The 242,858-nt window shown below is 40.9% G+C and overlaps 3 protein-coding genes across 8 annotated transcripts; 2 read left to right on the top strand and 1 right to left on the bottom strand.

The window, feature by feature from the left end:
- The first annotated feature begins 29,663 nt into the window (after positions 1-29,663).
- On the top strand, positions 29,664-35,523 carry PLAU (plasminogen activator, urokinase). 4 transcript variants are annotated; one of them, XM_065894888.1, is made up of 11 exons: positions 29,664-29,760; positions 30,093-30,180; positions 30,653-30,686; positions 30,830-30,937; positions 31,257-31,431; positions 31,620-31,711; positions 31,914-32,127; positions 32,345-32,493; positions 33,100-33,240; positions 33,579-33,727; positions 34,413-35,523. In XM_065894888.1, the coding sequence occupies exons 2-11, from the start codon at positions 30,124-30,126 to the stop codon at positions 34,587-34,589; spliced, it is 1,296 nt and encodes a 431-aa protein (XP_065750960.1). In that variant the 5' UTR covers positions 29,664-29,760; positions 30,093-30,123; the 3' UTR covers positions 34,590-35,523. The 4 variants fall into 4 exon arrangements, with proteins under 4 accessions (XP_065750960.1, XP_065750959.1, XP_065750963.1 ...); XM_065894887.1 differs by lacking the exon at positions 29,664-29,760 and having other exon boundaries at positions 31,620-31,738; XM_065894891.1 differs by lacking the exon at positions 29,664-29,760 and having other exon boundaries at positions 30,124-30,165; positions 34,413-34,589.
- A 69,982-nt stretch (positions 35,524-105,505) lies between these two features.
- On the top strand, positions 105,506-202,624 carry VCL (vinculin). Of its 2 annotated transcripts, XM_065894482.1 has the most exons (22): positions 105,506-105,726; positions 138,651-138,721; positions 156,949-157,099; positions 157,280-157,388; positions 160,239-160,361; positions 161,774-161,934; positions 169,662-169,752; positions 170,739-170,886; positions 174,137-174,290; positions 175,353-175,528; positions 177,661-177,851; positions 179,078-179,277; positions 181,149-181,277; positions 184,977-185,126; positions 187,096-187,204; positions 188,337-188,639; positions 190,244-190,368; positions 191,714-191,899; positions 195,329-195,532; positions 197,583-197,786; positions 198,165-198,269; positions 200,521-202,624. In XM_065894482.1, exons 1-22 carry the CDS (start codon positions 105,559-105,561, stop codon positions 200,665-200,667), a joined length of 3,405 nt encoding a protein of 1,134 aa, XP_065750554.1. In that variant the 5' UTR covers positions 105,506-105,558; the 3' UTR covers positions 200,668-202,624. The 2 variants fall into 2 exon arrangements, with proteins under 2 accessions (XP_065750554.1, XP_065750555.1); XM_065894483.1 differs by lacking the exon at positions 195,329-195,532 and having other exon boundaries at positions 105,559-105,726.
- A 1,273-nt stretch (positions 202,625-203,897) lies between these two features.
- Positions 203,898-227,156, bottom strand: AP3M1 (adaptor related protein complex 3 subunit mu 1). Of its 2 annotated transcripts, XM_065894484.1 has the most exons (9): positions 227,116-227,156; positions 217,013-217,288; positions 216,146-216,317; positions 212,249-212,386; positions 210,116-210,201; positions 209,128-209,261; positions 208,052-208,259; positions 206,451-206,595; positions 203,898-205,979 (listed from the first exon to the last, which is right to left on the bottom strand). In XM_065894484.1, the coding sequence occupies exons 2-9, from the start codon at positions 217,283-217,285 to the stop codon at positions 205,879-205,881; spliced, it is 1,257 nt and encodes a 418-aa protein (XP_065750556.1). In that variant the 5' UTR covers positions 217,286-217,288; positions 227,116-227,156; the 3' UTR covers positions 203,898-205,878. The 2 variants fall into 2 exon arrangements, with proteins under 2 accessions (XP_065750556.1, XP_065750557.1); XM_065894485.1 differs by lacking the exon at positions 227,116-227,156 and having other exon boundaries at positions 205,221-205,979; positions 216,308-216,317; positions 217,013-217,285.
- Between the last annotated feature and the right edge of the window lie 15,702 nt (positions 227,157-242,858).

The following is a 242,858-nucleotide window of genomic DNA, read 5'->3' as shown; positions in this document are numbered from 1 at the left end:
GGGAGACGCCCCCAGTCTGTGCAGAGCCAGCTCTCAGCAGCCTTCCCTCGGGAAGCTGACAGTCTAGACTTGTGTAAGCATCAGGGCCATTATTAGATAAAACCCTTCAGGCACGGTTTGTTCAGGGAGACCAGGCCAGGGCGAAGGATGCAGGTGGAGCTCTGCCTTCCTGCACTCCAACCTTAAGAGATGAGAGAATGTTCTCTTTCTGGCCAGCTAAGAAAGGGATGAAATGGGAACCATTTAGAAAAGGCTTTGTGCGGTGTGGGCTAGAAGAGCAAGTGGAAGGAAGAAAAAAATAGCCCCATTTTCTTGCAGGCAGCCTTTATTTTATTTTATGGCACTCATCACATTGTGTAATGATATGTTTACTGGTATGAGAAGCAGTAGAGCAAGAGTATGGCTGTCTTAAGAGTGAGTTTGGGGTCAGACTGCCTGACTTGGATTTCTGGGCAACTCACTGACCAGCTGTGTGGCATCCGGCAAGTCACTTAGTTTGTCTGTGCTTCAGTTACCTTATCTGAAAACTGGGAAGAGTAATAGTAAAGTACTTAGAACAGTACCTGGTACCTAAGTAGAAGAGTGTTAGCTATCTGTTTAATATTTGCCTTCCCACTAAATTGTAACGGCAGGGCTTCTGCCTGTTTTGTTCACCACTCTTTACTCAGCCCCAGACACTTACTAAATATTTGTGGAATGAAGGGACTCCTTGGGGCCCTGGCTCCTGTCGCCAATGTCAGACGATGGTAGGACGGAGGCACACAACTGTCTGGCAGAGGAGAAACAGGCCGGGCAGGTTCCTGACCTGCCCGGGCAGCTGTACCCCAAGTCAGAGGCCAGCCCCTACTGGGCAGGGTGGAGCTCAGCCAGCTGCTGCAGCTCAGTCTTGATTATAGCAGGATGCCCACTGGGAGTTGGGCCTCCATTGTCAGCAGGCTAGCTCGCCCGGAGAAGGCAGCTGAGAGGCTGAGAGGGGTCCCAGCCTCCCAGACCACCTCCCTGAGGGGGTGGGTGGAGCAAAGCTCCCAGGGAGGGCTCCTCTCCTTTCCTTAGCCAACAGCCCTTGGAGCTGGTTTGAGAACCAGGCTGCCCAGTGGGGGTGATTAAGGGAATAGGAGAGGAAAAGCATTAATAGATTGCCTGGAAGGAGGGCAGAGGGCAGAAGGGAAGGGTTGAGGTGACAGAATATCATGCCCCACCCCTCCTCAGGGCAACAGGAAGTAAGGCGCTGGGGAGTAAGGCCACTTCCTATCTCGAAGCACCGGGGTAAGAGTCTGGTTCCAAGTCCCAGTGCGGGGCAGGGCAATGAGATTGTATACACGTGGATGACAGTAAATCATCCACCTTAAAGGCAGAAGTGATGGCTAGCCTGCACTCTAGTAACAAGGCTTGCATATTAATCATCAGTGTGCCATTCCGGAGCCCTCAAGGCAACTTGGTTCCTGAACTCCAGATGCTGAAACTTTATATTCATTAATGTAAGGTGGAGTGAGAAGATGGAGAGACGTCAGAACAAGCACAGACCAGGGCTGCCACGGAGGCCCCTAGGGTATCCCAAGGGAAAACAGAAAAACAGGACGACAAACCTGACCTGTTCCCGGCAGAGGGTGAGGGTTCTACTACCTCATTTCTCCCTCCCTCCCTCACTACCCTCAACAGCCTCTCTGACGTGGCCGCAGTGGCCATTGGAGCCTACAGACACCTTTGTGTGCACACACAAACACACCCTGGCACACACACTCCTTGATCCCCATTGCTGTAGCACCCATACAAGCTCCAGCTACCCCATGGCAATTAGAGAGAAGATACATATAAATAATAACGAGTTTGCCAGCTCCCTGCGCATCAGTGTCTATGGCAACCTCATGGGGTCCAAGAGTGGCTATGTTCCATTGCAGCCGGTCCCCTGGTAAGCACCAGTACTCAGGCCATGCCCACAGAGCGGGGAACAGGGATTTACACAGGAAATGGATTTCCTGATAATCACCAGAGGAGCCCCACTAGGCGGACCCTCTTTCATTCTGCTGATCTTTCTCTTTGGAGTCTCTGAAAATTACACCATGGGACTTCTCCTTGAATGAGAGAAGCTTCCCTCCCTAATTTTGGAATGCAATTTTAGAGTATAAAGTTACTTACTTTTCAGAGTTGAGGAAAATAGGGCAGTTGAAAGTGAGGCTTTCTTTTTATTGAAGTATAGTTGACACAATATTATGTTAGTTTCAGGTGTACAGCAAAGTGATTCAGTTATATATTTGTATATATTTTCAGATTATTTTCCATTATAGGTTATTACAAGATATTGAATATAGTTCCCTGTGCTATGCAGTAAATCCTTGTTGCTTATCTATTTTATGTATCATAGTTTGTATCTGTTAATCCCATACTCCTAATTTACCCCTTCCCCCCTCCTTTTCCCCTTTGGTAACCATAAGTTTGTTTTCTATGTCTGTGAGTCTGTTTCTGTTTTGTCAATAAATTCATTTGTATTATTTTTTAGATTCCCCATATAAATGATATCATATGATATTTGTCTTTGTCTGACTTGCTTCACTTAGTATGATAATCTCTAGGTCCATCCATGTTTCTGCAAATGGCAATATTTCATTCTTTTTTAAGACTGAATAATATTGCATTACATATATATATATATATATCACATGTTCTTAAACCAATCCTTTGTTGATGGGCATAAAAGTGAGGTATTTAAATGCAAGAGGGATGACACTCTTGGAAACAAAGAATAAGTACCTGCTTGTTATGGGATGTTGTAAAATAAATTTGAAAAGAATTCAGTCTTGTACTGCAAGGGGTTTTTAAATCCATACTTTAAATCCACAGAACCCTATGGGTTACATGGTCAAGCCCCAGCAACTGCTTAATATACTGGGGTTCCACATAAGATTTTGTTGAAAAAAAAGAGTCCCTGGCTAAAAAAAGTCCCTGAAAGAAGTTTGAAACCCACTGGATAAGTGGCTTCTGAGGTCCCCTCCAACTCTAGGATTCTATGACTAGTTTTGGAGAATTAGGGGTGATGAGGTCAATGGCCTTTCTCCAAGGACTCTGAGAAAAGTTTTTGTTGTGAGGCATTTGAAACTAGTGAGAAGATACGATAATGGGGAATAGAGACAATGAGAAAGACAAATGAAAACATTTAAGTAAGCAATCCCCAAACTAGGAGGGGTTAAGGGATGCCCCTCTCTCCCCTGGATGACGCTTCAAATCACAACCACGCACAGAAAAGCTGATATGCCCCATCCCCAAAGAGAACTACTCCCAACCAAGCCATTGTCTTTGGTGGGAGTGTTTTCCCATCCCTCCTGTGTCTAAGAGCTTGAAAAAAGGGTTAAGAACCACGAATTAAATCAATGACTGCGGTATTTCTTAAAAGAGAAGCTGAGGGCTTCCCTGGTGGTGCAGTGGTTGAGAGTCCGCCTGCCAATGTAGGGGACGCGGGTTCGTGCCCCGGTCCAGGAAGATCCCACATGCCGTGGAGCAGCTAGGCCCGTGAGCCATGGCCGCTGAGCCTGCGCGTCCGGAGCCTGTGCTCAGCAACGGGAGAGGCCACAACGGTGAGAGGCCCACATACCGCAAAAAAAAAAAAAAAGAGAAGCTGAGGTATTTTAAGTGAGGGGCTCAACTCCCACTGGGCATAGGGGATGAGATTTTGGGGTGACAGGCTGAGAATATTTGGAGTGAGAACTAAAGCATTTGGTGTGAGGAAACGAGGTGTTTGTAATAGGGTCTGAGATGCAGGGAATGAGCTGAGCTCAGAATTTCATGTGTGTTGTAGAATGAGTTTCAGTTGAGTTGTGAGAAGCCAAAATGATTGGAGTGAGAGGCTGAGGGGCTGGAAGGGAGAAACTCCCTTCCATTTTGCAGCTAGAGGGCTGGTTCTGAAGGGCAGACAGATTCCTGCCTTCTGACCCTGAAAATCCAGGTCAGGGCTCCCTCGGCCTCTCGGCCCCTCCACCATTCCCCTATAGACTGTGTGCCCCTTGAAAACAGAGGGTACCAGATCTTTCTTTCTTGTATCCTCAACACCTAACACAAAGCCTGGCATATAGTAGGTGCTCAGTAGGTATTTGTGGAATGCATGAAGTATTGGGGCAAGGGGTTGAGTTATTTGGGATGAAGAGGGAGCACTGGTGGAGAGGTGACAGAGCTGTCATCAGAGGTAAAAGGGAGGAGCTGAGGTGAGGTGCATGTCCTGCACCAGTGGGCATGGCCTGGGCATGAACAGCAGCATGTGGGGCCCCCTGGTGGGCAGACCTGAGGTGCACAGGGTGCTTAGAGGGAGAGACAGGAAAGGCAGAGAAGATAATAAAAATCACAATTGTAGCTAACATTTAGGGAGAGCTTGCTACACGCAGGGTGCAGGCACTGAGCACTCAACATAAGCAATTTCATTTAACTCTCATCACCACCCTGTGCGTGTAGGAGCCATCAGCCCCATCTTACGGAAGAGGAAACTAAGTTTAGAAAGGTAAAGCAGCTTGTCTAAGGGCAAATAGCTACTCTGTGGTAGAGCTGGGATAATGTGATTGAAGGGAAATGAATAGAAAGAGATGTGGGGGAGTAAATGACATGGGGGTTCAATTTGGTTGTGCTCATACCACCAATAGGATCTAGATTGGAATCTTAAACCCAACTCACATTTATCCCAGTGCCCTAGTCCTGAATCCAAGGACTAGCTCAGAGGGGACACTCATCCATTCATTCATTTCTTCATTTTATTAAGCACCTCCTCTGTTTCAGTCACTTGGGAAATAGAAGACAACAATATGACAAAATTCCTGCCCTTGGGGAACTTACATTCTTGCAGGCAGGTGATGAAACTAGAAATCGGTCATTTTAGACTGGAGTACGTTCTATAGAGAAAATAAAATAAGCAATGAGGCAGAGAGTAAGGAATGGGGAGGGAATAGAGAACCACTTTAGCTGAAGTTCTCAGACCTGGCTGCCCTCACAAAGTGACTTTTAAGGGAGACCTAAATGATGGTAAAGAGGTGGTCATTTGAAGATCTGGGACAAGAGCATTCCTCAGAGAAGGAAGAGCAGCAACGACCTGAGATAAAAATATCTGAGGGGTGGAAAGAATGCTGATGTGGTGGGAGCAGAGTGGGCAAGTGGGGAAGCAGGAGGAGGATAGGACCTATAGCCCTAATAAACCCCATTGTCCTGGTATAACCACAAGGGCAGGCTGCCTCTGTCCTCACAGAGGCACACGACTGGAAACCCCAGCTCAATGTGAGAAGATACCTTGATCAAGGGCAGACATAAATCTGGGCCTGAAGCCAGAAATGATGCTGTTCCTTGGGTACCATGAAGAAGGGTGGTGGAGATGGGCACAGGATGAACTCTCAGCACTCTAGGGGCTCTGGGGGTGGTGTGCAGAGGGGTTCTTGCAGAAATAGCCAATGTTGTTTGTTGCTCTGCTTGTTACAAAGCCAATTTACTGACACTGAGTTGTGGTGAAGGATAGTACAGCATTTATTTCAGGGTGCCAAGCAAGGAGATCAGACAACTTGTGCTCAAAAGACCTGAACTCCTCTATGGCTTTCAGGGAAGGGTTTTAAATGCAACATTAGGGGTGAGGGTTGAAGGGTGCATGATCAGCTCAAGGACTTTCTTCTAATTGGTAGGTGGTGATGTTTTGGGAATCTCAATCATCAACCTTCTGGTTCCAACCAGTCTGGGTTCTAGTGCTTGTGGTCAGAATATAGTCACCATCCTCTACCTGGGTTGGGGTGGGACCATCTTAGTTTCTGCAGAACAACTCAAAGATATGCATCAGATTGTTATCTATATCCCTTTAGGAGGAACCAGGAGTCCTGTGATTATTCTAATCATTAACTACTTGAATCTGCTTTTTGGAACTTGGGGAAGGCCTAGGAGACTAAAACGTTTTCTGTAACAAGAAACGGGGGGTGGGGGGAGCTTCCCTGGTGGCACAGTGGTTAAGAATCTGCCTGTCAATGCAGGGGACACAGGTTCCAGCCCTGGTCCAGGAAGATCCCTCATGCCGCAGAGCAACTAAGCCTATGTGCCACAACTACTGAGCCTGTACTCTAGAGCCCGCGAGCCACAACTACTGAGCCCGCGAGTCACAACTACTGAAGTCCGCACGCCTAGAGCCCATGCTCCAAAACAAAGAGAAGCCTTCACAATATGAAGCCCGTGCACCACAACAAAGAGTAGCCTCTGCTCATCGCAACTAGAGAAAGCCCAAACGAACTTTTTGGCCAACCCAATATTAATGATAATAATTATTCCATTGCTACCCTTGACCAGGTTTCTTCAGTTTTTTTCAGCTCTACAGTGATTTGACTATCTTGCTAATGACCTACGTTCAGAATCTTGGAGTCAACTTTGACTCATCCCTCACCTGGCTTAGGGGGCAGAGCTGAGTTTGAATTCTGCCACTTACTAGTTACGTGACATTGGGCAAGTTACTTAAACTCTCTGAGCTCTGTGTTCCTCATCAGGAAAATAAAGATGTCATAACTTTGCTGTAGGGTTGTTATAATAATTTAATAAGAATACATGTTGGTGAATGGCTCAATGTCTGATGCTATATAAATGGTAGTTTTTATTATTATCATCCTGTGTATCATCAGGAACTGACACCAGTAAATTTTTCCCTTTAAATAGCTTTGTATCCATTTCTTCTTTTCCATTTCCCTCCCACCATCCTAAACTAGGTCTACCTCACCCTCCAGAGTTACTGCAGTAGCCGACCTAACTTTACCAACTACATTTTATATTTCTCTTCATTTCTTTCTTCTTTCTTTTTTTCTTTCTTTCCCCTTTCCTCCCTCCCTCCCTCTCTCCCTTCCTTCCTTCCTTTCATGAAATATTAAACACCTACTCTTTTTAGGGCACTGTCTCAGTGCTGGGGGTGGAGCAGTAGATGAAATACATGCTTTCCCTGCCCTCAGGAAGCCTACTTCTAGTGAACGGGACACACTATAAACAAATGAATATTTAATACATCAGTGAGTGCTAAGTGCTATGAGGAAAGTTAAAGCAGGGAAAGGGTTGGAGGTGGTATTTAATGCAGGGTGGTCAGGGAAGGTCCCTCTGCTAAGCCCAACATATATGCAAAGATCTGCAGGAAATAATATTTTAAGTAGGTCACATCTTTGCTGAAATGTTCTTGTTTCCTTCAGAATTAAGTATGGGACTTCCCTGGTGGTGCAGTGGTTAAGAATCTGTCTGCCAATGCAGGGGACATGGGTTTGATCTCTGGTCTGGGAAGATCCTACATGTCGCAGAGCAACTAAGCCCGTGTGCCACAACTACTGAGCCTGCACTCTAGAGCCCACAAGCCACAACTACTGAGCCTGTGTGCTGCAACTACTGAAGCCCATGTGCTCTAGGGCCCGCGTGCCGCAACTACTGAGCCCGCGTGCTGCAAGTACTGAAGCCTGGGCGCCTAGAGCCTGTGCTCCGCAACAAGAGAAGCGCCACAATGAGAAGCCCGCGCTCTGCAATGAAGAGTAGCCCCTGCTCGCCGCTCCTAGAGAAAGCCCGTGCACAGAAACGAAGACCGAAGGCAGCCAAAAAAAAAAAAAGAAGCCACAAATATTAAAAAAAAAAAGAATTAAGTATGAATGCTAATGTATAACTTTCTAGACCCTCTGTAATTCTATGTTATCTTGTGATTTCGTACCGCTCCCAGAATGCCCCTGCTTCTGCAGACATGCTCAACGTGCTTAAGAATGCACATCATTAGATTAATAGTACTTATCTCTGATAGTGGTATTACTGTGAACATTTTTCCTTAAATGTGCTTTCTAAATTTTTTATGATGAACTTACTTGAGTAACAACAACAATAGTGTCATATTTTCTCTTCCCCATCACCTTATTTTAATCTTCATATAACCCTGCAAGGTGAATTTTATTATCCCCATTTTACAGAGGAGAAAATTTAGGCAAGAGAGTTTGCACTGATCCTCTGCACTCAGCTCTTGAAATGTTTGGCACCTGATGACAGACTCTATGTTTGCTTTTAAAAATTTTTAATTTTGCCTTCGTAGTTAGATCATAGGTTTCTTAAGGGCAGAAGCCTTGTCTTTTTGTTTTATCTCCCTCTCCTCTCTCCTCATGCTTTTATCAGGGTGCTCTGTACTGTACATAATGGGTGTTTTTTAATGAATTGGTCTGTTGCATGGCTGGTCTATGGTTCTGATATGGTCCATTAATTTGCTAGTGGTGCCATCTTGTATGCTCTTGACCCTGGGTCCAAGGATGGAGAACCTGGTGATCCTGGGGGCAAAGAGGTGGGGAAGCTGGACCTCCACCCAGAAAGGGCAGTGATTTTGCTTGTCCACTAGAGGCCGCAGTAGGCCCAGTTTTAGAGAGCCAACAAGGCTGTGGATTACTCAGCCGACCCCACCCCAGGAGTCATTTCCAACACCAAGTCTGTCCTAAAACCCAGGCCACTAGAGATGGCCTATCAGTGACCCTGGCTTCACTTTCTTCCAATAGATCATCAGATTCCCACACTTGGAATGAGTTAGCTCCAGAACAGAAGCTGCTGATGACAGCTAGATAGAAGAAGAGTACCAGTAATTTCCAGATGCCCCTGAATTAGCCAAATCAAGGACTGTGTATGGAGCACCCTATTGATTACCGTGGAGCCTGCTGTGTACCATGTAGTGTGCCAGACTCTGGGACTAGCTCGGTGAACAAGATGGACTCTGTTCCTGCCCTCCCAGCTCTTATGATCTAAGGAGATATGCAGACAATTAAACCTAAAACCTAAAATAAGCTGCTGACATGATTTCTGTTCCAGGATTAGTTTTCTTTGGGTCTCATTTCACTGTGGATCATCCCATGTGGTATCTCTTGCTCTAAAGAAATTAAATAAAGGCAAGAAGCAGAGAAACAACCTTTGCCCACATTTGGAGAATCACTGCAGGGCCCCCTCCTCTCTCAAGGTGGAAGGATTCCCAGTGGCTCCTGGCAGATCTGAGGGTGTCTGGGGGCAAGGAAGTGCCAGGCCACCTCACTACAGCTTTTCTGCTTTCCTTTCTCCAAGGAGAGCTTTGCTTGCGAAGGGAAGTAGATTCCCCATATTTTGGGATACGACCCAGACTGCTGGCTTTCTCACTGCTTTCTCTTTACTTCTTTCTTTTCTTCTTCCTTGTCCTCAGGTTATCAGTCAATCAGTATATTTATCAGATGAGTAGTATATTCAGGGCACATTATTTTACCCAGAAGCATGAGTTTAAGGAAGTTACAACAGAGCTGAGGAGATAACTAGAGAGAGGGGTAGAGGTAGACACCCACGCAATGCAGCATTTTGATAAATGCAAATTGGTAGCTGCAGACAGTCATTGGTCGATCCCTGGGGGCTGAGCTGGTCGGGGGAGGTTTCCTTCCTGGACGAAGTGACCAGGGCCTTCTAGGCTGAGCCCTCTGGCCCATGGGGGGTTTCTCTGGACAAGGCATCCTCAGAGGAGAGGGAGAAGGGTGAAACACCCCCCCACGCCCCAGCTGTTCATTCCACTGTGCCTGAACAAGGGCTCAGAGGCCCATGTGCTCAACATTCCTGAGAAGCAGCTTCTGAGTCAGAGCCCCAGAAACAGCTGAGGCAGCTTCAGGCTGGAGTCTTGGCTCTCTTTTCCCCTTTTCTGTCCAAAAGCAACACCCTCCATAGCTATTTGGATGTGACCAGAAACCCAAGCAGGGATCTGGTTAGGAGCCTGGCGCAGCCAGTCTATAAAATGTATTTGGTCCCTGCATCCCATCCTGGGCTGCAGCCCACAGCTAAAGGCATGTTCCCAATGCCACCTGTGCCAGGAAGTCCAAGGGGTGAGGGAGACTCACCCTATGACTACAAGTTGCAGCTCCCTATGTGGCCATTATTGGGCTGCCGTTTGGAAAGGGGGTCTTAACTGGGAATAGGCTTGAGTTAAGACAGCAGCATTCCCTGAGCAATCTGCCAGTGCCTCCTCACTGCCTGGGCGTGGGGCCCAAGACATGCTAGGGCGATGCCAGACAGCTGATTCAGGGGGCGGCATAAGGGGAAGAGAAAAACCCTTTACACCCACCAGCTAAGAGAAAAGACAAAGCTGCCCTGATGCCTGTTGTGACCACCCTGTAGTGCCAGACCATCCACAGAGTCTGGGGTGGGTCTATTCCTCAGCCACTGGTCCACTAAGGCCCACATTTCCTGGGGCCACCAACAGAAGGCCAAGGCTCCCCTTCTCTCTCTGAACTCCCCTCTTCCTACGAAGACCTCTAGATGTGCCGGTCTAGGTTCCCAAACCCCCTTCTGCAACTGATTCAGGCCCTGCCATTGTCACTTTCCTGAGACTATGACCTTGGGCAGGTCACTTGCTTTGGCAAATCTTAGATTCCTTATATTTAAGGTGGGACAAATCATACCTGCCTGCCTCATAGGACTGCAGTAAGGGTCAAATGAGATCATGTCTATGAAGGTAACATATACTATGAAGCACTTATATAATAAGGTATTTTTATTGTCATGTTTATTCCTATGATGGGAATTATAGACACTGACCCCTGAACCTCAGTCTTCCTCTTTGCCTCTTTTGTCAGACAAGTTACTCTGAGGCCAGTGCTGAATCCTAACCCAGTCCTGGGCCTCAGAAGCATGGAGCTCTTATGCCTGGGGCTGTGATGCCAACTCAGGGAAGCAGCCCCCACACCCCCAGCTCTGTTAAACCGGTTCTTTCCCTTCTAATCAGACTCCCTCTGTCCAGTTTGCTTGCAGTGATGACAAAGGAACTTAAAATAGCACAGGCTCTGCAAACACTGCTGAAGATGGCTTGGGCATAATATGCTGCCTGTCACCCGTGGGCCTGTCTGGGCATCTCAGCCAGGTGCAGCCCTCTACCCTCCAGGGTCTGGCTTGTCTTCCTCTATGCAGCACCAGGATGACAGTGCCTCCAGTCAGCACTTTGGGTGCCTGAATTGGATGACTACCCAGAAAGCTGGCTTGACCAGAGGTGCCAAGGGAGGGGGCTCTCGGCTTCCCCCACCAGCTCCTCACACCCACACTCTTGGGACCTCTCCTTGCACCAAGAGGCCAGGTTAGCTGGGCTAAGATCACACAGAACAGCAGCTGTCTCATGGCTCTGGGGAGGGTTGCTTACTGGGAACGAGGAGAGTCTGATTCTGAGGACCCTGCAGTTAGCAGGTTCTGGCTTGTCACTCTTGCTGCAGAACCAGTTTGGTGTAGGCGACTGCTGGGTCTGCCTCAGCTCTGAAACTTCCCATGGGGCCTCCCTGTGATTTACCCTGGTGGGAGTGGTGGCTGTCACGGCTCATTCAAATAAGGAAGCATGCAGCAGGGAGCCGTGGGTAGGAGCTGCCATTCCAGCAACCGCAGCATTGCTGAGCCCTTCTCTAATTCCCTGTATTTTAAGCAGTCACTGCCACCCGGCATGGGTTTCCACCCTTAGAACTTTCTCATCCAATTCTTTCTTTCTTTTTTTTTTTTTTTTTGGCTGCGTTGGGTCTTCGTTGCTGTGCACGGGCTTTCTCTAGCTGTGGTGAGCGGGGGCTACTCTACGTTGGGGTGAGCGGGCTTCTCATTGTGGTGGCTTCTCTTGTTGCAGAGCACGGGCTCTAGGCGCATGGGCTTCAGTAGTTGTAGCACACGGGCTTAGTTGCTCCTTAGCATGTGGGACCTTCCCGAACCAGGGCTCAAACCTGTGTCCCCTGCATTGGCAGATGGATTCTTATCCACTGTGCCAACAGGGAAGTACCCCAACTCTTTCTTAAAAACCTCTCGGGCTTCCCTGATGGATGGATGATGGATGATGGCTGATAGGTGGATGGATGATGGAGGAGAGATGATCAGAACTGTGAGGACCAGTGCTGTGCAAGATGCACCTGGAGATAGGCTGATACTTAATGCGATGTAGCTACCTGCCAGCTTGGGAGGAGAATGACGAAGGTAATGAGGTGCCTGAACTACTTCAATTGAACTGTCTCCCTAAAGGCCTACACTTCTACAGTAAATCTCACATTCTATTTTCCCCCAAACCAAGATCTCTGGATTAGAGCCTTATCCCCAGACAGTACAGCCACCTCTGAGTCACTGCACGGCACTGCTATAGCCCTTAGGGCTCAGACTATGCACACCATCCGACATGGATTCCTAACCTAAATCAAAAATTCCACTTAACCGCCTACTGTGACCCTGCTCATGACTCCTTCCCTACCCCATCCCAAAACTTTGCTTTGACCCAGTTCCAACAGTGATCTTGATCACAGTTGTTTTTACATCCCCGGTGCCAGTCTTGACCTTGATTCCCATCTTGACCCTAACCTTGGCCCAGACACATCCTTGTTTCTGATCCTGAGTTTATTATAATATTATACATCTGTGCTCTTTTGGTTTTTACCTAGAGCTTTTACACATATTATTTAATTTTATATTTACAACTCTATGTAATCATCCCTATTTTACAAATGAGAAAACTGAGACTCTGAAAAATGCCCAAGGTCACACAGCTAGTAAATCAGGGAACCCAGATGAAATTCAGGTCTTCCTGTTCTAAATCTAGGGCTGCAGATGTCTGGGTTACTGAAGCTCCACATACAGGTCTCCATTGCCTTTGTGGCAAATTGATCCTAGATAATCAAAGATCTCAGGGTTTTAATAGTAGTGCTGATAATTATAATTACGTTAACTTACTGGACAATTTCTCTGTGATAAGCAAAGTGCTAAAAAGCTCTTCATATATTATCTTACTCAGTACCCACCACAAGGCTATGGAGCTCTGTAGCCCCATTTTACAAGTGAAGAAACCATGGCTTCTGGAGGTTAAGTAACTTGCTCAAGGCCACACAGCTGGTAAGAGGCAAGACAGAATTTAAACCCAAGTCTTTGTGACCTTAAATGCAGTTCAGGGGCTTCCCTGGTGGTCCAGTGGGTAAGACTCTATGCTCCCTTTGCAGGGGACCCAGGTTCAATCCCTGGTCAGGGAACTAGATCCCACATGCCACAACTAAGAGCCCACATGCTGCAACTAAAAAGAGCCCTCATGCTGCAAGGAATATCCCTTACTCGGCAGTGAAGATCCCGTGTGCCACAACTAACACTCGGCACAGCCAAATAAATAAATAAACAAATATTTTTTTAAAAATGCAGTTCACTTCAACCTTTACCAAGAAATGGGATGGCAGCAGGGAGCAGCTAGGAGCCTGGGTCCTGCAACCATGTTCCCACCATACCTTTTGAGCTGTAGTGCCAAATTCCAGAGTATTGTGTTTGATCACCAAAACTGGGTCAAAAATGAGTCAAGCCTTGGTAGGACTGACTCACTGTGGTGTCTGTCAGCTCTATAAGGAGACAGGAAGCCTCAGAGGGCAACTGCCAGCTGACCCCTGCAGAGTGGATGAAGGTCCCACGAGCAACCACCGCAAGCTCTGTGGGGGTTAAATGTGGAAACCCACATGCCTGCCAAAGAAAGACCCAGACTTAAGACTCATTTTAAAAATCAGATCCACTTTGTTATACAGCAGAAACTAACACACCGTTGTAAAGCAATTATACTTCAATAAAGATGCTAAAATAAATTTAAAAATGAAAATTGAAAAAAAAAGGAAAAAAAACAGACCTACCAATCCCCATTTCTTTCTCCATACTCAACTCTACCCCCTAACAGGGCTCCATTCTGGTCAACTTCTCTGTCTTTCATCTCGGACTCCCACACTTTACCCATTTCCTTCACGGACAGGTTTCTTTGTCTCTGTCCCAGTCCCTATCCCCATCTCAGCTCAAGACTCTGAATATCTGTGCTGCCACCTTTTCATGTCCTGTTTCTCTGAGTCTTATTCTCAGTGCCTTGTCAATCCCTATGTCATGGGGCTCCCCTTTTTTGCAATCATATTTTTGTAAAATACACATATTACAATATAAAATTTACCATTTTAACCATTTTTTAAATTGAAGTATAACTGCTTTACAATGTTGTGTTAGTTTCTGTTGTACAATGAAGTGAATCAGCTATATAGAGACACACGTAGAGAACGGACGTGTTAACCGTTTTTAAGTGTACAATTCAGTGGCATTAAGTACATTCACTTTTTCGTGCAACCATCACCACTGTTCATTTCCAGAACTTTTTCATCATTCCGAACAGAAACTCTGTATCCATTAAACAATAATTCCCCATAACCCCTGGTAACCTCTACTCTACTTTCTATCTGTATGAATTTGCCTATTCTAGGTACCTCATATAAGTAGAGTCATACAATATGTAGCCTTTTGTGTCTGGCTTATTTCACTAAACAGTGTTGTCAAGGTTCATCCATATTGTAGCATGTGCCAGAATTTCATTCATTTTTAAGGTTGAAAAATATTCCATTGTATGTCTATGCTACATTTGGTTCATTCCTTCATCTGTCAATGGACAGCTGTGTTGCTTCACCTTTTGGCTACAGTGAATAATGCCACCACGAACACGGATGTACACGTAGTTGTTTCAGTCCCTGCTTTCAATTTTTTGGGGTATATAACTAGGAGTAGAATTGCTCGATCATATGGTAGTTCTATGTTTAACTTTTTGAGGACCTGCCAAACGGTTTTCCACAGTGGCTGTACCATTTTACATTCCTACCAGCAATGCGCAAGGGTTCTAATTTCTCCTCATCCTCACCAACACGTGTCGTTTTCCACTTTTTTGATAAAAGCCATCCTAATGGATGTGAAGTGGTATGTGAGATCCCTTTTGAACATAGCACTCCACAGGTCCAAGTGTTCCAGATTCCCAAGGTCTATTCTGCGCCCTGGGGACCCCATGAGCCTGCCTGGCTCTGAGAATTGGTATTTCCAGCCAACACACTTCTTTGTCCCTGTGCCCTTTGACCTCTCTTCCAGGTTCTGACAAGCTGCTGCCCATCTCTCTGCCTTTTGCTCATGGAGAGTTGGACTGGGAAGTAACACAGACTTCAGGAAGAATACAATTTCAATTTCTTTAGGTCCCACAATCATCTGAGCTCTTTTTTCCATGTGGTCTTCTAGATGAGAGACAACTGTGCTGGCTCCGTGGGACCAACTTTATGACTTTGACCTGCCACTGACCTCAAGAACTACAAAAACATCCAGTGCCTTGAGCAAAACTATTTCTTGGTCTTACCAGGACCTAAGGGAACAGCTTATATCTCCCCCGCCCCCAAGCTATCTGAATCAAAACTTCCCTGAGCCCCTTCCTTTGCTGAGGCTCATATTTGGTGGTTTAGGTCTTCAAGACAAATTCTGGGTGTGGTGATTCACCTCCTCATGAGCCTCATGACTCCTTGAGGGGAACTTGGAGGGGAACTGGAATTTTGGTCATGATTCCCTGTTCATATTCCCAGAACCCAGACTCCCTGGAGCAACATTTGTTTATATTGTTTAATACTAACGTCCTCTCCATAGACTTCTGATGTCAAGGGCATGGTGTGTCAAACCTGGCCCCCGTGTCCTCATATGTCCTGAGCTTTGCGTCAGCCCAGGCCTCACCCCTTTGCTTAAAGCTGCCTGATATAAATTCTTTTTCTTTCAGCTGCTTCTTTCTTCCATGAAAGCAGGTGGAAAGAACATCCTTCTGCATTCCACAAAAGAGAAAACATAGGCCTACAGAGGGTGCAAAGGTGGAGTCAGCGACTAAGCTGGGAATGGAGCTCCATTCTCTGACTCTGAAACCACAGCCCTCCATGGGCAGTCACCCCCTTCCTCAGGAGGAAGCTCTCAGCTCATGCTTGGGGATATGGCCTTTGTTCTTGACAGGTGCCTCTGGGATTGGAAAGTGGGACTCTGCCTTCAGTCTTCTCACTCCAATCCATGAAACTATTGTTTTGGCCTTCAAATATGGATTTCGTGGTACAGCCCTTTAAAGGAACTTTCTAAAGCTCTTTCTAAAGCAAGACATATGACTCTACAAGTTTGGAAAAACAGAAGCTCCTAACCAATAGGAACAAAGACAGCTGTACGAGTCCAAGTCCAAGTTTCTTACTTGTAGTCTCACTTCCCCTCTGGTATCCTCTTATTTCAGTTCTCACTCCCACTCTTCACCCAACCCTGCAGGTTTATCATTTCCCCATTCCTTCCAGCCCAAGCCCAGACAAAATCCAAGTTAATCTCTTTGCTTCATTTATCTTGATTGAGACTGGTGGGAATTTTCAGCTTTACTAAAAATCTTATATACATCCTTGTTAAGAACTTACAGTGCCTTTCTAGAGTCTGTGGTATCAAGTATAGACTTCTATCTGGCTTTTAAGACCTTTTTTAATCTGACTTTACCCTGCCTATCTGTACTTGGTTCTCACTACTCTTCAATGTAAACGCTCCTTAATTGGGCAAGATTTCTCACAGCTTATGTACACGTGCATATACATACACACACAGTTAAACACATACAGTTTACTCTCCACAATATGTACCATGTTTATTCAAGCTCCTGTCTTTTTCCATGACTCTTGCTTAGAACTTCTTTTTTCCTGCTCTCTACCAATCCTAATATGACCCATCTTTTTTTTTTTTTTTACTTTTTAAAAAAAATTTAATTTTATTTATTTTTTTGGTTGCGTTGGGTCTTCGTTGCTGTGTGTGGGCTTTTCTCTAGTTGCAGTGAGTGGGGGCTACTCTTCCTTGAGGTGCGTGGGCTTCTCATTGCGGTGGCTTCTCGTTGCGGAGCACGGGCTCTAGGCGCGTGGGCTCAGCAGTTGTGGCACGTGGGCTCAGTAGTTGTGGCACACGGGCTTAGTTGCTCCGCGGCATGTGGGATCCTCCCAGACCAGGGCTCGAACCAGTGCCCCCGCATTGGCAGGTGGATCCCCAACCACTGTGCCTCCACGGAAGCCCTGACCCATCTTTTAAGATTTGTTCAGGTCCAGGAAATCTCTAATTTCAGTGCCTCTGTTCTCTAAGTTTTTACTGCATTTATGGTCAGTGTTCAGAATGTTTAATGTTAACAGGTTTTTTTTTTAATTGTGGTAAAAAAAAACACATAACCTAGAGTTTACCATCTTAATTCTTTTTAAGTGTACAGTTCAGTAGTGTTAAGTATATTCACTTTGTTGTGCAACAGATCTCCAGAACCTCTTCATCTTGCAAAACTAAAGCTCTAAGACAGAGAGGGCCCAAATAAATAAAATCAGAAATGAAAGAGGAGAAGTTACAATTGACACCCAGAAATACAAAGGATCATAAGAGATTACTATGAACAATTATATGCCAAAAAATTGGACAACCTAGAAGAAATGGATAAATTCCTAGAAACATACAATCGCCCAAGACTGAATCAGGAAGAAATAGAAAATATGAGCAGACTGATTACCAGTAATAGTATTGAATCAGTAATCCAAAAACGCCTAACAAATAAAAGTCCAGGACCAGAGAGCTTCTCAGGTGAATTCTACCAAACATTTACAGAACAGTTAACACCCATCTTTCTCAAACTATTCCAAAAAATTGAAAGGAAAAGCATGGTTCTAAACTCAATCTATGAGACCAGCATCATCCTGATACCAAAACCAGGCAAAGACACCACACAAAAAAGAAAATTGCAGGTCAATATCACTAACTAACACATATGCAAAAATTCTTAACAAAATATTAACAAACTGAATTCAACAATACATTAAAAGGATCATACCCCATGATCATTTGGGATTTATGCCAGGTGTGCAAGTATGGTTCAATATCCATAAATCAAACAATGTGATACACCATATTAACAAAATGAATCAAAATCATATAAACATCTCAGTAGATACAGAAAAAGCTTTTGACAAAATTCAACATCCATTCACGATAAAAACTCTCGAAAAAGTTAGTATAGAGGGAATATACCTTAACATAATAAAGGCCATATATGACAGAACCACAGCCAACATCACACTCAATGGTAAAATGCTGAAAGCATTTCCTCTAAGATAAGGAATAAGACAAGAATGCTTATTCTCATCACTTTTAGTCAACATAGTATTGTAAGTCCTAGCCACAGCAGTCAGACAAGAAAAAGAAATAAAAGGCATCCAAATTGGAAATGAAGAAGTAAAACTGTCACTATTTGCAGATGACATGATACGATTTATAGAAAACCCTAAAGACTCCACCAAAAAGCTATTAGAACTAAAAAATGAATTTAGTAAAGTTGCAGGATACAAAATTAATATACAGAAACCTGTTGCACTTCTAGACACTAATAACAAACTACTAGAAAGATAAATTAAGAAAACAATGCCATTTACAATTGCATCAAAAAGAATAGAATACATAGGAACAAATCTAACCAAGAAGTGAAAGACCTGTACTCTGAAAACCGTGAGACATGGATGAAAGAAATTGAAGATGACACAAACAAATGGAATGATATACCATGCTTACTGACTGGAAGAATTAATACTGTTAAAATGTCCATACTACCCAAGGCAATCTACAGATTCAATGCAATCCTTACCAAAATACCAAAAACATTTTTCACCAAACTAGAACAATCAATCCTAAAATTTGTATGGAAACACCAAAGACCCCAATTGGCCAAGGCAATCTTAAGAAAGAAGAACAAAGCTGGTGATATCACAGTCCCTGATTTCAAACTACACTACAAAGCTACAGTAATCAAAACAGTATAGGGCTTCCCTGGTGGCACAGTTGTTGAGAGTCCACTTATTGATGCAGGGGACACAGGTTCGTGCCCCAGTCTGGGAAGATCCCACATGCTGCGGAGTGGCTAGGCCCGTGAGCCATGGCTGCTGAGCCTGCGCGTCTGGAGCCTGTGCTCCACAATGGGAGAGACCACAACAGTGAGAGGCCCATGTACCACAAAACAAACAAACAAACAAACAAACAGTATGACACTGGCACAAAAACAGACACATAAATCAATGGAATAGACAGCCCAGAAATAAACTTATTCTTATATGGCCAATTAATCTACAACAAAGGGGGCAAGAATATACAGCCACTTCAATAAATGGTGCTGGGAAAATTGGACAGCTACGTGCAAAAGAATGAAACTGGACCATTTTCTAAAACCATATACAAAAATATACTCAAAATGGACTAAAGATTTAAATGCAAGACTTGAAACTATAAAGCTTCTAGAGGAAAACATAGGCAGTACACTTTTTTTTTTTTTTTTGCAGTACACGGGCCTCTCACTGTTGTGGCCTCTCCCGTTGTGGAGCACAGGCTCCGGACCGCAAGCTCAGCGGCCAAGGCTCATGGGCCCAGCCGCTCCGCGGCATGTGGGATCTTCCCGGACCAGGACATGAACCCATGTCCCCTGCATCGGCAGGCGGACTCTCAACCACTGTGCCACCAGGGAAGCCCGGCAGTACACTTTTTAAAAAAAATAAATTTATTTATTTATGTTTGGCTGCATTAGGTCTTCATTCTCTAGTTGTGGTGAGTGGGGGTTACTTTTCGTTATGGTGCGTGGGTTTCTCATTGCAGTGGCTTCTCTTGTTGTGGAGCATGGGCTCTAGGCACGTGGGCTTCAATAGTTGTGGGGTGTGGGCTCAGTAGTTGTGGCTCACAGGCTGTAGAGCTCAGGCTCAGTCATTGTGGTGCACAGGCTTAGTTGCTCTGTGGCATGTGGGATCTTCCCAGACTAGGGCTCGAACCCGTGCCCCCTGCATTGGCAGGCAGATTCTTAACCACTCTGCCACCAGGGAAGTCCTAGGCAGTACACTCTTCAACATCCGTCTTAGCAATAGTTTTTTGGATCTGTCTCCTCAGACAAGAAAGACAAAAGCAAAAATAACAAATGGGAGTACGTCAAACTAAAAAACTTTGTACAGTGAAGGAAACCATCCAAAAAAATGAAAAATCAGCCTACTGAATGGGAGGAGATATTTTCAAATGATATATTTGATAAAGAGTTAATATCCAAGATATATAAAGAACTCATACAACTCAGTATTAAAAAAAAGTTTGATTAAAAAATGGGAAAAAAAAAAATGGGCAAAGGACCTAAATAGACATTTTTTCAAAGAGGACAGGCAGGTGGTCAACAGACACATGAAAAGATGGACATCACTAATCATCAAGTGATGCTTAGTGATCATCAATCATCACTAAAAATCAAAACCACAATGAGATGCCATCTGATACCCATCAGAATGACTATTAACAAGAAGACAACAAATAACAGGTGTTGGCGAGGATGTGGAAAAAAGGGAACCCTCATGCATTGTTTGTAGGACTGTAAACTGGTTAGCCATTATGGAAAAGAGTATGATGTTCCTCAAAAAAATAAAAATTGGGCTTTCCTGGTGGCGCAGTGGTTAAGAATCCTCCTGCCAGTGCCGGGGACACGGGTTCGAGCCCTGGTCTGGGAAGATCCCACATGCCGCGGAGCAACTAAGCCCATGCGCCACAACTACTGAGTGTGTACTCTAGAGCCCATGCTCCACAGCAGGAGAAGCCACTGCAATGAGAAGCCCACGCACCAGAAAGAAGAGTAGCCCCCACTCGCTGCAACTAGAGAAAGCCCGCACGCAGCAATGAAGACCCAATGCAGCCAAAAATAAATAAATTAAATAAAATTTAAAAATAAATAAATAAAAATTGGAACTACTATATAATCCAGGAATTTTACTTCTGGATATTTACCTGAAGAAAACAAAAACACTAATTCAAAAAGATATTTGCACCCTTATGTTCATTGCAGCATTATTTGCAATAGCCAAGATATGGAAGCAACCTAATTGTCCATCAATTGTCCATCAATGGATAAAGAAGATGTGGTGTACTTATACAATGAAATATTACTCAGTCAAAAAATCTTGCCATTTGCAATAACATGGATGGATCTAGAGGGTATCATGCTAAGTGAAGTAAGTCAGAGAAAGACAAACACCAAATTATTTAACTTATATGTGGAATCTAAAAAACAAAACAAACAAATAAGTAAAACAAAATGAAAACAGACTCACAGATACAGAGAACAAATGGGTGGCTGCCAGAGGGGAAAAGGGTGTGGGGGGGTTGAGCGAAATAGGTGAAGAGAATTAAGGTGTTCGAATTTCCTGTTATAAAATAAATAAGTCACAGAATTGAAATATACAGAATAAGGAGTATGGTCAATAATATTGTAATAACTTTGTATGTGGACAGATGGTTACTAGATTATTATGGTGATCATTTCATAGTATATTTAAATGTTAGATCACTATGTGGTATACCTGAAACTAACATAACATTGTACATCACTATATTTCAATTAAAAACAAACAGAACTTCCCTGGTGGTGCAGTGGATAAGAATCTACTTGCCAATGCAGGGGAAACGGGTTCGATCCCTGGTCTGGAAGGGCCCCACATGCTGAGAAGCAACTAAGCCTGTGCGCCACAACTACTGAGCCTGAGCTCTAGAGCCTGCGTGCCACAATTACTGAAGCCTGCGCCCCTAGAGCCCATGCTCCGCAACAAGCGAAGCCACTGCAATGAGAAGCCCGTGCATTGCAACGAAGAGTAGCCCCTGCTCGCCACGACTAGAGAAAGCCCACACGCAGCAATGAAGAACCAACACAGCCAAACATAAATAAAATTAAATCTAAAAAAAACCAAACCAAAACAAACAAAATACTGAAGCTTTATAGCTATTAAATAACAGCTCCCCAATTCTCCCTCTCACCAGCCCCTGGTAACCACCATTCTTTATCTCTTCAAATTTGATTACTTTGGATACCTCTGTATCTATAGATATGTGTGGAATAATATATATCCATATATGATTTTTGTGACTGGCTTATTTCAATTAGCATAATGTCCTCAAGGTTCACTGATGTTATACAACAAGTGACAAGATTTCCTTCCTTTTAAAGACTGAATAGGGCTTCCCCAGTGGCGCAGTGGTTAAGAATCCGCCTGCTGGTCTGGGAAGATCCCACGTGCTGCGGAGCAACCAAACCTGTGCGCCACAACTACTGAAGGCTGCGCGCCTAGAGCCCGTGCTCCGTGATAAGAGAAGCCACTGCAATGAGAAGCCCGCGCACTGAAACGAAGAGTAGCCCCCGCTTGCCGCAACTAGAAAAAGCCTGCACGCAGCAACGAAGACCCAACGCAGCCAAAAATAAATAAATTTATTTTAAAAATAAGAAAAAAAAAGAAATAAGGAGATGCTTTAAAAAAATGAAGACTGAATAATACTCCATTTAATGTATACACCACCTTTGCTTATCTCTTCATCTGTCAGTGGACACTTGGGCTGCTTCCATTTCTTGGCTATTGTGAGTAGTGCTGCTATGACATGAGTGTACAAATATTTCTTCGAGACTCTGGTTAAGTTCTTTTCAATATATACCCAGAAGGGATTCTCAAGGGATTGAGGGGCTATTTGATAGTCCTAGATTTGATTTTTTGAGGAACTGCCACACCATTTTTCATTGTGGTTTGCAACATCTTACAATCCCACCAGGAGTGCACAAGAGTTTTAATTTCTCTATATCCTTTGCCAACACTTGTTATTTTCTGGCTTTTTTTTTTTTATAGTAGCCATCTTACCTAGTGGCTTTTTAATCATTTCATGTGTATTCATTTTTTCTTCTTTACAAGATTTTAAACTTCTTCAGGGTGGGGATCATGTCTGTTCTGTGTGCCCTCAGAGACTAGCATAGTCCTTGGCACACCTTAGGTATTTGAAAGTAATTTTTAGTTCATTTAATGAAATGAACAGTCTGAGTTGAGCTCAGTTCTTTTATTTTTAGAACTTGGGGTCAAATTTTCTTTACGAATAGAATAGGCTGACTGCCACGATACAGACTGAATAAGTCTTTAGGACACTATGCAATGGAGCAGAGGGTCTGCATAAGGAGAATGACACTGTTACTTCCTTCCTGACTACAAATGCAAACGCTGTGGTCATCCCACAGCTGCTGGGTCCACTGGTGATGGGCATAGTTCCCACACTCCTGCAAAGGGACAATGCTCTGGAATCCCAGTTCTATTCAGGTGGAACCAGAAGAGCCTAGGGGAAAACAAACAAACTGACCCTGAGAGCTCAGAAGTTGGGCCAGCACAGGAAATGTGAGGAAATATCACAGATAGAAAAGTACCAGTAAGTACAAGTATTCTCAGTTCTGCTTTGTTCTCATTTTTACTCAGTTTCTCCCAATTTTCCTAAAGTCTTGGGGAGTCAATTTCTTATCCACTGCCATGACTTTGAGGGTTACTCTAATTCCCCACGTTCTTTCAGCTTCTACATGGAAAAGTCCCTCCATTAGCCATCCATTTGGCATTTTTTAAATGAAACTATCATTAGTATCTGAAAAAAGAACAAGTACAGAGGTGCTGAAGAAATTAACTTTCTGAGAACAGATTCTTTAGAAAAATCACCTCAGGGTGGCTGGGTTGGCACAAGCCTCTCAGGTGTACATCCCCTCCTTGATTCATCTCTGCGAAACTCTGCCCAAAAGTCAGCCTTCCTGCCATGAACCTTTCCCACCTCTGCGGTCTCCTCTGGCCCCCACCTCAAAGGATGGGGTTAAAGTAGAAACCCTAGTCAATAGAAAATTCGTGATTTAGTTGGGCATTCCTAGGTGAAAAAATAAACTAATGTTCCCTAGGTATGCATTGGCTGACATTTTCTCCAAACTTGTTTGGTGGTAAGAATCCTATGGGACGTATATTAAGAATCAGATTCCTGGGCCCCCTCCCAGACTTAATGAATCAGAGAAGGAAGTAACCTGAGATTCTGTATTCTTTAAACCTTTAAGCCAGGTGATTCTTATCATCAGACAAGGTTGGAAAACATAACATTAGTGAATATTATTACAGATTCCCGGGCACCTACATAACAGGGTAACTTTTTTTTTTCCTCAGGAAAGGGTAAAGGGACAACACCATTGATATTGGCTTGGATGTGTATCCTTAACCTCTGAGGGCTTCAGTTCCTTATCCATTAAGTGGGGTTGATATGATATCTCCCTCACTGAGGATTAAATGAGAGAATGCACACAGAATGGTTACCAAATGCCTGCTAAATAAAATGCATGTTCAATATAGAGATGCTATTGTTATTTCCCCACAGAAAACCCCTAGGTATCCCCGTCATATAAATATGGCTGAATAAGGGCTTTGAAAAAGGGAAAACTTACAATTGATGTTTCCAGAGATCTACACAGACATATAAGCACAGGCAGAAAACCCAGTGATCACTTCTCTGACAAGACCCCGCAGATACAACTGTGGCTGGCTTTACTAAGCAAAAGGAGGAACATTTTAATCAAAGTCTGGCTTGAGCTGCGAATAAACAGGAATCAACCCAGACATGACTTGGACAGCTGGGGACACTCTGGGATAGCACCATGGGTTAGAATAGGGAGATTCCCTATTAGGTATAAGGACCAGCACCCCTACCTTCCTGACTGAATGTGATATTGCCTCAGAGGTAGTTCTCCAACCCCTGGAATCAACCAACTCTACGTGTGAGTCCCAACCCTACCATATACCTACAGCACGACCTTGGATAAACTGCTTAAATTCTGGGAGCCTCAGTTTTCTCATCCATAAAATGGTGATATTAATAGTACCTTCCTTAAATGTTGTTGTTAAGATTGAAAAATAAAATGAATGTAGGCAAATAAAAGTTGGCTATGATAATCTATCTTCAACAAGGGATAGATTACAATATTCCCTTAGAGAGAAGAGACTTCTTCTTTAGTTTCTGTCATATTCCCCCCCACCTCTGCTCTCAGAGTAAACAGGAGCCTCCTGGTTAGATTATCCACATACTATTCCTTCTCTTCACTCTGCATACACACCTATATAAGGGACTCCCTGCCATGCCCCTGCTCCCTCTTCTCATAGACTTCCATACATTTCATCCTCTAGTACCTTCTAAAAGGAGACTGACCTCTCCCCAGGACTTGACTGCCTCATCACACTGTTATCAATCACTGCTTGGAGAAAAGAAGCACCTTCTGCAGGTGGGTAGGAAGACAAAGAGACTGAGGCTGGGAATTGAGGGTGGTCAGGATGGGAGGAGAGAGGATTCAGAATAGGAGGGGGAGGGGGGAAATGTGTTACCAGGTTCCTCAAAATCAGTGAATTCTCAATCTCATCATTTTCAGTGAATGAACGTAGATGATTCACTTCCCTTCATCAGCCCTCTATTTTCCTCTCTGTGTAATGGAAAGGGAAGTGCTTGCACTTGTGTTAAAGGCAGAGAAGCATATAGAATCCAACTTGGGAGAGTCATGAGCCCATGAAATTATACATCATGCGGGCTGTGGATGTTATGTTGGTTTTCTTCTGAACAATATTTTTGAGTATACGAGCTCCTGGCTGAACATATTTCCTTTAATATCATTGACTTTTTGGCAGTTTTTAGCAAAACCACCAGTTTCTGGTTTCCAATTCCAGCCCTTTTTTCCTGGGTATCCCCTTTAGCTTCTGGTTAAGCAGCCATTGCCATCCAGCATGGTAGCCTGGGCTCTAAGCAGAAGTTCTAGGACCAGGGCCTAGCTTTGGTTCTGGTGGGGGCCTCAGAATCCAGAACGTCTGGAAAGCCATGACCAACATTCTTTGAGGTAGTAAGTTCCTGATTTAGGGAGTAACCAGGTTTAGATTAGGGACAAAGGAAAATCTGGCCAAGGCTCTACTCATGCAGAGGTCTGAGCTCACTGGCTTGGGTGGGGCTAGGAACTGGGCCAGAGATGATGAGGCGGAAACGATGAGAAAGGGTAGGGGTCATAGGCTGAAGCTGGAGGGTCCAACTTGGCTCCTCTGTTCACTGACGAAAGAGTATAGCCTCAGGGTGCAGCCCCTGTACTCTTTGCTTTCAATGAGTAAGGAAGCAATTATGTGGCTTCCCCCGCCCTACTCTTGCCAAAGGCCGCTGGGGGCCTAGCAGCTCCAACACCTCCCCTATCATGTTACAGGCCCCAAATGTGGCTTGCAGTGCCTGCTGTGAGACAGTATCCTTTCCCTCAGCATTAAACATGCAGAGAGAAGGAGTCCTCAGACCCAAGGAAACTACATGACCAGCATTCACCACCTCCTTCCCAGGATTGCAGAGAAGTCTGTGGCCCCCATGAGTAGGTGAGAAAGAAGAGCTTCAGGCCACGAACAACTGGAGAGGAGGAGAGAGTGGGAGTCAGGGATGTGGGGGTGAGCAGTGCACACAGCTGGTCAGTTACTGGGAACTGTTGGTTAAGGACACAGCATCCCCACTTGACTGGAATCCTGGGATGGACTCCCAGGAATGGCCTGGACTTCTGGGCCAGGACAGTCATAGACAGGAAGGCAAGGCAGGCACTCAAGGTAGGAATTACAGTTTACAAAGTTCATCTGTGTGTCTCTAGCATCTAGCACTGTGCCTGACACATGTTAGGCCCATGATAAATCCTTGGTGAGTAAATAAAGGGATGAATGAATGATTTCACACACAAATATGATCTCATTCAATCTGCAAAGTGAGGCAGGGGCAGGGCAGGCATTGCCTCTTTTTGTAGATGGGGAACCAAGACCAAGAGAATTAAGCATCTTGCCTGAGGTCATTAGACTTGGATGTGGCTGACCTGTGGCTAGACACTGTACTCTCTACACAGTACCAAACTGAACATTCTTGGTATAGCAACCCAGGAAAACATCCTGTGACTCGACATGAACTTCCCTTTGGGTCCTGCTAGTCAGAAAATAGCCCTTCAGTGGTCCTGTTTCCTGGACACAGTCTCAGGGCCAAGTTTGACATCCTGGTCCTCCTGGCACACCTGGCATCTGCCTGCTTTTTTATGAGCCGCTCCAGGAAATGGGGCCTCTGCATTAGTCTCTGTTGCCACATCTAATATGGGAGATCTGGACCACTGAGATGTGGAGGCAGGAGGCTGGTGGTTTTACCCTGAGACTCAGGAACAGAATGAAACCACGTGTATTCAGTTCCTTATTCTCCCACATTTGACAGAAACTTCAGATAGACTAGACCACCAAGTTAGTTTCTGGAACTTAGGCAAGCAACTAACTCATATTATAGCCAGGGTCTCCCAGGAGCTCAGAGCCCATAGTCTTAGGCATGTTTCTGGAAGGAGGTCTCCAAAGCCAGCAAGAAGGCTCCCCTGAGAGGGAACATCTTACAGCATCTGGCCCTTCTCTTCACAGCCTTCTGTTCTGAATCCCTCTCTTTGGAGGCAGTGAGGTATAGAGCACAGGAACAAGGATCAGAAAACCTGGGTTCTAGCGCTGGCTTTGCCACTCATCAACTACGTATCTTCTCTCCACCTCATTTTCCTCATCTGTGAAATGGAAATAACTATTCCCAGCTACGTAAGGCGGTTGTGAGTTTAAAGAGGAATGGTTTGTATCAGGGTGCTTTTTAGCAAAAGACAGAGATGATGTCAGTACTATTTTTTTATGGCAAGGAAAAAAAAAAAAAAAAAGACAAGGAGAAGGGAAACTTCCAGGGAGCCCCAAAGTGCTCTCTTCTCACTTGTTCACAGATTCATTCATAATAAAGCACCTAGGTGAACATGGCATGCACCAGGTGCTGAGGGGGAGAAAGATATTTAAGATGTAGTCTCTGCCCTAAAAGAATTGAAAGATAGCACAGACTGTGCACCAAAAGACGGACACAGATTTCAGAGAGCGCCAAAGATCACAGAGTGGAAAGGATATTCTGTCTTCACAGAGGCTCTAGGATTGTTCAACCAGGTGAAGAACCCACAAGAGGAAGGAGGGGGAAGAGGGGTGTCATGCTGCATAACGGTCTCCAAGTCTCTTTGTCCGGGAGGAAATGAGGTCATCCTGCTCTCAGAATCAGCATGACAGCCTCCAGCCAAGTAATATGGAGTCATGAGAGCTGCCGGGGAAGCTCAGTGAGTCACAAGTCAGCGGGGAATTTCCTGGTAACTAACCTAAGAGTTTCTGGGTAAGTCCTCAGGTTGCAACTCTGTTTACATTTTTATCATGTTTATTTACAATTAATGTGTTCTAACTCCAAACAAAACATATCACAGTCTTCTATAGGAAGTAGCCTGGCTGGTTCCGAAGCCTCTAGCACCTCTGACTCAGTCCATCCCCTGGGAGGCTTGGCAGCTCAGAGCTGGGCACAGAAAAACTCTCTCCCCGGAGGATGATGGGTCACCTGCCTCCTAAGCTGGATGGTTAACTTGTACTTTCCCAGGCAGAGGCTGGCATCCTGAGACCTCTGTTTGGGGCAGAGCAAAGAGACTTTCCTTCTTCCTGCCCTCCTGGCACTTTCTCTGCCCTCTTCCTGCCCCTCTCAAGTGGACCCAGACCCAAGGTCCAGGTTTGCCAGGCAGCAAAATGCTGTAGGCCTTGGCAAGGAGAGGGACAAGCCTTGGGCCCCTTAGTGGGTTACAGGGATTCAACCTCCTCTCCTTCCATTGAGGGAGACGGTCCTGCAGGGTGGATTCAAGTGACCCCAAGCCCTGGCTCTCAACACTAGGGGAAATGGATGGGGGTGACTGAACTTCAGAGTCCCTGCTGTAGTTCTTCAGCTCTGCCTGAGAGATATGTGTATGTGCATGGACTTGTGCATGTGTACACGACTGTGTGTGCTCACCCTCAAGCAGGAAGCATAGGTGGAGTCCTTTACACATGGTTTGTCTTTCTGGAGGTCAATCTATTTGATGAGCAAATATTTTATCTTATTAGAAACAAGGCTCTATGATGAAGTAGAATACTAAATACACGTGCATTTAAAAATCTGTAATTATCTTTTTGGAACGGGTGATACAAGGATGTGTTTTCAAAAATTTAAACAGTGTAAAAGGCTATACTAAATCTCATTCTTGTCCTCCAGTTCCCAAATTTCTCTCTTCAGAGGTGAAAATAGAACTTTCTGCATTAATAAGGCTTTACTATTCCATTGTCTTTATTAAGTGACAATTCTATGGCCCAGGCAAATAAATGAATAGTTCATTTTAGGAACTTCCTGAAAAACCTATGAACACTTCAATAGAAAGCATCAACAGTTTGTGCCCTAAGACTTTGTTCTCACAATCCTACAATATCATATCACGACTCTTATCCAATCCTTATCAGGCCCTCACTTTCAAAGACCTGCCTTATACCAAACTGCAAATTCTCAATAAAATCGGACCCCCTCCCCTGCCACTACCAAACTACCTTACCGCAGTAAGCAATAAACTAAGCTTTGTCTTATCCACTGGTTGTGTTGATTTTCGGGGAGCTGGCATACTACTTGGAGGCAGTCCCTGTGAACACGTTTTTTGGTGTGTTTCAGCGACGTGTATTTTCACATTGAGAAAGAGACTTCACAGCTGTACAACCTGCAGACTATGCCTCTAAGCCCAAGGGTCCGAATCAGTGTCCTAGGCAGTTGGGGGCCGAGAGTGGAGAAGAGCTTTAGGGGATCTGGGAAGAGGGATCAGAGCTGGAGGCGAGTGTCTCCCTAGCGCCTTTCCATTTGGCAAATCGGGGGGGATGGGGGGGGTGCTGCACGGGGGCGGGGCCCAGGCCAGGTGAATGGGAGGAGGGGGCGGAGAATTTAGGTGTCTCTCCATACCTCAGTTCAGACCTGGTTCGTCCCCTCCAGTGGGGACCGCGCTGCCTCTCACAGTTTAGGTTGTGGAAGCCTGCTGGGTCCAAGTCGCGGCGGGTCCTCAGGGAAGGGGAGGGAAGGGAGTGGACGGGGCGATACCGGGCTGGGGCGGGGCCAGGGCTAGGGCGAGTCTTAATATAGAGCCAGCACTGCCCGCTAGCAGCACAGCGCGGAGACTGGAGCCCTAGAGCCCGCCCGAGCATCAGAGTGTCCACTAGTCCCCGCTATTCCGGCCCTGCGCCCCTCCGGCCATAGGTGCGGGTGAGTGTGGACCTCCCTAAGAGCGCAGGGTGGATGCGGGCGACCCAGCTCTTGCCGGCTTTACTTCTCCTTACTCGCTGCCCCGGCTCGGCTACGGCTGCACGCTGAGTCACCGCGCTCCGTGCCCATGTGTTCCCCTGCGGGGACCAGTGCAGGCTGGGCCACGACCTCTGAGCCTCCAGAGAGGATAGACGGCCGGGCCTGGGGAGCCTGGTCACCGCGGGCTCTTCGCGCAGGGGACTTAGGGGCTCCAGCCCTGAACTGCAGTAACCCACCCGGTCCGCCTTCGTGCGCTCCTCCGCTTCTTCCCCTGACTTCTCCTTCCCTTGTAGAGCCGCTGTCTAGAGCCCCAGCCTCGCCACCATGAGACTCCTGCTGGCATGCCTGCTCCTCTGCGCCCTGGTCGTGAGAGGCTCCGAGGTGAGTTGGCTTCCCTGCTTTTGACTCTTGGCGGCGGGAGGAGGGGGCTTGCAAGACCCCTGAAAAGCGCTGGGGAAGGAAGGGGCTGCATAGGAAGCTGGAGTCCTCCGAATTCCATCAACAGCAGGGCCAAACCCTCCCCGGGAAATAGGACAGGTGTGGCATTGGGGCCTTGAGAACCAAGGGAGCTTGCACTTTCCGCCAAGGGAGGAAGAAGCCACAGGGACTGCCCCAACCTGCTGGTATCTGATTTGTGAAGCTTGCTTGAGTCAATTCATTTCTCCCTGCTAGAAGCTGATGATCTTCCATTTGAGGGATAGTTAGACATGAACAGGGTAAGGAGAGAGGGAGCTGGAGGGAAGGCTGAGTTTGGGGATTGGGGCCAGTTTATCCTCACCCTGGGGTCCCAGGAACATGGGTCCTTTGGTGAACTTTTCCTTTCAATCTCTCCCCCCGCCTGCATCTCTTCCAGGGCAGCCACAAACTTCATCAAGTGTCTGGTGCATGTGAGTATCCACCCCTTGCACAATATCTGGTTGCACAGATATCTTGGAAAAGCCTCAGGAGGCAGCCCTTCCCTGTCCCTGCTGGCTCCCCCTTTGTCTCCGCCTATGCTCCTTGCTTACCCCCCAATCTTTGTGCTCTCCAGCGAAGTGTGGCTGTCTGAATGGAGGAAAATGTGTGTCCTACAAGTACTTCTCCAACATTCAACGATGCAACTGCCCAAAGAAATTCCAAGGGGAACACTGTGAGATAGGTATGGGGATCCTGACTCCAACTGGGGAGGAAGGGGCACCAGAGACTTGGGGGCAGGGAGACATGGGTGGGATGCAAGAGCAGGCAGGAGTTAGGAGGTAGAGTGGGGGGCATCTTTATCCTCATGTGATTCACAGTCAAACATGAACACACACTATCTCATGAAGCTGAGGCTGCACAAATGTGAGGTGGGGATGGAAGGAGACCCTTTCTAGTATCTTCTGCCTCACTGAAATCATGTGAGGCCTGACAGGATCTCTAAAATGCCTGTCTGAACTTCCTTCTCTTTCTAATATTCTCATCCTCACATCCTCCCATAGATACATCGAAAACCTGCTATCAGGGGAATGGTCACTCTTACCGAGGGAAGGCCAACACTGACACCAGCGGCCGGCCCTGCCTGGCCTGGAACTCTCCCACCATCCTTCTGAAAACGTACCATGCCCACAGACCTGATGCCCTTCAGCTGGGACTGGGGAAACACAATTACTGCAGGTGAGGTGGGGGCAGCAAGGACCCTCCTCATGGCCTCACAGAAACTCTCGTTACCATCTTTTCTGCTTGCCAAGTGCTGGCCATAGCATGAGAAAATCAAGGCCTCTGGTTGAGTCTTCCCTGCAGGGGAGGACACAGAAAAGGCATTCTGGGTTGGAATGGCACCCTTCTCCCCTCTGTGTTGCCAGGAACCCAGACAATCAGAGGAGACCCTGGTGCTATGTGCATGTTGGCCTAATGCAGATTGTCCAGGAGTGCATGGTGCACAGCTGCTCTTCTGGTGAGTGTCACTGGCCTGTTTATGATGGTGGGTGGAAGGGGACAAACTCATTTCTTCCCTTATTCCATCATAGGAGGGATGAGGAGGGAGGCCTGCAGGAGGGAGGCCTGCCTGGCCCTGAAAAACTGGGAGGTCAGAGGACCAGGAGAAGGACACTTTATCCTTCCTCCCTCCCCAAGATATCACTTTCTTTCTCCTCCAGGAAAAACTGCCCTCTCTCCTCCAGAAAAGTTACAGTGCGGCCAGAAGGCTCTGAGGCCCCGCTTTAAGATTGTTGGGGGAGAATTCACCACCATCGAGAACCAGCCTTGGTTTGCAGCCATCTATAGGAGGCACCGTGCAGGCTCTGTCACCTATGTGTGCGGTGGCAGCCTCATCAGTCCCTGCTGGGTGGTCAGCGCCACACACTGCTTCATGTATGTCTCTCTGTCTCTTCTCCCTGACCCTCCTGCCCTACCCCAAACAAATCCCTTCCTCCTTCCCAGCAAAAGATTCCCCTTATTTCTACCCCCTTGGCCTCTCTCTATATGGCCCATGGCCTTGGGGACAAGTGATGCTCTGAGGTCGCTGTGGTGGGGAGGGGGAAGTGACAGGATCTCACAAGATCAGACTGACTGATCTCCCCTCCCACAGTGAATACCAAAAGAAGGAGGACTACATTGTCTACCTGGGTCGGTCAAAGCTTAACTCCATCACACCTGGCGAGATGCAGTTTGAGGTGCAAAAGCTCATCTTACATGAGGACTACAGTGCTGACACCCTTGCTCACCACAATGATATTGGTGAGTGGAAAACCCTCATCTGCCGTGATGATGATAGCTGTGGGAATGGGGGTCTGAGAAGAGACCCAAGTGTGAAGTTGGGGTTGTAGGGGAACTTGAAGACCCTGCTTTACACAACAAAGGAGTGGTGGGGAAGGGTTCAGAGTGGAAAACGTGAGGGGCCTGGTGCTCCTCTGAAGAGTCCCTGAATTTCCAAACAGGTATCCTCTTCTGGGTGGCAATGGCCCTGATGGCATATAGCTTGGGCTGGGATGCTCCTTCCATTGTTGGATGGAGCCTCTGAACTTGGAGAGATTATTGGGCGGGATTTCAGCCCAGCTACCTCAGCCAGGGCTTTATGAGCTGTTTTTTGCAGGAAAAAAACTCATACAGCTGTATGCAGTTGTCCTGGCTGTCCAAGGCTTTGTCAGCAGCTGGAACAAAGCCCTTGAAGCATGGGACAGGGGAGACTTGTTTCAGGTGACAAGCTACCAGCAGACCTCCCAGGATGACCTCTGACTCTGACATAGGGATAGACAGCCATTCCCTCAGGGTTTGGAGGGGAGAGATAGTGACCACCTGACTAGGTGGTGATCTTTCCCCTCTGACCCCTTCATACTCCCCCAGCCTTGCTGAAGATCCGTTCCAGCACAGGCCAGTGTGCACAGCCATCCCGGTCCATACAGGTCATCTGCCTGCCCCCAGCGAATGGGGATGCCCATTTTGGCACAAGCTGTGAGATTACTGGCTTTGGAAAAGAGAATCCCTGTAAGTGACATTTGGGTCTGGCTGAGAGGGTCCTGAGGGAGTGTTGTAACCTGGAAGTGAGCTCAGCTTGATCAAGAGGGGACTGTGGATGTAAAGATGGGAGCACTGTGGAGGCAGCAGATGGGTCCAGGGATGGAGTGGGGAGCATTGTTTAGGGAATGATGAGCCATAAAGTTAAATGGGTGAGGGATGAGGGACTATAGGTGGGGTAAAGACTTAGATGTGGGTGGAAAAAAATAAGGGCTTTCCCTGGTAGGGACACTTTTTGGTCCCCTCCCTGGCAGAGAGTCCCAACAGACACATTTTAATGTACATTCCCCCCTGTTTCCTCCATCTAGCTGACTATATCTATCCAGAGCAGCTGAAAATGGCTGCTGTGAAGCTGGTTTCCCACGAGGAGTGTCAGCAGCCCCACTACTATGGCACTGAAGTCACCAGCAAAATGCTGTGTGCGGCTGACCCACAGTGGGAAACAGATTCCTGCCAGGTGAGAGTTCCAAGCATCTTTCTCCATCACCCCTAGATCTCCCTGGGCTCCTGGGCCTGTCCCTACCAGCTTTGGGGAGCCTCTCTCCAGTCAAAATCCCAAGAAGCCAGGACCAGGGGTTCAGGTTTTAGAAGGTTTAAACCAGTCCTTATGTATTTACCAAACATTTGTCAAGAGCCTGTCTCTATGGTAGGCACTTCAGACTCACGGAGGGAGGGGGACTAAGACCCTAAGAAAGAGAAAACAACAGAAAATAACAATTCAGTGCTCAGAGTGTGGTGTGAATTATAAATGATCAGCTGTTTAGGAGAGGGAGGTGAGAACCAGCTAGATGGTCACTGAGGGGAGCACTTCAGAGAGAATGTGACTCAATAGGAATTTGAGGAGGCAGAGGAAATAAAAGAGAACATTTCAGTTGCAAGATACAAAAATGAGAATGAGCACGGCATATTTGGGGATGGGAAGGAGAAGTAGGGTCTGAAAATGTAGGTGGAACTGTAGATAACAGGACTTCGAAAGCCAAGCAGGGGATTTTTAAACTTGATGTGGTAGGAAATGGGGAGTCACCAAGGACTTTGACTCTAGGAAACTCTCCCTTCTCTCTTGGGCATGATTGGGTGGTAGGATCAGATGGCCCCCTTCTCACTTCTCCCAGGGCTCACCTTTTGTGTTTTTGGCTTTACAGGGAGACTCAGGGGGGCCGCTGGTCTGCTTCACCCAAGGCCGCATGACTCTGACTGGGATTGTGAGCTGGGGCCGTGAATGTGCCATGAAGGAAAAGCCAGGCGTCTACACAAGGGTCTCAAGCTTCCTGCCCTGGATCCACACTCACATTGGGGGAGAGAATGGCCTAGCCCTCTGAGGGCCCCCAGAGAACCAAGGGAAGAGACGGGTACCACCCACTCCCACAGTGACCATCATTTTTGCAGTAGGGCCATCTGCACAGCTATATATAATGAAGAGACTGAGGAAGATGAGCTCTGCAGAGGTGGTTTTGCTTGTGCTGCCCATCAGGGTGAGTGACAGTAGCTTCACCCTCAGATACACGTCTGGGTGCTGGACGCCCAGATCTCCCCTGGCCAGGATGGAAGGGTGGTCCTGAGCCAGAATGGTATTGTCGTTTTCTGGACTAAAGCTTCCTGGAGTTAAAAATGGTATCTCCTGTGCATAGGTGGAAGGAGAGCCAGCTCCCTGGCAGTGGGCCATTCATGAGGCCCACTGTTGGGAAATGAATAATTTCCCAATTAGGAAGTGTAACAGAATTGAGGTCTCCTGAGAGAGCTTGGCCAATGCAGGAACAGTGGTTTGGAGAGTAGGGACACTAAATGACTTGAGGGAAGGGCTCTGACATTCCATGAATGTATCAGGAAATGTTATATACGTGTGTGTATGTTGGCACACTTGTGCACAGGCTGTGTCAGTGTAAGAGCTGGTGTTCTGTGTCTGACTGCAAGTCTAGATACTTCCCCAAATTGTATGGACTGTGACATCACACAGAATGGCCTGTTTGGAGAGGTTGTGGGGCCTCTTGGGTCTCCCAGGTGATGATACGTATAAATGTACCATTCTGGGGCACACACTGTGACCAGCACTAAATTTCCAGTCTCACTTTCACATAGATGTCCATTCTTGGCCAGTTATCCCTTCTGACCTTCCCACCGAGTTCATCCAATCCTCACTGAGTGAGGTGAGGACCATTCCTGTACACTGAATATTTAATAATTATATTCTGGTATTTTTATTTATATCTATTTTTGTAATTTTGAATAAGTATGGTTGATCAAATGTGATTTTTCTGAAATTTTTGGCTCTTCCCTCATGCTTGTATGGGAGGGAGTTGGGATGATAAAAAGTAGAAAATGACAATGGTGGAATGTACCCCAGAGTTTCCTGTGGGGCTATATCTGGACTTAATGGGGCTTTGGGAGGAGAAGCTAGGAGACTTGTGGAACAGACCCTCCATAGCACATAAGGTACAAAAATGTGCCCCAAGCCAGAAGTCCACAGCTTGGTAAATGGTGTGCAGGCTTTGTCAACTCCTAGTTCCCTCCTCAGCCTCATGCCTCTGTGCAGTGCACATCTTGTACAACTTTACACGGTGATCCTACCATATACTCTTCACTCTGACCCCAACAATCCTTGGGCTGACTTCAACCAAGGGGGACATGTGCATGAGTGAAAATTGCTGATCCCAAACCCAGCCCAGCTTGAGTCTGTGGCATTCAGGAAACAGAAGACATAATTTCCCATCATCTGTGCATGGGGCTGGTGCTGAGTTTCCTCAGTGTGTGTTAATGAAGCTCATGACCAGCCTTTGCTATCCCTCATATCAGGGAGCTCAGAATCTAAAGCTGGGTGATATCCTTATGGGAATGTACATATATTTTGAACCAAACATCAGCTTCTTAAGAACTGGATGTAGAAGGCAGTTCAGGAGTTACAGTTGGATGCCAAAATTTTGGAATTTCCAAGCTATGCTAGTGAGTTCTGGCCATGTTTCTTAACCAAGTCACCTGTGAACTTAAAAAAAAAAAAAAAAAAAAAAATATATATATATATATATATATATATATATATATGTTTATGTTCTACCCACAGAGATTGTGATTCAGGTCAGGGCTGGTGCAAGGGCTCGTGATTTTAGAAAAATTCCCTAGGTGTTTCTGATATGCAGCCCTGATTGAGATACATTGGTGACAGTTGGCCAGATTATGTGAAGGGCCCAAAAATTCAAGACGTGGTCAGCGTATGTTCTCTGCATGAACAGTTAGATTTCTGAATGGGGTTTGGGGGCACAAGGTCTCCTGGGCTTCCTGTTCAGAGGATCCCTAGACAATGGACCCCTGGAGGGCAAGGACCCAGAGTATTCAGCTTTTAATCCCCATAATCTAGCATGTTTCATTCAGTATGATGTTCAGAGCATGGATTTTGGAGTCAAGTGGCCTGGACTAGATTCCTGGCTCTAAAATACTGGCTGTGTGACTTGGGAAAAACTCTTAACCTTTTGTGTCTCAGTTTCCTCGTCTGTATAAAAGAGATATCTACCTCCCAGGATTGTTATAAGGATTCATGCGTTCATAAATCTCTTAGCCATAATCCTGGCACCTAGTAAAGGCACAAAAACAGTGGCTACTATTACAAAACTCTGTAAATTCTCGTAGAATTGAATGGGAACCCCTTCCCCTCTTTACCCCAGGATTGCATAGGTGTATTTTGTGGAAGATGAAACCTGCTAGGAGAGAAAAGGCAAAGATGTGAAGCTAAGGAGCCCAGCCCAGGCTGAGTTGCTGCTCAGCCTCTGCATACCCCGCAGGGGCCAAGAAAGATCTTGTTCCAACATGAACAGCGCCAGCATCAGGGCTCACAGACACTGAAAACAGGAAGTATGAGCCCTACTGGTGGGTTGAGCAATGCACTGCTAACAATCTTCAGACCATTTCCCAGCCACCTGACCGACCCCCAGCAAGCTGCTACCTCTTCCCAGTCACAGACCTCACTCTGGGGTAGCAGGAATCAGCCACTTCTTCAGCAACCAGTTTCAAGGCTCCAGATACAACCCTGTCACTCACTTTAGGGACTGCCTTTTTCTAGTGCTCCCTAAGTGCTGGACATTGTACTAAGTTCTTCACCTATTATCTGGTTTAATCCTTATAACAATCCTATGGGGAAGGTGCCATCCTTAGCCCCATTTCACAGCAGAGAGAATGGAGATACAGAGAGATTAGGTGACTTGCCCAAGGCAATGTGGCTGGTAAGTAGCAGAGTGCTGGCTCCAGAGTGCACAGGCCCAGCACTCTCAGCAGGGCCCAACCTGAGGGAAGGTTAGCAGCCCTCTTTTCTAGCTCCCTACTTCAGGGATGCTGGGTGCAGGGAGGCTAAGTGTATCTGAATTTCAACCCTGGCCTAGATTATAATTCTTTCCTCTTAAAAGATTCCCAGGCCAAGTGAGCAAATCACACTCAGCCACCAGTTTCAAAGTAAAACTTTACCCTTCTCAAGCAAACCTCAGCCTTTTTGGTTGAAACCTGATTTCATTGAAGTGGTTTTTGTTTTCACCAGAACCCCTCCTTCTGAAATAGTCTGTGGCTCATTCTATCATCAGGACTCAACTTGATTTCCACTCATGCTCTGCCTTTCCTAAGCCAACCCTGCACAACAACAACACCCCTGAATACACCCCTCCACCCTCATCCCTGTTTGTCCACCTTCCTCCCCAGCTGCTGACATTTGAGCCCGCCCTTTGAATCACAGTGAGAGGAGTTTGCTGAGGTGTTCTTTAAATAACAGTACTACTGAGGTATACTAAATCACATACCATACAATTCACCCATTTAAAGTGTGCAACTCAATGATTTTTTAGTATATTCACAGAGTTGTGCAACTATCACCACAATCAATTCTAGAACATTTTCACCACCTCAAAAATAAACCCCATACCGGGGAAGAGGGATAAATCAGGAGCTTGGGATTAACATACACACACTACTATATATAAGATAGATAACCAACAAGGACCTACTGTATAGCACAGGGAACTCTACACAATATTCTGTGATAACCTATATGAGAAAAGAATCGGAAAAAGGATGAATATATGTATATGTATAATTGAATCACTTTGCTGTACACCTGAAACTAACACAACATTGTAAATCAACTATAATCCAATAAAATTAAAAAAAAAGAAACCCCATACCTATTAGTAATCACTCCGATTTTCTCCCCAACCCCCTCAGCCCCTAATCTACTTTCTGTCTCTATGAGTTTGCCTATTCTGGACATTTCATATAAATAGAATCATATAACACCTAGTCTTTTGTGACTGACTTCTCTCCCTACCACGTTTTCCAGTTTCATCCATGTTGCAGCATGTATTAGTACTAATGCTGAGTTTTAAGTAGCAAATTGGGAGAAAAGATAGTCTAGGCCCCCTTCCGACCTTGCAGTCCCATTGGGAGTCATTCAACAACCTTAAAAGAAAAATTTTTTTAAGGACCTTGACACCAGGCACTGTTTTAGATGCTGGGGATACAGGAATGAATAGGACATAGTGCTAGTCCTCAAGGAGCTCACAGCTTTGCAAAGGAGACAGAACGATGACCACAATTTAATGTGATAAAAATTGTAATATTTTTGCTATAATAAAAGTATGTATAAATATGTGGAACAATGATGAGGAAGTAAGTAATTCTGCCTTGGCAAATCAAGGGAGACTTCCCAGAGGAGGTGATATTTTACCTGGGCCTGCAAAGATGCAAAGAAATTTGCCAAACAAAGAGGAGAAAGGCATTCCAGGGATAAGGAAGATAATGAAGGCATGAAAAGAAAAGCAAGGTGTTCTCAAGAAGTGATGAATAAACTGCTGTGGTAGAGAAAAGAGTTGGAGGGGCAGTGAGCAAGCATGGAGTAGGGGTGGGAGTAAGGAGCTGCTGGGATCCAGCAGGTGAGGACCCTTAGGCAGGGCTGATACTTAGTAGCAGGTGCAAGTACTTCTCAATCTCTAAAACACTGATGTCCCAAGATCCATACACACCCCACCCCTGACATGGTCCCCTGCCACCCAGCCTCTTTCCAGTTCTTCATAATCCAGCAACCACAGGGTTAATGCCTGGCAGAGGGCCCCTAGCAGGGGCCTCTGAGATTCCTTCCCTCCTCCAGCTGCCTTCCATGTGTTGGTACTCTGAAGTCCTGCTAGTTAAATATTTTGAATATCACTTCTTGCCCTCAGGCAGTAAATCTAGAAGGTTAATTAAGGTCATGGAGGCATAAAAAGTTTTTTTTTCTCTGAACTAAAAATTTCCACCCAATTGTAAACGTAACTATAAAAGTAAAATGCTTCCACAGCATTCTACCGCCAGTTTTTAAAATTAATTTTTATTGGAGTATAGTTGCTTTACAAGGTTGCGTTAGTTTCTGCTGTGCAGCAAAGTGAATCAGTTACATGCATACATATATCCACTCTGTTTTAGATGTCCTTCCCATTTAGTTCACCACACAGTACTGAGTAGAGTTCCCTGTACTATACAGTAGGCTCTCATTTGTTACCTATTTTATACGTAGTAGTGTATATATGTCAAGCCCAATCTCCCAATTCATCCCCCCTCCACCCACCCAGCCATTGTTAACATCTCTAGCTTCTTGGGTCTCCTTTGCCATCTCAACCTTCTCTACTTGGCCCTGAATATTGGGTTCCCCAAGACCAGACCCTAGACCAGCTCCTCTTCCCACCCTAAACTCTCTCCCACACAGTCTTATTCACACCCAGGCTTAAATGACCATCAATCAACAGTTGATTTACAATGATTATCTCCAGCCAGACCTCTCCTCTGAGATCCAAACCCTTACTTTCCATTGTCCACTTGACGTCCTCTTTTGGTTTTCACATATAGGGCACTTCAAACTCAACCTGCCCCGAACCAGCCCTGTCTTCAGGTCCCAACCCGATGGGCTTCGTCAATTACACTCTGTCTTGGGTGAAGGCACCACTTCCATTCACATCCAGAAACCTAAAAGTCGTCCAGATGCTTCTCTCCTTTCACCACGCACCCCCTACCATCCCATCCATCTCCAAATCCTGGCAATTTGCCTAAGAGTTCTTTAAATTTATTTTATTTATTTATTTATTTTTGGCCCCATTGGGTCTTCGTTGCTGCGCGTGGGCTTTTCTCTAGTTGCGGCAAGTGGGGGCCATTCCTCACAGCGGTGTGCAGCCTCTCATCGTGGTGGCCTCTTCTGTTGTGGAGCATGGGCTCCAGGTGCATGCGCTTCAGCAGTTGTGGCTCACAGGCCTAGTTGCTCCGCGGCAGGTGGGACCTTCCCGGACTAGGGCTCGAACCCGTGTCCCCTGCATTGGCAGGAGGATTCTTAACCACTGCACCACCAGGGAAGCCCTGCTTAAGAGTTCTTGAGGTCATCCATGTCTCTCCGTTTTCACCACCACCATTAGCTGAGCCCATCCCACCATCAACTCTTGCCTAGACCACCACAATAGCTTCCCAACTGGCCTCCCCCATTGACTATCTCTCTTAATAACTCCCACTGCTCCTGGCTGGCTAGCTTGGGCAGTGTCCAGCTCCTACCTCCTCTTTAGCTCCACCTGGCACCAGCCTCTCCCAGGCTTGCCCTATTCAGCCATTCTCTTACTCATCAGTTCCTCTCTCACCACAGGGCCCTTGTTAGTCATGTTCCTTCTGCGTGGGACGTTCTTTGACTGTTTAAGTTCTTCCTCATGCTTCAGAGATCTCTTTGCCAAGGAAGTCTTTCCTGGGTTGCCTCTATCTATAGAAGGTCTCACTATTTTGTCTACAGTCTCATTACACTATGTATCACCTCTCTGATGCACTTGTCACTATTGCAATTTTACTTCTGCTGCATCACTATTTGATTAACGTTTGCTTTTCCCCACCAAAATGTAACTTCCATGAGGGACAGTGTGTGGGTTTTTATGGTTTTTTAAATTAGTTACTTATTTTTGGCTGCATTGGGTCTTTGTTGCTGTACTCCAGCTTTCTCTAGCTGTGGCGAGTGGGGGCTACTCTTCACTGTGGTGCACAGGCTTGCGGTGGCTTCTCTTTGGCTTCTCTTGCTGCAGAGCATGGGCTCTAGGTGTGCTGGCTTCAGTAGTTGTGGCTTGCGGGCCCTAGAGCGCAGGCTCAGTAGTTTGTGGTGCACGGGCTTAGTTGCTCTGCAGCATGTGGGATCTTCCTGGACCAGGGATCGAACCTCTGTCCCATGCATTGGCAGGGAGATTCTTAACCACTGCGCCACCAGGGAAGTCCTGACAGTGTGTTTTGATCACCACTAAATCCCCAGCATCAAGTATGATGTCTAGAATATGGCAGATATTTAATAAATGCTTACTGAATGAATGCATTCTGATGTTTCCATTTTTTCTCTGCTTCTTTTTTACATAGTTGTGTTCACACTCTATACATAATTTTGTATCTTGTCCTTTACTTTTGTCATATTTTGTCATAGCCATTTCCTGTGGTATTGCAAATCTCTCCAAGAGAGAGATTATTTACAATGTAGTTAATAACACGCATCCAACCTACCTTTCTGGATTGAGGCATCATAAAGTATGTGAAAGTTACTTGTAATCTATATGTACATATGAGACAGTATTATTTGCATTTAAAAGGAAATGGGGGTGAAATTTCTCTCTGGTGCCCTCCCCACCATTGCCCTTATACCCCTTTTCCTCAGGCATTTTTTTTTTTTTTTGGTGCCCTTGTTCTGCCTGACCACCTAGTTAAGGTCTAAAATAACTCATTAACTTTAATATGCTACCAGCCCAAAGAGTTTACATTTTTTAAAAGGACTTCTAAAAGAAGGGCATTACAGCCAGTTTGGTGAGGTTTGGGGGCTGAGAGAGGACTCAAGATATTCACTGATTCATTGGTTTATTCTTCACTCATTTCACTCATTCATCTAACAAACATTTATCGAGAGTTGGTCATGGGCCTGGCACTGTGCTGTGTACTGGGTGTAGAGATGAAAGCCCCAGTCTCAGCTTCAATGGGCAAAAGGTAAAGTGAGGGACAGACAAGCAAGTGAGCAGACTACAGTGAGAGCATAGCTATGAGGAAGATGTGTGAGATGGGCATGGAGGGCTAACAGTGGAGTCTCAAAGGGCAAATATGGAAGGGACAAATGACAATCTGAGTACAGGAAACAGTATGTGCAAAGGTAAAGAGGAAGGAGAATGCATGGAGCCCTCAAGGAACTGCATGTAGTTCAAGTGGATGAGCTATACAGGGCCAATGTTAGAGAGGCAATTTGGCTGGAGGAATTGCCGAGAGCTGAAACCTGAGGGCCTAGAGGACCCTGCCTGCCACATGAAGGACTTTGGATTTTATTGTTATGGGGAGTCATTAGAAAGTTTGGAGCATGTGACAGCAGTGTGAAAGATTTGAGTAAAAGAAGATCCTTTGGCCTAGATGAGACTATGGGCAGGGAAAACCAGCTCAGAGACTAGTACAATTAGCCAGGTAGGAGCTGAAGAGTGTCTGAACCAGGGCAGTGGCAGTGATGTGGGAGGGGAGGGTACAGATATGGGAGATTTGGGGGGGATAGGATAGACTTGGAGCCTGGATGGGGTGAAAGGAGGAGAAGGACGTATCATTTGGTTTAGCCTCCTGTCTTTGGATAAGTAAGATACTGCATAATTTTACAGGTGAGAAACTGAGGTTTCACTGTAAGTGATTTCCCTAAAGCCATATCTAGTAGGTAGTTGACCGAACTAGAGTTACTACTGGTGCAATTTTGAGGATCAGTATCTACAGGGCAAGCTAGACCTGCTGATGGCCTATGTGACTCTGTCCACTCAATTGGAAAAATCCTCATCACCATAATCACCAAGTGGTGATGTCATCCAAACCTATGGGGGTTGACGCTTGTTTCCTAAACATCCCAGGTCTGTTCAGCCCTGTGACTATGGTTCTGACTTAAGGAATTTCTCCAAAACCTCCCAGTGCACTGTCAGCGCACTGATGCACTGTCAGTGAACTGGTGGACGGGTCTGTGGTATGTATAAGGGGATTAGCAGACGCTGTATCTAGCTGTTTGCCTTATGGCTTCCTAGAACTGAGACATGACTTCTGGTGTTCGGGAAGATCATACACACTTGGCACATAACCAAGTTCAGCATGCAGGGTGTGAAGGTGAAGTCGATTTTGTAAGAACTCTGGCTGTTAGTGTTTTCAACCCAATCCCTCCATCCCCCTTTTCTGTGGTCTGCCAATTGCCTTTACTTTCTCACTCCCTCTGAATATAAAGGAAAGGGAATGACTTTCCTTTCTCACCTGACTCTTCTCATCCTCCCTCTGCAGTCTCTTTGGCTCTCTCTTTCCAGAGCTGGCGTCAGTGCCATGGGTGAACAGGACTCTAGCTCCAGTTGGGCTTTCCCTCTGAGTAGCCTGGTGACATGGGTCAGCCCCTACCTCAGATTTTCTCTTACTGCTCACTACACCTGTATACCTCTTTCCATCACAGGCTGAGAGGCTCTGCCTAGGGAACTCTAAGCTTTTGAGCCCCAAGGGGAGCTGGATATATATATATATATATATATATATATATATATATATATATATATGGAGTTAACAGCTATCGATCAGATCACTTTTATTCTCCACTGGAATTTGGCCACCATCCCTGGCTATTAGAATTCTGCCAGATGCCCCAATGGTGAGCTTACCAGAAGTCCTGCTCTGACAGCCCCTTCTTGTAGCCCCATCACATCAAGACTCCCTCAGGCACTTACCTCGGCCCTTTCTCTCTCCTTAGCTGGACTACTTCATGGCTGAGAGAACGAGGAGGAAGGATGGACAGAGGCACGGGGTGGGAGAAACACTTTGCTTAGAACATCCATCTAAAGCAGTGGCTCTCCAGGTATGGTCCTTAAATCAGCAACTTCAGATCACCTAGCACATGTTAGAAGTGCAAAATTATCAGGTCCCACTCAAACCTACTGAATCAGCAACTCTAGAGGTGGGGCCCAGCAATCTGTGTTTTAACAAGACCTCCAGGTGATTCTTTTACATACTTAAGTTTGAGAACCACCCATCTAATGCATTGATTCTCAGACTTCAGTATGCACACGAACCACCTGGGGAGCTTGTTAACCATAACGTGGTTAAACTAAACTGGATTGGTATCTGGGCAACTGTATTTTTAGCAAGCTCCCTAGGTGATTCTGGTATTCATCAAAGATTGAGAATCACTGATCTAAGGAATTCATTTTATCAGTTAGCTGAGTCTCCTGGGGAGGGAGCAGACAGAAGGCTGTGGAAGTGTCTCTCCAAGTTACAAATGCCACCTGCATCTGCACTTCTGGGGAGCTTGTTAGAAAAGCAGGATCTGAGTATCAGATGTATTGACCCCAAATCTCTGGACCTGAGGACCTGGCAGCCACATTCAGAGTTCTCCAGGTGATTCTTATGCATGTGAAAGTTTGATAACCCTGGAGCAACAGGTCAGCAGGCATTCTCAATGATGGATGCATGTTAGAATCACCTGGGGAGCTTTAACAGTGACCTGATATCTGAACCCCACCTCCAGAGAGTCTGATTTAATTGGTCTGGGATGGGGCTTCAATATTTTATACAAGTCATCCCTCCCACCCCCACCCAAGTGATTTTAATGTATCGTTAGGGTTAAGAACCATCAGGTTAAAGGATGATGCAGATCTGGGAAGAATCAGGAAATAAGAGAAAGCAAAGGAGTGCCAAAGAAACAATTGGTGGAATCCTGTGGGGGAGGTTAGAAATGTCAAGTTGGAAATAGGGAGGAGATAGAAAGGTGGGAAGGGCCTCAGGTGGGAGGGGGAGTAGGTTGGCTTGAGTGGTGCGGAGCTTGGTGTAGGAAAAGGGTTAGTGTATTAGTTTTCTACTGCTGCTGTAACACACTACCACAAATTTAGTGACTTAAAATAACATAAAGGCATTATTTTACAATTCTGGAGGTCAGAAATCCAAAATGCGTCAGCAGGGCTGAATTCCTTCTGGAGATTCTAGGGGAGCAGAATCCATTTCCTTGCCTTTTCTAGCTTCTAGAGGCTACCCACATTCCTTAGCTCATGACTCCACATCACTCTGACCTTTGCTTCTGGCATCACATCTCCCTCTCTCACTCTGACTCTCCTGTTTCCCTCTTATAAAGATCCCCTTATACATTGTGATTATGTCGGTCCTACCCAGATAATCTAGAATAATCTCCCCATCTCAAGATCATAACTTAATCACATCTGCAAAGTCCCTTTTTTCATGTAAGCTAACATAGTCATAGATTCCAGGGAATAGGATGTGGATATTCTTGAGGGTCATTATTTGGCCCACAACAGTCCACTCTCTGGCCCCCAAAGATTCACAATCATCACATATACAAAATACACTCACCCCCATTCCAACATCCTCCCAAATCTCGACCCATTAGAGCATGAACTCAAAGCCTAAAATCTCATCACCTCAAAAGCCCCAACTTTCATCATCTAAATATTCTTAAATAAGGTATGAGTGAGGCACTGGATATAATCCATCCTAAGACCCATGTTCTCTCCATCTGTGAACCTGTGAAACTCAAGAAACAAGTTATCTGCTTCTAAGAATAGGCATAGGATAATAGTTATAGACATTCTAATTCAAAAAGGGAAAAAATGGAAGGAAAAAAGAAGTCACTGGCCCCAAGAAATGTCAAAATACTGCTGGGCAAACTCCTTTCGATTTCAAGGACTGAGAATAATCCTCTGTGGCTCAAGGCTCTGTCCTCTGGGGTTGCCCCTCCTCTCTCAGAGTCATTTTTCCTTTTACCTGAAGGGTAACTTATGTTTGCAGCAAGAACTTTTATCACCCTGTTTCCTGCCTGTGGAATGTTGAGAGTCTGATAATCTTCTTTCATTTTGTTTTCTCTGTCACTTTCAGTCCAAAGTGTTTCTACTGATATAAAATTCTTACGAACCTTGTGGGTCTCTCACATATGTCATAGGCATTCACTCCATTAGATAAAAGTCTTCTCCACAAATTTTTCTTGGACGATCCCATCCCTATCTCTGGATTCTGCTGAGATGGTTGTGGGGATCCATGAGTAACATGCCCAATCCATTGTAAGAGCATTTTGTAGTAATAAATGCTCTGACTTTTTGTATTAGCAGAAGGTCGTCCAGCCACAACTTTGACTTTCTCTCTGGAGTATTGTTTCCTGAGAGTGAATCTGCTAATTATAACGTCTTTTCCAATCTGGATAGAGTGAGAATCTCCCAGACCACTAAGTCCTGGTTCCTTTTTATTCAGAGTTCTTCCCTCAGTTTACTTCTTTCCTCTCACATTTTACTATAAAGATCAAACATAAATCAGATTTCACCTTCAACACTTTGCTTGGAAATCTCCTAAGCTAAATACCCAAGTTCATTCCTCACAAGTTCTGCTTTCCATAAAACTATAGGATACAATTCAGCTAAGTTTCTGCCACTATATAACAAAGACACCCCCCTCTTCAGTTTCCAATAAAATATTCCTCACTTCCAGGCCTTCACCAGCTGTACCTTCAATGTCCATATTTTTACAAATATTCTGTTTATGATTTAGATATTGTCTAAAACAATATGTTTTCTCTACTGTGCTCTTCACTTTCTTCTTATCCCTCACCAGTAGAGTTTTTAACATCCATAGTTCTACTAACAGGCTGTTCAAGACAACCTAGGCTTTTTCTATCATGCTTCTAAAAATTCTTCCATTTACTGCCTACTGCCCAATTCCAAAGCCACTTAGTTTTTAGGGTATTTGTTACATCAGTGCCCTACTCTTGGTACCAAAATCTACATTAGTTTCCAATTTCTGCTATAACAAAGGACCACAAATATAGTAGCTTAGAATAATACAAATGTATTATCTTACAGTTCTAGAGGTCAAAAGTCCAAAATGAATCAGCAGGACTGGAGGGTCTAGGTGGAATCTCTTTCCTTGCCTTTTCCAGCTTCTAAAGGCTGCCCACATTCCTTGGCTCATGGTCCCATAGCACTCTGACCTCTGCTTCCTTCATTACCTCCCTTCCTCTCACTCTGGTCCTTCTGTTTCCGTCTAAGGGACCCTTGTGATTATATTGGGTCCACCTGGATAATTCAGGACAATCTCCCCATCTCAAGATCCTTAACTTAATCATATCTGCAAAGTCTCCTTTGCCATATAAGGTAACATATTCATAAGTCCCAGGGATTAGGATGTTGACATCTTTGGGAGGCCACTATTTGCCTACTATAGTTAGCACAGCTTAATGGAAGTGGAAACAGTTGTTTCAGGAACAGTGAAAGTCAAGCAGAGGTGAAGGTCCCCAGTCTGCAGTCCAGCTTTTCCCAGGGTTGGGTTGGTCATGTCTGGCTGGCTCCAGGAAGCCCCTGGCGTGGCTGAGATGTTTGGTCTGTCACATGTTTATTGGTGTTCCTCAGGACCTGGACTTTCTCCTCTACTCAGAGAGAGGAGGAGGGAAATAACATTTACTGAGGGCCCACCAAGTGCCTGGAACACAGACAGGCAAAGAAGCCACAGATTCTTGATTCTCTATCCTAAGGCCTTGCCCCTGGCCTGGGACTCCAAAGTCCCTCAAAGAGCAGGGGTTCTTAGCATCCACAATCAGACTTGTAGTGGTCCCTGCAACCCCCAACCGCTAATCTCCTTCCTGGGCAGGCAGTTGTGTCATGTTGGGCAGCACCTTTCCCTCCCTGGCACCTGTGTGTGACTCAGACCCCCAGGTAAAGCCCAACCCAATGGGAAGTGACTAAGCATTGCACTTTGCTTCCTCTTATTGGGGAGAGAGGAGGAAGCCTGAAGCTGGGCCTGGCCCTCTCCCTCACTCAGATTTCTCAAGATAGTAAGGGAGAGGGTGGGGCTTTGCAGGTGACCGCACCAGGGAAGGTCCCCTAGAGCATCCCCACACTTCTACTTTTACTGTGTGTATGTGTGTGTGTGTGTGTGTGTGTGTGTGTGTGTGTGTGTGTGTGTGTTGTACAGTTTAGGAGATTTGAGGGTGGTGGGCATGCTGGGATCTACCAGATTTTCCCAACTTCTACCTTGCTGCCTTTGAGGAGAGTCTAAAGTTTGTTTCCTGCACCCAATGAGACAATTTTCTTGAGTATGGAAAGTGGGATTTGGGGAATCAGGAGGACTGTTGCCTATTGCCCAGGCTGGAGTCCTGACAGTGCTAAATTACAAAGACTCTGTTTAAAATGCATAGTTGGACATCTCTGGAAGGTTGCATGGTACTGTAGTTGTCTCTAGGAAGGGAAAGTGGGTGGTTGGAGGACAGGAAAGGGAGCCTTACTTTTCTCTCTTACTCTTCTTTGATAACTTTTTTTTTTTTTTTGCGGTACACGGGCCTCTCACTGTTGTGGCCTCTCCTGTTGCGGAGCACAGGCTCCGGACGCGCAGGCCCAGCGGCCATGGCTCACAGGCCCAGCCGCTCCGCGGTATGTGGGATCTTCCCGGACCGGGGCATGAACCCGTGTCCCCTGCATCGGCAGGCGGACTCTCAACCACTGCGCCACCAGGGAAGCCCCCTGATAACTTTTAAATTTTGTTCCATTTGCAAGTACTCCCTATTCAAACAGAAAGAATAATACATCGTTACCCAAGAAAGAAGAGAAAAAGAGAATCCTTTTCCATATTAGTGCTAAAGTAATTCACAGTGTTAGTCATTGACTGGACAAGCACTATGGCTTCCTGTTGGACATCAGGCACTGTACTAGGTACTGGAGACTCTGCAGAGAGCAATGCAGCATCCCTTGCTTCACAGAGATCCCCGCCGGGAGAGTGACTGAGACAGAGAACCGGGACCACGCAATGTCAGAAGCATGATGATGGGGAAGGTGCAAAGAAGGCTCCTCTGGCCAGACTCGGGGAGAGGAAGCCTTCCTGGACCTGGTGCTGTCCATGCTGAGACTCAAAGGGTACATAGGAGTTAGCCAGGGGAGAAGAGAGAACCAGGCATATGGAACATCACAACAAGTACAAAGAGTGCAAGGGCCATAAAAAAGTCTTGGTTGCTTCCCTGGAATTGCAAGCACTTGATAGCTCTGGAGTGTTGAGTTTGGAGGAGGTGTTGGAGAAATGAAGTTAAAGAGGTAAGGTCAGATTACGAAGTGTTTTATAAACAAGCTTAAGATAAGTTAGTGGTCACTTTGAAGGCAGGTGTGGAGCACCTAGGGACAAGGGTTAATAATAACCCACAGGTATTGGAATGCTCTTTTATGCCAAGCACTATAATCTTTTTACGTAAGTTTCTTCATTTAATCCTCCCAGAAAGCCTGAGATATTTACTATTATTTTTTTTCTATTTTATGAGTGAGGAAACTGAGGCTTAGAGAGGTTAAATTCAGTGGGAAACATTACAGGGTCACACAGGAAATACTATAGATGTCTCAACACACAGCTAGCCCAGGGCAAAGCTGGGGTCTCTCAGAGGCACTCACTCAGTCTGCAGTGCTACTTCCTCATTCAGATAGAGCAGTGCTTCTCAACAGGGAGTGATTTTGCCCCTCAGGAGACATCTGGCAGTGTCTGGAAACATTTTTGGCTGTTACAGCTAGGGGGATGCTACTGGCATCTAGTGGGTAACTAACATCCTACAAAAGACAGTCACACACAGCAAAGAATTATCTGGTCCCAAATGTCAATAGTGCCAAGGTTGAGAAATCCTGAGACAGAGAATGAATTGTAAGGGGCAGACATAGGGAGGTAGCCAGAGGGTGAGCGTGAGAGTTTTAGAAAAAACTATTTTTTTTAAGGACTTGTATATACTGTATTTACAGCAGCAAGAGACAGGGGTCAGTGGCAACAAAGTCCTGGATGGACCAGACACATCCTTTTCCCAGTATGCTCCTGCCGCTCCCAAGCACCAGTTTTAAGAGTTCAGAGAGAGGCTTCCCTGGTGGCCCAGTGGTTGAGAATCCGCCTGCCAATGCAGGGGACACGGGTTCTAAGCCCTGGTCTGGGAAGATCCCACTTGCTGAGGAGCAACTGGGCCCGTGAGCCACAATTACTGAGCCTGAGAGTCTGGAGCCTGTGCTCCATCACGAGAGAGGCCACGATAGTGAGAGGCCCCGTGCACCGCGATGAAGAGTGGCCCCCGCTTGCCACAACTGGTGAAGGCCCTCGCACAGAAACGAAGACCCAACACAGCCATAAATAAATAAATAAATTTAAATCATTTGGGCTTCTAAGAAGACCTCTGCTTAAAAGACAACAACAGGGCTTCCCTGGTGGCGCAGTGGTTGAGAGTCTGCCTGCCAATGCAGGGGACACGGGTTCAAGCCCTGGTCTGGGAAGATCCCACGTGCCACGGAGCAGCTGGGCCCGTGAGCTACAAATACTGAGCTCTGCGCGTCTGGAGCCTGTGCTCCGCAGCGAGAGGCCGCGACAGTGAGAGGCCCGCGCACCGCAATGAAGAGTGGCCCCCGCTTGCCACAACTAGAGAAAGCCCTCGCACAGAAACGAAGACCCAACACAGCCAAAAATAAATAAATGAATAAATAAATTTATAAAAAAAAAAAAAAAAAAGACAACAACAACAAAAAAAGAGTTTAGAGAAAACCAATGATGAATTATCCTAGAGTTGCCCAGAGCTAACTCTGAAGAGTTTCCTGCCACCTGATAGACCCAGGACTGTTAAGGGATACTAGCCAAGATGACTGCCTCCTCACCTATTCTGAATAGATCAGAATAGAACCCTATTCCGATAGGCCAGGACTCCCAGCTCTGATGCTGCTGACACATGGTACTGGAGCCCAACATTTTTGGTCAATGCATAATTTCAACAAATGATAACAAGCAGCAGCCAAGAGACCAGAGACACAAGAAGAATATTGCAAACCTTATTGCCTGAATATGCTATTCTCACAAGTATCCCTTCCACCTGGGTCAAGAGAGGATATTAGGTGGGTTACCTGCCTATTCACTGATTTAACACAGAGCCCTCCCTTGTCTTTCTACCTGTAAACTCCAGACTCCTATAAAGTGGGTCTTTATAGGAAGCATGTAAAAACTCAGAGGATGAGGCAAAACACTGCTTTAGTTTCGAGGATGTTTCATGTTGGGTACTTGTACTCCTGAGTGCTTTAGATCAGCGGTCCCCAGCCTTTTTGGCACCAGGGGCCTGTTTCATGGAAGAAAATTTTTCCACGGACCAGGGGTAGGGGTATGGTTCTGGCAGTAATGCAAGCGACGGTTCAGGCGGTAATGCTAGTGATGGAGAGTGATGGGGAGCGGCAGATGAACTTCGCTGGCTCGCTCTCCCTCCCCTCACCTCCTGCTGTGCGGCCCAGTTTGGTTCCTAACAGGCCAAGGACAGGTGGTTGGGGACCCCTGCTTTAGATCTTGCTTATCTCTAGGTTTCCAATCTTTACCTGAGCTCTTAACTGTTTCCCTCCTGGTTCTTGTCTGGCTCTGCAGTTTGACTCTCAACAGATGTGTCTGTCCTAATTGGGCTTTCCAGCAGACCTTGTCCCTGTTCCAGGCCTACATGAGTCATCAAAGTCTTGCCTCTGTCTTCCCTATTATAGCTTTTCATCTTGTCCACTGTCTTAGCCCTGAGAGTGAGGAAAAGTTGTCCCTAAGGCCTAGGATCTAAGAGTGCTCAGGAAGATCCACCTTTTCCTACATCTGAGAGTCCATTCTTAGACAGTTAAATTCTTCTAAACATCCTGTGTTTCCCAAAGTGTCCACATGGAAATTCCGGGAGGTAGATACTAAGTGGAACAAAGATTTTTGTAGCCAAATAAGTTTGGGGAATGCTCTGTGGACTTAGTTTCTTGTCTACAACAAGGCTTCTCAGAGCCCTTGAAATACTATGTTCAGAATAAAGGTCCAATAAGGGCATTTATACAGTTCACAATCCATTACCCCAAACCCTTGGGATGAGATGTATTTGGAATTCAGAATTTTTCAGATTTCAATAAGGTAATGTGATGAATATGCTATTTATCCCATAGCATCCCCAGCAGAGTGGGACAGGCCCTGTAATCACATATTTCTGCAGAAAAACTTCTGGATAGTCACACTAAGTAAGTTAAATAAAGAATCTGAAAACTTACAGATCAATTTAGGTCAGGTTCTGTCCCTGAGTTATGAAAAAACTTTTGGTTTTCAGGACTTTTTGGACTTCAACATTGTGGATAAAGGATTGTGAACCTGTGTATGAAGCCCCACCAAATATATTTTGGCCACAGAACCTCCCTTTTCCAGGAGCATCCAGTAGGAATAGCATCCCCAGACTCTTGACACCTGAGCTATTGGTCTGCAAGACAACTTTCCCACGGGAGGAAACACACTGTGGCCTCGCCAGGCACTCACATTAGCCTCATCATCTCTGGTGACAACTAGATGAGATGTGGATTCTGATAGCTGAACAAGGAGGTGGAGGTTGAAAGACTGAGCACCCACCAGACACAGCAGATCTGGTTGGGTAGTCATGGTGCTCAGCCTTCAGGTCCTGGGTGGAAAAAAGGGGCATGAGGAAGAGCAGCACTGTGGAAACATGGGCTAGTGTTTTCCTCCTAGCACTCTTCCACATTTTTCAAATTGCTTTAAAAAACTTCACATTTTCCCCTCCCTGATTATTGTTTTCTACTGCAAGGAGTTGCTCTGAGTGTTGCTGAGGGAGAGAGGCAGGCCCAGTGCTGATGTTCACCCTGAGAGCAAGATGCTGGGTCCCTGGGAAGATGGCTTCCTGTTGTTCTGGCATCATTGTTCTAGCCCAGAGTTGAGGTGTGGTTGTGGGGCGCACATGAGGCCAGTGTCCCCTGGGATAGGAGGAGGATGCTGGATTTCTGGAATATTTCCAGGAAGACTTCCTGCTTTGACAAAAACAACACAAACACAGGAAAAGTGTCTGGGGCCTAAGGGGAGGGAATAATGAACCAGAGTGGAGACTTTGGAATGGAGGCTTGTACAGAGAACAGCCAGGTACAGAGAAGCTTTCCCCTCGCCATCCAGCTCTGTTCCTCTGGCCAGCAGAGAGCATTTCTCCACTGAGGGTGACAGGTTGGGAGCTGGAAGAGGGGGACCACTAACTCTTGAACCTTCTCCACCTTCCTCTTATCCACTCTGCACTTAGTGTCATATTTCACTGTAGCCTGGTCCATGGATGGTGAGGGTGGAGAGGGGACAGTGGACCAGTGGCCATTTAGCTAGGGTCTCACGTTTATGAAGGGCCTCAAATACAGACCTTAAATGTGTAGGGTTTTATATCCATCAAAGAGCTACACTCAGCCTCACTCACTGGGATTAGCAGAAAACATGCATCCCAAACTTGTCCCATTACCAGATCACCAGCTGTAGTGTGCTGTAAACGATTATTATTTTCATATGGCTTGTGAATTGCACCATTATGCTGCATTACATGTGTGTACGTATGTGTGTATGGGGGGGGTCACAAGCTTTAATTTACTAAGTATAAATATTTGAAATAGACCACAATTTAGTAACTATTTTTTGGCAATTAAAAAACATCAGGAGCCAAAAAATATGGTAGTAAACATATTTTAAAAAATAATAAAATGGAAATAGTCTGGCCCTATCTTCACATCTGAGAAGGATAAAGGGAACTCCAAGCAGGAGGCTCAGAGTGCTTGTCCCAGCTGGGTGGTTGGACTCAGAGCTTGTAGAGGACAGGGTATGCTGCCAGCCTCTGGGACCTCCTTTCACTGCTCTGGCCAACTCTGGCTTCATCTGCATCACTCTAGCGGCCTCTGCTGGGTTAGGGGTGAAAGGCGACCAAGGATCAGGTGGCGCTCAGAACTCTGGCTGGGAAGCTGGGTGGAATTGCCTAATGGGCAGTGTGAGGGCCTTGGTATCAGAAGGGACTCAAAGAAGATAAGATCTGGCGACCTCAAGGCTATTTATGCCATGCTCCGGTTTAACAAACTTCTGATAGTGGTGCTGAGGATGGGAGGCCAGTCCAGATCCGAAGGCAAGATGGCTGCACCCAGGAAGAGAAATATTCTATTGCTGGGTGGGGATTCATGACTCAATTTCTTCTCTTCTGACTCATTTCTCCATATAGTGACCACCAAAGGGCTTGGCCTCTCTGAGAAGGGCAGCCATCCTCCTCCATACAGCTGGTCATGACCCCTCCGATTCAGAGAGAGAGACCAGGAAGACTTGCTGAGGCCTCCTGGCCACAGCTGAGTTCTGTGACCCAGCTTTTACTAAGGGACCTTGTTCTGAGGACAAGTGGGAGCCTTACCCAGCCAGTTAATGAAAATCCTTCTTCTTTTGCATGTGACATTTATCCCTGTGAGGTAGATGGTAGCATTCAGGCCCCCAAACCCTTCTTTGAACATAACAGTGACCAAGTGGGTCCCAGTGAGTATTGGGGTTAAAAATAATACACGGGAGCTCACAGCTTAGTGCAGCTGCCGTGGCTAGTGACAGAAGCTGGTATCAGGTTATTGAGAAAATAGAGCCTTTTAGGTCTGGCAAAGGCTCACTTCAAACAGACAGAGGTTGTCGTCATCATGAGTAAAGCAGTTTATACCCCAACAGCTTGCTTTCCCCCTTCACTCTGTTTCTCATTCAACATTGCAGATGGAAACTTTAAACTGTAGAAAAAGCAGCTGAGTTTCATATGGACTAAGAACACTTATGTGTGAACTTTGGGTCTTAAGTCACTAGTGGTAGCAGCCTCTCCCAGTTCTGCCTGTTTCTCTTGCTTTGTATATTACCCAGGGTTTCTGAAATCATGCTGTTCCTCTACTCATATGCCCGGGTCAGCCCAGGCTGCTTGATGGTACAGGGCCTTGTCACAGTTGTGGATTTCACAGAACAGAGATGGTGGCTCAACCACAAAACGGTGGTTGGCTTTATCAATGGAAAACCATATTTATAGTAATTGAAAAAACCTATTTCTGGAGCAGTCTGTATCGAGGAATCAGATTTGCTCAGACTCAGGATTACTACCTGCAATGTACAGGAAACTCCCAAAGATCAACAAGAAAAAAGACCAGAAATCCAATGGAAAAGTGAGCAATGGATAAATTAGGAAATCATAGAAGGGAAATCAGAAGAGCTGGCAAGTTTGTAAAGATACGCTTAACCTTAGAAGCATTCTGAGCGATGCAAATTAAAACATGATATCACTTTGCATCCTTAGATTGGCAAAAGTTAGACAAGTCATATATCACTTACCAAGTGTTGGCAAGGATGTGGGGAAAGCGGAACCACTGCTGGTGGGGGTATAAACTTGTAGAACTATTCTAGAAGCCATCTGACTCTATTTCATGAATTTAAATATGTTATACCCAAAGAGCCAATGATCCCACTCTTGGGTATATTGCTCGCCCAAAACTCTCAAACAGGCCTATAATGGAACATAAACAAGTATATTTGTCAGCAGATTGTGTGTGGAGGCAAACCTGGGTGTCATCCCTGGAGAAATGGAGCAGTGAAATGTGTGGATGCATGCTTGGAAGTACTGTGTAGCCACCAGACACAATGAACCAGAGGTACTTAAAGCCACACATCAATCTTAAAAACATGTGTCATATAAAGAAGAAATACAATAAGATCTATGGTACAATAACATTTACGTAGACTGAAGTCACGTCTATCCATAAAAGAGCACTATGTATCTTTTAGGAATACCAATATACCTGTGGACATACATTACACATATTATAGTGAGTGCCCTTTATAGGGTGGGGAGAAAAATAAATGATTAGGGGAATGAATGGGAAAAAAATAAAAGAGGGCACCTATCTACTAATGACGAAATGATGTACCATCAACTGAAGAGATTTGTCCAAATCTCTGCGCCAGAGACATAAAATAAATTGCCGTCAAAAATCTTCATACAGGGATTTCCCTGCTGGGGCACTGGTTAAGAATCCGCCTGCCAATGCAGGGGACACAGGTTCGATCACTGGCCCGGGAAGATCCCACATGCTGAGGAGCAACTAAGCCTGTGCACCACAACTACTGAGTCCGCATGCCACAACTACTGAAACCCACGTGCCTAGAGCTGGTGCTCCACAACAAGAGAAGCCACTGCAATGAGAAGCCCGCGCACCACAGCGAAGAGTAGTCCCCGCTCGCTACAACTAGAGAAAGCCCATGCACAGCAACAAAGACCCAACGCAGCCAAAAAAAAAAAAAAAAAAAAAATGTATTAAAAAATTTTTTTTTCATACAGATGGTCAAAAATAAGGGCATCTTGGGCTTCCCTGGTAGCGCAGTGGTTGAGAGTCCGCCTGCCGATGCAGGGGACACGGGTTCGTGCCCCGGTCCGGGAAGATCCCACATGCCGTGGAGCAGCTGGGCCTGTGAGCCATGGCCGCTGAGCCTACGCATCTGGAGGCTGTGCTCCGCAACGGGAGAGGCCACAACAGTGAGAGGCCCGCGTACCGCAAAAAATAAAAATAAAAAATAAGGGCATCTGGAGCTTCCCCTAATGATTTGAAGAGTTGGTGGCTATATAAAGTTTGGATAGACATTTCAAAGGAAGGACCACGAAGATTATCACAAAATGCTTCAGGCATCTTGCAGGCATTTTAAGGTGACGCAGGGATTGTATGAATGAGAAAGCAGGTAAAGTGTTAGGCCCCCAGGTGACATGCCCAGGGAAGTCATGGAGTGAAATTACAGTGGAAAGTATAGGGAAGATGCACACTGAGGGAAGCCAGAACACAGTGGATCCAGTCCTGTCCTGGGTGAGATGTCTCCTGATAGGCAAACCTCTGGCTCCTGGAATCAGTCTATGCAGAGAGGGGGGAGTGAGCAGGATTTGTTTGACTAAAGGAATCTTCATGGAGACCTCATATCTATGGGGTCCTTAAAGGCAGTCTTTGGAGAAGCACATAAGGAAAGCAAATGATTGGCCTGAAAGCAAGGTGATAGAAAAATGAAGGAAGGCACTCTGACCCCAGGTTAGTGCTACATGTGGGGAAAGAAAGGGAGCAATTTAAGAAGCAGGTGAAATTTGTAAAAACTTATTTGTCCCAATGCAATGTGGTAACCTGGACCAGAAAAAGGACATAAGTACACAAAAATCTGAACAATGTCTGAATTTACGTTTATAGTACAGTACTAATGTTAATTTCTTAGTTTTGACAAGTGGATCATTCTTAGGTGTATGTAAGGTGTTAACATTAGGGCAAGGTGAGTGAAGTCCAGACAGGAACTCTCTCTTTGCAAATTTTCTGTAAATCTAAAATTATTTCAAAATAAAAAAATTTAAAAGGTAAAAGCTCCAGTCCAAAGGCATTTAAAATGAAATGGAAATAAGTAAATATATCAATCAGGTATATATTATATCTAAGATGTATGCATACATATGTGTTTATATGCACATATATATGTGCATATATATGTGATTATAAAGGTGTGAATTTTAAAGTTCGGGAGAATTTACACCAATATGTTATTAACTCTAGGTCATATTATAACTAGGATGTGGATGCTATAGGTTATTGATTCTTTTCTTTATAGTTTTTTGTATTGTCTGAATATTTTAAAATAAAAATGTGTAAATGTTATAATTATGAGAAAAATACCTCATCTGGGTCTGCCTGAAAGAACAGGGTGCCAGGCGCAGAAACTTCCCTGGATGTCTTGCACAGATTCCAACCCCCACTGGGTCCCAGGCTCCATTTCTCCCAGGGCCAGGTTTGAGCAAATCCCCTGCAGATGAGCAGCCTTCCTCTCCCTCTGCGAGGTCATCGGTGAAAATGCGTGGTCCTGTGGGTGTTCAGGGAGAAGCACTGATCCTCTTATTGGTGGTCAGAGAGCTATGAGCATGTTCACATTCTGCCTGTTACTGGGCATGTGTGGGATGCAGAGTGTGGACTGTATGTATAGACCGATAGTGTTTATTCCTCCTTTCTCTCTTTTTTTTTTTTTTTAACATCTTTATTGGAATATAATTGCTTTGCAATGGTGTGTTAGTTTCTGCTGTATAACAAAGTTAATCAGCTATACATATACATACATCCCCATATCTCCTCCCTCTTGCGTCTTCCTCCCACCCTCCCTATCCCACCCCTCCAGGTGGACACAAAGCACAGAGCTGATCTCCTTGTGCTATGCGGCTGCTTCCCACTAGCTACCTATTTTACATTTGGTAGTATATATATATATATATCCATGCCACTCTCTTACTTCGTCCCAGTTTACCCTTCCCCCTCCCCAGGCCCTCAAGTCCATTTTCTATGTCTGCGTCTTTATTCCTGTCCTGCCCCTACATTATTCAGAACCTTTCTTTTTTTTTTTATGATTCCATATATATGTGTTAGCATACGGTATTTGTTTTTCTCTTTCTGACTTACTTCACTCTGTTTGACAGTCTCTAGGTCCACCCACCTTGCTACAAATAACTCAATTTTGTTTCTTTTTATGGCTGAGTAATATTCCATTGTATATATGTGCCACATCTTCTTTATCCATTCATCTGTCGATGGACACTTAGGTTACTTCCATGTCCTGGCTCTTGTAAATAGAGCTGCAATGAACATTGTGGTACATGACTCCTTTTTTTTTTTTTTTTTTTTTTTGTGGTATGTGGGCCTCTCACTGTTGTGACCTCTCCCCTTGCGAAGCACAGGCTCCAGACGCGCAGACTCAGCGGCCATGGCTCACAGGCCCAGCCACTTTGTGGCATGTGGGATCTTCCTGGACCGGGGCACGAACCCGTGTCCCCTGCATCGGCAGGTGAACTCTCAACCACTGTGCCACCAGGGAAGCCCCATGACTCTTTTTGAATTATGGTTTTCTCAGGGGATATGCCCAGTAGTGGGATTGCTGGGTCATATGGTAGTTCTATTTTTAGTTTTTTGAGGAACCTCCATACTGTTCTCCATAGTGGCTGTATCGATTTACATTCCCACCAACAGTGCAAGAGGGTTCCCTTTTCTCCACACCCTCTCCAGAATTTATTGTTTCTAGATTTTTTGATGATGGCCATTGTGACCGGTGTGAAGTGATACCTCATTGTAGTTTTGATTGGCATTTCTCTAATGATTAGTGGTGTTGAGCATCCTTTCATGTGTTTGTTGGCAATCTGTATAGCTTATTTGGAGAAATGTCTATTTAGGTCTTCTGCCCATTTTTGGAGTGGGTTGTTTGTTTTTTTGATATTGAGCTGCATGAGCTGCATGTATATTTTGCAGATTAATCCTTTGTCCATTGATTTGTTTGCAAATATTTCCTGCCATTCTGAGGGTCGTCTTTTCATCTTGTTTATGGTTTCCTTTGCTGTGCAAAAGGTTTTAAGTTTCATTAGGTCCCATTTGTTTATTTTTGGTTTTATTTCCATTTCTCTAGGAGGTGGGTCAGAAAGGATCTTGCTGTGATGTATGTCATAGAGTATTCTGCCTATGTTTTTCTCTAAGAGTTTTATAATGTCTGGCCTTACATTTAGGTCTTTAATCCATTTTGAGTTCATTTTTGTGTATGGTGTTAGGAAGTGTTCTAATTTCATTCTTTTACATGTAGCTGTCCAGTTTTCCCAGCACCACTTATTGAAGAAGCTGTCTTTTCTCCATTGTATATTCTTGCCTCCTTTGTCAAAGATAAGTTGACCATATGTGTATGGGTTTACCTCTGGGCTTTGTATCCTGTTCCATTGATCTATATTTCTCTTTTTGTGCCAGTACCATACTGTCTTGATTACTGTATCTTTATAGTATAGTCTGAAGTCATGTAGCCTGATTCCTCCAGCTCTTTTTTCTTTCTCAGGATTGCTTTGGCTATTCGGGGTCTTCTGTATTTCCATACAAATTGTGAAATTTTTTGTTTTAGTTCTGTGAAAAATGCCATTGGTAATTTGATAGGGATTGCATTGAATCTGTAGATTGCTTTGGGTAGTATAGTCATTTTCACAATGTTGATTCTTCCAATCCAAAAACATGGTATATCTCTCCATCTGTTTGTATCATCTTTATTTTCTTTCCTCAGTGTCTTATAGTTTTCTGCATACAGGTCTTTTGTGTCCTTATGTAGGTTTATTCCTAGGTATTTTATTCTTTTAATTGCAGTGTTTCCTTAATTTCTCTTTCAGATGTTTCGTCGTTAGTGTATAGGAATGCAAGAGATTTCTGTGCATTAATTTTGTATCCTGCTACTTTACCAAATTCATTGATTAGCTCTAGTAGTTTTCTGGTAGCATCTTTAGGATTCTCTATGTATAGTATCATGTCATCTGCAAACAGTGACAGTTTTACTTCATCTTTTCTGATTTGGATTCCTTTTATTTTTTTTTCTTCTCTGATTGCTGTGGCTAAAACTTCCAAAACTGTGTTGAATAACAGTGGTAATCGTGGGCAACCTTGCCTTCTTCCTGATCTTAGTGGAAATGCTTTCAGTTTTTTACCATTGAGAATGATGTTGGCTGTGGGTTTGTCATATATGGCCTTTATTATGTTGAGGTAAGTTCCCTCTATGCCTACTTTGTGGAAGGTTTTTATCTTCCTTTCTCTTTTGATGTTTAATATTTCTTAATTACAAAAGTAATTAATAGATGTGCCCTCTAACAAATTTAGAAAACATGAATGTGTAAATAAAAAAGTAGAAATCCCCCATATATGGCTCAAGCATGTTTTCAGAAATAGACTTTTTTAAAGAAAAGTTTTAAATTTACAACAAAATTGAATGGAAGGTACAGAGATTTCCCATATACTCCCTACTCCAGTATCAACATCCCTCACCAGAGTGGTATATTTGTTACAATTGATGAACCTGTGCTGACACATCACAATCACCCAAAGTCCATAGTTGACATTAGGGTTCACTCTTGGTGTTGTACATTCTATGGGTTTTGACAAATGTATAGTGACATATATCCACCATTTTCATATCATACAGCCCTAAATATCCTCTGTGCTCCACCGATTCATTTCTCCCTTGACATTTTTCGTATCAGTAAATATATATATTTGTCATTCCTTTGAATGGTTACATAGTATTCCATTGAATGATGTACCATAATGTAGGCATTTTCTAAGCCTCTGCTAATACAAATGCATCTATGCACATACTTGCACCTGTGTCTTGGGCAGTCATGCTATTTCTGTGGGAGAGATTCTTTCCATGGGACTATTGAGTCACACGTTTACAATTTTGAAAGAAATCGCCCTCTAAAACCATTCGTTCATTCAACAAATATTTATTGGGTACTATTTTGCATCAGACATTTATGAGACCCTAGGAATTCAGCTATGAATAAAACAGACAGAGTTCCTAGTAGAGGACGTTATCGCTAAACAAATAATCACACAAACCAATATTATTGCAATTGTAACTTCTCTGAAAGAAAAGAAAAGTTTGTTGGAGAATGTAGAAAGAGGAACCTAATTTATACTGGGGGTTCAGAGACAGCCTCCATCAGGCTGAGAATTCAAGGATGAATAAGAATAGACTAGGAAGAGTGGGGGTCCGGGAGATAACTGGGAGAGAAGGGGCCTTCCAGACAAAGGGAAGGCCTGTTTGGAGGCCCTGAGGTGGACAGTGTGCTGAGTTGGAGGAACATGGGGGCCAGTGTCAGGGAAATAATCCAGAAGCAAGGCTAAGGAGGAAGGCTGCGCCAGGCCGTGCTTGGTCCTCTAGGCTGCCTGATTTACAGTCTCCCTAACAGAGCAGGAAGTGTTCCATTTCCTGTACCTTTGAGACCAGCAATGCTTAGAGGTGTTTTCTTCCCTCCACTCTATTACTGTGTGAACATTCCTTGATTGTGGCCATGCCTTGATTTTCAATACGAGTCTTTTTGAGAAGTGTGTAACAGCTCACGTTGAGATTGCCAGATTCAAAATACGCATCAAATGTACTTCACAAAGTTAACCAAATTCCCCAAATCCCTGTGCATCCCAGCATATTTATTCTATTTTAGGACTTAAAGTATGAGAGAAATTTCCTGTTTCTGTAAAACCAATCTGTTCATCTAAAGCAAATGGTACTTGTTCCATTCAGCTCACGTTCCAGAAGCTCTCTCTGGGGGTCCTGGATCCTGCCTTGCTCCAGCCAATGAAATGCAAGACCTGTGTGGGAGGAAAAGTGCTGGGCAGCTGGCCTTTTCGAGTCACGCTTTCAAGTTCCACTCTTGTTACTGCAGGTGCTGCTGTCAAATACAGGCCTCCCAGTCTGTGTGTCCCCTCTGGGCTCCCACAGCATCCTGGGATAAACCTGTCATTGCAAGGTCCACACTGTTATTTAATCTTTCCTATTGGTGCTCAGCAAGTGTTTATGGAACAGATATATTGCATTAGCCGAAGGTAGAAAACATCTAAATCATGGTATATCATTTAATGGAATACTATGCAAGCATCAAAAAGGACGGGGTAGATATATATTTACTGATGTAGAAAGATGTCCATGAGCTACTAGGTGAAAAAAGCAAGTTACAGAACACAAATAGTACAGCCTTCTTTTTCTTTTTAAAAATTGTACACACACATATATACTTACATATATGGAAGACGTTTATGTTTTTATTTATACATTTCTGTATTGTCTGAATTTGTTACAGTGCACAGATGTGAGTTTTGCAATTAAAATGAATAAAGGAATGGATGAACAAGGGACTTTTTAGGATTTTCAGAGGGGTGAACGGAAAAGAAAACTCACTCTTTAGGTTCCTCTCCCTGACCTATTTACCAAGTCTGAGACTTGTTCTTTCAACTTCTGTTTGAATAGTATTTTTTTTTTTAATTACTAAAAGGGACTTCTCTGGTGGCACAGTGGTTAAGAATCCGCCTGCCAATGCAGGGGACATGGGTTCAAGCCCTGGTCTGGGAAGATCCCACATGCCGCAGAGCAACTAAGCCTGTGTGCCACAACTACGGAGCCTGTGTTCTAGAGCCCGTGAGTCACAACTATTAAGCTCGCGTGCTACAACTACTGAAGCTCGCATGCCTAGAGCCCATGCTCTGCAACAAGAGAAGCCACTGCAATGAGAAGCCCACGCACAGCCAAAAAGAGTAGCCGCCGCTCGCCACAACTAGAGAAAGCCCACGTGAAGCAATGAAGACCCAACGCAGGCAAAAATCAATAAATAAAATAAATTTTTAAAAAATTTTAAATTACTAACGGGTGTTTATAATATAATAAGTAAAAAACAGGCTCAGAAAACCTGAGAAAAAATTTGTATATGTATAGAAAAAGGTCTCAGAGCAAACTGCTTATAGAGCTATCCCTGTGTATGGGGTGGATTAAGGGAAACCTTTATTTCTATTGCTTGAATATTTTGCAATATGTATATATTTCTTTTTCATATATATAATAATAATAATAAAGGGTTAATTTCCTTTTTTTTTTTTTTTACTGTTTCCGTACTTCCTTTTCATTCAAGATTTATTCACTCATCCAGTAAATATTTACTGAGCAACTGCTATCAGCCTGACACAGTGCTAGAAGTTTTTCTTCATTATTTAAAGTAAAAAAAAATTTTTTTTTAATTTAGCCATTCTAGTAAGTGGTACCTAACTTTTTTAGTTTTGATTTGCACTTCCCTAATAACTAATGAGGCTGATCATCTTTTCATGTGCTTATTGACCATTTGTATGACTCCTTTAGAGAAATGTCTATTCAAATCCTTTGCCTTATTTTTTTTTTTATTTTGGCCACACTGCATGATTTGTGGGATTTTAGTTCCCTGACCAGGGATCAAACCTGGGCCCTCCACAGTGAGAGCGCCGAGTCCCAACCCACTGGACCTCCTGGGAATTCCCCAGAGGATTTTCTTCTTCTTTTTTTTTTTTTTTTTTTTTGCCGTACACAGGCCTCTCCCGCTGTGGAGCACAGGCTCCGGACGCGCAGGCTCAGTGGCCATGGCTCACGGGCCCAGCCGCTCCACGGCATGTGGGATCTTCCCAGACCGGGGCACGAACCCGCATCCCCTGCATCGGCAGGCGGACTCTCAACCACTGCGCCACCAGGGAAGCCCAGGATTTTCTTAAGTAGTTCATGGTCTAGTGGAGAAGACTCACAAGAAAACAGTGTGATGTGAGAGGTTGTATAACACTAAGTGTTATGGGGGTCTCCATCTGCCAGGAGAGTCAAAGAATGACCAGGGAGCATTTCGCAGAGGAAATGGTGCTTATGCTGAGTCTTAAAGAATGAGGAGGTGGTTGCCATTTGGACAAGGTGAGGAGGGGTATTCCACAGGAAGAGAATACCTTGTATGAAAACACCTTTTATAAAAATCTAGAGGAGTGGGCTTCCCTGGTGGCGCAGTGGTTGAGAAGCTGCCTGCTAATGCAGGGGACACAGGTTCGAGCCCTGGTCTGGGAAGATCTCACATGTCGCAGAGCAACTGGGCCCGTGAGCCACAACTGAGCCTGCGCATCTGGAGCCTGTGCTCTGCAACAGGAGAGGCCACGGTAGTGAGAGGCCCGCGCACCGCGATGAAGAGTGGCCCCTACTTGCCACAACTAGAGAAAGCCCTCGCACAGAAACGAAGACCCAACACAGCCAAAAATAAATTAATTAATTAATTAAAAAAAAAAATCTAGAGGAGTGAAAGAGGCTATCCTGCTCATGAACATTAAATTGGTCAGTGTGGTGGAGACACAGGGGATGTGGGGAGAAGATGGGCTGGAGAAAGATACCCTAGGAAGAGTAAGAAGCCTCTGAAGAACCTTGTGTGAGCTATAGAGCAGCTATATAGCTGCCCATTTAATAATTGAATAAACTGAGTCACAGAAAGGCTAAATGACTTGCCCAAGTCCACATTACAGGAGGAGGCCAAGCTGCAACATAGTTCTAGGGTTTTTATGCTTCAGGCTACAGTGCTTCCTGGGCCAGGCCCTATCCTTGAGAGCGTTCTGATGTTCTGGCTTGAACCACTCCAAGTTGTTAGCAAAGAAGAACAGGCCAACGTCACAGTAGGCTCTGACCACACTGGCCACACACTTGGCACACCCTTGTACCAGAAGCCACAGGAGAGCTTTCTCTAAGAGAGCTTTTCCTAGAAAATGACATATGCGCACTCAATCTTGAAGTTGGTGGATACCCCTCAGAAATAATGGAGGAGGCAGCTTCCTGGAAACCAGCTGTCCTGGGGAGCCACGTTCCATTCTTGCTGCCAGCATGTAAGTGGTACTTAGGCCACTTGTTCCCACCCAAGCCAGAGACCCATGGATGTAGCAGTTGCTCAGATCCAGAGCTTGATGATGCTGCACAGGCTCTAAAATCAGAAAGAGGTATTTCTCACACTCACTCTAATGGCTAAAATGAAAAGACTGACAATTCCATGTGTTGACAAGGACATGGAGAAACTAAATGATTTGGCAGTATTTAATAATGTTAAATATATTCCTACCTAAGAAAAATGTTTATGATAGTATTATTCAAAATGACCTAATACTGGAAACAACCTAAATATTTATCAACAGGAGAATGGATAAATAAATTAGGTGGTATATTCATAAAATCATATACTATTCAGCAATAAAAAGGAACAAACTCCTGATACATACAACAATGTGGATAAATCTTAGACGTACTGTATTGAGCAAAAGAAGCCAGAAACAAGAATATGATTCCATTCATATGAAGTTCAAGAATAGGAATCAAGAATTTGATTTTGAAGTTCTAATCAAATCTATGAGGATAGAAGTCAGAATATTGGTTACCTTGGAAGTTAGAGGGAGTGGGTATTTGCTGGAAAGGGGCATAAAGGAATGGAAGTGCTCTGATTTTGATCTGGGTGGTGGCCACATGGGTATATGTATATTAAGTATATGTAAGGGACAGTGCAATACAGTACTGTGAGAGAGAGAGAGACAGAGAGACAGAGAGAGAGAGGGAGAGGCAGAGAGAGAGGGAGAGGCAGAGAAGTCAGTCTTTTTTTTTTTAATAAAGAATGGAGACTTTTAAAAAAATTAATTAATTAATTAATTAATTTTTGCTGTGTTGGGTCTTCATTTCTGTGGGAGGGCTTTCTCTAATTGTGGCAAGCGTGGGCCACTCTTCATTGTGATGCTCAGGCCTCTCACTATTGCAGCCTCTCTTTTTGCGGAGCACAGGCTCCAGACGCGCAGGCTCAGTAGTTGTGGCTCACGGGCTCAGTTGCTCCGTGGCATGTGGGATCTTCCCAGACCAGGGCTCAAACCCATGTCCCCTGCATTAGCAGGAAGATTCTCAACCACTGCACCACCAGGGAAGCCCCGAGAAGTAAGTTTTGATTCTAGTTCCCAGTTCTACTACTGTGGCTTCTGGGCAAGTTACTTAACATTTATGATCCCCTTGTCTCATCCATAAAATGGGGATAACAGTATCCCTCTCACAGGGTAGTTCTTAAATTTTTATTTTTATTTTATTGTGGTAAGAACACTTAACATGAGATCTACTCTCTTCAGAGATTTTTAAGTGTGTAGTACAATATTGTTAATTATAGTCATGATGCTATACAGCAGATCTAGAACTTATTCATTTTGCATTACTGAAGCCTTAAACCTATTGATTAGCAGCTCTTCATTTTCCCCTACAGCCTGCCTCTGGCAAGCACTGTTCTGCTTTCTGCTTCTATGAGTTTCACTATTTAAATTCCTTATATAAGTAGAATCATAGAGTATTTGTCCTTCTGTAACTGACTTATTTCACTTAGTATAATGTCCTCAAGGCTCCACCATGTTTTCAAATGTTTTTAGGATTTCCTTCTTTTTTTTTTTTTGCTGTACACGGGCCTCTCACTGTGTGGCCTCTCCCGTTGCGGAGCACAGGCTCCAGACACGCAGGCTCAGCGGCCATGGCTCACGGGCCTAGCCGCTCTGCGGCATGTGGGATCTTCCTGGACCGGGGCACGAACCCGTGTCCCCTGCATCGGCAGGCGGACTCTCGACCACTACACCACCAGGGAAACCCAGGATTTCCTTCTTTTTTAAGGTTGAATAATATTCCATTGTATATATGTACCACATATTCTTTATCCATTCATCCTTTAATGGACATTTAGATTGTTTCCACATCTTGACTATTGTGAACAGTGCTGCAGTGAACATGGCAGTGCTAATATCTCTTTGAGATTCTGATTTCAATTCTTTTGGATAGATACCCAGGAGTGGGATTGCTAGATCATATGGCAGTTCTATTTTTAATTTTTGAGGAACCTCCACACTGCTTTCCATAGTGGCTGCACCATTTTGCATTCCCACCAACAATGTACAAGGGGTCTAATTTTACATCCTTGCCAACACATTTTTGCCTCAGGTAATTTTAGGAGTCGAATGAGATAATGCACGAAACTCTCTTAGTCCAAGAGCCTGAAAAAAATAACTGAGTTTGGCAAAAGTTTTTCTCACTGTTGCTTCTCATCCACCACTTACCCACCAGGAACAGGTCCCTGAAGCCTCACCCCAACAAAAATAATTCATCACTGGGTTGTGTCAGACCCCCAGGCAGTGCTCCCAAGCCGCACAGCACTAAATGTTGTCACGCTTGCATTATCCATGAAGCTCCAGTGACTAGAAAGAAGTTTCATTGAGTTCTGAACAGGAAGCAGCAGTGGCAGCTGATAATCTGTGACCTGAATATAGCTATCCATTATCTCACTGTGGTTTCTTGTTTCCCTGACAGAGGAAACGCCTACGACTTTCTTGAAGTTATTCTAAACACTTGGTTCCTTGTTTAGCTCTGGCAGGATAATGTTACCCCTGGGCACTCCTATGCTTTGGGCTGTGGCCTCCCTGCCAGCCTGGAGGTCCCAGCTCAGTAGCCAACCTGTGGGGTAACTGTCCCCTTTGCTTGGGAGGGTGCTGACAGGAGCAAAAGGGGAAAGAGGCCAACAGTATCTCTAGCCGTTAGAAGAGAAAAATAGAACAAAACAAGAAAGATTTACCACAATATCCCCTTTTTGTTCCTCTTTAAGAAACCAGCCAGGCAGAACTGGCTGGGAGGGAGGGTGTCACCAGTTTCTTCTCATCACCACTAGTTTCTGAAATGCTCTCCATCTCCAGTTGCTTCTCTCTGGTTCTGTTCTTCTCAGGGAAGTAAATCTGTCCTCCTGGTGAGTCCGCCCTCCAGTGAGGAGCAGAGCCGATGCCAAGCTTCAGACTTGAGCAGGAAAGTCCTGTTGAATCTTATCCTTGTAAAACTCAGAGCCCAGGAGGCTCTGGGACAAATTGCAAATGAGGCAAAGTTTGTCTTTGGCTTCTCATCCCCCTGGCTGCCCCCTGACCAGCCTGTTCTCAACCAAAGCTTTTATGATACCAACTCACTTATCACTGCATCTGAGGGATCATTCATTCTGAAGAGTTAAGGATTTCAGGTGTTACCTCTCTCAGGAGTGTTTATATTTTAAAAGACACCTTGAGATAGTAATGCTTAAATCAAAGGACTACGTCTCTGACATCTGGGGAGCTGTGTTTGGTGGGGAGGGGAAGGCCTTTAGGCTTTTTGCACCATTCCTAGTAGTTCTGCTTCTCTGATAAAACACTGACTGATACAGGCATTAAGAAGAAAACCAGAGACTTCCCTGGCGGTGCAGTTGTTAAGAATCCATCTGTCAATGCAGGGGACATGGGTTCGAGCCCTGGTCTGGGAAGATCTCACATGCCGCGGAGCAACTAAGCCCGTGCGCCACAACTACTGAACCTGCACTCTAGAGTCTGTGAGCCACAACTACTGAGCCCATGTGCCACATCTATTGAAGCCTGCACGCCTAGAGCCCGTGCTCCGCAACAAGAGAAGCCACCGCAATGAGGAGCCCGTGCACTGCAACGAAGAGTAGCCCCCACTCACTGCAACTAGAGAAAGCCTGCATGCGGCAACAAAGACCCAACACAGCCAAAAAAGATAAATCAATCAATAAATAAAATAAATTTATAAAAAAAAAGAAGCTTATTATAAAGATTTGACATTTTGCAATTGTGGGAGCTGGTTAAACAGCTTGTATGTGACTGTTGTGTATGCTTCTGGTGCTGGGCCTGAAGTCAGGGGGGCAGGTGGTCAGGAAGAGTAGCTAGACATGAAGTATGGGAGAACAAAGTCAAACTGGAACTTGCAAAAAAAAATGTGGTGCCCACAGGGTGAATTGGAAGCTGTGTTAGTCTCTTACTGGGTCCTTTGTCATGGAGCTAAACATACATTTGGCCCAGGAGTTGAAAAACCTGAAGGATGAGATTTGGTGGGAACCAAAGGAGTTGTGGGCCTAACTGCTAATCCCAGGGCCAACAAGGTGAGCCAGCAGAACTGAGACAATGTGTGTGAGTTACAACAGTGCCTGATTCTACACCTGAGCATAAACATGGGTGTTTTGCTTCTTTTCTCCAGACATTGTGCAAATGTTCTTGTGGGCAACCCTAGCCCAGAACCAGACAAGGAAAGCAATTCTGAAAAACATAGTTCGAACATTTAGCTAAGTTGACATAGTACAAATCTACCATGATTCCTTTCTATATTTGCCAAACCTTCTTCAATTAGCATGTATTACTTTAATAACCAAGAAATAAAATTTTAAAGAGTCCCTAAAATATTCAAATGTCTAATAAATATATGAAAAGGTACTCAATTCACTAACAAGCAGGAAAATGCAAATGAAAAGCACAATAGGATATCCCTACACACCCACCAAAATGGCCAAAATGAAAAAGACAGACAACACTAAGTGTTAGTGAGAATATGAGCAACTGGAACTCTCATTCATTGCTCATGGGAGTGTAAGTTGGTACAACTACTTTGGAAAACTGCTTGGCAATATCTGCCGTAGTTGAACATATGTGTACCCTATGATTAGCAATTACATTTCTAGAAATACATATGTTCAACAAAAGACACGTATAAGAATATTCACAGCGGCACTATTTGTAATAACTAAAAATGAGGAGCAATTCAAATGTCCACCAACAATAGAATAGATAAATAATCCACGGTGAATTCACATAATCCACTATCCAACAATGAGATAACTACATACAACGATAAGGGTGAATATCACAAATATAACATTAGGTGGAAGAAATCAAACACAAAAGAATACATAGTTATAATTCCATTTATGTCAAGTTCAAAAACAGGAAAAATTAATCTATGCCTTTAATCTATGAATAGGGATTTCCTTTCAGTGATTAGTAGCTACAATGGGGTCAAAAGAGGGCTTCTGAGGTGCTAGTGATGTTCTGTTTCTTCATTTAGGTTTTGGATACATAGCAATGTTTGCCTTTTGAAAATTTATAGAGCTGTATATTTATGATGTGTGCACATTTCTGTATATATGTTATACTTCCACAAAAAGTTTAAAAAATTAGTAATCCCTGGTTTAGGGAACTAAGGATAACTACTCTTATTATATCACAAGTTGAGAGGATCAAATTCCACAATGTATATTACACTGCTTGGGAAAAAAAAGAACCTGACGAATATGCAGGCACAGGAATAAGGAGAGAAAATAGAATATTTAATTTGGGTTGGTACCTTTAAAAAAATTGTGGTAAAATTTCTGCAACATAAAATTCACCACTTTATAATTTTTTAAAGGGAATGTGTGTGGTTGTGTGTGTAGCAGGGGAGGTACTGGTTAGCGGGAGGTGGGAAGGAAAGATAGGTTTCCTGAGTTCTTATTGTGACAAGCATTTGCTCTGCTTGCTAAGCTAAGGTCTTGTGACCAAACAGGGAAATGTCACTGCCCCCTGAAGTCAGTCCTTTTGTTGGCTAGGGGTGACTCTCCAACCCCCTGAAGCCAGGCTGGACCAGATGACAGGAGTGACTGTAAGTTCTAGAAATGCTACTGAATCCAGGTCCCACTCTGCTCCCTCTAGTCCCACAACACACATTCAACCTCAGCTGTGACTACCTCTGTCTCCAAAGCTTCCTTCATTAAGCAGTCATGAGAAAGATCGGGATTACAAGTTCAGCAAGGGCTTTAAATGGCAGTCCCAGGACAGCAGTGGTAGCATTCATTTTGCTGTCCAGAATGATGACATGGCTGCACTTCTAGGCTCACTGGGGCAGCTGGTTTTTTATTTGGCTCCAACACTGGCACCAGCACCATTTGGAGAGGGAAGGCACTCACAGCTCCTAAATACCTACACTGGAGCAGAGGCCAAGGATCCCAGAAGAATCTGTCCCTTATAGTACCACTGGAGAGAATTAATTGAGTGCTTACTGTGTGCTTGGCATGACACTCCCAGGAAGACATCTGAGCCTCTCGGACACCAGCAGAGGGCCTGGGACTCAGCCAACGTTCCCTGACCTAGAGCTTTTTAAGGGGAAGAGAAATCTGGATCAATTACAGTGGGTCACTCATTATCCCTCTTCCTAGAAGCCTAACCAACCCCAGACTTTATTCTACTAAAATCAGGTTAAAATGAACACCACACACATGTATGTAAAGAGAAGTCTGGAAGGACAATAGCAGAGGTTACCTTTGAGTCCTGGTGTGGAGTTGATATCTCTCTCTTCTTTGTACTTTTTAAGGTAGCGTATGTAATACTTAAGCACACGGCCTTCAGAGAGCTAACACTTGTGTTCAAATCTCAGCCTTGCTGTGTACTAGCTGCGTGACTTTGGGCAATTTACTTCACCTGTATGAACTTTAATCTTCTTATCTGTAAAAGGGAATGAAAATAAACCTGCTTCATAGGGATATTATGAAGTGTGAATGAAATGATGCACATTAAGTGCTTTAATACTGTGTCTTATGCAGAGAAAACACTCCATAAATGGGAACTGTTATTGTTATATTTCTATACTGTTCGATTTTTTTTCAACAAACACATATTTTTAAAATAAAAACAGTAAAGTTGTTTTTTGTTTTTGTTTTTAAAGAAAAGAAGAATAAGGATAGCTGTTAGGGGAAGAGAGTTTGTAAGATTGTAAGAGGGCACGTGGAGACTTAGTGGTGTCTGGGCAGACAGAGGGCAGGCTCAGACATGGAGATGGGGGCGTGGTTGAAGGGGACTGTGAGCCTCTTTTTTCTGGCTTCCAGCTGAGGAGCCATCTCTTCCCGCTCTGGGATACTGCCCCCTGCACTCTCAGCTCAGACATAAGAGCAATTGCCCCAATTAATTCTACCCTGGCAACATCTCTGATTCTCAGAGAATCCTGGGGCACACCGGCCACCAGAGGGTTTCTTATCATGATCTGGGTCCAGGGTGACCTGGCCAGCTCAGCACAAGGCTGGTATGATTTCATCTCCTGTTCTGACAGGCTGGGTCTGTAAGCACTGCCCTAAAAGGTTAGCCTCTTGAAGATGCTCCTCGTTTGTTCCTGAAGCTCAGGATTCATTTTAATTTTAATAAGAAATTCACTGCCATGACATCATCAAGATAACTCTATACAAGGGACATTCCTTAGGGGTGGCAGCCTCTCTCCCCTTTCCTAAGGTTTTCTGTTTCTGTTAAGTGGATGCTGGCTCTGGCCTTCCACATCTGGCCTGGAGCTCAGCACACACCGTGGGTTTGCCTTTTGTCACACTGAGCATGCCTCTTGCAACTGTGGCTGGGGAACACATTCTCCCATATTTGGGAGTAAGCCGGAGACTTGGCGGCATGTGGGTTTCTGTTTAAAATTCCAAAGCCAGCGGGGCGTATATTATCCATTTCCTCAAATCCAACATGTTGTAAAGCATGAGTCAGAGTTGGATAAGCTTCTTCCCAGGGGAAGTTGTGTCAGTTGGTTATTGAATGTAATTAAACGAGGATAATGTTCACTGGCATTAGTTGCAGATTAATGCACAGAAAAACAAAATCTCCAACTTGAGTTTACAATATTCCTGCCAAGATAAGACAACTTCCCCAAGTGTCACTGATCAGAGAAAGCAATCCAACCTTCATGTAATTTGAGGGGCACAGGACGACCCCACATCAACACTCTCCTTCCACATAAATAAATAATGCAGATAATAGGACCTCTGAGGTGTATATTCTGATTATTTTAAAGATATTTTTGTGAATGGGGCTACATGTCAGTAAATATCAAGGGAGGTTATTTTATCTGATTTGATCCATCATCACCAAGGGCCAGGTGGTTGAAAGCAGACTCTGGGGGAATGGAACATGGGACAGATAAGACTTGATAAGCACTGGGGATAATATCCAGTTTATTATGCTTTGTTTACCAATGGGCCCTTTAGGAGGTCCCTCCAGGAAGCCAGAAAGCAGCACTAAGGCCCTGAACTCCAGAAGGGCTGAGAGGGTAGGGGTACCAAGAGGGAAGTTAGGAAACGAGGGGTGGGTCTAGAGAACATCAGAAACCCATGGTTTTTATAGCATATTTTAGCCTAGACAAGCCCTTTCCTCAATCATGGAAACCATAAATAGAAAGTCAATTCTGGAAAGGCTGTTGGAAGTCATTTAGTCCAACCCTTCTTCAGAAAAGAGCAAACTGAGGTCTACTCAGAGAAGTTAATTAAGTTGCCTAAGTTCACCCAGCAAGTTAGTGGCAGAGTTGAGACTTAAGTCTCCTCTTTTCATTTTTCTACCAAACTGCTCCCAGGCAGTTTCTAGGGATGACAGGAGCCAATACTCAGGCTGACCTCACTGGCCCATATCTGCATATATCTACCCTGCCTTTTCAAATATAACCTCTATTCAGGGTGTGAGAAGCAATGCTAAACCATATCCGAAAAGGTATAGTCTTCTGCCGGCATAAATCAACAATTTCAAAAGGTATTTTTTCTTAACTCCAGTAAAAAGTGTGCTCAATTTCATATAACTGAGATTTAAAGCTTATTGCTAACTAGAAAAGCATCTGGAGTTAAAGAAAAAGGGATGTGTGAATGTTCTTTTACTCTCTGATGAAGCAATCTCATTCCCCGCCCCCCACCTTCTACCTGAGAAAGCATTCAGAAATATACTTGATCTTTTTGGCATATCTCTGTGTTTTAGTGTTTCGAGTGCCCCTTCTGATTCAGGTCAAAGCATTTTGTTTTTTTTAAATGTGAGATTGTATTCTTTCTGCCCAAAGAGGATGGAAAAGACTTTTCCAAATAAGGAAGTTTTGCTGGAGTGTGTGTGGCCCAGGCAGCAGTAGTTGCTGGAGTCTTAACTTAGTCATATACAGTAGCTCCACTAAGCGGGAAGCATTTAGGGACTCATTAGCACTACTGCACAGCAGAACCATTGGGGGTCGGGGGTGCTGCCAGCAAGTGGTTGTGGTAACCAGGGGCATGAGAAGAGTTTGTAGAGAAGGCAAAGTTTGGTTTTGCACAGCACAGCCCTGCTCTCCCCACTCCCTCCTTCCCAGCCCCAGAGTCCCACTAGTGTCTGCTCTCTATTCAGAACAGAAAGAGGATCTCTGATTCTTTGGAATCAAATAGATTCGAATTAAAATCCTACCTCCTTACATAGAATCTTTGTGACCTTCAGTAAATTACTTAACTTTTTGAAACTTTTTCCTTTCTTTTAAACTAAAAATAATAGTGCTTATCTTATGGAGTTGTTATGAGGAGTAATCTAATAAATGTAATGTGTATAGCACGATCTAAATTCCCCTTTTTAGGTTCTAAAATTACAGTTGACCCTTCAACAACTCAGAAGTTAGGGGCATTGACCCTCAGCACAGTAAAATATCTGGGTATAGGGGCTTCCCTGGTGGCGCAGTGGTTGAGACTCCACCTGCCGATGCAGGGGACACAGGTTCGTGCCCCGGTCCGGGAAGATCCCACATGCCACGAAGCGGCTGGGCCCGTGAGCCATGGCCGCTGAGTCTGCACATCCGGAGCCTGTGCTCCGCAATGGGAGAGGCCGCAGCGGTAAGAGGCCCACGTACCAAAAAAAAGAAAAGAAAAAAAAAGAGACGAAAAGACAACACTCAGAATGGGAGAAAATATTTGTAAATGAAGCAACAGACAAAGGATTAATCTCCAAAATTTACAAGCAGCTCATGCAGCTCAATATCAAAAAAACAAACCATCCAATCCATAAATGGGCAGAAGACTTAAATAGACATTTCTCCAAAGAAGATATACAGATTGCCAACAAACACATGAAAGGATGCTCAACATCACTAATCATTAGAGAAATGCAAATCAAAACTACAATGAGGTATCACCTCACACCGGTCACAATGGCCATCATCAAAAAATCTACAAACAATAAATGCTGGAGAGGGTGTGGAGAAAAGGGAACCCTCTTGCACTGTTGGTGGGAATGTAAATTGATACAGCCACTATGGAGAACAGTATGGAGGTTCCTTAAAAAACTACAAATAGAACTACCATATGACCCAGCAATCCCACTACTGGGCATATCCCCTGAGAAAACCATAATTCAAAAAGAGTCATGTACCAAAATGTTCATTGCAGCTCTATTTACAAGAGCCAGGACATGGAAGCAACCTAAGTGTCCATCGACAGATGAATGGATAAAGAAGATATGGCACATATATACAATGGAATATTACTCAGCCATAAAAAGAAACAAAATTGAGTTATTTGTAGTGAGGTGTATGGACCAAGAGTCTGTCATACAGAGCGAAGTAAGTCAGAAAGAGAAAAACAAATACCGTATGCTAACACATATATACGGAACCTAAAAAAAGATTATGAAGAACTTAGGGGCAGGACAGAAATAAAGACGCAGACATAGAGAATGGACTTGAGGACATGGGGAGGGGGAAGGATAAGCTGGGACGAAGTAAGAGAGTGGCATGGACTTATATATACTACCACATGTAAAATAGATAGCTAGTGGGAAGCCGTTGCATAGCACAGGGAGATCAACTCAGTGCTTTGTGACCCCCTAGAGGGGTGGGATAGGGAGGGTGGGAGGAAGACGCAAGAGGGAGGAGATATGGGGATATATGTAAATGTATAGCTGATTCACTATGTTATAAAGCAGAAACTAACACACCATTGTAAAGCAATTATACTCCAATAAAGATGTTAAGAAAAAAATGGTCCACATCAAAAAAAAATCTTAGAAATAAAAAAAGAAAACATGTTCACACAAAAACTTTCACATGAATGTTCACAGCAGCATTATTCACAGTAGCTAAGTAGAAACAACCCAAATGTCCATCAACTGATGAATGGATAAACAAAATGTGGTATACGTATACAATGGAATATTATTCAGCCTTAAAAGGAAATGAAGTACTGATATATGGTACAACGTAATGGATGGGCCTCTAAAGCATTATGCTAAGTGGAAGAAGTCTGACGCAAAAGGCCACATATTATATGATGCCATTTATATGAAATTTACAGAATAGGTAAGTTCATAGAGACAGAAAATAGATTAGCAGTTGCCTAGAGCTGGGACGAAAAGGGGAGTATTGTTAATTGGTATGGGGTTTCTACTTGGGGTGATGAAAATGTTCTAAAATTGATTGTGGTGATGGCCGTACAACTCTGTGAATATAGTAAAAACCACTGACTTGTACACTTTAAGTGGGTGAATTGCATAGTATATAAACTATACCTCAGTAAAGCTGTTATACACACACACATAAAGATAGCCTTGAGAACAGTACTTGTTATCTTGTAGGTACTTACAGGTTGTTGGTTAAAAGGCTACAGGTCTCCTAAGGTCTTGAAAATGGTCCTGGTGTCTTGTTTGGAGATCCTAGTGAGTGGTAACTTATGAGTCCAAGCATGAGTGGTGGGAGGAACCAGGGTGAGGACCTCATAAGCTCTTCATTCTGTACTCCTGTTCTTCTGACCAGAAACATGAATAAAACAGTAGAAAATAGGCCAGAAAATGGCTTCTAGAATACATTTTAATAGTTATTTCTAGTATTGCTGCTGTTTTTTCTTAAAAATCTAATTTCTCTTTAAGCCCTATAAATGGAACAAGCCTTATTAGATGGATATTATTATTTAAGATTGGAGTCACTAGAGAAATCATATGATTACTAGCTCCACAGGCAATGAATTAAAATGGGATGCTCAAATCAGCTATAGGGAGTTGAGACAGGATCTTTGGCAAGATGCTAGATTATTAACAGAGTTCTTTTGCACTAAAACGAAAAAGCCTTAGGAGTCAGAAAAAGTAGTTAGAACTGCTTTGCTTCAAAGATCCAAGTGACTGATGGAATAATAAAGGCAATTCTTTGTAGACTAGGAAATTTAATATTATTAGTATTTGTTTCAGGATCAGTTTTGGTAAAAATGGCACCACAGCTTCATGAATTTTTATTATTTTGCCCAGGAAATTCTCCCTCTTTGATTTGTAAAATGGAAAAGAATAACTATAGCACAGTTCAGACCTTAAGCCATTAGTCTCCATTTCCTTAGTGAATCTAAAATGCAGACACAAAGGAAGCTGGATCAAATCTCTATTTTCCAGCTTGAAACATGATTTGGTAATATGAGTGCATTTAAATTAGTAAACAAGCAATATTAAGGTTGACTTCACACATTTTAAAATTGCTTTTAAAATTTCAAATGCAATGCATGGTCATAATAAAAATGTAAAATTGCGACAGTATATAAGTAATTAATAAAAATTACTAACAATGAATATATATTTACATTGTGCCCCGCACTAGGTTTAGAGGTACCTACTTTAATCCTCACAGTTCTCTTATGAGGTAGTTATTATTATTATATTTTCCTCCATTTTGCGACAAAGAAACTGAAGCTCAGAGAGGTTAAGTAACTTGCCTAAGGTCACACATCTTGCAAGTGGTAGAATCAGGATTTTAAACCAGGCAATTATACTTCAATAGCTAAGCTAAGTTCCTTTATACTTTGAGTGAAGTTCTTATCAACTTCTCCAATCCTCTTCCCCCAAATTATTATTTGCAGTTCACTGTATATTAGAAAGATGAAGTTTAATAACTGGAAAATAACCATTAGCTTTCTCATAAAAAAATCAATGGATTCAGGCATATTATACAATATATAAAATGAATTAAACATATAAATGTAATTAAATACAATTAATTATATAATTAATTGTATAAAATTAATTAAATATATAAAAATAATGTATTATAAAATACATCAAAATATTCACAGGCCCAGGACTTCTCTGGTGCCGCAGTGGTTAAGAATCCACCTGCCAATGCAGGGGACACGGGTTCGAGCCCTGGTCCGGGAAGATCCCACATGCTGTGGAGTAACTAAGCCCATGTGCCACAACTACTGAAGCCCCGCGCACCTAGAGCCCATGCTCTGCAACAAGAGTAGCCACCGCAATGAGAAGCCCACTCACTACAATGAAGAGTAGCTGCTGCTTGTGGCAACTAGAGAAAGCCGGCACCCAGCAACGAAGACCCAATGCAGCCAAAAATAAATAAATAAATTTATTTTAAAATAAATTCATAGGCCCAGATACCAACACCCCAAAATGAAAACCCACATTCACACAAAAATGTGTACATAAATGTTCATAGTGGCATTATTCATAATAGCCCCAAAGTGGAAACAATTCAAATGCCCATGAACTGCTGATTGATATACAAAATGTGGTGTACCCACATAGTGGAATATTATTCAGCAATAAAAAGGAATGAAGTACTGATACATGCTACAACAGGGATAAAACTTGAAAACATTATGCTAATTGAAAGAAACGAGTCATAAAGGACCATATATTGTATGATTCCATTTATATAAATTGTCCAGAACGGGTAAATCAATAGAGACAGAAAGTAGATTAGTGGTACCTACTAACCTGGGAGTGGGTAAATGGGGAGTTACTAAAAACAGGTAGCAGGTTTCTTTTGAGGGTGATGAAAATATTCTAAAACTGCTTGTGGTGATGGTTACATAACTCTGTAAACATACTAAAAACCACTGAACTGTATATTTTAAATGTATGAATTTTATAGCATTTAAATTATATTTCGATAAAGCTGCTAAAACTTCATTCATGATAGTGAATGTAATAATCAAAATCCATTTGGTTATTTCAACCTGTCCTTGAAACCTAAAGAATAAATAAAAATATAATCAAGAATACCTTCATTGGGGCTTCCCTGGTGGCGCAGTGGTTGAGAGTCCGCCTGCCGATGCAGGGGACGTGGGTTCGTGCCCCGGTCTGGGAAGATCCCACATGCCGCGGAGCGGCTGGGCCCGTGAGCCATGGCCGCTGAACCTGCGCATCCGGAGCCTGTACTCCACAGCGGGAGAGGCCACAACGGTGAGAGGCCTGAGTACCGCAAAAAAAAAAAAAAAAAAAGAATAACTTCATAAGGACTTCCCTGGTGGTCCAGTGGTTAAGACATCACTTTCCAATGTGGGGGGTGCGGGTTTGATCCCCGGTCAGGGCACTAAGATCCCACATGCCTTGGGGCCAAAAAACCAAAACATAAAACAGAAGCAGTACTGTAACAAATTCAATAAACACTTTAAAAATGGTCCACATCAAAAAAAATCTTAAAAAAAAAACGAATACTGTCATAAATGAAGGTAGCTTGCTGTTCAGATATGACAAGGTTATAATGAGAAGACAAAGCAAAATTTTAAAAACCACAAGAAACAACCACAACTTACATACTAGTCACATAGAAGGAAGAAGAGGTAGCTTGTACAAAAATCTAGAGCATGTCTCAGCTTTATATTGCTTTAGTTCACATTTGGCTTTTAAAAGACTACATACTTATTTAACGTGATTTTGAAATATAACACATTTTTGGCAAGGAGACTGGTAAATTAGCTGTGATGCTGTGGTAGCTAAGCCCCAAAGATGGCCCCTGATATGCCTCCTGCTATTCATGCTTTTGTGTAGTCCCCTCCCACATAGAATCTGGATTGACCCTGTGACTCATTTTTTTTTAAGTACTAAAAATTTAAATTTGATTTAAAATGTCATAAAAAAATTTAAAGCTAGGTGATGGGTACATGAAAGCACATGTACTTTTAATATGTTTGAATATTTCCCCAATTTTTTTGTTTTGTTTTAACCAATAGAGCACAGTTAAAGTGATGACTAGTTCTAGACCTAAGCCTTAAGACTACGTGGCAATTTCTGCTTTTGCACTTTTGAAAAGAGTCTTGAAATGCCATGTAAGAAGTCTGGCTACCCTCTGGAGAGATCACGTGGAGAAGTGACTTAGAAAGGCCATGTATAAAGGGAGAGACCCTGAGACTGAACGGAGAAAGAGGCCCAACCATCTCAGCAGCCCATCTGAGTCCAGCCTTCCAACCATCCTCACCAAGGCTCCAGACATGTGAATGTGCTGTCTTGGATGTTCCAGCCTCATGCATCCCCCAAATAACTGCAGCCCCATCTGACATCTCATGGAGCAGAACTGCCCAGCTGAGGCCAATCAATCCACAGAATCATGACAGGTTAATATACTGAAGCCACTGAATTTTGGAGTGGTTTATTATGCAGTCATAAATAACTGAAGTGAAAATTTTTGTTTTGCTTTCCCTAAACCTCCACAGGTGTTTGTGGGCTTTGCTCTTCTTAGAGCTATTTGGGGAATAAGTTGCCATAGTTTTTCATTTAAAAAACTTTTTATTTGGAAATAATTTCAAATTTACCAAAACAACAAAAAAAGTTCCACAATAGTACACAGATCTTCCAAATATTCACCCTGATTCCCTACTTATTATTTCTGAATAATTTGGGAATAAGTTGTAGACACGATGTGCCATTACCCTTTAACATCTCAATTTGTGTACCTTGAGTGTAAGGATACAGTACAACAATCAAAATCAGGAAATTAACATCAATCCAATAATATCATCTAATCTACAGACCCAATTTAAATATCACCTAATGTCTCAACAGTGTCCCTTACAGGTCCAGGATCCAATCTAGGGTCTCATGTTGCCTTTAGTTGTCACGTTTCTTTAGTCTTCTTCAATCTGGAATAGCTTCTCAGTTATCTTTCATGATATTAATAGCTTTGAAGAACCTAAGCTAATTGTTTTGAGAATGTTCCTCAATTATGGAGGTTTGCCTGATGTTTATAATTTATTTTTTTTGGCAGGAATGTCACAAAAGTGAGGCTGTGCTAGTCTCTGGGCATCGTTTGAGGAGGCACATGATGTCATTGTTCCATTACTGGGCATGTTAACTGTCATCACTTAGTTAAGATGGTATCTGCCAGGTTTTCCACTATAAAGTAATGAATAATTATTTTGTGGCAAAAATCTTTGAGATCATGTGACTATCTTGTTTCTCATCAAAATTTCCCCAGTTTTAGCATCTATTAATGATTCTAACCTGAATAAATTATTACTCAGGTGATCACCAAATGGGGATTTTCTAATCCTATCATTCCTTCTAGATTTATTAGATAGGATAGGGTTTTCCTTTCTCCCTAATTAAGTAATTAATTAATATCATGATTAATTACTTAATTACATAGGGACTCATGATTTCTCTTTTACTCACAGGGCTACAATCTGTTATCTTTTTTTTTTTTTGATACTTAAATTGTCCCAGACTTGGCGAGTGAGAGCCCCTTCAAGCTGGTTACTTATAAACATGTCCCCGTCATTCTTCAAGCACTTCTTTACTTTCCGGTGTCATAAAATGTTACTAACACACCTTGTGCTTTCCCTGCTCCAGTCCTGGAGTCAGCCATTTAATTAAGAGTCCTGGTTCTTTTTAGTGGATAATGGTATCTAGAAACCAAGATCTAAATATGCTCATTGTTATTGGAATGCCATTGCTTCTAGACCCTCTCAGTAAACAAACAAAACACACACACACACACACACACACACACACAACTATATTTGTCTGCCTATCTGTCTAATCAGACCACGATACTGGCATCTCCAATTCCTATGCAACACTCCAAGGTATATTCTACACTTCTCAGTTTCCATAGTTGTAATTCTTTTCACAGTGAGAAATCTGTATTCATTTATTTGCTTAACCCCAGACATGCCAACCTCCTTACTGGGTACCAATGGAAAGGTTGGCCCCAATGAAGGGGAAGAGGAAGAAAAAAGGCTTTTTTTCCTCAATGTGTCAGAAACTTAAGCAATATATAGCAAACATTTATATATATTCAACTATTTTGACCATGCAGTTCAGAGACCATTCATTTTCTTAAATAACAAAAAGGACAATTAAGTTTGCTTAAATCTCCATATATTATCATTAAGAAAGATTTTAGCAAACAAGATTTTGTTTTCTTTGTTTCTGTTTTCTTCTTTTTTTTGGCTGCACCGTACGGCTTGTGGGATTTAGTTCCCTGACCAGGGATGGAACCCCGGCCCTCGGCAGTGAGAGGGTGGAGTCCTGACCACTGGACTGACACGGAATTCCCCAAACAAGATTTTTTTTCCTTTTTTAAAAAAATTTATTTATTTTTATTAATTTATTATTTTTGGCTGTGTTGGGTCTTCGTTGCTGCGTGCAGGCTTTCTCTAGTTGCAGTGAGCAGGGCTACTCTTCATTGCGGTGCACAGGCTTCTCTTGCTGCAGAGCACAGGCTCTAGAGCGCTCGGGCTTCAGTAGATGTGGCGAGTGGGCTCAGTAGTTGTGGCTTGTGGGCTCTAGAGCGCAGGCTCAGTAGTTGTGGTGCATGGGCTTAGTTGCTCTGCGTCATGTGGGATCTTCCCTGAGCAGGGCTTGAACCCGTGTCCCCTGCATTGGCAGGCAGATTCTTAACCACTGTGCCACCAGGAAAGCCCATGCCTTTCTTTTTTTTTTTTTTTTTTATACAGCAGGTTCTTACTAGTCATCCATTTTATACACATCAGTATATACATGTCAATCCCAATAGCCCAATTCATCACACACACCCCACGCCCCCTGCCGCTTTCCCCCCTTGGTGTCCATACATTTGTTTTCTATATCTGTGTCTCAATTTCTGCCCTGCAAACCAGTTCATCTGTACCATTTTTCTAGGTTCTACGTATGTGTGTTAATATATGATATTTGTTCTTCTCTTTCTGACTTACTTCACTCTGTATGACAGTCTCTAGATCCATCCACGTCTCTACAAATGACCCAATTTCATTCTTTTTTATGGCTGAGTAATATTCCATCGTATATATGTACCACAACTTCTTTATCCATTCATCTGTCAATGGGCATTTAGGTTGCTTCCATGACCTGGCTATTGTAAACAGTGCTGCAATGAACATTGGGGTGCATGTGTCTTTTTGAATTATGCTTTTCTCCGGGTATATGCCCAGTAGTGGGATTGCTGGATCATATGGTAATTCTATTTTTAGGTTTTTAAGGAACTTCCATACTGTTCTCCATAGTGACTGTATCAATTTACATTCCCACCAACAGTGCAAGAGGGTTCCCTTTTCTCCACACCCTCTCCAGCATTTATTGTTTGTAGATTTTCTGATGATGCCCATTCTAACTGGTGTGAGGTGATACCTCATTGTAGTTTTGATTTGCATTTCTCTAATAATTAGTGATGTTGAGCAGCTTTTCATGTGCTTCTTGGCCATCTGTATATCTTCTTTGGAGAAATGTCTATTTAGGTCTTCTGCCCATTTTTGGACTGGGTTGTCTGTTTTTTTAATATTGAGCTGCATGTGCTGTTTATATATTTTGGAGATTAATCCTGTCGGTTGATGCGTTTGCAAATATTTTCTCCCATTTTGAGGGTTGTCTTTTTGTCTTGTTATGGTTTCCTTTGCTGTGCAAAGGCTTTGAAGTTTCATTAGGTCCCATTTGTTTATTTTTGTTTTTATTTCCATTACTCTAGGAGGTAGATCAAAAAAGATCTTGCCGTGATTTATGTCAAAGAGTGTTCTTCCTATGTTTTCCTCTAAGAGTTTTATAGTGTCCGGTCTTACATTTAGGTCTCTAATCCATTTTGAGTTTATTTTTATGTATGGTGTTAGGGAATGTTCTAATTTCATTCTTTCATTCTTTCATTCTCTGTCCAGTTTTCCCAGCACCACTTATTGAAGAGACTCTCTTTTCTCCATTGTATACTCTTGCCTCCTTTGTCATAGATTAGTTGACCATAGGTGCATGGATTTACCTCTGAGCTTTCTGTCTTGTTCCATTGATTTATGTTTCTGTTTTTGTGCCAGTACCATATTGTCTTGATTACTGTAGCTTTATAGTATAGTCTGAAGTCAGGGAGTCTGATTCCTCCAGCTCTGTTTTTTTCTCTCAAGACTGCTTTGGCTATTCGGGGTTTTTTGTGTCTCCATACAAATTTTAAGATTTTTTGTTCTAGTTCTGTAAAAAAGGCCATTGGTAATTTGATAGAGATTGCACTGAATCTGTAGATTGCTTTGGGTAGTATAGTCATTTTCACAATGTTGATTCTTCCAATCCAAGAACATGGTATATCTCTCCATCTGTTTGTATCACCTTTAATTTCTTTCATCAGTGTCTCATAGTTTTCTGCATACAGGTCTTTTGTCTCGCTAGGTAGGCTTATTCCTAGGTATTTTATTCTTTTTGTTGCAGTGGTAAATGGGAGTGTTTCCTTAATTTCTCCTTCAGATTTTTCATCATTAGTGTATAGGAATGCAAGAGATTTCTGTGCATTAATTTTGTATCCTGCTACTTTACCAAATTCATTGATTAGCTCTAGTAGTTTTCTGGTGGAATCTTTAGGATTCTCTATGTATAGTGTCATGTCATCTGCAAAGAGTGACAGTTTCACTTCTTCTTTTCCAATTTGTATTCCTTTATTTCTTTTTCTTCTATGATTGCTGTGGCTAGGACTTCCGAAACTATGTTGAATAATAGTGGCAAGAGTGGACATCCTTGTTTTGTTCCTGATCTTAACTGAACAGTGGCAAGAGTGGACATCCTTGTCTTGTTCCTGATCTTAACTGAAACCGAAATGCTTTTAGTTTTTCACCATTGAGAATGATGTTTGCTGTGGGTTTGTCATATATGGCCTTTATTATGTTGAGGTAGGTTCCCGCAATGCCTACTTTCTGGAGAGTTTTTATCATAAATGGGTGTTGAATTTTGTCAAAAGTTTTTCTGCATCTATTGAGAAGATCATATGGTTTTTATTCTTCAATTTGTTAATATGGTATACCACATTGATTGATTTGCATATATTGAAGAATCCTTGCATCCCTGGGATAAATCCCACTTGGTCATGGTGTATGATCCTTTTAATGTGTTGTTTTATTCTGTTTGCTAGTATTTTGTTGAGGATTTTTGCATCTATATTCATCAGTGATATTGGTGTGTAATTTTCTTTTTTTGTAGTATCTTTGGTTTTGGTATCAGGGTGATGATGGCCTCATAGAATGAGTTTGGGAGTGTTCCTTCCTCTGCAATTTCTTGGAAGAGTTTGAGAAGGATGGGTGTTAGCTCTTCTCTAAATGTTTGATAGAATTCACCTGTGAAGCCATCTGGTCCTGGACTTTTGTTTGTTGGAAGATTTTTAATCACAGTTTCAATTTTGTTGCTTGTGATTGGTCTGCTCATATTTTCTATTTCTTCCTGGTTCAGTCTTGGAAGGTTACACCTTTGTAAGAATTTGTCCATTTCTTCCAGGTTGTCCATTTTATTGGCATACAGTTGCTTGTAGTAGTCTCTTAGGATGCTTTGTATTTCTGAGGTGTCTGTTGTAACTTCTCCTTTTTCATTCCTAACTTTATTGATTTGAGTCCTTTCCCTCTTTTTTTGATGAGCCTGGCTAATGGTTTATCAATTTTGTTTACCTTCTTAAAGAACCAGCTTTTAGTTGTATTGATCTTTGTTATTGTTCTCTTAGTTTCTATTTCATTTATTTCTGCTCTGATCTTTATGATTTCTTTCCCTCTGCTAACTTTGGGCTTTGTTTGTTCTTCTTTCTCTAGTTCTTTTAGGTGTAAGGTTAAATTGTTTATTTGAGATTTTTGTTTCTTGAGGTAGGCTTGTATAGCTATAAACTTCCCTCTTAGAACTGCTTTTGCTGCATCCCATAGGTCTTGGATTGTTGTGTTTTCATTGTCATTTGTCTCTAGGTATTTTTTTATTTCCTCTTTGATTTCTTGTGTGATCTCTTGGTTATTTAGTAACGTACTGTTTAGCCTCCATGTGTTTGTGTTTTTTACGTTTTTTTCCCTGTAATTGATTCTAATCTCGTAGTGTTGTGGTCAGAAAAGATGCTTGATATGATTTCAATTTTCTTAAATTTACTGAGGCTTGATTTGTGACCCAAGATGTGATCTCTCCTGGAGAATGTTCTGTGTGCACTTGAGAAGAAAGTGTAATCTGCTGTTTTTTGGATGGAATGTCCTATAAATATCAATTAAATCTATCTGGACTATTGTGTCATTTAAAGCTTGTGTTTCCTTATTTATTTTCATTTTGGATGATCTGTCCATTGGTGTAAATGAGGTGTTAAAGTCCCCCACTCTTACTGTGTTACTGTCGATTTCCTCTTTTATAGCTGTTAGCAGTTGCCTTATGTATTGAGGTGCTCTTATGTTGGGTGCATAAATATTTATAATTGTTATGTCTTCTTCTTGGATTGATCCTCTGATCATTATGTAGTGTCCTTCGTTGTTTCTTGTAACATTCTTTATTTTAAAGTCTATTTTTTTTTTTTTTTTTTTGTGGTACGTGGGCCTCTCACTGTTGTGGCCTCTCCAGTTGCGGAGCACAGGCTCCGGATGCACGCGCAGGCTCAGCGGCCATGGCTCACAGGCCTAGCCGCTCCGTGGCATGTGGGATCTTCCCAGACCGGGGCACGAACCTGTGTCCCCTGCATCGGCAGGTGGACTCTCAACCACTGTGCCACCAGGGAAGCCCTTAAAGTCTATTTTATCTGATATGAGTATTGCTGCTCCAGCTTTCTTTTGATTTCCATTTTCATGGAATATCTTTTTCCATCCCCTCACTTTCAGTTTGTATGTGTCCCTAGGTCTGAAGTGGGTCTCTTGTAGACAGCATATATATGGGTCTTGTTTTTGTATCCATTCAGCAAGCCTGTGTCTTTTGGTTGGAGCATTTAATCCATTCACGTTTAGGGTAATTATCAATATATATGTCCCTATTGCTATTTTCTTAATTGTTTTGGGTTTGTTTTTGTAGGTCCTTTTCTTCTCTTGTGTTTCCCACTTAGAGAAGTTCCTTTAACATTTTTTGTACAGCTGTTTTGGTGGTGCTGAATTCTCTTAGCTTTTGCTTGTCTATAAAGCTTTTGATTTCTCCATCAAATCTGAATGAGATCCTTGCCGGGTAGAGTAATCTTGGTTGTAGGTTCTTCCCTTTCATCATTTTACATATATCACACCACTCCCTTCTGGTTTGTAGAGTTTCTGCCGAGAGATCACCTGTTAACCTTATGGGAGTTCCCTTGTATGTTGTCGTTTTTCCCTTGCTGCTATTAATAATTTTTCTTTGTCTTTAATTTTTGCCAATTTGTTTACTGTGTGTCTCGGTGTGTTTCTCCTTGGGTTTATCCTGTATGGGACTCTCTGCGCTTCTTGGACTTGGGTGGCTATTTCCTTTCCCATGTTAGGGAAGTTTTCAACTATAATCTCTTGAAATATTTTCTCTGGTCCTTCCTCTCTCTCTTCTCCTTCTGGGACCCCTATAATGTGAATGCTGTTGCATTTAATGTTGTCCCAGAGGTCTCTTAGGTTGTCTTCATTTCTTTTCATTCTTTTTTCTTTATTCTGTTCCACAGCAGTGAATTACACCATTCTGTCTTCCAGGTCACTTATCTGTTCTTGTGCCTCAGTTATTCTGCTATTGATTCCTTCTGGTGTAGTTTTCATTTCAGTTATTGTATTTTTCATCTCTGTTTGTTTGTTCTTTAATTCTTGTAGGTCTTTGTTAAACATTTCTTGCATCTTCTCGATCTTTGCCTCTGTTCTTTTCCCAAGGTCCTGGATCATCTTCACTATCATTATTCTGAATACTTTTTCTGGAAGGTTGCCTACTTCCACTTCATTTCGTTGTTTTTCTGGGGTTTTATCTTGTTCCTTCATCTGGTACATAGCCCTCTGCCTTTTCATCTTGTCTATCTTTCTGTGAATCCAAATAAGATTTTTAATAGCATCTCTGAAAGTAGTGGAAAGACATGAGATTGTGAGCTAGAAGGAGCTGGGTTTAATTTCTTTCTCTAAGACTTAGTGGAGCAATCTTAGGTAAATTTCCTAATTTCTCTGAAATGTAGTTTCCTCTTCTCTAAAATGGAGATGAATGAAAGACATAATTATTTTTAGGATTAAATGAGACCATATATGTGCAGTGATTATCTTGATAGAGACTGGATTTTGAAATTTGTAAAGTAGAATAAAAACAGTAACTTAAGATTTACAAGCAGTTCCTTCCTGATAAGAAGTGAAGATTTGGATACACATTGAGAATCCACTGCCCTCTTTTCTGGAAGAGTTGCCACTTTGTTTTTAAATTATGCAAATGTACACAAAGTATCCACCAATTGTTTTTTGGAGAAAAATTGAATACAGTGACAGAACTCAAATATAGTGGTTTTCCATAAAGAAATTATGTGTTTGATAATGTAAATTGAGTGTATCTTTTAGCTACCTTGAAGGGGAACCTCTCTTTTCCTCCATGAATTTAGGCTGTCCTTTGCCTATAAATTATTGCTCACTCTTGGAGAATAGTGTAATTTTTTTCCAGTTGTTTTTTATGAGGGAACCCTGAGAACTGTAGGAGGGACTGCAGGCATGAACTTCATCTCATGTCGGAGGAGAAACTGTACACAGTGACAGCTGTTGGCAATTGCTGACCTTCACACAGTAGTTTTTTTGTTTTTTGGGTTTTTTTGAGTGGCTCAAACAACAGAAATTTATTTTCTCCTGGTTCTGGAGGCCATGAGTCCAAGATCAAGTTGTTGGCAGTCTTGCTTTCTCCCGAGGCTTGTCCTTGGCTTGAGATGGCTGTCTTCTCCATGTCACACAGTAGTTTTTAAGACACAATAATCCAGAATGTACTGGTGCTGGATGTGTTAGTCCAGGTCCTCTGAGAAGCAGAATCAAGATGGTATTAAATGTGTAAGAAATGCACTAATGAAAATGTCTATGAGAGAAAATGGGGAGGGAAACAAGCGAGCTGGGGCAGTCATTTTCATACTGTGGATGAAAAAGGAAAGAGAGTCAGTACAGAGGGAGGAGAATGAAGCAGGAGCCCTGAGAAGATACAGATATAGATAGATATCTGCCATTGTACTCGACCACTCCATAATCCCTTTTGTTCTGTCACTGATGAGGCTAGGCTGCACCTCCTAACTTTGATTCTGTGAGATATTCTTCTATCTATGCAACACATGTCTTTTTTGGGTTTGTTTGTTTAAGTGCATTTGACTCCTAAGAACTGCCACGTGTGGGAGAGGTAGCTAAGAGCAGAGCAACACCCCTTTCCTGATGCCAGACCATGGATACCTGTGGGGAGAACTGGGGCAGAGGTGTCCCCTGCCTTGATGGTCTCATCAAGGTCCCTGAGAGAGACCACAAGGTGAGGAGGCCAAAGCAGCAGAATCCTACAGATCTATTCCTGACCCCTCAAGAGATAGCCCTTCTCACCAGGTCATATTGAAAAGGTGACTTTTTGGTATTCGGAGGAATGAGTATTAAGTATTTGTTTTAGTATTAATGGACACATGGCTGAAATTTGTAACCTTAGGCTGATGAAACCCAAGCATTTGGACTACCTAGGTAAAACGAGCGCTTCACAACAGGCCTATAATTAATGCTAGTTATTTTCCACCTCCTTTCCAAGATTCTCTGTCATTCTATAAAATGCCATGCTCCAGGGTCAATTATCTACGAATCCACTCTGATTTCTGGAGAAATCACTTCTGAGTACATAAAGAGTAATGCAAGTCTCCCTTGCTTAGGAGAATGAATTGCATTTTAGGAATTTTGCTAAGTGGCTTACATTCTCTCATTGACTTCCATTAAAAAATTACCAAATCAGGGCTTCCCTGGTGGCGCAGTGGTTGAGAGTCCGCCTGCCGATGCAGGGGACACGGGTTTGTACCCCGGTCTGGGAAGATCCCACATGCAGCGGAGCAGCTGGGCCTGTGAGCCATGGCCGCTGAGCCTGCGCGTCTGGAGCCTGTGCTCCGTAACGGGAGGGGCCACAACAGTGAGAGGCCCGCGTACCCAAAAAAAAAAAAAAAAAAAAAAATTACCAAATCAGGGGGCTCTAAAACATGCTGATTATAAGTATTCTTAGAAAATGTTTCAAAATAAAAATAAAACCTCTTTATAAAAAGCAAGGCTTGTATAGGTCATATATTGGAAAGAAAACAAGAGTTCTCTTAGAAAAGATAGTAATTATTCACAATACTCCAAAGTATAATCCTGTGCCTTTCTCAAAATGAGTCCTCAAATAAAAATATTATATGTGTGCCTGATGCTGTAGGGTGTGTATTGGGGGTGGTAGGAAAAGGGAAGAAATACCTCTCCCGTTTGGGTGATTTGAATACCTTTATCTTCTCAAGCTGGTGCAAACCATTTAGTATACAGTTTCTTCCCTTTTCTCAGGCTAGGGACACAGACAAGACTGCGGAATAGCAATGTGTGTTAACCAGGGCTCTTCTGACTGCTGATGAGATAATCCTAACTTAACTTAGCTAAAGCCAAAGGACATTTATTGGTTCTTACATTTGAGTGGTTCAGGGCAGGCTCTGGCTTTAAGCATAACTGGATTCAGGGGCTCAAACAATGGGACAAGGTTTTCTTCTTTCCCTGTCTTTGTGCCTTGCTTCTCTCTGTGGTTTGGCCTCATTTTTTTCTACTCTAGATAGGACTCTGGGGAAATTGTCTTCAACAACTCCAGTTTCACATCTTTCAAGTTTAGTATGTCCAATAGAGAATTTCTCTCTGTCTCTCACAATATCCATAAGTCAATTTCAGGGAAGGGTTTAGATTGGCTCTGCTAGGGTTGTGTGTCCTTTCTTGAATGGTTGACTATTACCAAAGAGGTGGGATATTATGATTGGCCAGTCTTGGGTATAGTCACTCTACTTTGGTAATCGTGAGGGGAAGAGGTTAGAGAAAAGGGAAAACTGTAATTTAGAGCCCCACCAGGTCATATGAAGTAGGAGAGGAATTCTCCAAAGCAAAAGGGTATGTACATTAGGAGGAGGATAGAAGAAACATACTGAGTGTTAAATGTTATAGCTCCCAGAGGGTAAGAGGTAGAATCCAATCTAGATTTTTCTACCTTTGGTCTCTCTATGTCTCAGTTTCTTGGGCTAATAACTATAATTTGCTTAAGCTGATGAGATTCTTTTCTTTAGTTCCAAACCACATGATAAAATACTTTTTTGTTTTTTCTTCCTATAGCTTTTGAAATTACTGCTCTTTCCAGACTCCTCTGCTCAGCAATATCCATACAAATTGTTAAGTTACCTTTGGACTTGAAGAGACAGTGGCATCTAAAGTTAAGATGCAAAGTCTGTGAGAAATGAATTGGGTTTTGATTTTATTTTTTGTATTTATTTATTTATATTTATTTTTGGCTGCGTTGGGTCTTTGTTGCTGCACGTGGACTTTCTCTAGTTGTGGAGAGCGGGGGCTACCTTCGTTGCGGTGTGCAGGCTTCTCCTTATGGTGGCTTCTCTTGTTGTGCAGCGTGGGCTTTAGGCATGAGGGCTTCAGTAGTTGTAGCACATGGGCTCAGCAGTTGTGGTGCATGGGCTTAGTTGCTCCATGGCATGTGGGATCTTCCCGGACCAGGGCTCGAACCCATGTCCCCTGCATTGGCAGGCAGATTCTTAAACACTGCGCCACCAGGAAAGTCCCTGGTTTTAAATTTTAAAGCCCTAATCAAGTTTCTTCAACTTTCCTTCTGCTTTGACCAAAGGCTACTTAGAAAAGATGCAAGAACAAAGGCAATGACTGGAAGTACGTGGAGGCAATGACAGGAAGTACGTAAAATGTGTGAACATTTTACCAAATTTATAGATTTCAGGCTTTCTCTTAAGTGAGTTTCTGAAAATCATAGCATTCCTGTACCAGCCAAGAAAGTTTTCTTTATAGAAATCCACGCTGTAGCAAGTACTGTTCTTATAGATGGAGCGGGTAGCTTCTTAGGTTAGTGTTTACCAAATGCCAGAGCTGGGACTGATTGTGTCGGGATCACCAAGGGATCTTATTAACAATACAGATACTTTGGCCCCATTACAGACCTACTGAGCTTCTGGACTTCCCTGGTGGTGCAGTGGTTAAGAATCCACTTGCCAATGCAGGGGAGACGGGTTCGAGCCATGGTCTGGGAAGATCTCGCATGCCGCGGAGCAACTAAGCCCATGCGCTACGACTACTGAGCCTGCGCTCTAGAGCCCAAAAGCCATAACTACTGAGCCCGTGTGCTACAACTACTGAAGCCTGTGTGCCTAAAGCCCGTGCTCTGTAACAAGAGAAGCCACCAAAATGAGAAGCCCGCACACCGCAACGAAGAGTAGCCCCTCTTGGCTGCAACTAGAGGAAGCCCAGGTGCAGCAATGAAGACCCAATGCAGCCAAAAAATAAAATAAAATGAATAAAATTTATTAAAAAAATAATAAGGGAGTTTACTTTTTTAAAAAAATGCCTTCTAAGAAAAATGAGTGTATCTCTCCAACCAAAAGACATATATGGGGCTTCCCTGGTGGCGCAGTGGTTGAGAGTCCGCCTGCCAATGCAGGGGACACGGGTTCGTACCCCAGTCTGGGAAGATCCTACATGCCGCGGAGTGGCTGGGCCCGTGAGCCATGGCCGCTAAGCCTGCACGTCCGGAGTCTGTGCTCCGGAACGGGAGAGGCCACGACAGTGAGAGGGCCGCATACAGCAAAAAAAAAAAAAAAAAGACATATATGAATGTTCATAAAGTTTTATTCATATATAGCCAAAATTTGGGAGAAAAATCAAATGTCCACCAATAGCAGGAAGGCTAAATTTTGGTATATTCATGAAACGAAATACCATACAACAACAAAGAACAGAATACTGCAGGATGTAAGCATCTGGATGAACCTCACAGCTATAATAATGAGTGGAAGAAGCCAGGCACAAAAGAGTACATACTGTGTGATTCCATTTGTATAAATATCAAGAACAGGCAACACTATCTACGATGATGATAGAAATCAGATTAGTGAATACTTCTGGGGGAAGGGTGTATTAGATATCTATTCCTGTGTATCAAATTACCCAAAATCTTAATGGCATAAAGCAAAAAAAACTATTTATTATCTCACATAAATTTCTCTGGGTCAGGGATTTGGGAACAGCTTATCTGGGTGGTTCTGATTCGGAGTCTCTCATGAGATTGTAGTCAAGATGTCAACCAGGCTGCAGTTACCTGAATGTATTATGCTTTAATAACATTTTTTTTTTAAAGCAATGACCTTCCTACACATGCTGCTAGACTGTAAGCTCTGTCTTCGTCACCACTTTTGTGCACCTGGCACAGTCTAGCACACAATAGGTGCCCTGTATCAAGTTAGCCTCTTTTGGTTGCAAGTGAAAGAAAATCAAATCAGGAAGTTCCCTGGTGGTCCAGTGGTTAAGACTCTGAGCTTCCACTGCAGGGTGTGCAGGTTTGATGCCTGGTGGGGGAACTAAGATTCTGCATTTCATGTGGTATGGCCAAAAAAAAAAAAAAACCCAAATCAAACTGACTTAAACCACAAGATTAATTTGCTCAGTGTGCTGGTTAATTTTGTGCCCTCTAGACTGGGCTATGAGGTGCCCAGATATTTGGTCATTTTCCTAGGTGTTTCTGTGAGGGTGTTTTTGGATGAGATTAACATTTAAATTGGTAGACTGAGTCAAGCAGATTGCCTTCCCTAATGTGAGTGGGTCTCATCCAATCAATTGAAGGCCTGGATAGAACAAAAAGGGTGAACACCGCCCAGGGAACAGAGAATTCTTTCCTGCCTGCCTTCCAACTGGGACAAGGCCTTTTTCCCTGCCTTTGGACTAGAACTGTAACATGAGCTTTTCCTGGGTCTTGAGCCAGCCAGCCCTTGACAGGAATTATACCACTGGCTCTCCTCGTTCTCAGGCCTTCAGACTTGGACTAGAACTAAATCACTCTCTTGGGTCTCCAGATTGCCAATTCACCCTGCAGATCGTGGGACTTGTCCTCCTCCATAATGAGCCAATTCTTTACAATAAATCTCTTTGGTTCCTATTGGTTTTGTTTCTCAGGAGAACCTTGATCAATATACTCAGTAACTGAAAAATCCTCAGGTTAGACTGGCATCAGGTGAGAATTGAGTCCAAAATAAAAATTTCACTGAGGACATATTTCTCTCTTTCTCTCTCCACAGTGTTGCCTTCATAGTCAAGCTCTTTATGGTGTTCCTCAGAGCTCCAGATTGTCCCATCATGGAAGTGAAATGGCTGCATATGCTTCCATTTTTACACCATACCTTGAGGGAAAAGAAAGCATGTCTCTGGTAGCTCCTATACTTGGGAGTCACTCTTTCTCATATTGGAACAAATTGGATTAATTGCTTACTTTTTTTTTTTAACGTCTTTATTGGAGTATAATTGTTTTAAAATGGTGTGTTAGTTTCTGCTATACAACAAAGTGAATTAGCTATAAGTATATATATATCCCCATATCCTCTCCCTCTTGAGCCTCCCTCCAACCCTCCCTATCCCACCCCTCTAGGTCGTCACAAAGCATCAAGCTGATCTCCCTGTGCTATGCATCAGCTTCCCACTAGCCATCCATTTTACATTTGGTAATATATATATGTCCATGCCACTCTCTCACTTCGTCCCAGCTTACCCTTCCCCCACTGTGTCCTCAAGTCTGTTCTCTACATCTGCGTTTTTATTCCTGCCTTGACACTAGGTTCATCAGTACCGTTTTACTGGATTCTATACATATGCGTTAGCATATAGTATTTGTTTTTCTCTTTCTGACTGACTTCACTCCGTATGACAGACTCTAGGTCCATCCACCTCATTACAAATAACTTAATTTTGTTCCTTTTAATGAATGAGTAATATTCCATTACATATATGTGCCACATTTTCTTTATCCATTCATTGGTCATGGGCATTTAGGTTGCTTCCATGTCCTGGCTACTGTAAATAGTGCTGCAATGAACATTGTGGTACATGTATCTTTTTGAATTATGGTTTTCTTAGGGTATATGCCCAGTAGTGGGATTGCTGGGTCATATGGTAGTTCTATTTGTAGTTTTTTAAGGAACCTCCATACTGTTCTCCATAGTGGCTGTATCAATTTACATTCCCACCAACAGTGCAGGATGGTTCCCTTTTCTCCACAGCCTCTCCAGCATTTATTGTTTGTAGATTTTTTGATGATGGTCATTCTGACCAGTGAAGTGATACCTCATTGTGGTTTTGATTTGCATTTCTCTAATGATTAGTGATGTTGAGCATCGGTTCATGTGTTTGTTGGCAGTCTGTATGTCTTCTTTGGAGAAATGTCGGTTTAGGTTTTGGGCCCCTTTTTGGATTGGGTTGTTTGCTTTTTTGATATTGAGCTGCATGGGCTGCTTGTATATTTTGGAGATTAATCCTTTGTCTGTTGCTTCATTTGCAAATATTTTCTCCCATTCTGAGGGCTGTCTTTTCATCTCGTTTATGGTTTCCTTTGCTGTGCAAAAGCTTTTAAGTTACATTAGGTTCCATTTGTTTATTTTTGTTTTCATTTCCATTTCTCTAGGAGGTGAGTCAAAAAGGATCTTGCTGTGACTTATGTCATAGAGTGTTCTGCCTATGTTTTCCTCTAAGAATTTTATAGTGTCTGGCCTTACGTTTAGGTATTTAATCCATTTTGAGTTTATTTTTGTGTATGGTGTTAGGAAGTGTTTTAATTTCATTCTTTTATATGTAGCTGTCCAGTTTTCCCAGCACCACTTATTGAAGAAGCTGTCTTTTCTCCATTGTATATTCTTGCCTCCTTTGTCAAAGATAAGTTGACCATATGTGTATGGGTTTACCTCTGGGCTTTGTATCCTGTTCCATTGATCTATATTTCTCTTTTTGTGCCAGTACCATACTGTCTTGATTACTGTATCTTTATAGTATAGTTTGAAGTCATGGAGCCTGATTCCTCCAGCTCTGTTTTTCTTTCTCAGGATTGCTTTTGCTATTCGGGGTCTTTTGTGTTTCCATACAAACTGTAAAATTTCTTGTTCTAGTTCTGTGAAAAATGCCATTGGTATTTTGATAGGGATTGCATTGAATCTGTAGATTGCTTTGGGTAGTACAGTCATTTTCACAATGTTGATTCTTCCAATCCAAGAATATGGTATACCTTTCCATCTGTTTGTATTGTCTTTGATTTCTTTCCTCAGTGTCTTATAGTTTTCTGCATACAGGTCTTTTGTCTCCTTAGGTAGGTTTATTCCTAGGTATTTTATTCTTTTTGTCAACTGCTTACTTTTGAACCAATCACTATGAGCAAGTGGAGAGACTGTATTGATTGACTCATGTCCAACAAGGACTACCCCTGGAGCTGTGTTCTTGTGCATCAGAAAGGGGCAAGTATCTATCTCAGAAAAGCAAAAGGTTTTTTAGATCTCTGAGTTTGGTTTCATTGGGAAGAATTGATCCCTTGGCTATTCTAGCTGCAAGAAAGCCTGGGTAATTTAGTATAGTTAGCTGAGTTCTGATAGGAGGAAGGGGAAATACATTTTGGGTGGATAACTAGTGGTATCTTTTATACCAACAACAAAGAATGGGATTATCATACTTGGTTCAGAGAAAGCATCGTTCATCCTTTAGGTTTGGGGAGGCGCCCACCTTCTCTCAGCATATTTGCCTCCTTTGACAGATAACACTTTTCAAATGTTCTCCTTAAATGTGAGTTGATACTTCTCCATCAAGAAGTGGGTCTATGTTCCCTTCCTGGAATCTGGGAGGACTCATGTATGATTCAGGTGAGAAGTGATATTTGTGACTTTCAAGGCTAGGTTAGAAAAGGCAATACAGCTTCTGCATAGCTCTTGATCTCTTGGGAGATGTGCCTTTGGAATTCTGAGTCCTGTAAAGAAGTCTGGCTACCCTGAAGTCATCATGCTTGAGAGCCCATGGGAGGGACCACATAGAAATAGAAAGAGATACTTGAAGGGCTCCATCACTTAAGCCCCCATGATCTTCGAGTCTTCCTAGTCCAGGTATCAGACATATGATTGAAGAAGCTTTTCAGATGACCCCAGCTGTAGCTACTATCTCACTGCAGCCTCATGAGAGACTCTGAGCTAGAACTTTCCAGCCAGGTTACTTGAAAATTCCTGAACCACAGAAAACATGAGAGAATAAAAGATTATTGTTTTGGAGTAATTTACATGCAGCAATAGATAACTACTATACTTCTCCAAAGTATTAGATTCTACAAGCTAAGGATGAAGGAGAGAATGCCTACTGAGTAGGTAACCAATGGTGTTTGTTTGACTCATGAGTAGTAAAGGTGTTAAAGCAACAATTCAATGCATATAAAAATAAAAACTCAAGGCTATTTTTCAAAGCACTATTTACAATAATAAAAAGTTGGAGACAACCTAAATGTCCAAAACTAGAAAGTTGTTTAAATAAATTATGGTTCTTGCACACTTTAAATGTAATATGTCTATAAACTGACTATAAAAATCAAGGTTTGAAGAATATTCAATGTCATGGGCATATGTTCTTGATATAATAATGTTAAGGTGAAAATAGTAGGAATAAAAATTGAACACTATATTTTAAAAGGGTGAATTTTATAGTATGTAAATTATCTCAGAAAAAAATTGTATGAGAAAAAATTGAACATACACATAAAAATATATATGAATAGAAAGAAAGGCTAAAAGGGAATATATTAAAATGTTATTAGTAGTTATCTTTGGAAGCTGAAATTCTCCATAATATTTAATACCATTATTTGTAGCTTTCTCACACAATGAATAAGGTTGAAGTGCAATAAAAAAGTGAGAAAACTGGAAAAAGGTATAAAGTTGAAAATGATTTAAATTCACATTGCATTTTTAAAAGCTTGGTCAAGAAAGAGCAGGATCATACGGTAGTTCTATTTTTAATTTTTGAGGATGCTCCATACTGATTTCAATAATGGCTGTACCAATTTACATTCCCCAAAGTGTATAAGGATTCACTTTTCTCCACATCCTCACCAACACTTGTTATTTTCTGACTTTTTGATAGGAGCCGTTCTAACAGATATGAGGTGATAGGTGATATCCGTGTGGTTTTGATTTGCAGTTCCCTGTTGATTATTGATACTGAGCACCTTTTTGGATGTCTTCTTTAGAAAATACAATTCTACTTCTGGGTATATATCCAAAGGAAACAAAATCGAACTCTTGAAAAGATATCTGCACTCCCATGTTCATTGCAGCATTATTCACAATAGCCAAGACATGGAAAGAACCTATGTGTCCACGCAATGATAAAGAAAATGTGGTATATGTATACAGTGGAACATTATTCAGCATTAAAAAAGAAGGAAATTCTGCCATTTGCAACAACATGGATGAAACTGGAAGACAGTATGCTAAGTGAAATAAGCCAGACACGGAAAGATAAATACTGCATGCTCTCACTTACGTGTAATATCTAAAAAAGTCAAACTCGTAGAAACAAAGAGTAGAAGGGTGGTTACTATGGGATGGGGTGGACGGAGTGGGAGAAATGGGGAGATGTTGATCAAAGTGTACAAACTTTCAGTTATAAATGAGTAAGTTTTGGAGACCTAATATACAGCCTGGTGACTATAGTTAATAATACTGTATACTGTTAATGTATTGTTAATGTATTGTATACTTGAAATTTTCTGAGTAGATCTTAAGTATTTTCAACATACATGAAAAATGGTAACTATACGCAATGATGGATGTGTTAATTAGCTTGATTATAGTGATCATTTCACAATGTGTCTGTATATCAAAACACCACATTGTACACTATAAATGTATATATACATATATGATACCATATATTTTATACAAATAAATAGTCTTTATTTGCGAATTATACCTTATTAAAGCTAGGGGTAAAAAAAAGAAAAAGAACCACATTGTTTTCAAAGTGAAGGCGGAAGTGGTTGTGGTTTTGGGTGGGGGTGGAGGGTGGGGTGGGGTGTGCATGCAGCATTTGGGGAAGGAAAGGAAGAACTACTGATTGAGCCACTGTGTGGTTCTTATGTGGGGACAGCGTGGGGAAAGGGCTGGTGACGTGTTCTAGAGAGAGAAGGTACATCTGTGGTGAGATAAGGGGATGCAGTGTGTATGTGTATAAGTTGTAGATTGACCCACGTGGGCATAAAGTGCACTGAAGTGTACTGAGTAGGTGTAAGTAAATCCTTAGACACATGACCGACATACAGCAGTCCAAAACCTCACCAGGAGGAGAACACAAACACGGAGCGAAACTGAGCGTCCCAACTAAATATAGAAGAATCTCTATTCTTGACTAAAATTTCCACAAATTGTACTCACACTGACAGTTGCTACTATGTCTCAATTTCCCAGGCTGTGTAATAAAAGAGAACTGTACTTCTTGTTTTCTACCTACCTCAGAGAATTGCTATGGACTTAAAAGAATCTAAAGTTTCCCATGTCATTGGCACTGTGTAAAATAACCACCAGCATCGAAAGCTCTTCCCCAGTTTCCTCTAATTGGAAAATGCTAAATTTTTACATATCTTACAATGTTCCCTATCATTAGTGGCCTTCAGACTAATTAACACGGCAAAAAGTAATGTTGAGCTAGCCACGACCACGAGCAAATGTCACACAGTCCCTAACCTCTGGAGGTTATAATCTTGTGGAAATTTACCTTTTCATCTTTTTTTTTTTTTTTTTTTTTTGCGGTACGCGGGCCTCTCACCGCTGTGGCCTCTCCCGTTGCAGAGCACAGGCTCTGGACGCGCAGGCTCAGTGGCCATGGACCACGGGCCCAGCCGCTCCGCGGCATGTGGGATCTTCCCGGACTGGGGCACGAACCCATGTCCCCTGCATCTGCAGGCGGACTCTCAACCACTGCGCCACCAGGGAAGCCCTCATCTTCATCTTTGAGTTGTATGAACATTCACTTCCGTCTGACTAATTTAATCACTCTCCCGCACATGCTTCCCTCCAGGTCTTGCTCATTCTGGAATGTCGGCCAGCCGTCTTGCCTGCCTAACCAAACATTATTCTTCCTTTGAGGCCAGATTTAATTCCACCATCCCATAAATTCTTTCTTACCCTCAGGCCCATGGTGAGCTCCTCTCGCTTGGAACTTGATCACATGATCTTCACCACATTATTTTTGACTTACTTTCATGATGGTTCTTAGTCTAGTGCAGGTTATGAATTGACCTCTCTCTCTCTGGTAACATTTTTTGTTTTTTTTATTTTTTTAATTTTTTTTATTTTCTTTTTGCGGTACGCGGGCCTCTCACTGCTGTGGCCTCTCCTGTTGCGGAGCACAGGCTCCGGACGCACAGGCTCAGCGGCCACGGCTCACGGGCCCAGCCGCTCAGCGGCACGTGGGATCCTCCCGGACCGGGGCACGAACCGGCGTCCCCTGCATCGGCAGGCGGACTCCCAACCACTGCGCCACCAGGGAAGCCCTCTGGTAACATTTTTTGAGTGCTTATTATGTGCTAATCCTTTGTATTCAATAAGATTGAAAACATTATTATCCCCATTTTAGAGATGAGAAAACAGAAGCTTTGTAACTTGCCAAGTATCAATTTGAAACCGTGTGGCTAAGTGCCCAGCTATAAATCTGGGGTTCTGTTATTATAGAGGAAGAGCAGAACAGGTATTGGGGACATCTAGCAGTCTCTGTCATAGAGAGATGTGAGAGAAATATAAAATGGTCATCTAATAAACGGCAGACTGTGATAAGTGCTACGAAGCAGAAAGGATTGTATAAAGAGCTCATGCCAGGGCTTTGCAGTGGGAAGTCATAGAGAAAGAACTAGAAGTGGGCTTTGAAGATAGGTGCATTAGTTATTCTATTGCTATGTAACAAATTACCTCACAACGCCCATTTATGTTTTTATTTTTTATATCAATTTATTTATTTATTTTTGGCTGCGTTGGGTCTTCGTTGCTGCGCGCAGGCTTTCTCTAGCTGTGGTGGGTGGGGGCTACTCTTTGTCGTGGTGCTCAGGCTTCTCATTGCGGTGGCTTCTTTTGTTGCAGAGCACGGGCTCTAGTCGCGCAGGCTTCAGTAGTTGTGGCTTGCGGGCTCTAGAGCGCAGACTCAGTAGTTGTGGCACACGGGCTTAGTTGCTCCGTGGCATGTGGGATCTTCCCGGACCAGGGCTCGAACCCATGTCCCCTGAATTGGCAGGCGGATTCTTTTTTTTTTTTTTTTTTTTTTTATGCGTTACGCGGGCCTCTCACTGTTGTGGCCTCTCCCGTTGCGGAGGACAGGCTCCGGACGCGCAGGCTCAGCGGCCATGGCTCACGGGCCCAGCCGCTCCGCGGCATGTGGGATCTTCCCAGACCGGGGCACGAACCCGTGTCCCCTGCATCGGCAGGCGGACTCTCAACCACTGCGCCACCAGGGAAGCCCAAGGCGGATTCTTAACCACTGTGCCACCAGGGAAGCCCACAACTCCCATTTATTATCTCAAAATTGTATATGTCCAAAGTCTTGTGTGGTGTGGCTGGATTCTCTGCTCAGTATCACAAGGCTGTAATCAAGGTGCCAACTGGACTGAGTTCTCATCTGGAAGCTTTGGGGCAAATCTGTTACCAAGATCATTCTTCTTGTTGGCAGAATTCAGTTCCTCGCGGCTGTGGGAATGAGGTCCATGTTTTCCTGCTGTCAGCCAGGGCTAGGCTTAGCTCCTAGAAGCTGCCTGCATTCCTTGATATGTGGCCTCTTGCATCTTTAATCCAGCAATAGCTTGTCAAATCCTTCTTGTGCTTCTAATTTTTAATTTTCTCTTCTGTGACCAGCTGGAGAAAATTCTCTGCTTTAAGGGGGCTAATGAGATTAGGCGAGGCCTGCCTCGATAACCTCCCTATCTTAAATTCAACTGTACTATATAACGTCATCTAATCATGGGAGTAAAATCTATTATAGTCGTAGTCCTGGGGATTATACCAGGGGCCGTAAATCTAGGGGGACATCTTAGAATTTTACCTACCAGAGTAGATAAGACATAGACAAATAGAGAGAACTTTCTAGGTGGGAAAGAAATGCAGGCAAAACTCAAAAGTGAAACTCCACCACAGATTTTTGGATATTAGAATATGTCTGTTTGTGACTGCTCCAATAATAATAATAGCTTCCTTTTACTGAGGTCTCCTTGGTGTTTACACAAATTCATTCACCAATCCATATATCAGCTCTATGAGGGTGGTATCATTTCACTTTTACAAAGAAAGAAATTCAGGCAGAGAGAAGAAAAGCCACTCACCAGAGTTCTATCCCAATCAAGTTGTGAAGCTGGGATTATGGCTTGAGCTCTGGATGACTGCCGAGTTTGTGCTCTTTGCATTGTGTAACCCACCTGACTGTGGGTCTGGATGGGAAAGCAGAAGGCAGTAATGTTGGTCTGAGCCCAGTCTGTGGAGGTATTGACGTTAAAATGTGTTAACAGGTGCCGTGGAAGATTTTAGAGGGTGCATGTGAATTGTGGGGGAGGAAGGGGACAGAAGTGGATATGGATATGGATGGAGGGGAACACATGGACTGGATATGCAATATGATATTTTAGGGAGGTTAACATGGCCAGTCAGGAGGAGCCTGGATTACAAGATTGTAGGCAGGGATGATATGTTACAATTGACAACTACATGATCCAGCCTCTGAATCTCGCTGCCAACTTGCAGGAAATTCACAGGACAGAAGAACGTGTTAAATTGCACATAAGTATACAATCAGCAAAGTGGAGGCAGTGTGAGGATTATAGAAAACAAATCGTATACAGTTCCATCACCCCAATATTATTATTACTAATGTGAAATAGTGAACAGAGAAAAAAGCTTTGGTAGCTATGGTAGGACTAGAGAAAAATTTTAATAGATTTGATAAGAAACTCCATAAGGAATGGAAGTTCCTAGGGAGTTGTTTAGTAATTAAGGCAGTCATGGTCAGACCTATGTTACCAGCTATGTAACTAGGGTCAGGTTCATGGGTGTACAATCAATGTAGTTACACAGGGCCCTGCACTCAGAACTTCACATTTGGGATCAAATGCTCTGCAATCATTGTCTGTATTCTTAATAATTTTATCTTTGAATTTGTATTTTAGAAGAGAAGTCCAATGGGACAATTGGAACAGGCACTGGGGGCTTGGAACCTCAGCTTCTACATGGTCCTCCCTTCTACCACCTCTCTTGGATGGGTATTCAGTTTGCTTGCTCTCCCAACCTCTGGCCCCCTGACCTCACCCAGCCTCCCCTGCCCTTGTCCAGTGACCACTTTTACCCTCTACTCTACCTTGGGCAGGGCTCTGTGTGTGCCACCGATAGTATCTAGGGGTTAGGCAAGGAGGTGGTCATTCTCAACCCAAGGTATCAATACCACTGCATTTTTTTGCGCTTGACTTGGTGGAGGTGAGTCTCTTGCCTTCCTTTGTCCAGTTATTGAGAGAGTCTCAGTGTGGAGGTTGTAATACCTTTGGAGGTCACCCATTTGCTGTGGGTTGGGGAGGCAGGCCTGTGGTAAGGAGAGATGCCTGGTTTGGCCTCCTGTCCCTTGCTGGGAATAGTATGCCAGTCCAGCGGCTAGCAGGAGGGGGCTTCAGGCAGCCAGTGGGTTGCATGGGCCCCCAATTTCCTATGGGGGGATCTGTATTTATCCCAAAGGTATCTCCCTGCCCAGGAGTGTGACATTAGATAGCAAATAAAAAATACTCTGACAGGTTGAGAGAGAGAACCCAAAAAAGGAGTAAGCTTTACATTTTAGTATCTTTAACAGCACTTTTTTTCTGCTTTTTGATCCACATTTTTACTTTGCACTGGGTCCCATAAATTGAGTAGCTCGTCCTATGTGTGATCTTAGAAATTACAAAGTACCAAATTTAAAGTTTCTTAGAATTTAGAAAGTACCAAATAAACGTTAGCTTAAAACAGAGAAAGAAATCCATTGCCTCTAAGGACATGAAAGCAGTAACAAAAAAGTGGAGGTATTTATGAGAAGGAAAAGTACAGGACTTGGTAACACACACAGCAGAAACGGGATATATACCACTAGGCAAAAATAATTTCAAGAATTGCACAGGGCAACACACACTAGCTTAGTCTCTTGCAAAACATGGGTGCTTGAGAAATATTTGCGTTTGACTTGAGCATCTTCAGCTTGGAGGTATCAGCGAAACTGTTTCCTCTTGGAATGGGGAAGCTTAGGCAAAAGAGATTTTGAGGTGAGGAAGACATTTAGAAGATGTCATCTACAAAGCATGCTGTGAGAGGAATAGGCAATTTGGTCTAATCTATCAAAATGTAAAATGTACATAGTTTTGCATTTTCACTTCATTTCTAGGTCCTCGATAAATACACATGTGTACAATACAGAAGCAAGTACAATGATGTTCATGCAGAATTGTTGAATAGGGGCTTCCCTGGTGGCGCAGTGGTTGAGAGCCCGCCTGCCGATGCAGGGGACACGGGTTCGTGCCCTGGTCCGGGAAGATCCCACATGCCGTGGAGCGGCTGGGCCCGTGAGCCATGGCCGCTGAGCCTGCGCGTCCAGAGCCTCTGCTCCGCAACGGGAGAGGCCACAGCAGTGAGAGGCCCGCGTACCGCAAAAAAAAAAAAGCAAAAATCAGAAACCAACCTAAATGTCCATAACTAGGAAACTGTTCGATTTCAGGCAATGGCGTACCATGCAGCCATTAAAAAGAATGAGGTAGACCTGGACCTATATTTACCAGGAGTGAGACAACCAGGGGATTTTAATTAAGGGGAAAAAATATCAAGTTCCAGGAGAATGCTTAATCCCATTTACTTAGAAAATATATATGTACAAGATAATGAGTAGATAAAGGTCTAGAAGCCTGAACACCAAACTTTAAACTGTGCTTGGGAGTGGGTGGAGCGTGTGTGTGAATGAATGGGACGCTTATGATTTCTCTGTGCACTTCTGTGTTTGAATGTATTGAGAGGAAGTGGAAAGTGTATTTTGAGGGCGTCGTGTGAAGGGAAAAGTTGGGGAGCAGGGTGAAGACTTACAGCTCCCTGGTCTCTTCAGACTCCAGCGCCGTCTGAGGTGAGGAGACCCCACCCCGCTGAGGTGATTCTGCAGAGGGGCGGAGCTCTGCAGAGCCAACACTGGAGGCGGCCCCGGGGGGCGGGGCCCCGACTCCAGCCGCACGCTCCGCTCCCACCATGCCCTTATAAGGAGCGCCCGGCGTTAGGGCTCGGGAATCCGGTCGCAAACCCCGCGGCTCAGCCCCAATCCCAGGCCCCTCCCTTGGGAATGGGGGCGGGGCTGGGCCTTGGCGGCGCGGTTGCGTGGGCGGAGCATCTCAAAGAGGGACCAATAGGAGTGGAGGCCCGGGTCTGAGCGGCGTTGCCATTGGGTGCGGCGACGAGAGGGGGCGGGGCGCTCGCGAGACTGGTTACGCCGAGGGAAGCCCGGACTTCGTAGTCGCTGCTCAGAGTTCGTCTCTCCGCGGATTCTCGGCCCCGCCGTTCTCAGATCTCTGTAGCCCGCGGTTCGCCGCCCCGCTCGCCGCCGCGATGCCGGTGTTTCATACGCGCACGATTGAGAGCATTCTGGAGCCGGTGGCGCAGCAGATCTCGCACCTGGTGATCATGCACGAGGAAGGCGAGGTGGACGGCAAAGCCATCCCTGACCTCACCGCGCCTGTGGCCGCCGTGCAGGCGGCCGTCAGTAACCTCGTTCGGGTGAGCGCGCTGGGCCTGGGATGGGGAACGGGGGCGGGAGACGTCCCTGGGGTTCCGGCTTGCCTTGCGGCTCCCCTGCGCTGCCTGTGGCTTTGCCGGTGGGCTCGGGAGCCAGACCGCCTCGGGTTTGAATCCTGACGCCCCCGCGTTGTGACCTTGAGCAAGCCCCCGAGCCTCTCTGGGTTTCAGTTTCCTCACCTATAAAATGGGGGCAATCATAATAATGCCTGCCTTGCGGGTTTGTTGTGAAGATTCAGCCAGGTGGTATTTATAAAGTGGCTAGCGCAGCTTATGACCCATAGTAAGCGCTCAATAAATGACAGGCGTTAGGATGTCTGATACCCTTTCCCTCAGCAGGCTGTCGCCCCTCCCGTTGACAGCCTTGCTTTCAGCTCCTTTTTAGGCCTCCTCAGCCTGGCCTCTGGGCTGGCGGGCTCCTCTGATGATTCCCTGACTTGCCTTCCAGGGATTCTTATTTGAGCCACGTTCTCCTTTCTAATACTTCTGCCCCTTACCTTGAGACCCGCCTCACCCACCTCTGAGCCCTCCCCAGAGCTCCCCGCGTCCGGCCCTTCTGTCCACTTGTTTTAGTGGCCACTTGTCCCTGTCTCCTCCTTTCCCGGGCATTCTACCTCTGCTCACACCTCTGGCACTCACAAACACCGGGTGATATCTTTATGCAGTAATTCATGACTACGAATCCCTTTTCCCCTTTCGCTTAACCCTGTTGCCTTTCATCCCCCTCCTCCCCCTCCTCCCCCTCCAACTCCCGTGGAGATTTCCACCTGGCTTTACCTGCTGTCAAACGGCTTCCTCCCACTGGGGCCTTTCCAGACTCGGGGGCCCTCTTCATCGTCCCCTCCTCCTGGCAGGAAGCAAGATGGAGAGGCCTGTGGAATCTGTGATCTGCGGCCCCTGCCGGAGAAAAGAACGGGGCGTCTCCTCCCCGAGCCACAACTTTCCTAGATGGCGAAGTGGCTCTGCAGACCACTGTAGCCCACAGCTGTGACTAATAACTGAGGTGATTCCTGGAGGAGGCGGAGTCCACTTCTGAAAGGGGAAAAGAGGTGCTGTGACCAGTCTCCTAACACTCTGCTGGCTAATATCACACTTTTCTGTCCCACCCTGGGTGGGTGACTCAGACTGCTGCTGCCTGTGGGGAACAAATTTGGAAAAATTTTATACGGCTTCCCCACTGAGCTGTGTAACTAGTGTGTGCCAGGGTAGTTAGGAGGCTGGTAGGCAACTGTGGGTCTGGGTGGGGCTTGGGTTCTGTATCTGTTTAGAGCACTTTAGCACACTTAAGCTGCTCAAAGTCTTCCTCAGTCTTCAGGGGCCCAGTTCAGGAGACAGTTCAGGAGACTGGTACTAGGAGAATGCTACTGACCAAATTCCCCATCTGCCTTCTGTGTAGATTTAGTTAGACTGTATTCAGGAAGAATACTGAATTCATTCAAAATGTCTACTTCTACACTGTTCTTGTTCTTTTTATAACTAATTTTAATCTAAGACTCCGGAGTACATTCTTATGTAGTGTTGTCTAACATGGCTGCATTCCAGGCCTCCATTTCTTAACAAGTAGGAAACAATGTAAAGAGACAAGGTAATAGTGTCCCTCCAAGGAGTACTTCAGGAAATGAAATCTTAAAACCACATGTTGCACTTGGAGCAGAGCTAGTGTATAGTCTAGGGGCTGATATCTGGTTAGGCTATTTAGAAAAAAGTTATTTATGAGCTTCAATGCATGAATTAATAAGAACTGAATGTCTGCTATATAGGGAGCATTTTAATAAATCAGTGGTTCTTAGGTTGAGATGTGTATCAGAATCACCAGTGGGGCTTTTTAGAAATAAAGATGTCCAGCTCCCACCCCAGACTTACTGAGGACCTCTTTAGGGGGTCAGGTCAAGGCCTTTGTGTTTTTGAGAAGCTCCATAGGTGACTTTGATACAGTCTCTTAGTTAGGAAACACTAATAGATACTATGAGACAAATACCAAAAAAATGAGGCCATTGATAAGCTGAAAACAAAATTACATGTAATTGCAAACTTCCCAATACATTACAAAAGAAGGGACTTGAGATTGGTGGTACATAGGAGTTAGCAGAGAGAAAGTGGGGAGGGTTGTGTTGATAAGCAGTTAATCATGAACAAAGGTACTTGTGAATAAGTGACTTAGAGATTACAGCAAGTAGATTGTCTTGCTTAGCTCAGGAGGCAAGTTGGAGAGAAACTGGAGATGAAATTGGTGCATGCCATATGGCCACTTTAACAGAAGTCCAATAAGACGAACAAAGAGAATGGAAGGGATAGGATGAGGACAGTGTGTGAGGGAGACTGTATAGATTGTGTTCTGGGGAGGCCCGAGGACCTACCCATTGCTTGGAATCCTGGGTGTCAGTTGTGGCCCTGTGTATATGCTGCTGAATATTGTCATGAATCGTGTACATGTATCAAGTTCCCAACTAGATTGTGTCTGGAGAACAGGCCTCGTATGTGCTTCTCAGTTCCTACCCTCAACATTGGCCCATGGGATGGCTTGATATTGTTGAAGGAAAGAAGGAACTATGGGAAGGAAGATAAATTAGGAGACTTTTAAAATTGGTTGGTCATGAGGAAAATGAGGACCTGGACTTTGGGTGTGGCAGGGAAAATGGAGCAGGAATTAGAACCATATTAGAAATATAGTAGAAGAAGAATTAGTAGAGCTTGATAATAGAACTCTCAGGAAAAAAACACACGGTGCTACTATAAATTAACGAATCTGATTTTTGAACAAATATTCTGGAATTTATACAATTCAGGTTTTTTTCAGTTACCTTGGGAGGCTATATCCTTATTCCAGTGCTTCTCTTTGGGAATTTCTTACAGATTATTTACATACATATGTCAAATTAGTTTGTTTTATTTTGGTCAAGAAAATTTTGTCTGAAGTGGGCATTTTTTAACCCTACTACTTTATATACCATTCTTGAGTCTAAAGTGACTTTTGGATATTTCCAAAATTAAAATTTACCAGGTGATGATGAAATTCTGAATTGTTAAGCTGTAGTCATCCACTTATGAGGTAGGTATTTATTGAGACACATCCCTTCTAACATCAAAGCAATAAGTATGATATTGGGCGGAATAAGTATAATACTGGATTGAAGGTCCTAAGTGGCCCGGAGGAAGTGAAGTATCATGGAAGTTCAGAGGAAGGTAAGGTTACTCTTCTTGAGAGCATGGGGAAGGCTTCATGGAGGAGATAACCTCTGAGTTGGCCTTAAAGAAGGTGGGATTGGAACTTTTAATGACATGGTAAGAAAGGCATTACAAGTGGAAAGAATACCTAAACAAAGGCATAGAATTATTGAGAATCTGAGGACCAAGTTTTGACTTAGGAAATCATTAAGCAAGACTCATTTAGATTTGTAATTTTTCTTGTGTATTTGTTAAACAAAAGTAGCCTGGTCACTTTATATATATATATATCATCACAATTGAGTCATCACTTTTACTCCACCCTTAGGGAGAGGGTAGGATGGGATTATTTACAGTCCTTTTTTCAACTGAATAAGACCATTTTAAAATTTTTATTTATTTTAATTTTTTTTGCAGTACGCGGGCCTCTCACTGCTGTAGCCTCTCCCGTTGCGGAGCAATGCGCAGGCTCAGCGGCCATGGCTCACGGGCCCAGCCGCTCCGCGGCATGTGGGATCTTCCTGGACTAGGGCACGAACCCGTGTCCCCTGCATCTGCAGGCGGACTCTCAACCACTGCGCCACCAGGGAAGCCCAAGGCCATTTTTTTAAAAACAGCTTTGTTGATATATAATTCACATACCATACAATTCACTCATTTAAACACTCAACTCAGTGTTTTTTTTTTTTTTTTTTAGTATATTTACAGAATTGCACAACATCACTACAGTCTAATTTTAGGACAGTTTTGTTCCCTCAAAAAGAAAATTCATACCCATTACAGTCACTGATTCTCTCCTATCCCCCAGCACCCCAGCCCTAGGCAACCACCATTCTGCTTTCTGTCTTTGTGGATTTGCCCTTTCTGGACATTTCATATAAATGGAATCAGAAAATAATGTGGCCTTTTGTGTAGGACTTTTCACTTAGCATAATGTTTTCAAGGTTCATCTGTGGTGTAGTATGTGTCAGAAATTCATTCCTTTTTGTTGCTGAATAATATTCCATTGTATAAAATAAGGCCATTTTAAACACAGGGAATGATTCTAATGCAGTAACAAAACAAGGAGGGGGCCTAGGAGAAAGATGGATGGGAAGGGAAAAATAGAGGAGAGGTACAGGTTCCAAGGATGGGATTCAGTCAGCAGTGTGAAAAATTCAGAAGTCTTAGACTGTCTTGTAGCATGGTATATAAATTTTTCTTTTTTCCCATTGAAGTGGCCCATAGAAATCTGACAGTCTTTGTGACCATATAGTCGTGCCAGTTTTATTAATGGGGGTTCATACACTTTGCTTTCTCCATTGCAGCATCTGAGGGCATGTGTTGTAACTACTCCTGGGACTCATGAAATATTTATTTCGGACGTTTTTCTGGCCTTTACTTTTATGAGCCTCACCCATATATCATACCCTGTTGGGACCAGCTCTGGGACAAATAGCAGCATTGTCTTTAAACTGATAGATGGGAAAGACTGTTCTGCTCTTAAAAAGAAATCAATTTTGTCGTTTATAAATTATCTATATTAACATCTGAAATTATTCCTACTTTAATTTCTTTTGGTTGATGTTGGACTTATTTCAGTTAAAGTAAATAACAGTGTTTGGGTGACAGGCCTGTGGGTGATTTTCTTCTTCATATTCTGTATTTTCCAATTTTTAAAATGAACATATAAATTCCTATATTAAGGAAAAAATTAATACGGTAAATAATAAGAATGTATAATTCTTTATCGTTTATAATGCTTTCATATGTATAATCTCATAGCTGTTCTTTAAGGTAGGTATTGCTATGGTCTGAATTTTACAGATGAAGATACTGTAGATCAGGGAAGTTAAGTAACCTGCCCACAGTGGCACAGCTAATTAGTGGGGGAGCTTAGACTTGAGCTCTGTTTCACTTACTCTGGAGACTCTGCTCTTTTCACTCCACCATTCTGTGTCCACTTAGAACAAAGTTGTTAAATATCACTAGAAGTTTTCTAGCTTGAATCAGAAGCAATGAGAATGTTGTTAGTCAAAGAGTTTCCATTTGTCCTGGGCTTGGCAAGATTATCTGTATAAAGGCTGGTTTTGGCATGGCCTGTGTGAAGGGCCTATATTAAAAAAATGATGTGAAGGTAGTGTTCTGTTTCATAGTGACATTCAATTTTGCAGCGTTAAAAAAAAAAGAATAGATACAGATAACACAAGTATGTCTGCCAAACACGTAAAGGCTTTTCTAGTATTTATGGCTGCTTAGCTTGAAGTCTATGAGAACTAAATAGTATTTAAAGTAGGTTTCTAGGATTTCTGTATTTAAATAGTATTTATCGTAGGTTTGTGGATTCTTTGGGGAATCGTGAAGTTTCATTTGAAACACCTTGTCTCTAGATCAAAAGAGATATACAAATAGGACTTAGCATTTACTCATGATCGAGAGAATGGAAGAGTTTTGGAGATTGTATGTTTCTACAACTATGTTTATAATTTTAATGGAGCCCCAATTTAAATATTTGTTTATATATATTGACACAGTGGAAAGTTGGGCTTTTCTAAAGCTGTTTTGTAAATAGCACTGGTATAACAATGGACAAAATAAAAGTTATTTTATGGACAAAATAAAAGTTAGAGTAAAAGTTTTGTGGTATCAACCACAGTATCATAAGTTGACTCCTTCTGCTATAGTCCGGAGTAAGGGTAGCATTAAGGCAACTGTTTTTATGGAGATGGGACTTATTTGGATTTTAATATTTCTTGTATATTGGTTAAAAAAGGAGTCTAGTTATTTTATATAGTTAATTACCGGTCACTTATATATATGTGTGTGTATGTGTATATGTATATATAAAATACTTACGTTTTGTATGTATCACAACTGAGAGGGTCATTATTTTAAAAGCTTTCTGACAACTTCCTGGTCTTTTACTGGCACACCTAGAAAGAGGGTAGGATGGGAATATCTTAATTATCCACAGTCTAAAGTCCATCATAGCATGTATTTTTTTTCTCTTGTGACAGTCATCATACTTGGTCAGTGTTTGTCTTCATTGGGTTGTACGTTTCTCAGTGGCATAGGCCATGTCTGTTGTGTTTGCTCCTTTCAATGTCAGGCTGGTCATAGGTGCAATATAACTTTTTTTTTTTTAAATGAACTAACTATATATATATGTGTGTGTGTATATATATATGGCATTCATTTTTTAAAAAATAAATTTATTTATTTTTGGCTGCATCGGGTCTTCCTTGCTGCGGGCGGGCTTTCTCTAGTTGCGTGAGCAGGGGCTACTCTTCGTTGAGGTGCGCAGGCTTCTCACTGCGGTGGCTTCTGTTGTTGCAGAGCACGGGCTCTAGGTGCACGGGCTTCAGTAGTTGTGGCATGTGAGCTCAGTAGTTGTGGCTCGCAGGCTCAGTAGTTGTGGCGCATGGGCTTAGTTGCTTCACAGTATGTGGGATCTTCCCAGACCAGGGCTCAAACCCATGTCCCCTGCGTTGGCAGGTGGATTCTTAACCACTGCGCCATCAGGGAAGCCCATCATTCATTTTTTTGTGCACAAAATATTGTAATAGGAATTTTTGTGCAGTGACAATTTTCCATCCCCAGCTTTCAGACATCCGGTATAGTTGAATTTGAACAGTCTCTTTGAATTTATAATGGGCCTTGTCTGAAACAAGTAGAATATATACTAGGAGGGAGGAATGAATGGCTAACTGCCCATTGTTTGAGATAACAAAAGTGTTCAGGCTATTTTGAGTTGTGGTTCTCTGTTTCAGAGTCATTTCAACTATGCAGGCCACTTACTAAATTCATAATGTGAGAATATGTTGCCTCCTATCTGAAAGTAGCATTGGGATTTTGCATTCTTTTTGTCTTTTTAAAACATAACAATTTAGACCAGGTGTTGATATATTATTTGGAACTCTGCTGGTTATAGTGTAGTATCATACTGAGTCATGAATTCCTCATTAAGAGATCTTTATTTCCTTGAACCATATGGCAGGAGACAAACGATATCAGAAAGTTGATCTGCTGCTTTTTTGTTTTTTGGCTGATCCAGGCCCAACCTTTTCATTGAACCTTATGTCATGGTCATGACACTGGGGTATACTTTTTACATAATAAACCAGCTTTAGAGCAGTATCAAAAGAAGTAGCAGTCCTTAAAGGGTGAACATCAGAGATTAGCTGGTATCCCAGCAAGGTTTCTCTCTAGCATAATGCTCTGTGCTCTGGACTGTTGCTGAAAAAGGGCCATTCTATTAGTTTATGTTGCTTTCAGGCCAGTCTGCTCTTAAACCTTCCCATATAGACAGGACTAAAAGAAGAAAACAAATTTCAGCCTTGGCTTTTTTAAGCTCCAACAGCCTTCAGTGCTATGTAGTATATATACTTCAGAGTGAAATTTAAGGAGTAAAGTTCAAATCTGTAATAAGACTCTGAAACACCCAGAGACAAAAGTTGGTATATGGGAGGAAGGACCTCCCATTGCAGGCTTTCATCGGTCGTTCTGTTCCTTGTACATTGGACCTGTAGAATTCTTAACAGTATGCATTTGGGTATATTGGGCCACATAGACAGTTTAGTTTGGATAACGTAAGTTTTGAGTTATCTAGGCTCCTGCTTCTCTGTTTTTTTCTGTCATTTTCGTATTTGTTCAGTTTCCATTGGGAATGATTATGAGAGGAACTCTATCTTACCTGTTTCTTCTTAACAATCTGCAAAAAGGTTTGTTAGGGAAGGAAGCTGAAATAAATATATAAGTAGGGGATTTTTGTTCATTTGTATTTTTATCATCATTAACGTTTTATCTTTAATTTAACACTAAAAATATGTATACTATTAATAATCATTTTTGTCATGCTGAGCTTCGTATAGTCTTTCAGAAAGAACAAAATTTCTCTTGTTACAAAAGTATTGCATTTTTATCGTTGAAATTTTAAAAAATCTATCTTTAGTCACAGTCGTCTCCAGTGTTTCTCAGCCTTTTACAGTCTGTTTGAACTTGATTTGTCTTTTTGTCTTTTCTCTCTACTCCAAACCAATTTGTTTCCCTAGATATAAATACAAACTTAACTATATATAGATGCACCAGCTCTTATCCCTTTTCACCATTAACACCCTTCCCCCCTGCAAACCATTTAATTCACTTTCCTGCTCAAGAATTTGCAAAGAAAAGTGAGGAAACCCAGTCAGTTACAACAACCCATGACTTTCTCTGTCATGTGCTGTTTAGGGAGCCATGCTGTACTTAGCTAACTGCTCTTTCAGTAAGTGTGTAATGAAATAAGTTCAAAATAATGGGCTAGATCTTGAAAGAACTTCTAATCTCAACATCCTTATTAAAGATATGGGGTCTTTACATTGATTAAATCTATTTAAGTATGTGTATTATGTGCAGACAAAGGGATAGAGTATGATAGAGTAATGGATAAAAGGGGACTTGTATAATTAGACATAGGCAGTTGGGGATTCCTCGCCTTCCTTCCAGTCCCTTGGTAAGGCTTTGTAGGTCTTGTGTCCTTGTATACTGGGTCATCAGTCTTTGGATGATTGAGTTGATTGTGGGTTTGTTTTTTTCTCCCCTCCTTCCTTACTCCCCTAGGGTGTCTCCCTTTAAGACTGTTGGTTTCTGGAGGACAAGGACTGGGTTATATTCTTCTTGATATTCCTGGTGCCGTGCTTATCCCAGTCTCTTGCTCATGGTATTCCTTTGATAAGTGTGTTGTGCCTTGATACCCTCTATACCTGCTGGTCATTCTAGGCTCATTCATGATGAAGATAGCTCACTATCTCTTGCCTCCATTGGATGGCTTGGTGACTCTTCTTCTGCACTCAAATGTTGCTATATGCAGATGCCTGCATAATCACAAAAAGAAACAAAGGTTCATAAATATTATATTGTGTTGGTTACATATTGGAACTTTAGATTCCAAAAAATTCCGTCACTTCTATGAGAAGGCAGCTCATTGGATGGGTATGAGTGTGCGATGTGTGTATGTATAGAGGATGAGAGGTAGTGAACCTTAGAACTAAAAATGTTTTACAAATATCGTTAAGTTGCAGAAAATAGAGTCTTTGGCCCTTAGAGAATTTCGCACTGATAAGATTTCCAGTTGGATGACTTTTAAGGGGAAAGTGGCTGAATTTCATTGCAGTTGGCCACAATCCAAGCCAAAGTCATTCCTTCTTTTTGAAATAAGCTTAACTTATTCCCACAAGTAGGCTTTCTGTGAAGAAAGAAAAATGGTATATTTGTTCTTAGAGTTGAAAGTTGAGGGGCCAGCTTTCAACTTATCTAGCTTCTTTATATTTCCAGCCTTCTCTCTGTCCCCACCCCATCCCTGGAGAACTGGCTCATCTTTTATCTGTAAGGTGGACAACATGTTTTTATTCATTTAATTAAAGTAGATAAGGATATATAAATGTGCTAGTAAATCTCAAGTAACACTTAAATTTCTTATTCTGTGGCTTTTCCCCCCAAACCACCAAAATTAGTTATGACTCTAGCTGTGCACATTGCCTGGTGTTCTGAATAATAGTAGGGTATATAAGACATGGTCTGTGGCCTCAGGTTGTTAAAATACAGATGAAATTTATGATCTTATAAAAGATTTAGCTTATCTGCATCTTCTCCATCCATGAAATGTTGCAGAATTTAAATTATTTACTTTAAAGAGTTGTACGCTAGTACTGTAACTACAGTTTTGATTCCTTGGAGCCATGGAGAAAATGTGAGTGGGCCAGCAGCAGAATAAGCAGGTGGTGGGCCCCCTAGTTAGGAAAAGACCACTGAGCATCGGCTTCAGCTGCCCTCTTTTTGATTATTTTTTTCCTTACTGTGCTTTTCACAGTTGTAAGTAATTATTTGTGTGATTATCTCTTCTTGAACATCTTTCCCCCACTAGAGCCCCAGAGGCAAATATTGGCTCTGCCGTGTTTGCCCCTGATTTTCAGCACCCATCAAAGTGCTTGGCACATAGTAGAGTCTTGAGGAATAATTGTTGAACAGACAAGTGGGAAGACCGTTTGCTGCTTCCGTACCCCAAAATGTTTTATGCTTCTTTGGAAAAATGTATATCATGCTGTGGGTGAATCTTGATGAAATTTAACTGCGATTAGGAAAGCAGCAGTAAATCATTGCTTAGCACAGGGTATTGCATGCAGTAGGATCATCCAATTCATGTTTCCTGAATGAATAAATTCCAGGGATAGAGTCCTGGAGTGCAGATGGGGATAATCCTGCCCAACATAGGATTATGCAGGATATGTAAGTTTAAAGAAATACAGAACATGGGTTTGGGATTCTCTATTAGTTTTGATGCTTTGCAAATGAACAGAATAGCCAACTTTGGCAAAGTGCATCTGGTATGAGTCAGCAAATACCAAAGTCAGACTTTAGATATAGATATAAGATAAATCACCTATAGTGTAATGGTTAAGTGCAAAGGCTCTAGAGCTGAACTGCTGAGGTTTAAATCCTACCACTGACTGACACCTGCAAAGTATGTAACATTGAAGAAAGTATTTAATTTCTGGTTCTCATAGTCCTCATCTGTAAAACAAAGCTAATCATAGTATCTGACTTGGAGTGTATTATTGTGAAGATTAATGAGTTTGTAAAAATGTTTAGAACTATGCCTGACACATAGTTAAAGATTTCAGTGAGTGTTAGATATATTAATATATTTTTCCATGATGTTTAAGTCATATTTTAAATGTTAGTCTAATGAAAAAGCAGTGTTGATTTTTTTTTTTTAATGTCTAAGTATAACTTCTAACTTTTACTCAACAAGGCAAAGTGCCAGTGAAAGCTTTCAGTAGAATTCCATATGTTGTGAATATACAGTTTTATCAACTGTGGGGAAAATATTCACAGTTTAGGTGCCTAAGCCTTTGATTGCCAGTTTCCCATGAAAAATTCAGACATCTGAGTTTATGATTGATATCTCCTTTGTTTGGAGCAATAGTGAGAGTAAAATTGTATCTCTCCCCTCTTCCACCCCAGGTTAGAAGCAAAAATTGGGACGTAGGATTTGGGATTTATCCCAAACATTCATTGTCCTATTTTCTAAAAAAAAAACTGAAGGGGTAGTCACTAAAGTAAATGGAATTGGCCCTTCCAGGTAGAGTTAAAAAGTACAATGCATTTGTGAAATAGAATTCATCTTGTTCTGGAACAGCCAAATTAATTTAACAAATATTTAATGACTACATAATATGCTGGATACTAGAAGAGGTTAGTATCTCTATCCTGAAAGGAAGGATAGAATCTCTTTCAGATGTCCTATTGATATAGGAGTAATAGAGTTGAATGTAAAGGTCAGGGGACCTTAACTACTAATTTGGAAGGTATACCTGTTATTTCTAGTCTTTCAGTGGTTTTCTGGAAAATTTTTAACATGCATATTTAACTTCAAAGTCTTAAATTAATTGGCATCTTTACTTTCTACTTGAAAAATATGGTAAAATACTTGTAATTCCACTGTCCCCTTATATATGGTTGTCTGAGATTTTGTTTCTCTCTTGATTTTTTTTCGCCCCACAAATTAGACACTATTGTATTATACAGTTGCTTTTTTCCCCATTTACCTATATGTTTACCACTTCTTTTGAGATATAAGAGAAACGATGAACAGACCTTCCTTCCTGAAGTCTGTCCTACACTAATATCTTTAGGTGGGTCTTTGGGCAGTACACACTCTAAGTTTCATTTGTCTGAAAATATCTTTTATTTTGCCATCTTTTCTGAAAGATAATTTCATTGGATATACAAAACTGGGCTAATAGTAATTTTTCCCCAGCATTTTGAAAATATTATTCCAGTGTTTTCTGCATTCAAATCTGCCATCAGTCTAATTGTTATTTTCCTCTAAATAATGATTTTTTTCTCACTGGGGCTTTTAAGATCTTATTTATCTTTCTTGGGATTTTTTGGGCTCCCTGATTTTGAGGGCTGATTTCTTTTATCAGTCGTAGAAAATTCTTAGCCATTATCTCTTGGAATTTTCGCCTCTTCCTTCATTTTATTCTCACCCTTTGGAAGTGTAATTAGAAAAATATTGGACTTTCTCTATCCTCTGTATCTCTGAACAGTTTATATTTTCCATATGGTTATTTTTTCAGGTCTTCCAATTTGCTAATTCTCATGCACCTGGGTCTAATATGCCATTTAATTCAGACACTGAGTTTTTAATTTAAATGGCAGTATTTTTTACTTCTAGAATCGTATCTTTTTCAAAATCTTGTCAGTATTGTAGTCTCTTACTCTTGTATCATTCTTTTAAAAAAAGATTGCTTTTTATTCTCTCTCTTTTTTTCTTATTTAATGAAAAACATCTTGGAGTGTAAGGAACTACAAGAGCTTAATACTAGGATGAAAGTAGAAAGGCACTTTTTTTTTTAAAGTAAACTTATTTATTTATTTTTGGCTGCATTGGGTCTTCATTGCCGCGCGTGGGCTTTCTCTAGTTGCGGCAAGCGGGGGCTACTCTTCGTTGCGGTGTGTGGGCTTCTCATTCGTTGGCTTCTCTTGTTGCAGAGCACAGGCTCTAGGCGCACAGGCTTCAGTAGTTGTGGCACGCGGGCTCAATAGTTGTGGCTCGCAGGCTCTAGAGCGCAGGCTCAGTAGTTGTGGCGCACAGGCTTAGCTGCTCTGCGGCATGTGGGATCTTCCTGGACCAGGGCTCGAATCCGTGTTCCCTGCATTGGCAGGCGGATTCTTAACCACTGTACCACCAGGGAAGTCCCTAGAAAGGCACTTTTAAAATCTGATGAAATGCCAGGATAACATTACTGTCTTGAGATTGTAGAAGTTGCTGATTCTTTCATTTTTTAAAGTTTTTTATTGCAGTAAAATATATGTAACATAAAATTTACTGTATTAACTTTTTTTAAGTATACAGTTCTGTGGCATTAAGTATATTCACGTTTTTGTATAGCCATCACCACCATCTCAAGAACCTTGTATTTTCTCCATTTGAAACTGTACGCATTAAACCCTAACTCCCTATTTCTCCCTCGTTTGGGTTCTTGGCAACGGCTATTCCATTCTCCATCCCTATTAATTTGACTTCTCTAGGTACCTTATGTAAGTAGAATCATACAGTATTGTTCTTTTGTGAGTGGCGTGTTTCACTTAGCATAATGTCTTCAGATTTCATCCATGTTGTAGCATGTGTCAGAATTTCCTTCCTTTTTAAGGCTGAATAATATTCCATTGTATGTGTATATCACATTTTGCTTATCCATTCATCTGTTGATAGACACTTGGGTTGCTCCCAGCTTTTGGCTAAGGTGAGTAATGCTGCCATTTCATCATACTTTTAATACCTTCTGAGGTCTGGACTCTGTCCCTGAAGGGATATAAGCTTCTGATGGACTCATGGAGGGCTGAGAACCCAGCTTCTAATGCCAGGGAGCAAATGTGTAATCAAAGTCCAAAGGCCCTTTTGAAGAATAAGTTGGGAAGATAGGAGGGGGAGTTCATTCTGTCTTAGAGAGGCAGTGTTTGAAGCATGAGGGAGTTTGCCAGCCGGAGAAAAACTGGAAAGCCTTCTGAGCAGAGAGAATGAAATGATAGAAGGGTGTGAATGTACAATAGGGAGTGGGGAAGCTTTAGTGATGACACTATTAAGGTAGATTGTGCTAGTTTGTAAAGGGACTTACATGCCATATTAATCACTAAACAAACAAACAAAACCTTCAGTTTTTGAATAGTGAAAAATTTATCTGGTTCAAAATTTAAAAGGTACAGCAAGGTATATAGTGAATAGTCTCCCTCCCACCCTTGAACTCCAGCCACCTGGTTTCCCTCCTCATAGGAAACTAATGGACAAAGGAAACCAAATGTTTTGGGTGTGTTTCTAGAGATAGTTATGCATATTTAGGCAATATGTATTCCTCTTTTTTTTTTTTTTTTTTTTTGCGGTACGCAGTCCTCTCACTGTTGTGGCCTCTCCCGTTGCGGAGCACTGGCTCTGGATGCGCAGGCTCAGCGGCCATGGCTCACGGGCCCAGCCGCTCCGCGGCATGTGGGATCCTCCCGGACCGGGGCACGAACCCGCGTCCCTTGCATCAGCAGGCGGACTGTCAACCACTGCGCCACCAGGGAAGCCCTATTCCTCTTTTATACAAAAGATGACCTGTTATACTGTCGTGTTCCTTGATTTTTTTTCCCTTAACATATTTGGGAGAACATTTCTTATCAGTTTGTATAGAGCTTTCTCTTCTTTTTTATTTTATTTTATATTTATTTATTTTTAATTTTTGGCTGTGCTGCATGGCATGTGGGATCTTAGTTCCCTGACCAGGGATCAAACGTGCGTCCCCTGCAGTGGAAGTGCAGAGTTCTAACCACTGGACCACCAGGGAAGTCCCATCTTCTTTTATTAAAAATTGAAGTATAGTTGATGTACAATATTATGTTATAGGTGTACAATAGAGTGATTCACAATTTTTAAAGGTTAGGGTCCATTTATAGTTATTATAAAATATTGGCTATATTCCCTGTGCTGTATTACAATATATCCTTGTAGCTTATTATACACAAGCTTTCTCTTCTTTTGATAGTTACATAATATAATCCATTGGTGGTTGTAACAATTTACTTAACTAGACCCTTGTGGAAGGACCTTACGTTACTTATGATCTTTTATTAATTCAGACAGTGTGGCAATGAATGACATAGATATGTCATTTTATGCATGTGCAAGTACATTTATAAGATAATTTCTAGAAGGGGAACATTCTAAGCACTGGATGTCAGGCAATGGAGGGATTTTAAGCTGAGGTATAACGTGGATAGCTTTGGGTTTTGGTAAGATATCCCTGGTAGTGGCGAGGAGATAGATTGGCAAGTGAGACACAGGAGCTGGAGAACCATCCATCTAAGATGGTAAAGGTTGCCTCAAGCAGTGGGAAAAAGGCAGATAAAGAGGGGCCAAATTCTAGAGACAGCCTCTTTATTACTTAATTTACATTTGGAGTCATAGTATTCTCAATGTCAAAAATACATCAGTAAAACAAATTATTTTATTTATCCTCAATTATTTTATTTATACTATGTGGTTATTACTCCCATTTTACAGGTGGGGTAACTAAGGCTCATAGAGCCTTGAGCTAGTAAGTGGCAGGACCAGAGCTTAAGTATTTTAATTATACAAATGAGATCACTTTGAAATGCAGGACAGAAAACCTAGAGTCCTTATCAAATTTAAAAGAAGTCAACATTAAAAGAAGTCAACAACGATTTTATTGACACAAGTTATACCCATGCCTTTTTGTTCTCATGTGGACGCAAGAAAAATCTTGGAAAAAGACAAAGAAAAGATCAAATTGAAATTGGGAGCTCAAAGGAAGGTCTGTAAGGGAAGGGCTATACTTACCCTTGAACTCAGGTATGCCAGTGGTTTTTAATCGTTCCAATGTATATTCTGAGCTGGCATGGAAAGATATCCATGCTAAGATGTTATGCAAAAAACAGGAGGCGGATATGTTTAGAATGATCCCATTTTGTATTATTTTATATGTGAAAGAGCATATACTAAAATGTGGTGGGATTGAGTGGTGGGGTTTCAGGTTAAAATTTTTTGTTTTTCTTACCATAATTCATGTTTGTCTCCTAACAATAAACATGTACCACTTTTGAGGTAAAAAAATAAGTCCAGTGTTTTCCCACGTCTTTTTATTGTTATTATTTGCACTATTCTCACTGCCTGGAATTATTCTTCCTCTCATGTTAAAATGGGCCTAGTGTTGATGTCACTTTCTCTATGAAGCTCTGTCCAGGCTGCTTAGTTGAAATTAATGTCTCCTTTTGCTGTGTTTCCATGAGGCTTGACTATGTTTCCTATCAGACTCTACCATGAGTTAGAGCTACTATGTTCATGTCTGTTTGCACCCCTTCTTCCTCCAGCCCCACTCAGCTTCCAAATTTGAGTTCTAGAAAGCATGTAGTGCTTCCATCGAGTTGGATTACTCACACTTGATAGATACTTGAATGTTGAATTGGTTGTATTTGCAGCAGTGCAATTTTTTCCTCTGTCAGAACAAGGAAAGATAGATATAAATTCTGAGTCACAGTCAGCAGGGTGATTTTAAAATTCTCAAGGCAATGATATATCTAGGTACACTGGATGAATACTCTTTCCTAATTTGTGAAGGCTGCTGAAAATTCTCTGGAGTAAAAGGAGCCATAAATAAATAAACATCATCTCTAAAACTGCCATCTCTATTGCATCTCTAAAACCAAAACATGAAGGCTACATTTTACCTGATATATACCCAAGAACTCTTATCTTGGAACTGGAAATTCCAACGTAGGCTGTTTGTTTGAAAGCTTCCACAAAAAGGCAAATTCCTCAGTCTGCTGCAGTCATATACTCTACTGAAGGCTGAGGAATGGCAATGCAAAAATCATCTTCTCGGGCTTCCCTGGTGGCGCAGTGGTTGAGAGTCCGCCTGCCGATGCAGGGGGCACGGGTTCGTGCCCCGGTCCGGGAAGATCCCACATGCCGCGGAGCGGCTGGGCCCGTGGGCCATGGCCGCTCAGCCTGCGCGTCCGGAGCCTGTGCTCCGCAACGGGAGAGGCCACAACAGTGAAAGGCCCGCGTACTGCAAAAAAAAAAAAATCATATTTTCCCCCCTTCTTGTCTGGAAATTGACCTCTTTTATTACGTTCGTGAAATAAACTTTTTCCTCATCTTTTTTTCAAGTAGTATTTTGTTCATTCTTCCATATCTTTTTTTTTTCTCCTTTCTCAAAGCTACCAGCCTAGATTAGGCTTTAATATTTTCAGTTCTTGATAGTTATCTACTAATCTCTCATTCCCATCCATTATTGCCACATAAAGCTTCTAATACAACTCTGATCTCAACATTTTCTTCCCAGAAATTGGCACTTCCTCCCATTGTTTTCTAAATTAAATTCCTTTTTCTAGCTCTTTTTAAAAATTGAATCTTGCTATAATATTGTTAAAATTTAAGGTATACAATATTTCTTTGATACATTTATGTATTGCAATATGATTGCTGTTGTGATATTTATCACATTGTATAATTATAGTACAATATTGTCTATCTTATTCTAGCTCTTGAGGGCTATCACACGCTAGCCCTTTCTGTTCTTATTTCTCTGTGGAGTGGAGAAACCAGCCTATAGCCTGTGGGCTAAATTTTGTACTGCCCAGGAGCTAAGAATAGTGTTTACATTTTCAAGTATTTGAAAAAAGTCAAGAGAAGAATAATGTTTTGCTGCACATGAAATTATATAAAATTGAATTTTTAATATCCATAAATAAAGTTGTATTGGAACACAGCCATGCCCATTCATTTACATATTTTCTGTGACTTTCACACTACAGTAGTGTTGAGAAGTTGTGGCAGAGACCATATGACCCACAAAGCCTAAAATATTTACTCTCTGGCCCTTTATGGAAAAAATTGCCAACCCTCAACCTAGAGTCATGGAGTTATAAAGTTGGAAATAAGATCTCAGAGATCTTCTGATCCAAGTCTCTCGTTTTAAAAATGAGAAAATGTATTCTCAGATGTAATCAACAGTATGTCTAAGGCAGGTACCTTTGGCAGTGGAAAAGCCAAAATCAGAATTCATTGCTGGTCCTACTCCACCATATTGCCCTTCCCATGAAGCCTGTACTAGCCCAGTAGGACTGCTGGCTCTTTCATGAACAAACTCCAGGTTGTCTCATCTCTGCCTCTATGTACATGCTGCATTTCCTTCCATTTAAGATGCCTTCTTCCCTCCAGAAATTTTATCTATGCCTTAAGGCTCAGCTCAAATACTGAAAACTGCCCTTATCTCAGCAACTGGTTGAGCTCTCTGTCCACATGCCCCCCGTAGTGCTAAGTTCTATCTCCCCGTTAGCACTCACCAGAGTCATTTATGTAGTTCTGATGCTATTCCAGGCCATAAACTTCCCAACTGTGCATCTTTATGTCACCTGAGGAAGTATCACCTGCACATTGCCTTACACACAGAATCTTAGGACATGATTTAAAGAATGAACCAATCTAAAAATGTAAGGATACCAGAGACACCTTCAAGATCTCTGGTTTACTTCTCTTCTATTAAAAAAGAAAGAGAAAGACTATAACACCACTGAGTAATCTTTTTTGATGGGATCAGCTATATAGAAGAATTTGTAGGGAGTTTACTTACACCATGTCCACCTAGCAATTGATGAAGTATATACACCCTGGAGAGAGAACTTGGATTTGTCCTAAGGAGGATTACCTAATTTTGTGATGATTATTTAAGCCTTTAGTATATTTGTTGATTGCTAGGCTTATAGAAACTACCTGCTAAGGTAGGAATTCACACAAATTCAACAATGAAATCCTTCCACATTCTCTGTCAATCTCCAGGGATTCTCTGCTGTTATACCTTCCATATAAACTCTCAGTTTGGGATGGTTTCCATCTATGAACTAAATATAGACTTGTATTGTTCTGTGATGAACCATTAGGAGTGAACTTGATATTAATAAGAACTGAAGATAAAAGGAATGTAATTTAGTGTTTAGGTGCATTGCCACCATTGTCTTTACTTTCCTTAAAACAATAACAACAACAAAACAAAGCCACCCCCCCAAATAAAAAAATGATGAATGGACTCTTATTATGCTGTAATTCTCTCAGTTCTAATTCTATTTCTTCCTTTTGCCCAACTGGGAGTAAGTTATCTAAGATGGTAGAGCCAGAATTTACTAAAGGTTTAGTTGTCTGTGGCAACTGTTGAACATCTAGGCTGCATCATTGATAGTTTGTATTAGGAAGCAAGTGAAACAAAAGGAAATCAACTTTTAATATTCCTGTAAAAGTCTTTCTGTTGGTTAGACAGAGGGTATGTCTAATTTGTTAATGTTATAGAAGAATGGTGATGAAATGCAATCTGCAAAAGGCACAAACATGACTAGTATTGCTGGGGATGGTTGATAGCTTTTTTCTGTCTGTACATCTTAGTCAGTTTGGTCTGGATGTGCTGTAGCTGTTCTCTTATTTCACTTTTAAGCATGTTTAGAATTAAGTCTGTGTTCAGCGCATATGTAGTCACACTAAATTATATTTGTAGTTGTTGAGAAGAAAAAATAAAAACATTAAGAAGAAAAGCCTAAAGGTAAAACTTTGGGGATTTTCTAGGTACCGTAAAACAGGAGTTTTTCCTATGAGCATTACAATTGGCAGCCTTAACCATTTGACACATTGTTATTACAAAATATTGAATTTCCAGTTCTGGCTGCTTGTAAGAAGTGTGTTTGTAGCTTGGGCTAAGAAATGGAGTAATTTTACTTACGGCCCTAATTTAATGGGTCAGAGTGTCTATTATAGCCTAGAGCCAAATTCAATTACTGTACTGCAAAAGTGACTCTGAATAATCTCCAATTAACAAGCAGGATGGTTCCCAACAGTAGTAACAATACTTACTTTTGCCATTGGGTTACTATTTCAAGTTTTGACCACACCTATTAAAAAAAAAAAAGGTTGCATTGTTAGTCCTGGTTCAATTTTGAAAGCTAATTGCAGCCAGGTTGACTAAGTTGATCATCTCTAAGCAAATAACAGTTAAGGAGCTTAAGCAGCTGAACCCCTAGTGAGCCTGACCCATGTTGTTGTGGAAACCTTCCAGCTTCTGGGAAGGAAAATCAAACAATTGGACATCAGTAGTTTAAACTGCATCTTGATGGTTTATATTTGCCCATTGTGAGCTTGAAGTTTTTATATTTGCCTGGTTGTGAGCTTGAAGTTTTCTTATCCTTCCTGCCATCTGAAAGTTCCAAAGAATTGTAAAATCATGCACTATTACAGCAGAAAACTTTAGCCATCATTAAATTTGTTTTCCTCATTTTTGAAAAACAGTGTAATGGCTTAGGATTAGAGCATGGATATGCTGAAGTCAACACCACTATCTGAGTGATTTTAGGCAAATCAATTAACCTCTCTGTGCCTCTGTTCTTCATCTGTAAAATGAGATAGTAGTGGTACCTCCCTCATAGAGTTGTTAAAAGGATTTAATGAGGTAATAAGGGGGCTCCTGACTTATAGCATGTGCCCAATTAAAAAAATTTTTTTTCCTTTTAAAGGATAAAATGGAAGTCACAAATGAGTACCGCAATGGCCGAGGGAAAGAAAACACGACTAATATTTATTTAGCACTGTTATCTTTCAGGCCGTGGAAGATGCGTATGTATTAGGTGATTTACATGTGTATTACTATATCCCTTAGCCATGAGAGTCATTTTACTTTTTCCATTTTACTGATAAGGAGACTGAAGCTTAAAGAGATTGTTGCTTGCCCCAGGACACAGAACTAGTAATAACAGAGCAAGGTAAGATTCATTGCAAAGCCCCAGTTCTTTTCCCACCACTCTATGTTACCTTCCAGGATGGGCCCTCCGTCTCAGTTTTCCAAACATAAAAATGGGCGATGTTTCAAAATTCATTGACAAATGAATTTGGAGTTATTTTTCCATAGGGACAGTGTTACAAACGATATGTTATATACCCAAGCTTATCTGCAAAAGCTGCAATGTAATTGAAATCCTTCACATTTGTGAACTAAATCTGTTAAGAAAAAAATGCATTTGCTAAAAGAAAGTGCGTCTAGCTATTAAAGTAGAAAAACAAGAAAAATAGTGTATTTTAAGTTCTGTGGAATGTTTGAGAAAAGCAGATTTGGTTAGAGGGCAGTGAGGAAGATAACAGACTGTTTTGATGCTGATGGGGCCTCTGGGATACTTATGGGACTAAACATTTATATAGCACAGAGACATCCTGCATTTGATAACACCTTAATAGTGTACAAACACATTCGTATGCATTGTTTCCTTATAATCATGTATGAGACAGGACAGATGGTAGAGTTGACCTAATTTCTCTTAGCAATATTTAGCTTTCTTTTTTTTTTTTAAGTTTTTAATCCATGATTTTTGTTTAATGGCCTTTGGGAGCCCAGCTAGTCACCTTAATAGAGCCATAGAGGATTAGTTTATAGGTATGTTGAAGAAATAATGAAAATAAGAATGGAAGATCTTTCTGAGTTGATTGTGGGAGAAAGTGGGTGATGGGGAGAAGTTTCCTGTGCTGAGGATTTGCTTGCTTGTTAAATTGGTGGCCACCCAGAGCACAGGTGTTTGTGGTTGTGTCTACAGAAGAATCCTGAGTTGAGAGACAGAATAAAGTATTTGCAAATTGGAAGCCTGCCCACAGTATCTTCATAAATAGGGATCTGGTGAGCAGGGCTTCTCTGCTAACATTAATCTAGCCTTAATTGATAACACTCAATCTCCTGTTGCGTTAGAATAAGCAGCTGCTGCCAAGGCAGCTTAACACTAGTTGTAAGGAAAGTATGTTGCATCAAATGAGCTTGCTTGACATTAGAACTTGCCACCCATGTAGTTCACCTGCTCTTTAACCCATTTAATTGTGTTCTTATTGATGCACATTTAAGTTTTTGGCAGTTGGTCAAAATTTGAAGCTTTTAGGCACTGGTGGTGTCTCACTTTATAGATTGTTGTGTACCAAGAATATTGTTAGTACATTTTAGAAATTTAGCATATATTTTTCTGATTATGAAAGCATTGCATACTCAGTTTTTAAAAAATCTGGAAAGTTGGAGAAGGATTAAGAAGGAAATAAAAATCATCTGAAGGTCTACTCTCCATGTTGTAATTCCTTCCAGTCTTTTTTTTTTTTTGATGTGGCTATATATTGAGGAGAGAGTGGGATGTTTCATTATTAGTGAAATAGCTGAGGCATAAGTAAAATTTTACATGACACTCATGATATTGCAGAGCTTGCCTCCTGTACTGTGCTAATTAAGAATGGAATCTTTTTGCTAAATCAGGTGGCACAAACTCAAATACCTGCAGGGTCAAATAGGTAATGAGTGAATCAGGTGGGTTATAGGGCACCAGGGAGTGGTAGGGACTGTGGTAAATTGAAAAATGCAGGCCCTGATTGAAGAAAACTGCTATCTTCATCTTATTGTTGCCATATGGAAACAGGGCCTAGTGTTACCAGATCTTCCTGATAGTCAATAAAATCTGGAAATCTCTATTTCTTTCAATGTGAAATTTCCCATTTAAAAAGAACACTGAGCAGGTCAAACAAAATAGGTCTGTGGGTTGCACTTGACCCATACACTCCCATTTTGTCATTCCTGACATAAATACTTCTCAGTCTTTCTCATAGTTCTCACAAGAGGAGTACTTTTAGAAAATATTTAGAGAGGAGCTGGATAAGGATTTTCTAAGAGTGGCTTTCCTGGCCTAGATCACCATTTCCCTAAGTATATCCTACAAATTCTAATTCCGCCATAGGTTAGTAGTTGTTAGAAAAGAATTCTTGGTCAAATGAATTTGGAAAATAATGGATTAAACAAAATTAAACTGATTTCTTGTCTGAAGGTTATCTTAGATCCTTAAATATACTAATATGCCTTGTAAATTCCTAAGAAGAGCATATAGCCCATAGACTCTACAGTTACAGTTATCTCCGTATCTCTACTTATTTCTCCCACTACCCCCTTTGCCTCTTGAGGAAGAGTGGCTTTCTTTCTGGTAAAGGCTGATCTCTACCTACTCTTCACATTCTATCCCTGCCTCTTCAGAGACCTTGCTTCATAATCAGGGTCTTGTTTCCTGCCTCCCTTCTTTAACATGCTTAATTTTCTCCTATTTAAACAAAATAATAGCCCTTTCCTTACACCATACACAAAAATTAACACCAAATAGATCATGGACCTAAATGTAAGAGCTAAAATTATAGAATTTTTAAAAAACAAAGGAATAAATCTTCGTGACCTTGGTTAGGCAAAACCTAAGATATTGTATCAAAAGCACAAGCAACAAAAGAAAAAAATAGATAAATTGAACTTCATCAAAATTAAAAACTTTTGTGTTGCAAAAGGCACTATCAAGAAAACAAAAAGACAACTCACAGACTGGGAAAAAGTATTTGCAAAAGACACATCACTTAATTAAAATATGAATAAATGGTTTATTTATTTATTTATTTATTGGCTGCACTGCTTGGCTTGTGGGATCTTAGTTCCCCTCCCTTGGCAGTGAAAGCGCAGAGTCCTAACCACTGGACCTCCAGGGAATTCCCCTGAGTTAAGGGTTTAAATAGACATTTTTCCAAAGAAGATATACATATAGTCAATAAGCACATATAAAGATATTCAACATGATTAGCCATTAGGAACATGCAAATCAAAACCACAGTGAGACACCACTGCACTAGAATCGTTATAGTAATAAGAAAGGCAGATAATAACAAGTATTGCCAAGGATGTGGAGAAATTTGAACCCTCGTACATTGCCTGTGGGAATGTTAAATGGTACAGCCTCTTTGGAAAACAGTCTAGCTATTTGTCAAGTGGTTAAACATAGAGTTACCATATCATCTAGCAATTCTACATCTAGGTATATGCTCAAGAGAAATGAAAACCTATGTCTACACAAAAACATTTACACTAATGTTCATAGTAGCATTATTCAAAATAGCTAAAAAGTGGAAATAATCCAGATGTCCATCAGCTGATGAATGATAAACAAAATGTAGCATAACCGTACAATGGCATATTATTTGGCAATAAAAGGCAATGAAGTACTGATGCATGCTACAACATGAAAGAAACCTTTCATTAGAGACCACATATTGTATGATTTCATTTACATCAAATATCTAGAATAGACAAATCTATAGAGACAAAGTAGATTCGTGGTTGCCTAAGGCTGGATGGAGGTGGGGAAAGGCTGGGGATAAATGAAGGGGGTGGCTGCTAATGAGTTTCTTTTTGGGGTGATGAAAGAGTTCAAAAATTGATTGTGGTGATGGTTGTATAACTCTGTGAATATACTAGAAACCTCTCTAGCAGTTGACACTGTTTTTCACTTTCTTGAAATTCTATTCCTTTGGCTTTCATGACACACAGTTCTACCATTCCCCCTGCCCCGCTCAGACATTCCCTTCTCGGCTCTTTTCATCTGCTGGTTCTTCCAGCAGCCGCAATCTATTCTTCAGCCCAGGCAAGTAAACGGAGGAACCATCTCTATGATTCCTTCTCTAACATTTCCTTATCTCCATCTGAACATCCCATACCTTCTGATTAGTTTCTTTCTCAGAGCTGGCTTTCTTCCTCCATTGCATGTATTACCAAGTCACTTGCGTCAGGAGTCTGGGTGTCTCCATTACCCTCTATGTGGACTGAGTGTCATGTAGATGGATTTCTTACATCTACCCTCATATCCATCCATACTGCTGCTGCTTTAGTTCATCTTTCACTAAGACTCTAAGCTCCATGAAGTCAGGGGCCATGTATATTTTTTTCATCACTGTCTTAATACTTAGCACTGGTGTGTTATATAAATATTTGATTGAATAAATGAACTAACAAGTGAACTTGTATTCCTAGTTTTCTTCCCTCTGTTCCATTCTTGCTGCTGAGTTTATCTTGTTGAAATGTAAACCTAAGAATGTCTTTTGCTTAGAACCATGAAATAATTTCCCACTGCTTAGAGAGTAAAGTCTAAGCACGCTGCACACAGGGCCCTCCCTGATGTGGCATCTTTTTGCTTCTTCAACTTCCTATTCTCTATACCTCTTCTCCACCCAATACCCTGTGTTCCAGCCAGGTGGGTCTGTGTTCCCTGAACTGGCCATACTTTCACATATGCTTCTCCACTATTGGAAACCTCTCGTTTTTTCCCCAAGTCCCATTATTCCTGGAGAACTCTTATCAGCCTTCCTAGAGTTTCTTTTCCTCTGTGAAACTTGGATATAACTCTTGTTAGAGCATTACCCTGTGTTACAATGATTTATTTAAGCATTTGTCCTGTCTGTGAAGGGCGAGGCCTGAGTCTCACTTATTTTTTGTATTCCCATCACACACAGTTTTGTACATAGTGCCTACCACATGGGAAGTTCTCAATAAGTGTTTGATTAAATGAATGAGTGAGTTGGAAATCAGAACAACTTAGAGAGTCCTGGTTTTTCTGGTATATATGGCTTTTTTAAACACTTGGCTCTGGTGTGTCCTCTGTGAATGATACAAAAGGTACCAGTGAGGGGGTGGATAGATCACAAGTCCATCACCAAGCACTGCAGGAAAACAACCAAAAGTGTTGCTGATGTTGGGTCACATACATTATTATTTTCCTTGTATGACCCACATGTGGTACTGGACACAGCTGCCTATCAGAATGGCTGTTCAGTATAATAGATTGATACTTATGCCATAAGAAACGCTGATTTGAGCCAAACTAATAGGCAGATGGATGCACACTCCCTTGTCTGGTCATAATCAGTTGGTCAGTCAGTTGATCTCAGCTTGGCTTGGCCTACTGTAATTTTAAGTTAGGCTTACATTTTCATCATTTGTATCTTCTTGTCTAAATACATTAGCAACTTCTGTTGATTACCATCTCCCTGCCACCTTTTTAACATAATGTTCTATAGTTAACACTTATACTCTACAAATCGCCAACACAAGTCCTCCCTGCTGTGTTTTGTCTTCCTGTTTTCTTATACGTGGTCTAGCTACGGGAGACACCTACATTAACATATTTTTTAGTCTGGGTAGTGACTTGAACCAGCCAAGCTTTTTTTTTTTTTGCTGGAAAGAAACCAAGTCTCTCTACTGAACTACTGAACCAAATCGAGTAGATTGTGATAAAAGGAGTAATAACAACAGCAGAAGACAAAAGGCCTCTCACATAGAATTTTGAACTAAAGTCATGTATTGAACAAAAGATATTTAAATTAACTATGGAACAAAGTAAGAGCTCTTCAAAAGAAACATCTTCCTGCAAAGCCCCCTAAAAATGCCCCCAGGCCTTTTACTCATTCACTACCATTATTTCAGTTGTATGTCTAAGGATGCTTTATTTCTTATCTCATTCTCTTCCCACCACCTAGCAGACACATAGTTGGCACTTACTGCCTGTTTATTGAATGAATGGAATTGGGCCTCAGGAGTTAGATGCAATTCTCTGAAGAAGAAAATAAAAGATATAATTTTAGCAGTGAATAGAACCAACAAATCTGAGTTTCAGCAATGGAATAAAGTTTGGAAGCAATAAAATGTATTTACTGTAAAGTTAGATTACTTTGAAAGGGTTGTTGTTAAATGCTGACCTGGAAAAGCTGCTGAGAACTTAAGACTATAACTAAGACCTATTTGTCATTCTTTTCTCTGCGTTTTTTTAAGCCCTTTAACATACAGGTCTTTTTTTTCAGAGGGAATAAGACTTATTGTAAGGTTAAAAAAATCAGGCATCAACTTTAGTTTAATCTCATACTCATAAAACATACAGATAAAATGTGTAGGAAGTGAGAGCTTTTAAATTTTGTATTTATTAATCGTTTTATACCTTGTTCTTCAAAAGAATTTGAGGTAGAAAATGAGGACTTAAGGTAGAAAATATAAATTTAAAAGTAAGTTTTCTTCATCAGAGAGCTAAAAGGGAGTTTGGCCAACACACAGTAGACGAGTAAGAAGACCTGCAATGAGATCATGTAGTATAGAAGAAATAAATGAGTAATCAAATGATTTATTTGAGGTTACATAGCTGTTTATTAGCTAAGCTGGAACTAGAAATCAAGTCACCAAATTCCCATACATGTGCTCTTAACATGTATGTAGCAAAAACATTTGGCTTAACTAGCCAAGAATTTTGATGACCTGGTGCTGCACAGGTTCAAGAAGTATTTGTCAAGTTGATCACTTCCCGCTTGTTTGCAAAGTTGTGGCCTGTACTAGGAAATCATATGCTTCCCCATACTAAGGTTGACCTCCAAGAATAATGTTTTTCCACAAGCCGTGAAGATTCCTGCTAGTTAACAAAGAGCATTTTGTGAATTCCTTTCTGAATTGCTCTACTCTTTTTATTTGGAAAAGATGGCTGCTGTAGAAACTTTTTGTTTTGATAGTGTGGGGAGAGCGAAGGAAAGCGCATTTCCTGTCATCTCCTGGTCCAGCTCTCCTCAGTAGGTTTTGCCAGCTAGAAGATGCCTTTCTGGTCCTGCATATCCTTAGAAACTGGCTTCTTTGGAAGTTCTTGACTTGATACTTGATACAGCGATAGAACACTGAATTGAAAAGATCTAGATCTAGAACAAAGGATGACAGCCTTTGAATAAATGGGCAGGTTAAGTTACATAATCCTCTCTGCCTTCCCTTAGCACACAAAGCCCTTCCCAGGCTGACTCCAGCTTTCCTTTCTAGCCTCATTTCCTTTGCTGAAGGCACACCAGCCTGTTTTTCTTGTCTAGTCAACCGTGTGCTCAAACACATTTGAGGCTTGGACTGTGCTCTTCTTTGTGCTTGGGCTGTCTGATCCCTCTCTCCTCCATGTGGCAACTGCTGTCTCTCTAGGCCCAGCTCCCTTCTTCTCTGAAGACACCACGTAGCAAAGGTAAAAATCAAGGTTAATCTAGCAGCCATGTGAAGAGTGAATTAGAAGAAGGAAGTTTGGAGGCAGGAAGACCAGTTTTAGGAGACAGTGCAAGTCCCATAGACCTGAGCTGTCCAGTATTGTAGCACGTGTGGAATTTAAATTCAAATTAAATGAAAGAAGACAACCTGAAAAGGCTATATATTGTATGATTCTAACTATATGAGGTTCAGGAAAAGGCAAAACTATGGAGACAGTAAAAAGATCATTGGTTTTCAGAGGTTTGGGGTGGAGGGATGAATAGGCAGAACACAGGATTTTTAGGGCAAAACCCTGTGTCATACCATGATCATGGATACCTGTCATTATACATGTGTCCAAACCCATAGAATGTGCAACACCAAGAGTGGAATGTAATGTAAACTATGAATTTGGGAGTGATTATGATGTGTCAATGGTAGGTTCATCAGTTGTAACAAATGTACCACTCTGGTGGGGGGCATTGATAATGGGGGAGGCTATTGGTATGGGGTCAGGGAGTATATGGGAAATCTCTGTATCTTCTCAATTTTGCTGTAAACCTAAAATGGATGTTTAAAAAATAGTGTTAATAAAAAAGATTAAAATTAATTAAAATTAAATAAAAGTAATAATTCAGTTCTTCAGTTGCACTAGCCATATTTCAAGTGCTTAGTAGCCACAAGTGGCTAATGGCTACTGTATTGGATAGTACAAATTAAATAGAACATTTCCATCATAACAGAAAGTTCTGTTGGACAGCATTGCCAAAAATCGATTCTCCAAGTAAAAATGGCATTCATTCTACATAGTCACGTTTTATGTGTTATGCCTTAAAAACAGGACCATTCATTGTGTGTAACCTAATTACAGGCTGAGTGTATTGAAGATCAAAGCGACTGTGGATACTATCACTGCAGTTATGAATGCAGCTTAGAATAATAAATCAGATTTAGTTCACATCACTTAAATACTTAAAAATAGTTTTAAAATAAGTAGCCCTTGGGCTTCCCTGGTGGCGCAGTGGTTGAGAGTCCGCCTGCCGATGCAGGGAACATGGGTTCGTGCCCCGGTCCGGGAAGATCCCACATGCCGCGGAGCGGCTGGGCCCATGAGCCATGGCCGCTGAGCCTGCGCATCTGGAGCCTGTGCTCTGCAACGGGAGAGGCCACAACAGTGAGAGGCCCGCGTATCGCAAAAAAAAAAAAAAAAAAAAGTAGCCCTTGAGTATGTTTTTATTTTCTATTTCTGTTTCCTCACCAACCCCCTACCTTTACAAAAGAGACCTAAAATAGTTAAATAGAATTCATTCGTTAGTAATTACCTCTACTGGGGTCAGAATAGTTGCTATTGAAAAACTGTTTCAGTGGTTTTGCCTGGTTTACTCATGATTGTTTTATCCTTTCATGTTAAATCTTTGCTATACATCAGCCTTTTAGCATTGCTGCTTTTGAAGACATTTTACTTAATTGACCTACGTGTTATTTTAAATTTTTCTTTCTGTCAGTCCACTCCCCAACCCCTACTTCACCCATTTCAAGAGCAAGTCCCATTAGCTCTTCCTCCAAAAGAACTAATTCTCCATGTCCACTTTTGCGTCTTATTTTAAGTCACTACCATCATTCCCCTGGACAACTACAGTAGCTTCCTAACTGGTCACTCTGCTTCTCCTTGCTTGCTAAGATCACTTCTCCTTATAACAGGCAAAATGACCTTTAAAAAAAAAAATTCATGTCAGTCTCTTGTTTAGCACTCCTGCTTCCTGTTGTACTTAGGAAAGATTCCAAACACCTTAACTTGGCCTAAAAGGCTCTTTTGTGATATGACCATTGCCTTCTTACCCAACCTCATCACCACACCTACCCCCCTCACTGAGCTTCAGCCACTCTGACCTCCTTAAGGCTCTTTTAGTACACCCAAACTTTCCTGCCCTTGGGCCTTTTTCTTGCTTCTCCCTCTTGATTGTTCTTTCCCAGCTCTTGCATGAGTAGTTCCTTTTCAGCTTCAGAATCTCAGCTCCAATGTTACTTCTTTGTCCACTGTTTTTTTTTTTTTAATTGGATTGTTTGTTTTATCACTATTGAGTTTTTAAAAAAATTATTTATTTTTATCTTTGGCTACATTGCGTCTTCGTTGCTGTGCAACAGGCTTTTCCTAGTTGTGGTGAGCGGGGGCTATTCTTTGTTGCAGTGGGTGGGCTTCTCATTGTGGTGGCTTCTCTTGTTGCGGAGCTTGGGCTCTAGGCGTACGGGCTTCAGTAGTTGTGGCACATGGGCTCAGTAGTTGTGGCTCATGGGCTCTAGAGTGCAGGCTCAGTAGTTGTGGCTCACGGGCTTAGTTGCTCCACGGCATGTAGGATCTTCCCGGACCAGGGCTCAAACCCGTGTCCCCTGCACTGACAAGTGGATTCTTAACCATTGCACCACTAGGGAAGCCCTGTCCACACTTTTTAAAGTAGGCCCCCCTCTACTCCTACCCCATACTCTTTATAGCATCATCTTTACTATTACCTGGAATGATTTTGTTTATTTATTTATTTATTTACTTGTGTGCTCTCTCTCTGTCTACTCCCACTGGAATATAACTTCCATGAGGGAAGGAAACTTATTTTTACTCCCGTTCTGTCTAAAGTACCTGGAACAGTGACTGGCACATGTAGTTGCATTCAATAAATGTTTAATAACACTGAATAACTGAATACTTTCTAAAGGAGATATAAAGGGAACTCTTCCCCACTCGCCTGGCTTGCACACTCTCTCTCTCTTTCTCTCTACCCCTGTCTCTCTTTGGCTCTCTCTATATATGTACATGTGGTGTGTAAAATAAAAGGAATTGCCGTTGCTCTAAGTGTGAATATCTTTGTAGACCCTTTATGCTTAGTATGAATGAGTGACTGTTGCTGCACTTCATCTTTTCCTTCATGAAGTCATGGCCCACAGCTTTTTGAATGGCTGATTTTTGTTAGAAACTATGGTGAACAATACATCTGGAAATATTCTGTCATGTTTTGATCTGAGAAACTCTAGAGAACCAGCTGCTGATTTGAAAGGGTTTTATTATGATACAGACAGTCCATTGTCTACAAAAGCACTGGCTATTACACAGTGGTATATGTGTCTTGCTTTTTTCTGAGCTATTAACTTTAGAGAAAAAACTTGTATTTATTAACTCATGCCTGACTGGTATTCCCTGAGAATAGTTTATTGTGTTATTTGCTTTAGCTGCTTTACTGTGCATTTAGGAATTTTTTTTTTTTTTTTTTTTTTTTTGCAGTACGCGGGCCTCTCACTGTTGTGGCCTCTCCCGTTGCGGAGCCCAGGCTCCGGACGCACAGGCTCAGCGGCCATGGCTCACGGGCCCAGCCGCTCCGCGGCATGTGGGATCTTCCCAGACCCGGGCACGAACCCGTGTCCCCTGCATCGGCAGGCGGACTCTCAACCACTGCGCCACCAGGGAAGCCCTAGGAATTTTTTAAACTCGTTTTTCTTCTTTAAACTCAATAAAAGTTAAACGGTTAAATAATAGGATTGCGATACTTTCCATTCTGGGTTTTAAAAATCTCACAGATTTCTGCATTAAAATGTGGTTTATATTTATGATTTAATATTCCTAAATAGCTTTATATTGATAAAAGGGTGAATTTCACTATTCCTTATATTAAGGTTTGCTTCTTTTAGAGTGCTTTGTAATACATGATATAGTTAAAGAAAAATTGACATCCAAGCCCTACATAGGAATGATTTTAAAGAAAGTGAGGATGTATACCATTTGTGGTATAATAAATACATGTGCACATGCACACAATCCGGTTAGTGTGGCAGTATTTTGATATGTTTTTAAAATTTTTTGCCATTACTTTTGGGGAAGATTTATATAAAATGATAGATAATTAATAAAATTTTTAGGTAGGAAATAACTACACTTAAGTAACCAAGAGTAACATTTTAATGTTACATTTTAAATTACAAAAATTATTTATACACATTTCAGAAAATTAGAAAACAGGAAATACAGATACAAATTCACTCAAAATTTTGTAAGCATTAATAAATACATTTTGTTTTATATTCTTTCAGTATTTTGCCTTGTACATAATGAGTTTTGGGTTTGTTGTAATCATAGTGTATTTATTATTTTTTATTCCTCCTTTTAAACGATGTATAATGTCATAAACATTTTCCCATAGTGCTGAGTCTTTACAACCATTGTTTTAATGGCCCTGTAGTACTAAGTCTAAAGATATATCTTAATTTACTTAATTGTTTCTCATTGTTGGTAAGTTATTTTGAAAATGTTTTTGCTTTTTTTTTTTTTTTTAATTTATTTATTTATTTTTGGCTGTGTTGGGTCTTTGTTGTTGCACGCGGCGAGCAGCGTGGCGAGTGGGGTCTACTCTTCCTTGCAGTGCACGGTCTTCTCATTGCGGTGGCTTCAGTAGTTGTGGTACATGGGCTCAGTAGTTGTGGCGCACGGGCGTAGCTGCTCCGTGGCATGTGGGATCTTCCCAGACCAGGGTTCGAACTCGTGTCCCCTGCATCGGCAGGCGGACTCTCAACCACTGCGCCACCAGGGAAGCCCCTGTTTTTGCTTTTTTAACTAACATGATAGTGAATATTTTTGTAAATATTGTGATTACCACACTTGGTATTATTGCTTATAGGGTGTATTCTCATAAGTGGAATTCCTAGATAGGATGTTTTTGTCTGTTAACACATACTAGCAAATGATTTTCCAAAGAGAATATACCAGTTTACATTGCTACCAGCAGGGTGTAAAACTATTCCATTGCAACATTTAGCATTATATATTATTTCTTTTTAAGGTGCTCTATGATTAGGGAAAACATGTTGATTACTAGTTAAGTTGTGTACTTTCATATGTTTGGTTTCTAGTTTCAGAGTTATTGTTTCACATATTTTTCCAGTTCCAGTAATGTCAATTTTTTTCTGAATAGACATTTTAGCTTACCTAACTGGATTCATGTACTTCATGTACTCTTTCAGAGATGTAGCAGTTTGTGATTAAACAGAAATACACACAAACATATATATTCTCAATGATGAATTTTTTTTTTCTCACTGTGCTCAATGATGCCTTCAAATTAATTACTCTGGAACAGGGTTAATACATTATGTTTGCACTCTATATTGTTATCCAAGTGTATTATGGAAGCATATGTGGGAGCAATCTTGATAATTTCAAAAAATCCAGAAATTTTCTTCAAATCTATCATTTTCAATGATAATGTGTAATGTATGTTTCAAATATGTTTAAATAATAGTTTTAAAAGTCTGAGAATTTAAATTTGACTTGTGAATCGTTTTTCCCTGTAGGTTGGAAAAGAGACTGTTCAAACCACTGAGGATCAGATTTTGAAGAGAGATATGCCACCAGCATTTATTAAGTAAGTAATTAAAACATTCTTCTATTGCTAAGCAGAATAATCCTCTTGTTAGGAAAGGAAAAATACTGACTGTAGGAGCAATTTTTTTTTTTTAAATATAAAGCTCTGTTTACAGTTGAAATTTTAATTTTTCATTTTTCAGCAGTCAAATTTCCTACTGTTGATTTTATTCATTGGTGTTAGGCATTTTTGACATAATTTTTAATCAAACTATGACTTCTGAATTTTGTTTTTCAGAATGGAAAGGATTCAGAAACATTCTGACCTTAGCATGCATGAGTCTGGATTGTGTACTAAATACCTTTGCTTGGAGATAACAGTGGATACAAACTTAAAAAAAAAATGTGTTTTGTCACATATTTCAGTAGCGTTTTAAATTTAAGTTATATTTACATATCACTTAATACTCCTACAAATAATTGCTGGACATTTTGGCCTATCCTATGTAAAGTAAGCAGAGATACTAACTTTTGATTAGTTAAAGCTTCTCAGGTTCTTGATTATGTTGTCTTTGATTAATGACTTTGTTTTTTATGGCAGTCACGTCCTAAGTAAAAGTAAAGCCTGATGCAGAAGACAAAAAAAAAAGTAGAACCTCTACAAATCAATAAGAGAAAGAGATAAGTCTATTCAGTTTTAAAAAACAAGGGCAAAGAATTTGAATAGGCACTTCAAAAGAGAGGAAATCCAAATGGCCAGCAAACCTGTGAGAAGGTGCTCTATCTCAGTAGTCATCAGAGAACTGCAAATTGTTCTATTATAAGCTCCTAAATTAAGAAGTCTGATAATATCAGTTGTTGGTGTGGATGTGGAGCAATTGGGACACTGCTGCTGCATGTGGGATCTTCCTGAACCAGGGCTCAAACCTGTGTCCCCTGCATTGGCAGGTGGATTCTTTTTTTTTTTTTTTTTTTTTTGGCAGGTGGATTCTTAACCACTGCACCATGAGGGAAATCCCTGGGTATTTATCTTAAGGAAATAAAATCACTTATCTTGAAAAAAATATCTGTACCCCATGTTGATTGCAGCATTATTTACAATAGTCAAGATATGGAAGCAACCTAAGTGTCCATCAATGGGTGAATTGATAAAGGTGTGATATATATATATAATATATTATTCAGCCATAGAAAAGAAGGAAATCCTGCTGTTTGTAACAACATGGATGGACCCTGAGGGCATTATGCTAAGTGAAATAAGTTGGAGAAAGACAAATACTATATGATTTATATGTAGAATATTTAAAAAAATGAATTCATAGGTACAGAGAACAGGTGGGTGGTTGCCAGAGGTGGGGAGGTGGGGGGGTGTGCAAGATGGGGAAGGGAGTCAAAAAGTACAAACTTGCAGTTATAAATAAGTCATGAAGATATAATATACAGCATGGTGAATATAGTTAATAATACTGTATTATATATTTGAAAGTTGCTGAGAGTAGATCTTTTTTGCAGTACGCGGGCCTCTCACTGCTGTGGCCTCTCCCGTTGCAGAGCACAGGCTCCGGACGCGCAGGGTCAGTGGCCATGACTCACGGGCCTAGCCGCTCCGAGGCATGTGGGATCTTCCCGGACCGGGGCACGAACCTGTGTCCCCTGCATTGGCAGGCGGACTGTCAACCACTGTGCCACCAGGGAAGCCCTGCTAAGAGTAGATCTTAAAAGTTCTCATCACAAGAAAAAAAAAATTGTAACTATCCTTTCTCTCTTGGGCATACTTTATTTCACAGTAACCTAATAGCTCCAGTTGATGGGGGAAATTCTAACCAATAAAAGTGGAATAAATGACAGAATTAGAAAGTCATGATTATGCAGTGTTTAATGAAACCACTGATTTAGGTAAGGATCATTAATGGATATGAAACCATTCAGCGGTTTTAACCTTTATCATGCCATTCAGGGAGAACCCTGGTCACCTTGAGGAGTCAGGGAAAAACATTGTGTTATGACCAACTGAAATATGTACTGAGCAGTGTTTAAAAAGTACAGGACTTAATATGCCACACTCTGAAATGTTACCTGAAAATAGCCTGGAGTACAAAAACAATATGGCTGTTATTATCAAACAAATTTGGGGGACGAATAAGTATTCTGCAGTTTAAAACATGAGGGCTCTTTATGCTTTTCTTTAGAATGCAAAATGAAGCAAAAAATAACTTTACTAGGATGGGGAAGGGACAGAGAGGGAAACAGATGGAAGCAATTAATGACATCCTTGGAACTGTTGAGTAGTACATTCTTTTGGGCTGTTTGGTTGATGTTTGGAAGTCTCCAGGGCATGACAGACTGATGCTTCTGCTGTCTCTACTTTGACAAGGACTTCTAAATAGTGTCTGCTTTGACAACGCTAAAAAATAAGTTTAAAAATTTATTCTTGGATCAATCTCTACTCCTAGAATGTCAGGGCTAGAGAAAACAGAAGACTGTTGATCTCTAGATGGATTTATACATAAGCAATCTGATGTAGATTTAGAAATTTTTCAGGGAAGGATATGTCATTTTCAGAATTTTTGATATTTTCAGGATTTGGGGGGGCTCTCAAAATCAAATCATAGTCTATTTGTGTGACTGGCAATTAAGGGCATGTTGGAATGTTGGAGAATGGTTTAATATCAGTTAAAGATCATACATTTGGGTTGTAACTGTTGATGAGGGACTCCAATGCTTGGGCAATTCCTTACTGTAAAAGTGAGGGCCATTTTAATATAGAACAAGATTTGCATTGTCACAGGAAGGCTTTCTCTTGGGTGGAGCAAAAGTTATCTGATCCCTGATTGCACTGGCAAATAGAGTTTACAATTTACTAATTTTACCAGATTGCATTAATAGCCACAGTGTTGCACAAGAGGTGTAGGGTTGCGTGATGATTGCCACAGAAACTGCTGTGATCTTTATAGACTTCAGGAGTGCCACGGTCATGCTGTACTGTTAAAATAGTGGTTAGACTCACCCTATAAGAAGTCATTTGTTCCTTTAGAGACTGTCAGCAGGCGATTCAGCTACTGTTGTTTGTGTTTGTACTTTGCATCGTTGTCATCAATCATTATCATCAGGCAGCTGCAGCAGCTGTAATAGTTATGTGCGATTTATTAATGGGCTAGACACACTAATTGGTTAATAGAATATTTATTGATTGCTTTCTATGTGTCTAGTATGCTAAGTGCTACATAGAATAGCAGTTTTTAATCGTCCTTATTATGAATGATCACTTGTAAGATGTATTACAAGTTATTTATTAATAGTAATAAAGTGCCAAAGTTTGCAAATGCTTTATTTAAAAAAAGTAAATTGAGCATATTCAAGATCACATATATAATAACATTCCTCTCATTCCCACTCACTAGGTTTTGTTGTTTTCCTTTTAACTTTTATTGAAATATAATATATTCACTGGCTTTTTATTATGCTTTCTTTAGTGCAGGAGAAATTAGTGGAAATATCGCTGTTGCGGCTGGAAATTGTGCATAATCACAGGTACACCCAAAGGGGTAGGTCATATATTGAGAGTTTTATTCTTCTGTGTATCATGGAGGCATTAAGGTGAACTGCTGCTACAGAGAGATTTTTAAGAAAGTGCTTTAAGAAATTTCAAATTGAAGAGCTGTAAAACAGACTGACTTTATAATAGGAGAGAAGGAGTGCTGTCATTGTAGGTAGGAATAGTAGAAAGAGGCTCATTTAGGAAGTTGGACTTGGGAGGACAGATGTAGGGAAAAAGGAAAGTACTGGAAGTGGGGACAGGTGTGGGAAGAAAGGAAAATACTCCTGGTGGAATGAGCAGCATGAGTCAGTCATGGGGGCTTTGAGGAGAGGAACAGTCATGGTGGGGGTGGTAGGAACTAAGCTTAGGTAGTTGGGTCAGATGATGAAGCCCTTGAAAGCCAGGCAGAGGAATTTGGAATTGGGTGGTAGGGAAGCTTTGCGCTTCTTGAGCAGTAACTCAAATGACAAGATGAAGGTGGTTTTTCAGGAAGAGTCATAGCCAATACAGGATGAATAATAGGTGCTAGTGAAGGAGAGTAAGTTGTGTGTCAAACTGACCAGATTCATTTCCTGTCAGCAGGGATTTGCTTCAAGCTGATGTCTTAATAGGTAAAAAATGTTTGTGGCAAACTATTTTCTTAGCCTCGGAAAAACTGCTATTGCAGTATATGGTGGAATTTCATTCTTATTTCTGCAATGGAGCAGAAATGGATAAGGAAGGCAGTTCTTGGCCCATATCCAGGGGTGTTTAGTATCTGAATGTATCAAAAGGTGTCACTTGTGAGGTGGTCTCGTGGTATGAACTCCTTAAAAAGGGCATAAAGCGCTTTGTCTGTTGGCAGGCAAATAGTTTCATTTTAGAACCGTGAAGTGTCGCCACTCTGTCTCAGTGCTGCTCTGAACAGTCTGCTTGAAATCATCAAAACTTGGATTGATTCACCAGTTTGGACTATTTTTGAAACATATTGTAATGTCTAAGCCTATCAAATAAAAGAATGTTCCTAAAATACTTTGTGAAAGGGTGTATGTAGTGGCAATCTACATGATTGCCATTAATCATATTTCCTAGGAAATTGCCATGTTTTAACCCTTAAACTTTATTAGTTAAGCACAATTATGGTCTGTATTTGTACAATTTTACCTTGACTGATATTCATGTACAAAGAAGAAATTTGAAAAGGATTTAAACATGCTTACACTTAATATAGATTTCTTTTGACTTAAAGTAGTAGTGTCATGTTTTTAGATCATAAGCCCTCACATTTAGCTTTTTTCTTTGCTTTTGATCTTGAACAATCAGAATAATTTGTGATGAAATTTGAATTTTCAAACACGCTTTTTGGTGAAAGTGGCCAGAATATCTTTTTTTTTTTTTTTTTTTTTTGCGGTACACGGGTCTTTCACTGTTGTGGCCTCTCCCGTTGCGGAGCACAGGCTCCGGACACGCAGGCTCAGCGGCCATGGCTCACAGGCCCAGCCGCTCCGCGGCATGTGGGATCTTCCCAGACCTGGGCACGAACCCGTGTCCCCTGCATCGGCAGGCGGACTCTCAACCACTGCGCCACCAGGAAAGCCCTATACTGTGTTTTTTTTTTTTTTTTTTTTTTTTTTTATACTGTGTTTTTTAATGCACCTCGTCTTGCAGATGAGGAAGCTGAGAGTCAGAGAAGCTCACAGTAACTTGTTGAAAGTTACCTAGTACATAAATGGCAGAGGTAAGAGTCAAACCCTAAACTATCTGACACCAGGCTTGTACTCAATCCAGTATGCTAAGACTCTTTCTCACCCTTCTTTGTAAGAATCTCTTCTCATAATGTAATAGTTATTGTGAGGCTTAAATGAGTGAGATAATGTATGTGAAAGTACCTGAAAAAAAAAGATATTTGGTGAAAATTAGCTTTCTTCTTGAGCTTCTCAATCTTTTTTTCTCAGTCATTTTCTCAAAATAAACTCAGTTACTTTTTAAGCTTTTTCATAGAAAAATTTCCTCTCATTTATTGTCTCCTGTAGTAAGACCTTGTTAAAAAAAATCTGATTGCTTGTTTTCATTTAATACTTTTTCTGTATCTGTTGAGATAATCATGCAGTTTTTATCCTTTCCTAGTCTATAAGATGGTCTCTGGTCTACTCCATAAGTATCAACTTTTCTGATGGTGAACCGTCTATGCATTTCTTTCTTTTTTTTTTTTTTTTTCCAGCCACATTACACAGCTTGCAGGATCTTAGTTCCCTGACCAGGGATCGAACCCCGGGCCCCGGCAGTCAAAGCGTCGAGTTCCCCCATCTGTGCATTTCTAAGATAAACCCTATGTAGTAGTGATTTAGAAAAGAAAATACAATGCTAAATTCAACTTTAATATTTTAAAAAGATTTTGCTTCTTTGTTCATGAGGGGTCTTGATCTATAATTTTCTTATTTTGTTTCTTATTCTGTTATCAAGGTTATTTTAGTTTCATAAAATAAGATTTCTAGTCTTTGAAACATTTTATATAAGAAAAGGGTTGTCTGTCCTTGAAAGTTGGGCAAAACTTGCATCTAAAACTTTCTTGGGTCTGGTGTCCTTTAGAGGAAGAAAGTTGATTACTCTTTCAGATTCCTTTTATTATCTAATTCAGGTTTTAAATTCATTTTGAGTCAACTTTGATAATCTGATACTTTTCTAAGAAATTATGCATTTCCTCTAACCTTTTTTGTTCAGTATTATCTATTTCTGCCTTTTTTTTTTCTTACCACTCTTATGGGAGATTTATGTTTTATTAGTTTTTTCCCCAAAGATCTATTTCATTAAATTCTGTTCTTAGGTTCATTATTTATTTTGTTAAGTTTATTATTTGAATATCTTATTTTCAATATTTCTATCTTTTAGTATTTCTTGTTTTTAAATAAATATAATATTTTGGACTCTCAATTTTGCTCTGATTACAAGTTTAGAAACAGCTGTGTACTTTAATAGTTGTTCAGCCCTAAATATTTTGTAATTTTGGTGTGAATTCCTCTTACCCATGTACATTATTTAGTAGTACATTTAAAGATTCTTTTTACTACAGGCATATTTCAGAGATGTTGTGTGTTTAGTTCCAGATTACCATAATATTCGCAATAAAACAAGTCACATGAATTTTTTGGTTTCCCAGTGCATATAAAAGTTTTTTATACTACACTGTAGTCTGTTAAGTGTGCAATAGCATGTGTCTAAAAAAACAATGTACATACCTTAATTTAAAAATATTTTATTGCTAAAAAATGCCAAAACAATCACAGTAATAACATCACAGATCACCATGACAAATATCATAACAATGAAATATTTTGAAATATTGTGAGAATTACCAAAATGTGACACAGAGACATGAAGTGAGCAAATGATGTTGGGAAAACGATGCCTGTAGTCTTGCTCAACACAGGGGCCACAAACCTTCTAATTTGTAAAAAACACAGTATCTGCTAAGTGCAGTGGAGTGAAGTGCAATAAAATGAGGTATGCTTATATCTTTTAATTGTTATATTTCTAATTTAATTGCTTTGTGCCCAGAAGTCTTGGTTGGTATGTGATCAATTCTTCGAAATTATTCTGTGACATAATAAGTGGTCAGTGTTGGTAAGTGTACCACTGTGTGTGCTTAAAAAGAAAGTGTATTCTCTTCTGCTTGGGTATAGGGTTCTCTTTTTATCAATTAGGTCAACATATAAGTATTATTGATCAGACTTTTATAGTCTTGCTATAAATCATAAACTGTTTATGATTGAGGTCTGTTGAAATCTATAATAATTGTAGATTTGTCAGTTTTCCTCATAATTGTCAGTTTTAACTTTATATATTTCAAAGCAATATTATAAGTGGTTACAAGCTTATGATTCTCTTGGATCCTAAATTCTGTTAATTATTTTTTTATTATCTTTTTTTAGGATGATTGTTGACTGCTGTTTAGCCTACTGTTGACTTTTATCTCCAGATTTTGTTCTTTTTTTTTTTAAACCACATCCTAGTTTTTGTCAGTTTTCCTCATAAGTAAAAATATTCTCTCATTGTGTGTCTATTCCACTTCACTTTGTGTTTAGGTATTTACACCTCTAGCTCATTCATTACATTCTGCTGTAGAACAGTGATTATCAACTTTTTTCAGCATAAGGAACTTCAAATAATAATGGTGAGACTCTTTATTATTAGTTGATTAAGAATGTATAAGAATAAAAGTCACAATGAATTTGTAATGTTTTAAAATAGATTCTTATTTTATTCATCACGACAGCATCAACATACATTTGAAAACTACTAGTATCTGTAAGACGCACTTGCTTATATGTTTATCTGTTTCTGCTGTAACCACAGCATGAGTTTGAGGAAGGACCAGAGGAGCTGATAGACCTGTAGGTAGCAGAGTTCTTGATTGAACCTTGCAGGATCAGAATCTCTTCTCCCTTCACAGATGCTAGATTTGAACAGGGGTGAAAGAAGGTGGGGAGAAAGACTAGGACTAGTCATTCAGGCTTTAAAGGATTCAAAGGTTGTGACTCATAAGCTGCCAGCAAGACTTGAGGAGGATGTAGCTTGGGCAGCAGTGACACTTCGAACCTTCCCATCCCCAACATGCTGCTTCCCTTTCAGTTATCTCTGGGCTCTGGCAGAATCCTGTTTTGTTTGAAGGGAAGTTGAAACTGGCTACATACCCTCCTAATCTCATCTGAAATAAAAGAATTTAGTGAGCCTTTGATGTTTATGTGTGTTTTAGCTTTGTTATCTCAATGTACATGTTCTAGCAAAAAGAGTGTGGTATTGCTGTTAAAGGGTTTTGAATGTTTTCAGTATGACTCATTGTGGTTTTTAATTTTAGTTTTGGGTGTACACATGCAGTGTCTGGTACTGTCACTGAGTTAGGTCAGGGAAAGGAATAATTTGTGGATGAGGCCTGTAGGATCTTTAAATCTAGGAGCACAGGGTTGGAACAGGATGTTATAGTGTTACCACACAGTATACACAGGGGTGAGTTGGTGCTGGGCACTTGCTACTTGAACTAGATTAAAGTTTGTCATTGTACTCAGTGTTCCTAACTTCCTCCTAAAAACTAACTGCTTGTAGCCTTCACTCAGGTTTCTGAATGACTAATGGCCAAGACTTCTTGACCTTTCTCAAAATGGCAGTGCCAGGAGCAAAGCGTATTGGCTGGTACTGGGAAGCCACGGAATGACTCTGCTTTTAAAGTAAGATTAGTGCCAAATGGCTAGTATATAAAAGAATACTTTATTTTCACACATCTCCCTGAGTCTTTTGAAATCTTTACACATATTATTATCAGTTTTAAAATCATATGTATATGCACAAAAATATACGAGGATGGAATGAGTTGTATAGAGGTATACAACTAGAGGCCATATTTCCTATTTGAGGGATACTAGAAAGACTGCATTATCACTTGCTAATACGTGGAATTTCATTAGAGCTCGTTCTTCAGGTTAACAGTTTAAATGCTTGAATACATAGTGAAGGGAGAATCTTTGAGTCATCAGCAGTTATTTTTACTGATCTGCAGTTAGGTTCTAAATATGGGAAAGCAGAGTGTTTGAGGGCCTGCCCCTTACCCCCAACCCCTGGCCTCTCACCCAGGCCTTATATTTATGAAGGGCCTGGACTTCAGTATTTTCTTCGAATGGTATATGTGTAGTCATAGAGGAAGAGAGGGATTCTTAAAAGAAAATGTTTATTGTGAAATTAAAATTATTCAATGTAACGACTTAAATATACCACCATGTTTATGACCCTGTTTCAGCATTTCTTCATTTTTAAATATGATAGGCTTCTCAAACTTGGAAGTAATCTGGGCCTTTCTTGATCTCTCAGAGACCCTGCCCAGTTAGGAAGGGAAGGAGAGTCTCAACATGGGTTAAGAAGACAGCAGGAATAGCCCGGCCAGTCGATTTTGCCTGCCAGATAATTATACCAGGGCAAGCCTGGTTGGAAATGGACATGCTGGGTGCCATGGCCACAGTGGTGGAAAGCCTCACCCACCAGCTGACTGTGTTCTTTCTTCCTCCCACCTGTTTCCTTCCTATCTACCAAGTGTTGTCTGTGCTTTTTGTGATTGGATATGCTTGTGGTCTGACCAGCTCTTTCTTTTGAAAGGACAAGTCCCAAGATGTAAACACCTGCTTCCTTGGATGTGCTCCAGGGTAATCTGACTTCCATGATGTCAGATTTTCAGGTGTTCTGCTCCATAGCACTGCAGTCTTTAGTAAGCAGAATGCATTTTTTGTGATAGTGTTTATAATCTAAATGGCTATACTGTCTAAGGTCAGGTTTTATTAAAACAGTGAATTTGGTATGGGGTAGTTTCCACCCCACCCCCCAACATGTTTTTTGGGGGTGGGGTGAAAGTTTCTTGTTGAATGTTTTAGAGAGCTTTTTGATTTAAAGTTATACAGCGGTATATGTCTAAATAGGCCCATCAGACTCTCTCCTTTAAGGAGGCATACCTTGTTTCATTGCACTTAACTTTATTGTGCTTTGCAGATACTGCATTTTTCACAAATTGAAGGTTTGTAGGAACCCTACACTGTCAGATGATGGTTAGCATTTTTTAGCAATAAAGTATTTTAAAATTAAGGTATATACATTGTTTTTCTTAGGCATAATGCTATTGCATGCTTAATAGACTACAGTGGAGTGTAAACATAACTTTTATATATTTACAGTAGAGTGTAAACATAACTTTTATATGCATAACATTTATAGACTACAGTGGAGTGTAGACATAACTTTTATATGTGTTTATATGCACACAAAACATTTGTGTGTCTCACTTTATTGTGATATTTGCTTTATTTCTGTGGGCTGGAACCAAACCCTCAGTATCTCCAAGGTCTGCCTGTATTATTTTGTCCAAAGCTGTCTCTCTCCCTTCCTCATCTAAATCAGTGAGCTGGGATATGATAACTGATTTTTTTTTTTTTGCGGTATGCGGGCCTCTCACTGTTGTGGCCTCTCCCGTTGCGGAGCACAGGCTCCGGATGCGCAGGCCCAGAGGCCACGGCTCACGGGCCCAGCCGCTCCATGGCATGTGGGATCCTCCCGGACCAGGGCACGAACCCGTGTCCCCTGCATCGGCAGGCGGACTCTCAACCACTGCGCCACTAGGGAAGCCCATGATAGCTGATTTTGACAGAAGCCGATTGAGATTGTTTGGCTTCAGGGTGAGGAAGTTACCTGTCCTTTGTGATAGTGAACTGCCCTCCCTAGTCAAACCAGGTCTATTGCAAATACATGTTATTATTCACAGAAAGAACTCTTGACTGTGTGTGTGCATGCATGTGTTTGTGTGTGTGTGTGTGTGTGTGAGAGAGAGAGAGAGAGAGAGAGAGAGGAGAGAGGAGAGAGGTGGGGGGAGCGCAGAGAATGTTATTCCATTGGAAAAACAACTCAGAGATGCTGTGAGGAGAATCATCATTATAAGTAGTACTGAACTTCTGAGGGCAGAAGCAGTGTTGTCTTCACCTTCTCTATCACAACTGTCCTAATCTCTTAGGTAAAAATGACTACTTCCACTTTTGTGTCCCCTCAGCATGTGCTGGGCATACTTTTAAATACTAATTTGTATTTGTTTATATGTATGTCTTGTCCTACCAAGGTGGTAACCCCTTAAAAGTAGGGACTTAAAAAAAGTCTAGGGAGTTCCCTGGTGGTCCAGTGGTTAGGACTCGGCACTTTCACTGCTGTGGGCCTGGGTTCAATCCCTGGTCGGGGAACTAAGAGATCCCGCAAGCCGCACAGTGTGCCCACCCCCACCCCCCGCAAATCTAGTTCTAGGACTTGTGTAGCATGTAGTAGGTCTTCAGTATGTTAAATGAACAAATTTATGAAAAAATTAAACTAAAGGAATTTAAGATTCTCACTTCTGGATGCAGTCTAGAAGAACCTTTAAAAATGTCTTGTGGCAGTGAATCTTTATAATCTCTAGATCTGTTTTCCTTTTATTTTTCTTAAATAAAAAATTCAGCATAAGTTAAAGCGTCTTGATTAGTGATAATTGAAATCACATGGAACTGAGTAGATTGGAACCTTTCCATCTCCTAAATTGTGTGGGTTTATATCATGTAGTAATTCTGTGAAGAATGTATTAGAGGGTTATGAGTGGGTCCTGTGAGGCTGTCATTGGTCCATTGATCTAAAGCATAAGAGCTTCCTATTAATTTAGGTTGAAGACTCAGAGGCAGAGAGAAGCCTTAAAATGTGCTAGCTGATTGATTTAAAGTAGCTAAATCAATATTATTAGTATATAGTCAAGATTTATAATTATTTAGGAAATGGACCTTATCCCTACTGTCATCCTCTAAAATGCTTTTTAAAAATTCAGATTTGTATTAAAAAGTAGAAGATCACTTTAAGAAGTCAGGCAGCTTGAATGTTTAAATAAAATCTCATTTTCCACAGACAAGACAGACTCTTTCCTGTTTCTGCCTACTGGTTAGTCATGGTGGGATTTGTTTGGCTTTATGAATGTCATTAAATTTTAATGTACAGATCAGATGTCTCATTGTAGGTAAAAGGAAAGGGTGTAGTGTCTGTTTTGGCCCTATCATTTTACCACACAAGGGAACCATTAGTGGAGAATCAAATTGATTCCTGTAAAGCTTTTCCATTTCATCTTTTTTTTTTTCTTCTTTCCTTTCTCCATGATGGTTATTCCTTTCATTTATTTTTTGCTTTTTCCAAATTTGAAACACTTGTGCAGTAACTGTGTCCTTTCAAATAGGTGTAGTGTGATAGTTGCATTCTGTGGTGCTTATGTTTGTTTGCTATAATTTCATCAAGGTTCATGTTACCTGGAAATAAAATTAAGTTTGTGACCTTTTAAAGTTAATGATTTCTATGGCCAGATGGTTTCATGATCTCCTGTACTTGGTGAAAATCCATTCATTCATTCAATAAATGTTTATTGAGCATTTATTATGTGTCAGGGATTCTACTCTGTGAATATAGGATATACAGGGTCCTTGACCTTGCTGAACTTACACTCTTGTGGGAGATAGCAAAAACAAAACTGGGAGGGTTTATGTCTCATGGGAGCACGTAAGAAAGGTACTTATAGGATGGTTTCATGAAGGAACAGTCATTTAAAAATGGTACCTAAAAGAATGAGTAGGGGTTAGTCAAGCAAAAGAGGGGGGAGAGAGAGAGAGAGAGAGAGAGGTTTCAGCTAGAAGGAATGGCTGTAAAAAAATACCTTGAAGCATGAGGCCAGTGCTCTTCAACTAGTGGTCTTCAATAAGTGGCTGACATCACTAAAAGACTTTCGAAACACTTGAATATTTTTGAATACCTTGGATATTTTAAAGTTTTCATTTAAATATTTTTAAATCATAAGTTTAGTTGCAAAGCATGTGTTTTCTGCCCTGTTGTGTGTTATATACACATCTTAAATATGTTTCTCTGTAAATTTAGCTCATTTAATTTGTGGAAAACATCTGCCACAGTCCTTTGCAAAACCAGTTCTCATTGTCTAACTAGTCAGCAGAATCAGATTTACTTTTTATTAACTTTGTGTTTTAAAAAAGGTCTTGCTTTTAGTCAGTCAGTTATCTTTTAAAGATTTAAACAATAAGAAAAAATGTGTTTATATATTGATGCACATATTTACCATTTTGTGCTCTTCATTTGTTTCTGTAAATCCAAACTTCTATCTGGTATACTTTTCTTTCTTCCTGAAGGACTTCCTTTAAACTTTCTTATAGCTCAGATCTGCTGGGTGATGAATTCTTTTAACCCTTACATAGCTGAAAAAGTCTTTATTTTGCCCTAATTTTTGAAATATTTTCTTTGGGTCTACTCAAAGTTCTTCAGTACTTTGCTCTACTATTCTCTGGGTTGCATTGTTTCCAGTGAGAAGTCTGTTGTTACTCTTATCTTTGTTCCTCTGTAATATAAAGTGTCTCATTTTTCTCTGGCTGCTTTTAATATTTTCTCTTCATTATTGGTTTTAAGTACCTTCATTATGATGTACCTTGTTGTAATTCCCTTGATATTTTTTGTGCTTGGGTTTTATTGAGCTTTTTGGACTTGGGGCTTTAATTAAGTTTTAATTAAGTTTATAAAAGTTGTGGCCATTATTTCTTCAAATATTTTTTTCTGTCCCCTTTTCTGTCCTTTGGGGACTTCAACTGCACACATATTAGGCTGCTTGGAGCTGTGCCACAGCTCACTGATGCTCTGTTCATTTTCTTTTAAGTTTTGTTTTCTCCCATTTTAGGTAATTTTCATTGCTAGCACTTCAGTTTCAATAATCTTCTTCATGCAATATCTTATCTGTTAGTAATCTATCCAGTGTATTTTTGTATCTCTAGTTGTTCTATTTCCGTATTTTTTATATCTTTCATTTATCTACTCAGTCTTTCCTTTAGCTTTTGAACACATAGAATACAGTTATAGGAACTATTTTAATGTTCTTGTCTACTAATTCTGTCCTCTGTGTCATTTCTGGGTTGGTTTTGAATGATTGTTTTTTCCTCTTTGTTATGGGTGGTATTTTCATGCCTTTTTGTATGCCTGGTAAATTTCAGTTGGATGTCAGTGTCATATTACTCTTGTAACAAACACAATATAAATGTTTTATCTTACAATTCTGGAGGTCTGAAGCCCAGAATGAGTTAGCAGAGTTGTGTTCCTTCTGGAGATTCTAGGAATGGATCCATTTCTTTGCCTTTTCTAGCCACTAGAAGCTGTCTGAATTCCTTAAAACCCCCATCACTCCAACCTCTGCTTCTGTTACCTGTCTTTCTGGTTCTGTTGTCAAATTATAGTGAGGTAATACCTTCAATGTGCTGATAAAATAATTGTCAACCAGAATTCTGTACTACTGAAGTAATCTTTGAAGGATGAGGACAAAGTAGGCATTTTCAAACAAACCAAAACGGAGACATTTTGTCACCAGCAGACTCTTACTAGAGGAAATGCTAAAGAATGTCCTTCAGACAATAGTCAGATGATTCCAGGTATAATGCCTGAGATACAAGAGGGAATGATTAGCCAACATATTGGACAGTTTGTTTGTAAATATAAACAAACTTTGACTTATACAATAATGTAATGCCTAACAAGATTTAAAAGTTGAAAGTAAAAGATACAGGGCTTCCCTGGTGGCGCAGTGGTTGGGAGTCCGCCTGCCGATGCAAGGGATGCGGGTTCGTGCCCCGGTCCGGGAAGATCCCACATGCCGCGGAGCGGCTGGGCCCGTGAGCCATGGCCACTGAGCCTGCGCGTCTGGAGCCTGTGCTCCGAGGCCACAACAGTGAGAGACCCGCGTACCGCAAAAAAAAAAAAAAAAAAGATACAGCATTTTGTACCTGAAAACAATAACATAAACATGAAACAAAACTTGAAAACAATAGCATAAAGGTCAGGAAAGGGGTGATTGGGAATTAAGTATGTTAAGATCATTCTGTTGTTTGGGGAGGAAGTACAATTATTGACTCATTTTATTTATTTATTTTTAAAGTTAATTTATTTTTGGCTGCGTTGGGTCTTTGTTGCTGTGCATGGGCTTTCTCTAGTTGTGGCGTGTGGGCTTCTCATTGTGGTGGCTTCTCTTGTTGTGGAGCACAGGCTCTAGGTGTGTGGGATTCAGTAGTTGTGGCATGCGAACTCTAGAGCGTAGGCTCAGTAGTCATGGTGCATGGGCTTAGTTGCTCCACGGCATGTGGAATCTTCCTGGACCAGGGCTCAAACCCGTGTGCCCTGCATTGGCAGGCAGGGTCTTAACCACTGTGCCACCAGCGAAGTCCTTATTGACTCATTTTAGATTGTTACCATGCCAAGTATGCATGCTAAACTATTTAATGAACCACAAAAGTAATAAAACATAAAGTATATGACCTATAAAATAGTAAAGGGAATAAGAAAAATATAGAAAAAGACTCTCAATCCGCCCCCCCAATATATCAATAATAATAAATTTAAATGAGCTAAGTTATTAAGTTAAAAGTTGCTAACCTGGATTAAAACTGTGTACTTATATGTATATATGTAGTTATAAAGACACATCTAAAATATAAGGATACTGAGAGTTAGAAAGTTATATACCAGTCAGGTAAAATAGTCAAAGAAAGCTGGTTTACAATATTAATATCAGCAACAAACTTTATTGGAGATATAAAGAGGTATCACATAATGATAAATAGGTTCAGATTACAAGAAGGATATAATAATTGTAAATTTATATGTACCTAATAAGTTAGCCTCAATATATAAAAAACAAAAACAGCTGCAAGGGGATATGGACAAATCTGTTGTCATGGTGCAAGATTTTATCACTCAGTGATTGATAGATAAAACAGACCAAAAGAATCAGCAAGGATATAGAAGATTTGAACAGCACAATTAACAAGCTTGAGCTGATGGAATATGTGAAATATTTCACCTAAAAATTAGAGCAAACTCATTCTTTTCAAGCACACAGAAAATTATACCCTTTAAAATTACTAATTGTATATTATATAACTTTCACCTCAAACTATATCGAAATCAATTTTGGTCTATCATATTGGTAAAGATACATAAGTCTGATTATACATTGAGTTGTTGAATCTGTGAGGAAACAGACCCACTGTGTCATCCACTGTGGTGGGAGTGTAAATTGATAACTTCTGTGGATGACAATATGGCAACGTTTGTCAAAATTATTAATGTCCATACCTATGACTCAGCAGTTCCATTTCTAGATAGTATCCTACAGATATACACATTTAAAAATGATATTTATTGGGCTTCCCTGGTGGCTCTGTGGTTGGGAGTCTGCCTGCCGATGGAGGGGACACGGGTTCGTGCCCCGGTCCAGGAAGATGCCGCGGAGCGGCTGGGCCCGTGAGCCATGGCCGCTGAGCCTGTGCGTCCGGAGCCTGTGCTCCGCAACGGGAGAGGCCACAACAGTGAGAGGCCCGCGTACCAAAAAAAAAAAAAAGGTATTTATTGGGAATTCCCTGGTGGTCCAGTGGTTAGGACTTGGGGATTTCACTGCTGGGGCCCGGGTTCAATCCCTGGTTGGGAAACTAAAATCCCACAAACTATGCAGCACGGCCAAAAAAAAAATGTTTATTCAAGGTGATTCATTGCAGCATGCTAATAAATTAGGGACTAGTTATGTAGCTGTATAAAACAATGAGGAGGCTCTTTGGGTACTTCTACTAGAACATCACCAAGTTAAATTAAGTGAAAAAATCAGAATGCGGAGAGTGTGCATAGTATGATCCTATTCGTGTAAAAATGGTGGAAGCCTATGTTTTTGTTTCTTTGTGCATAAAGTGTCTTTATTTTGAAGAATACAGAGGAAACACATAACTTTGGCTGCAAGTAGATGGAATTTGAATGCCTAGGAGATAGTCGAGGGAAGAAAAATTTTCACTGTATGCCTCAGGGTTTTATATATGTGTATATGATTTTGTCATATGTATGGGTATATATATATATGTTATGTAATTTCAAATTTAATTTTAATTTAAAAATTTAAAAGGAACAGAAAATAACCAGTCATCTAAGACTGATCAAAAGCCACGCCAGTGAGGTCTTGCTCTTTGCTGATATTTATTACGTGCTGCCTTATGGCTCTGAAGTTTGTGAATTACCAAAGTATGCTTTTTGAGAGTTAGAATAGTGTTTTTTGCATCTTTATATACATACCTATAGTGTCCATAGCCCAATGCTTTTTATGTAGTTGAAATTAATATGTTGGTTTAATTCTATTTTTTAACAAGACTGTGTTATACTTGTTGAGTTTTTATATTATTTCATTTGATATAACTCTCTGTGATGTGGGCTTTTATTTGCATGGGACATTTTCTGTATTTCCAAATAAGAATGTGTAATTTTGGCTAAATATTTTAACTTAAAGTAATTTGTTGCATGTAAGTTACTCAGTGATAACATAATGGATTTACTGAATGTGAGGAAATGATCTGTTAGGTCCTTTTCAACTCTGTACAGAAGAATAATTGAATGAATGAATACATTTTAGTAGTACAAGAGGGTCAAGGAGAATACTTGCTTTATGCATTTCGGGTTCCTTTTTTAAATGACCCGCCCCCCCCCCCCCCCCCCCGAAAAAAAGACACCTTTGGCTGATCGGGTCATCTGTGTTATTAAACTATATTATATTAAACTATTACTAACTGATTCAGTTATTAATGCCAGTGACATTTTAATTAACAGCATAGTTTTTATAGGGTTGTTTTCAAACTGTACAGTTTGTCAAATGAATCCATTTGGCTAGATGAAAGAAAAATTTATGTATTACCTCATACTTTTGCTTTGTGTTTCCTCCTATTTCTTTGGTTTGTCTGATTATTAAATTTCCCTTAACACAGTGCTTTGGTATTTTATTTCCGATGTTGAATCCGAAACTGTTGTCAGGGATATCAGTTCTTTGTGTAAGTGTCTTTTAATGGCATATGTATGTAGGGTGAATAGGAAGGAAACAAAGGAGTTACAGAGATAAAGCAACTTAAAGTAAAAGGTCCAAAACTTTTTCTCATTATTTTTTGTTGCCAGGAAATAATGAAGAACAAGGGCTTAGTGCAGTGAATGAAAGAATGTACTGCCCTTAATGTAAATTTTAAAAGCTGGAAACTTAGGTTCTATTATAATGGTCTTGGCTATTTTCCATATAGGAAAAAAATGTGAATTTATGTCCATTTACATTCTTTGCATTTGCATGTGATATTCTTCTGCTTGGTTCTGCCAGTGAGTTAACTCCATGTTCCTCCCCACAGGGTGGAGAATGCTTGCACCAAGCTTGTCCAGGCAGCCCAGATGCTTCAGTCAGACCCTTACTCAGTGCCTGCTCGAGATTATCTAATTGATGGATCAAGGGGCATCCTCTCTGGCACATCAGACCTGCTCCTCACCTTCGACGAGGCTGAGGTAGATAACCTGAGGCCCATGCAGACCTCTTCCAGACAAAAAGCCCAGCCTTAAAAGATAATAATGGAGGATTGAGGATTGTTTAGGATGACAAAATGTTGACTAGCTACACATCTGAATGACTGTGTTTTTTACTTATCGTTTACTCAATTGACTGAATACTATGAAATATATTTTCAGGTTCGTAAAATTATTAGAGTTTGCAAAGGAATTTTGGAATATCTTACAGTGGCAGAGGTGGTGGAAACTATGGAAGATTTGGTCACTTACACAAAGAATCTTGGACCAGGTTAGTCATATCCTACTTTTATAACAGAATTTTTTATGGATTGTCCATGTTTGATCAAGAGGAAAGGGGTACTCCTCCCTACTTTTTTTGTGGAAGATAGGTAATGATGCATTGAACTTTTAATTGTCTCTGCTCTGTTGATGGAGCTGACTCTGTGCTTCTACTGAAGAGATATCATTGTCTCTGAAAGCTGAATCTGCTTTCTACAGATCCTGGCCCTGTCTAGTGAACTAAACTAGACATTGCAAATGTTACTGGAGAATGTAGGAAATAATTTCCTATTACTGCAGTGCTCAAGGCCACCCTGAATCCTGACCTCTTCATTCCACATTATACAGCATTCCTTCACTGTCTGCCAGCTGGCCTGTAGCTCTCTGTGACCTCTTAGCTTGCTCATTAGCCTGCCTACTATTATGGATTCATGCCGTTGCCCAAGGCTGCATAATATAATCAGACCTAGAAGGAGAGAAGAACTTCTGTGGCTAAATCTGAGAGTTCAGTATTCAAAATACATGAACAGATACCAGCTTTTGGTGTTATAGACATATAACATGAACTTGAGGCTCCTTAAAGTATGAATTAGACCAATGACAAGACATATCAGATGTTTGATTTGTTAGTATTAAGAATCACATATTATCTTATAAAATTCTTTTGTCTTACATAAAATGTATTTCCTTGAGGTTTCAGTGCAGTCATCCTGTAAACTTAAGGCAGTTTAGAATTTCTCTGAGCTGTCATCGAAAATCGCTGGGAAATGGCTTTAGAGCAGTACCCTTTAAACTTTCTCCTAGCACTGTGAAGAAATTTTATTTCTTCAAATGAAATCTTGTGCAGATGAATTGGGAGATTGGGATTGACATATATATACTACTATGTATAAAGTAGATAACTAATGAGAACCTACTGTATGGCACAGGGAACTCGGTGCTCTCTGGTGACTTAAATGGGAAGAAAATCCAAAAAAGAGGGGATATATGCAGAAACTGACACAGCAGTGTAAAGCAACTATACTCAAATTAAAAAATAAAATAGACAAGCAACAAGGATATATTGTATAGCAGGGAATTACAGCCATTACCTTGTAATAACTTTTAATGGAGTATAATCTGTAAAATACTGAATCACTATGCTGTATACCTGAAACTAATATTGTAAATGAGCTATACTTCAATAAAAAAATCTAATGAAATAATGAAAAAATAAATCTTTGCAGAATCCCAACATATAAAATACAGAAATGGAGCTACTCTGGATGAAGCAGAGGCAGCCCCACCCTTTCCATCTCCCTTTGGGTGCCCCTTGACGATCTGTGAACCTGCTTAAGAAGTTCTAAGAGCAGTTGGAAAACCAAAGTGTTAGAGAATCACATAGTACCCTTGAATAATAACCAAAGTAGCAAAAAGTGCTAGCATGCTAACTCCAAAACACCAGATGCTTTCATATGCTGTCATCACCATAATTATTATTATTATTATTTTTAAAATTTATTGTATTTATTTATTTTTGGCTGCATTGCTGTGCGTGAGCTCTTAGTTGCGGCGAGCGGGGCTACTCTTCGTTGCGGTGGGCAGGCTTCTCACTGCAGTGGTTTCTCTTGTTGCAGAGCACGGGCTCCAGGCGCGCGGGCTTCAGTAGTTGTGGCACACGAGCTCCAGAGCGCAGTCTCAGTAGTTGTGGCACACGGGCTTTGTTGCTCGTGGCATGTGGGATCTTCCCAGACCAGGGATCGAGCCCGTGTCCTCTGCATTGGCAGGCCGATTCTTAACCACTGTGCCACCAGGGAAGCCCCCATAATTATTTTTATTTGTTTCTAATTATAAAAGTGATACATCCTTACTTTGGATAAGTTGGAAAGTACAGAAAAATTTAAAGATGAAAACAATACACATTATTGTAATTCTTAAGATTTTTTTCAGCCGCTAGTTTCTTAGCCCAGGCACACCTTGCTTCACTTTCTTGTGCTTCACACATAATTGCGTTCTTACAAATTGAAGGTTTGTGGCAACCCTGTCTCAAGCAAGTTTATTGGTGCCATTTTTCCAATAGCATTTGTTCACTTCATGTCTCTGTGCCACATTTTGGTAATTCTCACAATATTTCAAATTTTTTTCATTATTATATTGTTATGGTGATCTGTGATCACTGATCTTTGATGTTACTACTGAAAAGATTATGATTTATTGAAGGCTTAGATGATAGTTGGCATTTTTTAGCATAAAGTATTTTTAAATTAAGGTATGTACATTGTTTTTTTAGACATAGTGCTATTGCATACTTAATAGACTACAGTATAGTGTAGACATAACTTTTATATGCACTGGGAAACTAGAACATGCCTGTGACTCATTTTATTATGATATTCACTTCATTGCAGTGGTCTGGAACTGAATCCGCAGTATCTTTGAGGTGTGCCTGTACTAGGCTCACATAAGATTCTTATACACATAGGTTCAGTGGCCAGGTACATGGCATGAAAGCTGGTATGGTAGCCAGGCAAAGTATTTTTCCCCCCACTTGTGAATTTTTTTTCAAATGTATATTTACTAATTGCAACATTTAAAAAATATTTGTTAATGTATTTATGTCAAATGTGTGAAAATTATGTCACATTTAGGATTTATATTTAATAAATTGCTTTTAATGAGAAGAATAAAGTTGCATTAATTTAGAACTGTCCTGAAAAATTCTATGTCATGAATGCTAGAGTTCAGTGATAGTATCTGTTGTTTAAATAAGTGGACAGTCAGTTTGGACTTTCACAGTAATTCATAATGGATTTAGGCTCAGAAAGCCAGACTCTGGATTGTTTCACGGCTCACTCTGCACAATTTATTCCCTGTGCCCTAGGAATGACTAAGATGGCCAAGATGATTGATGAGAGGCAGCAGGAACTGACTCACCAGGAGCACCGAGTGATGTTGGTGAACTCAATGAACACCGTGAAAGAGTTGCTGCCAGTTCTCATTTCAGGTATTTTCTGTCTGTACTTTATCTTACAGAAAAAAAACATGTTAACATGTTCTAAACTCTGGTGTTTATTTTCTTTTGCTGTTTAGTTGCATGTCTTTCAGCCTGAGTAAAAATGCAGCTGATTAGCTAAGAACCAGTATTTATCTTCTCTAATGCTCTCCTTCTCTTGCTCTTTGTTTGAAATTGCTCTCCTGTTGCCTCATACTGTTCTCTTGAAGTTCTAACAGGCCCTTTTCTCCTCTAGAAACTCTAGTTTTGGATGTATGGATTTTGACACCTTTATTTGTACTCAGAAAAAACAATTAGGAGCTGGAATGGATATTATAGAGCACTGTATAGTAAGGAAGTGAACCCACAGCCCTTTCCTAGAAGATATTTAAGTCTTCTGTACGTTGAAGAGCAGGTGGTGTACACCAACTAGGACCACGTTCCCATTGGGCAGAGCCCAGAAATGCAAACATGGTGGCTGCTCTCTCAACTAGCAAAAGGGAGTTGCACTTATTGAGTGTCTAGTATGTACCAGACATCTCATGGTTTATGTAAATTATCCTTGTCAAGTTGTGGTTTAGTTGGTTTAAGTCTCAGAGGGCAGCTTTATCTTCAGAATTTTATAAGGCATGTTACTGTAATCACCAGCTACTGCCTTCCTGCTTTGTAATTTCAAGTAGTAGCTAAAATAGGGGATGTGAGTGTAAGAGTTCAGAAAGCCCTTACATGAACTAGAAAACAAAAATTTGTAAATAGCGCCTTATAATCTTCTCAAAAATATGTTTTTGAGACCAACTGTTCCATATGGCAGAAAGGTTGTTGGGAAGAATCTTTCTTTCTAATCTGGGTAACTCAATAAAGCATTGATTAATCTTTGTTTTTATAATTTTAGTTAGTTTATAAGAAGATATTCTCTCCTCTAGTGTTTCGTTATTATTTTCTTCTTCACTTTTAGGGTTTAGATAGTCCCTGCTATATGTTAAGATAAATCATGGAAGATAAACTGAACACTTTGGGATCTTCCACTAGGATTGGGTCAAGCGGCGTTCTTTGGTTACAGTTTTACTGACTGTTTTTATCTCGTCACATTAGGTTTGTGTTTGATGGGGCCAGTGTTAGGGCTGGGATGATAATTGATTTAGAAGGATAGTGGATATTTTGTGACTGTGGATCTTCAGTATATGCATGTTAAATTAGTTTTCTGATCATGATGTGGTGAAGTTTTGTACCTTGAGCTTTCTTAACAGTGAAGGTTGCTGATACTGGAACTTTAATGGCAGACTTGCAGTGTTTGTTTTCATATTCTTTTTTAAGACCTTAGAAGCCCAAAACATGTTCACAGTGTGGAACATCTTGTGTGAATATTGTAATACAGCAAGATTAAATTCCAGGCTTAGTTTCTGATCTTTTGTTTATTTTTACAGCTATGAAGATTTTTGTAACAACTAAAAACTCAAAAAACCAAGGAATTGAAGAAGCTTTGAAAAATCGTAATTTTACTGTAGAAAAGATGAGCGCTGAAATTAATGAGATCATTCGTGTATTACAACTCACTTCTTGGGACGAAGATGCCTGGGCCAGCAAGGTAAGTGTTATTGGGGGAGAAATAAGCAAAATCCCCAATTTTCCCTTCCTGGGGATGTGATTGTCTCACATTTTTTCTTGTAATTGTGTGTAGCATAAGACTACTTAGATATTATGAAAGTATTTTCTTCTTTACTTTTGTAAAATAAAGGGTTATGGGTTACTTCCTGCTTTTGCACTTTTCCTTTGCTCTGAGGTAGAACAGACAAATAGGTATGCAGGGTGAATGTTGGTTGAAAGCTAGGATGTAGCTTTTCCTTCAAGCTGGAGTCTCATGGATTGGGCTGGTGGAGGAATTCTGGTGTGGTGTATACTCCCCTGGGTGGGAGCCCTGCCTTTCATGTGGGTGGTTGTTGCTAGGTGACTAAGTAAGATACAGAATATGCCTATGACTGAATTTTATGGAAAACTTTTCATAACCAATTTTTGACCCAGAGAAATCTACAAAGGAAACTCTTGACATTTCTAGGTGTGTCCCTTCATCATTCTGTTTTCCCTAAAGAGAGCTTAACTGAAATATTAGTTTTCACGTTTGTCAGTTAGTTTGAGGGGTCCCTTTACCCTTGGTCTAGAATTTCCTCTTGAATTCCAGAAGGGTTGGTGGATTCCGCCTAGAGCCCAGCAGCGGTGGTTTGAGGTGCTGCTGCTCTGGTCTGCTGCTTGTCTAGTGATTGGGAACAGAGACACTTGGGTTTACACTTCCCTTGTAGGAGCCCAAGATGCAGGCAGTGGGGGGAACACATTGTCTCCAGGATCCAGCTTCCCCCACTGTGTGGACTCAAATGCTATCTCCAGGGCCACCCAGCAGGCTGGTGGCAGACTACAGAGGGGATATTGTAGTATGATTTCCACTGGGTGCCCAGTAGGGCTCTGTTTGTCCTCCAGGACACCTATAAGGTAAGGTCGAAGCTGGGGCTAAAATCAACAGTCTCTCTTTGTTGACCAGAAAGTTAAACTAAGAGTGGAGGAGAAATTAGTCAGATTATCTTAACTATGGATTTGTTTTCAGAGGCATGAAGTTCTTGAACAAGTTCTAAGACTGTATTTTAAATCCATATAGTAAAATCATGTAACGTCTTTGATATTTTACTTAATTTTGCTTTTGCATATTTGATAACTTTCACTTCCCTGTTATGACTTCTTTATGCATCTTTTTTTTTGTTCTCTTGTTTGTTTTATTCTTTTTCTCACGTTTAGAAGGTAAGCTTTCTCTTGCCCTCTAGTTTCTTTTTTGCTTAAAAAGAGAAAAAGCATGTCTGTGAGGTTTTCTTGTGCTGTGTGCCGTGCCTCATTCCGCGTGCCGGTGTGTAACACTGTGCTTGAATATGCGTCAGAATTTGACTTAATACGGGACTCTGGGGCTGTGCTGGGCAGACTGTTTGGCTCATGTGGAGCTGTTTCTTTGGGGGAAGCAAAAGGAAAGACATTACTATGGGATGTCAGGCTTTCTATATTTGGTGGGTGCTTTCCTCTCTTTGAGCAGTCTCCTGGGAACTGTTTTGGTCTGGTCGTTCCCACTGACTTCACTTGAGGGGCAGATTTCCCCAGGTAGCTGGGTGACCCCTAAGTTACCAGTGGACCTTGCTCTTAGGAAAGGAAACTTCCAGCTGTTGCTATCTCTGTATTTGCCTCTCCTACCAGTTTCCTTTGCAGGCTCTGGAATTTGACTTTTGGAGATGCATCATTGAGGTTTTAAGCCATAATGAAAATGGGTAGGCTAGAGAGTCTAGATGGGGCACCTGTCCTTCACAATAATCCTAGCATTAAAAATCAAAAGGAAAAAAGTCAGGTGTACCTAAAGTTTTTCCTAACTTCAGTACCTGGCTCACTGCATGTTCTGCTATCTAAGCTGTGAATCAGCCGTTGTTGTCCATGATCTCATGTTCCTCTAATCTAATCTCTTTCCTTATTCTCTTCCCTTTGCTTCTAGCAGATGAGAAATAGTAAAAAAGAAAAGCAGGCCTTGCAACCTTAATGTTTCTCTATTTTTGGAGGGGAAAAGTCATCCATCAATTAGTAACTAAGTGTGACTGAGCTTTATTTTGTGCAAGTGCTGAGAGCTGCTTCTTTAAAAACCAAAACCAAAACCAAAATCAAAACCAAAACCAAAACCAAAACCGTGGTCAGTTGAGTTTTTCAGGAGGAAGATTACGCATTTGGGGGCATATACAAGGGAAATATAAACCTGGTCCCCACTGTGTACAGTCTAATAGCTCTCTCAGTTTTATGCTGATCTGGAAGGAACCAGACTGTTAGGATGCTGTAAAACTATCAGAATGAAAGGAAATTAAAATTAGTTCAGCTAAAAGAAGCATAAGTACATAATGACATCAGAATGAGCAAGAAATGCTTATTTTTTAACTTCATTTTGCTTTTGTTTTACATTTACCTGATTCAAATATCAAAATGCTATAAAGGGACTTCCCTGGTGGCGCAGTGGTTAAGACTCTGTGCTCCCAATGCAGGAGGCCCTGGTTCAATCCCTGGTCAGGGAACTAGATCCCATATGCATACTGCAACTAAGAGTTCACATGCCACAACTAAGGAGCCGGCGAGCCACAACTAAGACCTGGCACAACCAAATAAATAAATAAATAAACAAATGAATAAATATTGAAAAAATGCTATAAAAGGATATGTGTGACACAGCTCACTCTCATCCCCATCCCTATCCACTCTACCTCCCTTACCCCCTAAGAGTAATTGTTTTTATTAGTTGCAAGAATATTTAGAAAAAATTTTACCCTGAAAATGGAAATTGGTAACTAGGGTTTGGTTATTTTTCAGTTTAGTAGCATTATGCATCTTTCATTGCTCAACTGTAAGCAGTGAATTAATCAGACCTTGTGTCTGTCTGTGACCCCTGGGTTCCCATTCTGTTTAATACATATGATATCTTTTACCTCCTCTCACCCCTACCAATAAAGAATTAACTTTGTCTTACCATACTTGTTTCATGCTTCCCCACTGGTGCAGTTTTCTCCTGGAAAGTGATGGTTCCTCTAGAAAAGTGGGGGAAGAAAGTAAGTGGAAAAAATTCTTGGTAAAAGTACGTCTTGCCGAATAAGTTAAGATTTTAAAGAGGCAATGCAATAGCTGATTATTTTACATTTTATACCTACATTCAAATGGCAGATTTACAAATTTATAAGTACTTTGACTTTAAACACTTCACTTTATTTTGAAAATAAAAAATTTCCCCTCCTAAATCAACAATCATAATGATTATTAAAAACTATTTTAGCATTTTTCCTGGGAATACATTATGAGACAAAAGAATTTGGGGTTTAAACACAGTTCTAATTTTACCCTTTGTAAATTTAGCAATCTATATTTAATCTCTTTTTTTTTGGTATTTATATTACCTGTATCTTGACGCATGCTGAGAATAAAGAGGAAGTGAAAAAAATTTAAAAAGCATTTCATTGCTAAGAATTTTTGAACCCTATGTAGGTGTTCCTGTAACTGCAACTTGAGTCATTAGATACTATTATTCAGAATTCGTCCCTGTGGTGTGTCTTCTCCCACGGTGGGCCTAGGTTGGTGGTGGGTAAATGTAGTGAGTGACTCAGATGTCTTGCACAGATTACTCTAGTCTACCAAAGAAGGAAATACTGGTTAGAACATGCAATCCTATAATAACTTGCCCTTACTGCAGACCATTGAGGATTTAAGGGTTGATTTTTATTTCAGTTTTGAAAAAAATAAGGTTATATATGAGCTTTTTATGAGTCTTTTTGTATTCTATTATGCAGTATTAGTTTTAGTATTCTAGTATGCAGCTAATACAACAAAGGATTTATCTTTTGGAGTTTGAGATAAATAGTTAATTTAGGTATATATAATATTTCATCCTCTCCCCCAGCCAAAGGAGAAAAGCCCAACATGTTACAGGAATTGACATTTCCATTCTGATCCAAGTGATCTTTTAGTTGGTATAACTGATTGTGTGTGCATAGGTGGCACAGAAGCACTGAGAAGGTATTCTTGGAGATGAGGAACTGATGCCTGGGAGGGTAGCTTGCCTGAAGGGTCAGGGCTAGATGACTTTCTCTCCAAGGTTAAATGTAGTTTATAAGATTTTGTTCTACGGCCCAATTTATCTTTCCAAAAACATCTTTGTTTAAAACACGGACTTGAGGGTAGAAATGTGGTCAGGAATGGGCTGGAGTGGGAAGGGTGGGGGTGGGAGGTGTTAGTGGAAAAGGGAGAGTAGCTTGGGCAGTGAATGAGAGGGAGTCCTTAGTCCCAAATTAAAAATTTTCAAGAGCCTGGGAACGGAGAAGCTCACTTTCCCTACCACAGTTCCTCTTGATCGTCTGTGGGAGGAACTCAGTGGTTCTTGGTATTATTCAGTGTTCTTTAGGTCTAACTTTATATTAAATTTCAGAAGTGTTTCAGGTCCTGGAAAAGCATGTAAAAAGGAGTCTTTTAGGTTGTCCTTCTGACTTCTGGTATATGTGGCAGAGTGCCAAGGCACTATGGTTTTTCTCATTTAAAACCTGAACTCATCAGAGTTTTACAGTAAAATGGACCAGAGCAGGAGGGTATTGGATCCCTGACAGCTGTCCCCAAAGCTACATGACTAGATCTGGTCTTTTTTATATTCACTCTTTAAAAAAAAGAACAAGAACAACAACAACAACAAAAACAGAGAAGAGATTGGTGGAGACTTTTCTTGTTCCCAAATTTGAGATTTTACAGAGAACAGTACTTATTGAGGGTACAGTTTTTTCTCTTCTATTTCATACCCAGAGTGTATTCTGAGTACTTAGACCTACATAACAAGGTTTAACAAAAAGCTTTATGGTACATAGTGTAGTTGACCCCAGAGTTATGATTATTTTTACCCTTTATAAATATATCTCAAAATTGCTTCTTAGTCCTAGTTGTTCATTGAATTTGTTTATATTATAGCCAGTGTTAGTATACTTCTTTTGTTGCTTATGTCAGAATTCTGTCAATTCCATAACAAACACTGCTCTTCAAAAGAAATTCTTAAGAGATTCTTAAGAGACCAAAATATTTGTTCCCACAGACATTTTTGCTTTTAATAGATATGACATTAAAATGTATTGTGTTTAAATGATTCTTTACAATTTGCTCTATTCCAGAAAGAATTTAAGGTGGCCCTCTCAGTGACTGTTTTAAATCTCCAAAATTGTCTAAAATTCATGCTCTTAAAAACGTTGGTAACTAATTGAAATTCCCAGTGTAAAAATGCAGCTTCATTGCAAATTTGCCATTGATTATTTTTAGGAGAAAATGAGCATCTCTTAATGTTAAATTCTTGATATTCTCACATCTCATACTCAGGACTAAATTAGTCACATCCTGAGAATCAGATTCTTTCCTTGAAGCATGGTGACCACGCTTTATTAGGGAGAAAAAAGCAGTGACTTTTGAGGATACTGCATAGAGCAAAACTAGTTTTTCTATTGTGTTTCAAATCATTTTGGGGCAGTGGAGAATAAAAGCAGTTATTTAGGTTAGTGAGGATTATGAATTTGATTTATAGAGCTAATTTTCTGGGCAGTATTAACCAAGCCAGAATTGGCAAGGCAAAAGATTTGCTGACTACTGTAAAAGGTTAGTGGAATCTTTGGCAACTCTCTTTGGTAAAAGAAAAAAATTCTTGAATTTCATCTAATAGAAAAGAATGAGGTTTGAGATCAAACTGTGTTTCTATGATTGAGCCCCTTAATTTATAAAATTAAATTACATTAAAAATTGAAGTTCAATGAAGCAATGAGGGAAAAAAATGCCTAAAATAGAACCTAACATGTAGAAAGTGCTCAATTAAGATTAGTTTCCTAACTGGTAGCCTTTAATGCTAGAATAGACACTGAAAAATTTCTGATCTTTGTTTCCCCTTGAATTGAGATTTTTGAAATGTTATAAGTATCTATTGGTTTTTTTTCACTGAAAATATAAGTGTATTAGAGAAATGGTTATTAATAGATTTTAAATTAAGTATTTTTCCATGGCTATAATTCCTCTTCTTCAGAATGTGCACAATACTTCCTAGGTGAGAGATCATGAATTTTTTTTTAAATCTGTGTCTAGACAAAGACCTATAACTGGTATTAGACCTTAAAGGCTACCCGACTCTCTGAGGTTGGGTGTTGCCTGCGACTCTCTTTAAAAAGATATTGATTTGGGCCTTGCTAATTTGGAATTAAGCTAAAGTTGACTTTTGAAGACAAGGTTTGCTGTACAGATTAATTTGAACTAGATGAAGGAAGAGCAAATATTTAAACCATTTGAGAATCAAAGCACTTAAAAAATGCCACTTGTCTACTTACAGTACTAATGACAGATGGATTTTGAAATAGATCCTCTTATGACTGCCTTTTATTGATAGATAGCTATCATAATTTCATATAACTTGATAATAAAAATATTTTATTTCCATTTTTTCAGTAATTTAGTTCACTTCTTTTCAGTTGCCATGGCTGAGAATTTGTTATTTAGAGCCTTAGATAGCCAAATCTGTATCTGTTTAGATGGGGAAAGAGGGAGTCCAAAGCTGAGAGTCCTGTAATTTGAATAGGTACTTTGGAAAAGCTGGTGTCAGGCTGCTGACCTTAAGCCTAATTATGAGTGCTCCCAATGCTTATTGGTGCTGCTGCTGGGTTTTGTTTGAATTGGAAGTGGGGATGCTCCTTGTGCCCCCATGTGGAAAACTGGTGGCACCACACCTTGAAGAACCCCGGTTTGCAGGACTGGAAATTGAAAAAAGGTAGGGATTTAAGGTGTTGCCTAGAGTTTCAGAGGTTAACTCTGTGCTTTGATGGCTGGGCTCTGTAAGATCCAGTTCCCTAAGCAAAAGGGAGAGAGGCTGTGTTAAATAGACTTAAGAGATGGCCAGTCTGTCAGTTTTGAGGATGGGTACGTGCATATTTGTTATATTGTTTTCTGTATATCTATTTACTTAAAAAACTTTATTAAAATATATGTATATTTTAAAAGTGATTAGTCTGTTGTTTGGACTTCTCATGCTATATCCTGGGAGATTTTATGCTAGTTTTATGCAAGTCATTATGAATCCTGATTTTAAACAATAAATTGAGACCCACTTATTTTATCCTGCCTCTTCTTCCAGATTAGGGACGGTAAGGGAACTAAGGATGAGGAGTGGCAGGGAAGGCCCGAAAGACACTTCTTTCTTGTATTACATTTGGTGGTTTACTTGTGGAATTAAAACTGAATTGCTGGATTAAAATTTTCAGCTTTCTTCCAGCCAGTAATTCCAGGTTTTTCAGATTAAACATAGTGGAACATCAAGCAGTGTGTGTATATTTCAAAACAAGATGTAGAAGAACTGTGGATTGTGGTGCCACATGCTAATGAGGCTTCCCTGAAGCGGGGAGAGCTTTGGCAGGGCTGCAGTAGATGATTGTTGACTAGCGGAAAGGCTGATAATGAGGCATGTGACAAGAGGGCTTTTTCCAGCTGAAGACATTGAACATCTTTTGGCTTGAGCAGTTTTACCAGTTTTCACAGTTTAGCAATAGGGAGACTAGGAAACAGAATTAACTGAAGATTTGCATGCAAGATGCTGCATTTTGACAGAAATAAGCGTTATGGTGTGATGAGAATATTTTTAAGGCTGTTGTAGGACTACCGTAGATATTGTATGTTAATGGTGTAACTTCTCTGTCTTACTTTGTATCATGGTATCTTAGTTTTTGCAAAGAAAATACTTGTGGTATTTTTCTTCAAAAGGACACTGAAGCCATGAAGAGAGCGTTGGCCTCCATAGACTCCAAACTGAACCAGGCTAAAGGTTGGCTCCGTGACCCCAGTGCCTCCCCAGGTAACCCTCTGGTTCTACTTTTCTGATAGATAACAGCAAAAAGCTAAAAACCAGGCAAACAAAAGAAAAAGAAAATAAAAGAAAAATCATTTCGTAATCTCATAATCCTGAGATAACTACTGCAACATTAGGGGCATACTCCATTCTCTGATAGTTTTGACTAATTGAAGTATTACTGGTCCTTAAAAGGATGAAGGGCATAGACTACTTCTCATCACGGAGGAATAAAGCAAAGTGAACTGGGCATTCTTTGCCAAATTATTGGTTCACCCCTTCCCTGAATCAGAAAGGTAATTATTTTGAATGAAAGCTCTTCTTTTCTAGTTCCCATTGGGCAGATTTCCATTTACGTCAACAGCGTACTTAATTAAGCAGATGAAATGATGATGCTAACAAGAATTGGGAAGCAAAGTTGACTTGTATAAAGATAAGACCCAAATAGGTTATTGAGCTAGGCATTATGGATTTTCTAATCTAATATTTATTCAGTTTTAGATTAATATTTGAATGAATGTGAAAAGCCTAATGGAGTTTAGAGCCATTGAGTACTATTGAATTGTTAGAGCCTACTTTCATCATTCACATGCTTACCACAAACTGCTTATTATCTCCAGATGGGTATGGTTCCAAGGATCTTTTTGAGCAGTCTCTGTGGTTAAAACCTCACCCTATGGTTGTAAGGGCAGTGCTTGGCTGTTAGCTATCAGATGTATTGCCTTCTATTCACTTGTCATTTAAAATCATCCATTCCTTCATGAATGAAATGACTTGTAAAGCAACCTTTCTAAATAATTAATGGATCAACAATGTAGATATTGAACAGCTCTCTCTCTCTCTCTCTCTCTCTCTCTTTTTTTGGCTGCGCCACCTGGCTTGAGGAATCTCAGTTCCCCGACCAGGGATCGAACCCAGGCCATGGTAGTGAAAGCCTGGAATCCTAACCACTAGACCACCAGGGAACTCCCTTGAAAATCTCTTTGTTTTAGGTGATGCTGGTGAACAGGCCATCAGGCAGATCTTAGATGAAGCTGGAAAAGTTGGTGAACTCTGTGCAGGCAAAGAACGCAGGGAGATCCTGGGAACCTGCAAAATGCTAGGGCAGATGACTGATCAAGTGGCTGACCTCCGAGCCAGGTAAAGTTCCTCTGCTCTCATCAGAGCAGTAGTGGTAACAGTTGGGATCTCGCTCCTGACGGAGTGATTCAGAAAGCAAGTTTCTGTGAATTTTACTGAGTTCTCTTTGGCTAATAGATAACGTAGATATTATATTCTACTAATTCTTTTGAGATTGGAGTGAATTTTCCTTTTGTTGAACTTTTAAAATATGTAGATGCCTTATCGTAAAGTTGAAATTCAAATAGAAATCTGTTTTTAGTTTCTAGCCATAGGCTTATGAAAAATAAGGTGCATAGATATCTTTTATGAAGGCTGGATAGAAAAAAAACAGAGTGAAAACGTTGGAATTATTTCACATGTCATTTAAAAAATCAGTTAAATAGATTATCCTCTACGTTGGTCATTTCTAGGCTCTTTTGAGTTTCTATTTCATCATTATTCATTTGGTTTTATAATTCTTTTACCTATCTCTTACCCACCTCAAGTCTTGGCTTTTAGGATCCACCCCCATTCCCCAAATTAAATATGTATAGTTTGCTATTAAGAAAACTCATTATAATATAGGTTTGTTTGGAACTCATACATATAGTTAATGAAGTTCTAAAAGATTCTCATCTTTATGGAATTTTATAGTACGGACATTGTGAAAAATTGAGGTATGATGACACACTAGTATAAATGAAATTTAATTTTGCTTCAAGATTGTCATGAAACGTCTTGAGATAATTGGAATACAGTATAACGTCTCCCTACAAACTAAGGCTTCAGGAACACGCCTTGACGTGTTGCACACCATTACACCTAACCTCAAATGTATTAACATAATGGACTTAAGAATATAGTTTTTTTTTTGCGGTATGCGGGCCTCTCACTGTTGTGGCCTTTCCCGCTGCGGAGCACAGGCTCCCGACGCGCAGGCCCAGCGGCCATGGCTCACGGGCCCAGCCACTCCGCGGCATGTGGGATCCTCCTGGACCGGGGCACGAACCCGTGTCCCCTGCATCGGCAGGCGGACTCCCAACCACTGCGCCACCAGGGAAGCCCAAGAATATAGTTCTTAAAGGAGTGGTTCCTGACCTTTCTTGGACCAAGGTCATTTTTATAATTTGATGAAAGCCATTAATCTCTACTTAAAAAGATACATATAAACATGCCCATACAATATTATATGTAATTTCCAGAGGTTCATGGATTCACTGTAGCCCTGGAAGCTCCATGGGCTTCAGGTTAAGAGCCTTTACCTTAAAGGGAAGAAGGAACAGCATAAATAAATGTGATCTCATTGAGTGCAGTGGGCCTTTTCTCTTGCTGTGAAGCAGTCTCCTCTGCCATGAGCATGCCAAGAACTTTACAGAAAGGACAAAAAAGAAGTTCTTTTCCCATTTGGAGAAATGCCAATGCAGTTTGACAAGATTCTTGGCTCTTCTAATTTCTCACTGCTGGCTCTTTTGTCTGCAGCCTTTTCACAGTGTAGTAGACAGTTTTCAGTTGGAATTCTCAAATACACAGTTGTATGTATTTAGAGAAAGATGAATCTGAGCAAGAGAACGAGGTAGTTGCTGTACAGGACCGACCATAAATCAGTAAAGAGAAAAGGTTGGAACAGTGAGGAGCCTCAATGGGCCTGCTTCACACTGGAGTCTGAGATAGCCTTTCACAATGAAAGATTACAAAGCTGTCTCCTTGTTATCCTTTCTTAAATATGCCTAGCTTTCTAACAGCTTAGTGGCTGAAACTCAGTAACAATTTCCTCTTTGGTATTCTTCTATTCAGTCACCTAGAATTTCTAGGGTTGTAAGTATATACTTTCCCCTCCATGGTACTCAAACTTTTTATTTTGAATGAAAAATTATGCAACCCATAAATATTTTTACTTGTTCACAGTTGGACTGTTATACAAACAACGTTCCTCATAATGAATTACTAGATTTGAAGGAAAAAAGCAAATTAAAACATAAAAAGTATATTTCCAAAAGTCTTAGACTCCTCTGCCATGTAAAAGGGAGGTGTCAAGTACAAGTAAAAGGTATATATATATATACCTGGCAGTAAATATTATTGAGTTCACTACCTCAAATATTGGTATACATGAAAAACATATAAATTTAAAAAGAGGACAGGTAGATGAATGACACACCCATACTATTATTAAGGGAAGCAAAGATGTTTTGTAGTCTGTCCTAAAATCAGAAACTCAGGTTATGATGATCAGCCATTCCATTCAACCAAATGATAAAGTTGCCACCCCTATCATTGAGTTTACCAGGCTGGGTGGATTCAAAAATATGAGTATAAAAAGATGGCAAATCTTACTTTGCTGTGACCTGGGAAGTCTCTAACAAAGGGAAAACAAATTTCTACTAACTCACATCATTTTTTTGTAGTAGCAGCATACTACTTCTGAGAGAGGAAAATAGTGAAATTAGTTCTTTAGGAACATGATGAGAAATAATGGTTTCTTGTCCCTGTGTGCCCTTTTCCCTCAGTACTATCTGGTTTTAATACTTATAGGTTGCATAGGAGTGGAAGGTAGATATTTAAGATTACCATTAGGTTATGATAATGACAACTCTGTAATAACAATAGTCACATATGTGTATTGCTTTATTGCCAAAGTATTTTCAAGTATTTCTTTTTGCTTGATGCCACTCTGTTTGATAAGCAGGGCCAGTATTATTACCTACCCACCCCTCATTTTCTAAGTTAGAAAACCGAAGCCCAAGGAAGTTAAACATTGTACCCAAGGTTCCTCAGATATCAGGAGCCAGGATTTGAACAGACATCTACTTGGTCCCAGTGTGGTGTGCTTTCAGTAGCACTATGTGTGCTGCCTCTTGAAACATTTTCAATGTATACTTGCCCATAAATAAGATAATCTAATGGGCTGTTTATTTCTAAAGCATACGTACTATGGTAACAAAACCTTCCATAGCAATAAGATCACAAGCACATTTCCCCCCTGAAGATTAGGTTTGATTATGTAATCACCACCAAGAGGAAAATCATTATCAAAATGTGCAAGTCTGGTCTTTAAACTGGTTATGCGGTTCCTTGAAGCTACTGTGTATTATTTTTAAGAGCAAAGGAGAAATTAGATGGTTTGGGTGTTTTGCTTTGTCTCTCTCTGTGTTTCCTTGTGTTATCGCAGATTTAGTAGAAAAGGAAAAGGACAGACATGTTAGTAAAAGAACATATACTGTGCTTTTAGTAATATTTTGCCATTAAGAATTTGAGAGAGTACAACAGCAGCATCTATCTGTTTGAGCAGAGGACAAGGAGCCTCACCGGTGGCCATGCAGAAAGCCCAGCAGGTGTCTCAGGGTCTGGATGTGCTCACAGCAAAAGTGGAAAATGCAGCCCGCAAGCTGGAAGCCATGACCAACTCAAAGCAGAGCATTGCGAAGAAGATTGATGCTGCTCAGGTAGCGATGATGATTTTTAGCAAGGGTGGGAAATAAAGGAGAAAGAGAAATGTTCTGTAAATATCCTGTATCCCTCTCCCACTAACTTTCTATGGGTGGATAATGGGTGTTTCTAAGTGATGATTGATACACACTAGTTGCCAATGTTAACACGTCCCCTACCACCACAGGCTTAAGGCTAATGTTTATCTATCTTTTGAAATAGAGATCTTAATTTTGAATACTTCAGTTAGTTAAAAGTAAGGATTCTGAGTACCATTCTCCTAGCTCCTGATGGAGATTACAGTATGTTAAACCTGTTCTTCATCTCAGAATTCACAACTGTGTTTGGTCATAGCAATGTAAAAGGGTTAAAGCTTTCTGATATTACTGTACTGTAAAATGATTTTCAAGCATTTCATGAAGAAACATAAATGTTTAAGAAACTGAAGAATTAATAAGGTGTGATTAATTCAAAGCTAAAGCTCATGAAGATATTTTATCCTAATGAGAAAGAAAAAAATCATTTTTAGAAAGATGAAGGGGGACTTCCCTGGAGGTCCAGTGGTTAAGACTCCGAGCTTCCACTGCAGGGGGCGTGGATTCGATCCCTGGTCTGGGAACTAGGATCCTGCATGCCGCATGTGCAAATATTAATATCTCTATAAATAAATAGCTGAAGGATTGATTTGGTTTTGCCTGAGTAAGAACTGATGTAAAATAATAAGGATCAGCATTATAAAAACAATTGCTGGTATGCCTTATGATTACTTTTTTTTTTTTTTTTTTGTGGTATGCGGGCCTCTCACTGTTGTGGCCTCTCCCGTTGCGGAGCGCAGGCTCCGGATGTGCAGGCTCAGTGGCCATGGCTCACGGGCCTAGCCGCTCTGCGGCATGTGGGATCCTCCCGGACCAGGGCACGAACCCGTGTCCCCTGCATCGGCAGGCGGACTCTCAACCACTGCGCCACCAGGGAAGCCCTTATGATTACTTTTGAAATATTTCTGATGGCCTTGTTAAGTTTAGTAAAATTGGTTCATGAGTAGATCACAGTGTGCTTCTTTTCTATTTCTGTGTGTGTAGAATTGGCTTGCAGATCCAAATGGTGGACCAGAAGGAGAAGAACAGATTCGAGGGGCTTTGGCTGAAGCTCGGAAAATAGCAGAATTGTGTGATGATCCTAAAGAGAGAGATGACATTCTACGTTCTCTTGGAGAAATATCTGCTCTGACTTCTAAACTAGCAGATCTACGAAGACAGTATGTATTTAATCAATTAAATTGTCCTTTAATCTCTCTCTTTTTCCCCCTAAGCACATATATAGTTGAAATTTATAGGTTAAATGCACATATGATACTCTTCCATTGTCTTCTCATTGATTCTTTGTGACGTGGTGAGGGCAGATATTTTTAAATTAATAATTTTAGGATACTAAGAACTATTTTTTAAACAAATATTTTTAAGAGATCTATTTTTTAAATTAATAATCAATTAATTTATTTGGCTGTGCCGGGTCTTCGTTGCGGCATGTGGGATCTTTAGCTGCAGCATGCGAACTCTTAGTTGCGGCATGAAGGATCTAGTTCCTTGACCAGGGATTGAACCCAGACCCCCTGCATTGGGAGCACAGAGTCTTAGCCACTGGACCACCAGGGAAATCCCTGAGATCCATTTTTTAAAATTTCTAAGCTAGGATGTACTACTACACCATGTTTGTGACTTGTCTGTTTCCCAGGCATATGAGGAAAATAACTTTTGTGGCTAGCTATGAAAAGCTTTGTGTGTGTGTGTGTGTGTGTGTGTGTGTGTGTGTGTGTGTGTTGGGGTGGGATGGGGAGGCATAAGAAGATAGTTTCTTCCTTGACCAGCAGTGTTACTTCTTATGTAGCAATTATAAAAGATCCTTAAATATAACATCCTCACTGCAGGTTCTTCTCGTAAGGGGATTTTTTTTTTTTAAATCGGTGAGACAGATAAGGCTTTCATAGCATCTACTTTGATTGTATAGAAAAGAAGTGTCACTTTCTCCTTTTGAAAGATATTTTTCTGTCTTAAAAAAAAAACAACTGCATCATATACTAAAAGAACATTAAAAAAGTGTACAACGGCAAAAGTAAGAGTTGCTTCTCTCCCACCTCAGTCCTCCAGTCACTTCTCCAGGAATAACCATAGTCAAGTATCTTGTGAGATTCGACTTTTCATTTAACTTGTGTATTTCACTCCCTATTCTTCCACAGGAGAGTGCCTAACCTTTTTCCACAGAGGTACTTTAGAGTCCTTTCAAATCTTATATTGGGTAAGAGACCAACGTTAGCTAAGAAAGCAAACTTCTGCCTCAGACCTTGAAATAGGAATGAGTGGGAGCAGGGTGGGCATACTTTAGGCAGGAGGTTGTGGTGATAGAGAGCAGCTTAAGTAATAGCTCAAGTTTGATTCTATATCAAGCTCAATCATTTGGGGGGTCACTATTTTATACCCCAAATATAAAATTATGTAGGTGGGAAAATGTATAATTGGACAATTGTAAAGTAATATATGTCTACAAATTTTGGTCTCTGTTCATTAATATTAGCTAATTAATATAGTCTTTACATTTTTACTAGATTTAAAAATACTCAGAGGAGGAAACTATGTTCTCAGGATCCTAACACAGGTCCATATACATAGCAGGCACTCATTAATGTTTCTTAATGATGAAGAGAGAATTAATGATAATAGTGATAACAGCAGACCAAGTTTGGTCACATGCCATCATTACTTATTCCTATTATCTATCTATCTATCAATCTGTCTATCTATCTATCTATCCATCTATCTGTCTATCTAAAACTTCCTGGCAGCAGGAGTAGCTATGATCAGAACCATAGTAATTACCTTCTTTGTCCAGCTTTATAATGGAGAAAGTATGAAAGTTTAGAATCATAAAGGAACTTTTAAGATAGTATCTAAATTAGTCATTCTGTCAGGTAGACTAATATTTGCTTTTTTAATCAGTGAGCCAGATGTGATTATCCTGAAGTTTACTTTTCTATGACCTAGTGGACTTGAGATATACAATGAGTCAGATTTGAGATGGCAGGCTCAGGGGCCACCTAACCTAGTGATGACTGATCGAGCTCAGCTTACCAAATGGTTGAGCTTGGTTGAGCCAGACTGACCAAACTCATATTTAACTACAACATATTTAACTGTCTTAACGAGGCAAAACAATCAGAATTTATATTATTAATTTCTTATTTAAGGGTCAAATAGATAAATCCCTCTCCTTTCAAACCAAGTTAATAATAATCATTAGCAGTTTGTCATCTCATTAGCATTTGTATTAGCAATTAAGTCATCTCAATGTAAAGAGTGTCTTTGTGTGACAGGATGGCTATTTTTTTCTCTGCAGGGGAAAAGGAGATTCCCCAGAGGCCCGAGCATTGGCCAAACAGGTGGCCACGGCCCTACAGAACTTGCAGACCAAAACCAACAAGGCTGTGGCCAACAGCAGACCTGCCAAAGCAGCTGTCCACCTTGAGGGCAAGATTGAGCAGGCACAGCGGTGGATTGATAATCCCACAGTGGATGACCGGGGAGTTGGTAAGATCATCACTGCACTTATTAATCCTCATTAAACTTATTACAGTGAAGATAAGCAAGTTGTTGATAGAGATCCTGTATCATCTGTAATTAGGTACAGAAGGGGTTCTTTAGCCACTGGTGAGTAAGTCATTCCACAGTGTGACTCCATCTCCAAATGTAGCCAATAAATTTCCTGTGATTTAATCAAGAAGTATTAATAAATTAATGATTTTGCTGCAGGCAAATAGAAAATTCCTCAGGTTGCAGCTGAAACTTTGAGCTAATTATTTCCAGTCTATGTATACTTTCATTCTGTTGTATTTCTGTTATTACAGTTCTTAGTTAAGTTCACAGTTAAATATAATTTTTGAAAATAAGTAAAAGACACTTAATAACCAAGGTTGTTTTCAGTTGTGAGGGCTCCTGTATCACACAATCACCTGTAGAATTGCTAACCTAAAATTTTGATTTTTGAGAGATTTTAGGAATGGATCTATAAGAATTTAGGTCATATTATGATAGCAAGCCTGTTGAAGCTGAAAGATCTATTTATTTCATTTGCTGTATTCATTGGAAACAGATAAAATTTTTAATTGGTGATTCCCAGTGTGGGGGAATCAGGCAGACATATAATTTACTGGTGGAGGAATAAATTGGTACAAATTTTCTGAGTGGCAATTTGGAATTATATGTCAAGAGCTTTAAAAAAGTTCATACCCATTGACTCAGCAATTTGACTTACAGGAATTTATTCTAAAAATAATTAGAGATGTTTCTAAGGAGTTACATATGAGAATATATAAATAGTGTAAATATTTAATAATATTAACAATTATGGTTCATATGATAAAATGTTGCATAGAGTTTAGATCATGATTTTTGAATAATATTTAATGATGTAGAAAAATGCTCACGTTAAATAAAAAGAAGCAAGGAGTAAAAGTTAATGTATAGTATGATCCCGGTTTTGTAAAAGAGAAATGTATGTATGTATAGGAGCATGTAATGCATTCAAAAAGACTGGAAGGAAATGGTCAAATATATCAGTCTCCAAGTGATGGGATTATGGGTGGTTTATATTTTTTTACGTTTTTTTATATTTCCCCAGTTTTTTGTCTTGATAGGGGAAAAAACCCCACTAACCCCACTAAATGTATTATTAAGAAAAGAAATCCTTACCAGAATGGCACAGTGGTTGGCTTCTCCTGGTCTATGTGAGTTTCAGTGTTTTCCTCTTGGTGCAGGTCAGGCTGCCATCCGAGGGCTTGTGGCCGAAGGTCATCGTCTGGCAAATGTCATGATGGGGCCTTATCGCCAAGATCTTCTTGCAAAGTGTGACCGAGTGGACCAGCTGACGGCCCAGCTGGCTGACCTGGCTGCCAGAGGGGAAGGGGAGAGTCCTCAGGCGAGAGCCCTTGCATCTCAGCTCCAAGACTCTTTAAAGGTAGAACTTGGGAGCACATATCATTACATTTCTTTCTTTCTTTTTTTTAGAAATAAATTTATTTATTTAATTTTTGGCTGCGTTGGGTCTTTGTTGTTGTGCGCGGGCTTTCTCGAGTTGTGGCGAGCGGGGGCTGCTCTTCATTGCAGTGTGCGGGCTTCTCATTGCGGTAGCTTCTCTTGTTGCAGAGCTTGGGCTCTAGGTGCACGGGCTTCAGTAGTTGTGGTGCACAGGCTTCAGTAGTTGTGGCACGTGAGCTCAGTAGTTGTGGCTCGCGGGCTCTAGAGCTCAGGCTCAGTAGTTGTGGTGCATGGGCTTAGTTGCTCCGCAGCATGTGGTTTCTTCCTGGACCAGGGCTCAAACCCATGTCCGCTGCATTGACAGGCGGATTCTTAACCACTGCGCCACCAGGGACGTCCCTCATTACATTTCTTATGCTTACTATTATTCAAAAACTAGGAGGGAGAGTTTTAAAAAAACATAATTTCTTGAGTCTAGGGAAAGTGAAAAAGGTGTGATCAAGAATATAAAGGAGGGGCTTCCCTGGTGGCGCAGTGGTTAAGAATCCGCCTGCCAATGCAGGGGACACGGGTTTGAGCCCTGGTCCAGGAAGATTCCACATGCTGCAGAGCAACTAAGCCCGTGTGCCACAACTACTGAGCCTGTGCTCTAGAGCCTGTGAGCCGCAACTACTGAGCCTGCGTGCCACTACTGAAGCCCACATGCCTAGAGCCCAAGCTCCACAAGAAAAGAAGCCACTGCAACGAGAAGGCTGCACACCGCAACGAAGAGTAGCCCCTGCTCGCCATGACTGGAGAAAGCCTGTGCACAGCAATGAAGACCCAATGCAGCCAAAAATTAAATAAATAAATAAATAAATTTTTTAAAAAAAGAATATAAGGAAATCCAGAGCTTATTAAGGAAAAGCTTACTAGTGTGTGATAGCAATTAAAATTGTGTTTCTCAAGCTTCACTCAATCAAGGGCTCTTTCATATTTGTTCTACTATGTATCACCTATACTTTTTTATTTAGTCAGTATTTTTCTTAAAATGGACTCCTGTTTTAAACTTTATTTAAAAGAAAAGTTTATAAAAATCAGGAGTTTGAGTTAGTTATATTTTTTCTAATATTCTATAAAAGAAACACACAATTATTAAAATAAAAACATTTGTCTGTGTAACACCTATATTCATTTCAGATACCACCAGCCAGTGCATGCTACCCACCTTGAGAAACAGTGGGGGTGATTGATCCTTCTTCGAGTATTAATCTAGAATAAAACTTAGATTGGACGAAGTGTGATAATTATGAAAAGGAGTTTTTTCATGACTTCTGAGAATCTTCTGCTTTTGACCCATGTTAAAATAAAAAATGGATTCATATATTGGTTATCAAATTTTTCTAGAAACTTATTTGAAATATCCAGAAAAATTCCATTATTGATTTCTTTCATCTAAATATAAGAAGTTGCTTAGAAATTTGGCACTGCATCCACCAAACAGTCCTTACATTTACTGTAATTATGTCAGGCCCCTCCAGCACTGGGATTGTTGAGGAACTCTGTCTCATCTCATGGTCTTCTTTGGGCTCAACCCCATGATTCTTAGTATTATTCTTAGGGGCCATCAAGAAAGGAAGTAAGATTTCTTGTTTGGGTGGAACAGTCTAGGGAAATGTGGATCATGTGGGCAGGATTCACTTCTTACACCTGTTTCATGCTAGCTCAGTGCTTTGTACACAGTTGATACTCATAGCTGATAAAGTTGAATGAAACACCGAATGAATGAATGTGTCAGTGAAGGAAGGACAATGGCAGATGTGCTTTTTGGATATTTCTGGAAATTTTCATTTTTAAACAAATGTTTTTAAGGATCTGAAAGCCCGGATGCAGGAGGCCATGACTCAGGAGGTGTCAGATGTTTTCAGTGATACTACAACTCCCATCAAGCTGTTGGCAGTGGCAGCCACTGCCCCTCCTGATGCACCCAATAGGGAAGAGGTGGGTATCTGAGGTCTTCCATTTCTTCTGTTGGCCAGCCATATGTATATGTATATGTATGTGTATATGTATATGTATGTGTATGTGTGTGTGTAAAGGTAAAATGTGACTGCAGTGTATGTCAGGAGTGGTTGGGAAATTGTGGATGAAGGGTGGAAAGGTAGAAGAGGGAAGAAAGGCCTTGCCACTTCTTCTTTCAGTCACCAAGTATGTCGCTTAGGAATGTCTTTAGGACATGTCTTCACTTGCAAGCAGTAGAAGACCTGACTATCAGAGATGAAAACAAATGGGCTTTATTTTCATCATATAACAAGAAACATGGAGCTAGGTAGCCTTGGCATTGGTTCAGCAGCTTGATGCCATGAAAGCTGGCATCTCTCTGATTTTCTTGATCTTTTCCTCATGATGTGAGTTGCTGATGCAGCCCTAGGCATTATGTTCAAGGCAGTAAGAAATGAGCAGTGGGGGCATTCCAGTCACAACTAGAATAACTGTCCCTCTAGTTATAACCTTCCCTTTAGTGTCCCCTTAGGACACTTTATTCTCCAGACAGAAGTCAGGGCAATTCTTTTAAATCATTTGATGTCATTCTTTTACTCAAACCCTTCAGATTACTCCTCCCTGTCCCAGAGTGAAGCCAGAGTCCTTACAATGAACAGTAAGGCCAGTGATGTGCTGGTAGACACAGGAAAAAACAAAACAAAACAAAAACAAAAACAAAAAGGCCCTGATTTGTAATGTTTGTTAATTTCCATGATGTAAATATTCCCATGACGGCTGTTTCAATGTGAAGTCACTGTAAGCAGAGTCGGGAAGAGATGGGCACATTTGGCTCTTATGAGCTTGTGTGAGTTGGTACCAGCAGCTTCATCACACCCACTGCATCTGGTCCGCCATCTACTTGTCTGACCTTGTGTGGTGCCTCTCTTCCCCCTCATGCTCCTGTCTCTGCATTGATCTTCTTGTGTTGTATTCCCAGTATTCCTTGTTTATGTTTGTATGTTCTAACCTTGGGGCCCTTGCTGTTGTTCTCTCTGGTCCTTCCACAGATAACTGCAGGTATTGTTCGCTCACTTTCCTCAACTGTCTACTGAAATGTCACTTTGGAGTCACCACCTAAGATCGCAACCCCACCCCAAGCCCATCCCAAGAAATTCCCTAATCTCCATATCCTACATTTCTCCTTTGTGTTTATCAACACTTACATATTTACCTCATTTTCCTCACGTTAGCATGAAAGCTCCACATGGGCAGGGATTTTGTTTTGTCATTACTTTATTCCCATTTCTTAGAACAATGTCTGACACATCCTTGGTGCTGAATAAATGAAAGTAAATGCTCACCCAGAAATCCTCCAGGAGACTTTTGTGTATGTCTTATTGGCTAGAATGCTGTCACATGGCTGCCTCACTGCAAAGGAATCTAGGAAAGCAAGTATTTGGTTTTCCATCCTCTATAGTATTGGTAGTGAAGGAGAAAGGGTTGGGTCAGGCACCCAAGACAATGTAGAACTGGTGAGCAGACGTTTATGTTATTCTTATTTGCTAATGACCCCCATTTTCTTTCTCTAGCCTAGGTTACTGGGCAGTTCAGCTCATGGTCCCCTTAGGCTGGGGTGATGTGCTGTGTTTTCATTCCAGACATCTGAGTGTCTGATGAGCAGACAAAACTGTCTGCTGGTAATCTCTACCTAGATGCTGCATGGGTACCTCAGCATGTGTTGTCCTCCTGTTTTCTTCCAGCTGGAAATTTGTGAGTCGCCACTGACTCTTCCCTTCATCTTCCCACATCTATAAAGTAAGACAAGCTAATTTGATCTCACAAATAACGTCTTGAATTCTCTCTAATTTCTATTCATGTTGCCACGGCTCTAGTTCTGATCCTTGTTCCCTGCTGCCTTTATAACTACACAGCTGAGACTGGTCTTTGAATCCATCACTAGGGCACAAATAAAATAAAAATACAGATCTGACCCTGATATTTTCCTGCTTAAACCTTTCAGTGGCCCTTCCTTTTCACATAGGAGAAAGCCAGAGCTCTGTGATCTGGCTTCTAATACTCCCTCTACCCCTGTTTCCCACAAACCCCGCCTCTCAGTTCATGCCCCAGCAATACCTCATTGCTTATAGTTTCCTGTGTACTCTGTCCTTTCTTTTCTCCATGTCTTTGTTCTTTCTGTCTCTCTACCTAATTATTGTCCCCTTATCTCTTTTGGCTAATTTCTGTTTATCCTTTATTCTAGTATCCTTTACTTCCTGGATAGTCTAAGTGCCTTACTTTTTCCTCCCAAGTATCAATGCTTAGTTTTATTATTGCACATAGCACACAATTATTGTAGGTATCTGTTTATGGGCCTTTTTAACCCTGCTAGTATGTGAGATCCTTGAGATGCAGAAATTATGTCTTATTCATCTTTGTATCTTCAGCACCTGTTCCAGGGCCTGGCACATAGTAGGTGCTCAGTACAGTTTGGTTGAGTGACAAGAAAAGCAAGCTAAGCAGTTGGGTAAATCAGAGGGAGCAGCAGACATAGACTGGGGTTGAGATGGTGAACCAAAGTTAGCAAAGCCTTATAGATTCAGAGTGGGAGACCAGCCAAGGAAAGAAACAAGGACTGAGGCCAGGAGAAGAGGACCAGGGGGCTAGAGATTTAGGAAGAGATCCTGAGCATTAAATGGCAAGAACCCAGCTGGCTGAATCCAAACAAGAGGTCAGAATGGGGAAGAGACTTGCGTGCATAAACATAGAACCCTGGCAATGAGACTGGAGCCTGCTGTTGGACCAGGAGACCTTCAGAGATTGTCTGCTGGGAGCCAGAACTTGTCTCCAAGTATGGGCAGGTAGACCTCCAGGAGGGGGCAAAGAAGAGGGTAGATTCTGCCAGGCAGTTCCTAATGTGCTCTGTGTATAATATAAAGCTCACCCAGGGCTGTTGGATATACCTTGCCTCAAGCATCAATTCTAATAATGTGATCCAAACAAATGACAGAAGAACTTTTGTCGTCTAAGTTAAATTGTCCCCTTCGTGGTATGTGACCTTGCATAATATCCATGTCGAAGAAGAAGTTAACTTTTTAACAATATGTGAACTGAATGAACAATTCAGTAGATGGTTTTGCGTTTGGGGTGATGGAAGTCAGCCATCCTTACCCGTGTGTCAGGCGTGGGTGTGAGCACCAGCTATCATTTTTCCCATGGAGGTCAGGGGCAGAGCTTTTACAACATTAATGGTAATGGGATATGTGAGGGAAGCTGCCCTGAGGAGGCTGGAGCTCTGGTTAGGACTCTGGATATTCTTGGCCTTTAATGCATCCAGCCACCTGCACTGGAACCTGGAGTAGGTTTTTCTATACTCTTCAAACTAGGGTATAAGCCTTTTGTGAACAGGGATTATTTAAGTCTTTGGATTCTGTGAACTCCTTATTGCAGACTGCACAGTACTGTACGTCCTGTTTGCACCTGGTAAGCATTGACTCATTCAACGGTCTGTGTGCGCTTGCCTGGATGCATGTGATGCTTATGGCCAAACCTCTGAGGAGATAACGGCAAGGCCAAGACTCGATGTGACTGTTGTCTTATTAACTTGTAAAGTCTTTGCTGAAGCAGTTGCTGCCTCTGCTTAAAGAGAGACTTTTTCTTAGGCTGCCTGACCCATTTTATTGCAATAAATTTTCTTAATGTCTTTGTTTGTTCCTCAAGGTATTTGATGAGAGGGCAGCTAACTTTGAAAACCATTCAGGAAGGCTTGGGGCCACGGCAGAGAAGGCGGCTGCTGTTGGAACTGCTAATAAATCAGCGGTGGAAGGCATTCAGGCCTCAGTGAAGACAGCCCGAGAACTCACACCCCAGGTGGGTTTCACTCCCCCTTCATCATGTCAGTACACACCATATTGAGTAAAGGTTAATTACAGAACAGTTTCTATACATTTTTGAACACTTACTATAAAATATCATGAAAGAATCCACACATACCCTTAATGTCTAAATCATTTTTATATTGTTTGAATTTTTTACAGTGATCATGATTAGTTTTGAAAGTAGAAAAAACTAGTAAAGCACCCCCCTCCCATGCATAATTAGGGAAAAATTCAATAATCTTGGGAGGTTAGTGTATTTTGATTTTAGAGCTTATGCCTTTCCCCACATCTCTTTGATGGTATTTTAAAATTTTTAGATGTGGCCATAATTTTTCTTTTTTATTTAATTATATAACCAAGATGTAGCTAATGTACTGTAAACAGAATATTGGAAGAGTGGGAACAAAAGAAAACAACTTGGACAGGAATTAAAGTTCCAGTACATGATACATGTTCTTAAAAGATCTCTTCAACAACGTTTAGTGTGATGTTTGTGCATTTTTTTCTTCCAATAAAATTACAGAAAATTCATTATCTTTTCATTCATTTATTCAGCAGGTATTTCTTGAGTGCCTGTGGTACATTAGGAACTGTCTGGGCTTTAGAAATCTATGATACTAGATTTGGTGGGGAGCTTGTAGGCAGAGACAGGGGAAATAAGCTTGTCTCTTAAGTGTTCAACTTTTGCCAATGTGGCATGTTAACAAGTTAGATTCTCTTGAAAAATCATACTTGTCTAGCTTTTTAGAAAAAATGTCCATAAAATATGAACGTGTCTAACTTTCCTTAAAAATTTCCATAAAACATAGAACATAAAACATAGGATTTCTCTATAAAACTGAGATTTCTAAAAAAACAGAAACAGAGCACTAGGCTTAAGACACTAACTATGGAAAGAGCAAGGACTTTGGAGACAGATCTGGATTCGAATCCTCTGTCACTTTGAGTTTCCTTGTGTAAAATGGAGATAATTCCTTCCTAGTGGATTGTTCTGAGGATTAAGAAGATGCTTGTGCAGCCTATAACTTATCAAATTCTCAGTAAATGTTAGTTCCTTCCCCAAGTGCTGCAACTGACTAGCTGGGAGCTCTTGAGCAAGTCACTTAAATTTTCTGTGTCTTGGTTTTTGCAGCTGTGAAGTAGAGAAATTACTGTCCTTTCTCTCTCACAGGCTTGTTGTGAGGCTTTAGTAAGACAGTGGATGTGAAAGCACTTTGTTAACTGTAGACAGTTATTATTATTTAAAGGAACATTTATTTATTTATTTATTTATTTATTTATTGGCTGCATTGGGTCTTCGTTGCTGCGTGCGGGCTTTCTCTAGTTGTGGTGAGTGGGGGCTACTCTTTGTTGCGGTGCGTGGGCTTCTTGTTGCGGTGGCTTCTCTTGTTGCGGAGTACGGGCTCTAGGCGTGCGGGTTTCAGTAGTTGTGGCACGTGGGCTCAGTAGTTGTGGCTCGCGGGCTCTAGGGTGCAGGCTCTGTAGTTGTGGCACATGGGCCTAGTTGTCTTGCGGCATGTGGGATCTTCCCAGACCTGAGATCAAACCCGTGTCCCCTGCATTGGCAGGTGGATTCTTAACCACTGTGCCACCAGGAAAGTCTGACAGTTATTTTTAATAAATATTTATAAATCTGTTTTAAGTAATCTTTAGTATCATGCTTAATGGTGCTTTTTAAGATGAGGCTTAAGTATCTGTCCGTTTTGTATATGTTCAGAAGTATCAAGCAAACACCCGTTTACTTTGTCACTTTATTACTTCTTAAAATCAGGCTGTAACTGTAAAATCTTTTGTGAGGGCCCATTCTGGGGAGCTGTTTATGAGACCAAAACTAAAGTGCTTGGTCTGAAAAGAGACTCGCCGATTTTTGGCCTTATAGTGCCACCTGTAGGTAAAGAGGGGGAAGCTTTGCTGAAGGTTTATATTTGAGTGGTGTTTAAAGGTTGTTTTGTCATTGCCAGGTCGTCTCAGCGGCTCGCATCTTACTTAGGAATCCCGGAAATCAAGCTGCTTATGAACATTTTGAGACCATGAAGAACCAGTGGATCGATAATGTTGAAAAAATGACAGGTAGAGTTGTGTGCAAAATTCTTCCTGTCTGATCCATGAGACTGAGAAACTCAAACAGGACCAGTTATGTTACTCAGCTGTAATTGGATAAAGGGACCGTCATGTGCTCGACAGTGTACTTGGCCCTGATTAAGGCCGCTGAGCAGCAGCGGCTTCTCATTCAAGCCTTGCAACTTTGTCCGAAGAGAGACTCTTTGAGTCTCTTTGATTTTAATGTGGCCCTCCCGGTGTGATGTTTATTGTTACAGCTCCTATCTTCTCTGAATAGTGTCTTTTCTCTGTCTGAGCCAGAGTTTGGTTTCAGAGGCTGAGAGGCGGTGTTTGTGGATACAGTAAGTGTCCCTGTCATTTTCAGCAGGTTCACATTTCAAGGAACCACAATAGCTACCATTTAATACAACTTGTCTCAGAGTTTCCTCCAACTTATCAACTACGTAGTTTTTTTTTAAAAAAAGGAGAAACCAACAACTGACAAACCTGTGTCTGTGCGATAGAGGTGGCACCTCTGAATCTTCTTCATTCTCTTTGGAGGGAGGGATGGGAGAGGAAGAGATGAGGAATGTAGGCTCTTCGGCTTCCCTGCAGAACCTGCTGGGACAGGGGTCCATAGCAGCCAGAGATGAAAGTGGAGCTCCTGAGGTGTCTGAAGAGAGGTAACAGAAACAAGAAACAGGCTGTTAGGGTTATTGGAATCCTCTGCGTGGCTCATCTTGGGCACTACAAGCTGCCAATAAGCAACAGATGGCTGGGGAGTGAGACGGGAAGGGAGAAAATACTGTTAACAGATAATGTGGTGCTGATGCGGTGAAGGTTTCAGACGCAATCCTTGTTTCCTCCTGATGTCAAAGCGTTTCTGGTTGTCTGTGGTAGATACAAGAAGGCTGGTGACCACGGTTGGTATAAATGCTGTGAGTCTGTATGGCCTCCTGGGCTACATTCTCACTTTTTTTTTTTTTTTTTTTTTACAATGGTGATCACCTGGAAGCTTTTGATTGTGTAAGAAGGGTTTTGAGCTGAAGGTGAGAATTATGGGTGTTGTACTGTCACATGAGAAATTTGAGTGGACAACAGGGTTTTGGAGTCTCTGTTCTTCTAAAATAGAAACTAAATTCCATTTCTGTTCTCCGGACAGGGCTGGTGGACGAAGCCATTGACACCAAATCTCTGTTGGATGCTTCCGAAGAAGCAATTAAAAAAGACCTGGACAAGTGTAAAGTCGCCATGGCCAATATTCAGCCTCAGATGCTGGTCGCTGGGGCAACCAGCATTGCTCGTCGGGCCAACCGGATCCTGCTGGTTGCTAAGAGGGAGGTGGAGAACTCTGAGGATCCCAAGTTCCGAGAGGCCGTGAAAGCCGCCTCTGACGAATTGAGCAAAACCATCTCCCCAATGGTGGTGGATGCAAAGGCTGTGGCAGGAAACATTTCTGACCCTGGTAAGCAATGCATGGTGTGGTTCACCTCAGCTGAGAGGTTAATTCAGGAAGCTGACAGGGTGGGGAGAGAAGATGCACCCCACAACCATGACACAACCTGGGGGCAAAAACTAGATACTTAGTTTGAGGATACTATATTAAGCTTTTTCTGTTCAAAATATGTTGGACAGAATATTTTCTGCAATATTGGCAGGGTTATTGTAAGTTAGTTTCTCTGTACCAACTTCCTTGTGCTTTTTATTTTAATTTATTTTTTATTTGTTTCTGGCTGCGTTGGGTCTTCGTTGCTGTGCGTGGGCTTTCTCTAGTTGTGGCGACCGGGGGCTACTCTTCATCGCAGTATGTGGGCTTCACATTGCTGTGGCTTCTGTTGTTGTGGAGTATGGGCTCTAGGCACGCGGGCTTCACTAATTGTGGCTCGCGGGCTCAGTAGTTGTGGCTTGTGGGCTCTAGAGCGCAGGCTCAGTAGTCATGGCGCACGGGCTTAGTTGCTCTGTGACATGTGGGATCTTCCCAGACCAGGGATTGAACCTGTGTCCCCTGTATTGGCAGGCGGATTCTTAACCACTGCACCACCAGGGAAGTCCCTCTGTCCTTTCTTAATGTCTGATTAAATAACTCCTGGTCTTGTTTAGTCATTATTTTGGAAATTTCTCAAAAGATGCATAATAACCAATTTATCAACCATTTAGCTTATGTAACTGGCATACCTTCTGCTTTTCTTAAAATGCTTTTTCTCTGGACAACATTCTTTATTTCTGTCAAATCTGGAAAGCCTAAGTTAACCTGTGGGTCTCCTAGGTCTTGATCTTGATCCTACACCAAAGAATTTGTGTTTTCTTTAGCTGAATTTTGATCATATTTTCATTACTGCTAAAGATGTAACCACTCCTTTTTGGTTGGAAACATCTGAATTCCTTCCTCCTGTGAGCCTTTAGTGTTTCTAGCCTCTTCTATGAGTAGAATCCACTCAGTGTGAGAGAGTGGGAAGGAGGGGCTGCCCTGTTCGTCCCTAGCCCAGGTAAAATCTTTCTGGTTTTCTCAACCCACCATCACTGAAGATGTGCTCAGTTTCCTAAGTGGAGTTTCTAATAGTTTGAGTAGATTCCTTTAATTCTGGGTGACTGGACACAGTAGCAGCAGCTCAGTGTAGGGGTTAATATGCTGAATGCCAAGTGGAGCAAAGGAGTAGGGAGAAAGGTGAGAAGTACTCCAGGGAATGTGTGCCCCATCTGAAACTTGACATCTCCTCTGTTCTGAGTGGGGCAGGCTTATCTCTCGACTGCTTTATCATGAGAGGTGATGAGCACCACCTGAGCCCAAAGTGTTCCTGGCCCGGCAATGTGCTGGCTACTTGTTAGCTGTACAGGCAAGAAGGCACCCTGAGCACTACAGGGATCAGCTGGTTTGTGCCACTTTTGACTCTTTGCAGGCCTCAGGGCATCTGCCTGGCTCTTACCTCCCTTCCCCTTCAGTCACTGCCTGTGCTGCTTACTGGCAGCTTCATATCCAGCTTTTGTTACTGGAAACCAGTTCTTCTGCTGGACAGACAGTGCTCCAGGGCACTGACCTACCCAACTGAAAGTGAGGGCGTCTGTGTTTAGGCCTGCAAAAGAGCTTCCTGGACTCGGGATACCGGATCCTGGGAGCAGTGGCCAAGGTCAGAGAAGCCTTCCAACCTCAGGAGCCTGACTTCCCGCCTCCTCCGCCAGACCTTGAACAGCTCCGAGTAAGTACATTCAGAGAGTTTGGGAGAATTGAGCAGCAGGATGTCGGGACTGTAGCAAGAGAGAGGTAGGCTGTTCTGGAGCCTTGGTCACTAGGTAGCTTTGTTTAACTTTTACTTGAAGCTCAGTCAGAGGCACAACTCGACTTTCATTCTTGAATCCGGCGGGGTATTAACTGAGTGCTTATGCATGGCGTGTGCTGGGTAAGTGGGGGTCTTTGGTGTTGGCCTGCTCTGATGGGAAGTGACTGGAGCAGAGGAGCTGGCTGTGGTAAGTGTGGATGTGATGAGTGATGAGTTAGTGGGGCAAGTCAGTGAGGAGTGGGAAAATAATCTGCACAGTTTGTGGTGAGAATTTATGTGTTCCCAGTTGATGATGACAAAACTGAGGTGGTTAGACTCTTGTGTACATTCTTCTTTCCTTCATTTGACTTTTTTTAGTAGCAAAATTAATAAAATCCTTTTTTTTAAAAAAAAAGTTAATTTTTCCCTAACTATAATTTTAAATCTTTTGATGCCCCACAAAGTACCATGAATTTTTTCTTCCATAGGTAAATGGTTTAGGGGGAGGAAAGCTGAGCAATAGCTTGCAGATACAAATCCTAGAATCAGAAATAGTCATTATTTTTAGACATTTTCTCTGACAGTATTGGAAATAGCTTGTCCTTGGGAATAGCTTATCAAGGCAATAATTTGATTTACTGTCCCTGATATACTTTCCCATATTTAAGATCCCAAATTTACTTTTCCATATTTAAGTTTCTAAGTTTGTTGAGGACAAAATTGGGTCACTGTGCCCATAGCTAATGAACACTGCTTCCCTAGCCTTCAATGCTTCTTTTTTGATTTGACTTGATTCTTTTCAGCTGGGCTGTTGGTGGGTGGCTAGGGAGGGCTATTCTGGGGCATGGATTCTTTCTTATGTGATCAACAGAGTCCTGACATTTGGAATCAAGAACTTAGAGGTCATTTGGTCTAGATATTCCTCATTGATAAACCCTTTGAGAAACCCAAGGCCCAGGGGAGAAGTTGTTGCTTATGCAGCTGCCCGTCAACAGAGTCAGGACCAGAACTTAGATCTCCTTTGAGGATCCTTGGCCCAGTAGGGCTGTGCGTGCCTCCCTGGGATATGTCCAAAACAGTAGGTGCTAACTTTTTGTGGAGAAAAAAGGAAGAAAATATGCTTCTGTTGAGATTGAAACAGGTGGTCCTTATGATCAGTGTTGGATGGTCTTAAATGGAGTGAATGTGGGTGGCTTTCTTGGGGATGCTTTTTAAAGGAAAGGAGAGAATTCTGCTGGGGAGTAGTTCCTAGAGCTTTACTTACAACCTGGTAATTCTTTCTTAGCTGACAGATGAGCTTGCTCCTCCCAAACCACCTCTGCCTGAGGGTGAGGTCCCTCCTCCCAGGCCCCCACCACCAGAGGAGAAGGATGAAGAGTTCCCTGAGCAGAAAGCTGGGGAGGTGATTAACCAGCCAATGATGATGGCTGCCAGGCAGCTCCATGATGAAGCTCGCAAATGGTCCAGCAAGGTAAGTAATGAAGCTCTTCTTGTTGAGAAAGGATGAAGAGCCATGTACACAGCCCAGGAAGTCTATTTGGAAAATCACCCTCTCTCTGCTTTGGTTCCTGTTATTGCCAATAGCACAATCCTCTTCTTTCTTGTGGTTTAGTGAGATGTTTCTGGTACTTGATGGTTTCTCCTATCAGCTAAAGTGAGAGCTAGGATACCTTAGTTAGAGATGAAAGTTCTTTTCCTTCTGTCCTCTAGAGTGTCAGCTGCCCTGATGCTGGACATTTGGTCTCTTAGAAATTGCTCTTCTTTCTTGGGGTCACCAAATGTTTTTAGATGCTCTCGTGCTAATTATCTACACTGCAAACATGGCACAGTCTTCTGTAGGCTCTGCTATAGCTACATGAAATATTTGCATTTTCATTCTCTTTTCTCGTAGAAGCAGGTAGATTGGTGTCTTAGAAGCCATGTGCCTTTTCCCTTTCTCAGAATCATCTTACCCCTCAACTCAAGACAGCTCTAGGCTAACTCCTACTAAACAATCTGGAAGTGTAAATATTAACATGGTTGGTGAAAATTTGGATGCTGCAGCAGTCATGCCTCATGAATGATGAAAAGTGAGTGGTAGCTTTTCTAGACAAGAGCTAAATATTATTGTTAACCCTGCAGTGGAAGGTGGTTCTAAGTCAGTTCTAAACTGTTTCTACCATGAACCTACATCTTTATTCCCAACATGTATTGGACTTTGTTCATTTCACACCTTCAGCCACCTCAAGCTCTTGTATTGAATGTAGTTCCCCAGGGACCTCCTGCACATGCAGCTGATCTTGGGTTTTTTCAGGCTGGGAATTTGACCTTGTTTTGTTTGTTTGGTTTTTTTTTTGCGGTACGCAGGCCTCTCACTGCTGTGGCCTCTCCCATTGCGGAGCACAGGCTCCGGACGCGCAGGCTCAGTGGCCATGGCTCACGGGCCCAGCCACTCCGCGGCATGTGGGATCTTCCTGGACCAGGGCACGAACCCACGTCCCCTGCATCGGCAGGCAGACTCTCAACCACTGTGCCACCAGGGAAGCCCTACCTTGGTTTTTTAACTGTATTTTTCTGCACTGTTAGCTGTGAGCCCACGTTCCAAGAAGGAATGGTGACCTTGCTGGTGTTGGACCTGACCCGTGGAATCACTTATAATCATATCTCTCTAGCTGGGGCATGCACACCCCTGGGACCATTAGCAGAGTCCCAGTGCACATGGGGAGTGGGGTGGGGGTGATAGTGAAGGTTGGTTTTACTCAAAGATTTTTTTTTTTTTTTGCGGTACGCGGGCCTCTCACTGCTGTGGCCTCTCCCGCTGCAGAGCACAGGCTCCGGACGCGCAGGCTCAGCGGCCATGGCTCACAGGCCTAGCCGCTCCGCGGCATGTGGGACCCTCCCAGACCGGGGCACGAACCCGCGTCCCCCGCATCGGCAGGCAGACTCTCAACCACTGTGCCACCAGGGAAGCCCTACTCAAAGATTTTAAAGAACATATTTATTTGTTTGTTTGTTTGGCCGTGCCACGCAGCTTGTGGGATTTTAGTTCCCTGACCAGGGATTGCACCTGGGCACCCGGCATTGAAAGTGCCGAGTCCTAACCACTGGACCGCCAGGGAATTCCCTAAGGAAAATTTAAATTTCTTTATAAACCCAGATACACTCTAAGTTATGGATGTTAAAAATAAAAGTACAAAACATTTCAAATCTTTATTTCTTACACTCTTTTCTTTTATATTGATATCTTGCCCACATTTTAAATAAATATACTTTTGAACTTAAAAAAAATAACACAGATACATTGTGCAGTGGAACACAAAATATACATGAATTTAAAGACAAACATAAAACTTAAGGGACAGACAGCATTGGCCTACATGTTTATCCCACTCTGCCATTTGTTGCCAAAAATCCGTAGGTCTGACTCTCTGGAGGTTTGGAGCATCTGGGGATTGCTGACTTTGAGCTGTGTGAAGTCAGGAGCTATTTGAACCATGTGTGTTTAGGGAGGACGGATGGTGGTGTTTGTGTATCTGTCGGTCTGCTTTGTACTTTGGGACTCTGAACCCCAGCAGAAATGGGTTGGCCTCTCCTCTAAGGAATGGGGGTGAGTTGAGTCCTGGTTGAGACAGTTTAGGTGAAAGGATTTAGAAGGTACCCAAACCCCTTGTTGGCCCTCAATCCTCCAACTTAATAGTCAGCGTTTGGAGGCAGGCTTCCTGTGCGGATTAAGACTTTCAGGAGTTGTAGCAACCTCAAATAAAATTCCACACAAACTCTTACTTCCTCTTGGTTAGAGATGTTTGATATAAAGAACCTGTGTTTGCCATTCTTTATATAAGTGGTTCGGCTTCATTGGGGCAATTCCTTTCATTTTCTTTCCCCCCTTAGCCTATTTTCAGCATCTGATCTCTCTTGCTTCCTTCCTGGCCTTTCAGAATGCCCATCCCTGGTATTAAATTAATTCTCTCCCCCATCACGGGTCCTGTTTTCTCATGGGCACCAGTTTTGAGCTCCTCTGAACTCTGCTTTGGTCAGTTGACAAGTCCATGTGTTATCTTATCTGTGAAATATCAATAAATTGAGTTTGGGGTAAGTGCAATTGGAGAGATTCAGGGTATACCCGAAGAACAGCTTTCTTAGTCGGCTAGTTGTGGATGCAATGTGAAATTGTGAAGTGTTGTCTCTGTAGACCTTAGGGAGAGCTGCTCTGAAGTGTGGGTTTTCCCCTAGGTGGTTGCTGGATGAGATGTCTTCTTGAGGCTCCTTCTAGCTGGGTGATTGTGGGGTATTTGATAAGTCCTCTTCACTCACCATTGTGTTTTTCTTGCCTCTTTCCTGGTTTGATATCTGTTGCCTCAAATTTATCATTTTCAATTCTGGAAGTTTTAACCCCTGAAGGAAATAATCTGTGTCTGGCAGCTGCAGAGCTGACCCAAGACACTTTCTGTTTCCTGGAAGCTGTAGAACAGTGTTCATATGAGCCAGCAGTTGTTCACATTGTTCTGTTCAAAGCAACTTGTGTGGTTCCATTTACTTTTTCCCTCTGGATTCCTTTTAAAGTTAGTAAGTTACTATTGTTTGGTCGTTTGGCTTCTCAAAAATGTTCTGACCTGAGAATTACTCTTTGGTAGTAAGTGTATACAAAAGGAATGCCACTTTCTTTCTTTGTATAAATAGTTCTCTGGAAACCGTTTGCTACTGGCGTAAGCGTCTTTCCTTTACTGTGAACAGGCCGGTGCCGGAGGCTGAGAATTCCCCCTTCTGTGGAGCTTGGTTCATCTGACTCCTGGAGAGTATCCATTTTCTTTCCCATCCTAGGCAAACTTTGGTTACTAAACCGGCTGAAGCTCAGTTGCCCAAGCCCTACTGCTCTTACTAACACTGTCCCTGTTTCTCACCCTTCCTGCCATCGACAAAGCCGGGTAACCCAGCCGCTAAGGTGGGTGTAAGTGCTGTAGCTGAGGCAGATGCGGCTGACGCTGTTGGGTCCCCTGTCCCCCCTGACATGGAAGACGATTACGAACCTGAGCTGCTGTTAATGCCATCCAGTCAGCCGGTCAACCAGCCCATTCTGGCAGCGGCTCAGTCATTGCATCGGGAAGCTACCAAGTGGTCTAGTAAGGTACTGATTAGCGCCCCCAGCTGGGGCTGCTCCATATGCATCTGGCCATGTGCAGCCTTGACACATTGCATCACTCATGATCTGTGCGGGTCCTGTGAGTCTGAGCCGGGCGGGCGTCTGTCTGTCTGCACCTTGTTGTTAGGACTGGCTTCACAAGTTTGATAGGTCTGCTAATGCCAGATTAACTGGACTGCATTTATGTTTGGGAGTTAGAGAGAGATGGGGTCACTTTTTGAAAGGATTCCTTTTCTTACTGATCTTGTGGCCCATATTGGAACCTTAAACCCCTTGGGAAGCCGTGGATGCCTCTCAGTGACTTTCAGGTCAGGAATCATTGTAGACCATTAAGAGGTCATCTGGCCTGATCACTGGACTTTGCCTGTCCCCCACCTATGCCCCCTTCTCGCTGACCTCTCACTGTTGGCTCAGGCAGAGTTGATCAGCGTGACGAGTGTTTCTGGGGAGGGCTGCTTGCTGTCCTGCACTTGGCTGTGGGGCAGATGCTGTGGGGCAGATGCTCCCTTTATGGGAGCCCACGGGGAAGGGGGCTTCACTGACTGGCTTGTTCAGGGGTTTCAGTGGGAGAGGGGGTGTGAGTGGGGAACAGATAGCGCTCAAGTCTGCAGGATAGGAACCAACGGAGCTTTGGCCTTAGGGAGTGGGGGATGGGGGCAATCACTTTTTTCCCTTTGAAGGTGGCATGTTGCAAGAAGAAAGGGTTTGAAGAGCGATGGGTAATAAATAACTAACCCTGGCACTACACTGTCCTCTAACCAAGGTCATGAAATCCTGGAATGATCCCAGGTCTGCACTGGAAGAGGTGGGCCCAGCCAGCCTTGTCTAACATACCCCTATTCTCATGAGTTCTTCCCATGTCTGTGTTCTCTCTGGCCTCAACTGCTGCCCAAGATGTTATACACCCTCCAGCGTAAAAGATCAGCCACATCACGGTGCCTGTGGAGGTTTCTCACAGAGCACCCTGCAGTGGCATGGTTTGTGTATGTCTCACTGCATTGTCTAGAAATTGTAAAGCATGAGGGGAAAAATGCATAGAGCCTGGCCTTGCCTGGCCTTTTAGGTAGTTTTGAACATTGCATTTGTTATTTTTGGTTGTTATCAGCCAAAATATCAGCCTTTTGAAGGCATAAAGTAAATTACTTGTACATTTCCTTATTATGACCCATGAGGGTTTTAGTGAACCAAAATGCCCAGTGTAAGATAAACTGCTGTTAGTTGGAGTGAGGGTTGCATTTACAGCTTGACTCACGATTTTTATTTTCCCAACGCCCCCCCCCCCCCCCCCCCCCCCGGCATCCTCTTAGCTGTGAAGGTTTCTTTAATTGAAGCCACTTAGCTGAGAGGACTGAAGAATTGATTCTTGGCCTTTTTAAATGTGAAAAATTAAAATAATATGTTCCTTTAGGCTGAGAGTACAAACAAGAGGCAGTAGAGGGAGGGCAGGAGCAGACTTAGGTCAGAAAAAATTTTTTTTCACCAAGGCTAATAGTTACTTGGTTTAAATTCTAGTTCAGCAGCGACAATCATTGGCTGCTGTTTGTAATAAGGGTAAGGATAAAGAGGATGATTTCAGCATCTGGAAAGGCTCATCTGTATTTTTCCCTTCAGGCCAGCTGTACTGCTTTCCCCCCACAGAAAGGAAAATGCCTGTTTAACCAACTTCTTGGGCCCATCCCCAATTTATTGACATGATTAACCTGGAAATGCTGAAATTGCTTGTTTAGTGCTATGCCTGGGGCTCACATGTTGCCCTTTCAGATTAATATCCAAGTCTTCCTTTTTTGGTCCGGTGATCTCTCTCTCTCTCTCTGTCTCTCACTGAGTGCTGGGGTGAGTACCCTGGTTCACTCTTCTGTTTATTTCTCCTGTGCTGTATCTATATCACTCAAGAATAGTCTGTATATCTTCTTCTCACCCCTCCAGAGGGCTGCTAGAGCAGCAGGCTCCCTCCTCTCTTCTCTGTGCTTCTACTTCCTTCCCTAAGTTGGCCAGAGTATGGGCTGAGCTCACACTGTATCTTGCTTCTCTCTAGGGCAATGACATCATTGCAGCAGCCAAGCGCATGGCTCTGCTGATGGCTGAGATGTCTCGGCTGGTCAGAGGGGGCAGCGGTACCAAGCGAGCACTGATTCAGTGTGCCAAGGACATAGCCAAGGCCTCAGATGAGGTGACTCGGTTGGCCAAGGAGGTTGCCAAGCAGTGCACAGATAAGCGGATTAGAACCAACCTCTTACAGGTACTCAGGAAAAGTGTGTGTGTGGTGGGGGGGCAGGGGGTAGGGTGAAAAGCAGGAGAGAGAAAACTGGGTGAGCAAGGAGGAGGTACTTTAGAATGGGAAGAAATAGCAGAAAGGGGAAATACACATGTGTATTTCGGAAAGACAGATACAGGCAAGTTTATTTCTGAATCAAATAAAAGAATTTTAATGCTTCCATGTCTGGACAGAGGGACTATACTGATCCTAGGGGGAAAACAATTGGAATCCTGCTGCTGATTTACTGAATGCTTTCTGCATGCCAGCCACTGAGAATACAGAGGTGAATTAAGTCTCGTCCTCAGGGAGCTTGTGGATAAGAAAAACAAAGAAACATACTAAATTAAATTTTCTTTTTAGGTATGCGAGCGAATCCCAACCATAAGCACCCAGCTCAAAATCCTGTCCACAGTGAAGGCCACCATGCTGGGCCGGACCAACATAAGCGACGAGGAGTCTGAGCAGGTATGTGCTTCTGATTTCTCGCCAGCGGCTTCTATTCCACTTGATAGCAATTCAGTTCAGCCTTGAGGAAATTTTAACTGTGAAATGGGTATTCAGTATGTAGGATGGAGTCTTCAGTTCTCTCGGAAGGGCATCTATGTTGGAGAGATCAGAAATTTGGAAAGGGAAGTAAAAAGCTCTTGTGCAACTCTTGTCATTTTACAGATGAGAAATTGAGGCCTTGGGAGGTTAAGTGAATCAGCAGCAGTTAGGACTTTCTATTCGGTTCTTTTCCTCCCTGGAATAGGTTTGGCTCTCTCGAGGCCTCCAATGCCTGTTCAGTCCTGCTCACTCTATCCTTCTGGCTGGAGAATTTCTGCTTCCTTGTTCTCTGGGTGATAAGTACCTCAGGGAGGATGAATAGTGTAGGCTTTTCAGGGGCATGAGGTGGTTAGGCCTGTGCTGAGGCTGAAATGACATCTCAAACGAGGTGCTTCTCTTTTGATTTCTTTGACAGAGAATGAAATAAAGATGGTGGGAGTGTTTGCTTAAGTGTTTCTTGTATGTATCTTGGCAGTCAGTTTTTTCTCTCCCTGCCTCCTGGGAACGTGGCTCAGGTCTTCTCAGAAAGCCCTCATTTGAGCACCTCTTCCTCTCATTTCCTCTCTAGTAGGCTCTGCTATGAGCCAGACTTAACAATTTCTTCTTATGGAAGGTAGCACATCTTTTGTTGAACTGCTCAGACAAGGCTCATCATGCAATGGGATATGTATGTGGCACTGTATTACATACTATGTAGGGGAGTTAACAAAATACACATAATCCCTCTCCTTGTCCGGGCCAGGAGACAGAGGATAGGAGCACTTTAGAGGAACAGGGAGGCTACTTCTCTTGGTGTCAGTAGTGCTACCTTAACTACCATGGTTTAATTCAACAGCTCTCACCATAACCCTCTCTTCTCCCAAACCATGGGAACTGGATTTTAACCTTTAACTTCCATGTGTTCTAGGCAGGGTTTGGGCACTAGACTATTTCGTGTCATGTGATCTCTCCTGCCCCAAGAAAAGGAAATAGAAAAGACAGGGAAGAAAGGGTAAGACTCAGAGTTTCCAACCTTATCATTTAATCAATTAGCCAACAAAAATGTATCTTGGGAGTATCTACTATGTTCCATTAAATATTCCAGTTAAAAAAAAAGAAAGAAACAGTGTGGTAGAATGGAAGAAACACAGGATTGCAAGTCAGAAGTTTTGAGGCTCATCCTGACTGTTGTGTGAGTTGGGCTGGCAAGTCTCCGAATCACGCTGGGCCTCAGCCTCTTTGTTGACCAAGCGAAAAGATTAACTGATTGGGAATTCTAGTCCATAGTTATGCCTCTCAGAGCCCAGGAACCCTCTGAAATTGCATGTACAAATTTTGTGCACGTGAGCAATTTTTTCTGGGGAGAATCCACAGCCTTCATTAAACCCTCAAAGGGTCTGTAGCTCAAAAATATTTAAGAATTAAAAAAAAAATTACTGAGTTAATGGATTGATAAGTTAGTTACTAGTGTGATCTCAGTCCTGTATTTTGTATGTTTACAAGATTTACTTATTTAGATTTTCATGGATTTATAAGGTGGTTGGTTTACTTGGTTAGTTTTTCATGTGTTAATTAAATGTTTATGAAATGCCTCGTGACAGGCACTGACGTAACACTAGGGTACAGCAGAGAACAAAATTGACCAAAATTGCTGCCCTCGTGGAACTTAAATTTTAGATAAAACATCAGATAAACAACCTAGGTAAAACATACAGTACATCAATTAGTGATGATGGTAAGTTCTGTAGAGAAAAGTGAAGAAAGAATTGGAGGATGAGGCATGCTGGGAGTTGGGAAGGTGGTTTGTGATTTAGAATAAGGTGAGCAGGAAAAGCCTCAGCAAGGTGACAACTGGGCAAGGATCTGAAGGAGGTGAGAGGTGAGCCATGGGATACCTGGGGGAAGAGCATTCTAGGTAGAGGGGACTGCAGGAGCCCGAGGTAGGGGCTTGTTTGAACACCAGGAAAGGAGTATACACTAGAAGCCACCTAAGGGTACAGTATAAAATCAGTGATGGTCCAGTTTTGGGTTCTTTTTGGTGATCCAGCTATAAACCACCAGTGATGTGACAAATACAAGGGATGCCAGGTACAGGTAGGGTAAACTGCATTGCATTCCTGGCTTAAGCCTGTTTCAGAGGCAGGGCTCCATCAGCGACTGTGAGTAATGGAGAGCTCCTCTTTCCTTATAGGCCACAGAGATGCTGGTTCACAATGCCCAGAACCTCATGCAGTCTGTGAAGGAGACTGTTCGAGAAGCAGAAGCAGCTTCAATCAAAATTCGAACAGATGCTGGATTTACACTGCGCTGGGTTAGAAAGACTCCCTGGTACCAGTAGACACCTGGTTGAACCTGGCTAACACAGAAGCCCCTGCTGAACAGAATGAAAATGATCGGAGTCCCAGGAGCCACCCAAGATTACTGGGGGGTTGAAAGCCACATCTTGGCCTGACATAACAGAAAGGAATGGGGCCTCTTCACATTAGAAAACATTTATACTCTTGTCATGGACACTTTGAAATGTGTCTCCTTATAAAGCCTATATTCTCGACCACGGCTTTACTTGTGCACACTCTGTCCCAATAGGCAGATGGGGTTTCTAGCCCATGGACTTCACATAAACTCAGAATCCAAGAGTGAACACTAGCCAGACATCCTGTTCTGCGCTTGTTCCCTAAAGGACAGTTCTCTTTCTGTCCCCGTCTCCCCATTCTTTCCGCCAGGCTCCCAAGACCCAGGGCCCAGGCACGTCAGTTAAGGAAATCACTGTGCCTCCAAAATTTTTTGGGCTTTCCATGTTGCTGCTGACCCTGCCTGCCTTCCCTGGCTGTGCTACCTTGGTCCTTTTCAGGAGTGACCTTCGCTGTTGCAGGGGAAGGTGGCCTCTGGGGAGCCCCAGCATGTGGGGCCTGGATTCACTTCCTGCCCTTCCCCAATTTAATCCTTCTAGTTTCCCACAGTACAAAACCAAATTTCACTTTGTCAGGAGGAAATCACCAAATCATGTGATTCTGTCTTTACCTCTTTCCAGAGCAATGTCTGTGCTAGGGAAACCTTCCGTCCCATATCCTGCCTCGGCCTGCCAAGGTAGCCATCCCAAGAACACACTGTGTGTCCTGGTGCTCTCTGCCACTGGAGAGGCAGAGTGGCCGGGGCGTGGCCCTGCCCATCCTCCCAGCAGGGCCACTCCCAGGCACTCCATGCTTTGTCACTGCCTGCAGAGATCTATGCTGAGGCCTTATCGTTCATTCTTAGCTCTTATTGTTCTTTCTGAGCTGAAATGCTGCATTTAATTTTTAACCAAATCATGTCTCCTGTCCTGGCTTTTGTATTCTTCCCACACCCTTCCTAAACAAGGTTTTAAAGATATATGTTTGTTCTATAATTTTGAAAGATCGTTTTTATCCTTTTGAAATTCAGTCCTAAGAATTGGTGCTTGTCCCCAGGAGTGTCTAATGGAAAGGCAGTCCTGTCTGAAGGACACTGCCTACCTAAGGGAGGTGGTACTTGCAGACTGGAATTCTGGCACTGCTGGGGATGAATCGATGGGAAACAGTCCTCAGTGATTCCTACCTCCCTCAGCCAACAACAGCCAAGCCCCTTGCATCCTACCCTCCCTCCCTAAGTACAGTTGTTCAAAAGAGTAATGGGTATAATATTTAATTATCACCATAGTAAGTTTCCTATTAGCAAAGTGAGAGAAGGCAATTTTTCCTTTCTTGTACTTACCACTGCTAAGCATTCCCCAGCACATGAAACTGTATTTCTTCCCAAAGCCAGAACTGGATGAGTAAAGGAGTAAGAACCCTTGCCTGAATGTCCTCCCCACCTCCAGTGTGTGTTAGACCCTAACATCGAATGTGTAAAACTTGTCTTAAGTTGGTACTGTACACTCAGGCTTCCTCTGTTTTCTTTTAACTGATGATTATTTTCAAGGCCCTCAGCATCCTTGTATAGTTGCTTACCTGATATAAATGCAATATTAATGCCTTTAAAGCATGAATCTATGCCAAAGATCACCTTTTGTTTTACTGAAGACTACTTAGAGGAAGTAAGAAAAATCATGTTTGCTCTCCAAGTTCTTCCAGTGTTTTGAGACACTGGTTTACACTTTATGCCAATGTGCTTTTCTCTAATATCAGTGCTCAAGACACAGTGAAGCAAATTAAAAAAAAAAAAATCCCTGAATGCTGATTAGACACACTAAAAAATTACATTTATAAGCTAGGATTTGTTATATGCAAATATTTTCTGCCTCTTCTGTTTAAAACAATAAAGTACATTTATATAAATAATGCTTTAAATGATGGGTATGTTATTTCAGCAAGAGCTTTTAGATCAGGTTTCTCCTTTGTTTTGAAGAATAGCCAGTGAAGCTAATCCTCAAAATGTGGAAATTAAAGGTTTTTATTTAATCCAAATATTGTACTGGAAGAAGAAGAAACCAGTGGTAATATATTTACTTAACAAGATCTTTGTAATAAAGGACAACATTGGGGATTATAAACTAGAAGGAGCAGAAGTGACAAAAGGTTAACAGAGGAAAGCAGCCAGATGATATAGATCATCCCCTGGTTGAAGCAGTCCACCTTAGAAGATTCTGGCTGTATGTGGAGGCCATCACTATCCCCTAAGCTAAAGCTTACATGTGCAGGAATATTGCAGGTTGATATTTAATATTCTAAAGCCCAATACAGAACAAAAGGGTTGTCAGGGATCCACCAGAGTTATGAGGCAGAGCTAGCTTTCGGGCACATATTCCTCTTCTTGCTTGAGGAAGCTCTAAGAGGAGGAACAGGTTCTTGAAGTAGAGCTGGGACATCAGTATTTTTGCCTTATTTTCTAGATCTGAAAGTGGTAAATATCACTAAAGGGGGATAGTACTGCTGACTACATTTATCACTGCTTTAACATAGAAAAGTTGCTGACTAGGGAGGCAGATTCCAGCTGTCTGAGTTAAAGGGAACTGTCCAGAGGTACTGAATTAGCTCAGCAATATCTGAAAACAGTATTCGTGGTCTCATTTTTTCTATTTACCGTATGCTCACTGGTGCTGCCTTCCTGCTGCATTATAGTTTTTCTCAAGTCAGATGACTCTAAGGACACCAGGACCAGTATTTTCCAAGGTTCTTCTACAGCAGCACTTAAGGAATGAACCCATCACATGAACTCCCTTTGAATAAAATGATGGTGACTCCTTTATGCAGAAAATGAGCTTTTGGGTTATACTCCTTTAAGAATTTAGAAAATGAGGCTATCCTGGAATTATCTGGAATTCTATGCTTGAAAAATATTTCAATACTACTAAGAATTCATGGATCTTTGTTATTAGTAGGTGGTACGGAGAGTAGCTTTGATCACTTATTATTCAGTCTGTGGCTAAAAGGGTGATGGTTAGAGAAAATATATAAGGCTGAGGTCAAGAGAGGAGCACCTGGAAGTGCTCTGCAGCAACCCTCACACCTTGTGTGATGAGGCAGAGTAAAATGTGACCGTGTTCAGCCTGCCCTAACACTGTGGCATGCCCAGCTGAGAATGCTCAATTAACAGTCAAGCTAAAAAATCAACTTGTTGCTTTCATCTTTTTCTTGACAGTGTAGCCAGAGCTAGAGAAAGGACTTACTGGATTCAATCAAATTAATAAATACAATAATTTAATTGTAAAAGGAAACAGTCTACTTGGAAGTTTTAGCAGAAATTGCTAGAAGAAGGGACTCTTGGAATACAATCTGCTTGTATATGAGAAGACAGCACAGAAAGAAAATTAGTCCATATATGGATGATTGAGATTAGGGATTCTGCAGAAAGAAAAGCAAATGTATTGATTGCTCTTTTGAGGTATAAACTTTGAAGAGGAAGACATTAAAATGAAAAGCAATTGAACTGGGTAACCAATCTTAGGCAAAGGGAATAAATATTTGGCAACATCTTAATTTTAGCTGCCAAGCTGATATTGGTTACCCTAGAAATTACTAAGTTGCAAAAAGTAACCTTTCCTATTAGATGAAAGGCAGGCTGGGTGCCCTAGGCAGGCAAAGGTAAGAATGCTGCTGTACAGTGGGCTCCCTGTACCAGCACCAACCACTAGCCCTGACAGCAGAATGGGATGAGTGTAAGGGCTACGATTAGCATGATAAGGGTAAGGGATAAGTTGACAAGGAAAAGAATGGGGTCACAAAGAAAACTAATAGCAAGAGCAAGCACTTACACCTTAACTTTCTCCATTCTTCATGTCTAATGAAGCAAAATAACTGGGCAAGGACTTCTAAGTCAATCAAGTTAAATGATAACAACTGTGGACTGACTTGCCAACCATGAAGATCAATACAGGTTTATCAATGTTACTGAGGATTTTGTTTCTGCCTCATTATAATGTACTTTGTCAGTACAGTAGGGACATTTAAGTACTCCAGTGACAGTTACAACAATAGTTTCAGGAAGGAATCTACTGACTATAGCCTTGGGAAGCACACAATATGAAAAGGGAGTTCCCCTGAAGACAAGGAGTGTAGACAAGTTGAAACCCTTAAGAACAACAACAGAGATAAAAGATTTAAGAAAAAAAAAAAAAAAAAGATTGACAACAGTGAGGCAGGCACATTTTCTTCCTTTAGCTGAACTAGGGCATGAGGCTTTTAGGCTAACTGGTTTTAAGTGATGTTGGATAAGCTTTATAAAACATGAAGATGGCAAAGGTTCACTTAAGTTTCTCTTTTACTACATTAATTTGCTTAAAATCTCAAATGCTTGTGCTTGCAATAACTTCTAAAAGCAGAAGTAGTGTTCCCTTTTATTACCTTAAAGCATTCACCACTTTGATACAAATCATTTTTACTGTGCTAACAGCTGAACCAAGTGGCACAAAACTGAGATGGTACTTACTGCAGCAAGGTCCCTATAAATCAAAATCTGAGCTTTACATAAAAATCTTATTTATAAAAAATACAATACCAAGTACAGTGAGAATGGAGCATGGAGCCGCAGTGCTCCCTGCCAGGGCCATGTGGAGTGGCTTTTGCTACAGTGCTTGCTTAATGGCATAAGTGAAAAGCTGAATAAGGCAAACACTTGAAGAGGCAGTTTTCTGTAAACTTCTTGGGGTGGGAGGAATTTTTCCTCTGTTGGGACAGAAGATTTGGGATGGCTAAGATCAAGTGTGACATTTGGCTGCACTTGATACATGATATTACAGACTAAGACAGCTCCTGCTGAGACCAGCTCACTTGTTTTAGTAGAGAGGTTATCACTGTAGACTTTTGCCTTGACTGTTAAAATATGCAGCCTCCAGCTGGTGTCTCCCTATGGAGGAAATCACCTCTAAAATCATCCTAGGTGACAAGATACAAATAAGCTAAGTCATTCAGAAGTTTCCTTAGCTTAAAGCTACTTAAGAACCCTACATTGATTACTAAGCAACTCTGTTAGCGGTGTGTGGCTCGACACAAATGCTTTAACTAGAATATGTATTCCCATCCAATTGGTACCTAATGGTAATAAACTGTAATGACACTTGGAAAACAAACATATCTTGAGGAATTCTGGCCTCTTCTCATGTCCTCACTTGGAACTTTCCAGCTTTCGTGACATATTTGACTCCTTTAAATGGCTTATATTTCTCCCCATACATGTCCAAGCGGTTTACTTTTAAGCCTGTGTCAAAAAGAATAGGTAAGGAAAGGAATAAATTACTATCCTGGTCACACCAACCAATACAATATTTGCTTAGCAAATAGAGTTTACTACACAGTAAATCTGACATTAACCAGTGTGCTTGTCATCATTTGGAAGCAATGTTCCTTCTACCATTCACAGATTATAGCACTATGGAAATATGGTTTTAGTTCAGATTCCCATGTGGACAAGCAGTGTCTTTTAAGGATAATTCTACTTTCTGTGAGTATGAATGACTCCTTTCTTTGTGCTTGAATGAGGGTAGGGGTGAAGGGAAGCTGTGTGAAATAAGGTGCTCTCCAAAATCACTGTAACCATAGCACAGAGTGAAAGGCATACTGGAGCTGTTGCTCTTTGTAGAGACGGAATGTCAGTTACCCTTCTAAGATCCTAGTAGCTGACCTCAGCAAAACTCAATTACCCTTAAACACAAGTCAAATTTCTCCTTACCTGAAATGGCAAGCTGCTGGATCTTGAACTGTATGTTGAGGCTTGGATTCTCTTCTGGCTTGGGTGCTCCAGATTGTAAATTTACCAGTCCTTTAAGACTGGGGAGCTTTTGTGGAGTGATTTTTCCCACATCCCACGTTAGTACCTTAAAAAGACATAAAAAACAAAAACATTCTGAACTATTTATTAAAGACATATGTTCAAAGACAAGGTGCAAAGACACCATAAACTTCTGTACAAAATAAAGCACAGTGTCTTGGAAACAGACCTGGGATTTCCACTGAGTTTTATCACTAATTAGTTCTGTGACTCTGAATGGAGAGTGAGGGTAGAGAATCAATGTTTGTTAAGCATCTGCTTTTGGATTTAGCACTGTGCTTGGCACTATTCATATGCTGTCTCATAGACACCTGTAATGTAAATTTTGTCTTCTTTTAACAAATGAGGAAACTAAAGCTCTGAGGTCAAATGACTTGCTCAAGGTCACATGGCTAGAGGCAAGGCTGGGATTTGAACCTACAGCTCTCTGGTATCAAATGTTCTTTCCACTATACCACCTTTACTGTTTATCTCTGGGCCTAAGTTTATTTCTCCGTAAAATAAGAAGATGGGCCTAAATTGGTGTTTTTAAACTTTTAGTGATGGAACCCTTTGTTCAAATGAAATCTTTAGTGAGGAAGCTCAGTAACAGATGAGAAATTGAAGCTATTATGTTTGAAGCTGGGGTGAAGGGCCAGGGATCTGGAGCTCCCCCTATCACTTCTCATCCCTGTGTGGTCTCTGGGGAGATTCTTCAAATCCTCAGGATTGGATTAGATGATCTTTAACATTCAATGATTTTACTAAAAAAAAAAAAGAAAACCCTTTGCATTTACCAGGTAGCTCAATGACTCTACTGAAGAAAAGAATCATTTTTTACCCAAGCAGGAAGCAGAGAGAAAAATCATCTTTTACAATTTCTTTGAAATCCTGCTAGAGGCAAATATATGTAGGGTGAGAAGGCAGCTTTCCTAGCCAACATCCTCTGTGGAAGAGTATGAAACAATGCTTTTAAATTAGAAAGGAAGAGAAAGGTCTTAATTTCTACAGAAAATTTAGCAATTAACAGATTATAATATCTATTAACAATTAATAGATTATAACCACATAATGCTTTTCTCTTTTTAAAAAGTTTACCAGATAGCCTTAGGTTCGAATCCCAACCTTGCCTCTAACTAGCTGTGTGACCTTGAGCAAGTCACTTGACTTCAGAGCTTTAGTTTTCTTGTTTGTTAAAGGAAGACAAAATTTGTATCACAGGCTTCTATGAGACATCTTCCTCATTGAAGAGTGAGTGAATCTCTGGATTATCAATGGATAAGTAAAGGCAGACTCTGAAGGCAGAAAGAATGAGTCTCACTTCTGTTTGTCGACTCAGCAGCAGATGCAGGATTCCCTCTCAGGCAGTGGCAGAAGCACAGCACAGTATGCATTCCAGGTTTTGTTAGGAACTTTAATTTTAACCAAGACATTAGACCCTTTCCTCTGTCCCCCCACATCCCCAAAGCACAAAATAAAGATTGCAGAAACACTTGCTCACTCTTGATTTTAGGTGGCTGTACCTTGGTAACTGGATCAAAAGTATAGCTGCCTTGTGTTGGTGTCAGGTTCATATTCAACACAACCTTTGGCATGTGAACTGTCACTGTGATTCCTTCAATAGTTTTCCCCATATTTTGCTTTGGTCCAATTGTAATATCAAATCTACCACAAGAACTGTTCTCCTTAAAACTGATGCTATGTTTCACATACACTGGTATTGCCACTAGACTAAAAAGAGAAAGAAAGACACAACCACAAAAACATACAATTAATAGTGTGAGTTCCAGAGGTGGCCTGAAAACCTCAGTCCAGAGTATCCTATACCCCCAGAACTGCAGATTGAGTATGTGTACCAGGGCAGGTTGAGTATAGCACAGTGTTCTGGAACCACTCTGCTAGGAATTATACAATTTCTGAGCAGTAAGTATACAAATCAAGATAGAAATCTGAAGCTTAATTATAGTATAAGCAATTGGGGCAAATAGCCCTAGTTTAAAGAAATGAAATAAGATCCCATAGAAAGATAATTTAAAATTATACAAACTAAATAAATCAGTTTTTATGTGGTAAGGGCGAAGAAACAATTCCTCTGCTTTTAAGTCCTGTTCTGATGTTACCCAAAATACTTTCTGATATTTTCAAGGGACAAACCAGCTACAACTCACGATGCTATATCATTCATTTAAACTTCAGTGCAGAGAAGAGTAACTTCAAGCCAGTTAGTTGAAGAATGTCCTGGAGAGCTACAGGTAAGTCTGTCTCCTTCTATCAGCCATGACGTCCACAGATCACAGTAAAATTATGGTATGGGTTTACGGTTTTGCCCAGGTTATGCATGGTCCAAAATGCTTGCTCTCAGGTATATATTTTTACTACAGTCTAATTTACTACTACTCTGTACTCTTAAGATTCAAACTATACTGATTATGTTAGACACACATTTTCACCAGTTCTTCCTGGGTCTCCTGGTGAGCAGTGGCTAAAGGGAGCAATGATGAATTCAAGTACCCAACTTGTCAGAATGAAACAGGGAAAAGTGAGTTCTATGCAGTACACTGATATTTGACAGGAGATTCTGATTGATGCATCAACATACTTTTGTGAGCTGACACGATATGATATGAGTCGGAAGTTTCCATCTGGAGGAATAAATGACAAAACTCTTTCAGATTCCCAACGCTTGAACCGGATGCAGGGGTGGAAGCTGACATCATCTAGAAGCCTCGGGTTCTGCCAGGGAAACAGAAGACAACCATATTTATAAAGTATAATGAATATTGTAACTCTAATTCAGATACTATGAGAAATTATATGCTTCATCAAGATATAGCAGTCATGTAAGAGTTTGTTATGATCACATCAACACAACTTTACAGTTTCACAATGCTTTAAAGTCTGCAAATATTTTATATACATTATTTTATTTATTTGAATATTTTACACTTGAATATTTTATATATTCAAATTGAACTGAATCGAATTCAATTAATTATTGAATTAATTATTGAATTAATTATTCAATTAATAATTGAATATTTGATATTCAAATATAAAATATTTGAATATTTTATATAAATATTTTATATACATTATCTTATTTATTTGAATTTCAATAACTATGAGGTAGAAAATGTGAGTGGTATCATTTCCATTTCATAGATGAAAAAACTGAGGTTCAAAGAGCTCAGGGTCAGGACAATTTAGAGGCAGAGATAGCATCAGAGCTCAGTTCTCTTTATGGTTCTTATTAGTGTATCATGCTGTATCTAAAATGATGCAAAAGATCAATGCCCTTTCATATCAACAAAGCATGTAATAATTCAGGAAAAGCAGCACTGCACATTTGCAGATGCCAGCCAGCCATTTAAGCTACTTCTAGCATACTCAGAGGCAAAGACCCCTCCTCAGCCTTTCCATAAAGGCAATGCTCATCATGTAAGCTACTGTCTTTGGAAGCTGTGTTAGGAATATTTCTTAGATAATCCTTTGCAATCTAAAACAAATATGTCTCAGTATTTATCATCTCATTTAGTACTTCACATGTATTAGGCTTGCAAGGAGCTACAAAACAGGAGAAAACTTACCATGAAAGAAAGGGAAAGGTCAGGCATTCCAGATAGCTTAATGCAAGCATCAATTACCCCCTGAATTTCTGCAAAGACTGTAGATCCTAAAGAAAGAAATAAAGGTGATAACATCACTGGAATCTGCATCTTTACTAGAGCTATCACTGTACCTGAAGTAATGGACATATCTCCTGGGTGTCAGACATACTGAAGCTTTGCACATCTATTAAAAGGTTAGTGGACAGAGGACCCATTACACTAGTTCAGATAGCTTCTTTACTGAGCGCCATGGCCTATACCTATCTCTGGTTAGAATATGATAATTCTAAGGAAAATCAAACCTGTCCCTATCTTTATAGCGTCTACTTTGTAAGACTGCTGGATATGAAGTTAAAATATTTTTTTCCAGTGATTTTTAAAATTAAAAAACAATTTATTCAATTTTTAAAGGTTACTTTTCATTTACAGTTATTATAAAACATTAGCTATATTCCCTGCATTGTACAATACATTCTTGAGCTTCTCTTACACCCAACAGTTTGTATCTCCCATTCTCCCACCCCACCCCACAATGGTAACCACTAATTTGTTCTCTATATCTGTGAGTCTTCTTTTTTGTTAAAGTCAATAGTTTGTTGTATTTTTTTAGATTCCACATATAAGTGATATCATACAGTATTTTTCTTTATCTGGCTTATTTCACTTAGCATAATGACCTCCAAGTCCATCCGTATTGCTGCAAATAGCAAAATTTTCTTTCTTTTTTATGGCTGAGTAGTATTCCACTGTGTATACATCTTCTTTATCCATTCATCTGTTGATGAACACTTAGGGTGCTTCCATATCTTGGCAATTGTAAATAATGCTATGAACACTGGGGTGCATGTATCTTTTCAAATTAGTGTTTTTGTTTTCAAAATTAAAATATTTTAACGACCATTTTTTTTTTTTAGATTCCATATATATGTGTTAGCATATGGTATTTGTTTTTCTCTTTCTGACTTACTTCACTCTGTGTGACAGACTCTAGGTCCATCCACCTCACTACAAATAGTTCAATTTCGTTCCTTTTTATGGCTGAGTAATATTCCATTGTATGTATGTACCACATCTTCTTTATCCATTCATCTGTTGATGGACACTTAGGTTGCTTCCATGTCCTGGCTATTGTAAATAGTGCTTCAATGAACATTGTGGTACATGACTCTTTTTGAATTATGGTTTTCTCAGGGTATATGCCCAGTGGGATTGCTGGGTCGTATGGTAGTTCTAGTTTTAGTTTTTTAAGGAACCTCCATACTGTTCTCCATAGTGGCTGTATCAATTTACATTCCCACCAACAGTGTATGAGGGTTCCCTTTTCTCCACACCCTCTCCAGCATTTATTGTTTGTAATGTCTCCTATTTCTTAAAAGTTAACAGCTAGCTTAGTCCATTTCATTAGAAACTTGGCTAATTTTATTTAAAATACTTTAACAATAAATCAAAGTTAAAATATTTAAAATAAAATTAGCCAAGCTTCTAATGAAATGGACTAAGCTAGCTGTTAACTTTTAAGAAATAAGAGCCATTATTCTTTAATAGTACAGCTATTATTCCATACAATGGAATTTTATAATAAAAAGGGCACTCACTGTAGAGATAGTGTCTATAATTCACAGTAACTCATATTCACACACCAACTAGCTGTGTGACCTTGAACAGATTACTTAACTCTTCTAAGCCTCAGTTTCCCCTTGTATAAAATGTGAGGGTTGGACTAGATGTTTTTAATAAAACGTTATGATTCTAATATAGTACTGTTCTTTAGTTCTGGGGTCTTTACTAGAAGGACTGCAGATAAAGTGGTAGCAAAAAGTATGGTGCATAGTAGATATACAACAAATATTAAACTGAATAAATGGCAAGATGGAAATGAATATAGGGTAATAACTGGCTTAAAGTAAGGTGGCATTAGATCTGATTTACAAAGGTTTGGCATTTCTCAACTAGAGGTTATGAAAATAATATGTAACCTCTGGACAAAATAAACAGATTTGAAAATGAATGCTTTTCCACTGAAATGCATACTGCCAAGGGATTTCGGTTTTCTATTCAGCTTATGTCAGCTGAACTGTTTTTTCCCTGATAAGATAATATGCACACAATTACCTGATTTATCTATAATTGCATCTATTTCTTCAACGACATCAAAATAGGCTTCATTGTTTGTGTACTTTACCCCTGCTCGGCGCCATGGGATGTTGGACAGCTGCCCAGTGGGGAGTGTGTCCCCAACATTACTACTGCCTAGAAACCGGAAAAACAGAAAGCAAAGCTAACACATAAGATGCTCATCAGAAAAGCTCTTAACAGAAAAAAAAACTCAAGTACTTTAGCTGCTTCTTTAGTGTTTGGGTATTTCTCCACTGAAGTTGTGGATGGTTTACAGAACTGTCAGAGACATATCCATACCGATGTGATCAAATTTCTAGAAGACAGAAATAGGCCATGTGGTCCTGTGTCTATCTGCCAAACCAGGTTAAATTCATTTACTTATCTTTTGCTTCCTGTGTGTTAACAGTAACCTAACCTAATTCCAGTGGCTCAACAACAGAATCTCATCCTGCTACCACTGATGAAAAAAGAGGCTGGTTGTTTCAAAACCCTCTGCTGATAAAATGTCTGCACCGAGAATACAGAGTGATAAGTAGGCCATTTGGTATTCAGCTTAAATTATACATGAGATGCCGCCAAGCAGAGTTAAGTGGCTGAAGAACATACTCTGGCCGTTTCCCATTTTAAGGTCAGCATACCCATATGGCACACCCACATGCAATATGGCTAATGTTCAAAATCTGGCTAATTTCCTGGTAAACTGACATATGTCTGAAAATAAGTCTGGTTGTCCAAAACATATACGCTTGAGCTGCGACATATTTAACATTCTGGTTAATTTACTTTTCCAACTCAAAAGTAGTACATGCTTAACAATAACAACAACATGTGAAAAGTTCAGAAAAGTAGCTAAAAAAAATCTATCTTCCTATCACCAAACTACAACTACCATTAACATTTTGGTATATTTCTTTAAACATTTCCCTCAAAACAGGTTGCATTTATTATTTTTTTCTATTTTGATAATCTTGCTTTTTTCAGATTTCACTTTAAAATATACAATTGGCCCTTGGGACTTCCCTGGTGGCGCAGTAGTTAAGAATCCACCTGCCAATGCAGCGGACGCGGGTTCGATCCCTGGTCTGGGAAGATCCCACATGCCTTGGAGCAACTAAGCCCGTGCACCACAACTACTGAAGCCCGCATGCCACAATTCACGAAGGCTGTGTGCCTAGAGCCCGTGCTCCGCAACAAGAGAAGCCACCGTAATGAGAGCCTGCTCGCCGCAACTACAGAAAGCCCACGCGTAACGAAGACCCAACGCAGCCTAAATAAATAAAATAAAAATTTATTAAAAATAATAAATACACACTTGACCCTTGAACAACGCAGGGTTTAGGGGTGCTGATCCCTGTGCAGTTGAAAATCCATGTGTAATTTTACAGTTGGTGTTCTGTACACATGGTTCTGCATCAACAGATTCAACCAACTGCGGCTTGTGTAGTACTATAATATATATTTACTGAAAGATATCTGACTTTAAGTGGACTTGGGCAGTTCAAACCCGTGTTCGATTGTAGCTGCAGTCTAAGTACACATACAACCTTGTAGTGTAATTATGGTTGGTGTTCCTGTCTCCAATCCTGTTGCCTTCCAGAATTTTCTAAAAACACTGCTTTAATCTTTCAGTTCAAAAACTTCAAATGTTTCCCCACTGGCTTTATGATTAAAGCTAAATATTTAGACTACCATTCCAGGACTTCCTCAACTTAACTTTTTAATTTTATCTCACTACTCAACTGAAAAACAGCTCTACTTCTGTTAAACAGGTTAATACAATTCAAGATTTTTCACTGTGTGTTTTTTCTCATACAGTTCCATCTATGAAGAATGTTCTTATTCCTCCCTCTCTTCCTAAATTCTATTGATTCTCCAGGACCCTGTCCTAGGGCCACCCACTACAGTTCAGGAGAGATTACTTTATCCACTGAACCACTCTCTTGATCTTTATAATGTATTGCCTTAACAATCCATGTTATGGGACTTCCCTGGTGGTCCAGTGGTTAAGACTCAGCACTCCCAGTTCAGGGGGCCCGAGCTTGATCCCTGGTCTGGGAACTAGATCCTGCATGCATGCTGCAACTAAGAGTCCGCATGCCGCAACTAAAGATCCCGTGTGCTGCAACTAAGATCTGGAGCAGCTAAATAAATAAAAATAAAATAAATATTTTAAAAAATATCAAATTTAAAAAATTTTATATTTCACTAATTTTTTTCTGACTATAAAATACATGTTCATTTTGGAAATCAGAAATTATAATGCAAAAATAAAGATAATATGTAGTTCCTTAGCTGGAGATGGTATTATAAACTTTAGAACATTTTTTGTGGGAATATTTATGTATAATTAAGAGTAACTTTTTATGGTTGTGTGCTTTTTTTTTTCTTTTTTGGCCACGCTGCACAGCTTGTGCAATCTTAGTTCCCCGACCAGGGACTGAACCTGGGCTCCAGCAGTGAAAGCAAGAAGTCCTAACCACTGGACTGCCAGGGAACTCCCTGTTTTGTTTTTTTTTTCCCATTTAATATTACACCATGTGTACCCTCCAGTGTCACTACACCATCTATAAAGTATGGAATTGCTTTTCAAAATCTTATACTGTTATTTATGTGTTTTAATTTTTTTTTTTTTTTCAGTTTCTCATCCAGAGTTTACGTTTTAGGAGCAAAGACACCCCATCTTTTTTTTTTTTTTTTTGGCAATTAGTTGATGTCTTTTATTTATTTATTATTTTTTTACATCTTTATTGGAGTATAATTGCTTTACAATGGTGTGTTAGTTTCTGCTTTATAACAAAGTGAATCAGTTATACATATACGTATGTTCCCATATCTCTTCCCTCTTGCGTCTCCCTCCCTATCCCACCCCTCCAGGTGCTCATAAAGCACCGAGCTGATCTCCCTGTGCTATGCAGCTGCTTCCCACTAGCTATCTACCTTACATTTGGTAGTGTATATATGTCCATGCCTCTCTCTCGCTTTGTCACAGCTTACCCTTCCCTATCTTTCCTTAAATTTCTCCTGACACTCAGTCTTGCCCAGAGGATGAATAAAGGAATGATCACTTTCTTATAGGCCTCTCTTACCCCATTTTTTAGGTCAGTGCACTTGGAAAGGGGTTTGCAATGGTGGACAGTATAGCTGAAGTGGCATATAACATTTCACAGAAATCTTTCTCTAGAAGACTTTGATACTTTCAAAAGTATATTGTCCTCTGGATGTACCTAATTTCTAGCTACACTCAAGAATTAAACCAAAATTAGAAGTTTGTAACACAAATACAAGGCCCACAATGCACAGAATCTCACAAATAGACTAATTTTCTCTTTTTAATATATCTTCTATATGTACAAAATAAAGACTTAGAGGAGATGGCATGTACTCTGTGGTGCAGTCTTAAATTTTCTATTCTCTAGTAGTTGTGGGGTATGCAGCATAATGCCAGATTTATAATGCTATATTTTAATTTTATTTTTTTTCCAGCTTTACTGAGATATAATTGACATATAACATTGTATTAGTTTAAGGTACACAACATAATGATTTATGTATATATTACAAAATGATTACCACAATAGTTAACAGCTGTCACTACATTGGCTTCTTTATGATTAACTGGGATAATTTATTCAGTCTTACTAGTTACTGTTAAACAATAGTAATAATATTTTTGTAGTCTTGTAGCAAAATAACAGAAGAGTAATAACCAAAAGTTCTGTATCATTTAAGATATAGTCTCTTTTCATGAAAAGAAATATATATCCATTTTAACATTATCACTACTATAATTCTGGCCAAAATGGACTACCTTAATAATCTGCCAGATCATAAGCAAAAATGAATTGTTTATGAAGTTTTAATGGCTCAGTTCCTAACAGAGTTTCATCTTACCTGTAATAGAGTTGACGACAGAACGCAGAATTGTTGGTGGTTTAATCAATTCTTTCAAAATGTTAGATTCAGTAGCCAGTGGAAATCCATTGTCTAACATTTCTTCCAAGAGCTCATATACTATGACCACATTATCCTTAATTGCAGCCTCCGAACACTCACCAAAGTAGTCCTAACAAAATGTACATAACATTACACAATGGAAGACATGAAGACAGGCTTGCTAAATACTTTTTGTTCTAAAGGGTAAGCTTACAGTAGCATAATTCATTGTTTAAGATGTTGAAAATATGTAAAACAGAGGGAAAAAACCCTCCATAGTTCTATATACTATTTCTCAATATTTCCTTAATATTTTTAAATTGAATTCAATTCCTATTACATATTATGCCAGAAAGTACACTGAAATGTTAAAACAGAATGTGAACTATAAACTTCATTTGCCTTGATTAGGTACTCCAAAAAACAAAGATCAGTTTAAAATTATTGGTATATTCAGCAAGACAAGAAAAAAATAGTGTAAGTATTGGAAGATTTCATAACCAGTGAAAATTGTGGTACTATTCAGAGAACTGTATGTGGAGGGCACTATTATTTCCTGATGACATAATTTATAATACATAAAAAAAAATACAGCTCCCATTACCATGAGATTGTTTTGTTCTTCTAAAACAGTAACTGGAGCACCATGTGTACTACTGTATGCCCTACTAAAAAGGTTTATGTTTATGAACTTATGCTTAGTTGAAAAGAAGAGGGAGAGAGAGACAGAGAGACAGACTACACATCAAAAACTGGGTATTTAAAGAATATAATCATAATATAACTTGGATAATTCAAATTCAAAGTATCTGATGAATAACCAACCTGAAAAGTATCAGCAACTCGATGTAGGAACTCAATTACAAAGAGAGGTGGCACTTCAGTCTGTATGACAGAGACAAAGAAGAGCTTATCCCGATAGATACTGATGAGGTAGTGGTGAGGTGTTGAAATAACAGGTGGTACATTTTCAACATCAGCTGCTTTCTCTTGAGCTTCAAAGAAATAATCACAGACAGACTGGCTCACAACACTCTTCCAGTGCTTCTCTAGAAATATGTCACCGGAACAGTTTATGAGAAATAGACTGTGGATCATTTTCTGGGGGAGGAAAAACGTTTAAATTTAGTATATATCAAAAAAGTATCCTCGTATTATCTGGACACCAAAACCAGATAAAGGCAATACAAGAAACTACAGACCAATATCAGTTAAGACTATAGGTATAAAAATCCTCAACAAAATACTAGCAAACTGAATCCAGCAACATATAAAAAAGATTATAACCCTGACCAAGTGGGATTTATTCAAGAATGCAAGGTTGGTTCAACATATGAAAATCAATCAACACAATATACAATATTCATAAAATAAAAGACAAAAAATATAATCATTTCAAAAGGCGCAGAAAAATAATTTGACAAAATCCAACAACCTTTTGTAATTAAAAATATTTAAACTAGGAATTGAAAGAAACTTCCTCAACCTGATAAAAAGCATCTTTGAAATTCCCATAGCTAGGGACTTCCCTGGTGGCGCAGTGGTTAAGAATCCTCCTGCTAATGCAGGGGACATGTGTTCGAGCCATGGTCCGGGAAGATCCCACATGCTGCGGAGCAACTAAGCCTTGTGCCACAACTACTGAGCCTGCACTCTAGAGCCCATGCGCCAAAACTACTGAGCCCGTGCGCCACAGCTACTGAGCCTGCGCTCTAGAACCTATGCTCCACAACAAGAGAAGTCACCACAATGAGAAGCCCGTGCTCCGCAACGAAGATAGCCCCCGCTCTCCGCAACTAGAGAAAGCCCGCGCACAGCAATGAAGACCCAACGCAGCCAAAAATAAATTAATTAATTAATTAAAAAAAAAAAAGAAAATCCCATAGTTAACATTTAATACTTAAAGACCAAAAGCTTTCCACTTAACAAAACGAACAAACAATGATGTCCATTTTCACCACTTCTATTCAACATGGTACTGGAGGTTCCAGCCAGGGCAATTAAGCAACAAAATGAAACAGAAGGCTTCCACATTGGAAAGGAAGAAGCAAAACGATCTCAATTTCCAGATGATATTATCTTGTATGTAGAAAATTCTAAGGATTACACATACACACGCACACACTAATTACTAGAGTAATAAATGAGTTAAGCAAGGTTGCAGAATATAAAATTAATATAAAATATCAACTGTATTTCTATACATTAGCAATGAATAATCTGAAAATGAAATTGAGAAAGCAATTCAAAAGCATCAAACAGATCAAAACATTTAGGATTAAATTTAACAAAAGAAGTGTAAGACCTGTACATTGAATATTATAGAACATCACTGAAAGAAATTTAAAAGACCTAAAAAGATGGGAAGACCTTTCATGCTTACGGATTGGAAAACTTAATACTGTTAAGATGACATGACTCCCCAAATTGATCTACAGATTCAATGCAATCCCTATTAGTATACCAGCTGCCTTTTTTTAATGGAAACTGAGAGGCTGATCCTGAAATTCATATGGAAATGAAAGAGACCAAGAATAGCCAAAACATTCTTGAAAAAGAAGAACAAATTTGGAGGACTCACACTTCCTGATTTCAGAACTTGATGTAAGGTACAGTGAGGTGCTGGCACAAAGAGAATCATAGAGATCAATGGAATAGAATTGAAGGTTCTTAAGTTAACCCTTACGTATACGGTCAACTGATTTTTGACAAGAGTGCTAAGACCATTCAGTAGGGGAGAGGATAGTCTTTTCAACAAATGGTGCTGGGACAACTGGATTTCCACATGCATAATAAAGAAGTTGGACTGCTATCTCACACCATATACAAAAATTAATACAAAATGTATCAAAGACCTAAATATAAGAGCTAAAACAATAAAACTCTTCGAAAAAATATATGCATAAATCTTCATGACCCTGGATTAGACAACGTTTTTAAGATATGACATCAAAAGCACAAGGAACAAAGGAAAAAAACAGATAACCCAGACTTACATCAGCATTAAAACTTCTGTGCTTCAAAAGGCATTATCAAGAAAGTAAAAAGACAACCTTCAGAATGAGAAAATAACTGCAAACCATACATTTTACAAGGGACTAATATCCAGAATATATAAAGAACTCTTACAAGTCAATAATAAAAGACAAATAACCCAATAAAAAATGTGCAAAGAATTTTAAAAGACATTTCTCCAAAGAAGATATACATACAAATGGCTGATAAGCACTAGAGCTCACTATCTTTTCAAAATATGAACTAAAATCACAATGAGATAACATTTCATATTCTCTAGGCTAGATATAATCAAATCAAAAGGCAGACAATAACAAGGGTAGACAAGTTTGTGGAGAAACTAGAACCCTCATACATTGCTGGTAGGAATGTAAAACAGTGCAGCTGTGCGGAAAACAGTTTTGAGTTCTTCAAAAAGTTAAAGACTGAGTTACCAAATGACCCAACAATTCTACTCCTAGGTATACACCCAAGAGAACTGGAAACATATGTCCATACAAAAACTTGTACACGAATGTTCTTAGCAACATTATTTATAATAGTCAAAAAGTGAAAACAATCCAAATGTCTATCAACTGATGAATGGATTCATCAACCAATGAATGGATAAATAACAGATATCCAAAATGAAATGTTATTCAGCCATAAAAAGAAATGAAGTACCAGTACATGCTACAACAGGATGAACCTTTAAAACATTATGCTAAGTGAAAGAAACCAGATACAAAAGATCACATATTGTATGATTCCATTTGTATGAAATGTCTAGAATTCAGGCAAATGCACAGAGACAGAAAGTAGATTAGTGGTTGCCAGGGGCTGGGTAGAGGGGGAAGAATGGGGAGTTACTGGTTTTTGTATTTCTTTTTGAGGTGATAAAAATCTTCTGGAATTAGAGGGACTTCCCTGGTGGTGCAGTGGTTAAGAATCTGCCTGCCAATGCAGGGGACATGGGTTCGAACCCTGTTCTGGGAGGATCCCACATGCTGTGGTGCAGCTAAGCCCGTGAGCCACAACTCCTGAGCCTGTGATCTAGGGCCCACGAGCCACAACTACTGAAGTCCACGTGCCTAGAGCCCGTGTTCCGCAATGAGAAGCCACTGCAACGAGAAGCCCGTGCACTGCAACGAAAAGTAGCCCCCGCTTGCTGCAACTAGAGGAAGCCCACATGCAGCAACAAAGACCCAACGCAGCCAAAAATAAATAAATAAAATAAATAAATTTATATAAAAATAATCTTCTGGAATTAGAGATTTGTGAATATACTGAAAACTACTAAACTTCACATCTTTAGAAAACTGCAGTTTAGTAGTTTTCAGTCTAAAAAAGGCTTAGTTTTAATATAATTATTTTTTCAATTAATAAAAAGTATTCTTTAATACTTTGTAACACACAAATCCACTCCCAGGTGGATTAACAGAAATGCGTACAGATATGTACAAAAAACATGTATAAAAATATACTGTAATAGTGAAAACTATTATTATTTATTAATAGTACAATGGGAAAATAAACTAGTGTATTATTAAAGGGAAATACACAGCAATGAAAATGAATAAACTATTGCTACATGAAACAAATATGGACGAATCTTACAAACACAATATTGAACAAACAAAGCCAGACACAAAAGGATACATACAGTATGATTCTATTTATATGAAGTTCTACAACAGACAAAGCTAATCTATAGTTTGAGAAATCAAATGGTTTCTTTTGGGAAGGAGAGTGGGGGTGATAACTGAGACAGGAACAGGGTTGGTCTCCTAAGGTGCCGGTAATGTTTTATTTCTTGATCTAGGTGATGGTTACAAGTTGTGTTCATTTTGTGATAATTCATTGGGCTTTATGTTATGGCTTGTATACTTTTCTGAGTGTTAGTTATGCTTCAAATAAAAAGTTTATTGTCCTTGTAATATGAGAGACAGTGGACAAATATCTACCTTAACTTGCTCCTTTCTTTTATATAGATAACATCAGTATCAGGTGTTTAGTGGTCCATTCATTCAAAATTACAGTAGTGAATGATAAATGTAGCCTAAGGAGAAAGAATATAAAATCTATGAATATAATAATTTCTATGCATGAAGATAAATTCCAAAGAGGAAAGGAAGAGTTTCCAGAATGAATTCATTCAATTCTATTGACACAGAAAACAATGACATCAACCTGACCAGTTCTTTTTATAGGAGGTCATTTACTTAATGAAAGCAGTCGACATTTAAAGACTATTTGGTGATTTCCTCTTCCCATTTGGTGAATGTTCAATAGTTATTAAGTAAATAATACTAACTACTAAGATGTGCTTTAGCAATTATTGTATTAATAAAGTATGGATGCTGTTAATATTGATAGTTTAGGGTTCCAGTTTAGTAGAAAAATAAAATGTTTCTTTGTTCAAAGGCATCTCTATTTAGCCAAGTTATCAACCTGAGTTGGCAGCAATAAACGCTGATACCTCAGGCTTTGGACCTACTAAATTTTTCTGGATTAATATCTGGAACCTCCTAAATCTTTCCACTTTATCTAGTCAGATGCTTTGTTTAATAGGTTTGCTTTGTGTCAGTTTCTATTTGAGTGTTAAAATAGTGCCACTGGAATATAGAGAACCTACTGACTTTTAACCTCTCTTCTCTGATACACTTTAAAAAAATAGAACAGGAGTACCCAGCAATAAGATCTGCAACTAAACTTGCATTGTGATGCCTTTTGTGGAATAAAATTTTCATCTGAAATATAAAGTACGATTTAAAGTGGAACATTGGAATCAACTCAATGAGACCCAGATTTGAGCACTTCAGGTGAGCCCCCTAAGGAATATGGCATCCTTCACAATAATTAATTTTCAGCTTCATTCAAAGTATTTTATTCATTAAAGATAAATGAATTAATAATATCTAAAATTGAGTACTTACTGTGGGCCAGACACTATCCTAGACACTTTTCTTATCTTATTTAATCCTCACAACTCAATGCTATAAATACTGTTTTTATCCCCATTTTACAGATAAGACAATAAAGTCTTGGAAATGATAAGTCAATTATCTAAGATGATACAATAAGTATCAGAGCTAGGATTCAAACCCAGATCCAGTTGAATCTTGAGCTCCTGTTCTTACCTGCCTCTTAGAAACTAATTATCAGGAACACACTCTATTGCATCAGTGTCAGTACAATTTACTGCAATAATGGACATGTCCTCTATCTGTGCTGTCCGATACAGCAGCCACCAGTCACATGTGAGCACTTGAAATATGGCTAATGCAACTGAGGTACTGAAGTTTTAATTTTAATTAATTTAAATTTAAATAACTACATGGAGCTAGCTGTTATCATATTGGACTGGGCAGCAAATGTGCTGTTTGAGCTTATAATTTAAGAGGAAGAGTTGAAGGATATGCCTCTTGTTTAGTTAGAAGCCAAAATGTATTCTAATAAATTATTTAGACCAGAAATTATATTTAAGAGAGCTGACATAGGTTATCTTCTTAAACTATTCATCCTAAAGAAAATGTAGTTCACATGGATCTGTGGTACTCCATTGCCACAATATACCCTAAAAAAGCTGCTTATTCTTGAAGCAAGTGACTTTGTAGTTTCTTTACTTGAGCGGCCAGATTCCTACTCATCCTCTTAAGCTGGTGAAAAATTCTTTCCAGGAAAAGTTTCCACCAAAGTTATTTTCATTGGCAGTAGTTCAGGTCTCAGAAGAATAGAGTAAGTTAAACTGCCATCTGGATTTATTGCTGTTGTCCTCAGTGCTGAGAGGAAAGCACAGCACTTGTAGCTTTCAACAGTGCTTAGCTTCAAAACCCATCTTAACCTTCTATTATAGGAAAAAAAAGTTTATTTCTTCTATCTATATTAAGACCAAGGACCTAATGCAAAAAACAAATACCACATGCAGCAGTGTAAATTTGCTTGTTTCTTTAGCTACTTATCCTTTGAGTAGCTGCAGTTATTTATTTCATTATTTTAATAAACTTTCTGGGAAAGTTACCACCACAACTATCTTTTTGTTCCTAGTGACTTCTGAGTCAGAAAACAGAATTCTCCAAGCTTATTTTAAAGCCACTTAAGAAACTGTGTTCAGAGGCAGTTCCATCAGAGCTTTGACTGCAGCTTAAATACTTCATAAACCCTCTTTACTGAATGTTGAACACACTCACCCTGATGATTCACAAGCAGTGCAATTACAATAGTCAAAATATCCTTGGAAGAGAGTGTCTAAAAAAGAAAATGTATTCCTTCTATATATAACAGAATGGAGGTATAGAAGGGCCTGTATCTAAGGTGAGAGAATGAAACCAGAAAATAATCTAGCTATTCTGATTTTTAACCAATATCTTGATCCTGTTCATTCAACAGTTTTGAATGTTTTATATATTAAGCAATGGGGATACAAGTTGAACAAAATAAGAGTCCCTGAACTCACAGCATTTAGAGTTCAGCAAAGAAGGCAAACAATTTAATACAGTAAGATGATAGGGGAAATACAGTACGCTATAAAAATCCACAAGGCTTCAAGGTGAGAAAGAACATAAGACAAAGAAATGCAGTACAAATTTAGCAACTTCAGAAGGAGGATGGAAGTGATGAGATGAGAATGGAGAAGATAAGCAGAGATTGGTCCACTTTATTCTCAGTGCAATGTAAAATCATTTTTTATGGTTTTATGCAGGGGATTCATGCAACCCAATTTACAGTTTTAAGATCGCACTGTGGAAACTGGATAATTGGGCAACTGAATATTGTGACACTAGTTGAGAGATGAGTTATGTGTGGTCTAGACTAGAGTGTTGATAATAGGGATGGAGTAAAATGAAAAGAGAAACATTTAGGGTTGAGAAAAGTTTGGGGGGTGGGGAACAGGCAGTGGAGACGAGAGGGAAAACAAGGGATTCAGCCCTGGTCCTATACAATCTGACCCAATTCTGGATATATTTGACCCCAATGGATATATTCAAAAGACCATTGTATATATAGGTCTGGTGCTTCAGAGAGAAGCCAAACAAACTGGAGATAGATTTGTGAGTACTGTAATCATGATTTTTTTTTTTTTTTTTTTTTTTTTTGCGGTACGCGGGCCTCTCACTGTTGTGGCTGCTCCCGTTGCGGAGCACAGGCTCCGGACGCGCAGGCTCAGCGGCCATGGCTCACGGGCCCAGTCGCTCCGCGGCATGTGGGATCTTCCCGGGCCGGGGCACGAACCCGTGTCCCCTGCATCGGCAGGCGGACTCTCAACCACTGCGCTACCAGGGAAGCTCCATGATTTTTTATTAATGCAAAATATAACTATAAGGAGACTAAAACTACAAAGAGAGAATGTGTATAGTAGAAAAGAACCTATGGAAGGAACTTCAAAATCTGAGTAGCATGTGGGTCAAGAAAGTGGACCTGGAAAAAGGCTGAGAAGATGTGGCCGAAGAGGGATAAGAAAAAAAAGCGGGGGGGGGGGGGGGGGGAGTTTAGTAACCAGAGTTTATTAGTGTGTTTCCAGAAAAAAGGAGTGGTAAACATTTTAAATGGCACTAAGAGGTCAAGCTACAAGGAAAACTGAAAATATCTGTTATTTTACAGTGTTTTTCAACTTTCATTATTGCATCCTAAGGTGCCTTTTCAGATTCCCCTTCACTTACACCCCTCTTCCATAAAATTTTAATACCATGGAATATTTCTGTACACCTCTTTATGTACCATAAATACCTGTGCTTTATACATAAAAGTATGATTTTTTTTTTTTTTTTTTGCCTCAAAGGAAGCAAATTTTCAGCCTGATGAGAACGTACAATTTAACACATAGAGGCCATTTGGAGATCTTTTTTTTTTTTTTTTGCGGTATGCAGGCCTGTCATTGTTGTGGCCTCTCCCGTTGCAGAGCACAGGCTCCGGACGCGCAGGCCCAGCGGCCATGGCTCACGGGCCCAGCCGCTCTGCGGCATGTGGGATCTTCCCAGACCGGGGCACGAACCCGCGTCGCCTGCATTGGCAGGCGGACTCTCAACCACTGCGCCACCAGGGAAGCCCCATTTGGTGATCTTAGTAAGGGCAGTTTCAGTGGTAGCTCAGTGGAATGGTGGAAACAAAATATACTGCAGTGTGCTGAGAAATAAATAGCAAGAAGTTGGAAAAACAGAGATGAGAGTAAATGATACATTCAAGAACTATAGCTATGAAGGAGAGGAAAAGACAAGAAAATAAATGGGATTAGTTCATAAAGTTAAGGAAGAATATTTTTAAATGCTGAAGGAAAAATGTGAGTAGAAGGGGAAAGGCTGATGAATTGGAGAGAGGAAATAACTTAACCAAAAAAAAAAAAGACCCTGAGAAGGCAGGAGAGGATGGCACTGGGAAACTAGGTAAAAGGATTTGCCTTCCCAAGGAGAAGGGACACTTTTTCCTCTTTAAACAGAAGGGAAGCAGATTTGTACATTTGGTTGCAAGAAGATGATGGCTTCTATTTTCTCTGCGTAACAGGAGAGAAGGTCATTTGTTGAGAGAGAGTGAATTCCTCTTCTCTACAAATGTCACTCATTATGTATGAATTGAAATATTATTGAGCTACTTAAAAATATCTAGTCTGCAGGGAACTCCAATAGTCTATTATGTTGACTGTTTAAAAACATTGTAAAATCCTAAGATTCAGTAAGAAAAGCTAATCTTATTGCCAAGAGAGCATTCCTACTAAAGGTATGTTAAGATTCAGGTAATTTTTCATTCATTTCAATCCTCCACTTTTCCTATGATCTCAAATGAAAGTGTCCTCCGTTCTTTCTAACACTAATTTTTCCACTTGTAATTTTGATCCCATCTCCTTTCCTCTCTTCCCAGGTCTTATCTCCTGTTTCTTGAATGTTTAGTCTTAAACATTAGTTACTTGCTTTCTGCTCCCACACAAAACAAACAAACCCCAAACCTTTTATGGACCTTGCCAACCATCTTTCACTTCATGCTCCAAACGAAGAAGCATTAGTCTACACTTGCAGTCTCTCCTCTCAATAACGGACTCTATTAAAGCAGTTCTCTCAAATGATCCAATGACTTCCTAATCATCAAATCCAACAACCTATTCTCAGACTTCTACTTCCTCCTTTGATCCCTGCAGCATTTCATGTCACTGATAAGTTTCCCCAAAACAAAACAAATACTTCTTACCAAATTATACGGAACTTCACCTATCTTGGTTCTCTCCTGGAAAGTTTCTTTCTGGCTTACTTATCAGGCTTTTTTTTTTTTTTTTAGTAAACTTTTCTTTCATCTCCACCTAAACTACTGTTTCAAACTCGATATATTCCAAGCTCCACAAAATTCCTCCATCTCATGTGAGGACTCCTAGTTTTATAGAAGTATCAAGTTCTTAATCAAGCTTCAGCTTCGGGTTCAATCCAAATCCACCAAATCCAACCAAGCACATCGTTTATCACGTTTCCATACTCACTGTCACCTCCTCAGTTTACAGTCCTATCAACTCGTTTCTGAAGAACTGCAACACTGTCCTCACCGCATTACCCCAGGCTCATCCAGGCTCCACCCTCTAACAAGACGTCCGCTCAGGGCACTTAAGGATTTTGTCCTCCACAGCAGAAGCCTGGGGCTGAGGTCCAAGTCGTCGGTACTTCAGCTCTCCGTGGGTGACAAGACCTTTTTCCCGCGTCAGAGCACGGTGAGGGACCCCAATGAGCCTGAACCTCTTAAGCCTGAGGGCCTGAGAACACTGGGCTGCAGGTGCACCTTTCCCTTCCGGCCCAGCTGGCAAGAAAGACCGGAAGGCCGGGAGGGAGGCGCGGCCCCGGTCCACAGCACCAGAGACGCTCCCGCACCCCAGACTGCAGTCGGGAGCCCGAGCTATTCAGCTTACGTCCCACTTTTCGTGATGCCACCCTGTCCGCAGACCCCCAGCCCCTCACACTCACCCCGACTCCTGGGCCAGTCAGTGATTCGACGCGGGGTCCTCTCCTGACGGAGGCCGAGGCAGCTAAGATCGTGAGGACCCCGGAGTTGGGATGCCGGATAGATTGCCTAACAGCTTCAAAGTAACCAACAGTACTGGAAAGAGTAAATGAGTGAGAAGACGTTGAATGAGGAGAAAGACGTCTTTTGAATTTTAGGATATAATCTACTAGATCATCTAGAGTCTAGAGAAATGGGAGCTCTCACATCTTCTGGACTTAGGCGCTCATCCGCAGCCTAAACCAGTCAGGGTGTCCCTACAACCGGGAGGGCGGGGTTAGGAGGAGCTGTGAACTAGCCAATGGGTGAGGCCGAGAGGTAGAGCCAAATAGCTGTGCCTGGGAGAGGCACGAACTGAGAGGAGCCGAGAGGGGCGGGGTTTCGAGATAAGGAGGAGGTGATGCGAGAGGGGGCGGGGCCTTCGAGAGCCGAAGGGGTGGGGCGAGCTCTGGAGCTTAAGTGAGGTGGGAGCGCGAAAATGGCAGCGGCTGAGGAGGAGCCGAAGCCCAAAAAGCTGAAGGTGGAGGCGCCCCGAGCGTTGAGGTGAGCGCTACCTGACACAGGGTAGAGGGTGACTGTGCCTGCTGCTAACCCGGGACCACATGGGGTTGCGCGACCGAGGCGCCGGGTGGTATCCGCACCGCCGGCATGGGGCCAACACACGGGACCGGTTGCTCGGGTAGCTGCCCTCCTGGCTGCGACCCTTTGACCGGCGCCCGCCCAGTTTGGCCGAGTCACCGCCGGCTCCGGAGACGCTCCGCCGCCCTTGGCCAATCAGAACGCCGGCCGGGGGTGCAGAGCCGTTTTTGGGCAGGCTGTGGGCGCCACGTGGGAGCCCGCCCGAGCTGAGGTGGTGCGACCAGTGAGGACCGGACCCGACCTGAGCCGAGTCTCTTGCGGCGACCTCCTCTTCCCGGCGGGATGTCGAGGAGAATGCCCAGCGACAGCTCTACCCTGGGGCAAAGACAGAATTCTTGGGAGTTTTCGTAAAGGTCGCGGAAGGGCGCCTTGACCTTCCTTTTCGTACGTACATCGAACCGAATGGTGTTATCTTTGGAGACCCTCTACCGGGGACCAAGACTCCCCCTCCGAGGCTTTGCGGAGGTGGCATTTCCCTGAACGGTTAGGAAAGCTTGATTTTTCTTTTTTTCTTTGCACTTTTGGCAGCAGTGGAGATAGTTCTGCACCTAACTTTTGTTTCACATATGATTTGATGTTGCAACTTTTACTTACAAAAAGTTATTGGTTAAAATATTACTCCCTAATAAGTATAAGGTGCAGTATGCGTATTCCTTGATGATTTTGAAATGTTCCTTGGAAGGCAAAGATTTTTGTATCTAAAAATAGACATCAGACTGATTTAAAACTGTTGGGATACTCCTGATCATACAAGGCAAATCTCATTTTTTCTAGCATTACCCTTACCTCTGAAAGAACGAATCTTTCATAATTGAAAAGAAAAGATCACTTAGCGGTTTGGTGGTGTGTTAACGCTGTTTTGAATGGATGGTGACCAAATCCCTGCCAGTGCCTTTAATGTATTCCTATTACTTTCAAAGGGTCAAAGGGTTAGTGTGCCTACCTTATATGAAGAAAATAAACTTTTTTTTTAAACGACTCAGGATGTTCCTTTTTCGTTTTAAGCTTTCAAACTGTAGACTAAAGCAAAGGCTTTTGAATCACACCTACCTGGGTTCAAGGCATGTGCTTTCCCTGGTTGGCCCATTATTAGAGTATTTCCTTAAAAAGTACCTTCTTCACAAAGTTTCCTCTACCAAATTGGAAGACAGCTGCAACTTTCCCCTGCTATCCTACTAAACATACAACCCTTAGATTTTGTCATATGGTAATCTGTTTTCAAAGTGCTTTCCTATTTTACAGATGAGAAAATGGAAGCCCAAATGAAACAGTTAAGGAACTGAAGTTTGAACATAGAGCATCTGGGTGCATGTTCATTGTTGTTTGACTTTACTGTGCCTACTTTTATACAACCACCCAAGATACGCTTCTCTTCGCCTATGCAGCCTTAAAAATAACGATAAATAATAATGTTTAATGTGTATTGTTTCAGCATTTTACCTTTTTTAACTTATTCAATCCCACAACAACCCTACAAGGTAGACACTATAATTATATACATTTTAGCAAGGAGGAAACAGGTATAGAGAGGTTAAGTAACTTGATCAAGGTCAGCTTTATTAACCTCACACAGTTTGTCCAAAAGCCCTAGTGAACTGTTCACTCAGCTTTTGTTTCTCTACTTTCCTGTCTGTTTTTTGTTTTGTTTTGTGGTTAGTGTACATAACTTTTTATGTTGTTGCAATATATGGGTATATGATACATAATAATTCTTAAACAGGTGTAATGTTATTTTACATGTTATTAGTGTCTACGTAAAACTTGTAAAAGTCCTTAGGCAATTAAAACTCATAAAATATGTAGTTAGTACCACCTGTAGACATGAAGTCAGGATTAGACACCTGAGTACTGGGATAAATCTCTTCATTTTGTGTGAAGACCTTTTGGGATTGGCTATTCCTACGTTCATTATATTAGTTTGGCTTTAAGGGTCTCAGTGTGGTAATACACTGAGTGGTTAGACTGCATGCATTATCTGTGATGACTTGCTTGACAGTTAAGGGGCTAGCTAGCAGTTTTGGTTAACTTTTCAGAGAACGGCTTATAAAGTCTAAGCATGATTTAATGTGTAGAATCAGTTCCTAGGGAACAAATAAATTTATGATATATATTTGTAGATGTCAAGAAAAGGATTTAGGGCTTTGTGAGAATTTCAGTTAGTTTTAGGGTAGTAGTTCTCAAGCAGGGGAAGTATTGCCCCCTAAGGGACATTTGGCAATGTCTGGAGACATATTTGGCGGGGAGGGCAAATGGCACCAAGTGGGTGGAATTCAATGATGCTGCTAAACATCCTACAATGCACAGGAATCCCCCTAAACCAAAGAATTATCCACACAAAAGTGAAAATAGTGTGAGGCTGGAAAAAACTGCTTCATAGAGAGCATCTCACAAGTCTAGCTTCCCTTTCTCAAATATCCATTATTTTTCTAGGCCTTTTAGGGTATAGCAGTTACTGAAGTTGCAAAGAAATAAGCTAGCTCTGTCATATTTTCACATTGGGTTGAGGAACATTAATTGAGTGCCATACATTATACTAGGTGCTTTATTTATGCTATCTCATTTAATCTTCCCATCAACATGTGAAGTAGGAATAATGATCCTTGTGTTACAGATGATGTATTTAGGCCTGAAAGAAGTCAAGAAGCATTTTTGGGAACTGCTCCCTAGATGAAAATGTTCCATGATGATTATGTGTATTTAGGACCACTTAACTTTCTTTTCTCTCCTTTGGAAATATCATCCAAGTTAATTTCTTCAGTGGTCACCTCTAAGAGGATAGAGTTCCTTCCAAGGCTTGTTGAGCACATGCCAAGCCTATTCTTTTAGTCAGTCTTTCAAATGCCTGCTATTTTAGGCATGGTGCTAAAAATTAGGTACATGGAGCGAGAGAGCTAAGACCCAGGTACCATCCTCTTGGTGGAAAATGAGTAGGGTTTGGGAAAATGATAACTGAGCATACCGAAGGATGACATACTGAAAGATGATGCTAACCAGATGTGAAGTAGGGTGTCTGGCTTATAGAAAAGTTTGTTTGGAGGTAGAAATGGCAGAGAGCTGCCTCTGTTGGGGAACTACATTTGTTTGGTCTGACTGAAGCAGAAGGTGTAGGAGGGTCCAGGCTTTGTACTGAACACTTTCACTTGTGTCATCTTTCTACCTCTACCTTCAGCTCTCAGACCCTAATTTTAACTGTCTGCTGAATATCTCCTTCTGAGTGTCTTGCTGAGACTTCAAAGTCATATATATCGAACTAAATCCATCTGCTGTCCTAAATCTGCACCTTCTTCCATGGTCCCTACATCTGTTAACGGCACCACTAACTTCTCTTACTCCAAAGTTTGGAACCTAGATACTTGATTCATTTTCCCTCTGCGTATGGTTATCAAAGTTGGTCTTTTCTTCTTCAGTTATGTCTGATAATTCCTTTTGTTTTCCATCCCTGCTGCCACAACTCAAGTTGAGACTTTATTTTGCTTAGACTTGGTGTTGGCTTCTTAACCAGTCTCTCCACCTACAGGTTCAAGTTCTGCCTAATCTTCTTCAGGAGTAGCTCTACTTATTCATCATAGCAAATATTCATAAGCTCTGAAGTCGATGTTAGGAAGGGTTGAATCTGAAGAGACCACATTGTAACTCTCTCTGATGTTTTAGCAATTACACATTGTTCCGGATCATGACTTCTAATTTTATATAATTTATATATATATAAATTATATATAATTTTAATCTCTATGAAAAAGGAAACAAACTGCACTTCTCCAATCAGCAAATGTTGAGCTTTTCTCAAATTATTGCTTCTTAACCATTTCACTTCCAGGGACTCCTTTTAGTCTTTCCTTCTGTCTTTTACCTCTCACTAGGACCCTGTGTTTTAAAATTGTGTATTAAACCTAGGAATAAAAGTCTGTAAGTATTTTAGATGACCAAGCAACAGTTTTAGTAACCTCTTCATTTTTTTTTTTGGTCTTTATTTATTTTTTAAAAAAATACATATTTATTGGAGTAAAATTGTTGTGTTAGTTTCTGCCATACAACAAAGTGAACCAGCTATATGTACACACATATCCCCATATCCCCTCCCTCTTGAGCCTCCCTCCCACCCTCCCTATCCCACCCCTCTAGGTGGTCACAGAGCACCTAGCTGATCTCCCTGTGCTATGCAGCAGCTTCCCACCAGCCATCCATTTTACATTTGGTAGTGTATATATGTCAGTGCTACTCTGTACGTCCCAGCCTCCCCTTTCCCTGTGTCCTCCAGTCCGTTCTCAACGTCTAATCTCTTTAAAACACCTTTTTTTTTTTTCTATTTCAGGAAATTCTCCAGAAGATGATTTTTATAAACTGAGCATACTGTTCCTGGAGTGGCCTGTTGTGAGGATTAAATGAGAAAAATGTATGCATACTAGAAAAGAGAAAGGATGATCAATTGTGCATCCATAGTGTATTGCTCAGTGCTTGGTCCTTAGGAACTATTCAGTTAGTGTTTGTTGGATAAATTATCAGCGCAGCATAGAGTGGAACTGATAATCTTTACTTTTCTAGACCTTATGTTTTTAACAATGAAGCCTAAAATTGAGTTTGGCTCTTTTCGGGTGATATTGCATGTTGTTCACTTATATTTATAAATTTAATCCTTTAAGATTAAAACTTTGGTTATGAAGGAAAATGAAAAACAGAAGTCTCCTGAGGTGCTTTGTATGAATCCCTTAATAAGGTCCTTTCCTAGACATTATATACTAGGGCAGAGAGAAGGTGGTGAAAAGGCAGAGTCAGAGGAAAGCCTGCATGGATTGTCCTGGGTATCTAGAGGTAAACATGAAATGCCTGGAGCCCAGGGAAAGTGAGAAGGGCTTTTGGTAAAAAGACAGGCATTGAAACTATGTTTCTGGTTTTAGGTATAGGCCTAGACTGAATAACACTAAATAAACATTAAGCCAATATGCTACTTTCCACCAGGAATATGGCTCTACTTCCCTTCCATCGATTAAAATCCTGCCTGTATGCAAAATGATCAGAGTTAAGTGGGAAAAAAAATAAGAGAATCAAAATTCTGAAGAGTGTTCTGGTCAGGATGGAAGCCAATAGAGCAGTGGTTAAGACCTTTGGTTGACTCTTGGTCCTTATTAGCTGGTAATCTTGGAAAGATTGTTTACTGGCCCCATGCCTCTGTTTTCTCATCTTTGAAATGGGTATAATAAAAATACCTACCTCAAAAGATTGTTGAGAGGATTTCATGAAAAAGTAAATATAAAATTGGCATATAGTATGTCTTCAGTAAAAGTTAGCTGTTGTTATTACGGTACTCTTTATCCTGCTTTTAGCTCCCTACCCTGCTCCAAACACTGCAATTACAAATTTAAAAAGAAAAAGAAAAGATATAGGTGTACTCAAGAACAAGATAACCATCTCCAGGGACTGAAATGGAAAGCAAACATGCATTTAGATCCTGGGTTCAGGAGCAAGTGGAAATAACTTTGTGCAGGGGAACTGGAGTCAGGTACCCTGGATGAAACTTGGAGCTGGGCTGGGGCTGGATGAAAAGAAGGCTGAAAGCCTCTGCTCCTGGCTGTTGCTTTAAAAAGCTGTGGCTCTGAAGTGGTGACACAGAAGTGGCTGAGCTGCCACATGGCTTAGAGTTGGGAACTGTAATTTCTCCACTATTAACTGGTACAAGAGCACCGAGCTTGTAGGTCATGGGCTCTGGAAGAGGGGTGGCTTACCTCAAAACCATTGGAAAAAGGAATGGAAAGTCTGAGCCTGCACACAGGTGAGGAAGACTATTACTTAGAAAATAACAAAACCACTAGGAGATAAACTCACTTAAAATCTAATAGAGCAATTTCAAAATGACTTTTAAGTATTTTAAATATGTTTAAAAAGATAAAAGAAGTAAGAGTTATAAAAAAAGCATGTTATAAATAAACAGTAGGTAAATGTGAAGTAAATGGCTATATAAAGGAAAAAATGGTGAAAAATTAAATTTTTAAAAAGTTGGTTAAACTCTGGTCCAAACGTATTTAAAGCAAAAATTAGTGAGTTGGAAGATAGTACTGAGTAATTCACCCAGATGTAGCACGGAGAAATCAAGAAAACTCAAGAGAATATTATATATATATATAAACACATACATATATTGAGAGGCACCAACTAACATCTAACTGGGAGTTCCAAAAAGAGGAAAGAGTGTGAATGGTGGAGAGGCCTTGTTAGAAGAGATGATGGCTGAGAATTTTCCAGAATTTAAGAAAGATCAAAGTCCTCAGGTTGAGAGGATATTCCAGGTGCATATAAGTGATATCACACAGTATTTGTCTTTCTCTTTCTGACTTACTTCACTTAGTATGATAATCTCTGGGTCCATCCATGTACCTGAAAATGGCATTATTTCATTCTTTTTTTAATGGCTGAGTAATCCATTGTGTGTGTGTGTGTGTGTGTGTGTGTGTGTGTGTGTGTGTGTGTGTATCTCACATCTTTATCTGTTCATCTCTAAATGAACATTTAGGTTGTTTCCATGGCTTGGCTGTTGTAAATGGTGGTGCTATGATCATGGGTGTGCATGTATCTTTTCAAATTATAGTTTTCTCTGGGTATATGCCCAGGAGTGGAATTGCTGGATCATATGGTAACTCTATTTTTAGTTTTTGGAGGAACCTCCATACTGTTCTCCATAGTGGCTGCACCAATTTACATTCGGATTGTGGGTTATTTTATTTTCTTTATTCTTTTTTTTTGTATTTTCCAACTTTTCTACATTGAACATATATATTAGGACTCTTGATTTGAAGCTGGAGGAACTTGATGTGCATTAAATACATATTTTGGCCAAGTGTCTAAATATCATCATTACAGAATGGACCTCTGGGATACTAAGTAAATCTGAAACTTTGTAAAACAAGTATTATGATTTTATTATAGGTTGTAATCTTTTCATCTGTATTTCTGAAATCCCAAAAGCTCTGAAAACTAAAAAAAAGTTTGAGATGAATTAATTTGGCAGCAGAACTTGAACGGGTTTGAGGCTCCCTGTAGTATTTATTTGTCTGACACAAATGTGTATGTTTTGCTGTAGAAATATGTGTTTGTTAATGGCATGCTGAGTGAAACCTTCCTGGGCAGTTTATAAAATATATAGCACATACAGTGCATTACCTTCCTAAAATTGACAAATTTCTAAATCCCATAAAATTCTGGCCTCAGAACATATCTTGCCCCAAGGATTCAATAATAGGATTGAGGGCCTTTCTAAAAATTTAAATATTCAGTTTTTAAAAGCTTGCTATTGTGCAGGAACAACAATTTCTCATCAGAATCACTTGCTAAAATTTTCCTGCAGTCCCCATTCTACATGTTGATGATACTAAATAGATGCTTATTTCAAAGGTCTTGTTTGGCTAGTTCTACCATAATACTGGTGCTGGTTATGTAACTGAGTTATTAGGCTTTTCTTTCTTTCAAATAGTAACTGACTAAGGTAAAGACTTCTCTTCAATTTTTGGACTTCAAGATTTGGAAGGATCATTTCACTGAAGTGGTCTCATGAACTGAAATTTCACATACTGCTTGAAGACGATACTTTTTGAATATTTTCCAAAGCAGATTTAAAGTTGTTGCCCTCACTTACATGTTTTATTTCTTATGTTTTTGTTTGTACTTGTGCCCTCATATGATTTATTTTAAAATGTATTCATCTAGGAAACAATAATTCGCTTTCAACATAAGAACATCTGAGTTTCCATTTGCATTTTGGCTTTCATTGCATACATGCTGATTTCAGCATCTTCTGTAGAATAGAATAAGAAAATATGTACAGCAATTATGTAAGAAACTCTTACCTTCGCAAGACACAGTTTGGTTACTGTATTAACAGGATCTCACAATTTTGTCAGCAAACCACATTTAGTTACTAATAAGCCCCGCTATTTTGCTATGTTAGCTGCAAATACAGGATTATAGGTATGAAGGTAGCTTATGTGATTACTGATCACTCACAAAATTAGGGGTTATCAGAAATGATATTGAAGTGGTTACTTGGCTTTTTGCCTTCTAGAGGCTGAGGCTGGACTTTGGTGTATCCCTAGTAGAACCATTAAGTTTCTAAGAGACTCAGTTGACTAAAAGAGCAGGAAGTCTAGCCAGATATGACTCATTCTAGGAGTGCATCTCTTGCCTCTATTGTCGTCTGTTATTGAATTCATTTCTCACACAGCCCATCTTAATGTAACAAGAAAGATGGCATTTTTCATCCCTAAGCCAAAAATCTCATGAGCCCAAAGGCAGAGACTTTCCACATCTATGTATCAGTTTTGAGAATACTCTGATTAGTCCTGCCTGGGTTACATACCCACCATTGAATCAATTAGTGTATCAGAGGTGGGGATTTTGGCCAGCCTTGGATATACTCTCAGCCATTTTCCTGTGTGCAATGTGTGTGCTTGCGTGCACACCAATGGTGTTTATATATGTGGGGGAGTGCATGGATGTTGAGGAGGACGCTCTAATCAACAGCTCCACCAGCACCTTGTAGGGTGTAGGAGGTGAGGTGGTATCATTCTCTCAGCAAGAGAAAAGTTCATTATAGCATATATAGAATATATTTATGAAAACCTCATTCCTCAAGGTCCAGCCAAAGTTTATCTTCCCTACAAAACTTTCCTAATCACTGAGCCTGGAAACAGCTCCTTCACTGGTTGGTTGTACTTTATACTTTGCATTATTGCAGTGCACAGTGTATGCATGTTTTATCTCGTCTAGTGCTACTTGAAGTAGGGAAACTAGTTGAATCACTCTTAATGCCTTATAACTAATTACTTCATTGCAACATAGGCTCTAAATTTTTATTCAGTGAATTAATTCTTAAACTCTTTAAAGATGTTTTAAGGTTATGTTTGTAGTACTCAGTGGCACAAAATGGATTCATGTATTGGCTGTAAATTCTTATCTATTCATAAGAGTTGATAGATCTCTTACCTGAAAACATTTCATGGTTCTTGGACCTTTCTTTTTTATTGTTACATGGAATGAGCTTGTGTGTGAAATAAATCCAATACTAGAGGACAGAGGCCAAGAGATGCACTCCTAGATTACATTTCTGTTCTTTCTGGTGACTATAGTGAGCCTTGACTATAATAATCATTTCGTGCATTTGTCCATGGGGAAAATTCCCTCAGAATAAATATATTACTCCTATATAAATAGTAACATTTTATTAAGGCTGTGTGGTCAGTGTTTTCTTTCTTTAAAAAAATGTAGTAGAATTGCTTATTTGGTGGAGAAGTAAATTTTCTGAAAATGAATTTGCAAAGAAGAACGCAGTGACTTATCAGAATGATCAGTCTTTTCCCTATGGGTTAGCAGGTCCTTAATTAGTGAGCTTATTTGCATTTTAATTAGAACTCCAAAAGCACTGAAGGTTAGCAACATTGTTCTTAATTTCATAGCATACTGTGTAACAGTGTACTATGTAACCAATAGGTAATACTGCAAAATGGTCTTTTTAAGAAATTTGTCTGTTGACTCATCCAAGAGGGGTCACTGGAAAACAAAATATAGCAAAAGAATCAAATTCAGATGTCTTAGGGTTCTCAAATTCCTTTAAGCTTGATGTAGCAAAATAGTTTTACTCTTTGAGCCCTTGAGCTGAAGTCTGGAAAGCCATGTTAAGTTTTTGAGTAAACAAATTGAAAAACAAGAAAATTATCTTTAAAAAAAAAAACAGTTCAAATGTGTTGTCTTTGAAGTTAACCACATTAGAGATTTGAACATTTTCTTGTTTTAAAGGCATGACTGAGGAAGTCTTGGGTTCCTCCTAAAATAGAGTTTTTTAGAAATTGTTTTTCCTATGCAGAGCTGAGACCTTAGCTATCATTTTTAGTTCTTAGTTTTGGTGAAGATTAGAGCTGTTAAGCTGTAGAAGTGATGCAGATTTACACCCTTGGTTATGTCTCTGTTTTCACATACTCAAGATGAACTGATTATATTACATTTTAGCATGGGATAGCATGTTGATCACATTCAAGTATACTGACAATTCTACTTTGTCTTGTTTGTTTTACATAGCACTTGCTTATCCAAAAGTACAGAGCTGGATTGTTTAGATTTGAAATATTATAATAAAACATAGTTATATTATTAAATTAAGTAGTACTAAATGTTTAGTATTAAAAAGTAGTATTTAGTAAAAAATAGCTTGAAAAGTTTTTTTTTTTGAAGGTGTGGGAGTTAGCTTCTTCTCTACATGGTAGGTTTGACTTCTTTGGGTATATTCATCCCTCAGTTTGAATATTGTAAAGATGCTCTGTAGAGAAATATATAAATTTCTAGACTTACACTCACAAATCCTTAGAAATGGGAGCAATGTTAATTTATCTTTGCCCAGCCTCCTGCATTAGACAGGAATCCCTTCGTTAGTACCCCTCTTCCCCTATTTGTGTAGCATTCCTCCCCTAGATTCAGCACAAATAAGGGAAAGGAGTACATTTTTTCACTAATGGAAAACACACACACACACACACACACACGCACACACACGAGACCTTCGATCTCATTTCTATGTGAAGCTTGAATAAACCACATTCCTTAGAAAACTTGTTAGTATCCTGTAGCTATCAAGTCAGATTCAGAGCTCTTTAAATGTAAATGATTTCTTGTTGGTCAAGGTATTTCTTCTTTATACTCATAAAACAGGTTAAAGCAGGCTTTCCTAGCCTTTCCCTTTTAGAAGCTACTTTGGTATTTCCAAAGACTGCTTGGGAATGCTGGTGGGAGCAGGAATGGGAGGAGATGGCTAGGTGTGCAAATCCTGAGGTAGGGTAGGATCTTCTGTAGCTGAAGTTTCCAATGTGAAAACAACAGCAAATCTCAATATTAGCCAGATGTGGCTTTGAAATGGTAATTTACAATTTCATGTGATTTTTGAAAACTCTTTGAACATGTTTTAGACTCTTGAGATTGTTGGTGCCTGAGGAGGTACTTAAAATCAAAGTCTGATATTTACATGGTTGTGTTGAGAGAATTGAAGCCCAATGAGGTTAAATGTCAGTCAGGTAAAGGCTAGTAAGTATCTGAGGTGAAATTTGATCCGAAGTCATAACTTTTCATTGTCTTACTTTCTAGAACAAGAAATGAAGTTTAATTTTTTTTTTTTTAAAGATAAAAATAACATATTTAGGACTTCCCTGGTGGTCCAGTGGTTAGGACTCCATGCTCCGAATGCAGGGGGCCCGGGTTCGATCCTTGGTCAGGGAACTAGATCCCACATGCTACAACTAAGACCTGGCACAGCCAAATAAATCAATAAATGTTAAAAACAAACAACATATTAAAGAATATGTCAAGCACTTTTACCTTTTCTTACAGGTCCTCACAAGGCCACCAGGTAACTGCCTTCATCTGAGGAAATAGACCCAGAAAAGTTAAGCATCCCTAAGTACTAAGCTCTCACTCTACACTCAGGACATCTGATTCATGTTTCTTGCTGTTTGTATTACACTATGAAGACACAAATTGAGAACGTGTCAAAGTGAATTCTGTATGTGCTAGATAAGCACACTATTTAAAGAAATTCTGTGGTGATGTGTTTAGTGTTTAGTAACCTTGTTTAGATTTTTGTCTTTCAAGTTCTCTTATTCACACATGTAGGTACCCCCTCCCCCCCCACCAAGAATAAATATTCCCTAGTGGAATATACTTAATTGTATGCTTTGTAATGGATTAACTCATTGAGCTTCAGTTTTGAGCAGGTTGTGTTTTCTGTTAAAAGCCTTGGGCAAACCAATTTTGCTTATGTTTAAGAGTTAAAATGTTCCAGTTAACAATTTCTGGTAAGTTTTTATTTACTTTAGAGATTTTGCAATTTTCCCTGATATTAATAATTTGAATCTTATGACTTAGCATTATTAATTATTATAATTATATGGGATAACCATTACTGTTCACAGAGTTTAATATGCTCAAGATTATACAATAAGTGGCAGAGATAGGATTCAAACCTGAATCTGATTTTTTAGTGATTAGCTCAAATATTCAGGTATTGTATAAACAATAGAACAGGAATCAACAGTGATTTGTGTGATCAAAAACAAAAGCAAGCCCTTTGCTTCAAAAAATACTCCTGTGTTATATACGAAACAATTACTAGTAATCTGCTAAAAAGCTGTTAATCTTTTAATATTAATTCAAATGTTATGAAAATGTTCTACCAGATCTGAGATGGCAGTGATGAGAATTCTGTTTCATTAAAAATGACCTACAGCCATAATTAGTCTTGGACCTCATACCAAAAAAAAAAGCAACAGTTTTAAAGAAATGATAATATGTTCAGTTAGCCTACTTTTAAAAATATGACTATAACATTTCATTAAGTTCAACTAATATTTAAAAACCTCAGTTTTATAATGCTTGATAACCAGAGGAAAAAGGAAGTAGGGGTAGGAAAATACAGATCTGTGAAAAGAAGGGGGGAAGTAAAGGGAAGTGATAAAAAAGGAAAAGGCTCATTCCTCTTAGCTATTTCTGATTTCTACATAACTTCCAACATCAGACATCTCTGCTTTTCAACTTTTCACTCAGCTCTGAGGTGTGTATGTGAGTTTGTGAGAAGCTTCTTATTATGAACCTGTGGGCTGTTAGTGTGGGGCAAGGAAAAAGAGCTTTGTATTAGGAATCAAAACACCTGGGTCCTATTAAGGTTTCTGTCTAGATTTGTGTATGCACCTGCGAAGTGAGTCGTACAGATTAAAATGCTTTTCAAACTAGATCATGAATCAATTTGGGTATAGAAAAAGTGGTATTTTATAAAAGGAAAATAGGAAAGGTCAATGCATTGAATATGGTAAGGGTAAGTATTGCTTTGTGAAACGTTTCCATTATGTATATTTATGGAGTATTAGTTGCAATGCAAAATATATTTTTCACAATGAGTTTGGTTTTCTGTCCTAAAATTTAGTGGCTTAAAAGAACAGCCATTTTACTAGAGTTCATGGTTTTGTGGGTCAGGAGTAGCTGGTTGATTCTTCTGCTCCATGTGCTATTGACTAGGATCACTTGGAGGTATTTAGCTGATAACAGGTCTGGTGTGGAGGGTACAAGTTGTCTTTACTCAATTGCCTGGTGTTTTGGTAGTGGTGGCTGGCAATCTTGGCTTAGCTGGGTTCCTCTCTTTCTCTGTGTGGCTTGAGGGCCTCTCCATGTGGTTTCCTCAACCTGGTAGTTGGACCTCTTAGATGGCAGCTCAGAGCTCCAAGAGACCAAGGCAGGAGCTGGCAGTCCTTTAAGGCTAGCCTGGAATCTGGTCAAAGGAGTCATAGTTCAGCCCAGATTTAAGGAGAGGGGACATAGACTCTTGTCTCCAAGAAACTGTGGCCACTTTTAATCTGCCACAATTATTGTAAAATAATTTTGAAAACTGTGACTGAATTTATCCAACCTTTTAATTCTGTTATTGCCCTTTGAAAGATGATTAATTTCAATAGTCTACTCTCTTGCACCCCGCCACAGGTACCCCTAACATTGGAAAATGTGTCAATTTTTGATTTCAAAGTGCAGAGTTTAATTTAAATATGTGTAATATTTTTCCATGGAACTGTGAGTTTTAGGTTTTGTAGAAATAATTTAAGGTCTAAAAATTTCTGTGCAGTCTTAAGATAAGTTTGCTACCTAACACTACCTAAAAACTCTATTTGACATTGAGTAAGAATTGCCTTCTTACAATGCCTGAAGATTACATTTGGATTTAATTACTTCTTCCCTTCACATACAGGCAGTCTGAAGCTGTTATTTATTTATTTTTTTTGGCTGCGTTGGGCCCTCGTTGCGGTGCGCGGGCTTCTCATTGCAGTGGCTTCTCTTATTGCGGAGCATGGCGCGTGGGCTTCAGTAGTTGTGGCGCACGGGCTTAGTTGCTCCGCAGCATGTAGGATTTTCCCAGACCAGGGCTCGAACCCGTGTCCCCTGCATTGGCAGGCGGATTCTTAACCACTGCGCCACCAGGGAAGCCTGAAGCTGTTATGTTTTTGTTGAAATCTGAAAGAGTGAGAAATCTGCTCCCACCAACCCCCATTCCACCCCTCAGTAAAGAAAACAAAACCATTAAACGTTTTTGTTAAAAACCTACAAGTTGTTATCACAAGGAAAAATCTTTGTAACTATTTATGGTTATGGATGTTAACTAGACTTACTGTGATGATCATTTTGCAATATATACAAATACTGAATCATTACGTCTTACATCTGAAGCTAATATAATGTTACATGTCAATCATACCTCAAAAGAAAGCATTAATTCTTGTAAAATGCAGGTTTTGTGGTGTACTGTATCTTTAGGTGACAGAGTGGTTTCCAGAAGAGGACTATTCCCTGTGACAGAGCTGTAGGGATTTGTGGAAATGTCCCTGTCAGAATATCTGCCCATATTTGGAATATTAATAGCACTTTCTTAAGATATAAGCAAAAGGATTTATCTTCTCATACCCTTGGCTATTTAGAATCCCAGATGTTGAAGCAGTGTTTGGGTGTAACCCCTGGCTTTTGGGGAATGGGTTGGGCTGGTTGTTTGACCAGTTATGCTGCAGAGTCATTTTTCTTTGCCTCTGTCTGCAGACAAATGTCCTGTTTTTCAGATAAACCACATTCATCTTAAATGCTCCTCCACCCCAGGCTATTTTTTTCCCACTGAGGAAGACATGATGGTGGTCAAGATTTCCTTCAAAGTAATTAAGGAGGAGAATGTGAAAAATGATAAGAGCTTTAGAATGAAATTCTGTGGGTTTAGATGCCAGTATTTAAAAATAACTATTTAAACCCACCCCCAAATGAAATGGGAATGGGAGAACTTATGTGTATTTTAAACTTATAAACAGGCATATGAGGATAAATGGTTTATAAGTTATAGATGCTTAGTTACACCAAAATATCAATTTTTGGAATAATATTATATATACATACATACCTATGTACATTGTGTATGTGAACATATATCAAACCCTGATATTGGTAGTCCCATCGCATTGCATTTCTTTTTTTTTTTTTTTTTTTGTGGTACGCAGCCTCTCACTGTTGTGGCTTCTCC

The sequence above is a fragment of the Phocoena phocoena genome, chromosome 16, assembly GCF_963924675.1.
Source record: "Phocoena phocoena chromosome 16, mPhoPho1.1, whole genome shotgun sequence".
NCBI classification, from domain to species: Eukaryota; Metazoa; Chordata; class Mammalia; order Artiodactyla; family Phocoenidae; genus Phocoena; species Phocoena phocoena.
This window is presented reverse-complemented; position numbering and strand designations above follow the sequence as displayed.

Bases quoted from the DNA above. Each gene is read 5' to 3' on its own strand.
- PLAU (XM_065894887.1), top strand. From the start codon at position 30,124: ATGAGACTCCTGCTGGCATGCCTGCTCCTCTGCGCCCTGGTCGTGAGA. The intron at 31,739-31,913 runs GTGGGTGGAAGG...TTTCTCCTCCAG, and splicing joins TCACTGGCCTGTTTATGATG to GAAAAACTGCCCTCTCTCCT. The intron at 32,128-32,344 runs GTATGTCTCTCT...CCCCTCCCACAG, and splicing joins AGCGCCACACACTGCTTCAT to TGAATACCAAAAGAAGGAGG.
- AP3M1 (XM_065894484.1), bottom strand. From the start codon at position 217,285: ATGATCCACAGTCTATTTCTCATAAACTGTTCCGGTGACATATTTCTA. The intron at 212,387-216,145 runs GTAAGATGAAAC...TCCGGTTTCTAG, and splicing joins TGTCGTCAACTCTATTACAG to GCAGTAGTAATGTTGGGGAC. The intron at 208,260-209,127 runs GTATGTTGATGC...TTCTCTTTTTAG, and splicing joins TATCGTGTCAGCTCACAAAA to TCTAGTGGCAATACCAGTGT.
- VCL (XM_065894482.1), top strand. From the start codon at position 105,559: ATGCCGGTGTTTCATACGCGCACGATTGAGAGCATTCTGGAGCCGGTG. The intron at 177,852-179,077 runs GTAAGATCATCA...CTCTTGGTGCAG, and splicing joins AGTGGATGACCGGGGAGTTG to GTCAGGCTGCCATCCGAGGG. The intron at 185,127-187,095 runs GTGGGTTTCACT...TGTCATTGCCAG, and splicing joins CCCGAGAACTCACACCCCAG to GTCGTCTCAGCGGCTCGCAT.